This window comes from Nomascus leucogenys, chromosome 10 (genome assembly GCF_006542625.1).
Source record: "Nomascus leucogenys isolate Asia chromosome 10, Asia_NLE_v1, whole genome shotgun sequence".
NCBI classification, from domain to species: Eukaryota; Metazoa; Chordata; class Mammalia; order Primates; family Hylobatidae; genus Nomascus; species Nomascus leucogenys.
In genome coordinates, this window is record NC_044390.1 from 29897840 (window position 1) to 30136575 (window position 238736).

Sequence of the window (238736 nt, forward strand, 5' to 3'; positions counted from 1 at the left end):
TTCCTAATCTGTAAAATAGGAATGATAATATTATCTCCTTCGTTGGGTTGATAAATTTAAATAAGTTATTTCTAAAAACAGATTAGGTAGTACCTGACACAGGGTAAGTACTATATATACCAGCTATTATTATTATTTCTTTTCCTTTCTTACTCTAGGTATGCATAAGTGCATTCCATACTGACAGGGTTTGGCTGTGTCACCACCCAAATCTCATCTTGGATTGTAGCTCCCATAATTTCTGCATGCTGTGGGAGGGACCCTGTGGGAGAGAACTGAATCGTGGGGGGCGATTTCCCCCATACTTTTGTCATGGTAGTGAATAAGTCTCATGAGATCTGATGGTGTTATAAGGGGTTTCCCTGTTTGCTTGGCTCTCATTCTCTTGCCTGCTGCTATGTAAGACGTGCCTTTCACTTTCTGCCATGATTGTGAGGCCTCCCCAACCACGTGGAACTGTGAGTCCATTAAACCTCCTTTTCTTTTCTTTTTTCTTTTTTTTTTTGAGACGGAGTCTCCCTCTGTCACCAGGCTGGAGTGCAGTGGCACGATCTCAGCTCACTGCAACCTCCGTCTCCTGGGTTCAAGTGATTCCCCTGCCTCAGCCTCCCAAGTAGCTGGGACTACAGGCACACGCCACCACACCCAGCTAAATTTTTTGTATTTTTAGTGGAGATGGGGTTTCACTATGTTGGCCAGGATGGTCTCCATCTCTTGACCACGTGATCCGCCTGCCTCCCAAAGTGCTGGGATTACAGGCATGAGCCACCGCGCCCAGCCCTTTTCTTTATAAATTACCTAGTCTTGGGTATGTCTTTATCAGCAGGATGAAAATGGACTAATACACATACATACAGTTGAGGCTATGTTTAACCTAGAACACTTTCATATTTATAGCATTACATTTTGATAAGAGAATAAAATCAAGTTAGGAAAAAATACATCTTGACACTAAGTATTATTGCTATAGATCAATAATGGATTTTTGATACAAACTATTCACAATGGTGTTAAATTTGTTTCTTGACAGGTTCTTTACCTTGTGACTTTTTATACACTGCATTTGGTATTCATTTGAATAGTCTAAATAACTTATTTTCCTAATATTAGAAATAGATGTATTTAATGACCCATAAATGTTTTATAATTAGTTTTTAAACAGTTTTAGATATTCAGATGAAAAATGTTGGGCAAATGCCACTTCTTATTCAAAGTTAATTCTTACACAATGACACTGGAGCAGAGCAATGCTCCTACTAAATATACTCATTTCTTCTAAAATAATGTACAAAACAGTAATATTGGCTTTTTTAGTTATTAGACTGCAACAATTTTATGTTGTATGTTTGGACATTTTTAGCTTTATTATGTATTCCCTTTCTCTACCCAACAAAGGATCATTTTAAAAAATAATTGCCTTTTAAAAATATATAGCTTTGTAAAATTAATTTTTTACTTTAACATGTTTTGTCTAGCTTGGATGATTTTGGGTTATATGCAGTTCTCAGGACTAGGTTAATTATATTTGTATATTCAAGCATAACTATAGCTACATTGAATTCTTCTGGTTGCCAAGGATTCTGCTATGTGATATTTCCTTTCAATTTCTCAGACGTAAGAAATAATCTATTCTTTTGTACTCTTACTACTTTTCTTTTCTCAATCCCTTTCATTAGTGATAATATATACTACAACCAGATCTTTCTTCCCCAAATGGAACCAACCGTGTCAGATTAGGATAGTAATACATACCTCATTGATTTTGCCTACAACTGCCTAATATAGGACCTCAACGCCTTGTAAAATCATCCACAAAAGGTTGTCTGAGGGTTTCTTTTGCATTAACTGGTGAAGAAGTCCATTACCACCAAGAGCTCATGCTACTTTTCCAGACACTTGTCTTTTCTCTTGTGTGGCCACGGTTCCATGCATTTCTATTAGGGGTGCCTCAAGAAGTCAGTCCACAGGGTCAGCCCCAAAGCAGTGCTCCATGCTCAGATGCCCTTTAGTTTTTACTTACATCTTACCTGATTGCCTATCTACAGAATTTGGATTAGGAGATAAATTCGAGTGATGGCATCCATGCTGTTCAGAATCTTCCTTCTCTGTCAAGGGCTAAAGAATTTTCTATTGGGTCAATTTCAGCACAACTTTCTTCCTAGGAGGCTCCTTCATTTACATGAAAATAGGACTTTGATTAGGCAAGCCCAGATATGCCCAAAATTGTACCCAACAGGAAATCCCTGCCCACTATCCCACTAGTTGCCAGCTATTATGCAAGGCATTTTCCATATTTCTATCTCCAGCCTTGAGCTCACCTCATGCACTCAACTGCTACCTGTCATGTCTGCCCCATGATCTTCCTTATCTCAGTACATCGTCACCAAAATATCTTCCAAATTCTCAAGTCTAAATCTTAAGATTATTCCTGCATTTTCTTTCTCTCACTCCTCAAAAGTAGGCAATTAGTAAATCCTACTATGTCTATCTTTGAAATGTATCTAGAATTCGACTATTTCTCATCACTCCACCTTCTACCAACCTGGCTTTTACTTCTTGCCTGGATTATTACAATGGCTTCTAAGTACTGTCCTTGTTGCCTTCCTTGCCCTTTACATATATTCTCGTCTGGCAGTCAGAATTATCCTCTTACAATATAAGTCAGCTATGTCACTCCTCTGCTCGGAGCTCTCCAAGAATTTGATCTGGAGATGAGCAACATGAAGAAACAGCCTCTGCATGAAGCTTCTATTCTTGACAGATAGCAACAGACATGTACAGCTTTTGGGGGTTGTAGTTTAAGAGGTGGTAGTTTTCTACAAGAGCAGGGTAGCCAGAAGTTTTAGAAAAGTTCTGTTGCTGGCATTTATTACTCCACAGCATCAACGGTGATGATTTTCTTTACAGCAGACTTGGTGGGCATTGCCCTAGGAAGCTTAGCCTAGAGACTGTTCTCAGCCCCCTTAATCATTCTGTCAGCTACCTAATTTCTTTTAATAAATATCATTTCCACTTTAGTGGCTTCTTTTCTTTGCAACGAAGAATCCTGACTTTTTGAGGACAAAGGAAACAAAAATTATCAATACATCTCAGAAGACTCCCTCTCAACATTTTCATGTGCCTCTATCAATCTTTTATACATATTCTCATATATATATTTAAAATATGTAATACACATATAGAGATTTTGTTTGTTAATCAAGGGCATAATTTCATGCAATTCTGTATCTTGCTTTCTGTATTTATTATTTCATAAGCATGTTTTTGGTTATTACAATTTTTCATAAACATTTTAAGGACTATACGATGTTTTTGCAAATGAATGCATAATTTACATAACACATTGTTGAATATTCAGATCTGTTTCAATTATTCCTTATTATAATAATGCTGTGCATATCTTTATATATTCTTTATTTAGTAAGATTGATTCTTAGAATTAGAATTAGTGAATAGGATACGCGTGTTTTAAAGATTTCAAATGTAAAGTATCCAGTTACTCTCTTGGAACTTGCACTAATTTATACTTTCATCATCAGCATATGGGCATGGAGACCATGTATTAAACATAGGAACTATATGTATACATGTATCTGGCTGTACATATTATTAAAGAGAACCACAGCCAGACACTAAAGTGGTAAAGATACATTTTATTTTAAAAAATTGCAAAAAGGAAAAAAAGGCCTTAGTATAGAATTGGGCTCAATTCAGAGTACAATAAAGACACCTGGAGATTTATAGCCAAGGAGCAGAGTCTGGATGGAAAAATCACTAAGAAGAGACATCAAGGATGAGAGGATTCTTGTTAAACTGATCTAACAGGGTTCTTGCTGCGGTCAGGCCAGGATGATCAGAAAAGAATGGGAAATATTTCCTCTAAATTGACTTAACAGGATTCTTGCTTAAACCAGGCTATGCAGGTCTGGGAATGATGAGGGCCAAGATCAAGCCTCAGTCGAGAAGAGGGCTTAGAGGAGCATGACTGAAGTCTGGTCAAAGAAGGCATGTTGTTAATTCATATATTTAAGTGCTCCTATTTTCTCTCCCTTTGCATGCTAGATTTTACTTTATCACTTCCTTACTTTAGCTGCCCTTGAGGCAGTCTCTCCAAAGAGGAAGCTGCGGTGGAACTTCTGCTTTTTTCTTTGACTGATGTGCTATAAAAAGAGAGTGAGCCACCAGACCTAATTTATAAGCACTGCTGGGATCTATGCTGCTCATACTTAAACAGAGAAGTCGCTTCTAAAAATATGGATTTAAAGATAATATGAAGATGAGAATTGAGTAATATGAACTTCTAAATTCTTAAACATTGTTATACTTGTATTTAAATATTTTTTAAAACTTTCTTTAGCATAGATATATAGCAATGAGCCTTCATCTTCTGCCCTATAGCTTCGACCCTGCCCAAGATTGGGGAAGCCTAATAGTTACATACTGGACTATTCTACTTAGAGAGAGTAGCTATCTTCTGCTAGTTCACTGTGTCCTGTGACCATCGGCCTGATACTTTTCATGGCACACTAGAGTCTGGCATGTTCTCAGTTCAAGTTTACTTCGTTATGATCCTGAAATGTATGTATTATATAGCTACATGTTTGATGAGGAAGCTGAGAGTCAGAGTTAAGTAATTTGCTCAAGTTTACACTGTTAGTAAGTGAAAGAAGTGAATTAAACCCAAGAGATATATCTAATGTTAAATGACAATTTAATGGGTGCAGCGCACCAACATGGCGCATGTATACATATGTAACTAACCTGCACGTTGTGCACATGTACCCTAAAACTTAAAGTATAATAAAAAAAATGCATATCCTAGCAAGAAAACAAAAACAAAAACCCAGGCAGTCTCTCTTCTTTATAACAATGGCTCTCTTGGCATGCATTTGAATGTCCACACCATAACAACCAATCAGTGCTTTTAATCAGCTCTCCCCAGTGTTTCTGGGACATAGTCAAAATTTGAGAACCACTATTTTGTGCCATGCTGCTTCTCTTTGCCCTTCTGACATCCTATCCCTGGTAAAGTACTTGGCTAAAGGCATTCATTCACTCTCATTCACTGTATCTTGGGATGTTGGGACCAAATAGCTCCGTTTTCCAATGCTGACATTGCTACACAGTGTTCCCTCAGTAACATTGGAGATATCTGACATTCATTTACATCAGTTCTACTCATACCATCTTCATCCTCAGACCTCTTCTATAACCCCTGAGGTCTTGAGCCTTGGCCTGTAGTCTTTATCTGCATTTGAATGTCTAACACTCTGCCCACAAACTTCTTTAACCAATTCTATTCCAGCAATGTTAACAAATCTTCCATACAGACATACCCTGGGCCTTACCAAGTAGAATTGCTCTATCCCCCAATTCCTGTCCTTTGGCCACAAGAGTCTCCCTTCTACTTCTTAAGCTCTTCACTGTCCCTGCTGCTAAATCTTTTCTCCATATGTATGGTGACTTTCAGGCTTCTCATTATCTTGTTCACTCAGCCCAGCGTCCCCAGTCCCAAGCTGTCTTTATATCTTTAGCCTGGAAGCCAATAATCAAAAATCACAAACATGTTCACACAAGAATCTTCAGTAATCTTAGGATCTTCCTATGAGCTAACTTAGCCAATCCTTGATAAAAAAATTTTGTTTTAGTTTAAATAAAACTACAGAAAATAGAAAAACTATGCTGTGGGCATCATCAGCTTGTTGTTGCTCAGCAACATTTTAAATCAGATCTTCTTATTTTGAGCAGTGGTTGATACAAACACTTTGCAATCCTCAGGCCACCTACCCACCCTGGAGACCCTGTCTCTTGTAGTTCAGGTTTATTAAACTTCTCAGCAGACACAAAATGCCAGGTTCTTCGATTACTCAGTGTCTCTGTTCCTTTTGACTGGAATGCCATTTGATTTCTTATTTCTCTATCAAACTCCTGCTTATCCTTCAAGGCCCAACTCAAACGTTACCTTTTCTATGTTGTATTTTCTGACTCCCATAAGAATTACCTTTCCTCTTTGTTCCCTTATTTCTTTTTCACACGTCTTTCTTTTCCACCAAATTGTGAAGCAGTGGTTGTTGTCATTATATTACGTTTTGGTCTTTCCCTCTGTCTTAGTAGACTGGGTGGTTTAAACAACATAATTTATTTCTGACTATTTTGGAGGCTGGGAAGTCCCATACAACCATCTGGGTGATGGCTAATTCAGTTCCAAATGGGGGCCCTCTTCCTGGCTTGTAGATGGTCAACTTCTCGCTGTGTACTCACATGGCAGAGCAACTGAGCTCTAGTCTCTTCCTCTTCTTATAAGGACACTAATGCCATATAGGGGCTCCACCCTCATGACCTCATCTGAACCTAATTACCTCTCAAAGGTACAACCTTAGGGATTAAGGTTTCAACGTAGGAATTTTTAGAAAGACACAAACATTGAGTTCATAACACCCCCTAATATAGAATCCCTACCTCAAATCATGTTAAGAAAAGTACTTGAATATTGAATAAGACGTGCTCTAGAGATGAACCACTTGTAAGAGCTCAATCCTTCAATCTGTGCTATCAGGGCTGGGCACGGTGGCTCATTCCTATAATCCCAGCACTTTGGGAGGCCAAGGTGAGAGAATCTCTTGAGCCCAGGAGTTCAAGACCAGCCTAGGCAATATAGTGAGAACCCATCTCTACAAAAAAAAAAAAAAAAATTTTTTTTTAATTAGCTGGGTGTGGTGGCATGTGCCTGTAGTCCCGGCGACTTGGAAGGCTGAGGTGGGAGGATCACTTGAGCCCCAGGGGCAGAGGTTGCAGTGAGCTGAGATCACACCACTGCACTCCAGCCTGGGTGACACAGCAAGACCTTATCCCTAAATAAATAAATAAATACATCTGTGCTATCTCATACTAGAGCTACTAGTCACATGGGGTTACTGAGCAGTTGAAATGTGGCTAGTCTAAATTGAGATGTGCTCTACATGCAAAATATACTCCAGATTTTAAAGACTTAGTATGAAACAAATAATGTAAAATATCTCCTTAATAGTTTTTATCTTGATTTTAAGTTGAAATATTTTGGATACATTAGATTAAATAATAAAATTAGAATTAACTTTACTTGCTTCTTTTTACCTTTTTAACGTAGCTAAAAGAAAATGTGAAATAAAATGTGTGGCTTATGTTTCTATTATACAGTGCTGTTTTAAATAAAAAATCCATAATGCTCAGTATAGATATAGTGATTAACACAAAAGTATAGGCTGAAAGAGCTTAGGAATATTTCTAAATGGGAACATGGTGTATAAATTTATATTAAGAATATTCTGTTTTTATAATTCTCCAAACTATCTGGTAAATTCAAGTTTCTTGTCAATATGAGATTATAATTAAAAAGTAGGTGATACAGGAACAGAAAACCAAATACCGCATGTTCTTACTCATAAATGCGAGTTGAACAATGAGAACACGTGGACACAGGGAGGGGAATATCACACATCAGGGCCTGTCAGAGGGTGGGAGGTAAGGGGAGGGAGAGCATTAGGACAAATACCTAATGTATGCAGGGCTTAAAACATAGAATTTGATGGGTTGATAGGTGCAGCGAACCACCATGGCACATGTATACCTATGTAACAAACCTGCACTTTCTGTACATGTATCCCACAACTTAAATAAAAAGAAAAAAAGTAGGTGATAATGCCACCATGCCCCATTATCAGGAGACTCTATAAAATTCTGTACTGACATATACATTTATAACAATTAAAATATGGCATCCTCATTTTCCAAGTATTCACATTCAAGTCACCACCCGTACAAGGTGGCATAGGGCAACAAAAGTAGTCATAACATACACACAAATTTACTAACAAACTTATACAATTACTTTCTATATAATTACAATTAATGCTAGTGGGAAGAGTCAACATCTTTGTAGGTTTCTTATTAATTGTACAGTGCTATTAATGTCCAAAAATACAAGGCAAATGTGATATAATAAATAAATTGCAAAAAGACATCACAATTCTCGCAAGAGATTCAGGATCTTGGAAATTCTAAACCTGTTGACAAATAGCTGACTAGAATTAAACCAATTAACATTTGAAGGAGAGCAAACAAAATAGTAACTCCATTAGCCTTGAAAAGAGAATAATTTAGGCCAGGTGCAGTGGCTCACGCTTGTAATCCTAGCACTTTGGGAGGCCGAGCCAGGGGGATCATGAGGTCAGGAGATCGAGACCATCCTGGCTAACATGGTCAAACCCTGTCTCTACTAAAAATACAAAAAACTAGGCAGGTATGGTGATGCGCACCTATAGTCCCAGCTACTAGGGAGGCTGAGGCAGGAGAATCACTTGAACCCAGGAAGTGGAGGTCACAGTGAGCCGAGATAGCGCCATTGCACTCCAGCCTGGCAACAGAGCAAGACTCCATCTCAAAAAAAAAAATAATAATAATTTAAATGTCAAATGATGGTAAGAGTTCTTTGGAAAATTGATGAAGATCTCTGATACATACTTTTTAATGACTTTCTTTATTTGAAAATCAACTGTGAAGTGAAAAACGCTGTTCTGTGTTACCACATAATTTTGCTAAAAATAATGCTGACCTCCCCAATCAACACTCATTTTATTTTTTCCCTAAAAATTAATCCATAGTTGCAAATGTTAGTTAAGCATTTGTTAAATATGAGAGAAAAATGAACTCAGTTTCTAAATTTTTATTTTATTTCTTGCAGTGATGTCTCACTGTTGCTCACGCTAGTCTTGAACTCCTAGGCTCCAGCAATCCTCCCACCTCAGCCTCCCAAAGTGTTGGGATTATGGGCATGAGCCACTGTGTCCAACCATTTTTATTTTTAAAAAAATTAGGCCGGGTGCGGTGGCTCACGCTTGTAATCCCAGCACTTTGGGAGGCCGAGGCGGGCGGATCACGAGGTCAGGAGATCGAGACCACGGTGAAACCCCGTCTCTACTAAAAATACAAAAAAAAAAAAAAAAATTAGCCGGGCGTGGTGGCGGGCGCCTGTAGTCCCAGCTACTCGGAGAGGCTGAGGCAGGAGAATGGCGTGAACCCGGGAGGCGGAGCTTGCAGTGAGCTGAGATCACACCACTGCACTCCAGCCTGGGTGACAGAGCGAGACTCTGTCTCAAAAAAAAAAAAAAAAAAAAAAAAAAAAAATTAAATAATTTCTCCCACATTTTATTTTCAATTTCTTGTCCCCGTTTAAAGTATATTTGCTTTGTTAATCTTGCTAGCAGCCTATCAATCTTTTTATTCTTTCAAAGAGTCAACTTTTGGTTTCATTGATCCTTTGTATGGATTTTGGGGTCTCAATTTCATTACTTCTTCTGCTAGTTTTGGGGTTTTAGCGCTTATTTTTCTAGTTTCTCTAAGTACAATGTTAAATTGTTCATTTGAGATCTTTCTAGCTGTTTGACATAGGCATTTAGTGCTATAAACTTTCCTCCTAACGTGTTTTTGCTACATCCCAGAGATTGTGGTATATTGTGTCTCTGTTTATTTATTTCAAAGAATTTTATTTCTGCCTTAATTTTGTGGTTTACTCAAAAGTCATTTAGGAGCAAGTTGTTTCATTTTCATGTAATTGTGTAGTTTTGAGTGATCTTCTTGGTACTGAGTGATCTTCTTGGTATTGATTTCTAATTTTATTCTACTGTGATTTGAGAGTATGATTAGTATAATTTTGATTTTTTGGAATTTATTGAGACCTTTTTTTATGGCCAAGCATATGGTCAATCTCAGAGTATGTTCTGTGTGCAGATAAAAAGATCGTATGTTTTGTGGCAGATGGGTGGAGGATTTGGTCGGTGTCTATTCAGTCCAGTTGGTTAAATGTTGAATTTAAGTCCAGAATTTGTTAGTTCTCCACCTTCATGATTTGTCTAATGCTGTCAGTGGGATGTTGAAATCCCCCAGTATTATTGTGTAGCTGTTAAAATCTTTTTGTAAGTCCAGAAGCACTTGTTTTATGATTCTGGGTGCTCCAATTAATTTTGGGTTTGAATATATTTAGGATAGTTAAATCTTTTTGTTGAACTGAACCCTTTATCATTATGTAATGCTCTTCTCCTTTTTTACTGTTGTTGATTTAAAGTCTGTTTTAGCTGATATAAGAATAGCAACCCCTCCTCTGTTTTGTTTTCTGTTTGTGTAATAAATCTTTCTCTATCCCTTTACTTTGAGCCTGTGAGTGCTGTTACGTGTGAGATGGATCTCTTGAAGACACCAGTGGATGGGTGGATGAGTCTTGTTTTTTTCATCCAACTTGCCACTCTTTGCCCTTTAAGCGGAGCATTTAGAAGGTTTACATTCAAAGTTAATATTGATATGTAAGGCTTCGAAACTATTGTGACGTTGTTAGCTGATTGCTTTGTGGTCTCTTGTGTAGTTGCTTTATAGGGTCTTAGGGCTATGTACTTAAGTGTGTTTTTGTGGTAGCAGATAATCATTCTTTTGTTTTCATGTTTAGAACTCCCTTAAGGATCCCTTGTCAGGGAGGGGCCAACATGGCTGAATAGAAACAGCTCCAGTCTGCAGCTCCCAGCTAGACCAATGCAGAAGGCAGGTGGATTTCTGTATTTCCAACTGAGGTAACCAGTTTATCTCATTGAGACTAGTTAGGCAGTGGGTGCAACCCACGTAGAGCAAGCAGAAGCAGGGTGGGGCATTGCTTCACCTGGGAAGTGCAAGAAGCCAGGGCCCTCCCTCCCCTAGCCAAGGGAAGCCATGAGGGACTGTGCTACCCAGCCCAGTACTATGTTTTCCCCAAGTTTTTTGAAATCTACAGATCAGGTGATTCCCTCCTATGCCTACACCACCAGGGCCCTGGGTTTCAAGCACAAAACTGGGCAGCTGTTTGGGCAGGCACCAAGCTAGCTGCAGAAGTTATTTTTGTACCCTAGTGGTGCCTGGGAACCCCAGCGAGACAGAACCATATGCTCTCCTGGAAATGGGGATGAAGCCAGGAAGCCAAGAGGTCTCGCTCAGCGGGTCCCACTCCCACAGAGTCCAGCAAGCTAAGAATCACTGGCTAGAAATTCTCACGGCCAGCACAGCAGTATGGAGTAGACCTGGGAGGATCGAGCTTGGTGGTAGGAGGGGCATCTACTATTACCAAAGCTTTAGTAGGCAGTTTTCCCCTGACAGTGCTAAGTAGACTGGGAGGTGTGGACTGGGTGGAATTCACCACAGTGCAGCAAAGTGGCTGTGGCCAGACTGCTTCTCTAAGATTATTCCTCATTGGGCAGGGCATCTCTGAAGGAAAGGCAGCAGTCCCAGTCATGGGCTTACCGATGAAACTCTCATCTCCCTGAGACAGAGCACCAGTGCAGAGGGGCGGCTGTGGGCACAGCTTCAGTGGACTCAATCTCTGCTGCCTGCTGGCTCTGAAGACAGCAGCTGATTCCAACAAGGAGGATTCTTCCAGCACAGTGCACCAGCTCTGCTAAGGAACAGACTGCCCCCTCAAGTGGGTCCCTGACCCCCGTGCCTCCTGACTGGGAGAGACCTCCCAACAGGGGTTGACAGACATTTCATACAGGAGAGCCCCTGGCTGGCATCAGGCTGGTACCCCACTGGGAAAAGCTTCTAGATGAAAGAGCAGGCAGCAATCTTTGCTGTTTTGCAGCCTCCACTGGTGATACCCACATGAACAGGGTCTGGAGTGGACCTCCAGCAAACTGCAGCAGACATATGCAGAAGAGAGGCCTGACTGTTAGAAGAAAAGCTAACAAACAGAAAGCAATATCAATATCAATAAAAACCCACACAGAAACCCCATCCAAAGATCATCATCCTCAAAGATCAAAGGTAGATAAATCCACAAAGATGAGGAAAAAACAGTGAAAAATGCTGAAAATTCCAAAAATCAGAATGCCTCTTCTTATCCAAATGATTGCAACTCCTCTCCAGCAAGGGCACAAAACTAGATGCAGAATGAGACTGATGAATTGAAAGAAGTAGGCTTCAGAAGGTGGGTAATAACAAACTCTTCTGAGCTAAAGAAGCATGTTTTAACCCAATGCAAGGAAGCTAAGAACCTTGATAAAAGGTTACAGGAACTGCTAACTAGAATAACCAGTTTAGAAAGGAACATAAATGACCTGACGGAGCTGAAAAACACAGCATGAGAACTTCGTGAAGCATACACAAGTATCAACAGTTGAATTGATCAAGCAGAAGAAAGGCTATTAGAGATTGAAGATCACCTTACTGAAATAAGGCATGAAGACAAGATTAGACAAAAAAAAATGAAAAGAAATGAACAAAGCCTCCAAGAAATATGGGACTATGTGAAAAGACCAAACCTACAATTGATTGGTGTACCGGAAAGTGACAGGGAGCATGGAAGCAAGTTGGAAAACACACTTCAAGATATTATCCAGGAGAACTTCCCGAGCCTAGCAAGACAGACCAACACTCAAATTCAGGAAATACAGAGCACACCACTAAGATACTCCTCGAGAAGAGCAACCCCAACACACATAATCATCAGATTCTCCAAGGTGGAAACGAAGAGAAAAATGTTAAGAGCAGCCAGAGAGAAAGGTGAGGTCACCTACAAAGAGAAGCCCATCAGACTAACAGTGATTTTCTCTGCAGAAGCCCTACAAGCCAGAAAAGAGTGGGGCCAATATTCAACATTCTTAAAGAAAAGAATTTTCAACCCAGAATTTCATATCCAGCCAAACTAAGCTTCATAAGTGAAGGAGAACTAAACCCTTCCAGACAGGCAAATGCTGTGAGATTTTGTCACCACCAGGCCTGCCATACAAGAGCTCCTGAAGGAAGCACTAAATATGGGAAAAACCAAGGAAAAACCAGTACCATCCACTGCAAAAATATACCAAAATATAAAGGATCAATGACACTATGAAGAAACTGCATCAACTAATGAGCAAAATAACCAGCTAGCATCATAATGACAGGATCAAATTCACACATAATATTAACCTTAAATGTAAATGGGCTAAATGCCCAACTAAAAGACAAAGATCTGAGAAATTGGATAAAGAGTCAAGACCCATCAGTGTGCTGTATTTAGGAGACCCATCTCACATGCAAAGACACACACAGGCTCAAAATAAAGGGATGGAGGAATATTTACCAAGCAAATGGAAAACAGAACAAAACAGGGTTGCAATCCTAGTCTCTGATAATACAGACTTTAAACCAACAAAGATAAAAAAAGGCAAGGGCATTACACAATGGTAAAGAGATCAATGCAACAAGAAGAGCTAACTATGCTAAATATATATGCACCCAACAAGGAGCACCCAGATTCAAAAAACAAGTTCTTAGAGACATACAAAAAGATATACTCCCACACAATAATAGTGGGAGACTTTAACACCCAGCTGTCAATATTAGACAGATCAACAAGACAGAAAACTAACAAAGATACCCAGAAAGTGAACTCAGCTCTGGATCAAGTGGACCTGATAGATATCTGCAGAACTCTCCACCCTAAAACAACAGAATATATTCTTCTCAGTGCCACATGGCACTTACTCTGAAATTGACCACATAACTGGAAGTAAAACACCCCTCAGCAAATGCAAAAGAACAGAAATCATAGCAGTCTCTCAGACCATAGTGCAATCAAACTAGAACTCAGGATTAATAACCTCACTAAAAACCACACAACTACATGGAAATTGGAGAACCTGCTCCTGAATGATTACTTGGTAAATAACGAAATTAAGGCAGAAATAATGAAGTTATTTGAAACCAATGAAAACAAAGAGACAACATACCAGAATCTATGAGACATAGAAAAGCAGTGTTAAGAGGGAAATTTATAGCACTATATGTCCCCATCAGAAAGCTGAAAAGCTCTGAAATCAACACCCTCACATCACAATCAAAAGGACTAAAGAAGCAAGAGCAAACAAATTCAAAAGCTAGGAAAAGACAAGAAGTAACTAAGATCAGAGCAGAACTGAAGGAGACAGAGACACAAAAACCCATGAAAAACAAAATCAGTACATCCAGGAGCTGTTTTTATGAAAAGATTAACAAAATAGACTGCTAGCTAGACTAACGAAGGTAAGAGAGAATCAAATAGACACAATAAAAAATGATAAAGGGAATATCACCACTGATCCCACAGAAATACAAACTACCATTGGAGTGTACTACAAAGACCTCTACACAAATAAACTAGAAAATCTAGAAGAAGCTGATAAATTCCTGGACACATACACCCTCCCAAGACTAAACCAGGAAGAAGTCAAATCCCTGAATAGACTAATAACAAGTTCTGAAATTGAGGCAGTAATTAATAGCCTACTAACAAAAAAAAAAAAAAAAAAAAAGAAAGAAAAAAAGCCCAGGACTAGACAGATTCACAGCTGAATTCTATGAGAGGTACAAAGAGTAGCTGGTACCATTGCTTCTGAAACTATTCCAAACAATAGAAAAAGAGGGAATCCTCCCTAACTCATTTTATGAGGCCAGCATCATCCTGATTCCAAAACCTGGCAGGGACACAACAAAAAAAAGAAACTTTCAGACAAATATCCTTGATGAACATTGATGTGAAAATTCTCAATAAGATACTGGAAAATTGAATCCAGCAGCACATCAATAAGCTTATCCACCATGATCAAGTGGGCTTCATCCTTGGGATGCAAGGCTGGTTTAACATATGCAAATCAATAAATGTAATCCATCACATAAACAGAACCAATGACAAAAACCACATGATTACCTCAATACATGCAGAACAGGCCTTTGATATAATTCAACACCCCTTCATGCTAAAAACTCTCAGTAAGCTAGGTATTGATGGAACATATCTCAAAATAATAAGAGCTATTTATGACAAACCCAAAGCCAATATCATACTGAATGGATAAAAACTGGAAGCATTCCCTTTGAAGACTGACACAAGACAAGGATGCCCTTTCTCACCACTCCTATTCAACATAGTATTGGAATTTCTGGCCAGGGCAGTCAGGCAAGAGAAAGAAATAAAGCATATTCAAATAGGAAGAGAAGAAGTCAAATTGTCTCTGTTTGCAGATGACATGATTGTATATTAAGAAAACCCCATTGTCTCAGCCCCAAAACTCCTTAAGCTTATAAGCAACTTCAGCAAAGTCTCAGGATACAAAATCAATGTGCAAAAATCACAAGCATTCCTATACATCAATAATAGACAAGCAGAGAGCCAAATCATGAGTGATCTCCCATTCACAATTGCTACAAAGAGAATAAAACACCTAGGAATACAACTTACAAGAGATGAGAAGGACCTCTTCAAGGAGAACCACAAACAGCTGCTCAAGGAAATAAGAGAAGACACAAATGGAAAACAATTCCATGATCACGGATAGCAAGAATCATTATGAAAATGGCCATATTGCCCAGAGCAATTTGTAGATTCAATGCTATTCTCATCAAGCTACAATTGACTTTCCTTGCAGAATTAGAAAAACACTACTTTAAATTTCATACGGAACCAAAAAGTGCCCATATAGACAAGGCAACCCTAAGCAAAAAGAACAAAGCTGGAGGCATCATTCTACCTGACTTCAAACTATACTGCAGGGCTACAGTAACCAAAACAGCATGGTACTGGTACAAAAACAGATATATAGACAAATGGAACAGAAAAGAAACCTTGGAAATAACACCACACATCTACACCATCTAATCTTCAACAAACCTGACAGAAACAAGCAATGGGGAAAGGATTCCCTATTTAATAAATGGTGCTGGGAAAACTGGCTATCCATATGGAGAAAACAGGAACTGGAGCCCTTCCTTACACTTCATGCAAAAATTAACCTAACATAGATTAAAAACTTAAATGTAAAACCTAAAATCATAAACACCCTAGAAAAAAATCTAGGCAATACCATTCAGGATATAGGCATGGGCAAAGACTTTATGACTAAAACACCAAAAGCAATGGCAGCAAAAGCCAAAATTGACAAATGGGATCTAATTAAATTTAAGAGCTTCTGCACAGTAAAATAAACTATCAGAGTGAACAGGCAACCTACAGAATGGGAGAAAATGTTTGCAATCTATCCATCTGACAAAGGTCTAACAAGGAACTTAAACAAATTTACAAGAAAAAGACAACCCTGGGGGTGGAGCCAAGATGGCCGAATAGGAACAGCTCCAGTCTGCAGCTCCCAGTATGAGCAACACAGAAGACGGGTAATTTCTGCATTTCCAACTGAGGTACCAAATTCATCTCACTGGGGAGTGCCGGACAGTGGGTGCAGGACAGTGGGTGCAGTGCATCGTATGTGAGCTGAACCAGGGCGAGGCATCACCTCACCCAGGAAGTGCAAGGGGTCAGGGAATTCCCTTTCCTAGTTAAAGAAAGGGGTGACAGACGGCACCTGGAAAATTGGGTCACTCCCACCCTAATATTGCACTTTTCCAGCTGGCTTAACAAACGGCACACCAAGAGATTATATCCTGCACCTGGCTAAGAGGGTCGTATGCCCATGGAGTCTCGCTCATTGCTAGCACAGCAGTCTGAGATCAAACTGCAAGGCGGCAGCGAGGCTTGGGGAGGGGCACCTGCCATTGCTCAGGCTTGAGTAGGTAAACAAAGCAGCCTGGAAGCTCGAACTGGGTGGAGCCCACCACAGCTCAAGGAGGCCTGCCTGCCTCTGTAGGCTCCACCTCTGGAGGCAGGGCACAGACAAACAAAAGACAGCAATAACCTCTGCAGACTTAAATGTCCGTGTCTAACAGCTTTGAAGAGAGTAGTGGTTCTCCCAGCACACAGCTTGAGATCTGAGAACAGGCAGACTGCCTCCTCAAGTGGGTCCCTGACCCCCGAGTAGCCTAACTGGGAGGCACCCCCCAGTAGGGGCGGACTGACACCTCACACAGCTGGGTACCCCTCTGAGACAAAACTTCCAGAGGAACGATCAGGCAGCAGCATTTGCAGTTCACCAATATCTGCTGTTCTGCAGCCACCACTGCTGATACCCAGCTAAACAGGGTCTGGAGTGGACCTCCAGTAAACTCCAACAGACCTGCAGCGGAGGGTCCCAACTGTTAGAAGGAAAACTGACAAATAGAAGGGACGTCCACACCAAAAACCCATCTGTACATCCCCATCATCAAAGAACAAAAGTAGATAAAACCACAAAGATGGGGAAAAAAACAGAGCAGAAAAATTAGAAACTCTAAAAACCAGAGCATCTCTCCTCCTCCAAAGGAACGCAGCTCCTTACCAGCAATGGAACAAAGCTGGACAGAGAATGACTTTGACGAGTTGAGAGAGGAAGGCTTCAGAAGATTAAACTACTCTGAGCTAAAGGAAGAAGTTTGAACCCATGGCAAAGAAGTTAAAAACTTTGAAAAAAAAATTCAACAAATGGATAACTAGAATAACCAATGCAGAGAAGTCCTTAAAAGCCCTGATGGAGCTGCAAACCATGGCATGAGAACTACGTGACGAATGCACAAGCCTCAATAACCGATGCGATCAACTGAAAGAAAGGGTATCAGCGATGGAAGATGAAATGAATGAAATGAAGCATGAAGAGAAGTTTAGAGAAAAAAGAATAAAAAGAAATGAACAAAGCCTCCAAGAAATATAGGAATATGTGAAAAGACCAAATCTACATTTGACTGGTGTACCTGAAAGTGACGCGGAGAATGGAACCAAGTTGGAAAACACTCTGCAGGATATTATCCAGGAGAACTTCCCCAATCTACCAAGGCAGGCCAACATTCAAATTCAGGAAATACAGAGAACGCCACAAAGATACTCCTCGAGAAGAGCAACTCCAAGACACATAATTGTCAGATTCACCAAAGTTGAAATGAAGGAAAAAATGTTAAGGGCAGCCAGAGAGAAAGGTCGGGTTACACACAAAGGGAAGCCTATGAAACTAACAGCTGATCTCTCCACAGAAACTCTGCAAGCCAGAAAAGAGTGGGATCAATATTCAATATTCTTAAAAGAATTTTCAATCCAGAATTTCATATCCAGCCAAACTAAGCTTCATAAGTGAAGGAGAAATAAAATCCTTTACAGACAAGCAAATGCTGAGAGATTTTGTCACCACAGGCCTGCCCTAAAAGAGCTCCTGAAGGAAGCACTAAACATGGAAAGGAACAACCAGAACCAGTCACTGCAAAAACATGCCAAATTGTAAAGACCATCAAGGCTAGGAAGAAACTGCATCAACTAATGAGCAAAATAACCAGCTAACATCATAATGACAGGATCAAGTTCACACATAACAATACTAACCTTAAATGTAAATGGGCTAAATGCTCCAATTAAAAGGCACAGACTGGCAAATTGGATAAAGAGTCAAGACCCATCAGTGTGCTGTATTCAGGAAACCCATCTCATGGGCAGAGACACACATAGGCTCAAAATAAAGGGATGGAGGAAGATCTACCAAACAAATGGAAAACAAAAAGGCAGGGGTTGCAATCCTAGTCTCAGATAAAACAGACTTTAAGCCAACAAAGATCAAAAGAGACAAAGAAGGCCATTACATAATGGTAAAGGGATCAATTCGACAAGAAGAACTAACTGTCCTAAATATATGTGCACCCAATACAGGAGCACCCAGATTCATAAAGCAAATCCTTAGTGACCTAGAAAGAGACTTAGATTCCCACACAATAATAATGGGAGATTTAAACATCTCACTGTCAACATTAGACAGATCAATGGGACAGAAAGGTAACAAGGATAGCCAGGAATTGAACTCAGCTCTGCACAAAATGGACCTAATAGACATCTACAGAACTCTCCACCCCAAATCAATAGAATATACATTCTTTTCAGCACCACACCACACCTATTCCAAAATTGACCACATAGTTGGAAGTAAAGCACTCCTCAGCAAATGTAAAAGAACAGAAATTATAACAAACTGTCTCTCAGACCACAGTGCAAACAAACTAGAACTCAGGATTAAGAAACTCACTCAAAACCGCTCAACTACATGGAAACTGAACAACCTGCTCCTGAATGACTACTGGGTACATAACGAAACGAAGGCAGAAATAAAGATGTTCTTTGAAACCAACGAGAACAAAGACACAACATACCAGAATCTCTGGGACACATTCAAAGCAGTGTGTACAGGGAAATTTACAGCACTAAATGCCCACAAGAGAAAGCAGGAAAGATCTAAAATTGACACCCTAACATCACAAATAAAAGAACTAGAGAAGCAAGAGCAAACACATTCAAAAGCTAGCAGAAGGCAAGAAATAACTATGATCAGAGCAGAACTGAAGGAAATAGAGACACAAAAAAACCCTTCAAAAAAATCAATGAATCAAGGAGCTGGTTTTTTGAAAAGATCAACAAAATTGATAGACCACTAGCAAGACTAATAAAGAAGAAAAGAGAGAAGAATCAAATAGATGCAATAAAAAATGATAAAGGGGATATCACCACTGATCCCACAGAAATACAAACTACCATCAGAGAATACTATAAACACCTCTACACAAACAAACTAGAAAACCTAGAAGAAATGGATGAATTCCTTGACACATACACCCTCCCAAGACTAAACCAGGAAGAAATTGAATATCTGAATAGACCAATAACAGGCTCTGAAATTGAGGCAATAATTAATAGCTTACCAACCAAAAAAAGTCCAGGACCTGATGGATTCACAGCCGAATTCTACCAGAGGTACAAGGAGGAACTGGTACCATTCTTTCTGAAACTATTCCAATAATAGAAAAAGAGGGAATCCTCCCTAACTCATTTTATGAGGCCAGCATCATCCTGATACCAAAGCCCGGCAAAGACACAACAAAAAAAGAGAAGTTTACACCAATATCCTCGATGAACATTGATGCAAAAATCCTCAATAAAATACTGGCAAACTGAATCCAGCAACATATGAAAAAGCTAATCCACCATGATCAAGTGGGCTTCATCCCTGGGATGCATGGTTGGTTCAACATACACAAATCAATAAACATAATCCAGCATATAAACAGAACCAAAGACAAAAACCACATGATTATCTCAATAGATGCAGAAAAGGCCTTTGACAAAATTCAACAACCCTTCATGATAAAAACTCTCAATAAATTAGGTACTGATGGGACGTATCTCAAAATAATAAGAGCTATCTATGACAAACCCACAGCCAATATCATACTGAATGGGCAAAAACTGGAAGCATTCCCTTTGAAAACTGGCACAAGACAGGGATGCCCTCTCTCACCACTCCTATTCAACATAGTGCTGGAAGTTCTGGCCAGGGCAGTCAGGCAGGAGAAGGAAATAAAGGGCATTCAATTAGGAAAAGAGGAAGTCAAATTGTCCCTGTTTGTAGATGACATGATTGTATATCTAGAAAACCCCATCATCTCAGCCCAAAATCTCCTTAAGCTGATAAGCAACTTCAGCAAAGTCTTAGGATACAAAATCAATGTGCAAAAATCACAAGCATTCTTATACACCAATAACAGACAAACAGAGAGCCAAATCATGAGTGAACTCCCATTCACAATTGCTTCAAAGAGAATAAAACACCTAGGAATCCAACTTACAAGGGATGTGAAGGACCTCTTCAAGGAGAACTACAAACCACTGCTCAATGAAATAAAAGAGGATACAAACTAATGGAAGAATATTCCATGCTCATGGGTAGGAAGAATCAATATCGTGAAAATGGCCATACTGCCCAAGGTAATTTATAGATTCAATGCCATCCCCATCAAGCTACCAATGACTTTCTTCACAGAATTGGAAAAAACTACTTTAAAGTTCATATGGAACCAAAAAAGAGCCTGCATTGCCAAGTCAATCCTAAGACAAAAGAACAAAGCTGGAGGCATCACGCTACCTGACTTCAAACTATACTGCAAGTCTACAGTAACCAAAACAGCATGGTACTGGTACCAAAACAGAGATATAGACCAATGGAACAGAACAGAGCCCTCAGAAATAATGCCGCATATCTACAAGTATCTGATCTTTGACAAACCTGACAAAAACAAGCAATGGGGAAAGGATTCCCTATTTAATACATGGTGCTGGGAAAATTGGCTAGCCATATGTAGAAAGCTGAAACTGGATCCCTTCGTTACACCTTATACAAAAATTAATTCAAGATGGATTAAAGACTTACATGTTAGACTTAAAACCATAAAAACCCTAGAAGAAAATCTAGGCAATACCATTCAGGACATAGGCATGGGCAAAGACTTCATGTCTAAAACACCAAAAGCAATGGCAACAAAAGCCAAAATTGACAAATGGGATATAATTAAACTAAAGAGCTTCTGAACAGCAAAAGAAACCACCATCAGAGTGAACAGGCAATCTACAGAATGGGAGAAAATTTTTACAATCTACCCTTCTGACAAAGGGCTAATATCCAGAATCTACAATGAACTCAAACAAATTTACAAGAAAAAAACAAACAACCCCATCAAAAAGTGGGCAAACGATATGAACAGACACTTCTCAAAAGAAGACATTTATGCATCCAAAAGACACATGAAAAAATGTTCATCATCTCTGGCCATCAGAGAAATGCAAATCAAAACCACAATGAGATGCCATCTCACACCAGTTAGAATGGGGATCATTAAAAATTCAGGAAACAACAGGTGCTGGAGAGGATGTGGAGAAATAGGAACACTTTTACACGTTGGTGGGACTGTAAACTAGTTCAACCGTTGTGGAAGTCAGTGTGGTGACTCCTCAGGGATCTAGAACTAGAAATACCATTTGACCCAGCCATCCCATTACTGGGTATATACCCAAAGGATTATAAATCATGCTGCTAAAAAGACACATGCATACATATGTTTACTGCGGCACTATTCACAATAGCAAAGACTTGGAACCAAGCCAAATGTCCACCAATGATAGACTGGATTAAGAAAATGTGGCACATATACACAATGGAATACTATGCAGCCATAAAGAATGATGAGTTCATGCCCTTTGTAGGTTCATGGATGAAGCTGGAAACCATTCTAAGCAAACTATCACAAGGACAGAAAACCAAACACCGCGTGTTCTCACTCATAGGTGGGAATTGAACAATGAGAACACATGGACACAGGAAGGGGAACATCACACACCGGGGACTGTTGTGGGGTGGGGGGAGGGGGGAGAGATAGCATTGGGATATATACCCAATGCTAAATGATGAGTTAATGGGTGCAGCACACCAACATGGCACATGGATACGTATGTAACAAACCTGCACATTGTGCACATGTACCCTAAAACTTAAAGTATAATAAAAATATACCCCATCAAAAAGTGGGCAAAGGATATGAACAGACACTTCTCAAAAGAAGATATTTATGTGGCAAACAAACATATGGAAAAAAAGCTCATCATCACTGGTCATTAGAGAAATGCAAATCAAAACCACAATGAGATACCATCTCATGCCAGTTAGAATGGAGATCATTAAAGAGTCAGGAAACAATAGATACTGGACAGGGTGTGGAGAAAGAAACACTTTTCCACTGTTGGTGGGAGTGTAAATTAGTTCAACCATTGTGGAAGACAGTGCGGTATTCCTCAAGGATCTAGAACCAGAAATACCATTTAACCCAGCAATCCCATTACTGGGTATATACCCAAAGGATTATAAATCATTCTACCATAAAGACACATGCACACATATGTTTACTGCAGCACTATTTACAATAGCAAAGACTTGGAACCAACCCAAATGCCCATCAATGATAGACTGGATAAAGAAAATATGGCACATATACACCATGGAATGCCATGCAGCCATAAAAAAGAATGAGTTCATTTCCTTTTCAGGTACATGGATGAAGCTGGAAGCCATATTCTTCAGCAAACTAACACAGGAACAGAAAACTGAACACCGCATGCTCTCATTTATAAGTGGAGTTGAACAATGAGAACACATGGACACGGGGAGGGGAAAACCACACACCGGGGCCTGTCCTGGGGTCAGGGGAAGGGGAGGGAGAGCATTAGGACAAATACCTAATGCATGCGGGGCTTAAAACCTAGATGATAGGTTGATAGGTACAGCAAATGACCATGTCACATGTATTGCTCTGTAACAAACCTGCATGTTCTACACATGTATCCCAGAACTTAAAGTAAAAAAAAATAAAACGATCTCTTGTGATGTTGGTTTAGTAACAAATTCCCTTTATGGTTGTTTGTTCAGAAAAGACTTCATTTCTCTTTTATGTATGAAGCTTAGTTTGGTGGAATATGAAATTCTTGATTGGAATTTCTTTTAAGAATGCTGAAAATAGGCTCCCAAATCTCCTCTGGCTTGTAAGTCTGAGAAGTATATTAGCTTGATGGGGTTTGCTTTGTAAATAATCTGACCTTTTCCTCTAGCTGCCTTTGAGATTTTTTTCTTCAATATTGACCTTGGACAATATGGTGACATATGCCTTGGTGATGTTCATTTTGTATAGTATCTCACAGGTGTTCTCTGGATATCGTGTATCTGGATGTCTGCCTCTCTAGCAAGACTAAGAAAGCTTTGTTGGGTTATTCTCTGAGACATGTTTTCCAGTTTGTTTACTTTTTCTCCTTTCTCAGGAATGCTAATAATTCATAGGTTTGGCAGCTTTACATAATCCCATATTTCTTGAAGGCTTTGTTCATTTTTAAAAATTCTTTTTTCTGTATTTCTGTCTGACTAGATTAGTTTGAAAGACTGGTCTTCAAGCTCTAAAATTCTTTCATCTGCTTGGTCTAGTCTATTGATAAAGCCTTTCATTTTACTTTGAAATTCCTTAAGTTAGTTTTTCAATTCTGGAAGCTCTGATTGATTTCTGTATAAAGATGCTTATCTCTTCCTTCATTTCCTGTAATGCTTTCAAAGCTCCTCTGTGGTGATTTTTAACCTTGCCTTGAATCTTGTTGAACTTCCTTGCAATCTATGATTTGAATTCTTTATCTGTAATGTCTGAGTTTCCATTTTAATTAGAGACCACTGCAGAAGAGCTAGTGTGATACTTTGGTGGTACCACTCCATTCAGATTTTTCTTGATGCCAGAATTCTTGCACTGAGTCCTTCACATCTGAAGATGCTGGCACTTCTAATTTTCATAATTCTTTTCATGTGGGTAGGATTTATTTTTGTTTCTTTCCCTATAATTTTTTTCCTTTTCCTTCCCCTCACCCTTGGGGGTGTGACTGTAGAGAATGTTGGATAGGGTGTTTTGGCTTTGCTTCTACAGCTTTATGAACTTTTGTCAGCAGGTTTTATATTAGGCTTTGTGGTTTAAGATTCAAGCCAGTAGATAGCATTCATGGGTAAGAGCTGGCTGCAGCCAATGTAGCTGGGTATATACATGATCATTGTTTACCGGGAGAAACTCTTTGTTGCCTCAGGCAATAGGCTGATCGGCAGAGTATAGAGTGGTCTGAGCTCCCTGCTTAATGTCTGGAAGTGGGGAAAGATGGGTGGTGCCAGAATGGGAAGGCCTGCCTACAGCTTCCCCAATGGCAGGCACAAGAACCAGTGCTGAGGGAGAATCCAGGGAGCAGCCACAAAGCACTTAGAGGTATCTCTAGGCATGGAGCTGGGAAACCTCCTTGGCCCCAAGTTCTCTGTACCAGGAGGGGGTTGCAGCCTAAACTCCTAATCTCAGAGAGTGGGTCCTCCAGAGGCCTGGAGATATGCTTGGATGTGGTGTGTAGAGGGCCCCACTGCACCATAACCTCTTCACAGGAAGAACAGGGTGGCTCACCAGGCAGAATGGCTATTATTAAAAAGTGAAAACAGATGCTAGTGAGGCTGTGGAGAAAAGCGAACACTTAATACATTGTTCAGCCACTGTGGAAAGCAGTTTGGTGATTTCTCAAAGAACTTAGAACTATGATTTCACCCAGCAATCCCATTACTGGATATATATCCAAAGGAAAGTAAATCATTCTGCAAGAAAAGATACATGCACTAGTATGTTAATCACAGCACTGTTCACAATAGCAGAAACACAGAATCAACCTAGGTGTCCATCAATGGTAGATTGGGTAAAGAAAATATAGTATGTATACATCACAGAATACTATGCAGCTATAAAAAAGAATGAAATCACATCCTTCGAAGCAACATGGATGCAGCTGGAAGCTATTATCCTAAGTGAATTAACATAGGAACAGAAAACCAAATACCACATGTTCTCACCTGTCAGTAGGAGCTAAGCATTGGGTACACATGGATATAAAGATGGGAACAATAGACACTGGGGAATACAAGAGTGGGGGAGAAAGAGAGAAGGGTGATGATTGAAAAAACTACCTATTGAGTGCTATTCTCACTACTTGGATGACAGGATCATTCATACCCTAAATCTCAGCATCACACAATACACTCATGAAACAAACCTGCACATATACCCCTTGAATCTAAAAGTTGAAGTTATTTTTAAAAAATATATTTGCTTTAAACAGTCCTCTTCTGATACTAATTATCCTAAGATAATTATGATGGCTAAATTTTTAAAATTATTATAAATTCCAATAGGATATTCTTTCTTATTGTGGGAAGTCAGGGAACCTGAATGGAGGGACCAGCTGAAGCCACAGCAGAATAGCATAAATTGTGAAGATTTCATGGACATTTGTTAGTTCCCCAAATTAATACTTTTATAATTTCTTACATCTGTCTTTACTGCAGTCTCTGAACATAAATTGTGAAGATTTCATGGACATTTATCACTTCCCCTATCAATACTCTTATAATTTCCTATGCCTGTCTTTAATCTCTTAATCCCATCATCTTTGCAAGCTGAGGATGTATGTCACCTCAGGACCCTGTGATGATTGTGTTATCTGCACAAATTGTAAAGCATGTGTGTTTGAACAATATGAAATCTGGGCACCTTGAAAAGAACAAGATAACAGCAATTTTCAGGGAACAAGGGAGATAACCATAAAGTCTGACTGCCTGCAGGCCAGGCAGAACAGAGTCATATTTCTCTTCTTCCAGAAAGCGAATAGGAGAAATATTGCTGAATTCTTTTCTCAGCAAGGAATAACCCTGGGAAAATGAATGCATTCCCAGGGAGAAGTCTCTAAAATGGCTGCTCTGGGAGTGTCTGTCTTACGCAATTGTAGATAAAGGATGAAATACGCCGTGGTCTCCTGCAGCACCCCCAGGCTTGTTAGGATTGGGAAATTCCAGCCTGGCGAAATTCTAGTCAGACCGGTTGTCTGCCCTGGAACCCTGTTTCCTGTTAAGACGTTTATCAATGATAATGTGTGCCCAGCGGGACATGGACCTTCATCAGTAATTCTAGTTTCACCCTGGCCTTGTGATCTCGCTCTGCCTCTCTGCCCCTGTGATATTTTATTGCCTTTGAAGCCTGTGATCTCTGTGACCCACTCCCTATTCTCACACCACTCCCATTTTGAAATCCATAATAAAAACTTGCTGGTTTTGCAGCTCAGGGGCATCACAGAACCTGCCGACATGTGTTGTCACCCCCGGAGACCCAGCCGTAAAATTTCTTTCTTTTGTACTCTCTTTATTTCTCAGACCAGCTGACACTTAGGGAAAATAGAAAAGAACCTACCTCGAAATATTGGGGGCTGGTTCCCATGATACTTTCTAAATAAACATGCAGAAATAAATAAAATTAATAGGTTAATGCTGGTATGTATGAAGTACTTACATGATTTTGAATAGTACTGCTAGATTTAGTCATTCATGAGTTAAACTTGTTAGGCATCTAAATTTGTCAGGCATCTGAATGTTTATATTACAGGCGGGGAATACATGATGTAAATAGTTGAAGAGATAATATAGGCCATATAGTGTGATAACATTGTATTAATGTTTATATTATTCAGCTAGCTATACATTTTTAGCTTAATTTCACACTTCTGAGAAACAATATTTTGAAGTTGCTCAACTCAAAGGAAATGGTGGTTTCAATAGCAGTTTTGCTGTTTCCTTTGAACATTTTGATTGCCATTTTTTTTTCCTGTTTTCTTTTTGCAGTTTCTTTGCTAAAATAGCTTTTAAAAATGTCCTGTCATCAGTGGCTCCAATGACAGCTTTTTTTACATACTGAGAAAATTATTCAGTTTTTAAAATTATACATACATATATCCAAATAAAAATAAATTGTAAGAAAATAATGTTTTAAAAAGTGTAATCCATTACCATTGCTATGAGTAAAATACTATTGTTTATCTCTGACCTAGAGGTCTTGTATTTTCTTTCCTTGAAAGTGTTACTAACTTGTTAGCTTGCAATTATGATAAAATCTTAGATCCTTTACAATTCTTAACATGAGGCTATTCAGAATTGTTCTTTATTGTCATGTTTGTTTTCAAAATTCATTCAAGAATTTGTCCATTTCATCTAAATTGTTGAATTTATTAACAAAGTTATTCACCTTATTATTCTTTAAATTTCTCTTGCACTTCTAGTGGTATCCCTTGTTTTATTCCTGATATTGGTAATTTTTGCTTTTTTCTGTTTTTCTCTTGATCACTCTTACTAGGTGTTACTGCTTTTATTAACCCAATGTAGGTAGACTCAGACAGGATTCCTTGGCACTGCCAGTTGCAAGGAGACTTAAAAATTTAGGTAAAAGTCAATGCTAGGAAAGCTGAACCAGAGAGAGAGAAAGGATTAAGAAACATTCAACCAGATCAGAAACCAAACATGAAATTTACCAACAGGAAGTGTCTGAGGTCATTTGATATCAAAAATTAAAGTCAGCAAAGACAAAGTCAAACACAATCACACATGGGAAAGGTAAGTTGCTACTGATAGTCCTTTTTGTGAGGAAAATATCTGTCACTGATGAAATCATAATTTACAACTTCATTAATAGGTGTGGAGATGTAGTCATATTTGATTTAAAACAAAACAAAAAAGAAAAATAGGACTAAAATATATACTACTTATTATATTAAAAAGATGTTATCTGCTTCTGTTGCACTTCTAAGATATGCCAATATTTAATCGTTTATAAACATGATTCACTTTCAAAAGCTTGCATAAGGAGTAGGATTTTTGTTTCTTTCCCTATAATTTTTTTCCTTTTTCCTTTCCCTCACCCTAGGGGGTGTGACTGTAGAGAATGTTGGATAGGATGTTTTGGCTCTGCTTCTACAGCTCTATGCACTTTTGTCAGCAGGTTTTATATTAGGCTTTGTGGTTTAAGCTACAATCCAGTAGATAGCATTTATGGGTAAGAGCTGGCTGCAGCCAATGTAGCTGGGTATATACATGATCATTGTTTACCGGGAGAAACTGTTGCCTCAGGCAATAGGCTGACTGGCAGAGTGCACAGTGGTCTGAGCTCCCTGCTTAGGGTCTGGAAGTGGGGAAAGATGGGCGGGGCCAGAATGGGAAGGCCTGCCTACAGCTTCCCCACTATCAGGTACAAGAACCAGTGTGAAAAGCAACAAGCTGTTTCGAGTTCCACTGTTTTGAGGTTGTTTTCCAAGGGAGAAACCAAACATGAGAGAACATATATTAGTTGCACAAAAACTCATCTACAATAACTTAATTGCTATAGAGTATAACGTCTCTAAAATAAAAAGAAGTCCAAATGGGGACAGGAGCAACCCAGGGAGGGCTCAGTATCAATGTAATGTCAACAGTATTTCAAGCTTTTTCTATACTCCTGCTTCATCATCCTCAGCCTCAGGCCATTCCACTCATACTTTTTATCTCGTAGTCACTAGATAGCTGTTCTGCCTACGGCCTCACCTCTACACAGTAGCATGAAGAAGACAGAGGGAAGGGCTTGTGCCTATATCAGAGTGGTGATACAATGGGGATAGCTAGTTTCTGCTTTGTGTGGGAGGCAAAAAAAATTAAGTTACTTTAAGGGAAGTTATTCAGAGAGATATCAGCATCCCACCCAAGGCACCTATTATAGATTGAGTTGTATCCTTCCAAAAGATATGTTGAAGTCCTAACCCCTTGTACTTCAGAATGATATTTGTAAATAGGGTCCTTGCACGTGTAGTCAAGTTAAGATGAGGTTATTAGGATGGACCCAAATCCAATATGACTAGTGTTCTGATAAGAGAAATACAGACACACAGGAAAAAATGCCATGTGAAGACACACAAACACACAGAAGGAAGACAATCATGAGAAGATAGAGGCAGAGATTGGAGTTATGCTGTCACAATCCAAGTAATTCCTGGGGCTAAAAGAAGCTGGAAGAGTCAAGAAAGTGTCTTCTTTTAGAGGCTTTGGAGGGAGCATGGGCCAGTCAACACCTTGATTTCAGACTTCCAGCCTCCAGAAGTGAGGGAGAATAAATTTCTGATGTTAGCCACCCAGTTTGTAACCCTAGGAAACTAATACAGCATCTAATCCAGATTTTGCTGGTAATTCCTGAGTACCTTAACTTGAGAGGACAGCAGTATAATGGAATCTGCTTAGAGAAACATTTTCTTTGGGATCATCTTGGGAGGGTAACAAAACAAGCATTACTATACCTCTGTAAAGGAATCACATTAGAAATAGTGAATCCAGGTAGTTTGCATCCAGGTATTGAGGTTTTAGTACAAGACGAAGTTTTTAAATCATTATATTTACAAAAATACTACTCTTCTTTCTCTTAAGTTATGTAAACAATTCAATAGATGTCATACTAGAGCTGTAATTATAACCTACTTTTTAAAGGAAGAATGATTATTTAATAAATGTTATCTGCTTGAGAAAATAGATTTTCATAGCTTTAAAAATTAGAATAAATTTAGCATTAAAGGTAGAGAGTAACATGTACGCAGATGCCCCTGACATTGAATGATCTATTAACTTATAGCATTAAGCATTTACATCCTATTATATATAAATTATAAAGTTGTTAAGGACTCAAATGTATACATATTAGTACATTATTTATTTGTAATTCAGGAATGTATCATGAACAAGAGAGAAAAGAGTAAGGAGGACATAGAAGGCGGCCTCAAGGAAGAAAGAAAAAAATAGTGAAAGAAAAGAAGCAGCTGAGAGCAGAGGAAAAATAGTGTCTTACAGAGGAAAGCAATTAAGAGACAAGCGACAATACATAAATTGAATGAATATGGAGCCAATTTCATGAATTAGAACATTGCATTGAAAAGTGTCAATTTTCACTAACTTATATTAACCTAAAAGGAAGAAGCTGAGGCAAAATTAATATAAGCAGAGCATTTGAGCCAAGGCTGAGGACTGCAACCTGGGAGCATAGATTCAATGGCCCTGAATACACACTCCAATTAGCAGCAGCTGCAAGTGGATTTTTAAAAGCAAAAAAAGGGGCCAGGGAGTGGGCTAATACAAAGTTATTTGTCAGGAATTCTCATAGGTTTACAGAAATAACATTGATTAGTGATTGGCTATACATTGTTAAGCCATGGGGTGTGGGTTATGGTATCCAGTGTGGCATTATTAGTTTAATTTATAGGCAATAGCAAGTAGTTTCAATAGATGAATATGTAGCTCAAAATGGGGAAGTAGGACCTGATTGCTGTCTCATTTTAATGTCTCTCTGGGCCCAGTAATTTGAAAGGGCTCACATTCCTCAGATAAAAGTACTTTTCTTTCCTCAAATATAAATTGAATATGATCCCAATTATAAAAACCCTAAGTAAAAGTACTGAATGAAAGACTTCTGGTTTGTGATTCTGCATGTAGGGAGTTTGGATATCACAACTCCATCCTACCAAGTAAAAAGGTCAACACACTGAAAAATTAGCAACTCTGGCTGGGAGCGGTGGCTCATGCCTGTAAACCCAGCACTGTGGGAGGCTGAGGCGGATGGATCGCCTGACATCAGGAGCTCGAGACCAGCCCGGCCAGTATGGTGAAACCCTGTCTGTACTAAAAATTCAAAAATTAGCTGGGCATGATAGCAGGCGCATGTAATCCTAGCTACTCAGGAAGCCGAGGCAGGAGAATCGCCTGAACCTGGGAGGCGGAGGTTACAGTGAGCCGAGATCGTGCCATTGCACTCCAACCTGGGAAACAGGGAGAGACTCCGTCTCAAAAAAAAAAGAAAGAAAGAAAGAAAAATTAACAACTCCTTTTGGATACTTAAGTGAGGTGAGGACACAGGGCAAACTGTTGCCTTCAATATTAGAGAGACAGACAGGCAAATAAAGAGAGTCATGACTTACCAGAGCTGACTCATGAGCAGAGGCTGCTGCAGAAACCAGTGCCAGCATAGGAAAACCTGAACTGTATTTGATGAGTTGCTGGAGGTTCAATGTAGACAAGTCTGAGGGTTAAAAACTCCAAAGGAACCCCAAACTTCTGTGAATTTTACCTCTAGGAACTCGACAAGGTCCTCACAGAAAAAAAAATTTCCTTGTGCTTCTGGCAGGGGGAAGGAGAAAGCAACCATTTTGAAATACTCCAGAGTACTCTGTTCTTAACAAGGTCTGCTCTCAGCAGAAGCTATTTAACCAGAGCCTAACCTGCAGGAGTTTTATACAAGCCTAATTGACTTGGAGGAAAGGAAATACTGAACTCCATATTAGAGAAGGGAAATACTCAACTTCAGCCCACTCTAGCCATCTTGTCTCACCTAAGGAGAGAGGGGAAACTGAGGAGCACTTGTACACTTTACAGTCTAGGGACACTGCGTCACTGAAAGACTGAGGCCTAATGTTTGGCTTATAGGACACTTTGCCTCCCTTCACACCTTAGCACCACATTACTAAATAATAACTATTTACAGCATTTCCTTTTTACCTATTACATCATGTATGTCTGTCAATAAAAAATTACAAGACATACTAAAAAGCCAACAAATAATAATAATAATTTGAAGAAATAGAGCACTCATCAGAACCAGGCATAGCAGGGATGTAGGAATTATAAGCTCAGGAATTTAAAACAGCAATAATTAATATGGTAAGTGCTCTAATGGGAAAAGTAGACAGCATGCAAGACTGATGGCAATGGATCCAGAGAGATGAAAATCCTAAGAAAGAATTTAAAAGATACCAGAGATAAAAAACGCCATAACAGAAATGAAGAATGCCTTTGATAGGCTCTTTAGGAGACTGGACACAGCTGAGGAAAGGATCACTTGCTTTGATTTTTACAGATTTATCAACAGAAATTTCCAAAACTGAAAAGCAAAGAGAACAAAGATTGTAAAAAATAGGAAACAATATCCAAAAACTGTGGAACAATCACAAATGGTGCAAATATGTATAAGGGGGATACCAAAAAGAAAATAAAAAGAAGTAGAAAAAACATTTGAAACACTAATGACTGAGAATTTCCCCAAATTATTATCAGATACCAGATCACAGATCCAGGAAACTCAGAGAACACCAAGGAGGATAAATGCCAAACAAAACAAAAAGCAAAACCCTACACTGGCATATTATTTCAAACTATAGAAAATCATAGGTAAAGAAAAAACCCTGAAATAAGCCAGAGTTCAAAAACACTTTGCCTATAGAAGAACAAAGAATTACATCTGATTTCTCCTCAGAAATCATGCAAGCAAGAAGAGAGTAGAGTGGAATATTGAAGGTGCTGGGAGGAAAAATGACAAACTAGAATTCTGTACCCCATGAAATATTCCTTCAAAAGGGAAGGAGAAATAAAACCTTTCTCAAACAAAGGTTGAGAAAATTTGTTGCCAGTATACTTGCCTTGCAAGAAATGTTAAAAGGAGATCTTCAGAGAGAAGGACAATAATATAATTTAGGCCAGAAACTCAGATCTTCACAAAGAAAGGAAGATCATCAAAGAAGGAAAAAGTGAAGATAAAACAAAACTTGTATGTTTCTTATTATTAATTCATCTAACAGATAACAGTTCGTTCAAATAATAGCAGCAATGTACTTGATTATGTATGTTTATGTACGTGTCTTATGTGCGTATACTATATATGCTTATATATAAGTGAAATGGATGACAATAATGATACAGGGGATAAGAAACAGAAATTAGGATTATTTTGTTATTAGAAAGCACTCACATTACCTGTGAAGTGGCAAACTATTTTAAAGTGGACTTGGATTAGTTGCAAATGTATACTGCAAACTCCAGGGTAACCACGTAAAAAAGTAAAAAGAAAATTATATATTTTCTTTTTAAATATATAATTTTAATATATTCATTTTAAATATATAATTTAAAATGAAATTAGAATTTAAAAATGAAATTAGAACTTAAAATATGATTTTTCTAAGCAGAATGGGAAAATACACTAATCATAATAATTTTACTGGTAGAAGAATGAATAAATTGGCTTCTTTTAGGAGCTCAGGCACTCATATTCATTCTAGCTCTCTTACTCTACCTCTAGCAAGAATACTGATCTTGATTTATCATTTTTCGTTGCATTGAGTGGGCCATGTTGTTTGGGTACAGCACTCAAAGAGACTAAAAAGTCTTAACAAACATAGATGTGCTCTTTTCTCTATTTTCTTCCATGCCTGGAGGCAGCTCCTTCTGGATTTTATAACACTTCCCCTGTTACGCACATAGGATAGGCCTGTGATATATATCTGCTGGATTCCTTTGCTTCTGTTTTCTCTGGTGCTGGCAGGTATGGGTTTCATTTCTACTCAGTGGTAGGCTCTGAGAGCCAGGTTGAGGTAGTAGGGTGAGAGAATGCACAGGCCATAGATGGACATGGCTTAAGCAAGCTCATTGTGGTTCTTTAGTGGGATTTGGGGATAAAACCCTTGCTAACAGTAAACAATTACTTTGTCTTCCATAATTCTCATGCAGCCAGGGAGTGGGTGTTGAGGGGAGGGAGGAGATATGATATTTCTTGGTTAACGGCATCTCAGTATAATCCATTTCTTATGACAAACTTAACTAAATAGATCAATGGAATAAAATTAAAGGTCCAGAAAAAATGCAAGTGTTTATAATAATTTAATATATGGAACATTTTACCAAACTGTATTCTTTTGAAAAAAATAGATACGTGAGAAAGTCCTCAATGATAAAAAAGCACAAAAACTTCTGCATATTCCACACAGTTTAACTGTACCCAATTCATATTTGGCATCCAAATGCTCTGAGAATTCCTGTAGTACATAGGAAAGATCACTTTAACTTTGTTTAATTCAGCATTTTCCAGTGCTGAAATTTCAAATTCAAAATTATATTTGACCACAATTGTGAGTTTTTTTTGGCTCTGGTATGTGTCCAAACATATTTGAGTGATTAATTGGTTATTCACAAACTGAGGTCGGGACTGTTGTCTATTAACCTTGGAAAAATTACAGTGGCACACTGCTGCAGTTAACTGTGGTGAAGTATAGTGTTCCTGTGTCTGGAATGTTTTGCTATCCATCTGCTCTCTGTAGCCATGGTTTGGCTTCAATTATGGTGCCCTAGTCCTCCATCTCCAGGTGTTAAAATGGGCACAGATTCCAGATTGGGCCAATCAAAGTATTTCTTGATCTTTCTCTGCATTCTTTGAGGATAGTGATTGATTCAGGAATTAGAACATGGTCTAAGATAAGTCAATTTGAGACATTCCTAGGAATTTTGGGCTGAAGCTAATAAGACACACCACGGTCTCTCCTTTGTGAGATGTAAGGGATAGGCCTAGGATACTGACAGCCATCTTTCCTGCTATATAGAGAGATTCTAAACAGCATCATAGGCAAATATTAAGGCAAATGGCAAACTAGGGAGAGATATTGCAACCCATGTAACATAGCATGATTAGCATCCCTAAATATATGTAGTCTTACATGTTAATAATAAATTGACAAAAACACCAACTGAAGAATGGCCAAAGAATTTGTATAGGCAAACAATAAAAGAAATTCAAAGCATTAAAAAATGTCCTACCTCACTAGCATTAAAAATGTAAATTAAAATATGCAGATGGCATTTGTAGTCTGTCAGATTGACAGAATAAAATTAATTATTGCACTTTCATTCATAGATGATAGGAGCTATTAACATTTCCAAAAGATTACTGTGGCAAAACAAATAAAATGCCTTCAATATTTTTATACCCCACCATCCCAATTTTAACAATTTATCCTAAAGAAATAACTGGACAAGAGCTCAGATATGTGTTTATATGGCAGGGCTTAATCTCAAAGTTTTAATTTAATTATTTCTCCCCCTTCTCTTTCATGTATACTCCAAGAGATATTTTTGTGCCTCTAACTCATACCAAAGACTGAAAGAAATCACTAACCTAGCTGTCAGATGTGAGCAGGACTGGTCCCCAGGTACTTTTACTTTTGTAGGCCATTTCTGCCATAGAAAGTATTAAAAATTATATTTTATAGTTGTGTTAGTATAAAGACAAATACAGTCCAGGCTGGATTCATCCTTATGTTCATTATTATTCCATTCATTTTCTTTTCTTATTTTAAAGAAATGAAAATTAGAACATTGTTGTGTGTCCCTCAAAGTATCATTGGTCCTAGGCCCTTGCCTACTGTACCTACCAGACAAATGAGCCCTGGATATAAGCCCTGGGCTTTGGGAGAGAGCAGCCAGAGTGGCAACCAAAAACAAAAGGAGATGGAGTCAGGGTTCTCCAGAAAGACAGAACCAATAGAATATATACACAGAGAGATGTGTGAGAGGGGATTTATTAGGGGAATTGGCTCATGCAATTATGGAGGCCGAGAAGTCCCCAGATAGACCATCTGCAAAGATGGAGACCCAGGGAAGCTGATGGTGTAACTCTCAGTCTGAGGTCAAAGGCTGGAGAAATCTGGAGAGCTGCTCCAGGAGCTGGAAAACATGAAATTCTGATTTCCAAGGGCAGGAGAAGAAGGATGTCTCAGCTCCAGGAGACATACACACACACACATACACACACATACACAGAGAGAGACAGATAATTTACCTTTCTTCTGCCTTGAGAGGGGATGTCCCCCACTCAGTACCCCAATTCACACCCCAGTTTCCCCTGGAAACACCCTCACAGACACACCCAGAAACAATGCTTTACCAGCTCCCTTAATACAGTCAAGTTGATAAATAAAATTAACCACGACTTGGAGGAAGTTCTCAAGAAGACCAGTGAGCATAGTGGAAGGGCCTCAGAGAACCCGCTTTCTCTGTGTTTTTCTCATCCTATCAACTGGTAACTTATAGAAAACTTACAAATCAACAGTGCTGGACTTTGTTATCTTGTCTTTATGAAACTTATGTGGAGACAGTGGCATAAAAAGAGAACAACCTCACACGTGTCCATTGAGTTAGAACTGAATGGAAGTAGTGGAGAATCTCCTTTTGAGCAGAAAGGTCAACAAGCACACTATTTATGCAGTGTGGCAGAAAGAACATGAACTCCCAATAAAATGAAGCAAATTATTTATAGAGCACTCATATAGTAGAAAGTTTCTGCAATCATTAAAAAAGGATTTAGATACATCTTATTAATATGAAACAAGGATACATAATATAACGAGACAGGTCACAACTAAAGTGTTGTGTTGGCAAGCCTATTCACACCAGTGGGAAGACAAGATAGGCCTGAGAACAATTCCTCTGGCATATATCCCACTCTAGAGGTCATTAGTGGCTTGTCATGTCACCGTTTTTGCCAAACTGGGTTCAGATTTGTGCTCCCTTAAATTGTGATCCCAGTATCTTTAGCCATTGTCTAACAATGGACATCCGATTATATAATGCCTAGTATTAGTAATGATTCTTCTGTTTAGCTAAAGGGATTAGTTGTCTATAATGGACTCAAACATTTCTAAGTTTAGCTTGTCCATATTCACAAAGCCTCTGTGTCTTCTCATTCTTGGTCAGGATCCAGAAACAGAAACTCTTCATGGGCCCTCATTTCACTGCTTTTTCTTTATAATATCTCTGATCCATAAAAATCAGTTATCTTTTTAATTCTGGTTCATGGTTTCCAAATCAATTATCTTTGCACTATGTTATGATAAGACTATACTTTTCATATAGGATTTAGAGGCCACCTGCAAAAGCAATGTCATTTTGCTTATGCACAAAATACAGTCATTAACGTAAAATGAGCCACTTTTTAGATACTTTCCATTGTATTTAGGAACTTGGTGTATCTTTCCATACCTCAAAATAATAGATTCTGAAACATGGCAACTGTTTTGCATTATGGCTGGCTGTTCTATCAAGTAAATTTTCCCTTGGGTTCTTAGGGAGAAATACTCAATAATGATTAAATAGCCTACTCTTCCCACTTCTATTTCCAAATTGCAACCATCTCATTAGGAATTGGCCACATCCACGATGCTCATTCTATTATTGCTCATACGCTGTAAGAGCATACAGGATAGCCTTTGTCCAAGTCCATGGTAACAGACTCAAAATGGCTGGATCACTGCTAGCACCTTCTCTCCAGATCCTTTCTTAAGAGTACGGACATATGAAGTAAGAATGCTAAGAGCACATTCACTTGTTCTCTACTATTCTTTAAAGTGCTGAAATAAGGTTGCCTGATTCTCCTACCACTTATCTTTTTCTCTATCTGCATCTTTCCTTATGTATGTTTGCCCTATCAGAGGAGCCAGCCTGGAATAATACTCCAAATACTGAGAAGCAAATATGGCATGACCAAGCTCTCTCCTCAATTTATTCCAAACCTACATTTAAAGCATTTAATAAGTATGTCATCTGTGAAGATTTCCTTCTGCTGGCATCTCCCTTAGCCTTTTTTTTTCTTTTCTTTAATTTTATTATTATTATACTTTAAGTTTTAGGGTACATGTGCACAATGTGCAGGTTTGTTACGTATGTATCCATCTGCCATGTTGGTGTGCTGCACCCATTAACTCGTCATTTAGCATTAGGTATATCTCCTAATGCTGTCCCTCCCCCCTCCCCCCACCCCACAACAGTCCCCGGAGTGTGATGTTCCCCTTCCTGTGTCCATGAGTTCTCATGGTTCAATTCCCACCTATGAGTGAGAACATGTGGTGTTTGGTTTTTTGTCCTTGTGACAGTTTACTGAGAATGATGATTTCCAGTTTCATCCATGTCCCTACAAAGGACATGAACTCATCATTTTTTATGGCTGCATAGTATTCCATGGCATATATGTGCCACATTTTCTTAATCCAGTCTATCATTGTTAGACATTTGGGTAGGTTCCAAGTCTTTGCTACTGTGAATAGTGCTGCAATAAACATACGTGTGCATGTGTCTTTATAGCAGCATGATTTATAATCCTTTGGGTATATACCCAGTAATGGGATGGCTGGGTCAAATGGTATTTCTAGTTCTAGATCCCTGAGGAATTGCCACACTGACTTCCACAATGGTTCAACTAGTTTACAGTCCCACCAACGTGTAAAAGTGTTCCTATTTCTCCACATCCTCTCCAGCACCTGTTGTTTCCTGACTTTTTAATGATCGCCATTCTAACTGGTGTGAGATGGCATCTCATTGTGGTTTTGATTTGCATTTCTCTGATGGCCAGAGATGATGAGCATTTTTTCATGTGTTTTTTGGCTGCATAAATATCTTCTTTTGAGAAGTGTCTGTTCATGTCCTTCACCCAGTTTTTGATGGGGTTGTTTGCTTTTTCTTGTAAATTTGTTTGAGTTCATTGTAGATCCTGGATATTAGCCCTTTGTCACTAGGTTGCGAAAATTTTCTCCCATTCTGTAGGTTGCCTGTTCACTCTGATGGTAGTTTCTTTTGCTGTGCAGAAGCTCTTTAGTTTAGATCCCATTTGTCAATTTTGGCTTTTGTTGCCATTGCTTTTGGTGTTTTAGACATGAAGTCCTTGCCCATGCCTATGTCCTGAATGGTATTGCCTAGGTTTTCTTCTAGGGTTTTTATGGTTTTAGGTCTAACATGTAAGTCTTTAATCCATCTTGAATTAATTTTTGTATAAAGTGTAAGGAAGGGATCCAGTTTCAGCTTTCTACATATGGCTAGCCAATTTTCCCAGCACCATGTATTAAATAGGGAATCCTTCCCCCATTGCTTGTTTTTGTCAGGTTTGTCAAATATCAGATAGTTGTAGATATGTGGCGTTATTTCTGAGGGCTCTGTTCTGTTCCATTGATCTATATCTCTGTTTTGGTACCAGTACCATGCTGTTTTGGTTAGTGTAGCCTTGTAGTATAGTTTGAAGTCAGGTAGCGTGATGTCTCCAGCTTTGTTGTTTTGGCTTCGGATTGACTTGGCAATGCAGGCTCTTTTTTGGTTCCATATGAACTTTAAAGTAGTTATTTCCAATTCTGTGAAGAAAGTCATTGGTAGCTTGATGGGGATGGCATTGAATCTATAAATTACCTTGGGCAGTATGGCCATTTTCACGATATTGATTCTTCCTACCCATGAGCATGGAATGTTCTTCCATTTGTTTGTATCCTCTTTTATTTCATTGAGCAGTGGTTTGTAGTTCTCCTTGAAGAGGTCCTTCATGTTCCTTGTAAGTTGGATTCCTAGGTATTTTATTCTCTTTGAAGCAATTGTGAATGGGAGTTCATTCATGATTTGGCTCTCTGTTTGTCTGTTATTGCTGTATAAGAATGCTTTTGATTTTTGTACATTGATTTTGTATCCTGAGACTTTGCTGAAGTTGCTTATCAGCTTAAGGAGATTTTGGGCTGAGACAATGGGGTTTTCTAGATATACAATCATGTCATCTGCAAACAGGGACAATTTGACTTCCTCTTTTCCTATTTGAATACCCTTTATTTCCTTCTTCCTAATTGCCCTGGCCAGAACTTCCAACACTGTGTTGAATAGGAGTGGTGAGAGAGGGCATCCCTTTCTTGTGCCCGTTTTCAAAGGGAATGCTTCCAGGTGTTGCCCATTCAGTATGATATTGGCTGTGGGTTTGTCATAGATAGCTCTGATTATTTTGAGATATGTCCCATCAATACCTAATTTATTGAGAGTTTTTAGCATGAAGCCTTGTTGAATTTTGCCAAAGGCCTTTTCTGCATCTATTGAGATAATCATGTGGTTTTTGTCTTTGGTTCTGTTTATATGCTGGATTACATTTTTTGATTTTTTATGTTGAACCAGCCATGCATCCCAGGGATGAAGCCCACTTGATCATGGTGGATAAGCTTTTTGATGTGCTGCTAGATTCAGTTGGCCAGTATTTTATTGAGGATATTTGCATCAATGTTCATCAAGGATATTGGTCTAAAATTCTCTTTTTTGGTTGTGTCTCTGCCCGGCTTTGGTATCAGGATGATGCTGGCCTCATAAAATGAGTTAGGGAGGATTCCCTCTTTTTCTATTGATTGGCACAGTTTCAGAAGGAATAGTACCAGCTCCTCCTTGTACCTCTGGTAGAATTCGGCTGTGAATCCATCTGGTCCTGGACTCTTTTTGGTTGGTAAGCTATTGATTATTGCCACAATTTCAGAGCCTGTTATTGGTCTATTCAGGGATTCAACTTCTTCATGGTTTAGTCTTGGGAGGGTGTATGTGTCGAGGAATTCATCCATTTCTTCTAGATTTTCTAGTTTATTTGCGTAGAGGTGTTTGTAGTATTCTCTGATGGTAGTTTGTATTTCTGTGGGATCGGTGGTGGTATCCTGTTTATCATTTTTTATTGCGTCTGTTTGATTCTTCTCTCTTTTCTTCTGTATTAGTCTTGCTAGCGGTCTGTCGATTTTGTTGATCTTTTCAAAAAACCAGCTCCTTGATTCATTGATTTTTTGAAGGGTTTTTTGTGTCTCTATTTCCTTCAGTTCTGCTTTGGTTTTAGTTATTTCTTGCCTTCTGCTCACTTTTGAATGTGTTTGCTCTTGCTTTTCTAGTTCTTTTAATTGTGATGCTAGGGTGTCATTTTTGGATCTTTCCTGCTTTCTTTTGTGGTCATTTAGTGCTATAAATTTCCCTGTACACACTGCTTTGAATGTGTCCCAGAGATTCTGGTATGTTGTGTCTTTGTTCTCATTGGTTTCAAAGAACATCTTTATTTCTGCCTTCATTTCGTTGTGTACTCAGTAGTCATTCAGGAGCAGGTTGTTCAGTTTCCATGTAGTTGAGTGGTTTTGAGTGAGTTTCTTAATCCTCAGTTCTAGTTTGATCGCACTGTGGTCTGAGAGACAGTTTGTTATAATTTCTGTTCTTTTACATTTGCTGAGGAGAGCTTTACTTCCAACTATGTGGTCAATTTTGGAATAGGTGTGGTGTGGTGCTGAAAAGAATGTATATTCTATTGATTTGGGGTGGAGAGTTCTGTAGATGTCTATTAGGTCCACTTTGTGCAGAGTTGAGTTCAATTCCTGGATATCCTTGTTAACTTTCTGTCTCGTCGATCTGTCTAATGTTGACAGTGGGGTGTTTAAGTCTCCTGTTATTATTGTGTGGGAGTCTAAGTTTCTTTGTAGGTCACTAAGGACTTGCTTTATGAATCTGGGTGCTCTTGTATTGGGTGCATATATATTTAGGATAGTTAGCTCTTCTTGTTGAATTGATCCCTTTACCGTTATGTAATGGCCTTCTTTGTCTCTTTTGATCTTTGTTGGTTTAAAGTCTGTTTTATCAGAGAGTAGGATTGCAACCCCTGCCTTTTTTCGTTTTCCATTTGCTTGATAGATCTTCCTCCATCCCTTTATTTTGAGCCTATATATGTCTCTGCACGTGAGATGGGTTTCCTGAATACAGCACACTGATGGGTCTTGACTCTTTATCCAATTTGCCAGTCTGATCACTGATACCCTTTCTTCCAGTTGATTGCATTGGCTCCTGAGGCTTCTGCATTCTTCACGTAGTTCTCACGCCTTGGCTTTCAGCTCCATCAGCTCCTTTACAGACTTCTCTTCGTTGGTTATTCTAGTTATCCATTCATCTAATTTTTTTCACAATTTTTAACTTCTTTGCCATTGGTTTGAATTTCTTCCTATAGCTCGGAGTAGTTTGATCATCTGAAGCCTTCTTCTCTCAACTCGTCAAAGTCATTCTCCTTCCAGCTTTGTTCCATTGCTGGTGAGGAGCTGCATTCCTTTGGAGGAGGAGAGGTCCTCTGCTTTTCAGAGTTTCCAGTTTTTCTTCTCTGTTTTCTCCCTATCTTTGTGGTTTTATCTACTTTTGGTCTTTGATGATGGTGTCATACAGAAGGGTTTTTGGTGTGGATGTCCTTTCTGTTTGTTAGTTTTCCTTCTAACAGACAGGACCCTCAGCTGCAGGTCTGTTGGAGTTTGCTAGAGGTCCACTCCAGGCCCTGTTTGCCTGGGTATCAGCAGCAGTGGCTGCAGAACAGCAGTGGCTGTAGAACATCGGATCTTGGTGAACCACAAATGCTGCTGTCTGATCGTTCCTCTGGAAGTTTTGTCTCAGAGGAGTACCCGGCCATGTGAGGTGTCAGTCTGCCCCTACTGGGGGGTGCCTCCCAGTTAGGCTGCTTGGGGGTCAGGGACCCACTTGAGGAGGCAGTCTGTCTGTTCTCAGATCTCCAGCTGCATGCTGGGAGAACCACTACTCTCTTTAAAGCTGTTAGACAGGGACATTTAAGTCTGCAGAGGTTACTGTTGTCTTTTTGTTTGTCTGTACCCTGCCCCCAGAGGTGGAGCCTACAGAGGCAGGCAGGCCTCCTTGAGCTGAGGTGGGCTCCACCCAGTTCGAGCTTCCTGGCTGCTTTGTTTACCTAAGCAAGCCTCAGCAGTGGTGGCACCCCTCCCCCAGCCTCGCTGCCACCTTGCAGTTTGATCTCAGACTGCTGTGCTAGCAATCAGTGAGACTCTGTTGGCATAGGACCCTCTGAGCCAGGTGCGGGATATAATCTCCTGGTGTGCCATTTTTTTAAGCCCATTGGAAAAGTGCAGTATTAGGGTGGGAGTGACCCAATTTTGCAGGTGCTGTCTGTCACCCCTTTCTTTGACTAGGAAAGGGAACTCCCTGACCCCTTGCGCTTCCCAAGTGAGGCAATGCCTTGCCCTGCTTCAGTTTGTGCATGGTGTGCTGCACCCACTGTTCTGCGCCTACTGTCTGGCACTCCCTAATGTGATGAACCCGGTACCTCAGATGGAAATGCAGAAATCACCTGCCTTCTGCGTCGCTCACGCTGGGAACTGTAGACCAGAGCTCTTCCTATTTGGCCATCTTGGCTCCACCCCCCATCTCCCTTAGTCTTAAGAGGCAATTTATTGATGAAATTGTAGCAATAACATTTGTATAGCAAGTCACATATTATAAGAATTTTAATGTTTCTAACTAGGAGACATATAACAAACTCTGCTTTTAAAATAATAAGGACCAGAGCAGAAATTATTTTAAATATTACTTGGCTAATCATGATATAAGTTACACTTTTCATCTCTACCACCTCATTGCCAAGTCTATCTATTAGACAGTTCAACTGGTGAGCCAACTATATTGCCCTTCACTGTGAATTTTGTAGCACATAGTTTTAATATGGAATATTACTCCTTAATGCTCTGCCACCCCAAATATTATCTAGTAATAGCTTAAATTACTCATTTTAATATTCATTTATTCCACTACTTTGTGGTGAGTATGAATTATTGAGAAAATCACTTCAGATTAATTTCCTGGTCCTTTCTCTCCTATTCTGTTTGTAATATAAAATTTTATTCCCTGATCTGTTGATATCTAAGTCTGGGTCTGTATCTGTGGACGCTCTGGTTTTCTAGCATTTTGTGTCCTTGTTAAGGCCTCAGCGTTAAAGTCAAAACTAGAAACAAATGTCAATATTAGAGGAAACCTAGTTAAAACTTGTTGGTCTTATGGGTGATGGGCCATTTAACCTTTTGATCTGTTTATTGACTAATACATAAATATCTTTGGCTATTTACAAGCTGGACAATTCCAAGAAACAAGAGCATTCCTGGAAATGCATCCATTGATACTTAGCTTACTGCCCTATGCACAATCATTTCAGACACTTAACATTGCCAAAGCTTTCATAAATAAATGTATCTTGTAGTCTCCATCACTCCTTTTTTTTTTTTTTTTTAAGACGGAGTCTCACTCTGTCACCCAGGCTGGAGTGCAGTGGTGCAATCTCGGCTCACTCCAAGTTCCACCTCCCAGGTTCATACCATTCTCCTGCCTCAGCCTCCCGAGTAGCTGGGACTACAGGTGCCCACCACCATGCCCAGCTAATTTTTGTATTTTTAGTAGAGATGGTGTTTCACCATGTTAGCCAGGATGGTCTCAATCTCCTGACCTCATGATCCGCCTGCTTCGGCCTCCCAAAGTGCTGGGATTACAGGCATGAGCCACCGCGCCTGGCGTCTCTGTCACTCTTACTTTCTACCTCTGAATGTGACTGAAGGGCATTGATATGATCACTATTTACTTTTAAATTAAAGACTCATGGCTTTTTTTTTAATCCAGCATCCTAATGATTGGTATTTTTATGTCTGATTCACTGTGCCTCACTTGCCAAAACAAATAGTTAGAACATTAGTCATTGACTGAGTTATTATATAAATCGATATCCATAATATTAGATATCAATGTATGTATGTATCTATCTCATCCATTTATCTCAATGGGAGTTTATGCCAGCCACACTGGATATAATTCTGTCAATTTTGCTGATATACTCAATTTTTTACTAGAAATTTTCTGTTAGTTGGCATTCTTTCAAATACAAATCTCTATTAATCAAGCATTGTCATCCATAAGCCAAGCTCCATGTTTTTTTTTTTTTCCTTTTATGAATTAAGTGTCTCATACAGTGCTGTACAAGCTTTCAATGTTAGAGGTAAGTCATTTCATGGGGACAGTCTTGTCCGTAGGGAGGTGACTTCCATTGTTCATAGATCCCATGGTTTCCTTCCATGCTACTCAGCTTTGCAGGTTTATGAATATATTCTTTGCATTTAGTCAGTTCAGTTTGCTGAGCTGCCTGTTTCTTATTTAAATGGCTTTCACACAATGCTCAAGTTCTTATTAGAATCTTTGATCTTAAAATTATTGAAGTCACTCATTAGTAGGTATAGTCTCAACCAGTACCCTCTAGAATGCTTATAGTTATATTTAAAAGACAAAGAGGTGAGTAACTGAATCAAGGATCATTAGGTCTAACCCCAATGTTCTTCCCTACAGCACTCTGCCAGCCTTCTGCCAGAAGTAGTTTCCTGTTGTACCCCATGGGGCCATTCTATTAAAATAGTTCCATGTCTTTCAGCTTTGACTACTTCACGGTTCCCACTTAAAGAATCCTTCCTGGCCGGGTGCGGTGGCTCACGCCTGTAATCCCAGCACTTTGGGAGGCCGAGGCGGGTGGATCACGAGGTCAGGAGATCAAGACCATCTTGGCTAACACAGTGAAACCCCGTCAATACCAAAAATACAAAAAATTAGCCGGGCGCCATGGCGGGCGCCTGTAGTCCCAGCTACTTGGGAGGCTGAGGCAGGAGAACGGCGTGAACCTGGGAGGTGGGGCTTGCAGTGAGCCGAGATGGCGCCACCGCAGTCCGGCCTGGGCTAAAGAGCGAGACTCCGTAGCAAAAAAAAAAAAAAAAAAAAAAAAGAATCCTTCCTTACTTAACTCTCAGTGGCACCAGCTGAGTTTCCTGCTCACGCATAACATTTGTACCAACAACGGGGTCAGGTGTTCCTCATAACAATTTGTCAGATTTGCCAGTCCAACACTTTCACTCTTTCACCACTGCATTTCTGTGTCCTTTTAATATTTGGATATGGTTCTTGCCCTGTGATTTGGGTTATATTGTGCATTGAGCTCAGTACCCAAGAGTTCAGGAAAGCACAGTTACTTATCCTCAGGCCATTACACCATGACCTAACCATATAGCTTCAGATCTTCCCGACCTGCTTATCAATTGGAATTTTCATCTCATCCTCCAGGAATTATTTTTCTTATGGAGGAGAGTTTAATCTCAGACTCTTTAGTCAGAATCCTTCTTAAAACCCCCCACAGTTATTTCCCCCTCAACTTCTCCTTGAAACCTTAAAAGCTATAAGATAGGCCATACAAATGCTTTGTGAAGGGGGCCTGCCCCTCTACACCTGTGGGTATTTCTCGTCAGGTGGGAGGAGAGACTGAAAAAAGAAATAAGACACAAAGTATAGAGAAAGAACAGTGGGCCCAGGGAACCGGTGCTCAGCATACAGAGGACCCCCACCGGCACCGGTCTCTGAGTTCCCTCAGTATTTATTGATTACTATTTTTACTATTTTAGCAAGAGGAATATGGCAGGAGAGCAGGGTGACAGTGGGGAGAAGTTCAGTAAGAAAACATTTGAGCAAAGGAATCTGTGTCACAAACAAGTTCAAGGGAAGGTACTATGCCCGGATGTGCACGTAGGCCAGATTTATGCTTCTCTCCAACCAAATATCTCAGTAGAGTAAAGAATAACAGAGCAGCATTGCTGCAAACATGTCTTGCCTCCTGACACAGGGCAGTTTTTCTCCTATCTCAGAGTAGAACAAATGTACAATCGGGTTTTTCACTGAGACATTCCGTTCCCAGGGGCAGGCAAGAGACAGAGGCCTTCCTCTTATTTCAGCTGTAAGAGGCCTTCCTCTTTTACTAATCCTCCTCAGTACAGACCCTTCATGGATGTCAGGCTGGGGGACAGTCAGGTCTTTCCCATCCCACGAAGCCATATCTCAGGCCATCACATAGGGAGAAACCTTGGACAATACCCGGCTTTTCAGGGCAGAGGTCCCTGCGGCTTTCCGCAGTGTTTGTGCCCCTGGTTTATTGAGAATGGAGAATGGCGATGACTTTTACCAAGCATACTGCCTGTAAATATTTTGTTAACAAGCCACATCACGTACAGCCCTAGATCCACTAAACCTTGATTCCATACAACATATGTTTTTGTGAGTTCAAGGTTGGGGCAAAGTTACAGATTAACAGCATCTCAGGGCAAAGCAATTGTTCAGGGAACAGCTCAAAATGGAGTTTCTTATGTCTTCCTTTTCTACATAGACACAGTAACAGTCTGATCTCTCTTTTCCCTACAGCTTTGATCTATGTGAAATGTCACTCTCAGTTACTCAGGTGAATCTGCTTTACCCATGTGGCAATATGGAGGCACATCCCTGAGATTTCCCTTCAAGAGAACGTGTCAAAAGGAGTGCAGTGAGCTGACAGTCTCCAGCTGCAGCACCTTCGAAATCTGCCACAGCATTTCAGCCAAGGCCACACTTTTCCTGGCCAACCCCACTCAATGACTAAGCATGACACTGTACTAAGACATTTTTGCCCAAGACATACTTCTCCCGACACAAAAGATCTCCACTGAGGATTTTTGTGCCACAACTTTTCCTTGTGTGGGCTCAGATTTTCTCAGAGGTGCAGTCGGAGCCTCTTCCTACTGAATCTCTGTCCTTCCCCTGCCCCACTCCCCTTCATAACTATCAGATATACATTGTGGTATAAAGCATTTTCTGTCTACTCCTGTTTCCTCTGCCATTTATTGTGTGTTTGTGTGTGTTTGTGTGTGTTCGTGTGTGTGTGTGTTACAATAAAACTTTTTTCATGGCCACTGTAATTTAAATTTTATGTAATTTTCATGTGCCATAAAATACACTTTTTACAAAATGTTCTTAAGAAACTTCTATATTTTAGGACACATTTAGATTTGCAGAAAATTTTATAGTACAGAGTTCCCATATACCTCATACCCACTTTCTCCTATTGTTAACATCTTACATTGAATATTTTTCATGATTAATGAACCAATGTTGATAAACTATCATTAACCGAAAGTCCATACTTTATTTTTTTTTTTTAGTTTTTACTTAATAGTCTTTTATTTTCCCTTCCAAAATCCCATTCAGGATATCATATTACGTTGATAGACATACTTCTAATCTTAGTCTCTTTGTGTTTGTGATGGTTTCTCAGACTTTCTTTGTTTTTGATGACTTTGACAGTTTTAAAGAGTACTTGTCAGTATTTTAGAGAATCTTCCTCATTTGAGATTCATCTGATGCTTTTCTCACAGTTAGGCTGGGATTATGTATTCTTGGGAAGAAGACCACGGAGGAAAAGTGGTATTCTCATCATATCAAAAATACATACTATTAACGTGACTATTAACATGACTTGATATTGACTTAATGGTGACCTGGATCACCTGGCTGAGGTAGTGTTTGTCAGTTTTCTCTACTGTAAAGTTACTCTTTTTCTTTTTCCTTCCCATATTATACTAGTTAATGCCTTAGCTTTTACACGCATCAACGAATAAATCTCTTGCACTTCTCTTGGCTGGTTTTAGTAGTGGAGCATCTGATCTAGTGGCCCAAGGAAGTAAGTCTTAGTAAGTTTAGTAGTGGCCCAAGGAAGTAAGTCTTATTAAGTTTAGTAGTGGTCCAAGGAGGTAAGTCTCTTGGACCACTATCTCTTGCGCTTCTAACATTATCTTGACATTGCCTTCTGAACTAGCACAGCTATTTTTAGTAGTGGAGAATCTGAACTAGCACAGCTGGTTTTAGTAGTGGTCCAAGGAAATGTCATGAAAAATCATGATCCCTTGCTTAATTACTGGATTTCAGACAGTTTTCAGACCTGGAACCTACTAACTAAAGAAGTGGCTGAATTCCTCGGAAAAACGCCACTGGTACGTACTTTAAAGATTTCCTTGGTACCCCCCTTCTGTATGTACTTTAAAGATTTGTCTAGTCCTTCCCAAAGGGATCCATGGACATTTATGTGGTGAATATGTACTTGAAAAAGAGAATATACACACAGTTAGGAGATTATTGGACATAGGATCTGGGTTGACATTGATATGCAGAGAGCCAAAGTATCACCATGGGCCCTGTTACATGGAGATGAATGGGGCAAGGTAAAATATTACTAGCTAAAGTTTATCTTGCAGTGGGTCCATTTGGTTTGCAGATCTACTGCATGGTCATTTCTCTGGCTCTCAAATGTACTATTGGACAGACTTTGACATTGGGTCCTTGGCTGTGGAGGAAGACACAGCCTCTGATATTACAAAGCTTAAAGATAGGAAATAAAAAACAATATTGGTTCCTGAAGATATGACAGAGATTTGTTCCCCTTTAAAGATCTAAAATTGGAGGAGTGGTAGCCCCTATCATATATATTTTGGAGACAGAGAGTATTAGTCTGTTTTCACACTGCTGATAAAGATGTATTCTCCAAATCTCATGTCCTCACATTTCAAAACCATTCATGCCTTCCCAACTGTCCCCCAAAGTCTTAACTCATTTAACCATTAACTCAAAAGTCCACAGTCAAAAATCTCATCTGAGACAAGGCAAGCCTCTTCCTCCTGTGAGCCTGTAAAATCAAAAGCAAGCTAGTTACTTCCTAGATACAATGGGGGTACAGGTATTGGGTAAATAGAGCCATTCCAAATGGGAGGAATTGGGTGTAACAAAGGGGTTACAGGGCCCATGCAAGTCTGAAATCCAGCAGGGCAGCCAAATTTTAAAGCTCCAAAATGATCTCCTTTGACTCTATGTTTCACATTCAGGTTAAGCTGATGCAAGAGGTAGATTCCCATGGTCTTGGGCAGCTCTGCCCCTGTGGCTTTGCAGAGTACAGCCTCTCTCTCAGCTGCTTTCATGGGCTGGCATTAAGTATTTGTGGCTTTTCCAGGTGCATGGTGCAAGCTGTTGGTGGATCTACCATTCTGGGGTATGGAGGACAGTGGTCCTTTTCTCACAGCTCCACTAGGGTTCCTCAGTAGGGACTCTGTGTGGGGTCTCTGATGCCACATTTTCTTCCTCACTGCCCTAGCAGAGGCCCTCCATGAGGGCCCCACCCCTGCAGCAATCTTTTGCCTGGGCATCAAGTTATTTCCATACATCTTCTGAAATCTAGGCTGAAGTTCCCAAACCTCAATTCTTGACTTCTGTGTACCCAAAGTCTAAACACTACATGGAAGCTGCCAAGGCTTGAGGCTTCTACCCTCTGAAGCAACAGCCCCAGATGTACCTTGGCCCATTTCAGCCACACCTGGAGCAGCTGGGACACAGGGCACCAAGTTCCTAGGCTGCACACAACACAGGGACCCTGGGCCCAGCCCAAAAAACCACTTTTTCCTCCTGGCATGTGATGGGAGGGGCTTCCGCAAAGGTCTCTGAAATGGCCTGGAGACATTTTCCCCATTGTTTTGGAGATTAACATGAGACTTCTTGCTACTTATGCAAATTTCTGCAGCCAGCTTCAATTTCTCCCCAGAAAATGGGCTTTTCTTTTCTATTGCATAGTCAGGCTGCAAATTTTCCAAACTTTTATGCTCTACCTCCCTTATAAAACTGAATGCCTTTAACAGCACCCAAGTCACCTCTTGAATGCTTTCCTCCTTAGAAATTTCTCCCACCAAATACCCTAAATCATATTTCTCAAGTTCAAACTTCCACAAATCTCTAGAGCAGGGGCAAAATGCCACCAGTCTCTTTGCTAAAACATAACAAGAGTCAACTTTACTCCAGTTCCCAACAAATTCCTCATCTCCAACTCAGACCACTTCCGCCTGGACCTTATTGTTCATATTGCTATCAGCATTTTGCCAGCCCCAGTTGCCCCTTTCTCCAAAAAGACTATTGACATCATCAGAGCCAGTCATGGTGGCAGGCGCCTGTAGTCCCAGCTACTTGGAGAGGCTGAGGCAGGAGAATGGCGTGAACCCAGGAGGCGGAGCTTGCAGTGAGCCCAGATCACGCCACTGCACTCCAGCCTGGGTGACAGAGCGAGACTCCATCTCAAAAAAAAAATAAAAAAATAAAAGGAATCTCTTCCTTCTTGAATCCGGCATCTAAGGGATTTTGTCCACGGCTCATCCTGCTCCACTATCTTAGTTCACATGATTGGGAATACGAACTTGGGCCGCGGTGGTGAGAGCACCGACTCCTAACCACTAGACCACCGGGGAACTTTGAACTTCATGGGAAATAGATTGCCCAACATTAGAAGTGGGTTGGCCATCAGAAGGAAGCCTGGACAGGTCCCTTGTTTCTCAAATGTGGCACAAGGTAACTGGGAAAGGATACCTAGACTGCTTCCCATACATAGACACTTGGTGACAGCTGGTGCTAGACCTCCCACAGTGGCTAAGAGGGCAGGCAGCAGCAATACTAGTAGCAAAGGGACAGATAGCTAAGGAAGGATCCCGCTCCACCCGCCCAGGGAAATCAACGCCTCAAGTTCTGTTCGACCCAACACCAGAAGATCCATTGCAGGAGATGGCACCAGTGATCCCAGTGGTGCCCTCCCCTTACCAGGGAAAGAGGCTCCCCACTCTTGAGCCCACAGTGCTTGTGCCTCCGCAAGACAAGCATATCCCTAGGCCACCCAGGGTAGACAAGAGAGGAGGTGAAGCCTGGGGAGAAACCCCTCCCTTGGCAGCTCGTTGACAACCCAAAATGGGGATACAGATGCCCCTGACAGAGCAGCGGTATACTGGGGTAGATGAGGATGGTCACGTGGTGGAGAGGCATGTTTTTCTGTACCAGCCCTTCACCTGTGCTGACCTTCTCAACTGGAAAAACAATACCCCGTCCTATACCAAAAAGCCACAAGCTCGAATTGATTTGCTCCAAACTATTATCCAGACCCACAACCCCACCTGGGCTGATTGCCACCTGTTGCTCATGTTCCCCTTTCACAGAGATTAAGGGCGGAGAGTGCTCCAAGCAGCAACTAAGTGGCTAGAGGAACATGCACCAGCTGATTATCAAAACCCCCAAGAGTATGGAAGGACCCAGTTACCAGGAACCGGCCCCCAGTGGGACCCAAATGGAAGAGAGGATATGCAAAGGCTAAACCGAGACAGGGAAGCTCTCTTGGAAGCATTCAAGAGGGGAGCTCAGAAGGCCACAAATGTTCACAAGGTCTCTGAGGTCATTCGGGGAAAAGAAGAAAGTCCAGCACAATTCTATGAGAGACTGTGTGTGGCCCGGCGAAACGCCGACCTGTCTGTTAGCTGCAGCAATCAGAGGGGTCCCCTCAAAGAGGCAAGGGAAGGGGGGCCCTGGGAAAGAAATTCAGCTTGGCTGTCAGAGTTGGCAGTGTAACCAGTGTGCTTATTGTAAAGAAATAGGACATTAGAAGAACAAATGCCCTCAGCTTAAAAGAAAACAAGGTGACTCAGAGCAGGAGGCCCTGGACAAGGAGGAAGGGGCCCTGCTCAACCTGGCAGAAGGGTTCTTGGACTGAGGGAGAGCAGGCTCAAGTGTCCCCAAAGAGCCTATGGTCAGAATGCCAGTCGGGGGTAGAGACATTGATTTTCTCGTAGATACTGGTGCTGAACATTTGCTAGTAACCGCCCCGGTCGCCCCCTTCTCCAAAAAGACTATTGACATCATCGGAGCCACGGGGATTTCAGCAAAGCAAGCTTTCTGCTTGCCTGGGACTTGCACTGTAGGAGGACATCCAGTGATTCATCAGTTTTTGTCCATGCCTGACTGTCCCTTGCCCTTGTTGGGGAGGGACTTGCTTAACAAGCTGAGAACCACTATCTCTTTGACAGAGCACGGCTCTTTGCTGCTAAAATTACCCGGAACGGGAGTCATTATGACCTTTACGATCCCCTGAGAGGAGGAATGGAGACTTTCCTTCACTGAGCCGGGCCAAGAGAGAAGACCAGCTCCGGCTAAGCGGTGGCCAAGAGTAGGGGCGGAAGACAACCCTCCAGGGTTGATATGGGGAGTAATATCATCCTCTCCCCATTGGGATATTCGGAACAATATCCCAGGGGGGTGTCCACCCTCTGTGATATTGGGAGTAACGTCATCCTCTGTTTCCTTGGATATTAGACACAATATCACAGAAAGGTGTACGCCCCCTGCGATATTGGGAGTAATATCATACTCTCCTTCCCTGGATATTAGAAAACAATATCATCAGGGCTGAACACCCCCTGTGATAATGGGAGTAATATTTTCTTTTTTTTCTTCTTTTCCTTTTCTTTTCCTTTTTCTTTCTTTTTTGAGACAGAGTTTCACTCTCGTTGCCCAGGCTGGAGTGCGATGGCACGGCCTCGGCTCACTGCAACCTCTGCCTCCCATATTCAAGTGATTCTCCTGTCTCAGCCTTCCGAGTAGCTGGGATTACAGGCATGCGCTACCACGCCCCGTTCTTTTTTTTTTTTTTTTTTTTGTATTTTAAGTAGAGACATTGTTGCTCCCTACTGGTCAGGCTGGTCTTGAACTCCCGACCTCAGGTGATCCGCCCCCTTCGGCCTCCTAAAGTGCTGGGATTACAGGCATGAGTTACGGCGCCCAGCCACCACTTGGCATTTTCATTTTACATTTGTTGAAGTTATAGATTTCTACACACATTGATTGCTGCTTTATTATACACTTACATATACATAAAATGGGAAATAGAAAAGAATAAAATGGGCACAGTGTCCCTAAAGTTTCACATTCTGAGACATTTTAAAAATATTTGCTTTTTAGAAATTTGTTTCAATGAAGAAACTGTGGTATACACACACTATGCGGTATTATTCAGCCTAAAAAGGAATAAAATCCTCCCCACTGCGGAAAAAATGGATGAGACTGCAGGGTCTGTATGTTAAGTGAAGTAAGGCAGGCACAGAATGACAAATATTACATGTCCTCACTTAGATGTGGGAACAAAAAAGAAAATCTTGGCCAGATGTGGTGGCTCAGGCCTGTAATCCCAGCACTTTGGGAGGCCAAGTCGCGCGGATCACTTGAGGCCAGGAGTTGGAGACCTGCCTGGCCAACATGGCAAAACCCCGTCTCTACTAATAACACAAATATTTAGGCGGGCGTGGTGATGCGTGCCTGTAGTCTCAGCTACTTGGAAGGCTGAGGCCCAAGAAGCGCTTGAACTCGGGAGGCGGAGGATGCAGTGAGCCCGGATTGTGCCTGTTTACTCCAACCTGGGCAACAGAAAGAGACTCCATCACATGCCTACACACAAAGGGAATCTCAGGAAGGTGGAGAGTATAAAGGGGGTTAGCAGACACTAGGAAGAAAAGGGGTGGGATGGGAAATGAAGAGAAGTGGATAATTGGGTCCCAAAATACAGAAAGATGGAATCAGTGAGTTCTAGTGTTTGACAGTACAGTATGAAAATTTGAGCTCACAAGAATTTCTTGTCTATTTCCAGAGGCTTTGGTAAGAAGCTTCCTAATTTTCTCATTATGCTGGTTTTGAAGCTCTTCTCCTTCTGCTCTTGAAATCACGCTGGTTTTTTGGTTTTTGTTTTTCGTTTTGAGATGGAGTTTCGCTCTTGTTGCCCAGGCTGGAGTGTAATGTTGCAATCTTGGCTCACCGCAACCTCTGCCTCCTGGGTTCAAGTGATTCTCCTGCCTCCACCTCCCGAGTAGTTGGGATTACAGGCATGCACCAGCACGCCCAGCTAATGTTGTATTTGTAGTAGAGATGGGGGTTTCTCCCTGTCGATCAGGCTGGTCTTGAACTCCTGACCTCAGGTGATCTGCCCGCCTCGGCCTCCCAGAGTGCTGGGATTACAGGCGTGAGTGACTGCGCCCAGCCCATGCTGTATCCTTATCTGTTGTTGCTTGTTGTTTGTTTGTTTTTGAGCCCAGAAATAACTTCTCACCTCTATGTTCAAATGATTTTTCACATGAGTGCTAAGAAAGCTCATTGGTGGAAAAGCAGCCTTTTCAAGAAATGGTGTTGGAGGAACTTGATTTCCACATGCAGAAGAATGAAGGTGGACCCTATGTCACACCAGGTGCAAAAATTAACACAAACTGGATCAAAGACCTAACCCCAAGTGCTAAAAGTATCATATGCCTAAAAGAAAACATTGGCCACACTTTCATGACATCAGATTGGGCAATGCTTTCTGGGATATGACACCAAAAGCATAGGCAACAAAAGAAAATTAGATTCCTTGGATTACATCTAAATGACAGACACTTTTGAGCAGCAAAAAACACTGTGAAATGAGTAAAAAGATAACCCATGGATTAGGAAAAATATTTGCAAATCATACCTCTGAAAAGAGGCTGATATCCATCGTACATCAAGAACAGCTAGAAGTAAACAACGAGAAACCCAAAGCATCCTTTTAACAATGGTCAGAAGACTCGAGTAGACGTGTTCCTAAAGAAGATATAGCAATGGCCAATAAGCATCTAAAATGATGTTCAAAATCACTAATCGTAGGGAAGCGCAAATCAAACCAAGAATGTGACACCACACATTGGGACGGATATGATAAACAAACAAGCATCAGTGAGACTAGAGGGAAGTAGGAAAGCTCGAATATGATTGGAGGGAATGTAAAACTGTGAAGGAACAGGGAAAATAGGATGGCGTGTACTGGAAACATTAGAAACAGAATGATCAGATGTTCCCACAGTTGCATTTGTGGGTACCTACCAAAAAGAATTGGAAGCCAGGAATGGAAGAGAGATTTGTGCACCCATATTCATAGCAGCATTATTCACAACAGCCAAAATGTGGAAGCAACCCAAGGGTTCGTGGACAGATGAATGAAAAAGCACACTGCACTTCATTCACACAACGGAAGACTATTCAGCCTTCAAAAGGCAGGCACTTCTGGCCGGTGCGGTGGCTCACGCCTGTAATCCCAGCATCTTGGAAGACCGAGGTGGGCGGATCACCTGAGGTCAGGAGTTCAAGACCAGCCTGGCCATCTTGGTGAAACCTTGTCTCTACGGAAAATGCAAAAAATTAGCTGGGCGCGGTGGCGCAACAAGCCTGTAATCCCAGGACTTTGGGAGGCCGAGGCTGGCGGATCACGAGGTCAGGAGATGGAGACCATCCTGGCTAACACAGTGAAACCCCGTCTCTGCGAAAAATACAAAAAATTAGCCGGGCATGGTGGTGGGTGCCTGTAGTCCCAGCTACTTGGGAGGCTGAGGCAGGAGAATGGAGTGAACCCGGAAGGCAGAGCTCGCAGTGAGCCAAGATAGTGCCACTGCACTCCAGCCTGGGCGACAGAGCAAGACTCCGTCTCGAAAAAAAAAAAAAAAAGACAATGCAAAAAATTAGCCGAGCATGGTGGCGTGTGCCTATAGTCCCAGCCAGCTACTCAGGAGGCGGAGGCACAAGAATCCCTAGAACCCGGGAGGTGGAGGTTGCAGTGAGCCCAGATTGTGCCACTGCACTCCAGCCTGTGCGACAGTGAGACTCCATGTAAACACAAAACCAAACGAAACAAAACCAAAAAACAAAAACAAAAAACAAAACCAGACAGGCACTTCTGACACAGGCTGCAATATGGATGAACCTTGAAGACATTGTCGTCAGTGAAATAAAGAAATCCCAAAAGGATAAACGCGACCAGGCTCAGTGGCTCACACCTGTAACTCCAGCACTTTGGGAGGCTGAGACAGGCACATCCCTTAAGGTCAGGAGTTCGAGAGCAGCCTGGCCGATATGCTGAAAGCTCGTCTCTATTCAAAATACAAAAATTAGCTGGGCATGGGTGCGCACGCTTGTAATCCCAGCTACTCGGGAGACTGAGACACAAGAATCGCTCGAACCCACGATGTGGAGGTTGCAGTGAGCCGAGATCACGCCACTGCACTCCAGCCTGGGCGACAGAGAAAGACTCTGTCTCCAAAAAAAAAAAACAAGAAAGAAAAAAACTCAACACGGTATGATTCCACTTCTATCAAGTGTCTAGAGTAGTTAAACTTATAGAGTTGCAAATTAGAATGGTGGCCCCCGGGGTGGGCGAGAGAGAGGAATGGAGAGTTTGGTGAATGGGTGTCATTTCCATTTTGAAAGATAAAACTGTTCTGGAGATGACAGCGGTGATGGTTGATAAACAATGTGAATGTACTTAATGTCATTCAACTGTCAACTGAAAGATAGTGGAAATTGTCAATGTTTATGCTGGCCATTCTAGATGAAATCATATATATTTACAATTTTCAGTACTGATACGTGGTATAATTTCCCATAATAAAAGATGAAAATGAAAGCACTTGGATCTTTCGAAAGAAAAGAAAGAAGCGAAGAATACACACAAGCTTTCTCCTGATTACAGGAAGAGCCCCAAAGCTTCTATGGACACTCCCTTTTCTCTTCTTCTGCCTGCATTCTTATGAGGAAATCTTTAGAGACTGGGGAGCTTGGGCGACTTTGGCTAATGAAGAACTCTGTGCCTTGAGCCCCCCAGGCCATAGAATAGTCAATACTCAGTCTGTGCCCCCAGCCCTGCAGTGTGAGGTTCCAGTCCTGTGGGCTCCACACCCGTCACCTGTATCAGGAGGCTCATGTCTCACCCTTTCTTCTTGCCAGCCTTGAGGACGGAGTCTGAGCCTCCATCGTGCACCACGCAGGGAGGACAGTGGACCTGTTCTCCGCGGTCATGGCCCGGCAGAGGGGAAGGGCAGTTCAGTGAGTGCTGAGGGACGGTCGGGAGCCTTGCTTTGTTTCCTCATCCTCAGGACAAACAGGACAGTGCGGTGGGCAGATGGGAGGAGACAAAGGTGCAACCTGTCAGCTCAGCAGACTGTGGAGTTTCTGTTCTTGCTTGTGGTGGGGGGGGTCTCAGAAATCTTATTCAAAATTTCGCCTTCCTCCCCCACTGGTTGTCCTTTTCATAGACACCTCACCCATGATAGCAGGGAACGAGTCCCTCTAAACTATTCCCTAAGAACAAGAAAGATGATGAAGGTGATGATGAGGATAAAGAGGATGAAGACAGACACCAGGGCATCATGAACCCCTACCGAGGGCTTCCTAAAGGCCAGGCTCTGAGCTCTGTGCTCTATGCAGCTTGTTTCATTGCATCCTGCATAGTCTCCCGATTATGAGTGCACATTTCATGATGATTTTACAGACTAGAGAAGGAGCAACGCATTTTCACAGGATGTGTATCAGATCATGAAGTCAAAAAGGGTGAAGTCCAATTTGAACCAGGCAGTCTAAGTCCGGACACATGGCATTTGGCCAGTCTTCTCCCTGCATCCAACCTGCCCTCTCAAACCCTTGTTACTCAGGCCGATGCCCCTGCTCACTGTGCCCTTCCCTTTGGGGGCTCCTTGTAGACCACAGCTAGACCAGTGGGTGCCACAATCACTGTGTCAAGTAGAGAAAGGGCAGCTGAGATCACATCAAAGGTTCCAGAAAGAATGGGCACAGGACCATGCGGGATGCCCCTCTCCCTTTCCCCTGTTCCTGGCTTTCCTTACAGCTCTCAACTTCCTCAAAGGAGTCATCAATTCGGAGTTTGGCTTCCATTCCTATTGAGGAAGCTGGAAACCATTTCAAAAAATGCTCCTCAGATGTGCCTGTGGTTAAGACCGCTGAGCTCTGCTTACAACTTTTGGAAGCTGGGCGCGGTGGCTCATGCCTGTAATCCCAGCACTTTGGGAGGCTGAGGCAGGCGAATCACAAGGTCAGTTGTTCGAGACCAGCCCAGACAACATGGGGAAACCCCGTCTCTACTAAAAATAGAAAAAAATGAGCCGGGCGTAGTGGCGGGCGCCTGTTATCTCAGCTACTCGGCAGGCTGAGGCAGGAGAATAGCTTGAACCTGGGATGCGGAGGTTGCAGTGAGCCGAGATCACTCCACTGCACTCCAGCCTGGGCAACAGAACAAGACTCCGTCTCAAAAAAGCAAAAACAAAACCAAAACCACAACTTTTTGAGAGTTGGAAGACCATGAAGTAGAGTACCCGGGACTTAGAGTCTGGCCATGAATTTGGAATACCACCCTTTCTACTTCTCTGTATGGCAGGGGGTGAGATGTCCATCCTCTGAGACTCAGCACTCTCATGTGAGCTGATTTCTAGTTGATCCAATGGAAGCAAGCGATGATGAAACCGATCGTGGGTGCCCGCTGCGTGATCTCTCTATGATGGATGCAGAAAGTCAAGGCAAAGTGAATCCTCGATACATTCATCAATATTTTAAGCTTCAACTCCATACAATTCAATGGAAATATCCCCTGACCTGAAGTTCTGGTTTCCCTGCATTCCAGACAGGACATTTTCTTTTGTCCTTATCTCAGTAAGTACTGAGTATTGTGAGAGGAACCAGTGAATCTCTTTTGTTTCTGATTCCCCAGAGCCCATATCTTGCTTGGCACAGAAGAGATAGCAAAAGTCGAAATCTATGTTAATTCTTGAATTGACACTTCCTTGGTTCACAAAAATTGGCTGTCATCAGTGTGACTTGGACTTACTTGATTCTTTTTGCTTTTTGAGACAGAGTTTTGCTCCTTTTGCCCAGCAGCAAATCTCTAGGAAGTTCCAAACTTCCCCACATTTTCCCATCTTCTTCTGAGCCCTCCAAAATGTTCCACCCTCTGCCTCTTACCCAGTTCCAAAGTAGCTTCCACATTTTTGGGTATCTTTTCAGCAATGTCCCACTCTACTGGTACCAATTTACTGAATTAGTCTTTTTCATGCTGCTGATAAAAACACTCCTGAGACTGGGAAGAAAAAGAGTTTTAATTGGACTTATACTTCCACATGGCTGGGGAGACCTCAGAATCATGGCAGGAGGCAAATGCACTTCTTACATGGTGGTGGCAAGAGAAAATGAAAAAGAAGCAAAAGCAGAAACTCCTGAAAAACCCATCAGATCTCGTGAGGCTTATTCTCTATCACTAGAATAGCATGGGAAAGAACAGCCTCCATTATTCAATTACCTCTCCCTGGGTCCCTCCCAGAACACATGGGGATTCTGGGAGATACAATTCAAATTGAGATTTGAATGGGGACACAGCCAAACCATATCACAGAGTCTCACTCTGTTGCTCAGGCTGGAGTGAAGTGGCGCAATCTCAGCTCACTGCACCCTCCGCCTCCCAGATTCAAGTGATTCTCATGCCTCAGTCTCCTGAGTACCTGGTATTACAGGCATGCACCGCCATACCTGGCTAATTTTTTGTATTTTTAGTAGAGGTGGGGTCTCACCATGTTCCCAAGGTCGATCCCAAACTCCTGTGCTCAGGCAATCCACTTACCTCAGCCTCCCAAAGTGCTAGGATTACAAGCATGAACCACAATACCTGGCCTATCCTATGTATTTTTAATGGACTAGTCTGGTCCCTGCTGAAAATAGATGGATCTTGGAGGAAGCCTGTGGACTACCACAAGGCCAACCAAGTAATAGAACCAGTCATAGCTGCCATGCTGAATGTTGTATTATTGCTTGAGCAGATTAATAAGGCCTCAGATATATATTATGCAGCATTAGTTTGGCAAATGTGTTTGTTTAATCCTAATCAATCAAGAGAATCCGAAAGAGTTTGCATTCACATGGAAAGAATAAAATTTTGCCCTAGAGCTATGTTAACAGTTCTACCCATTGACAGAAAATATTTAGAAGAGATCTGGACGGTCTGGAATCCTGTACAATTTCAAATTGATGTATTATATTAATGGCATCATGCTGATCTGGCAGGATGAGCAAGAAGTGACTAGCATACTAGAGGTCTTGGTAAGGCATATGCACTCCAGAGGAATCTGTCACTTCAATAAGAACTTTAGAGATTCAGGGGTCAGGAAGATGCTGCATTTGTATTCTCTGTTACAAAGACAGAAACATAGAAACTGATAGGATACCAAGTGACCATGTGTCCAGAACCATCCATCATGATTTGTGTTTTGTCAGATTAAATCATGAAGTTAGGCAGTTCCAGTTACAACATATCTATAAGATGTAAATGGTACATTTAAGATTGTATCTAAGTAGAAACAGAGGGCAGAAGTAAACAACGTAAGCAGACAACCTAGAGCTCCATATCACCAACCACAGTTGTACCAGTAGTCTTCTCTCAGCTCACACTTAGCACCATAGGAGAGAGGGGTTCCTGTCCCACTAGATAAAGGAAATGGAAAAAAGCTCATTCTTGGTTTATCAGTTGGTTAGCTTGACAGGTGGGTACAAGCTGAAAATGGACAATGGCTACATTACAGCCATACTCAGGGGTGGCCTTGAAAGACAGTGGTGAGAGAAAATTTTCAAGGTGGAACTTTGGGTATACCTGGCCATTCACTTTGTATGAACGCAGAAGTGGCCTGAGGTGAAAATAAGTGTGAACTGTGGTAAATGCCTGGCCAGAGGTCAGGGGTTTAGAAATAAAAGAATTGGAAGATCAGAAATAAGAGGGTCTGGGCCAATGGCATATGAGTGGGGATATGGGAGTGGGAATGGTGTGTGAAAAGTTTTTATAGATTAATGCCTACCAGAGCCACTGAATAATCAATAGACAAAATGACTCAACCAGTTGACATTAGTCAGCCTTGGTCCTTTTTCTACCCAGAATAAGTATTACAGGCAAATGGAATGTATGAATGCAACACATATGTCTGTTTGTATGAACTCCCACTTACTGAGGCTGATCCAAACATCTCTGTATGTACGACCTATCAACAATGTAGATGAGTCCCCACCATGCTACTATTCTTTGAAAAGACCAACTGGCATTTTGTAATCAATTGACTATATTAGTCCCCTTCCATCATGGAAAAGTCAATAGTTCTTTCTCGTTGGAACAGACACCTGTTCTAACACCCATTCTGGATATGAATTTGACTTTCCAGCCCTCAGAGCCTTAGCTAACACCACAATTGTGGATTTATTGAGTTCCTGATTCACAGGCATAGAATCCCACAGAAGTGAGCATCCAATCAGAGGGGTCACTATACAGTAAAGGAGTTTCAGGAGGGGGTGTCCTGACTATGGAACACGCTGGTTGTATTATACATCACACTATGTAGAAATTGGTGGCTGATAAACCATTAGGATAGTCTTTTGAAGGTGCAGCTAAAGTTCCAGAATAGAGGCAGTACAGTTGGCCCTCCATATCTGCAGTTGCTGTGTCTGTGTATACAGCCAACTGCAGATCAAAAATCCCACCCTCACCCACACCAAAGGGAGAGAGTACCAAAGCACCCTTTGGGACAAAGGAAACCAGACCGTGCACTCTCTTCTGCCTGAGAGCTCCCTGCTTGTGAGAAGACAATGACTGTGCCCCTCCCAGCAGAGAAATGGGTGTGGTGTTGGACTCTGTAGGGGAGGAGGGTGGTTCCACCACAGCAGCCAGGCAGTACCAGTGCCTGGAATGGATGTGGAAACAAGGTCTCCTCCCACCCCTCATCTACTGCTGTGGATGTCCCTACTGGGAATTGGCACAGTAGCAGCTGTCCCTGCTGGGAATTGGCACAATAGCACCTGGGGAGAACATTTCTAGGGCTATTGAGGGAGAATTCACCCCCACAGATGGTGTGCCTACTGGCCTAAGCTTGCACAAAGGGTGGGGCCCATCCCAAAATGGAGCATTCCTATGGCAGAATGCAAGAGAGTTGCAGAGCTATCTGTTAAGGTTTTAGGGAAGAGGTTCTGCCCAAGCCCATTTGAGGAGTAGCCATGGAATGGGAATGTTTCTTGACCTCAGCTGAATTGTGGGCTGAAGATAAGGATAATATCTATTTGAACCAAATAATAAAAGCCCCGGGACAGGTGTGTGATAGGGAAGCCGACTGTCTTCTTGTTTAGTGCAGCCTCCTTTATCCCCCCATAGTGGAGACCTCAGCACCCTATGCTCCTCTCTGCCCCCCTGCCCCATCAGGGTGGGTGCTTCCACTAGTAACTGGGGTATTCAAGGGTGAGTTTGGAAGTCCAGCTCTGCCCAGATTTGTCCCTTGCTCTGGGCTGAGTGAGGAACTCAGGGCATTGAGTCATCCACAGACCAGCCAACTGCCTGTGACAACAGAAATCCCCTCCCAGTGAACAAAGAAAAAGAACATAGGCATCAGCCTCTGTGGTAGCCAGCTTTTACCCATAAGTACCACCTACTGGACTGGAAATTGAAGTGCCCAACCAAAGATAAAACGTCCTGACTGAAAAGCACAGTGCTAGGGAATGAGATAAGCTTCCTGAGGCCTCTGCACTCTCAGCCCTGCAGAAGGTAATGAGCCTGCTTATATACACAATACGTTGCTACTACAATCAGCATTTAAGAAAGCCACCACACAAAAGCTATCTATAACTAAGGAACTCATAGAGAACCTTGGCTCACTGAAGCACCCAGAATCAAAGCCAAATGATTATACAAAATATACATTACAGTAACACCCTCGAGGGAAAAAAAGTCTTATTCAAAAGAAAGTAAATTCAAAAATAAAAAATGATAGCTTCCTCAGATGAGAAGGAATCAGCATGAGAATTCCAACAGTATAAAAAACCAGTGTTTCAACACTCCCAAAGGATCACACTAGTTCTCTAGCAATGGAATTTAAAATGAAAAATGACAGATAAAGAATTTAAAATATGTATTGTAAGGAAGCTCAATGAGGTCTAAGATAAAGTTGAAAAACAACAAAAAGAAATCAGAAAAAAATTCAGAATATGAATAAACAATTGCTAAAGAAATGCATGTTAAAAAGCAAACTGAACTTCTGGAAATAAAAAAAATTATTGAAGGAGTTACAAAATACGACTGAAAGCTTTAACAAGAGACTGGAACAAGCATAAGAAAGACTTTCAGAGCTTGAAGACCAACCGTTTGATTTAACCTAGGCAGACAAAAATTTTAAAAATAAAATAAGTCAACAAAGCCTTCAAGAAATATGGGATGATGTAAAGTGACCAAACATATGAGTTATAGGCATTCTTAAGCAAGAAGAAGTAAAAAGCTTGGAAAACCTATCTGAGGGAACAGTTTGGGAAACCATCCCTATTCTTGCTAGAGAATTAGGCATCCAGATACAAGAAGCAAAGCGAACCCCTAGAAGATACTCTACAAGATATACCTCATCAAGGTATATAGTCTTCAGACTATTCAAGTCAATGTGAAGGAAAAAATCCTAAAAACAGCAAGAGAGAAACATATAATAACTTATAAAGGAAATCCCATCAGACTAACAGCAGACTTCGCAGCATAAATCTAACAAGTCAGAGGACATTGGGGTTCCATTTTTAATCTTCTTAAAGAAAGGAAATGACAGCCAAGAATTCTGCATCCTCCTAAGCGAAGTTTCATAAATGAAGGATAAATGAAGTAGTTCTCAGACATACAAATGCTAAGGGAATTTGTTAACACTAGCCTGGCCCTAAAAGAAATTCTCACAGAAATTCTAAACATAGAAACAAAAGGATAATATTTGCCATTATAAAAGAACACAAAAGAACACTCATGGGTCTTATAAAGCAATTATAAGACTAGAAAGCAACTAGGTAACAATTAACATTATGACAAGAACAAAACCTCACATATCAATATTAATCTTGAATGTCAATGAACTAAATGCTCCACTTTAAAAATTTAGACTGGTGAATTGAATAAAAAGACAAATTCAACCATATGCTGCTTACAAGAATGCCACCTAACGGGTAAAGACTCAAAGTACAGGGGTGAGAAAAATATCCCATGCAAATGGAAACCAAAAGTGAGCAGGAGTAGCTATCCTTATATCAGGTAAAATAGACTTTAAATCAACAACAGTTAAAAAAAAAAAAAGATCATTATATAATGATAAAGGGATCAATTCAATAAGGAGATATAACAACCTTAAGTATATATGTACCCCAAACTGGAGCACCCAGATTCATAAAACAAATATTCCTAGATGTAAGAAAAGAGATCAACAGCAATAAAATAATAGTGGTGGGCTTCAATACTGACTGACAATACTAGACAGATTATGGAGGCAGAAAATCAACAAAGAAAGTCTAGACTGAAACGACTGTAAACCAACTAGACCTAATAGACATTTACAGAACAGTTTGCACAATAACTGCAGAATATATATTTCTCTCATCAGTACATAGAACATTCTCTAAAATAGACCATATACTGGGCCATAAAGCAAGTTTTAATACATTTAAAGAAATCAAAATTATGTCAAGTATCTTCTTGGACCAGGGTGGAACAAAATTAGAAATCAATACTAAGAGGAAATCTCAAAACTATACAAATACCTGGAAATTAAACAACTTGCTCCTGAATGAAATTAAGGCAGAAATCAATAAAAAAAATTGAAATTAGAGACACAACATACCAAAACCTCTGGATACAGCAAAAGCAGTTCTAAGAGGAAAGTTTATTGTGTTAAATGCCTACATTAAAGAGATAGGAAGATCTGAAATTAACGACCTAACATTATATCTAAAAAAAAAAAAACCTAGAAAAACAAAAACAAACAAAACCTAAAGCTAGCAGAGAAAAGAAATAACAAAGATCAAAGCAGAACTAAATGAGATGGAGACCAAAAAATGATACAAAGGAGCAAAAATTGAAAAATTGGCTCTTTGAAAAGATAAAAAATATTGATATACTGCTGGTTAGAATAACCATGAATAAAAGAGACAATTCAAATAAACACAATCAGAAATAACAGGGACATTACATACCTGCCACTTGTGTTGATTTCATGACTTCATGTTTGGAATAGTGCTGTGATTAACATATGGAGGCAGGTGTCTTTTCAATATAATGATTTCTTTTCCTTTGGGTAGTGATATGATTTGGGTCTGTATCCATACCCAGATCTCCTCAGTAGCTCCCATAATTCCCATGTGTTGTGGGAGGGACCCAGTAGGAGATGATTGAATCATGGGGGTGGGTCTTTCCCATGCTGTTCTTGTGATAGTGAATGAGTCTCACGAGACCTGATGGTTTTAAAATGGGAGTTTCTCTACATAAGCTCTCTCTCTGCCTGCTGTCATCCACACAAGATGTGACTCACTCCTCCTTGCCTTCTGCCATGATTTTGAGGCCCCTCCAGCCAGGTGGAACTGTAAGTCCAATAAATCTCTTTATCTTGTAAAATGCCCAGTCTTGGGTAGGTCTTTATCAGCGGCGTCAAAAGGGATTAATACAGTAAATTAGTACCAGTTAGAATGAGTCATTGCCAAAAAGATACCTGAAAATGTGGAAGTGACTTTGGAACTGGGTAACAGGCAGAGGTTGGAACCATTTGGAAGGCTCAGAAGAAGACAGGAAGATGTGGGAAAGTTTGGAACTTCCTAGAGATCTGTTGAATGGCTTTGACTAAAATGCTGATAGTGATACGAACAATAAGGTCCAGGCTGAGGTGGTCTCAGATGGGGATGAAGAACTTGTTGGGAACTGGAGTAGAGGTGACTCTTGCTATGTTTTATCTAAGAGACTGGTGGCATTTCGCCCCTGCCTTAGAGATTTGTGGAACTTTGAACTTGAGAGAGATCATTTAGGACATCTGGATGTTGGGAATGAAGTTTTTGGTGTCAAAAAAAAAAAAAAAAAGAACACAGGAACAAATGAACTCTCAGCCAGGTGAGCTTTACTTTCTGCAGAAAGGGTGCTACTCAGTAGCTTTCCAGCCACGAGAGCACACTAAACAAAGGAGACAGAGTAATTTACAACCTGACATGTCTACCCTACTGCTGTGTCCAGTTTTCATTGGCTGGAATAGGACCTCACATTTTACACTTTACCTGACTGGTTATTAGTTTAAAACTTTCTTAATTAGGTAAGGGGAATAGAACAAAGAAAGAAATGGAAGTTGCCCAGGGATAGGTAAGGAAGCATCTCCAAATAAGGAGTGGTGTGCACTATGGGCTGGGGCTTGTCTACTTCTGTCCAGGCATGCCAGAGCAAGCTAGGACAGCTGATTTGGAATATATATATATACATAATCCACTATATATATATATATAAAATCCACTATTTATATATATATATATATATATATATATATATATATATATATATAGCAATCTTATAGTAAGAAATTGTGACTTTTTATAATCTTTGAAGAAGAACTTTCCCATTTCTCACATGGAGGAAGAAATTTCTAAGCAGTAAAGCATTCAAGAGGTGACTTGGGTTGTTTTATAAAAGAAGCAGAGCATAAAAGTTTGGAAAATTTGCAGCCTGACAATGTGATAGAAAGAAAAACCTATTTTCTGAGGAGATATTGAAGCTGGCTGCAGAAACTTGCATAAGTAATGAGGAGATGAATGTTAATCTCCAAGACAATGAGGAAAATGTCTCTAGGCGGTGTCAAGAGTTTTTCACTGGAGCCCCTCCCATCACAGGCCTGGAGGCCTAGGAGAAAATGGTTTCCTGGGCCAGGCCCACCTTCTGTTAGGCATACAGATACATAAAAAGTTAGTCATGTGTGGGAATTAATAAATGAAGGAATTGTACTTGTAAATGCATCAAATTTTCACAAATCCAAGGTCAGTTTTCTTATTTAAAAAATAGAAGCAATGCCAGCTCCACAAGAATGGTTTTGAATATTAAATACTTACATGAAAGGACTTTGGAAGCTATGAAGTACAACGCAAATGTACAATAATAATAATAAATAATGCCACTGTAGAGAACTAGCCCTTTTCTCTACCTAAGGCTTTTTCTCAGGGGACTGGCAGAACAGAGGCTGACTTCATAGATAGAAAAATATCTAATTTCTACAAAGAGGAGCTCTTTGAAAAAAAACAAAGCAAAGGAAACAAACCAAACAGAAACACTCAAATCCAAGGGGATAGCTCAGGGCTTTTTAATATAATTCTCATCTTGCCCTACTTAGGAACGGTTTTTAACAGAATATTGATACAACTAAAGAACAACAGAGTTAATACACATAGCACTTATAACATTTGAGGTATTTGGCTATGCTAGGTTTTTTTTTTTTTTTCTTTCCCTCAGTGGAACCACACATTGAGAAATACAGCTCTAGAACACAACATTCTTTTTTTTTTTTTGAGATGGAGTCTCTCTCTGTCACCCAGGCTGGAGTGCAGTGGCGCAATCTCGGTTCACTGCAAGCTCCCTCTCCCGGGTTCACGCCATTCTCCTGCCTCAGCCTCTCTGAGTAGCTGGGACTACAGGCGCCCACCACCACGCCCAGCTAATTTTTTGTATTTTTAGTAGAGACGGGGTTTCACCGTGGTCTCGATCTCCTGACCTCGTGATCCACCCACCTCGGCCTCCCAAAGTGCTGGGATTACAAGCGTGAGCCACCACACCCGGCCTAGAACACAATATTCTATCACAATTGGAAAACAGAGATTGTTTTATTTGAAAACATCAGATATGCAGTTATTCTTTCTTTCAATGTCATTTCTTTCACTTAAACCTTCAGGTTTATTAAGCCTCTGATTCTTAATTAGAGTAAGTTCCCTAAGTCCCTGTCATAAATAGAATTATATTAACCTTTCACATCTCAGTCACACTGAGTTCTAATAAGTGTGCGACAATAAGACAGCTGAGCATGGAATGGCAATTGGAAAAATATTATACATTGCTTTTTGCCTATTTTAAAATTGAGTAATAAAAGGTATTTATAATTTTGCCATATAAGGTGCTGAGCTCAGGGATATTTTCATGGGAATCAGGTTTTTCCCTCAGATGTTTTCTTAGTATACTTCACAACTACTATTGATTCCTTTACAAAGTTGATCCATGAATATTCATTGATGGAAGAGGTCTTAGTGGTCATCTAGTACTATCCATTTATTTTATAGCTAAAGAAATCTCCTATGCTAGGTATTATTATTTAGTTCATTTATTAGTATTACTAGTGCTAAGTAGTTATCTTATTAATCTGTGAACTTTTACTACACATATTGAATAACAAGTTAATAATTTTTAAAAAATTTATTTATTTTATCATATAAATTTGGAAGCACCCAGATTCCTCTACTACAACTAATTAAAATTCTGGCATTTCTTAGCCCTTGGTGGCAGAAAATTAAAGCAAATCTTTAATGAAATATTGAACATGAATTATAAATAATGTTTGCATCCTAGCAGGATGTACAGGTACCACTTAAACTATTCCAAAAAGCACAAAGACAGATAATAATATTAGATACCTTAATATCACATGAAAATACCACTACCACCAATAAAAACTATGACAGTAACAGTAAAAATGAAAAAATAGAAATTCTATTCAATGGTTGTTCTGAACTTGGAATGATCTTAAGCACCTTACTATTTAAAGCACAGAGATGGAAACATGTTTAGAAAATGAAAATTCCCTACTTTATTGGAATAACACAGTGAAATCTTAAGATTAATTAGACTGGTCAAATGTTTTTCAGTGTTTTTCTTGTCACATCTTTATCTGTTCTTAGTGTCAAAGAGCCCAACTTATATGTCTTTTGTTTCTTTGTTTTACAAATTTAAATTTATTGAATAAGTATAGGAGAGAAGGGAATAAAAAACATTCCAATGGTGGTTTGCATATTTTCTTTCTTGTTAAAACTCAGTGTTTTACTTTTTTTTTTTTTGTCTGTCTTTTTTTGTATGACACTTTTGGTTTATATTGGTGATACATCTTTTTCCTCCTCTTTCTACTCTTATTTTTCCTCTTCCTCCATCTTTTCTTTTTGTGTTTCCTCCTCCTCCTCTCTCTCTTCATTTTCCTCCTCCTCCTCCTCTCTCTCTTCTTTTTCCTCCTCTATTTCCATTATTTCCATTTCCATTTCCTCTTTCTCTTTCTCCTCTTCCTCTTTTTCCTCCTCTTCATTCTCTGCTTCAGATTCCTCAGGGGTAAATATCATTTGTTGTTCCAACAAGATATTTGGAAACCGAGACTGTACAATGAAAACAGTTATGACACACAGCATAAAACATAACATTCTCAATAATAAAATGAATGTGCACAGTGGATCACACACAATTGGCCGAGGCATTTCCCATTTTGGATACCAAAATCGGTAATCTGTAAACAAAGAAGCAATTGAAAGCTGGATTTCACATAAAGTAGTTAAATTGTTCAAGAAATAAAGGACAACAATACATACATGTGGCTTGGTCACGATCTGCATTACCTAGAAAGAAAAAGAAAGTCCACAAAAATTAGATAAAATTTCTTCCTTCTCTAAAAAATAAGAATCTCTGAATCATAGTGTCACTTTCTCCTGGTTCTCAGGCATTATCTTTGATGTCCTCCCTCCAACCAGTAGCCAATTTTAAAGTACAATATATTCTCTTTTAGTGAAATCAGGCTGGTCTGCTACAGAAAGTATGGAAATGTATGAGTAAAGAGATATGCATTCTAGTGCTAATTCTGTCTTTACGTCATTGACCTTGCATACATTTCTCCACTTCTGCCCTTAAAATATTGTTCCAGCTCCAACATTCTAGGATTCCACACTATCTCTTATTTTCATCTCTCTTTTCCCCCACAGATAACTCCTAATTAATCTTAGAAATCTATTCACTTTCCTCATTTAATTCTTATTTTCAGAAGCTTTCAGTTGCTCTTAATTTCCCAGATGGCAAAGTTAGCGCTATACCCTGGCATTCAATATTTTTAGTTAACTAGTCCAATGAGATAATAATAGTTTTTAGGAAATAAATTCCCTTTCTTCTGCTCATTTGGGTTGAGAGATGTATTAGTCAATTTTCACAGTGCTATAAAGAACTACCTGAGACTGGGTAATTTACAAAGAAAAGAGATTTTGCCTGTAGTCCCAGCTACTTGGGAGGCTGAGGCAGGATAATCACTTGAACCGGGGAGGTGGAGGTTGCAGTGAGCCGAGATTGCACCACTACACTCCAGCCTGGTGACAGAGCAAGACTCTGTCTCAAAAAAAAAGAAAAGAAAAGGAAAGGTTTAATTGACTCATAGTTCTGCATGGCTGAGCAGGCCTCAGGAAATTTAAAGTCATGGTGGAAGGTGAAGGGGAAACAAGGCACATCTTACATGGTGGCAGGAGGGAGAGTGAGCACTGCCAAACACTTTTTTTTTTTTTTTTGAGACGGAGTCTCGCTCTGTCACCCAGGCTGGAGTGCAGTGGCGCGATCTGGGCTCACTGCAAACTCTGCCTCCCGGGTTCACGCCACTCTCCTGCCTCAGCCTCTCTGAGTAGCTGGGACTACAGGCGCCTGCCACCACACCTGGCTAATTTTTTGTATTTTTTTTTTTTAGTAGAGACGGGGTTTCACTGTGGTCTCGATCTTCTGACCTCGTGATTTGCCCGCCTCGGCCTCCCAAAATGCTGGGATTATAAGCATGAGCCACTGCGCCCGGCTGCCAAACACTTTTAAACCACCAGATCTTATGAGAATTCACTAACTATCACGAGTACAGCATGGGGGAAACTGTCCCCATGATCCAATCACCTCCCACCAGGTCTCTCCCTCAGCACTTGGAGATCACCATTTGAGATGAGTTTGAGTGGGAACACAGAGCCAAACCATATTATTCTGCCACAGCACCTTCCAAATCTCATGTCCTTCTCACATTTCAAAACACAATCAAGCCTTCCCAAGGGTCCCCTAAAGTCTAAAGTCATTCTAGCATTCACCCAAAAGTCCAAATTCAAAGTCTCATCTGAGATAAGATAAGTCCCTTCCATCTATAAGCTTGTAAAATCAAAAGCAAGTTAGTTACTTCTAAGATACAATGAAGGTACAGGCATTGGGTAAATGCTCCCATTCCAAGTGGGAGAAATTGGCCAAAACACAGGGGCTACAGGCCCCATGCAAGTTCAAAACCCAACAGGACAGTCATTACATCTTAAAGCTCCAAAATAATCTCCTTTGGCTCCATGTCTTACATCCAGGGCTGATGCAAGGGGTAGGCTCCCAAGGACTTGGGAAGCTCTGCCCTTGTGGCTCTGAAGGGTTCAGGCCCTGTGGCTGCTTTCACAGGCTGGCATTGAGTACCTGTGGCTTTTCCAGGCACATGGTGCAAGTTGTCATTCTGGGATCTGGAGGATGGTGGCCCACTTCTCACAGCTCTATTATGCAGTGCCCCAGTAAGGACTCTGTGTGGGGGCCCCAACTCCACCTTTCCCCTCTGCATTGCCCTAGTAGAGATTCTCCATGAGGGCTCCACTCCTGCAGCAAACTTCTGCCTGGACATCCAGGTGTTTCCATACATCCTCTGAAATCTACGTGAAGGCTCCCAAAGCTCAACTCTTGTCATCTATGCACCTGCAAGCCTAACACCACATGGATGCTGCCAAGGTGCTACCAAGGCTTGGGGCTTGCACCCTTTAAAGCAATGGCCTGAGCTGTACCTTGGCCCCTTTGAGCCACAGCTTAAGCTGGAATGGTTGGGAGGCAGGGCACCGTGTCCCAAGGCTACACAGAGCAGCGGAGACCCGGGCCTGGCCCATGAAACAATTTTTCCCTCCTAGGCCTCTGGGCCTGTGATGGGAGGGGCTGCCATGAAGATCTCTGAAATATCCTGGAGACGTTTTCCCCATTCTATTAAGGGTTCTTAATAGAACCCTGTTCTATTAAGGGTATATAGGCATCATTCCACCATCTCTTAGCATTTACTGTTATGGTAGAGAAGTTTGAAGCCAGTCTGAATTTTCCCACTTTACGTGGGAACATCAATTGCCAAAGCAGCATTACTACCACATGAGTGTGAAGTCAATTTTGTATTGTAGAGCTGAAACCAGGAAGTACAGTTCTGTGAATTATTTTCTCTGTATAGCTTCAGGTAAGAGTTTGCCAATGACGGGAATGCAAATGAAATAGGAAAGATATAAGAAAAGCAACCACCGGGGGTGATGGTAGGCCAGGTAAGATGGATCAATGTGAGTTTCACAGTGGCTTCTTGGTATAATACAATGGAGAACTATCTGCTTTGTTGCCACTTCTCTGCCTTACTGTGGCCACTTCCCTGACCTTCACTCCCTTAGTGTTTGCAGTATTCAGATAAACTGTATTTCCTATGTTAAATACTTTATTGCTAAAATACTTAGAGTGACTATTTTTCTGATTCAACCCAGACTGTTAAACTTCTTAATAACTGATCTTACATTTTTGCTTGGATGTTTTAAGATTCTTTCTTTTCCACTGAAGTCCAGTAACTTACTAGGCTATGTCTACTGTGTTGACTATTTTGTGTCACTTTTTCCCCGCACATAGTGTGCACTTTCAATGTTTAGATTCAAGTATTTTTATTTCTGTAAAATTTGTTTTATTACTTAAGTATCTGTATATCTCTCTCTAGTTGCATTTTCTGTTCTATTGTTTTGGTTCTGTTCTTGAGGCCCTACAATTATTCACATGTTGAAACTGAGTCCATAGTTATAGTTTTATCTGTGTATATATACACATTTATATATATGTTTATTAAAATTCTTAATTTCCAACACTTATAATTCCAATTCACCACCATAAGATTCATGCTTACTTTTTCCTTTACATATTTGTATTCCATTTCTGACAGTGAGAAAACTAGCCCCCACTATACTTAATTAATTTATTTTTTTGATCAATCCCCCAGTATGCTTCTGATCTCCCATCATTGTCTCTAGCCCTTAGCACACATAGGTGCCTTCCTCACTCTGCTTAGACACTCAGATTTAGCAAATAAAAATAAATGATGTCAGGTTACATTTGAATCTTAGAAAGCAATAAATATTGTTTTAGTATAAGTCTGTCCAATGTAATATTTGGAATATGTTTATGCTGAAAAATTGTCCTGTATTAATTGGCCAACTTAGGGGCTGGCCCTACGCTGGGACACCCTCCCACCCTGCTCAGACTTTGATACCCAGCTCTGGGCTTCTGCATGTGTGGATTCCTTCCTTACCCCACTTGGGCCCTGACTTCACCCATGTCAAGTCATCTTCCCCACATTAAAACTTTCCTCACCTAATTTGCACTCAGACACCTCATGTGTGATTGCCCCTAAGTATGGATGCCCCCTTTACTGGCTTAGGTTCTGAAATCTCTTCTCAGCCCACTCCAACATGGACTCTTCTTATTCTTCTTGGCCTCCAACAACCACTGCCAGACCATCCCCCCAGGGATGCCTTCCTCACTGGCTCAGACTCTCCCTTCCATCCCATGTTGATGCTCTCCTCACCTTGCCTGGGCACAGATGCCACATACTCAGTCATCCCTTCACGGACATCTTTTTATTCTGCTCTGGCTCTGATACCCCAAACCTCATGTATGGACAGTTACTTCATTCCATGAGGGCTCTGACTTCCCACACATGGCCACATCTCTATGTGGACAGCATCCTCACCTTGCTTAGGTTTCCTTTCCGTGCCTACTGCATCTCATGTGGATCCTTTGTTATGCTGCTTAGGCTCTAACATATCACTTCTGGATGCCGCTCTGTGCAGATGACTACATTCCCCTGACCTGCCCAGTGACTTTAGGGTTGAATTTCTCAGAAAAAGAAAGACAAGGAAAAGAGGAAGAGCAAGAGTTTGCATCTTGATTCAAGTGAAGCAAGAGCAGAAATATTAGGGTGGATTCATCCCTGCAGTGGTGTTATAGTAAAACTGTCCACTAGTTTTTGTTTCTGTTTTTTCTTCAGCACAAAAACATAATATATTGGGAGGCTGAGGTAGGAGGATCACTTGAGGCCAGGAGTTCGAGACCAGCCTGGGCAACATAAGATACTGTCTCTGCAAAAAATAAAAAAATAAATTAGCTGGGCATGGTGGCACATGCCTGTAGTCTTAGCTACTTGGGAGGCTGAGGCAGGAGGATTACCTGAGCCCAGGAATTCGAGGTTACAGTGAGCTATGATCATGCCACTGCATTCCAGCCTGTGTGACAGAGCAAGACCCTGTCTCTTTTCCACAATCTACAAAGAACTTAAACAAATTTACAAGAAAAAAACAAACAACTCCATCAAAAAGTGGGCGAAGGATATGAACAGACACTTCTCAAAAGAAGACATTTATACATCCAACAAACATATGAAAAAAGCTCATCATCACTGGTCATTAGAGAAATGCAAATCAAAACCACAATGAGATACCATCTCATGCCAGTTAGAACAGTGATCATTAAAAAGTCAAGAAACAACAGATGCTGGAGAGGATGTGGAGAAATAGGAACACTTTTACACTGTTGGTGGGAGTGTAAACTAGTTCAACCATTGTGGAAGACAGTGTGGTGATTCCTCAAGGATCTTGAACCAAAAATACCATTTGACCCAGTAATCCCATTACTGGGTACATACCCAAAGAATTATAAATCATTCTACCATAAAGACACCTGCACACGTATGTTTACTGCAGCACTGTTCACAATAGCAAATACTTCGAACCAACCCAAATGCCCATCAATGAGACTGGATAAAGAAATTGTGGCACATATACACCATGTAGTACTATGCAGCCATAAAAAAGGATAAGTTCATTTCCTTTTCAGGGACATGGTTGAAGCTGGAAACCATCATTCTCAGCAAACTACCACAAGAACATAAAACCAAACACCGCATGTTCTCACTCATAAGTGGGAGTTCAACAATGAGAACACATGGACACAGGGAGAAGAACATCACACACCGGGGCCTGTCAGGGGGTGGGGGCTAGGGGAGGAATAGCATTAGGAGAAATATCTAATGTAGATGATGGGTTGATGGGTGGAGGAAACCACCATGGCATGTATATACCTATGTAACAAACCTGCACGTTCTGTACATGTACCCCAGAACTTAAAGCATAATAATTAAAAAACAACATAATATGCTATTTACTTATTATCCAAATTTATCTCCTACCATATTCCCCTAAGCATTATATATTTTAGCTATAGTTATACTTTTGGGGTATATTCTCTCATGTTTGGAAAAACTAAAAGAAAAATGTAATCAAACATATTTTCTACTTTTTACTTTAGAAATATTTGGAGATTTCAGCTTTTTGGAGGAAAAACTAAAAGAAAAGGGTATTAAATATGTGCTACTTCATAAATATTTTGGAATATACTATCCTTTAAAGCAGTTGTTATCAAACAGGCTGCTGTTTGGGCATAAACTGTGAAGCTTTTTAAGGGTATAACTGTTAGTTCTCATTCCTTCTTTCTGACACTCTGGTATGTCCTCAGGGGAAGGAATAAGGGTTAAGATAGAATAGAAAAGGCTCTGCAGTTTAGAAAAATCTAAAGATGATACTGTGTCAGCCATCCTTTGATAACATAATAGTAGCATTCTGATCAAAGGAATAATATTAACATGACAATAAAAAACTAGTGTTCAATCACTTATTTTTCTTGTTGTCCAATCCATTATGCATTTTTTTCATGTTTGTTATTTTCTTTATCTTACTGCATAGAAAATCTGTGCATTTGTCACGTCTGCCACATCGAGTACAAAATATTCCTGGTTCATAAGGTCTTCTCGTCAGCATTCCTCTACAAACAAAAAAGCAGAAAACATTTAGTTAGAATAAGCTTCCATTTTTACATGTAATTTAAATAATATAGTTACTAATTTTTAATCAGGTTAAAAAGGCGAGTTAAGGAACTGGACTTAAGGAAATACTTTAATTAGAGATTCAATGTTTCCCTTTTGTTCTCCCCCAGGAAGCAGTCTTTTCTGAAACGAATTCCCCTGCCCTAGAAACAAAGTATTATAATTAAATATAAGAATGGGTTTTAAAGCTTCTTTCATTTTAGTTTACAGCAAAATGTATCCTTTAAAAATGAATGATGTACACCAGGTGCGGTGGCTCATGCTTATAATCCCAGCAATCCCAGCACTTTGGGAGGCTGAGGCAGGCAGATCACGAGGTTAGGAGATCGAGACCATACTGGCTAACACGGTGAAACCCTGTCTCTACCAAAAATACAAAAAATTAGCCAGGCGCGGTGGCGGGCACCTGTAGTCCCAGCTACTTGGGAGGCTGAGGCAGGAGAATGGTGTGAGCCCAGGAGGCGGAGCTTGCAGTGAGCTGAGATGGGCCACTGCACTCCAGCCTGGGTGACACAGCAAGACTCTGTCTCAAAAAAAAAAAAAAAAAAAGAATGTAGGCTGGGTGGGGTAGCTTCCCCACCTGTAATGCTGGTGCTTTGGGAGGCCAAGGTGGGATAATCTCTTGAGACCAGGAGTTCGAGACCAGCCTGGGTAACAAGCAAGACCTCGTCTCTTCAAAAATATGTATTTTTTTAATTAGTTGGGCATGGTGCATGCCTGTAGTCCCAGCTACTAGGGATACTGAGAAGGGAGGATCACTTGAGTCCAGGAGTTTGTGGCCGCAGCGAGCTATGACTGTGCCACTGCACTCTAGCCTGGGCAACAGAACAAGGCTCTGTCTCTAAAATAAATAAATAAATAAATAAATAAATAAATAAATAAATAAAACTTAAAAATAAATGATATAGAATGTTTTATAATTAATTGCTTCCTGGTTGGCCCAAATACATAAAAAGTTTCATAGAAATGATATATTAAGTATCTGTAGAGTTTACAAAATTCTGAAATGCTTGTGTCCCAAAGACTCATCTGCATGAATTATTTTGGGGGTGTATATAAAAACACATAAATTTATAAAGAAGCAAATAAATATAAATGGGAGTTTACAAAGTTGATTTAACCCATTGTACAGAGCTAAAGAGAGAAGTAAGAAATAATTACATCAATTGCCTACAGCTAAATGAGAAAAAAGGCCCTAAAGTACTTTTAAATTGGGACATTTAAATAAATGATCTAGGATAAGAAAGGTAGAGAAAACAAGTAGGGAAAAGATACATTTGAGTGGGGGCAGCATCATTAATCCTGGTAATTTAATCAGTATTGCCTATTTACCTGGTATATAATTGGGAGCTATAAAAACAAACACTCGTTATTCAAGTCCTTGGTTAGGCCTTATTACGCCTTCTAGAAGAATGGCCAAGCCTAATAAATATATATTCAAAAACCTGAGTATCACATTTCTCAGATATATCTTATTTAATCAGAGAGTTTGGGTGATACCCAATAAGGCATCTGATACCCTTGAATTGTAAGCATTCAAGTCCATCAGGAAGATCCAGAGGTTTGTGATTATTTGTAGATCATATATCACTTCTTCAATTACACTGTTCTATTATCCAACTATTTCAAGAAAGAAATGCATTTTGTTTAGAACCCAGCCAGAGCAGAAACTCAAGAGTTGATCTAGTCACCTTTAGCTACACCCTGATCTATTTTTCCTGTCCCAACCCTTTTTCGCCAAAACAGATGCCTCCAACACAAAAGCAGATGCATTGTCTCCTAAGGTCCCAAGGATGGGGGACCTCTGTCCTTATACCTAAGTAAAAAGCTACTCAGTATAAAAACTGCCTTTGAGAACTAGAGCATAGGTCCATCACCCCAAGATCATAATGTCTGATATCTGTAGCCTGGAAAAACTGTGGAAAGGCAAATAAACAAATATAATAATGCATACATACATCCATAAAACTGAAAATAAATAAATCCACACTGTGGTAGACTACAATGAGTCCCCTCTTTCAAAGGTTTGAGTTCTATAATCATTATTTCTATTACACAGCCAGAAACATCAGGCTAATACTCTCCCCTATGTTAATCTTCCTCTAGTTCTGAGTTTCTAAGAAAGTGAACCTAAATCTACTTGAGTCTAAATCCACAGCACAACTCCCAACTTCAATTGGAATTATTGGGCCAGATTAGAAGGAAATAATAGGTAACTATCTATAAGCAGCAAAGTTCACTGAAATTTCACAGCTGTCCTGGCAGTGCCTTAGAAAATTTGCATTTTCTAAGAAGCAGACCAGTGGTTCATCAAGACCAAGTCAACACTCTTGAACACAGTCTTCTAGAACTTTTCTTAGCCTCTATCTGGCCATAGCCTCAGTACAATGCTACCTATAGAGCATGTGTCCAGATCCTAGATAAGGACATGTTACCTGGGCGGCCTAACAGACAAGCGTACCCATTTCCAACCCCAAGTTCATTAGAAGACCATTATTCAAACTTTATAATAGAAACACAGTCTTTCAAAATGAGAGCACAATTCTGGCGGTGGTAGAAATTTTCTTTGCCTACACTAGACTCATATCTGCCAACACATTGTTCATCAAGGAGGTAATCCAGCCCATAGCTTGACAATCTAGCAATTACAATTTGTAGGCAGATTCTTCAAAGTTCTCCATCCAGACTCACATAGTCTGTACATTATTCACAGAACAAGAGCCAAAGCACATGAAACAGATGTCGATTTTTCCATCTCATACAGCCAGAAAAACTAGACTACTTACAACAGCTTGTTTCATTTTTCACTACTTCTTATATATCACCACAACACTGGCTTCTAGTTTGTTTCTGGAAGATCTATAGGTTTTCCAAGAAGACTAATTTTTTTCCAAGAAGAATCGATTCCAATAAGTTTGAGAGAAATACAGTGTAGGCAGCAGCAAGGAAGATAAACTATAACAGAGATCCCATCTGGCTGTCTTTCTGCAACATCTAATATATTTGTCTTTGCCAAAAATTCCATGACTACTTCCTGGGCCTATTCAAGGTCAACGAAAGTATGAACTCTGTTGTTTTTTTTTCTCTCAAATTATCCCTGTATGTGCAAAGCTATTTTATTTATATCACTTTCTGTAAAATTTTGTTGGCTAGGTCTCCTCCCTTCACTTAACATATCCTGCACCTAAAGGACTGTGGATCACAGTTAAACAGTTAAAACAGTTAAACAGTTAAAGCTCCTTTAAGGTTGATATTATTTAGCTGTGCCATCCTCTAATCCTCCTTGAGAGAGATATTTACCTTCAGATCACGCCTCCTTATTCACTGAAGACTTTGACACCTGACACATCATTCTTAGTCATCATTTTTCATTTTCTCAGAAGTTGGTACCTATTTGACCACAACATTCATATGGATAATTCATCCAATAACTTGGTTTTTCCATTACTAGATTTCTTTACCACCAAATTGCTTCCCAATTCTCCATAGTTGTCACTTTTATAGCTACATTCTGGATCCTGTTACCTCTTTAAACAGCTCCACCTCTGAACTCACAAAATCAGACATTTCACTCACTGGCTATAATCTCCTATCTTCCTTCCAGCGTGTTCACTTATTTACTCCTGCCACACTGCTTCATTAATTTCACTGAGATATCATGTCTATTTTCTCTCCTATTTTCTCTCTATCCATTCTATTGTCTCTTCTTTTTTTCATTTAATTTTTAAAATTATACTTTAGGCCAGGCACAGTGGCTCACGCTTGTAATCCCAGCACTTTGGGAGGCCGAGGTGGGCGGATCACGAGGTCAGGAGATCGAGACCACGGTGAAACCCCGTCTCTACTAAAAATACAAAAAAATTAGCCGGGCGTGGTGGCGGGTGCCTGTAGTCCCAGCTACTCGGAGAGGCTGAGGCAGGAGAATGGCGTGAACCTGGGAGGCGGAGCTTGCAGTGAGCCGAGATCGCACCACTGCACTCCAGCCTGGGTGACAGAGTGAGACTCCGTCTCAAAAAAAAAATAAAATAAAAATAAAATAAAATTATACTTTAAATTCTCAGGTACATGTGCAGAATGTGCAGGTTTGTTACATAGGTATACACGTGCCATGGTGATTTGCTGCACCCATCAACCCATCATCTACATTAGGTATTTCTCCTAATGCTATCCCTCCCCTCACACCCCACCCCTTGACAGTCCCTGGTGTGTGATGTTCCCCTCCCTGTGTCCATGTGTTCTCATTGTTCAACTCCCACTTATGAGTGAGAACATGTGGTGTTTGGTTTTCTGTTCTTGTGATAGTTTGCTGAGAATGATGGTTTCTAGCATCATCCATGTCCCTGCAAAGGACATGAATAAGAGAGGACACAAACAAATGGAAAAACATTCCATATTCATGGATAGGGAGAAACAATATCGTGAAAATGGCCATACTGCCCAAAGGAATTTATAGATTCAATGCTATCCCCATCAAGCTACTATTGACTTTCTTCACAGAATTGGAAAAAACTACTTTAAATTTCATATGGAACTAAAAAGAGCCCGAATAGCCAAGACAATCCTAAGCAAAAAGAACAAAGCTGGAGGCATCACGTTACGTGACTTCAAACTATACTACAATGGAACAGAACAGAGGCGTCAGGAATAACGCCACACATCTACAACCATCTGATCTTTGAAAAACCTGACAAAAACAAGCAATGGGGAAAGGATACCCTATTTAATAAATAATTTTTTCTATACTCAGATTCATACATGTGTTCCTTTATAGTCTCTGGACTTTAATGTTCCGATAGGTAAGTCCTTATACCTTCCAAATTGTAAGTAAAGTCACTAATATAGCCTTCATGACTTCACTTTGTAATGTTTAAGTCTTTTATGTGTTAGAAATTTATTTCTCTAAGATGAGTGAAAAACTCAGTTTTACTTTTATCCAGCCAGTAGGCTCTCCTAATTCCATTATTTAAATACTTTAACCAGTGATTTTAAATGCCAACTTTATCACAGTCATTACATATGGATTTGGATCTACTTATTGACCCTCACCTGTATAACACAATAACTCTATCTATTCATATGCCCATATTTTAGCCTTTTAACTATTGCAGCTTCATAACATATTTTGAAATCTGGTAGCTATAACTTCCCTTGTTATTCATTACCTTCTTTGCCTAATTATATACCAGTGTTTATTTTTTTCATATAAATTGTAATGTTATTCAGTTATATCAACTTATAAAAATATTGATTAAAAATTTTAATCTGAATTGAATGAAGTGTATGGAATGATAAAGACTGAAGTGACTTTAAAACACTGAATATTTCATCTATAAACATGGTATGTCTTTCCACTTTTAAAAGTTCTATTAAATATTTTAGTAAACTTTAAACATTTTCTTCATATTAAGTCTGTAAAGTTTTAAGATATATCTTATGTTTTTATACATATTGTCTTACAGTATTTTCCAACTCATAATTTCATAGATAGGAAAGCTTTTAAGCTTTGAAGATTAATTTTATAAATTGCTGATTTGCTGAATTATATTATTTTTATTAATTTTAAAAATGAGGAATCTTGGGTTTCTTCAGTATTGAATAATAATGTATCTGCTTTCATCTTTCATTTAGGCCCTTTATTTCTTTCTTGGGTCTAATTGCATTGATTTGCTTTTCTTCACTAACACTGGTATCTTGATTGATTCTTATAGAATGAATATTTTTTTTTTTTTTTTTTTTTTTTTGAGACGGAGTCTTGCTCTGTCCCCCAGGCTGGAGTGCAGTAGCGCGATCTCGGCTCACTGCAAGCTCCGCCTCCCAGGTTCACGCCATTCTCCTGCCTCAGCCTCCCGAGTAGGTGGGACTACAGGCGCCCGCCTACATGCCCGGATAATTTTTTGTATTTTTAGTAGAGACGGGGTTTCACCGTGTTAGCCAGGATGGTCTCAATCTCCTGACCTTGTGATCCGCCTGCCTCGGCCTCCCAAAGTGCTAGGATTACAGGCTTGAGCCACCGCGCCCGGCCAGAATGAATATTTCTTATCTTTTTAAAACCGTAATGGCAATTCTTGTAGATATCGCCACTAAATATGATACCTTTTAGTTTGAGGTTCTTTAAAAACACCATTTTAATGAAAACAAGAATTTTTCCCTAATTTTACTAAGTTTCACTTGTTAGCTTCTTTTTAAATTGGGAAGGGAAGCTGAATTTGGTTGAATTTTATGGGAGATATTTGTTGGTTTTTATCATTGTGTATTAGTTTTCTCGGGCTGCTGTAACAAAGTACCACAAACTAGATGGCTTAAAAACAACAGAAATTTATTATCTTACAGTTCTGAAGGCAAAAAGTCCAAAATTATGGTGTCAGCACAGTTGGTTCCTTCTGAGGGTTCCAATGGAGACTCACTCCATGCCTCTCTCTTAGCATTTGGTGATGGTCAGCAATCTTTGGTGTTCCTTGGCTTGTAGACACATCACTCCTTCTTTGCATGACATTAGCCCCATGTCTCTGTATCTCCACATTTCCATCTTCTTATAAAGTCACTAATCACGTTGGATTAGGGACCCAAACTACTCCACTATGACCTCATCTTAACTAATTACACCCCAAATCACCCTATTTCCAAATAAGGTCAAATTTTGAAGTCTTAGGTGTTAGGACTTGGGTGACTGTACGACTGTGATGCTGTTTACCTTGTTACTATATTCCCTGTATTTCTGGTAGTTAGGTCTTGAGGCTTGATCAAATTCAGGTTCAATATCTGACACAAATCCAGGGGTCTTTTACCTCAGTGAAGTTTCTAGGGTACAGTGGTATGCTGCATGTTGAGATGTCCCTTCTAAGGTGGAAGATATGTTGTTGCACTTATCTCCTTCTGTAATCAAACAAGGGGCAAAAAAAACTTAGCAGGACTTTTTGGATTTGGAGGCAACATATTCCTCATTTGGGTGTGCTGTTGCAGCGCATTTACTGAGTGACTTGAAAGCTTCTACTTTTGAGTGAGGCCTAGAACAAGAGAAGGCACCAACAGGTGCAGGATGTCACACAAGTTGATCAGCCATTTGGGCCATAGATCCAGCAGATCTAATTGAATATGTCCTTTGTGGCCTCAAACTCTACTGCTGGTACCAAAATCTGTATTAAAGTTCTCCAGAGAAATATAACCAATATGATGTATATGCATGTGTATAAACATACACACACATACATCAGAGAGACAGAAAGGGAAAGAGAGAGAGAGAGAGAGAGAGACTCTATTTTAAGGAATTGGCTCATGGGAGCTGGTTTAAGTCCAAAACCTGCAGGGCAGGCTGGCAGGCTGGAGATCCAGGGAACTGCTGATGTTATAGTCTTGAGTTTGAAGGAGGGAGTCTGGAGGCAAATTCCTTTCTCTTCTGGAGACCTCAGACTTTTCTCTTAAAAGTTGAAAGGACCTCAGACCTTCAACTGATTGGGTGAAGCTCAGTGAAATTATGGAGGATAATCTGCTTTATTCAAAGCCTACTGGTTTAAACGTTAATCACATCTGAAATATACCTTCACAGTAACATCTAGACTGGTTTGACCAAACAACTGGGCACCACAGCCTAGCCAAGCTGACACATAAAATTAACCATTACATCAGCTTCCTTTAAAAAAATGGTGAGTTTTGCTTTGTCTGACAGTGAAATTACTGGCAGATAACTGCCATCCTGTTGAGGGTTGGTTTTAGGATTAGATGGGTCTATATTACTGTTTCCCTTATTCCTATGGTGGGCTTGGTCTTTGGGTATGGTTCTTACTCTTAGGGCATGGCCTTTCTGAGTCCACAAGCTAGTGCCCAGGGTGTTAACTAACAACTCTCCATTTTGGCTGGGCCCAAACTGTAACTCTATCTATCTTCTCAGCACTGTGCAGCTTCTGAAATATCTGTGCAGATCTTCAGCTTCTGAATAACTGGTCCCCGCTAATCCATTGAGCATCTTGCTTTGTGAGGTGCAGCTAAAGAGTTGGCCAAGGACCTGCAGAAAGTTTTTACATAGACTCGGGGGGCTTCTTCTTTGAAGCCTCCTCCTCTTTGAGATTCTGGTCCCAAATACCAAACACCTTAGCACTGACAGACACTGATATCTCCTTTACCCAGCAAAATACACATTCTTTGCTTGGATTCTGTTTCTCTGGCTACAGTTTGGGAAACACTTTCAGGGAGAAAACTGGGACAAATATGTGACTCCCACTGAGTTCTTTCTTATTTGAAGAGATCAAAGACCCACACTGGTTGTTTCCTAATGCCTAAAAACAGTTGTTGTATATGTTTTGTCCAGTCTTTATAGTTATTTTACGCAAGATATTCTTATACCAGCTTACAGAATGTACAGAAGCAAAATGGATAACATAAGAATTGCTAGAAGAAAATATAAGATAATTAAAAATAGCAGTAATATTTTGAGAAAGCTTATCTATGCATGACACAAACCTCAAAACCCATGAAAAAAAACTGATACTTTTGTTTCTACAGTAAAAGAAAACAATACGATTTGACAAAAATGAATTGCATCTTAAGTCAACAGTTAAACATCAAACTGGGGAAATATTTATAAATTACATTACATAAAATGTAATGTGCAATGTCTTTGGCACACTTATAACAAAATTATATTTAACTAAATGAAAGGTCCTGTAGTCAACTGCAGATCCAACATGCCTAAAAATAAAACAGTTATTTTCCCTCCACTCTATATCTTTTCCTAGCTCAGTTAATAACATTACCTATCAATGAAGTGTAAATTCTTATGGTCATCCTTGTGTCTTTTCTAATATTTAAGTTTTAGAGTAATCGAATTAATATTGTTTTATTTTACTTTTTAAAATTGTACTTAAAATGTGTGAGTTTTTATCTTTGAAAATGAAAAATAAGGACTAGTAAATAATTATATGTAAATATTGTTTCAGTTTTTTTCTGTTACATTATAAAGTATTCTAATCTTTATACAGATATCTTTGTAGATTAGGAACATTTTCTTTCTTTATTATTTCTCTTTCCTTGGCTCTTCTCTATTCTTTAGAAACACCAGTTTGTAGATGTATATGCCATACATATTTCCTTTATTTTTTCATATATATTTTGACCTCTATTCTTCACCTTTGTGTTTCTGAGAAAAATTTTCAAGGTTGCTTTGACTTGTTGTTTTCTGTATGCATGGCCAGGTCTGTTTTATTTTTCCATTCTGCATTAATTTTCTGTAACTATATTAACAAATTACCACAAATTGGGTGGCTAAAACAACATTAATTTATTCTCTCACTGTTCTGGAGGCCCAAAGTCCAATATCAAGGTGTTGGCAGGGCTGTGCTGCCTCCAAAGGCTCTTAAGAATCTGTTCCTTGATTTTTCCAGCTTCTGGTGGCCTTAGCTCCTTGGCTTATGGATGCATCACTGTAGCTGCTTCCGCTGTAGTCACACTGCCTCCTCCTTTTTTGTGTGTCTAATGCTGAATCCTCCTCTCCATCTCTTACAAGTATACATGTGATTGCATTTAGCCCTCACCCAAATAATCCAGAATAAACACCTTCTCTCAAGATCCTTATCTTAACCACATCTTTGCCATATTAGGTAATATTCACACTTTTGCCGTTTAAGTAATATTGACAGGTTCTGGAAATTAGGACCTAAACATAACGTTGGTGGGGTGGGGGGGCACCGTTCATCCTACTATACCTTCTAATTTTCAATTTGGTTTTTTACATTCATTTCTACCCAGTATTTTATAATATTGTAATGGATTGATTTTTCTACCAACTATCCTTAAGAGAGATAATGAGATAATGTGATTGTCTATTTTAGGTACATAATCAAATAAGAATTGGACTGAGTTGACTGATAACTGTTCCAATCTAGATCCTTCATGGTAGACTTGCCAATATTTGTATCAAAGGAAAAATGGTTAACAGAAATTTCAAGACAAAGAAGCCTATGCAATAGGAGAGTAGCAAGAAAAAAAGGGTAATTTCAACAACTAGTAGCTTCATCTTATCACTGTAGTCATCTGAGACCCCTGTACTCACTATTCTTATTAAGGTCACCAAATACCTTCATCTCATCTAATGGAACTGTCAGTTCTCCTTCCTCAATTTCTCATTCTCTCAGCAGCATCTTATAGAGTTAACCAGTTTGGCCTTCTTAGCTCATGTTCTTCACTTGACTTCCAAGTACCTTACCAGCAGGTTTTTGGTTTCCCTCATACCTCATTAGCCTCTCTTCATTCTCCTTTACTAGCTCTTTTGCCTTAGTTTGAAATAGCGTAGCGCCCCAGGACTTAGTTCTTAAATTGTCTCCATATTCACTCTCCCACATGCTGATCTAATTCACTGTGACTTCCACTTCAGGGCCTTTATACCAGAAGTTTCCTCTACTTAGAAAACAACCACATACTTTCATATGGCTGTCTGCTTCTTATGATTCATTCACACTTCTACATTGATTTTTCTATCTGATATACTCAAATAGAAAACATATCTTTTGATCTTCTCTAAGTTAATGAAATCATCATCCACCCAGTTTTTTAGACTAAAGACATAGGCACAGTGTTGCTTGATTATTTTATTCAATTTATCCCTAAAGTCAAACCAATTGGCTTGTATTATTAGCTCCACCTTCATAATATACCCAGAAACAGACCTTTCCTCACCATTTCCATTCTATGGTAGGCAGAATTCTAAGATGAATCACAAGATCCTCCACTCCTCATGTACACGCCATGCATAATTCTCAGGAGAGTGAATATGATGAATTTTACTTCCATAATTATATTATAAGGCACCACTGACCTTAAAATATTGCCATTATCTAGGTTGGCCTTGACTCATCCTATGGGTGTTTTAAAAGCAGAGAGTTTTCTGTAGCTGGTCACAGAAGAGGAGTCAGAGATTTGAAACATGAGAAGGCTCTGACATACCTTTGCTTACTTGAAGATGGTGAGGCCACGTGTCAAAGAAACATGGGCAGCTCCAGAAGAAGAGACAACACATGGCTAAGAGCCAGCAAGGAAACAAAGACAAGAGTCCCATCACCATACAGAGCTAAATTCTGCTCACAGCCTGAATAAGCTTGGAAGCAGGTACTTCTCCAATCCTCCAGGTGAATACTTAGTCAACATCTGGATTTTGGCCTTTGAGACCCTGGGAAGACAATCCTGCCACAATATGCCTGGGTTCATGACCTATAGAACTGTTTGATAATAAATGGGTGCTGCTTTAAATCACTACATTTGTGGTAATTCATTATCCAACTCGATAAACAATCCACATGCTAAAACCCTAATCCAAAATATCAGTCTGTAGCCTGTACTGCAGGAAACAGCCTCCTAATTGTACTTCCTCTTTACACTCTTGTTTCCTTATATTTCATTCTCTACCAACAGCCACAGTAATCTTTTTGTTAAGGTGTTCTTTTCAAAACAAAAATGAGATCATGTCACTCTGTGCTTAAGACCTTCCAATGGCTTTGTCATTACTTAGGATAAATTCCAAAATCTTTAACATAACATATGTTATTATATTTGGTCTAGCTGTCATCTAACTCTCCACCTCAACTCCTACCTCTAACCACAGTTATTCCTTTCTCAAACATGTTAAACTCATTCCAATCTCTGAGATTTTTATACATGTTCCTATCTGGAACATACTTCTACCGGGAACATCTGGTTTTCAGCTCAAATGACACCCTTCTTCTGTGACTACCCTATCTATCTTCTAGACCAGTCATTCTCTATTTGCTAATCTTGCTTTTTACAGTATATTTTATTGTCTAATTAAAATGTTATTTATCTATGTGTTCACTTATTAAAAAGTGTTTGTCTCCCTGCCAAGACTATAAACTAAATGTGGTGTCTTTTTGCGTCTTGTTAGTAGAAAGAACAGAGCCTGTACATACTTGCTGAGTGAATAAATGAGGATTTGTGCCCCAGAAAAACCTCTACCAACCCTCTCCTCCCCGGTGTACAATTCTGTTTGAATTTGCAAGACCAATCAGTAGTAATTTTTAAAGTTTCTGCATGTAATAGGTATCCCAATGCTTCCAGTCTGTAGGAGTGAAAGGACACCTAAAATGTTTTGCAACTCTATATTCCAAACTTATTTTGCATGTCTATATTCAAAGTTAGCAAGAGCTAATGAGAACATCAGGAAAGAGCTGAGTTTAATTTGACTCACAGCATAGTTCTATTGTTTTTCTTAGCCAGGGGACTACAATCAGTAATCACTGCTTTTTAAATTTTTCTTTCTGGTTTAGTCCCAAAGCATTTTATTTGGCAGAAATTCGTTCTCAATCTTGGTAGGCAGTCAATTCTTACTGTTTATTTAAGATGTTAATTCAAACATTTTCTAACTTATTTGGAAGTTATAATAATATTATTTATAGTATTATATTGACCTGTAAGAAAGCTTGGAACCTTCCAAAAGAGCTCTCAAGAAATGGAAGCTATTTTGAGATGCAGTTATTTTCCATCATTTGAAGGTACTCAGGTATACGGTATAGTCATATATGAATAGCTTGACTAAAAGATGTTTGAAGTGCTTTTCAATCTCTGAGACGTTACAATTCCTTATACATATAAGACAGGTCCCAGTTAATAATGTAATCTCCAAGGGGTGGTCAATTAAAAGTGTTCTTCGTGTTACAAAACTGACATATTCCTTATTTACTAAATAAATTTCAACACATCTAATTTTATTTCTACTTTTACTATAAATTTTAGAATAAACTATTTTGGAAAATAATTTGCCTTATGCTAATTAAGTGAAATATTGTGAAATAATACTAAAGTTAAGGTTACTCTAGGAAGTAATATTTGACTAGTGTATAAGTAAAATCAATATGTCCAATTTATGACTTATTTCATTATAAAATTGATTGAAAATATTTCAATGTAAAGTATTATATTTAATTATTTTATAGTTCAAAAAACACTTATAAAAATATATTAAAAGTTAGAAAAACTTACCTTGAAATATTCTGAATTTATTTTATATTCTTTTATTAATTTTAAGTAACTTACCCTGGAGCATAGTTGCATATGAAAATTGCTGCATGTATAATATGTCCAATTTTTGAACATGGAGTAACAGCACAACCAACTTTGTAAGAGTGGTCCCAAACAAGCTAAAATAAAATTTTCAAGAAAGATGCAAAATTTAATTTTAAACATTTACTTTCATATTATAAACAATAATATATTCCATTCACATGGAACTTTTCACCAAGCAATTCAAGAAATATAAACTATTTTCATTTAGAGACATGTAGAGAGTTACCACGGAGTCTGGGCAGCCTTTTCAACACTGTATTTAGAGAAATACTTCAATAGGTTCTACCAATACCATATTTTTAGGAAGAACTGTTTGAGAACACTGTTGATCCAGAATAATGCTTCAGAGCCAAAGGAAGTCACGCCTGATGAATGAATTTTCAACCTCTGGTTGAATTGGAAAGTTCTAGGTTATTGGAAGAGAGGAAGATGAGAAAGAGGAGAAAAAGTTTTTAAAAGATTGAAGTTGTGGAAAAAAGGGAGAAGAAGAGAGACAATCCGATTATAGGAAAGTAAAAGAGATACAAGAGTAGAGAAGTATTGAATGCTATTGGCATTTCTCCTTCTCTTTGTTAAGAAAATTCTATTGTAGGATAAAACAGAATCTGGCCTTTTCATTAAAAAATGAAATAAAAGAGCTGGTTCCTACAAAAGAGAAACAGATCTTGAATTGGAATGAAAAAGATGGGAATAATCAAAGGCATTCCAGAAATTATCTGTATAACTTTAATATTTCTAATACTTCCAAGTGAACCAAAAAGTACTGTTTTGTTTTGTTAACCTCTGTGCAAGAAAGAGGAACCATTCTTGTTTCATTCTTTTATCTCAAGCCTTAGTGGTTTTAAAAGTGTGATTCTTAAAGAAATAAAGAGACACATTAAAAAGGTGATACATTAAAAGAATAAAGAATAGAATATCTGCAAGAGTTAAAGAAGTTAAGCATGTCATACGTAGGAAACGAGAAGGTCTAGGAGAATAGAATTAAGGAGTAAAAACACAGAGTACTATGTTAGGGAGTAGATTTGGTTAGTTTATTGAGTATTAAAGTCATATTAAAGAGGCTAGGTTTGATAGGAGCAAGTCAATGGAGAATCACTATAACTTTCTAGAAGAAAGAAATGATCAGAAAAAAAAAACTGATGCTAAAAATTTTTGAAGCATGATTGGGTGAAAGAGAAAGACATGAGTTCAACACGAACAAATTCCAAAGTGTAAAGTTCTACATAAAACGTGACATCAGAGTCTATTGATTGAAAAACTACCTTTTAAATAAATGTGGGAGTTCATGCAATAATTTCTTGATCCCTGAGACAAATATTTATTGCAGACCTAAATAATGTCATGTTGTTAGGTTGAGAATATATGGATGAAAAGGCAAGGTCCCTGCCCTCCATGTAGAATCAGACATATAAATAAATTATTGTTAAACAATGTGATGTATAAAATAACAAAGGTTATGTACCTGAAATGAAAAGTGCTTCAATATTCCTGGAGTATAAAGTGTGAGGGTGGATTATTGAACCAGAGGCAGGGAAATAATACTATTAATTTGCATTTCAAATGTTTTAATCAATCAGCTATATAGTAGTATGTGTACTGATATGCACAAAAGCATCTTCTACGTATGTTTATAGTCAATAATTCATAAAGTATTTGTATTTACTGGTTTCTTTCCTCCTTTTCCAGTGTACATTATTTTTAGGAAAGTGACTTTCATCTTTGAACGTGGAGATTAGGTTTACTATATTTAAAATAATGTTTTAATTGTATGGTTCACATAAAAGATGGGATGGTAGGAATTTTGAAGACTAGGAAGATTGATTAAAATTGTGATCTTATTAAATGTAATAGTTTTATTATTTGAGTTTATGTACAAATTTGAAACATAATAAAACTAGGCATAAAGCAATTAAGAAGTGTTTGAATTAATAACAAAATAAAAATTACATACCTGAATATAATTAGAACAGTCTCCAGAGCAACTGCCATTTTCAAAATTGTACATTTTCTTCTCTGCATGCCAACTTCTAATAGCAATACTTGCAGTAAATTCATTTTCAGGGCCGACCCACATATTTTCACCAATACCATAAAATTTAGGATGGACCATATGTACATCTTGTAAATAAATATTATGCTCAAACAAACATTTTTTTCCCCATGCTCTAGCAGTCCGTGATAAAGCTACATCCCAAGTCTGAAAAATATTCAAAAAGCAAAGAGAACAAAAGAAGAAGTTTTTTCTGTAGTCTAAAATATTTTTTCTTGAGTTATCATTATATTTAAAGGAAACAATTCTAACTTTGTACTTGTGCATCTTGGTTGAGAAATTTCTACTGGGAAAAACTTCTATAGGATAATCAGAAATGAGATGACCATTTCCTGAGACAAAGGACTATGTATATATTTGTAATTAAAATATTAGAATGCTAGATGATGGAAATGATAATACTCTTACATGTAGTCTATTCAGAAGTATGTAATGCAATTACCTATAGTCTGCTCAGAGTATATATTTTTAAACTCATGCCTTTTTGTACACAGAAATATAACAATCTAAAATATTATTTAAGAGGTATTAAGTAATGATTATATGCAAAATATCATATTGTCAAGAATAAAATGCTAAGTCAGCATAAATTTTGTCCTCAAATTGCTTTATTAGAATTACGTATATTTTTTATATATCTGATTAGATATACATCTTATATATTGGATTAGATATACATCTTATATATATTGGATTAGATATACATCTTATATATATCGGATTAGATATACATCTTATATATATCTCGGATTAAATATGCATCATATATATATTGGATTAGATATACATCTTATATATATATCGGATTAGATATATATCTCATATATATATATCAGATTAGATATATATTATATATATAAAATCAGATATATATAAGATTAAAGAATGAGAGAAAGAGAAGACGGAGAATATATATATGTGTCTGTGTAAAAAAAAAAAAAACTTTCAACACATGGTATTAGTTGGTGAATGTTACAAGTAAGGCACATATAAAGTTTGTTGCAGAAATATGAGAAAATAGCATAAGATGCTGTTCCCTGGCTAGCTATCTGGAAATAACCAGAAATGTGTGCTTTTATCATCATTTAGAGACTCATTAAATTAATTGTTAGTGAAGGACAAGAACAAAAACCACACACTAGAAAAATCAACAAAATAGTGGTGAAACCAAAAATACTAAGTACATATGTTACAGTGTATCAGAAAGTAAACATCTGAATATCAATACTCATACTTCCTTAGAGCAGGAGTGTCCAACATTTTGGCTTCCCTGGTCCACATTGGAAGAAGAATTGTCTTAGGCCATACATAAAATACACTAACACTAAGAATAGCTGATGACCTAGTAAAAAAAATCGCAAAAGAATTCATAATGTTTTAAGAAAGTTTACAAATATGTGTTGGGCTGCATTCAAAGTTGTCCTGGGCCTCATGCAGCCTGCAGGCCACAGATTGAACAAGGTTGCCTTAGAGTTTTCTTAGTGAATCCCATAGATTATACATAAATACAATATAGAAAATAAACATATCAGACCTTTAGAATATCTCCCTACTACTTCCCTTCCCCTGAGGTAACCACTATTAAAAAAATTGCCTGTGTATACATCTCTCTATCTCTGTATATACAAACATACACACACATTTAACTATAAGTTTGGCTGTTTTAAACGGGTATTTTGTGATTTTTTTCCCATGCATTATTGTGATCATATCATATATAATATTATTGGCCTTCAACTTTCAGTTTTCATGTAGAGAAAGAGATCCATATTAACATAACTAGATGTGCTTAATTTTTACAAGGTCTACATAGTATTCCACAGCATGGATAGCCTATAATAAATGTAACCATTTCACCATTAATAGACCTTTAGATTGTTTCCCATTTGCAAACAATGTCCCATGGACTATACTTCAACCTGATTTATTATGCATATAGTTCACATACCTCATCCTTACTACATGGCAGGCACTATTTTAAGTGTATTTTATGTATTATCTCACTGAATGTTCCAATAACCCTATTATTATTATTTCTGTTTGCCCAGAGGAAGTAACTAAAACACAAAGAGGTTAAGTAGTTTAAGTGTATTAAATGTCTCATAGACAGTAAATTGTGGAGCCTGGATTTAAACCCATGAAATCTAATTCCCAGCTCCAAGTTTATAAGCATTTTACTTCTCATGACTATGTGCAAATAAATTGTAATAGCTCCAAATTCTTTTATTCAACTATGAATAAAAATCATAATTGAAAAGAGAGGTCAAAGTTTCAAGAAGCAGTTAATGAGATATTTAATGAAATATGTCAAGATAAGGTTGATAAATGTGCTTTGAGAAGGCAAAAAATTTTTGTTAGCCATTAGTCTTTGTTTAGCTAGAAAAGCTGAATCCATACTCTAATCTGTACTCTCTTATAGGTAACAGGAAGATTTTAAGATTTTATTTCAATATATTTCCCTAGAATATGTCTAGGTATGGGCCTTTTCTCATTAATTGGGCTTAGCATTTGGTGGACTCCATTAAAAAATAATTTTAAAAGGAAGGTATAATCATAACTCTCATACATGTGTCAATGATTTTAAGTGATTAATTAATGAGGGAACCACTAAGATATTATAGCCTGTTTAAGAAAAATCCAAAGAATTCTCAAGATTACATGTTGTAAAGAAGTGCTGAAATCCATTCACGAATAAATGTAAAAACTGGGTCTTATCTACAGGGAAATAGTCAATTACATTTCATCAGACACGATGAATTTGCATTTCTATGAGCAAAATTAGTTACATTACAATCACTTTTCTACAATTTAAAAATTGTAAATTGCCTAGCTCAAAGACAATTACAGAAAAGATAATTGCTATGTGTAAGATAAACAGTGCACAAAATATTGTATTTCACAATTTTCCCTGACATTTATCTTAATCTAAAAACTTATGTCTCTCCTCAGCTCTAGAAAATTTGCTTCTATTATTTCTTAATTTTCTCCCCTTTATTTTGTTTTTTAGTTCCACACCATTTGTAAGATTTAGGAACTTTGCATTCTATTCTCTCTGTCTCTTAATTTTCCCTTTGTGCTTTTACACATTCATTTATTTATTCATCCATTCAAAACATGGGAATATCTCAATGAATAAGCTGAAGGATACAAAGTTGCAGATGAAAAATTTCATTATTGAAGAAAAAAATATTCATGACACTTGTTAACACAGCAATGAAAGCTTTGGAAGACTTGCAACAGGGGAGACACCTGAGGCTCAACTCCAAACACAGCAAGGATAAGTGGGGATTTATAGCCATGGAGTAGGATGAGGGGGTCAATGAATAAAAAATTATTATGAGGAGACATCAAGTTTGAGGGGGTTCTTGCTACATTGATCTAACAGGATTCTTGCTGAAGACAGGCCACTGTAGTCAGGTCAGGCCAGGTAGAGCTCAAGGGTAGGGGATGAAGATTTTGATCAGACGATATTCAGAGTAATCAGATATCGAGGGTGGGAGACTCTCCTTAAACTGGGCTAGGTGGTACTTTTGTGAAAACTGGGTGATGCAGGCCATAGGACAGGGCCTAAATCCCAGGCCTAGCCAGAGAGGGCTCAGGAAAGTCTGACTAAAGTTTGGTTAAGTAGAGAGTCTTTGTCAGGCCCCTCTTGTATTTCTCTCTCTCTCTTTCTCTTTGTTTTTTTTTTGTTTTGGTTTTTGAGATACAGACTTGCTCTGTTGCCCAGGCTAGAATGCAGTGGTGTGATTGTGGCTTAATGTAGCCTCAAACTCCTAGGCTCAACTGATCCTCCTTTGTTAGCCTTCCTAGTAGCTGGGATTACAGGTGTGCACCACCACACCCAGCTAATTCTTTTATTTTTTTGTAGAGACAGGGTCTCACCATATTGCCAAAGCTGGTCACAAACTCCTGGGCTCAAGTGATCCTCCCACCTCAGCCTCCCAAAGTGTTGGGATTACAGGTGTGAGCCACCATTCCCAACACCTCTCTTCTTATTTGACAATGCATTTCATGCAATTTAACCTATTAAATAAATCTAATTAGTTTTAACTTTTTTAAAAAAACAAAGTAAAGGAACAAATTCTTTGAGATAGTCTAGGGTTCTGGGAAATTTCAAGTTCAGTTCAAAATTAAGGTTTCATTTAGAATTTGATCTTGGAAAAGCAATGTCATAAAAAATTTCAAAAGGTTTGAACACTTGACTAAGATCTTAGCTGTGAAACAATACTTAAGCAATCTATTTAACCAATATGACAAAAGATTTCAAAAGTAACTATGGGGGTAACATAAATTTTTTTTTTAAAAGAACTTAGCTCTTTTAAAAGTGAGAATACTTGGTTTTCTTAAATAATCAGGAAAATAATAAAGTTGATATAAAGCACAGGAAATTATTTTAATATACACAATCTTTTTACTCTAAGTCAATTACTTTAAAAGCAAAAAAAAAAAAAAACTTTTGACAATTTCTCATTAAGAGCAGACCAGTAACCCAAGTAAATGTTGTCATTTTTACAGAGAAAAAATCAAATTCTAGTTTTGCATCAGTGTACTTTTAATTTTAAATGTCATTTAAGGTTTTCTAAAAAACCATTATAAATAAAACCATCTGGTCTTAGCCAGCTTTGACCATGCAACATAAATTTTTCTTTTCACAAGACTTTTCAAACTTTCTATATCCATGTTTCTATATTTGTTGAAGGCCGAAAGAGTGAGGGTCATGATCAACTCAGTATACCACTGGAGGCTATATGAGTAAACTGCAAACTGTTCTCATAAAAGTGGGTTGTTGGCAAACTGACAAACTGCATCTGCTGCCCAGAAAGAATGCTGAGGGCAGTCACGACCCAGGTACAAGTGTTTTTTTGTGATTAGGTACATCTGAAGCCTATTAGTAATAATATGAATCTGTGATCAATTATGCAGCTGACCAATTGTTACCTCCTCCTCCCTGCTCATTCTAGCCAATAAATATGAAGGGCTGTGGAAGCTCAGGGTGGCTGCCCTTGCTCACTAGAGGCAGGGAGCCTTCTTCTTCCCCATGTTACCCTTCCTTTAAAACAGTTTCTTTTAAGTTTTCATTTCTGCATTTGTCCTCTGTTCAGTCTTGTAATGACGGTCTCAAGCAGTAACAGTAGTAACTGTTGTAGTGATGGTCTCAATTAGTAATCGTGGCAGTCTGCCACATATATTGTCCTAAATTTTCTTCTTTCTCATCCTGACCAGTCATTTTATTTTAAGATAAAATTACTTTCTCCTTCTCTTGACAAAAACACATCCTACATTCCTTGTAAACTTTTCATACAAAGTGTTTGTATACTATCCTTGATTTCACAGAGGAAAACTAGGAAGTAAGTAACTGTGAATTATTTGTCATATACCAGCATTCTATAGTAGACTAGCAAATTTTATGAATATACCATCTCACTAGCTTTTATAGGTATTTTCTGCTTCATAGTATTAAAAACTAAAAGTGTGTAAACTTAATGTTTAAAAATGAATGTTTCAGCATTCAGTGAATATTTATTTAATCTAACATAACTTTAAGACTATAAGTTATTAAAAAGATTTTGGAAACTATTTTTAGTAAGACATAACACTAAACAAAGCTACCTAGCATCTCAAGTTACTTCCTTGTTAACTATTCTTATGGCACATGCATGTTAGGTAAATATAAAAGAATAACAACAGCAAAAAATCTAAAAAGGGTTAAATACACATTTTTGTTTTATTGTTTCACTTGATACATATGAAGTAATAGATATCAAGAAATTCACTTTTACTGTATCTTTATTTGTACATGTGTTCTTAGGCTGAATTTATAATTTTTATAATCTTAAATATCTAGTAGCTATCACAAGTTTATTTGACTTAGTAAACCCAAGTAGAATAAAAATATATGCTTGTATGATAATTAATTCTGATAACTCAGAGGACACAGCTGTGTTTTATTAAACCAACATTACTAAACTAGTCTTATTTGGCAAAGATTCACCCAAGTCAAGTGAATCTGAAAAGAATGTGGATTAGTTTGTATTTTTCTGAGAGTTTGAGGAATGTTTAATTTATATAAGCCTTGTTTAGCTCTAAGGCAATTTTAGTAGACCTCCTTTAAGAGATTTTATAAATTCAATTTGTAATATGATCTCAAGGTAAGAAAATATCACGTGTACATAACATACGTATACACACACAGAGAGAGACATATATAGAGATCTTACAGGTCCATTCTAAAATTTTAGCCATGAGTCAAGTGAAACACAATAATAGAAAACTCACTGATTTATATAAAATACTTGGATTATGTTTTTGACAGAAGTAACAAGTTAAGGTGATCTGCTCAATATGAGGGCTAATGCTTTTTACCATTATTTGTGGAAAAGCCTTTAAGGCTTTCTTTGTCTTGATATGTAATCTCATGGACAATGGGAACTACTTTTTAGGTGAAAGACTGTGGGAACATCAAATAGTTGTTTAGATATTTCCAAAGCCTATCTGGGTAGATCAAATATCTAGTCGTTTCCAATTTGTTATTTTTCCTTTTTAGTCTCAGGTAGTTGCTTCTGAGGGTTCCTGAGTTTCTTGAAAGCCTCTAATGGGGGCAGGGGATCTAAAGTTCTAGTAACTGTAGAGGCTGGTGTGAACAGAAGGATGAAGGAGGTAGGGGGTTGAAGGTGGACATATCAAGGGAACTGAAGGGAAGATCAAAAGTAGTACAAGGAGGAAGGAGGAGCAGAAATGTTGGGAAGGGAGGGGTCTTAGAGGAGCCAGTTTGCAGAGATTTGAAGTTTCCCAAAGAGGCCATTGAAGTTCCAAATTATCCTTAGTTAAATTCACACCAACAAAAAAGGAAGCCGACAGAGTTGGTGGAGTATAGAGTTACCAGGGGCTCAAAAACGAGACAGGGGTTAGTAAACTGAAAAGCTCCCAGGAGAGAAGCAGAATCAAATGGAGACCACAAGGAGACCTCATAAGAAGCCAAGACAAATGTCCAGCCTAGAACTCAGGAAGTGAATCTCCTCACAAAACAAAGAGCCAGGAAGAAAGACTTTCAGTCCAGGATTGAGAAGTGAATCCCCACTTGAAAGAAAGAATAGGAAATAAATTTCAAGCCTAGAAGGGACCTTTCAGACAAAGAAGCCTAAAACTCTAATCCAGCTTCAGAGAGTTTACAGAAGCTTAAAAATCAAAAATCTATCCTCAGTGTCCTTCAACAGACTCATCTGGAGCACTGGCTCAGGAGTCAGACTCACCAATGGATCCCCAATCAATCATTCAGGAGTGAAGACAAAGTCTTCAAAGGGGTGCACTTGGGGTCCTGGGTGAGAGGTTTGGAGATCCAATGTTGAATCTGCTACCATTGGAGTCACAGCAGTACTATAACTGTTAAAGGAAAAATTGTTCATGACACTTGTTAACACAGTGGAGGACTTTAGGACTATTGTGGTAGGTGGCAAGACTATCATGTTAGAGGAGAGAGAATGGGCTCAATTCCAAATACAGCAAGGATAAGTGGGGATTTATACCCATGGAACAGAGTGAGGAAGTCAGTGCATGGAAAATTACTAAAAGGAGACATCAAGGGTAGGGGGATTCTTGCTAAACTGACTACAAAGATTCTTGCTGCAGGCAGGCCAGAGTGATTAGATGTCAAGGGCAACAGATGCTGTCTAAACTGGGGTAGGTGTGACTTGCGATAAAACTGGGCAATGTAGGCTTTAGGACAGGGCCCAAGGTCAAGGTCTATTCAAGAAGGCTCAGAGTCTTTGTCAAAATATACATAACACTGATTTTGGAAACTGAACAAATTTAAGTAATGAGTTGTACACAATGTGACTGAGGAAGAGTAAAGGAAAACATTATTAAGAGACTAGAGAATATTATTATTCTATTTACTGACCAATGTATATTGATAAATGAAATAGGCCTACATTTTTTCCCTTTTTCTCCTTGTTATGTTTATCACATTTGGAGATTTAAGTTATTCTAGATTTCTAAAATGAATTGAATCTTCCATTTTTTAAACACACAGAAACACTTTAATATCATTGGAAATTATCTGTTCTTTGAAGATTATTCAGAATTTATTGTTACCTAAGATTGAGGCCTGTTTAAAGAACAGATATTCAACATCTTGCTACTGTCTTCTAAAGCATTGCTGTTAGGGTTTTCTCTTTCTGGATTTACTTTGTAACTTACATTTTGCCAGAAAAACACTTGATTTCATCTAGATACCTAATATTATTAACATGGGTGGACATAATATTGTCTTACACTTCTTGTAATCTCATCTCCATCTGTGGTTATAATTCTTTTTCTCACTTCTAAAATAATTTGTTTTCTCTTTTTATCCCCTGAGGCTTATCAGGAATGTGTCTATTTTTTTTTCCAGTTCTTGCAAATAAGAATGCTGTTTTATTAGAAAAAATTATTTTTCATTAATTTTACCTATACAGCTATTCTCATTCTTTGTTTCTTCTCTTTGAATTTTTTAGTTCACTTATTGTCAGTCAGTTTATGTAAAATGACATTTACAGTTAATTGCCTTTTCCTTTATTTATGTCATGTGATTTGATATTGTGCCAATATTTTGGGGAAATTTTGTTTTTTGTTCTTGATCCGAAGATAATTTGAAGAATGTTGCTTAATTCCTAAGTAGTTAAGATTCTATCAACCAACATTTTTTGTTCTTACTTTCTAGTTTTATTACATTCTAGTCAGAAATTTAGCCTGTAAAATTTCTACTTAAGCTTTTCTTTATGAGCATAAAACAGATGTTTTTAATGGATATTAGAATCCCTTATTGACAGGATATACAATCATTGATTTTGTCCAATTTTATTCATTGTTATATATAATTTACTTTTCAAATCTATTTTATAAGATTTTAAAAGAAGTATAGAAAACATCCCACAATTATGTTGTTTTAAAAAATATTTCTTTGTATTTTTAGGAAATTTTACTTGATATATTTTCTATTTTGGCCAGTGCGAAGCCCTTTATTTTATCTTCACGGATTATACCTTTTTTTCCCCAATACATAGTATTTCTTTTTATCCTTAGTCTTCATTTCTATATTATTTTATAATATTGTTTCTCTTTTTTAAATTGGAAGTTTCATAATATATTTTTATTCATATTTTTATTTTCAATCATTTCAGGTATATATTTTTGTAAATTATTGACAAGGAAATTAAATTCACTCATATTTATGATAACTTATATATTTAGTTTATTTTAAAATATTATTTTATGTTTACAGCTTTTTAAAAATCATTTCCTATTTTTCCCTCCTTATATTGCAGGCTTGATGAAGTTTCTTTTTATTGCTCACTTCTCTTTTGTAAATCTGGAAGTTCAACTAACTTTTCCCATCTGCTAGCCACCAACATCAAATCATTATGATAATCTTTATGATTATCTTAACTATCTTTAACTTCAATGATCATGTTTAAAATTACGTATGATTAAGTAACAAAAATACAAATACACATATATAAAAAATTATGCTCACTTCCATTTTGATGTTTTGTTTGCCTATTTCATGCCATCATACACAAAGATCAGACTTCAGGAATGCTAGCCCTAATACACTAAATACTGTATTTTACTGAGGATATTGTTTTAAATTGTTGCCATTACATTTTTTTGCTGTATATATTTTTTTGTTTCATGAATACTTTATCACTTACTTATAATCTCCAGTGAAATTATCAACATGCATTAAAGAACATTTTGTTTTAAAAATAATTTTTTTGAACAGATATCTAATACTTTATAAAAACAAAATCACAGAAAATCATTGAGAAGTCATGTTGTCTTGCTCTTCACCATCCTATTTCCCCTAGGACTTCTATATATAACTAATTAATTCCTGTGGATCTGTCCACTATTTTCTATTCAAATGTACATTATTTTAAATTTTCTTATACAAAACGTATCATAATGTACCTTGCTTTTCCAAGATCCATGAGATATTGTGTTGTTAGTATAAAGAACGTTCAGGCCAGGCGCGGTGGCTCACGCCTGTAATCCCAGCACTTTGGGAGGCCGAGGCGGGAGGATCACGAGGTCAGGAGATTGAGACCATCCTATAACATGGTGAAAACCTATCTCTACTAAAAAAAAATACAAAAAAAAATTAGCCGGGCGTGGTGGCGGGCACCTGTAGTCCCAGCTACTTGGGAGGCTGAGGCAGGAGAATGGCATGAACCCGGGAGGCGGAGGTTGCAGCAAGCCAACATCGTGCCACTGCACTCCAGGGGCAACAGAGCGAGACTCTGTCTCAAAAAAAAAAAAAAAAAAAAAAAACCAAAAAACTTTCTCATTCTTCTTTGTCCCCACAGGTGTATGGTATTCTTTTATGTGGATGAACCACACTTACTTTAGTTAACCCTCAGTGCTGGAGATTAGAGTATTTATCCAATAATTTGTTAATATTAAATGATGGTACAATGAATAACCGTTTGGGGATACCATTTCCTTCTTGTGCGGTATGTCCTTCGGATAGATACCAGAAATGGGACCAGAGAGCCAAAGAGTAAACACATCTGTAATGTAGTAGGTATTGACAGATTCTTCTCTACAAGGACTATATCATTTTGCTTTCACACCAGTAGTACATGGAGTAGGCATGGTCTTTGACTTTGACACAAAATCCAGAAGCAATTTTAAAAAACTGATTAGTCAGCTACACAAAAATGTTAAGAAGTCTGAATAGCAAAAAATACATACGTAGATTTAAAAAACTGACAAACTGGGAAAATAATTACAACTCATACCGAAGATGAAAGGCTTATTTCCCAAATAAATAATGGGAGAAAAAAAGGCAAAAAAACTAATAGAAAAATAATCATTAAAGGATATTAACAGATCTTTATTCACACGAAAGGATGCACAGCTTTGCTTATAATAAGAGAAATAAAAATCAGAGATCATATTTTACCTATCAGGCTAGTAAAACTCCAAAGTTCAACAATACTTTTGTTGTCTGTGCCGAATTGTTGACTTAGCTGGAATTTATATTGATGTATGGATGAAGCAATATTACCGTTTTCAAATGACTACCCAGATCGATCAACACCAATTTATTAAACAGTCTATCTATAGCTCACAGATTTGAGATGCTACTTTTATCATATACTAAACTCTCTTATATATTTGGGTTATTTCTGAACTCTGTATCTTTCCAATGGTATATCTTTTAACATACTAGTACTGTATTATTTTACTTATTGAGGCTTTATTATATGCTATAAAATCTAATATGTTCAATAACCCTCATTTTTCAAAATATCCTGGCTATGCTTATTTATTTTTAAAACAACCTAAATGTCCATCAATAAAGGAATAGGTAAAAAAGGTAGTATATTTAAGGGATAAATATCATAGCAAATAAAACTGAATTAACTAGATTTATATCAACAGATACATAGTTGTGAATGAAAAACCAAGTAACATGATAAATTCCACATAATGTCACTTATAGAAATATAAGACAGAAACCTCCAAACATTATGTTTTTGGTCTAGATAATCACATATATATTCAAAACCTTTAAAAAATGTATTAGAATGATTCATATCAAACTCATAAAGGTTATTATCTGTGGGGATGGAGAAAGGGAACAAGACTGAAGTGGCTGTTAGAAAATGTTAACATTGACTGCACTGTTTTTTCTTTCTTTAAAAAAGGAGGAAGATTTATTTGTAATATTAAATTAAAAATTGATATTAGATATAAAACTACAGCCCATTATCTGGTACATGAGAGGAGTCTAAGTCTTGAGCCTTCTCCTAGTACTACCGTGTCAGGTTAGAATTAGGAATCAGCCCCAGAACAGCTCAGAAAAAGAAGGGAAGGATTCTGTGCTCCTAGCATCCAAGAATGTAAGAAAGTTCAAGCAACAAAGAGGACGAAGCTAAGACACAATCTTCTAATATTACAAACCCATAAAAATGGTGAATAAATGTTCAGTTTGAATCCTATGAAACTGCTTGCGTTTTCTAGGTAAAAAATGGTTGAAGAGCAATTCATATAGTTCAATCTTTATACGATAAAAGTTTTTTTTTTTTTTGAGACGGAGTCTCACTCTATCGCCCAGGCTGGAGTACAGTGGTGCAATCTCAGCTCACTGCAACCTCCGCCTCCCGGGTTCAAGCCATTCTCCTGCCTCAGCCTTCGGAGTAGCTAGGATTACAGAAGCCTGCCACAACGCTCGACAATTTTTGTATTTTTAGTAGGGACAGGGTTTCACCATGTTGGCCAGGCTGGTCAGAACTCCTGACCTCAAGTGATCTGCCCGCCTCGGCCCCCCGAAGTGTTTGGATTACAGGCGTGAGCCACCGCTCCCGGCCTTTTTTTTTTTTTTTTTTCAAATCCACAGCTGAGCTCAAAGGAAAGAAAGGTAATACTCAGGTGCCAGAAATGAAGAGAAAAGTTAAAAGTCAGAGTGGTAAACTCATATGCCTAATCTGAGGAGAGGAAATATCAGATTAGATATAAATGCCGCCAATATAGGAAGAGAAGATGTAGCCATACAACCACCTAAGACAAGTTCTGGGACTGAAATATTTGTGGAAAAATCAGGATGCTGACTTCTTCCTAAATGAAGCAGACCAGCAAATCCTTCCCAGAAGTCTGAGGAAGTGACAGAAAGTCAGATGGAAAAAAGTCATGTCATGTGAGAAATCAGTTCTAGATCTATACTACGCATACAAGTGGACACTATACTTACATTGCCTATATATGCTGAGAATACCCCAACACATTTTAAATATCAAAACTTAACACATTATAAATATAAAAAAATTATCAATGTAAAACTGACTGTAACAGGGGAGTAAGGCAAAAGCTAATAAAAATAGTCTGTAGCAATATTCATTTTTCCACTATTTGGACAACATGGGACTCTTTCACACACACACACACAATCTCTGCTGAAAATGAGCATAGGATAGAAAATTATAAACATGACAGAGGCTCAGTAGCTAAAACAAGAGAACTGGCACCCAAAGAAACTAAAATAATAAAACACTAAAAATATTTTATGAAAATATAAAATAATTATGTTTAAAATGATTAAATGAGTGTAAAAATAGAAATCATAAGAGAAAACAGGACACTGGGGGAATATGAACAAATTAAAAAAAAAGTCTAGAAATTTTAAAAAGTCAATTGGCCAGTTAAATATATCATAAAAATCTGAAGAGAAAACTAGTGACTGAATAGCAGTTCTAAAGCAATGGCTCAGAAGGAAAACAGAAAAAGAGATGGACTATAGGGAGAAAACGGAGACCTGTGGAGAAAAGGAATGAAAAAGTCAAACATACATCTAATAGGAGTTCAAGAGAGGGAGACTAGAGAGCATGGGGAAGGGGCAACATTCTATGAAATAATGCTGAAGAATTTTAGTCTTAACAATGGACATGGATACAGAGATTAAAAAGAAAAGTCCTGAACAAAATAAATAAAAATAAATGCATGCTTAGTACTAGTATGGGGTAAAACTACAGAACAGCAAATATAAAATATTTAAAGTAGCTGGAGAGAAAAGATAAATCATCTTTAAAAGAACAACCAAAAGACTAGTGTATCTCAAACTTTAGTACACTTCAGAATCATCTGGAAGACTTTAATTAAAATACAGATTACTGGGTTTCAAAACCAGGATTTCTGATTCAGTAAGTCTGGGATAGGTCCTGAGAACTTTAATTTCTAACAAGTTCACAGGTGATTCTGTTGTTGCTGGTATAGGAACCATACTGTGGGAACCTCTAAGTTCAGCTAACAAAAGAAACCTCAAAAGCAACAGTGGGAGACAGAAGATAGTGCTGAGAGAGAACAATGTCATTCAAGAGTGTGAAGTAAAGATTATTTTACATATAGAAATATTAAGTTTACTATTCACACTCCCTTACTGAATGAGCTATTAAAAGACGTATTTTAGGCACAAGGAAACTGATTCCAGAAAGTGGTAGTGCAATACAAGAAGTAATAGCTAGCATAAATAATTATAATGGGCCAGGTAGGAGCCTGGGCAACGTGGCAAAACCCTGCCTCTACAAAAAATACAAAAATCAGCTGGGTGTGGTGGTGAGTACCTGTAGTCCCAGCTACTTAGGAGGTTGAGATGGGAGGATCACTTGAGCCCCAGGGGTAAAGGTTGCAGTGAGCTGAGATCACACTACTGCACTCCAGCCTGGGCAACAGAGTGAGATCCTGTCTCAAAAAATAATTAAAAAAATGAAATAATAATGCTAAGCAACACACTCTTAAGCAATGAATCAAAAACGAAATCACAAAAGAAAATATCTTGGGAGAAAATGAAAATGAAAACACAACTATTTAATATTATGGAATTTAGCAAAAAACAGTGCTAAGAGGAAAATGTATGAGTGTAAGAGCTTACATTTTTTAAAAAAAGATGACAGACTCCAAATCAACAACCTAACTGTACACCATAGGTAAATAGAAAAGGAAAATCAAACAAAACCCAAAGTTACCAGAGGAAGGAAATAATAAAGATTGAAGTAGAGATAAATAAAATAGAGAACAGAAAAACAATAGAGAAAATCAACAGAACTATGAGCTGGTTCTTCAAAAAGATCAGCAAAAATGATAAACATTTAGCAAGACTGAGTAAGAAATAAAGACAGAAGACCTATTCCTGGAAACATACAACCTACCAAAAGGTAGTAACGAAGAAACAGAAAATCTAAACAGACCTATAACTAATAAGAAGATTGAATAAAAATAATAAAATAATAATTTTATAAAATAATAATAAAAATCAGTAATACAAATCTCCCAACAAAGAAAAGCCCAGAACCAGATGGAGTCATTGGTGAATTCTAAAAGGAGGTCAAGGCATATATTTAAAGAAGAATTAACATCAATTCTGAAACTCTTCCCCAAAAATGAAGACAGGGGAACATTTATTAACTCATTCTATGAAGCCAGTATCACCCTGATACCAAAGCCAGAAAAAGATACTATAAGAAAACTATAGGCCAATATCTTTTATGAATATTAATATAAAAATCTTCAACAAAAACCTGAATTTAACAGCACATTAAAAAGAGCTGAATTTAACAGCACATTCAAAGAATTATACATGATAACCCAATGGAATTTACTCCTTGGTGCAGGAATGGTTTGACATACAAAAATTAATCAATGTGATAGAATACATTAACAAAATGAAGAAAAGTAGCCACATAGTCATCTTATATGTAGACAACCCTAAAGATTCCACACACAAAAAACTGTTAGAACCAATAAATAAATTCAGAAAAGTAGAGAAAAGTGGCAGGTTACAAAATCAACACACAAAAATTAGTTGCTTTTCAATATGTTAATAATAAACAATCTGAAAGGGAATTAGGTAAACTATTCCACCACAATAGCATAAAAAGAATAAAATATTTAGGAATAAACTTAGCCAAAGGGGGAAAAACATATATACTGAAAACAAAATATTACTGAAAGAAATTAAGGTGGATACTAGAAAGTGAAAAGACATACTGTGTTAATGTATTGGAATACTTTATATTGTTAAGATGCCCATTCTATCCAAAATGTTACAAATCAATGAAACCCATATCAAAATCCCAATAGTTTTTTTTTTTTTGCAGAAATACAAAAATACATCTCAAAATTCATAAAAAATCTGAAAGGACCCTGTATGGCCAAAATAATCTTGAAGAAGATGAAAAAAGTTGAAGAATGCATATTTCCTAATTTCAAAACTTACCAGTATTCTACAGTAATCGTTGTGGAACTATTAATAGCATACAGACATATTAGACTAATAGAATGGAATAGAGGGCCCCAAAATAAATGCTGGCATATATGGTCAAACGATTTTTAACAAGGGTGGCAAGACCATTTTATGGGGAAAATAATAATCTTTCCAGCAAATGAAGTTAGGAAAACTGGATATCCACATGCAAAAGAATAAGCTGGACCCTTACGTTACACAATATGCAAAACTTAAAGACTAAAACTATAAAACCTTTAAAAAGCACAGGGGAAAAGCTTCATGATACTGAACTTGGCAATGACTTCTTGGATACGACACAAAAAATATATACAATAACAACAAAAAATGGTAAATTATACTTCATTGACGTTAAAAACTTTTGTTTACCAAAGGATATATTATTGATAGAGTGCAAAGGCAACTTACAAAATGGGAGAAAATACTTTCAAATCATATATCTGAAAAAGATTAATATCCAGAATCTATAAAAATTCCTATAATTCAACAACAAAAAATCTAACAAGTTGGCCAAAAAGTGTGCAAAGGACTTGAATAGATAGTTCTTCAAAGAAGAGAAAATCTTGGTCAAGAAGCAAATAAAAAGATGCTCAATCTCAGTAATCATTAGGGAAATGCAGATAAAAAATACAGTGAGGTATCACTTCATAACTGCTAGATGGTTATCATTAAGAAAAAAGAGGAATAAGGAAAATAAAACAGAAAATAACAAGTGTTATCAAGGATGTGGAGAAATTGAACCCTTGAACATTCTTGGTGGGAATGTAAAATGGTGCAGCCACTATGGAAAACAGAATGGGGGTTCTTTGAAAAATTAAACATAGAATTATTATATGATACAGCAATTCCAGTTCTGGGTATATACCCAGAAACAGCAAAATCAGGAACTGGAGCAGATAAATGTACACCCACGTCTATAGCAGTATTATTCACAACAGCTAAATAATGGAAGCAATCTAAATATCGACTGACCAATGAATGGATAAACAAAATGTGGTATATACATACAGTAGAATATTATTCAGCTGTAGAAAGGTAATTCTGACACATGCTACAACATGGGTGAACTTTATAGACATTATACCAAATGAAATAAGCTAGTAACAAAGACAAATATTGTATGATTCCACTTATATTTGGTACCTTAAGAAGTCAAATTAATAGGGATAGAAAGTAGAATGGTGATAGAGGCCTGGGAGGGGGGGAGATGGAGAGTAAAGTAATTATTTGATGGGTATGGAGTCTCAGTTCAGGAAGATGAAAAAATTTTGGAGATGGGTGGTGGTAATGGGTGCACAACAATACGAATGTACTTAATGCCACTGAACTATACACTTAAAAATGGTTAAAATGGTAAATATTATGTCCTGTATATTGTAATACAATTTTTTAAAAACAACAATCTTTTTGGTATTTAAAAGCAAGGTAGAACAAAAGTACTACACAACAATAGCATGAATAAGGATGGAAAGTATTCAGAATTTGTATTCTAAGGTCTTATTAATATTTGGGTGGAGTTTACAGATATTAACTTTTGGAATTTATAAAGTACATATATTAAAATACTAAAAATAACCAATAAAAGAGTTAAAATAAAATGAGTGATGTCCAAATCTGCTAAAGAAACGTTTTAAATAGGCCATACTACTATGATAGACTATACTGTTTACAGTTAATATTTATGTCCTAATAAAATATATGGGAAAAATACACATTAACTTTAAGAAAGAAAAAGGGTAAAAATTTAGGGTGGGACTTTAACCTATATATCAAATACTATTCCTTTAAAAATGTCTATATTTTAAAACATCGATTGTGGGTATACAGGTATATTATTTTATATACCTTATGTTTGAAATATTATATAATTTTTAGAGATGAGATAGAAAACCTATGAAAAGTTGTATTAGAAAGTATTATGTGTTTATTAATTTTCAGGAGTAAGGATAATCTTCAAATGGGGAAGAAACAGAATTAGTCACAAAAAATGGGAAATTAGCTGAAACTCCCAAATATCCCCAAACTCTATAATTGAATTCAAAAGATAAAGAATTGGCTTAGAAAAAAGTATCTTCAGCAGATAGAACCAAATGCTAGCATATTTCTATAAGAAAGCATATAATCTGACATGGAAATGCTGACAATATAAAAGGTAAAGGAAATGAACAAGAAAGAACTAAAGCATCTCCTATCAAAATAGTATTTTAAAATCAACATTAAAACAAATTACCATTTTTATAATTTATTCATTTAGCAAGTAATTGAACATGTCCAAATCAGTGAGGATGTGGTGAAAACAGAACATTTATACACAGCTGATATTTGCTAAATTTGGCACTACCCTTTAGCATAGCAATTGCTTATCGTACCCTTAATTTATCCCATTTCTGAAATTTGTGCTAAGAACTAATGCTGAAGGAAGAAAAGACATGTCTAGGAAAGTAGTCCTTGCAATATAATTTATAAGTTTGAAGCTTCTAATTCCCTAAGAGGACAGTTATTTACTTGCCGGATTTTCAGTCATTTTAATGACAGTCATGAAAACTCCATAGCAACCAGGGAGTAGTTGATGAGTTGTTAAATGACTACAGGGTGTAAAAGAGGGGGAAAGCAAGTACAGCATTGTAAGGTAAGGCAAAATCAGGGTCAAGACTAGGGTGAGGAAACTGAGACACTTCCTTAGGGGCCAAATTTGGAATGGGCACCAAAAAAAAAAAAAACAATAATCAAGATAAAAAACATTTTTAAAAGGCAAAACTAATGTGACATCTGTGATGGAAAAAGCTAAAAATTTCAAATACAAACTGGATCTCATCTTGATTTGCACCACCCTGAGAGTGTCGCACTTATTTTCCCTAATCCAGACCCAAGGAACCTGTCTTTGTTAAAATTTTTAACATTTTCTTTATCATTGATATTGATATTTTTGCACTGATTTTTAAAAACCCGTTGCATTAAAATATCATTTTCTTGAATTGGCGCCCCCTTAAAATCTGCACTTCAGGCCAGTGCCTCCATCACCCTAGTCCCGACCCTGTGAAATATCATGGTAATAAGTATGTGTTAGAGTGTCCGCAGTTTTTCTCTGTATAAACTTCACGTGCACTTTAAAATCCAAGCTAAAAGTGCGGTTCTCCGCGATCCTTCAGCCTCAAGAGCAGTGGCCTCAACTTCCTGAGGCCGAGGGAGGCGTTGTGGCAACGGTCGTGGAAGGTTCGGCAAACCGCCTTCCGGCCTCACCATGAAGCGCAAGTTAGACCCTCGGGGAATGACGTCGCCCCGCAGCTCATTGTGGAGGTTCACGTACTCGTTGATAAAGTCTACGTCCTCTTCGTGTGGCAAAAATCTCGCGTTCAAACTAGAACCCAGTAGCAGTAGCCACAGCTTACAGAGCCGCAGCTTCAAAACGCCCCCTACTACCAGGGGTAGGGATTGGGCGCTCCACTCCCGGGCGAAAGGCCTTGGAGCCTCCATGGTCCACCGGCCGCGGACAGGCCAGTGCGCACGCGCTGGGCGTCCCAGTGACCTGCCAATCTACGGGGCACGCAGGCAAGCCTTGTCCCGCCTTCCGGAAGGAGAAAGGGAGGAGGGAGGAGGGAAAAACAAAGAAGGGAGGAGGAAAAAACAAAGGAGGGAGGAGGGGAAAAGGAGGAGGGAGGAGAGAGGAGGGAGGGGAGAGTGGGTAGGGGAGGGGGAGAGGAGGGGAAAGCTAGACCTGCAGAGTGAAGAAAGTTGGTAATAGATGTCTGACAAACTAAAGAAAGACTTGTGCTGTGTAAGTAAGTCCTTTTCACTAAACTAATGTAATGAAATGTTATCCCTAATTGATTTCTGACACTGAATGATATGTCGTTATTAATGAGTCATCAGTTTGTATGGTAAATGCCAATTGCTGAGTAATAGGTCTGAGGAACCTTCTAATTGTGCCAGGTGAAATGATTTTTCTGCGACACAGATACAAATTCAATTAAATTTTTTTCCCCATTACCTGTTGAGTTGGAAATTTGGTGCAGGGCCTGCCCTTTATTTTCCTCAGGGACAGAATGGAATAAAGAAATGTTGCTAGTTCTTAAGGCCACGGAAGTTCTTAAGGCCAACTTAATCGATGAGATTTTTTTCAGTTTTTAAATGAACACTTGTGGGAAACCACAAAATAAATGGGAGTGAAGGGAGAGTAGGGATCACCAAACTCTTCAAAGGTTAAAACATTTCTGCTTCTTCTCTCATCAGCACAATTCAGACAGCCTGGAATACCAAGATTCATCTTTTTCACTAATCGTGGCATTCACAGTAAGAACGAACTCTTTTGTTTTCTTTTTTTGTTCCAGACAAAATTGGCTAATATCTAGCTGATTTTGGCCTGATCTGTTTACCTCCAAACATTTTCCTCAAAAACAAAACAAAACAAAACCAACTTGCTTTGAAGACTTTAAATTCTAAGCGTGGAAAAAAAGCAAGTATTTGTTTTGGAATACACGTTTGCATATTACATATTGTGCTTAATAGCATTAAGCAGATATGGAAAATTGACATTGGAAGAGAATTTTACTACAAAACATTGTAACAGGTTGGCCAAACATTTATAAAAAGAAAAGTGCTTTTAAAAATTGTCTGTGATACACACAATTGAAAAACAATAGACCTGTGTAAGATGGTTTCATTCATGCCCTTGAATACCTGCTACCATGCAGTGTATTAAGTGATTGAGAAAGATCAGTAGACAAGACACAGATCCAGCTTTCAAGCAGCTTACAGTTTAGTGAATTAGCAATTAGGCAGTATTTATAACGTGATAAATACAAAGCCAAAATTCTATTGCATCACGTGAGTGACTATTAGTACTCTTGTGGAGGACCAGGGAAGACTTTCTGGAAATTGTATACAGAAAGTGAAATGGACAAGTATAGCATTCTAAACAAAGGGAAAATCATGTAATGTGCCTAAGGAGAGGAAGATCCTAAAGGCTAGAAGTATTTTAATATGGCTAGAACCTATTTAAGGGTGAAGGTGGCAAGTGCTGAAAGATGCAATTCCTTTATTATGGTGGTACTGTTGTTAGACTGCAAAAAATGCTAAATAAAAAGTATAAATAGAATAATGCAGTCTTAGATTTGGAAGAAATTTTAGCCACTATTGCTAGCCTCATGTGTTAGGCATACTCTTCAGAACATCACTGACAGGTGATCCTCACATCCTTTTCTTAAATAATTAGACCAACAGGGAAGTCACCATCTCCTGGGAAGCCCATTCCACTGCTAGACATCTCATTTAATAAAATTTCCTCGGTACCTCCTGTGTGTCACAGCCCAGCTGAAGGTTCAAATACTCAACAAGCTAGACATGGAGTCTGTCTACAGGAAGCTTTTAGTTAAAGGTGGTACAGATGAATCATCAAACAGTTACAATACAGAGTGGTGAATACTATTTTTAATCTATTTCAGAAATATTTAATGTGTCAGGCACTATTTAAAATGCTTGGACAATATCAACTCACTCAAGTCATACAAATCTTAAGAAATAGTTGTTATCCCTTTAACAGATGGAAAAACAACTGAGAGAAAGAGAAATCAAATTGCCTGAGGCCACCCAGCCAGGGAGTGGTAGAGCTACTTTTTTTTTTTTTTTTTTACCCATTCCTTTTCTAAAAATAGACTCTTTTTAAATAGCAGTTTTAGGTTAGGTACAGAGATTTCTCATGTACCTCCTGTCCCCACACATGCATAACCTCCCTCATTATCAACATCCCACAACAGAGTTGTACATTTACAATTGATGAACCTACATTTATACATTATTCCCACCCAGAGTTCATAGTGTATATTAGGGCTCATTCTTGGTGTTGCACATTTCATGGGTCTGTATAAATGTATAATGTCCTGTTTCCAGCATTTAGTATCATATAGAGTCGTTTTACTGCCTAAAAATCCCCGGTGCTCAGACTATTCATCTCTCCCTCCCTCCTTACCCCGGCAACTACTTATTTTTTTTTTTACTGTCTTCATAGTTTTGCTTTTTCCTGAATGTTATATAATTGGAATCATACAGTATGTAGTCTTTTCAGATTGGCTTCTTTCACTTAGTAATATGTGTGTAAATTTCTTCCATGTCTTTTCGTGGCTTGATACCTGATTTCTTTTTAGCACTGAATAATTTTTCATTTTCTGGATGTACCAACATTTCTTTATTTCAGTAGCTACTGAAGGACATGTTGGTTGATTCTAGGTATTGGTGTATTATTCTATTCTCATGCCACTCATAAAGACAGACCCAAGACTGGGTAATTTATAAAGGAAAGAGGTTTGATGGACTCACAGTTCCACATGGCTGGGAGCCCTCACAATCATGGTGGAAGACGAAGGAGGAGCAAAAGGACATCTTACATGGTGGCAGGCAAGAGACCATGTGCAGGGGGACTACCCTTTATAAAACTGTCAGATCTCATGAGATGTAATCATTACCATGAGAACGGCACGGGAAAAACCTGCCTCCATGATTCAGTTACCTCTCACCTAGTCCCTCCCATGACATGTGGGGATTATCACAATTCAGGGTAAGATTTGGGTGGGGACACACAGCCAAACCATATCAATTTGCAAATGTGAATACAGTTGCTATAAACATCTTTTGTGCAGGTTTCTGTGTAGACATAAGTTTTCAACTCCTTTGGATAAATACCATGAGCTTGATTGCTGGATCATAACTATAGGTTATAGTAAGTTCTGTTGTTTGGATATTTGTCCCTTTCAAAATTCATGTTGAAACGTAATCCCCAATGTAACAGTATTGAAAGGTGGAGCCTTTAAGAAGTGATTGGGTCTGTCCTCATGAATGTATTGATCCATTCATAGATTAATGGGTTAATGGATTAGTTTAGCCCCTTTACCATGTGATACTCTGTGCTGCCTTGGGATTCTGCAAGAGGGCCCAGCAGCAAGAAGGGCCTCACCAGATATGGCCCCTTGACTTTGAAATTCTCAGCCTCCATAATTCTAAGAAGTCAATTCCTTTTTTTTATAACTTACCCGGTTTCAGGTATTTTCTTATGAGCAACATTAAACAGACTATGACAGTAAGTGTAATGTTCAGTTTTTTTAAGAAACCACTAAACTGTATTCCAAAGTGGCTGTGCCATTTTGCATTCCCACCAGCAATGAATGAGAGCTCATGTTCCTCCAAATCCTTGTCAGCATTTGGTGTTGCCAGTGTTCTGGATTTTGGCCATTCTAATAGGTGTATAGTGGTATTTCATTGGTATTTTAATGTGCATTTTCCTGATGACATATGATGCACCTTTTCATATGCTTATTTGAGTACTGTATATCTTCTTTGGTGAGTTGTCCATTAAGGTTTTTGATCCATTTTTAAATTAAGCTGTTTGTTTTTCGATTGTTGAGTTTAAAGAGACTTTGCATATTTTGGGTAATAGTTTTTATTGCATATATCTTCTGTTAAGTATTTTTCTCCCAGGCTGTGGCTTGTCTTTTCATTCTCTTGAGAATGTCTTTTGCTGAGTAGAACTTTTTAGTTTTAATGGCACCCAGCTTATCAATTTGTTCTTTCATAAATCATACCTTTTGTGTCATATCTAAAAGGTTATTGCCAAATTAAAGATCATCTAGATTTTCTTTTATATAACCTTCTATGAGTTTATACTTTTTATTTACATTTAGGTCTGTGATCCATTTTGATTAATTTTTGTGAAGGGTATAAAGTTTGTGCCCAGACTGATTTTTTTTTCTTGTGTATGGATGGACATTCAGTTGTTCCAGAACCATTTGTTGAAAAGACTACATTTGCTCCATTATATTGCCTTTGCTCCTTTGTCAAAGATCAGTTGACTTTATTTATGTTGTTCTATTTCTGAGCTCTGTATTCTGTTCCATGGATTTATTTATTTCTACTTTCACCCATACTATACTGTTTTAATTACTGTATTTTTGCTATTGTTTGAATGTGTCCCCCTAAATTCATGTGTTAGAAAATTAATCCCCAATACAACAGCACTGAAAGGTGGGATCTTTAAGAGGTGATTGGGTCATGAGAGCTCTGTCCTCATGAATTGTATTAATGCCATTATCACAGGATTGGTAAAATAATTGAGGGAGTGAGTTCCTGACAAAAGAGTGAGTTCAGCTCCCTTCTTTTGCACATGTGCATGTACTCTCTTGCTCTGTGAACTCCTGCCATCAGATGACACAGCCAGCAGGTCCTCATCAGATGCAAGGTCCTCAACCTTGGACTTTCCAGCATCCAGAACTGTAAGAAATTGATCTTTTTTTTTTTTTTATAAATTACCAAATATCAGATACTCTATGATAGCAGCACAAAATATACTGATACATGTACCCTTATAGTAAGTCTTAATGTCACATATTGTTAGTCCTGCAACCTTGTTCTTCTCATCCAATGTATTGTCTGTTCAGGATTTTTTTGCCTCTTCATATAAACTTTAGAATAATTTTGTCAATATCCACAAATTAACTTGCTGAAATTTTGATTGGGGTTACATTAAATCTATAGATCACATTGGGAATTACTGATATCCTAACAATATTTAGTCTTTCTATTTATGAACAAGGAATATTTCTTCATTTATTTAGTTCTTTGATTTATTTTATCATACTTTTATAGTGTTCCTCATATAGATCTTGTAAATATTTTGTTAGATTTATGACTAAGTATTTGTGTGTACTAAATGCTATTATGTTTTCAATTTTAAATTCTACTTGTTCATGGTGAATATATAGGAAAGTAATTAAAAGTAACTTACTTTTCTATATTAACCTTGTATCCTGCAACCTTGCTAAAATCATTGATTAGTTTCAGGAGTTTGTTGATTCTTTGGATTTTGTTCATAAGTAATTATGTCATTGGCAAACAAAGAGATTTTTATTTCTTTCTTCTCAATCTATAAATCTTTTATTTTCTTGTCTTATTGTATTAGCAAGGACTTCCAGCATGAAGTTGAGGAGCAGTGATGAGAGGGGCATCTTTGCCTTGTTCCTGATCTTAGTGAGAAAGCTTCCTGTTTCTCATCATTAAGTATGTAGTTAGCTATAGCTTTTTTTTGTATATATTGATATCTTTATCAATATCTCAAGGAAATTTCCTACTATTCCTAGTTTATTGAGAATTTTTATCATGAGTTCATGTTGGATTTTGTCCAGTGTTCTTCCTGCATCTATGGATATAATCATATGATTTTTCTTCTTTAGCCTATTGATGGGATTTATTACATTAATTGATTTGCAAATTGAACCAGGCTTGTATACCTATGTCTTAGTTCATTTTCTGATGCTTATAACAGAATACTTGAAACTGGGTAATTTATAAATAAAAATAATTTATTTCTTACAGCTATGGAGGCTGAGACTATAAGGTTGAGGGGCTGCATTTGGTGAAATACCTTCTTGCTGTTGAGAACTCTCTGCAAAGTCCTGAGGCAGTGCAGGGCATCATATGACAAGAAGGTTGGGCATGCCAGCTCTGGTGTCTCTTCCCCTTTTTACTAAGCCCTTTAGTCTCACTCCTGTGATAACCCATTAATCCATTAACTTATTAACCTATTAATCCATTAATCTATGAATGTATTGGTTCATTCATGAGGGCAGAGCCCTTATAACCCAATAATCTTTTTAAAGCCCCACCTTTCAATACTGCATCAATGGAAATTAAATTTTAACATGAATTTGGAGGGGACAAATATTCAGACCAGAGCAATCTGGAATAAATTCCACTCCATCGTGGTGTATAATTATTTTTATACATTGTTGAATTCAATTTGCTTAGTATCTTGTTGGGGAATTTTGCATCTATGTTCATGAGAGACACTGGTCTGTAGTATTTTTTTTCTTGTAATGTTTTTGCAGGATTTTGTTATTAGGATAATGCTGGCCTTATAGAATGAGTTAAGAAGTATTCTGTTTGCTTTTATGTTCTGAAAGACATTATAGAGAATCGATCACTTTTTTCTTTAAATTTTTGGTAGAATTCACCAGTGAATTTATCTGGGCCTGGTGCTTTCTTTTTTGGAAGGTTATTAGTTATCAATTAAATTTCTTAAATAGGTATAGGCCTCTTCAGATTGTCTATTTCTTCTTGCATGAGTTGTGAGAGATGTGTCTTTCAAGGAATTGTCCCATTCATCTAGATTATTAAGTTTGTGGGTGTGGAGTTGTTCATAGTATTGCTCAGTTATCCATTTAATGTTCATCAGATCTGTAGTGATGTTCCTTCTTTCATCTCTGATATTGATAATTTATGTCTTTTTCCTTTTTCTGTTAGCTTGGCTAGAAGCTTATCAATCTTATTTATGCCTTAAAAAAACCTGCTTTTGGTTTTATTAATTTTCTCTATCAATTTTGTTTTCAATTTTATTGATTTTTGCTCAGATTTTTATTGTTTCTTCTGCTTACTTTGGGTTTAATTTGCTCTTTTTTTTCTAGTTTCTTACAGTGTAAGCATATGCGATTTTAAATCTTTCTTCTTTTCTAATATATTTATTCAATGCTACAAATTTACCTCTAAGCAATGCTTTGCTGCATCCCACAAGTTTTGCTAGGTTGTTTTCGTTTTCATTTATTTAAAAATATTTTCAAATTTCTTTTGAGATTTCTTCTTTGGACCATGTGTTATTTAGAAGTGTGCCACTTAATCTCTTATTTTGGAATTTTATGGTTATCATTCTGTTATTGATTTCTAGTTCAATTACTAGTGGTCTGAGAGCAGGCATTACATGATTTCTATTCTAAATCTATTAAGGTGTGTTTTGTGGTGCAGAATATAGTTTATTTTGGTAAATGTTTCACATGAGCTTGAGAATATATATTCAGCTATTGTCGAATAATGTATAGACGTCTTATTACATCCAGGGGATTGATGTTTTTGTTGACTTTAACTATGTCCTTACTGATTTTCTGCCTGCTGAATCTATACATTTCAGGTAGAGGTGTTTTGAAGTCTCCAACTATAATAGTAGATTCATCTATTTCTTCTTGTCATTCTATCAGTTTTGTCTCATATGTCTACACTATCTTGTTAGGTGCATATACATTAAGGATTGTAATGTCTTCTTGGAGAATTAACCCCTTTATTATTATGTAATGTCCCTGTTTATTCCTGATAACTTTCCTTGTTTTGAAGTTGGCTGCAGCCAAAATTAATATAGCTGTCTTGGTTTCTTTTGATTAGTGTTGTAAAGCTAGATTTTAAGCCCAGGTGACTAAGATAGGAGTATGGAAGAAGGACACACAAAAGCATCTCATTTGGTTTCTGTAGAAAGAAGTGGGGTTTGCTGACAGTGTTCTGCAAATATTCAATTTTTCATATCTGTCAGTGAATCAGCTCCCATTATATACTTTATATAAAAAAATTTTAATGCATTATATTCCATGATATATATTTTCAAAAAATTTAAAGAGGCATGTAATACATAAGAATTATTTAATCATAGTTTCATGAAATATGTATTAAATCACAGGTTGTGTACATTTTCTAATAAGGTTTGAATGGTTGTAGATTTTTGAACTTTGAAATTTGGGGCAAAACAGTTTTAAGTTATTTTATATTGAAAGTGATGGAAATAATTTATCACATTCGGTTTCTTGAGGGCATTGGAATTGTTAGAGGGTATTGACAGAATCATTTATTTCTTTACAAGGAATGTGGAAAATAAGGTTGCATTAAATTATTTTATTTAAATTCTGCTACTTATATACTTTTTGCATACCCATTTAATATTTCTGTTGTCATATATAACAGATATAGCTTTAATTTTAAAGATGAGCAATTTTGGGATAAACTTTAAGCCTCTTGCTTATCTCAGATGATTTGTGACTTTCCTTAAGTTCTCAGTTTCTGTAAACTTGTACACTGCACTTGAAATTATTTTTTAAAATTCTTCTATTTTCTTTGAGATGGAGTCTCACTTTATCACCCAGGCTGGAGTGCAGTGGCATGATCTTGGCTCACAGCAACCTCCGCTTCTTGGGTTCAAGTGATTCTGATGACTCAGCCTCCCGAGTAGCTGGGACTACAGGCACGCACCACCACACCCAGCTAATTTTTGTATTTTTAGTAGAGATGGGGTTTCACCATGTTGGCCAGGCTGGTCTTGAACTCCTGACCTTGCGTGATCTACCCTCCTTGGCCTCCAAAGTGCTGGAATTACAGGCATGAGCCACCATGCCTGGTCTACACTTGAAATTTTAAGGAAATAATACTCTAATTCCATATGCTTATTGATTTGGATAAAAGCTAGCAAATTTAAAAATGTATTTTTAATCTACATTTACTGAAAATGATCACGGAATAAGACTGAAGATACTGAAATGTATTATTTTGTTCTCTGCATAGATGTTATTAGAAACATTGTTTTTATTTTATTGACTCGTTGTTTCTTTTCTCTACATACTCGATTGATCTTTTCTATAATTCAAATTTCAGATTCAGATAATTGTGCATGAGAAGCATTAAAAGAGAAAACCAAAATGATCCACACATAAAAGCCAACTTTAAAAGGTAGAAAGATAGACTTTACTTTGTTAAAATGTAAAATAGGGCAACTGAGAAGTTTGCTAGATAAATGTCCAAGGATTAAAATCCCAGATGCACAGGGAGCCATTCAAATTTCCTAAGAGGCCAGGTGCGGTGGCTCACGCCTGTAATCCCAGCACTTTGGGCGGCCGAGGCGGGCAGATCATGAGGTCAGGAGATCGAGACCATCCTGGCCAACATGGTGAAACCCTGTCTCTACTAAAAATACAAAAATTAGCTGGGCATGGTGGCACATGCCTGTAGTCCCAGCTACTCGGGAGGCTGATGCAGGAGAATCGCTTGAACCCGGGAGGCAGAGGTTGCAGTGGGCCGAGATTGTGCCACTGCACTCCAGCCTGGCGTCAGAGTGAGACTCTGTCTAAAAAAAAAAAAAAAAAGCTTAAGAAAATGAATAAGAGCAGCACCATTAGAAAAATAGAGGAAGAAAATGAACAGGTAATTTACCAAAAAAAAAAAAAAAAAAAAAAAAAAGGCTAAATAACAGTGTAGTTGAAATATTCATCCTGCATCTACTCTTTTCACATATAGGTATGATGGAGTATATATAACTAGATTTCAGGAGGAATTTGGACCTCTGGAACTAAAGTATCATTTGTCTCTGTATTAGTTTGTTTTCATGCTGCTGATAAAGACATACCTGAGATTTGGCAATTTGCAAAAGAAAGAGGTTTAATTGGACTTAGTACAGTTCCACATGGCTAGGGAAGTTCTCACAATCATGTCAGAGGGCTAAAGGCACTTGTTACATGGCAGCGGCAAGACAGAATGAGGAAGAAGCAAAAGCAGAAACCCTTGATAAACCCATCAGATCTCATGAGACTGATTCACTATCATGAAAATAGCACAGGAAAGACTGGCCCCTGTGATTCAGTTACCTCCCCCCCTGGGTCCCTCCTACAACATGTGGGAATTCTGGGAGATACAATTCACATTGAGATTTGGGTGGTGACACAGCCAAACCATATCAGTCTCTAAAAGACCAAGCCATAAAACTGAGTATAAATCTGAGACTATTTATATTAAAATTTGACTCCTGAATGCACATTATTTCTGTATTCATTAGGTCAATATGAAGTATCGTCATACGTTTGAAACAACTTCCTGTAATCTTTTCATCAAAGGTGAAAATAACATTCCTAGCCTTTCTTAATAACTCTCAAACAATATATTGGTAAATTTGAATGTAGTTTATGAAAATATGTTTAGCTTTACTGGTAGTTTGAGGAATAAAAATTAATAGCATTGGCCGGGCACGGTGGCTCACGCTTGTAATCCCAGCACTTTGGGAGGCCGAGGCGGGCGGATCACGAGGTCAGGAGATCGAGACCACAGTGAAACCCCGTCTCTACTAAAAAAAATACAAAAAATTAGCCGGGAGTGGTGGTGGGCGCCTGTAGTCCCAGCTACTCGGAGAGGCTGAGGCAGGAGAATGGCGTGAACCCGGGAGGCGGAGCTTGCAGTGAGCCGAGATTGCGCCACTGCACTCCAGCCCGGGCGAAAGAGCGAGACTCCGTCTCAAAAAAAAAAAAAAAAAAAAAAATTAATAGCATCTACCTCATTATTGAGGGAATTCTATAAGTTATTAGATGTAAGGCACTTAGTGCTTGGCATAGTGCAAACATTACTGTTAGGTATTACTATTATTAAATTTAAATTCTCCTATTTTCACTCATTGAATTCACAAGAACTAAAAATAATTATTAACACTTAGCATGGTGCCAGATATTATGCATGCTTACTAAATTTTTTTAATATTAGTTTTCATGAGAGCATGCTTAATAAATATTTATTGAGTTATTCTTATAATAATCAATGTGGTTTCCCTAGCTGCAAGAAGCAAACCCAGTTAATATAACTACAGGTGAGTTGCTGGTAGTTTTGGTCTGGAGGACATTGGCAAGTGATATGTTGTTTTTCTGAGAGAAAATGGGAGTTCCACTCGAAGTGATGATAACGGAATTTATTTATTTCCCCTGGTACAGTTAGTGATCACAGGTAAATTTAATTACAGTTTAAATTACCTAGTTTTAACTAAGCCAACCATCTCAAAATGATCACATATCCTGGAAAAATTGCTAAGAGGAAATTGCCGATTCAATATAGTTGTCAAGAGACAAATGCAAGCAAATAATATAAAACTGTCAGAAGTGTTTCTTCTTATATTCCTGGTATAAACATCTCTTTAACATTTATTTTTAAATTTATTTCTACCTCATCCTTTTTAGGTTCAATCGTTATGTATTTTGTAATATATTACTTTATTATAAAAATATACATAATACATTTAGTTAAATGTCCATGTAGTACCTTTTGATTTAATCTAAGGGTTACCACTTCCACATTTGTTAGAGAATGTCCTAGTCTGGGCGTGTTTTCTTATGTTCTAGGAAACCTCTCAGTCTTAGGCAAACTAGGATTTTTGGTCACTCTACAATGTTTTTTTTTTTTTTTTTTACTGATAGGGATGCATAATAGTAATAATAATAAACTACAGAGAATACTGTTTAAACTATCTCTTCACCATTTCTCCCAAGAGGTAGAAAACTGGCCCAACTATTATTGACAAGTCTGATTTATTTGTTTCATATTTTGAAGTGATTCAGCAATTTCTGGGAACACACACTTATTTGAGTTTGACAACCCAAACTTGTCCTAGCAGGACAAGAGAATCTCCTGAAAAATGCACTACTTAAATCTTGAGTTAACTGTTCTCAGTAGTTTGAAAAAGCTAAGCCTAGAGCAGTTTGTCTAGCAATTCCAAACTAAGTGAAATAGGAGAGTTACTTAAAGTCACTTTTAACAGTCTACTCAGAGTAAAGGAACCTCAAGCAATGACAGGCTTCCCAAGATGTCCTGTCAAGAGGCTGTTGTTAAGATCACAAGAAATAAAAAACACATATCCTTGGCCCAGAATTTTCCTTTCTTGACAGTAAGAGGAAAGCCCACTAATAGGATGGAGATGCTCTGCCTTTCTAGCCTCTGCTCATAGCTTTAGCACGGACCCAAATTCCTGTGAATAAACTCCATTTTCTGAGAACTGTTACGACTTGAAAGTTCCTATAGCAGTGCTAATTTAACACTCTTTGACAAGTACCTCTTCATCAGGGAATATAATTCTGTAAAAAAATTTTAAATTTTAAATTTTAATCTGACTTAAAGAAAATCATGTGCTCTTGAATGAATAAGTATAAAGGGGTAAAGGAATAATTACATTAAAAATCAGAGGATGTTTTAATTATTAATGAAAATGTTTAATTAAAAATCCATGAAGATAACAAAATGATAAACAAAGCAATAGGTAGAAAAATATACTCTACATACATATGAATTTACCTTTAGGTTATTTCATACCACAAGTTAAAAAACAAGTAATTATGAATGAGAATTTTAACAATGCAATAGTTAAACAAATAGCGAAAGCTTACATTACTAAAAATATAAGACTCTATTACGTGATGTCAAATAGCAATGTGATGGTTAATTTTGTGTGTCAATGTGGATAGTCTACAGTGACCAGTTGTTTGGTTGTACTGGTCTAGATGTTGCTGTAAAGATATTTTTTTAGATGTGATTAAAATTTATAATCAGATTATCCTTTTTGATGAGTGGACCTCATTCAACCAGTTGAAGGCCTTAAGTACAAAGACTGAGTTTTTCTTAAAAAGAAATCCTGCCTGCAGACTGCAACATAAACATTTTGCCTGAGTTTTCAACATTTGGACTAGAGATTGCAACAGCAACTCTCACTTAAATCTCCATCCTGACAGCTTGCCCTAAAAATTTCCACTTGTTAGCCCACAGGATCCTGTGAGCCAATTACTAAAAATCTCTTTCTGCCTCTCCCCCTCCCACTCCACCTCTTCCTCTTTCTCTCCTTCTCCCTCTCCCCCTCTCTCTCTGCTATTGGTTGTGTTTCTCTGGAGAACGCTGACAGATGTAAGCAGACTTAAATATAAAACTACTTGGCTTATTTATAAAAATTAGCACCAATCGGCCAGGCGCAGTGGCTCATGCCTATAATCCCAGCACTTTGGGAGGCTGAGGCAGGTGGATTGCTTTGAGCTTAGGAGTTCAAGACCAGCCTGGGCAACATGGCAAAACCCCATCTCTACAAAAAAAATGCAAAAATTAGCCAGGCGTGGTGGCACGCGCCAGTGGTCCCAGCTACTTGGGAGGCTGAGGTGGGAGGATTGCTTGAGCCTGGTAGGTGGAGGTTGCAGTGAGCCAAAATTGCACCACTGCACTCCAGCCTGGGTGACGGAGTGAGACCCTGTCTCAAAAAGAAAAAAAAGTATCAGTCACCCAGCTATGTGGAAATTCCTAGATATCTGACAATATATACAAAACAATGTTCAGTTCTATTAAAAATACATTTAAAATGATTATATATATTACAGATATTTTATATATATATATATATATATACACACACACACACACATATATATATATATATATATACATGTATATATGTCTGTGATGGTTAATATTAAGTGTCAGCTTGATTGGATTGGAGGATGCAAAGTATTGTTCGTGGGTGTGTTTGTGAGAGTGTTGCCAAAGGAGGTTAACATTTGAGTCAGTGGACTGGGAGAGGCAGACCCACCCTCAATGTGGGTAGGCACCATCCAGTCAGCTGCCACTGTGGCTGGAATAAGGCAGGCAGGAGAAGGTGGAATGAGCCGACTTGTGAGTCTTTCAGCCTTCATCTTTCTCCTGTGCTGGACGCTTCCTGCCCTCAAACATCAGACTCCCGGCTCTTCTGCTTTTGGACTCTTGGATTTACACCAGTGGTTTACCAGGGGCTCTTGGGCCTCTGGCCACAGACTGATGGCTGCATTGTGGGTTTCCTGACTTCTGAGGTTTTGGGACTTGGGCTGAGCCACTGCTGGCTTCCTTGCTTCTCAACTTACAGATGGCCTATTGTGGGATTTCACCTTGTGATTGTGTGAGTAAATTCTCCTTAATAAACCCCTTTCATATATGCACATATCCTAGTAGTTCTGTCCCTTTAGGAAACCCTGCCAAATACAGATTTTGGTACCAGGAGTGGTTTTAGAGGAACAGAATTTTAAGGATGGATTTCTTTAGTTGGTTTTGGGGTTTCTGGAGTTGGCTGCTTAATCTGATTAGACTCAAAAATTCTAAGGACTCTACTTCTAATAGGATGGAGAACACTGATATTTCTTGGCATGAACTGTTTAAAGAATTATGCAAAATAAATGCATTGATACTCCTGATTCAACGCTCTTGAGAAACAAGGAGTTTAGTGACTGTATACATAATACCTTCAACTATATGTAGAGAATCAAGGAATATAATAAAGTTGGTTGGTTGCTTCTAAATTCCCTGGACAAAATGATGAAAGAAAATGATGAGCTCAGGGATTCTAATTCCCAGTTCCAGAAGCCCATACTGAGCCTCAAATCTTCTAAGATTGCCCTGAGTGAGAGTCTTACCTCCTGAAGACAAAGGGCTGAAATTGTGGAAAATCAGACAAAAGCTCTTATCATGCGAGTGGCTGACCTGCAATGAAAGGTGCACGCTCAGCCTCACCAGGTATCTACTGTTAAATTGAGGACATTGATTGGAAAAGAATGGGACCTTACAACTTGGAATGGGGATGTGTGGGAGGACCCTGATGAGGGATGAGGCTGGGGGCACTGAGCTCCTAAATTCTGATGAGCCTTTTTTGCCAGAGGTGGTGGCAATATCCCCACTCTCACCCATACTGCCATCAGCCTTTCCACCTTTCAGGAGATTAACCCTGTACTGCCTGAGGCAGTTGCCAGGCAAGACAATGCTGATTCTCCTCAGGACACATCCTCAACACCCCTGTTTGCTTCTAGACCTATAATTAGGCTCAAGTCCCAGCAGGCCCCTAGAGGTAAGGTTCAGGGTGTGAACCCATGAAGAAGTGCACTACACTCCAAAAGAATGGCTTGAGTTTTCTAATTTATATAGCAGAAATCTGGAGAACAGGTATGGGAATGGATATTAAGGGTGTGGGATAATGGTGGAAGAAACATAAAGTTGGATCAGGCTGAATTTATTGACATGGGCCCACTAAACAGAGATACTTCATTTAATGTTGCAGCTTGGGGAGTTAAAAAACGTTCTAATAGTTTATTTGCTTGGTTAGCTGAAACATGGATCAAAAGATGGCCCACTGTGAGTGAGCTGGAAATGCCTGATGTCCCTTGGTTTAATGTAGACAAAGGGATCCAAAGGCTTAGAGAGATTGAAATGCTAGAGTGAATTCATCACTTTAGACCTACTCATTCCAACTGGGTGGATCCAGAAGACATACCCTTAACCAATATCTTGCAAAACAGATTTGTGAGGGGAGTACCTGCATCCTTGAAGTCTGCAATTGCTCTTCTTTGTATGGCAGATCTTACAGTGGGAACCACACTCACTCAATTGGAAAACTTACATTCAATGGGAATAATCGGATACAGAGGTGGCAGGGGCCAAGTAGTGGCACTCAACCGTCAAAGACAAGGTGGGCATAATTACCATAATGGACAGCACAGGCAAAGCAGCAATCAGAATAGTATGACTCATGTAGACTTCTAGCACTGGCTAATTAATTACGGTGTTTCTAGAAGTAAAATTGATAGGAAGCCTACAGCATTGTTACTTAATTTGTATAGGCAGAAAACTTTCAGGTCAAGTGGACAAAAGACTAATTTGTATTATAAAAATAGCAAATCACAGACCTTCAATCAATTTCCAGACTTGAACCACTTTTGGACCCAGAACCCCTTGAATAAAGAGGAGGCTGGATCCCCTTGAGGAAGGACCCCACTATGCTACCAAAAATTTGTACTGTTCGTCATCTTCCCATCCTTCTCCAAGGAGAACTCTGGCTTTTTACCATGGTAACTATGTATTGGGGAAAGGGCAATGATGAGACCTTGAGGGAACTACTGGATATTGGCTCTGAACTGACATTGATTTCTGGGGACCCAAAACATCATTGTGGTCCTCCAGTTGAAGTAGGGACTTATGGAGGTCAGGTAATTAATGGAATTTTAGCTCAGGTCTGACTTACAGTGGGGCCAATGGGTCCCTGGATGAATCCTGTGGTCATTTTCCCAGTGCCAGAATGCGTAATAGGCATAGACATACTTAGCAGCTGGCAGAATCCCCACATTGGCTCCCTGACCGATAGGGTGAGGGTTATTGTGGTGGAAAAGGCCAAAAAGAAGCCATTAGAAATGCCTCTACCTAGAAAAATAGTAAATCAAAAACAATATTGCAGCCCTGGGGGGATTGCAGACATTAGTGCCACCATCAAGGACTTAAAAGAAACAGGGATGGTGATTCCCACCACATCCCCATTCAGCTCTCTCATTTGGCCTGTGCAGAAGATAGATGGATCTTGGACAATAACAGTGAATTATCCTAGGCTTAACCAAATGGTGACTCTAATTGTAGCTGCTGTACCATGTGTGGTTTCATAGCTCAAGCAAATTAACACATATCCTGGTACCTGGTATGCAGCCATTAATTTGGCAAATGCCATTTTCTTGATTCCTGTCCATAAGGCCCACCAGAAACAATTTGCCTTCAGTTGGCAAAGCAAGCAATATACCTTCACTGTCCTACCTTAGGGGTATATCAACTCTCCAGCTTTGTGTCATAATCTTGTTTGCAGAAATATTGATCACTTTTCCCTTTCACAAGATATCACACTTGTCCATTACATTGATAACATAATGCTGACTGGACCCAGTGCGTGAGAAAAAGCAAACACACTGGACTCATTGGTGAGACATTTGCATTTCCCTATGATCAGTTGACAGGGGAAAGAAAACTAGGGCCTGGTTTATGGATGGTTCTGCATGATATGCAGACACCACCTCAAAATGGACAGCTGCAGCACCATAGCCCCTTTCTTGGTATCCCTGAAGGATGCTTGTGAAGGGAAATCTCCCCAGTGTGCAGAACTTCAACGCTTCCTGCCCTCAAACATCAGACTCCAGGCTCTTCGTCTTTTGGACTCTTGGATTTACATCAGTGGTTTACCAGGGGCTCTCAGGCTTTCAGCCACACACTGAAGGCTGAATTGTCAGCTTCCTGACTTCTGAGATTTTGAAACTTGGACTGAGCTACTGCTGGCTTCCTTGCTCCTCAACTTACAGATGGGACTTAACCTTTTGATCGTGTGAGTCAATTCTCCTTAATAAATTCTCTTTTATACATGCATATAACCTAGTAGTTCTGTCCCTTTAGAGAGCCCTAATACAATAGCTGAAGGAAGCTGGAGCTTGCCTTAGTTGAGAAGAAAAACATCCAGATAATTTACTCCACAGGAGTCAACAATTCAGCATTGTTGATTTTGAAAACTGAATTTATTAAATATTATGTTTTTTTTCCTTCAGAAAAAAGAAATGCCAGAATTGAATAATTCTCTGGTTTGTAGAGATGTTGTTACCTATACTAATTTTGTATGGCTTTTAAAAGATACGCTGTTAGCATCCTGTTATTTTCTATGGGGCATCTTTAAAAATAAGTCTCCTAGAAGAGTGTGACTTTAATTTGCAGAACATATATTTACTTTGTAAAGGTTGAAAATTTAGTTAATTTTCCTTTTTGAGTTTAATTCATTGATTTACTCCCCAACCATTGATTATGGCCATAATGTATAACATTACATGCTATCCGAAAAAACTTTCCTCAGTAACATTTTGTTTCTGAATGATGTTGATGGTATTCACAAAGGAAACTACTGGTATATAAGGAAACTATCTAATATCTGAAATGTCTTTAGTTCTCTAAATGTACTATAACTAAAATGACAATCCATTCTCATTAGAAAATTAAAGAGTGGAACACTTTTGATATACATATGGATTTGTCATTAAAAAATAATCTTAAGACTTTGTTCTACTGCTATCCATTTTCCATACTACGATACATTTTTTGAGTTAAAAACAAAAACAATTAGGTATCAGGCAAGAGTATAGAAGATTCAATAAAGAATCAAACTGATGATCTTATATTAAGCAATAAACTATTCCTTTATTTTAACATTTGAGAATTTCTTTTGTATTTAAATGACATTAAAAGATTCTCAGAAGAAGAAAACCTAAGCTGAATGGATTAAAGGCTGTCTGCTGAAGTGCTCTCCCCATTGGCTTCAGAAATGGATTTTCTGTCAAAAACAAAAACAAAACCAGAATAGTTAAGAGTTCAATTCATTTTCAATGGGAGGAAATAATTTAATTAATACTAAAATATTTTGATACATACGGTTAGGTATAATAAGTTGTGGAGTCCCTAAAGTAAAAATAAAAGTTAATATTGTAAAATATTATAAAACAAGACAAGATATGTCTTTGCTTTTATGGCTTTTAGAATAAGACAATCAACTAACAAAAATTAGTTTGACTTTTTAATAAGAAAATGAAACTTCCCTAATCAATCCTACAGTACTTAAAACTCTTTACAATGCTTCCTTCCAACAGTGTTATGTCAACAAATATTTCTAAAATACCTCTTGTGTTGAAGGCACAAAAGTCAAAAGCAGACAAAGCTATAAAGTAGTTAACTTTATTTTTCCCACTCTTTCATTCCCAGTTCAAGTCCCTGAAGAAACATAATTTCTTCATGTTGAATTTTTTGTATGCAGAACTATTCATTAACAATCTCATTCATTTCTGTAGTGGTCTTTACTCCAAATATTTCTCGATGTCTTTCCCACATCAAACTTCCCTCCCCAGTTTGCCATTCTAATAGCATCCAGCACTTCATTAGGAAATAATCTACTTAAAAAAAATTAATTTTTTTGACTTTCTACTACATATTCAGCATGATTCTAGCTTTGGATATAATGGTTACCAGGAAAAAATAAAATCCCTTTTATTGTGGAAAAATGAGAGAAAAATCTGTACTCAATTTAAAAATTAAATAAATAGGATGAGTAAAAATGATAATGTCAGAGAGCGATGAATGCTACAAAATGTAAACTGGGTTAAATGATAGAAAATGTGGAACTTAATTATAATAATAGCTAAAATGTATTGAAAAATTACTTTTTGGGAGGCTCAAATAATTTCGTGTATTTAGTCATATTTAATACTCTTAATCACCTCTTGAGTTAAACCATCTGACTCCAAGGTCTATATATATAACTGTTATGCTATATTTCCTATCTCTCAAATAAGAAGCCAACCAAGCTAAGATATGTTTTCTGATAAAGACTGATCAACAAAAAAGAGAAAAAGTACAAGTCAAAAGTCATAGGACATAAATGAAACATAGCTACACATGAAGTACATATAAAAATATAAGAGAATTTCATTGAAATGTGGATAAAACAGAAAATTTGCTAAAGTCTTCCACAAACCCAAATATCCTATAATGATTAAAAAAATTAATCAGTAATTAAAATTTACACATAACACACACTAGAACAAAATAGCTTTACAGAGAATGTCTACTAAACATTAAAAAATTAAATTATCAGAATCTTATACAAACTGTAACCAAAGTACTAAAGGAAAAATTATTTCCAAATGCCAACTTTTTAAAATGAGTCTAATACAACCTTGAGTCAACAATCAAGGAAAAATGCAGGAGGAAAATTATATGGCCAAGCACAATTCTAAAAATAAATGCAAAAATTTGTAAATAAAAAGTTAAAAAGAATCTAAGCATCTCTTAAGGAAACCTCATGACCAAATTGGATTTATTACGAGAATGAAAGAATAATATAATATTGTATTACTGGGGCATCACTTAACTCCTGGTACCTTTTGAAATTTTACAGTGTAGCTGTGTATATTAGAAACCCTTTGATACAGTTTACAACATTAAGACCTTAAAAGGAAAGAAATAGCATTATTTCAAGGGATGCAGGAAAAAATTGTTAAAGTTACCATTTATTCAAATTAAAAACTCAGCAAAATAAGGAAAAGAGAAAACTTTTATAACCTGGCAATGAGGACCAATGAAAATAATCTAAAACAAACATACACAATGGTGAAACATTGTCTTTAAATTTGAGAATAATAGAAGTGTGTGTCTACTGTTACAGCTTATGCTCAACATTGCTCTGGAGAAATGAGTGAACTATTTGTGAAATAAATAATGAATATAAAGATTAGAAGAAAGAACAAAACTTGCATTATTTTTAACAGAAGACATGATTTGTCATCATATAAAATCCAAGAAAATAAATAAGCTGTCAGAAATAATAAGAGAGTTTGGTAAAACTGTTAATAGACTAATATACAAAAGCGTTTAAATTTTTTAAGCCAATAAAATCAATTATAAAATTCTAAAATATTTATAATAACAACAAATACATTACAAAAAGGAATATAATTTGATGTGCAAGACCTTCCTGTGGTACACGATGTGGAGATGGAAGATGGTTATATTGATGACTCTGACCCTGTATAGACCTAGGCTAATGTGTATATTTGTATTTCAGTTTTTAACAAAAAGTTTAAACAGTAAAATAAAAATCGTAAGTGGAAAAAAGCTTATAGAATAAGGACATAAAGAAATAAAATACTTTGGTATAGTTATACAATATGTTTGTGTTTTAAGCTAAGTGTTACTACAAAAGAGTCAAAAAGTTCTTTTTTTTTTTTCTAGGAGGTTGTTGTTTAGGATCCTAATTCTAGTTTAGAGGTGCATTCTAAAGGATCTTCTCCATTGCCTTTTTCTAAAGCCAAGGAGAACCCCCGCCTTTTGGGTACCCTATTTGGTTTCCACGTTGGAGATGTATTCTAAAGTGTCTTCTCCATTACTTTTTCTCCCAAAATTAATCTCAATTGGCTTGTCTGTGCATTTTTGTGAGAAACTTAAACTGTCATTTTTATAGATAAATGAGAAACCTCCTCAGCTCTGAAGAGAAAGGACATTTTGTTACTTCCAACTGCAAGCTGCCCCTTGGGTGACTGGGGACTGAGTGGGAATGTCTGGGTGGTTAACTCGTTTTGACATGCAGTGGCCCTACAGGGAACCCTCAACAAAATTAGTTTTAAAAGGCTCATTCAAGAAATGCATATAGAGCTGTTCAGTTGGCATTTTTAGCCTTCTCAGAGGTGATAGACCTCTGGAGAGAGAAACTGAGACACATAAGAGGGTGGAAATGACTCATTTGTAGGACACTGCAGTCTCACCGAAAATCAGCACACATTGATCTACAACACAAAAAATGCCTAGGCCACAGCTCCATTCCTCCTTTTAAGAAAAAAAGTGGGCAACAATCTGAAAATGAGGAAAGACAAGGAGAATGATCCACTTTGGGGCGCCCTGTTTTAGGGTGCCTCTCTTTGCAAGTGTTTGTGCAAAATGAAAAAGGTTGAGGGCATGCCAGGTTTACTAGCACCCAAACTAGTTACATATTGTGTTCTGTTTTGCACATTTTAAGCTGATGGACAAATTATGTCAAAGAAAAATTCATAGTCCCAAAGGTCAATCTGCAACTCAAGAGTTCCTAAGTTATCTACTTCTCTATTTTCTTTTCTGCCTGCTTTAAATCTGCTGTTACTTTTCTACTGAGACAAAAACCACTATTTAGATCCAATCTTCTTCCTTTTTGTAAACCAGTGAGTTTGTATTAATATCTTATGGCTAGAGTTCTGAAATAAAAATAGGATCTTTCTATGCGTGTGTGTGTATATGTTTATGTATTTTGTTATGGATCGTGGCCACAAAGAACCAAATTGGCTTAAAGTTAAGAGTAGTCATAAATTAAGTAAAATAATAAGCCCACATGCTTTTCAAGTTCACATGACTTAAGTAAAATCTTTAATAAATAAACTGGCTTTAAAATTCTTCGTAAAGTAACATTAGAATTAGAATTGTAGCATTTTTCTTTCTGTTTATTGATAAGTATATTCATACTTATCCCTGGCAAATATAAGGTGTCAAAATTTTGCATAAGGGTTATAAAACTATAAAGCCAGCCCAAAACAGAATAATCTTTGCTTGTGTAATTTTTGCTAAATAAGACATTTAGTATTGTTGGCTTAATGAAAATAGCTACATACTGAATTATTGGTAAAATACTCATATAGTTAGCCTTAAGTTTATTTCTTGAGTAAACACCCACAATTCATAGGGTATAAAAACGGTTAACAGGGAAATAATTTTAAATGATGACTATCACAGTTTTTATAAATACCGTGGGTGAACTATTAAATAAATTAATGAGGTAAATGTAATGGAATAAATGTTTGTAAACAAACTTGTCTAAAGTTTGTTTGAATCTAAAGTTATATTTAACAATGGATATTCATTAACTCTCTGGGCAACATCCAACTTGAAAAATGATAGGAAAACATTTTTTTAAAAATTTATTCTTATTGAAAGGTAAATGTTTAATTCAAAGGTTATTTAAAAGTTATATGCAAAAGAAGGTGAAAGGAATTATGCATTATCTCTTGGCTACAGTAATCCTCTAAAGAGTACCAGGCTATAATTTTTTATGTTTTTAGTTAGTGACCTAGTGGAATAGTTTCCTTTTTCTGTTCTAACACACACATTCTTTTTTAATTGTCAAATTATTAATGTGATTTATCGCTCATGGTTTTACTTCTTCCAGGAAAACCAGAATCATGGCATTCTGAAGACGGCAGATAATTTGACAAAACCTACAAATCTTCCTCATTTGGAATCCCATTGAGCCTGATCTGCTTTTCATTGCATATGCTCTGTTACTAAAAGTATACAAGCACCCTCCCTCTAGGCCCAGGGACTACTGTGCAAGAGGTGGTTGCATGAGATGACAAGGGCTGGTTTTGAGGGATATAATTAGTTCAGATCCTCTCAATGAAGGATGGGTACACAGATGCCTAAACAGCTGGTAAAACAGGGACTTTGCCTTCTGAGCTATTATGTGGCACCTTTTAATCCATTCTAACCATAAATAACTTGCTGATTCCTGTAGAATTAACAACAAATTATTACTGAAAGAATATAAAGATACCCATGACAAAGCCTCCTGGGTACTCCCAGTAATGAGATTTATGCAGATAATTATATATTAAAAATTTTTATCAGAAACCTTAGGACACATTACTAAAGACAAAAAAAGAAATGTGGCACAACAGAAAGCTCTAAATTCTTTAGCTTAAAAGGTCTTAATAATGCTTATGTTTTGTGTAGCTAATTGCCATAAGTCTGTAACTAAAACCAAGATTACAGCAGCTCAATGTATAGAAGTTAAAGATAAGTCAATTTTGTATCTTCACTTTTGTGTTTTTGTTAGTTGGCTTTTACATTACTTAAAAAAACTTAACAGTTAATGAATGCCTGTCCATGTCCATTCTCATCTGGGCTGGAACATTTAAATTGGCTGTAAGTTTTTGGATCTAGGTCCCTTGGCAATAGGGGTTCCACTGAGGGACAGGGTGAACCTGGGGCAGGCAGCCATGCCACCCTGACAACACTATGGGATAAAGTAAATGTTTACTGGCCATTGATCTTGCCAATGGCAAATGTTGGGCAGAAGGGGGAGAATGTAAACCAAAACTAAAATTCTAAACCCCCCAACCATCTGAATGGACCTCTACTTTTGGCAAAGTGCATTCCAAAGTTAACCTGAAAAACTGGTTCAGGCCATGATGGGAAAGGGGAGTTCAGAAGCTGACCAGCATTAACACCAATACAGATCTTAAGTCTAATAGAAGAGACTTTTCCAATCTGATCAGAAACATTTACAATCTAGTCTCTCAGAAGCCTGATATCTTGAGGTTTCATCTACTTAATAAACCCTTGGTCTCCACAACCCCTTGTCTTAACCGCGGTATTCCTTTCTATTGATTGTAAGCCTTTAGACAATTACTTAACCAATTGCCAATCAGAACATCTTTGAATCTGCCTTTGACTTTTGACTTGCAAGCCCCACTTCCAGTTATCTTGCCTTTCTGGACAGAACTAATGTACATCTTGCATGTATTGATTGATGTCTTATGTCTCCTTAAAATGTAAAAAACAAGTTGTAGCCTGACCACCTTGGACACATGTTCTCAGGGTCTCCTGAGGGCTGTCTCACAGCCCATTGGTCTCACAGGCCATTGGTCACCCATATTTACTCAGAATAAATCTCTTCAAATGTTTTACAGAGTTTGATATTTTGTTGACACATGGCTCCATTTTTTTTTCTCTGGCCTCACTGCCCAACATTTATACTTTTAGTCTTAAAAAGCATATTTGTTTTGAGAACCAAAAAGCTGATCATGAAAGAGAAACATGTTAGTTTTAAATCATAGTTACTTTGGACATTGACTAACAAATTACTTCTGAATGGGTCACTATTCTAACAACTAATAACAGGAGATCAATTAAAGCAAGTAAAAATAAGAAGCATTTCAACCCATAGTTATTTTCAGTGCAGCAGCAAATTGAATCATGGTTGTACCTTATTCCTTTCTGCTCTTTAGCTTCAGAGGGGGAGTAATCAGTGAAGAAATCAGAAATCATCTGAGTTTAAGTATTAAAATTTATGACAAATGATTTATATCATCAGATAGCAACAATCAAATCTTGTCCATAATTTGTAAACCTGAGAAGCCAAATTTTTAAAATATAATATATATATGGAAACTTTACTTTCTAAATATAATAATATTATTATTATTATTTTTGCTTACTGCAGAGGTTCTTTACACACTTCTCTTCTTTTGAGCAGAGAGAGCAAGATTCTCCTCTTATGTAAGGAGGCATATTTGCAAAATTTCCTCTGTAAAAAAGAGAAACATTGAATAGCCAAATGGCTGTTAATTTCTCTGATTTTGTTCATGCATGTATGCAAGTTGTTTTAGTCATTCATTAAGTCATAAATGTTGAAAATGAAAAATAATATGTCTCAATTTTATTTTCATTTCTTTTGTTAAACTATTAAAACAATTCTTTACAGGATGAATCACGTGGAAGTTCTATTCTTGAATATTCTATAGAAGAATAATGAGATGTGAACCCAGGGTAATTATGCATGTGATAGTTGCAAAGTTTTTGTCATAGATATTATGATTATTTCTTCATTTTGTATATGAAATAAGTAATATTTAAATTACGAACATAAACATGTGTTTTATGTTTTAATTTTAAAGTATAATATCATAGTCCTTATCTAGTTCTATTTGATGATGTAAGACTTGACAGCTATTATGCCTGATTTTCAATAGTATAAGTCTTAAATTTTTCAAAGGCTCTTTATCTTCTATTTGTGAAAGATTTAAAAATGGGTTACTTACTTAGAGTACACAAATAAAAACATAACGACATGAGTAGTTTTCCATTAAAGAATATGCCACAATTTAGTTATATATTCTTCTATTGATGGGCATTTGGGTTGGTCAAGTTTTTGGTCACTACCAATAAGGTTGCTATGAATGTTCAAAGCGTTCATACATATATCATTATAGGGACATAGATCTAACAGTGCATGAGAATACCATGGCCTTCACATTGTCCCTAGCATTTGGCATGGCCACTCTCTAGCCATTCTAATAGTGGTGTAGTGGTATTTATTGTGACCTTAATTTGCATTTTTTAAACGACTAATAATGTTGAGCATTTTTATATGTGTATTTGTTACCTACATATCTTCTTTGTATTTAAAAAAAATTAAAATTTAGTTTTAAGTTTTCTTTATATTGAGTTGTGAGAGTTCTTCCTATATTCCAGGGTACATCCTTTATTTGATATATGTTGCTGTTATTATTGTTGTTTACAGACTTTCTTCTAGGTGGCTTGACTTTTCATTCTCTTAACAGTGTCTTTGAATTGTAGTTATTTTTAATTTTAATGACATTAAATATATATATCATTGTTTTAGTGTGGTAGTTTAAAAATCTTTGGCTATCTAAAGGTCATAGAGGTTTTTGTTCATCTTTTCTTCTAAAATTTTTATAGTTTTAGATTTTATATTTAGGTCTATTGATATGGTTTGGCTCTGTGTCCCCACCCAAATCTCCTATGTGTTGAGGGAAGAACCTGTAATCCCCACGTTTAGGGAGGAAGGTGATTGGATTATCGGGGTGGTTTCCTTCATGCTCTTCTTTTGATAGTGAGTTCTACTGAGATCCGATGGTTTTAAAAGTGTTTAGAAGTTCCTCCTTTACTCTTATCTCTCCTGCTGCACTGTAAGGAAGGTTCTGGCTTCCCCTTCACCTTCTGTCATGATTGTAAGTTTCCTGAGGCCTCCCCAGTCACGTGGAACTGTGAGTCAATTATATCTATTTCCTCAGCTAAAACGGGCTGAGGTACAGCTTGGGCTGTTGCTTCAGAGGGTGCAAGCCCCAAGCCTTGGTGACTCCCATATGGTGTTGAGAGTGGCAGCAGGCAGCCAAATGCCTAGGCAGATAGGATTGGGCTCCTGGTGAAACCCCACCTTCAAGCCAAAGACAGTTTAAATCCTGAAAGCCAAGCTACAAGTTAAATCTTTGGACTGGATTGAGAACTTGTTTTCTTGTTTGGTGCACTTTCCTCTGATTGATACCCACCCTTCACCTATTTTACATATACCTACCCTTTCCTAATTAGTTTTCTACACTGTTGTGGCCAGCTTTGAGTGGTGTCTTCAGTTTAACTTTTTTTTTTTTTTGGCATTCTCACAGACCAATCAGCACACACTCTTCATTCTGAGTCCATAAAGGGCCCCAGTCCCAGCCACAAAGAGGTACTTTCCAGCCTCTGGGTAGGGGAACCATCCCCTTCCTGCTGCGTTTCTCTTTGTTGAGAGTTTCTCTTTTGTTTAATTAATGCTACTCCACTCACTTTCCAGTGTCCACACACCTAATTTGTCCTGGTTGTGAGACAAGAACTCAGAACTATCTGAACTAAGGGGAAGAAAGACTGCAACAGTGTTGGGCCTGTGGATGCACAGAAGTCAAGAATTGAAGATTGGAAACCTCCACCTAGATTTCAGAGGACGTATGGAAATGCCTGGATGTCTAGGCAGAAGTCTGCTGCAGGGGCAGAGCCCTCATGGAAAGCCTCTACTAGGGCAGTGTGGAAAGAAAAGGTGGGGTTGGAGACTCCACACAGAGTTACCACTGGTGCACTGCCTAGTGGAGCTGTGAGAAAGGGCCACCATTCTCCAGACCTCAGAATGGTAGATCCAATGACAACTTGCACCATGTACCAGGAAAAGCCACAGGCTCTCAATATCAGCCCATGAAGGAGCTGCCCAAGGCCATGGGAGCCCACCTCTCCCATCAGCATGCCTCTGTTATGAGACATGGTGCCAAAGGAGATTATTTCAGAGATTTAAGATTTAATGATTGTCCCACTGGATTTTGGACTTCTGCAGGGCCTATAGCCCCTTTGTTTTGGCCAATTTCTGTCATTTGGAATGGGAGCATTTACCCAATGCCTGTATTCCCATTGTCTCTAGGAAGGAACTAACTTGTTTTTGATTTTACAGGCTTATAGGCAGAAGGGACTTGCCTTTTCTCAGATGAAACTTTGGATTATGGACTTTGAGTTAATGCTGAAATCATTTAAGATTTTGGGGGACTGTTGGGTAGGCATGATTGGTTTGGAAATGTAAAGACATGAGATTAGGCCGGGCGCGGTGGCTCACGCTTGTAATCCCAGCACTTTAGGAGGCCGAGGTGGGCGGATCACGAGGTCAGGAGATTGAGACCACGGTGAAACCCTGTCTCTACTGAAAAAAAATACAAAAAATTAGCTGGGCGTGCTGGCGGGTGCCTGTAGTCCCAGCTACTCAGAGAGTCTGAGGCAGGAGAATGGCGTGAACCCAGGAGGTGGAGCTTGCAGTGAGCCCAGATCGTGCCACTGCACTCCAGCCTGGGTGACAGTGCGAGACTCCGTCTCAAAAAAAAAAAAAAAAAAAAAAAATGAGATTTGGGTAGGGCTGGGGCAGAATGATAGGGTTTGGCTCTGTGTCCCCACCCAAACCTTATCTCTAATTGTAATTCTCATGTGTTGAGGGAGGGTACTATAATCTCCACGTGTTGAGAGAGGGAGGTGATTGGATCATGGGGGCAGTTTCCCCCATGCTATTCTGATGATAGTGAGTGAGTTCTCATGAGATCTGATGGTTTTAAAAATGTTTTGAAATTCCTCCTTTTCTCTTCTCTCTCTTGCTGCACTGTGAAGAAGGTGCTTGTTTCCCCTTTGCCTTATGCCATCATTTTAAGTTCCCTGAGGCCTCCTTAGCTATGTGGAACTGTAGTCAATTAAACCTATTTCCTTTATAAATGACCCAGTCTTGGGTATTTCTTTATAGCAGTGTGAAAATGAACAAATACATCTATGACCCATTTTGAGTTAATTTTTGTAGTTGTATAGGTCCAAGTTACTTTATGGATAACTAATTTTTCCAGTACGATTTATTATTTTTTTCCACTGAAATACCTTTGTGCATTTCTGAAAAATTAGTTGAAAATAATGTGGTCAGCCATGTGTGGGTCTATTTCTGCTCTCTGTATTCTATTCCACTAATCTATTTGTCTAACTTTATGCAAATACCACAATGTTGGGAATATTTTACAGTTGTAGTAACTTTTGAAAACCGTATTATTAGCACTTGTAAACAATAGTATTAGTCCTTTAAATTTATTCTATTTAAAGTTGTTTTGGTTATTCAAAATTTTTGCACTTCCACATGAATTTTCTGATCAACTTCTCAATTTATACAATAAAAGCCTGGTAGAATTTTTACTGGGATTGTCTGGAATTCATTGATCAATGCAGCAAAAAAAAAAAAAAAAAAAAAAAAAAAGACATCTTAACAATACTGAGTTATATCTCACTATTTGTGTCTTTGTTAGTTTCTCTCATGATATTATGTAGTTTTCAGTACATGTCTCTTTCTTTTGCCAAATCTATTCCTAGATAATTTATATTTTTGATGCTATTATAAATGATGTTATTTTCATTCAATATCTGATTCTTCTTTTTTTTTTTTACATAGTAATTTATTTTATTTTCCACAATACTGGAATGCACAACAGATGATATTTCCAGAGTTTTTTTTAACATACTTAAAATAAAAATATAGTATTTTGATTATCTAGTAATTATGTGTCATTTAACTCATTCTCTAAATCCTTGGCATATTTAGGTACGTAGGTAAAAAGGAGCAGGACACGTGCCACTTCCCTGCGTACTCTTCTGACCTCTATTTTTACCTTGATTTTGCTTTCTCTGCTCATAGATGAAAAAAAGTTACGCTAATGAAAAAGTACTTTCACTTTATTATACATTATAACTCACAGTTTATATAACAGCTGAAAGTAGTAATCGAAACAGATTTTCTATTCTGACACATTGTTTTATCAAAATTGTTTATTCTTTTTTTTCTGATTTAAATATGTGGAAATTTATATATATATATATTTTTATTTTATTTATTTATTTTTTTTTATTATACTTTAAGTTTTAGGGTACATGTGCACAATGTGCAGGTTTGTTACATATGTATACATGTGCCATGTTGGTGTGCTGCACCCATTAACTCATCATTTAGCATTAGGTATATCTCCTAATGCTATCCCTCCCCCTTCCCCCCACCCCACAACAGTCCCCAGAATGCGATGTTCCCCTTCCTGTGTCCATGTGTTCTAATTGTTCAATTCCCACCTATGAGTGAGAACATGCAGTGTTTGTTTTTTTGTCCTTGCGATAGTTTACTGAGAATGATGATTTCCAGTTTCATCCATGTCCCTACAAAGGACATGAACTCATCATTTTTTATGGCTGCATAGTATTCCATGGTGTATATGTGCCACATTTTCTTAATCCAGTGTACCGTTGTTAGACATTTGGGTTGGTTCCAAGTCTTTGCTATTGTGAATAGTGCCGCAGTAAACATACGTGTGCATGTGTCTTTATAGCAGCATGATTTATAGTCCTTTGGGTATATACCCAGTAATGGGATGGCTGGGTCAAATGGTATTTCTAGTTCTAGATCCCTGAGGAATCGCCACACTGACTTCCACAATGGTTGAACTAGTTTACAGTCCCACCAACAGTGTAAAAGTGTTCCTATTTCTCCACATCCTCTCCAGCACCTGTTGTTTCCTGACTTTTTAATGATTGCCATTCTAACTGGTGTGAGATGGTATCTCATTGTGGTTTTGATTTGCATTTCTCTGATGGCCAGAGATGATGAGCATTTTTTCATATGTTTTTTGGCTGCATAAATGTCTTCTTTTGAGAAGTGTCTGTTCATGTCCTTCACCCACATTTTGATGGGGTTGTTTGTTTTTTTCTTGTAAATTTGTTTGAGTTCATTGTAGATTCTGGATATTAGCCCTTTGTCAGATGAGTAGGTTGCGAAAATTTTTTCCCATTCTGTAGGTTTCCTGTTCACTCTGATGGTAATTTCTTTTGCTGTGCAGAAGCTCTTTGGTTTAATTAGATCCCATTTGTCAATTTTGGCTTTTGTCGCCATTGCTTTTGGTGTTTTAGACATGAAGTCCTTGCCCATGCCTATGTCCTGAATGGTAATGCCTAGGTTTTCTTCTAGGGTTTTTATGGTTTGAGGTCTCACATGTAAGTCTTTAATCCATCTTGAATTAATTTTTGTATAAAGTGTAAGGAAGGGATCCAGTTTCAGCTTTCTCCATATGGCTAGCCGGTTTTCCCAGCACCATTTATTAAATAGGGAATCCTTTCCCCATTACTTGCTTTTGTCAGGTTTGTCAAAGATCAGATCGCTGTAGATATGCGGTGTTATTTCTGAGGGATCTCTTCTGTTCCATTGATCTATATCTCTATTTTGGTACCAGTACCATGCTATTTTGGTTACCGTAGCCTTGTAGTATAGTTTGAAGTCAGGTAGTGTGATGCCTCTAGCTTTGTTCTTTTGGCTTAGGATTGACTTGGCGATGTGGGCTCTTTTTTGGTTCCATATGAACTTTAAAGTAGTTTTTTCCAATTCTGTGAAGAAAGTCATTGGTAGCTTGATGGGGATGGCATTGAATCTATAAATTACCTTGGGCAGTATGGCCATTTTCATGATATTGATTCTTCCAACCCATGAGCATGGAATGTTCTTCCATTTGTTTGTATCCTCTTTTATTTCATTGAGCAGTGGTTTGTAGTTCTCCTTGAAGAGGTCCTTCATGTCCCTTGTAAGTTGGATTCCTAGGTATTTTATTCTCTTTGAAGTAATTGTGAATGGGAGTTCACTCATGATTTGGCTCTCTGTTTGTCTGTTATTGGTGTATAAGAATGCTTGTGATTTTTGTACATTGATTTTGTATCCTGAGACTTTGCTGAAGTTGCTAATCAGCTTAAGGAGATTTTGGGCTGAGACAGTGGGGTTTTCTAGATATACAATCATGTCATCTGCAAACAGGGACAATTTGACTTCCTCTTTTCCTAATTGAATACCCTTTATTTCCTTTTCCCGCCTGATTGCCCTGGCTGGAACTTCCAGCACTATGTTGAATGGGAGTGGTGAGAGAGGGCATCCCTGTCTTGTGCCAGTTTTCAAAGGGAATGCTTCCAGTTTTTGCCCATTCAGTATGATATTGGCTGTGGGTTTGTCATAGATAGCTCTTATTATTTTGAGATACGTCCCATCAATACCTAATTTATTGAGAGTTTTTAGCATGAAGGATTGTTGAATTTTGTCAAAGGTCTTTTCTGCATCTATTGAGAAAATCATGTGGTTTTTGCCTTTGGTTCTGTTATATATGCTAGATTACATTTATTAATTTGTGTATGTTGAACCAGCCTTGCATCCCAGGAATGAAGCCCACTTGATCATGGTGGATAAGCTTTTTGATGTGCTGCTGGATTCTGTTTGCCAGTATTTTATTGAGGATTTTTGCATCAATGTGCATCAAGGATATTGGTCTGAAATTCTCTTTTTTGGTTATGTCTCTGCCAGGCTTTGGTATCAGAATAATGTTGGCCTCATAAAATGTGTTAGGGAGGATTCCCTCTTTTTCTATCGATTGGAATAGTTTCAGAAGGAATGGTACCAGTTCCTCCTTGTACCTCTGTTAGAATTCGGCTGTGAATCCATCAGGTCCTGGACTCTTTTTGGTTGGTAAGCTATTGATTATTGCCACAATTTCAGAGCCTGTTATTGGTCTATTCAGAGATTCAACTTCTTCCTGGTTTAGTCTCGGGAGGGTGTAATGGTTGAGGAATTTATCCATTTCTTCTAGATTTTCTAGTTCTAGTTTATTTGCATAGAGGTGTTTGTAGTATTCTCTGGTGGTAGTTTGTATTTCTTTGGGATTGGTGGTGATATCCCCTTTATCATTTTTTATTGCGTCTATTTGATTCTTCTCTCTTTTCTTCTTTATTAGTCTTGCTAGCGGTCTATCAATTTTGTTGATCTTTTCAAAAAACCAGCTCCTGGATTCATTAATTTTTTGAAGGGTTTTTTGTGTCTCTATTTCCTTCAGTTCTGCTGTGATTTTGGTTATTTCTTGCCTTCTGCTGGCTTTTGCATGTGTTTGCTCTTGTTTCTCTAGTTCTTTTAATTGTGATGTTAGGGTGTCAATTTTGGATCTTTCCTGCTTTCTCTTGTGGACATTTAGTGCTGTAAATTTCCCTGTACACACTGCTTTGAATGTGTCCCAGAGATTCTGGTATGTTGTATCTTTGTTCTCATTGGTTTCAAAGAACATGTTTATTTCTGCCTTCATTTCCTTATGTACCCAGTAGTCATTCAGGAGCAGGTTGTTCAGTTTCCATGTAGTTGAGCGGTTTTGAGTGAGTTTCTTAATCCTCAGTTCTAGTTTGATTGCATTGTGGTCTGCGAGACAGTTTGTTATAATTTCTATTCTTTTACATTTGCTGAGGAGAGCTTTACTTCCAACTATGTGGTCAATTTTGGAGTAGGTGTGGTGTGGTGCTGAAAAAAATGTAGATTCTGTTGATTTGGGGTGGAGAGTTCTGTAGATGTCTATTAGGTCTGCTTGGTGCAGAGCTGAGTTCAATTCCTGGCTATCCTTGTTAACTTTCTGTCTCGTTGATCTGTCTAATATTGACAGTGTGGTGTTAAAGTCTCCCATTATTATTGTGTGGGAGTCTAAGTCTCTTTGTATGTCACTCAGGACTTGCTTTATGAATCTGGGTGCTCCTGTATTTGGTGCATATATATTTAGGATAGTTAGCTCTTCTTGTTGAATTGATCCCTTTACCATTATGTAATGGCCTTCTTTGTCTCTTTTGATCTTTGTTGGTTTAAAGTCTGCTTTATCAGAGACTAGGGTTGCAACCCCTCCTTTTTTTCATTTTCCATTTGCTTGGTAGATCTTCCTCTATCCTTTTATTCTGAGCCTATGTGTGTCTCTGCACGTGAGATGGGTTTCCTGAATACAGCACACTGATGGGTCTTGACTCCTTATCCAATTTGCCAGTCTGTGTCTTTTAATTGGAGCGTTTAGTCCATTTACATTTAAAGTTAATATTGTTATGTGTGAATTTGATCCTGTCATTATGATGTTATTTGGTTATTTTGCTCATTAGTTGATGCGGTTTCTTCCTAGCCTCAGTCTTTACAATTTGGCATGATTTTGCAGTGGCTGGTACCGGTTGTTCCTTTCCATGTTTAGTGCTTCCTTCAGGAGCTCTTTTAGGGCAGGCCTGGTGGTGACAAAATCTCTCAGCATTTGTTTGTCTGTAAAGTATTTTATTTCTTCTTCACTTATGAAGCTTAGCTTGGCTAGTTATGAAATTCTGGGTTGAAAATTCTTTTCTTTAAGAATGTTGAATATTGGTCCCCACTGTCTTCTGGCTTGTAGCGTTTCTGCCAAGAGATCAGCTGTTAGTCTGATAGGCTTCCCTTTGTTTGTAGCCCGACCTTTCTCTCTGGCTGCCCTTAACATTTTTTCCTTCATTTCAACTTTGGTGAATCTGACCATTATGTTTCTTGGAGTTGCTCTTCTCAAGGAGTATCTTTGTGGTGTTCTCTGTATTTCCTGAATCTGAATGTTGGCCTGCCTTGCTAGATTGGGGAAGTTCTCCTGGATAATATCCTGCAGAGTGTTTTCCAACTTGGTTCCATTCTCCCTGTCACTTTCAAGTACACCAATCAGACGTAGATTTGGTCTTTTCACATAGTCCCATATTTTTTGGAGGCTTTGTTCATTTCTTTTTATTCTTTTTTCTCTCAACTTCCCTTGTTGCTTCATTTCATTAATTTCATCTTCCATCACTGATACCCTTTCTTCAAGTTGATTGCATTGGCTCCTGAGGCTTCTGAGTTCTTCATGTAGTTCTCAAGCCTTGGCTTTCAGCTCCATCAGCTCCTTTAAGCACTTCTCTGTATTGGTTATTCTAGTTATACATTCGTCTAAATTTTTTTCAATGTTTTTAACTTCTTTGCCTTTGGTTTGAATTTCCTCCTGTAGCTGAGTAGTTTGATCATCTGAAGCCTTCTTCTCTCAACTTGTCAAAGTCATTCTCCATCCAGCTTTTTTCTGTTGCTGGTGAGTAACTGCATTCCTTTGGAGGAGGAGAGACACTCTGCTTTTTAGAATTTCCAGTTTTTCTGCTCTGTTTTTTCCCCATCTTTGTGGTTTTATCTACTTTGGGTCTTTGATGATGGTGATGTACAGATGGGTTTTTGGTGTGGATGTCCTTTCTGTTTGTTAGTTTTCCTTCTAACAGACGGGACCCTCAGCTGCAGGTCAGTTGGAGTTTTCTAGAGGTCCACTCCAGACCCTGTTTGCCTGGGTATCAGCACCAGAGGGTGCAGAACAGGGGATTTTCATGAACTGCAAATGCTGTTGCCTGATCGTTCCTCTCGAAGTTTTGTCTTAGAGGAGTACCTGGCCGTGTGAGGTGTCAGTCTGCCCCTACTTTGGGGTGCCTCCCAGTTAGGCTGCTTGGGGTTCAGGGGTCAGGGACCCACTTGAGGAGGCAGTCTGCCCGTTCTCAGATCTCCAACTGCATGTTGGGAGAACCACTACTCTCTTCAAAGCTGTCAGACAGGGACATTTAAGTCTGCAGAGGTTACTGCTGTCTTTTTGTTTGTCTGTACCCTGCCCCCAGAGGTGAAGCCTACAGAGGCAGGCAGGCCTCTTTGTTTTGTGGTGGGCTCCACCCAGTTCGAGCTTCCAGGCTGCTTTATTTACCTGAGCAAGCCTGGGCAGTGGTGGGTGCCCCTCCCCCAGACTCACTGCCGCCTTGCAGTTTGATCTCAGACTGCTGTGCTGGCAGTCAGTGAGACTCCATGGGCATAGGACCCTCCGAGGCAGGTGTGGGATATAATCTCCTGGTGTGCTGTTTTTTAAGCTCATTGGAGAAGTGCAGTATTAGGGTGGGAGTGACCTGATTTTCCAGGTGCCGTCTGTCACCCCTTTCTTTGACTAGGAAAGGGAACTCCCTGACCCCTTGCGCTTCCTGAGTGAGGCAATGCCTCGCCCTACTTTGGCTTGCGCACGGTGCGCCCACTGTCTGGCACTCCCTAGTGAGATGAACCCGGTACCTCAGATGGAAATGCAGAAATCACCCATCTTCTGCGTCCCTCACACTGGGAGCTGTAGTCTGGAGCTGTTCCTATTGGGCCATCTTGGCTCCCTCCTCCAATTTCTGATTTTTAAGTGTTAGTATACAGACATGTAATTAATTTTTGTATACTTATTTTGTATCCTAAAAGATTGCTAAACTTATTTGTTTTAGTTGAGTTTTGGTAGATTCCAGTGGATTTTCTATAGAGTAGCAGTCAGCACAGTATGGCCCAGAGGTCAAATCTGTCCTGTGGTCTGTTTTTCTATATTTTTATGTTTTATCTATTTTATGCAGTCTGTAAGCTAATATATATATACTTACACACACACACAACACAATATATATATATTATGAACCATATTTTTTAAACCATATATAATATATTACACACAATATATTATCTATATTATATATATTTAAACCATATATATGTTATATATGTAATATATATTTAAAGTATACAGACATGTAATTAATTTTTGTATATTTTTATCCTGAAAGATTGCTAAACTTATTTGTTTTAGTAACTGAACTATAGGCATGTGCCACCATGCCAAAGTAATTTTTTAAAAAATTTTTCTATAGATGCAGTCTCACTCTGCTGCTAGGGCTGGTCTTGAATTTCTTGCCTCAAATGATTCTCCCACATCAGCCTCTTGAGTAGTTGGGATTATGTGTCTGCTGCCATGCCCAGCCCTGTAGCCTTCTTTGACTGATGTTAGCATTGTAAACCTTTTTCCATTCTTTTGCTTCTAGTCTATTTGTGCCTTTATATTCAAAGTAAAAAAAAGAATCCTAAAGTTTGTCATAGGCAGCATAAAGCTGATTTTCAATTTCTTAGCCAATTGTGCAATCTCTCTTTTTTAATTTGGGGCATTTATACCATTTAAATTTACCATAATTATTGATAGGTTTGAGGCTATCATCTTATTCATTTTATCTGCTTCATCTGTTTTCTGTTTCCCTTTTCCTTTCTTTTTGCCTTTCTTTGGGTTAATTAAATATCTTTTAAAAATTCCATTTTACCTGCTTTGTTGGCTTATTTGCAATTACTCTTTGTTTTGCTTAATTTTAGTGGTTACTTTAGAATTTATAGTGTGCATCTTTTACTTATCACGGTCAAGTTAGATTATGGCACTTCACATAGATTAAAAGAACTTCAAGGTGGTTCAATTTTACATATACAATATCACAATACATTTATTTTGATTAAATAATTATCTTTGAAAGAGAATTAAATAAGAAAACATCTTATGTATTTATCCACAAACTTATCATCTCAATCATCTATAAACATATTTAACCTTTATTTTTAAAAGACTTTCTGTGTATAGAATTTTCAGTTGACAGTTTTATTTTGCTTTTGTTTTTAAAGATATTGCTGTCTTTTCTCTTGCATTATGTCTAGTGAAAAATCTGCTGTCATCTCTCTTCTTTTTCTTTTTTTAAATTATATTTTTGTTTTTATTTTAAGTTCCATGGTACAAATGCAGGATGGGCAGCTTTGTTACATAGGTAAATGTGTGCCATTGTGGTTGGCTGCACAGATCAACCCGTCATCCAGGTATTAAGCCCAGCATGCATTAGCTATTTTTGCTGATGCTCTCCCTCTCCCCACCCTACCCCCAACAGGCCCCGGTGTGTGTTGTTAGCCTTTGTGTGGCCATATATTCCCACTGTTCAGCTCCCATTTGTAAGTGAGAACATGTGGTGTTTGGTTTTTCTGTTCCTGCATTAGTTTGCTGAGAATAATAGCTTCTAGCTCCATCCATGTCCCTGCAAATGACATGATCTCATTCCTTTTTATGGCTGCATACTGTTCCATGGTGTATATGTACCACATTTTCTTTATCCAGTCTATAATTGATGGGCATTTAGGTTGATTCCATGTCTTTGCTATTGTAAATAGTGCTGCGCTGAACATACATGTGCATGCATCTTTGTAATAGAATAATTTATATTTTTGGGGTATATACCTAGCAATGGGATTGCTGGGTCAAATGGGATTTCTGGTTCTAGATCTTTCAGGAATTACCACACTGTCTTCCACAATGGTTTGACTACTGTGCAGTGTACATTCCCACCAACAGTGTAAAAACGTTCCTATTTCTCCACAACCTCACCAGCATTTGTTGTTTCTGGACTTTTTAATAATTGCCATTCTGACTGGCATGAGATGTTATCTAATTGTGATTTTGATTTGCATTTCTCTAATGACCAATGATGTTGAGCTGTGTTTTGTAGTTTATTGGCTGCATAAATGTTTTATTTTGAGAAGTGTCTGTTCATGTCTTTTCTCATTTTTGAATAATTTTTTGTTTTATAAATTTACTTAAGTTCCTTGTAGATTCTGGATATTAGACCTTTGTCAGATGGATAGATTGCTAAAATTTTCTCCCACTCTGTAGGTTGCTTGTTTACTCTGATGATAGTTTCTTTTGCTGTGTAGAAGTTCTTTAGTTTAATTGATCCCATTTATCCATTTTTGCTTTTGTTGCAATTGCTTTTGATGTTTTTGTCATGAAATGTTTGCCCATGCCTATGTCCTGAATAGTATCACCTAGATTTTCTTCTAGGGTTTTTATAGTTTTGGGTTTTACATTTAAGCCTTTAATCCATCTTGAGCTAATTCTTGTATAATGTGTAAGGAAGTTGTGCAGTTTCAATTCTCTGCATATGGCTAGCCTGTTCTCCCCGCACCATGTATTAAATAGGGAGTCCTTTCCTCATTGCTTCTTTGTGTCAGGTTTGTCAAAGACTAGATGATTATAGATGTGTGGTCTTATTTCTGAGTTCTCTATTCTGTTCCATTGGTCTGTGTGTCTGTTTTTGTACCAGTACCATGCTGTTTTAGTTACTGTAGCCTTGTAGTATAGTTTTAAGTCAGGTAGTCTGATTCCTCCAGCTTTGTTCTTTTCTGCTTTGGATGTCTTGGCTACACAAACTCTTTTTTGGTTCCATATGAATTTTAAAATAGTTTTTTCTAATTCTGTGAAGAATGTCAATGAGTTTAATGTGAATAGCATTGAATCTATAAATTACTTTGGGCAGTATGGCCATTTTCACGATATTGATTCTTACTATCCATGAACATGGAATGTTTTTTCATTTGTTTGTGTCTTCTCTAATTTCCTTGAGCAGTGGTTTGTAGTTCTCCTTGAAGAAGTCCTTCACTTTTTTTGTTAGCTGTATTTCTAGGTATCTTATTCTCTTTCTAGCAATTGTGAATGGGAATTTATTCATGATTTGACTTTCTGCTTGTCTGTTGTTGGTGTACAGGAATGCTTGTGACTTTTGTATATTGATTTTGTATCCTGAGACTGCCAAAGTTGCTTATCAGCTTAAAAAGCTTTTGGGATGAGAAAATGGGGTTTTCTAGATATAGGATCATATCATCTGCAAACAAAGACAAAGACAATTTGACTTCCTCTTTTCCTATTTGAATACTCCCCCCTTTTTTTCTCTTCCCTGATTGTTCTGGGAACTTCCAATACTATGTTGAATAGAAATGGTGAGAGAGGACATTTTTGTCTTATACTGGTTTTCAAGGGGAATGCATCCAGCTTTTGCCCATTCAGTATGATATTGGCCATGGGTTTCTCATAAATGGCTGTTATTTTTTTGAAGTATGCTCCTTCAATTCCTAGTTTATTGAGAGGAGTTTTTAACGTAAAGGAATGTTGAATTTTATTGAAGGCCTTTTGGCATCTATTGAGATAATCATGTGGTTTTTGTCTTTAGTTCTGATGATATAATGAATTACATTTATTGATTTGCATATGTTGAACCAGACTTGCATCCTGGGGATGAAGCCAACTTGATTGTGATGGATAAGCTTTTTGATGTGCTGCTGGATTTGGTTTGCCAGTATTTTATTGAGAATTTTTGCATTGGTGTTTATCAGGGATATGGACCTGAAGTTTTTTTGTTGTTGTTTCTTTGCCAGGTTTTGGTATCAGGATGATGCTGGTTTCATAAAATGAGTTAGGGAGGAGTCACTCCTTTTCGGTTGTTTGGAATATTTTCAGAAGAAAGGGTATCAGCTACTCTTTGTTTTTCTGGTAGAATTCAGCTGTAAATCTGTCTGGTCCTGTGCTGTTTTTGGTTGATAGGCTGTTCATTACTGCCTCCATTTCAGAACTTGTTATTGGTCTATTCAGGGATTCAACTTCTTCCTGGTTCAGTCTTGGGAGGGCATATGTTTACAGGAATTTATCCATTTCTTCTAGATTTTCCAAGTGATTTGCACAGAGGTGTTTATAGTATTCTCTGACGGTTGTTTGTATTTCTGTGGGGTCAGTGGTGATACCCCTTTTTCATTTTTTATTGTGTCTATTTGATTCTTCTCTCTTTTTTATTATTCTATTTAATTAGCAGTCTATCTGTTTTATTAATCTTTTCAAAAAGCCAGCTCCTGGATTCATTGATTTTTTTGAAGGGTTTTTCATGTTTGTGTCACCTTTAGTTTCACTCTGATCTTGGCTTTTTCTTGTCTTCTGCTAGCTTTGGGGTTTGTTTGCTGTTGGTTCTCTAGTTCCTTTAGTTATGATGTTAGGATGTCAATTTGGGATCTTTCTAGCTTTTTGATGTGAGCGTTTAGCACTATAAATTTACCTCTTAACACTGCTTTAGCTGCGTCCCACAGATTCTAGTGTGTTATTTCATTGTTCTCATTAGTTTCTAAGAACTTCTTGATTTCTGCCTTAATTTCATTATTTACCCAGGAGTCATTCAACAGCAGGTTGTTCAATTTCCATGTAGTTGTGTGGTTTTGAGCGTTTCTTAATCTTGAGTTCTAATTTGATTGTATTTTGTTCTGAGAGACTTATGATTTCAGTTATTTTGCATTTGCTGAGGAGTGATTTACTTCCAATTATGTGCAGTTTTAGAGTAAGTGCCTTGTGGCACTGAGAAGAATGTATATTCTGTTGTTTTGGGGTGCAGAGTTCTGCAGACATCTGTCAGGTCCACTTGATCCAGAGCTAAGTTCAACTTCAGGATATCTTTGTTAATATTCTGTCTCTATCATCTGGCTAATATTGACAGTGGGGTGTTAAAATCTCCCACAATTATTGTGTGGGAGTCTAAGTCTCTTTGTAGGTCTCTAAGAACTTGTTTTATGAATCTGGGTGCTCCTGTATTGGGTGCATATATATTTAGGATAGCTAGCTCTTCTTGTTGAATTGATTCCTTTGCCATTATGTAATGCCCTTCTTTGTCTTTTTTGATCTTTGTTGGTTTAAAGTTTGTTTTATCAGAAACTAGGATTTCAACCTCTGCTTTTTTCTGTTTTCCATTTGCTTGGTAAATTTTCCTCTGTTCCTTTGAGTCTATATATATTTTTGCACGTGAGATGAGTCTCTTGAATGCAGCTCACTGATGGATGTTGGCTCTTTATCCAGCTTACCATTCTGTGTCTTTTATATGGGGCCTTTAGGCCATTTACATTTAACTTTAGAATAGTTATATGTGAATTTGATCCTGTCATCATGATGCTAGCTGGTTATTTTGCAGACTTATTTATATAGTTGTTCATAGTGTTGTTGGTTTGTGTACTTCAGCGTGTTTTTTGTAGTGACTGGTAACCATTTTTCCTTTCCATATTTAGTGCTTCCTTCAGGAGCTCTTGCAAGGCAGGCCTGGTGGTGATGAATTCCCTCAGCATTTGCTTGTCTGAAAAAAAATCTAATTTCTCCTTCGCTTATGAAGGCTGGATATGAAATTCTAGATTGAAAATTTTTTTCTTTAAGAATGTTAAATATTGGGCCAGCACGATGGCTCATGCCTGTAATCCCAGCACTTTGGGAGGCCAAGGAGGGTGGATCACCTGAGGTCAAGAGTTCGAGACCAGGCTGGCCAACATGGCAAAACCCCATCTCTACTTAGCCAGGTGTGGTGGGGAGCACCTCTAATCCCGGCTACTCAGGAGGCTGAGGCAGGAGAATCACTTGAACCTAGGAGGCAGAGGTGGTAGTAAGTCAAGATCACACCAGTACACTCCACCTTGGGTGACAGAGTGGGACTCCATCTCAAAAAAAAAAAAAAAACCAGAATGTTAAATATTGTTCCCAATCTCTTCTGGTTTTTAGGGTTTCTGCTGAGAGGTCTGCTGTCAGTCTGATGGGCTTCCCTTTGTAGGTGGCCTGGCCTTTCTCTCTGGCTGTCCTTAACATTGTCTCTTTCAGTTTGACCTTGGAGAATCTGAGGATTATGTGTCTTGCGGTTGATCTTCTCATAGAGTATCTTACGGGGGTTCTCTGGATTTCCTGAATTTGAATGTTGACCTTTCTTGCTAGGTTGAGGAAGTTCTCCTGGATGATATCCTGAAGTGTGTTTTCCAACTCGGTTCATTCTCCCCATTTATTTCAGGTAACCCAATCAGTCATAGGTTCAATCTTACATAATCTCATAGTTCTCACAGGTTTTGTTTGTTCCTTTTTTCTCTAATCTTGTCTGCCTGCCTTGTTTCAGCAAGATAGTCTTCAAGCTCTGATATCCTTTCTGCCACTTGGTCTGTTTGGATATGGATACTTGTGATTGCTTTGTGAAGTTCTTGTGTTGTGTTTTACAGCTCCATCAGTTCATTTATGTTCCTCTCTAAACTGGTTATTCTGGTTAAGAGCTCCTGTAATATTTTATCATGGTTCTTAGCTTCTTTGCAGTGTGTTAGAACATACTCCTTTAGCTCAGTGAAGTTCATTATTATGCATCTTCTGAACCCTATTTCTGTCAATTTATCCATCTCAGCCTCATCCCAGTTCTGTGCCCTTGCTGGAGATGTGTTGTGATCATTTGCAGCTGAAGATGCACTCTGGCTTTTTGAGTTTTCAGCGTTTTTGCGTTGATTCTTTCTCATCTTCAAGGGTTTATCTGCCTTTGATCTTTGAATCTGCTGACCTTTGGGTGGGGTTTTTGTGGTCTTTTTTTATTGATGCTGTTGTTGCTTTCTGTTTGTTCTTTTAGCAGTAAGGCCCCTCTTCCCTAGGGCTGCTGTGGTTTGCTGGGGGCCTACTCCTGTTCACCTGGGTCCCTCTGATACCTGGAAGTATCACCAGTGGAGGTGACAGAACAGCGAAGATGGCAGCCTGATCCTTCCACTGGGCTCTCTGTCCCAGAGGGCCATTGACCTGATGCCCTCCAGAATGTTCCTGTTTGCAGTGCCTGGAGACCCCTGTTGGGAGATCTCACCCAGTCAGGGGAAATAGGATAAGGGACCCACTTAAATAAGCAGGAATTTCCCTTGTCCAGACTACCCAGACTCCTCAGAGCTTGCCGGCAGAAAAGGATAGGATTGCAGCCCATGATACTGTGGCTGCCCCTCCTCCTAGGGGCTCCTCTCAGGGAAATCAGAGATCTGTCCATAAACCCCTGGCTGGAGGTGCTGAAAATCCCTCAGGGAGGCCCTGCCTGGCAAGAAGGAATGTGTCAGGGTCTCTCTTAAAGAAGCAGTCTGGCCACAAGCTGTCACAGTGGCTGTGCTGTGCTGTGGGGAATTTCTCCTGGTCCAAACCACTCAGTCTTGCTGGCACCAGCAGCAGGGGAAAATGGCCAACTGGAGCCACAGTGGTGGTGGGCACCCCTCCCTGCCGGGACCTGGTCTTCTTAGGCAGTCTTCAGCCTGCCCCGCTGGCCAGCAGGGAGTCCAATGTAAGGAAATCAATTTCCACTAAAAGTTGTATTGCAGCTGATACACATTTTATCTTTTTGGATATTTTTTCCTCTATGGATTCTATCTTGGATAATTTTTTTCTTTTCTTTTTTTAAAGAGGTAGGGTCTTGCTCTGTTTCTCAAGGCAGTCATGGCTCACTGCAGCCTTGAACTCCTGAATCACTGTCTTGGATAATTTCTAATGTTATGATTTTGAATTCATTAATCTTTTTTTCTGGAATGTCTAATATTTCATTAATTTTAACTTCTAAAAAATCTCAGACATTGTAGTCCTCTGTTTTTAATATGTTTCGTATCTTTGCTTAACATTTACAAATATAGAATACAGTTATAATAACCATTTTAAGGTCTTTCTCTTTTAATTATAACATCTGTGTAAGTTCTGCATTCGTTTCAACTTATTGATTCAGCTTCTTCTTATGTCTTATTTTTTTCCTTCTTTATATGGCTGATTAGATGCCAGACATTGTAAGTGTTAGGTGCTGGGTATTGTGTATTTCTGTAAACCTCCTTGAGTTTTTTTGTTGTTGTTGTTAAAGTTATGTTGTTCTTTTCTTAAAATTATGTGCTTTTGTAATCATTCTCAATCATTTCTTATGTGGGATACAGTCAAATTACATGGGAACATTTTGATCCTTTCAGATTTTACATTACCAATTGTTAGGTGGGTCTGGAGCAGTTTAGTTCTGCTCCCTGTGTGAGTGCCAAGAACTGTGTCCTCTTATTCTTTCAGATGCTTCTTAACCTGGCCTGAAGTTGTTTCCTCATGTGCATGTGCTAATCAATACTCTGCTAATCAATACTCAAGGAATATCTTTTGCAGATTTCTAGCGTTCTCTCTGTGTGTAGTTCTCTTTTCTCTGGTACTCTTTTCTGTGAACTCTAGCTGTATTGGTATTCCTATACTTTTAGCTCCATTTCTTCAACCCAGGGAGCCAGCCAACCTCTGTCTTAGTAATTTCGTATGCCATGACCTGAACGCTCTCACTGAAACAGAAAGCTGGGGGAATTATAGGGCTAACTTTTTTTTGTTGTTATTTTTCAGAGATCACAGCCCTTTTTTGTATTATAGCCAGTGTTTTTAAGACCATTGCTTCATGTGCTTCATCTGTTTTGCTTTTTATGGCTTTTGTTTCAAGTGACAAGGTATATTGGTCCCTACCACTTGGCCAGGGTTGACATAATAATATTCTCGTATGCTTTCACAAGACCCATAAGAAAGCTGTTACGTACATAATTTGGACCCCAAAACCTGACTTATTCAAAGCAGTATGATGCTTAACTGCTTTTTCATCAAATCTTGAGCCTTCATCCCCTATTATTATTCTCTTTCAGTTTCAAATTTTGTGATTAGCCTCCTTAAGAGAAAAGATGTTAATAAATGTGTCAGTAGTTTTATAATTTCTCTGAATCTATAAAAACTCTACTTTTCCCAAGCTATAAAAATTTTTATTTATCATTCTTGTTTTTGCTTCCAAGTGAAAGGTCATGGAAGAAAATACAGAGAGATATATATGCATTTCTGCCTCTCTCTAGTAGTTTTGGCATATCTCAGCTCCTTTTCATCAGTTTTGCATATTTATTCTTTGTCTTTGTTTTTATCTTTTCTACTGCTTATTTTTAAATTGATGTTTGTTGAAGACCTGGGTTATTAACTTTTTATATTCTTCCTAGTATAGATTTACTGAGATTAGAGGACTAGAATTTCATTTTTGGAGTTTCCCTTTAAGCTTATGCTATATTTTCATTTAGATATGCAATTATCAGCAAGACAATTAAAGTTATGTTGTTCTTTTCTTAAAAGTATGTGCTTTTACAATCATTCTCAATCATTCTCTTATTCCACTTATATTGTATTAGAGAAGCATCTGCCAGCCTTTTTGTGTTTCAGTATTTATGTATTACTGTGACAATGTATTTTATATTATCTCTTTTTTTAAACCTATCAGTCTCCATCATTTTCTGTCTCAGGTTTAAGTATCTTATGACAGGTATAGTTTTTCTTTAAGTAAGTCAATATTGTCACCATCTTCTATTTTCACCTATCTCATTTGATTAGCATTGTAGAGGGAGTCATTACTTATCAAAAATGCACTTGTCTCTAGTATAAGATCCTCTTATTTGGCAACCATCATCAACATTAATTTCAATGAAAATATTTTTAAGAGAAAATAACTCACGCAGGTCCGTAGTTGCATACAAATATTGCAGTTGAAGCTTCCCCAAGGTTAGGACACATTGCAACTGCACAACCGACATAAAATGAATTGGCCCAAACTAACTATAAAGAAAAGGAATGTCAAAATAAAATATGGAAAACAATTCTATGCAAACAATGCATTTAGAGAATTGGTATAATCTTTGTCATGCTACAAAAAATAATGTACATAAATATTTATTAGTTACATATTTTTTCTAATGTTTATATTTATATTAAAATTCTTATGTTGTTATGTCTGATTTTATGAGAGCTACCAAGCTAGTTTTTCCTTACTGGTAATTCTCATAAATCAAAAGGATAATATAATATATAACCAAATTCATAATATAATATACAGCCAAAATAATTTCTTCTAGATTATTTATGAAATACATTTTAATTCTATCCCTGGGAATATCATACAAAAAATATGAAAATCAGACTATAAATGAAAACAATAACTTACATTTATTTGTTTTTCTCAGAAAAATTTTACAAATTACATTTTAAATTTTGCAATCTTAACCATATTCTTACCTTTGTCAAGTCACAAGACATAGCTAGGAATTAAAAATATATTGAGTTGATTTTCAAAGATGCCTGCCGTAAGGATGGTGAATCTTTATTTTTATCTAGTTGCAAAGAATAGCAAAGTTATTCAAAAGGAGGAAGACTTCTATGGAAAACTAGTTATGGGAGATAGGTAAAGAGGTGAGGAACATTATTAGTTTTTTGTGACAATGATAGAATAAAATTTTTTCATTTTCCAAATAAACAAAAAAGGGAAAAAAATACTGGTTTACGCCATTTGAAAAATAATCCAAGGAATTTAGACACAGAATAAATTTTAACAACACAGATTTCTGATCTCATTTATTTTACAACTTTATTAGCAAAACGTACTAACCTATTTCATAAATTGAATTATCAATTTTTTTCCATAGGCTTGTTCTAGCCAGAATCAATAGTTTTGCAAAATATATTTTACCAGCTTTTTGTTTGCCTGAGAGGCAGCAAAAGTGCAAGAAAAATCGAAGTGAACTGATAACTTAAAAATGAGTTTTGGGAGGCCGAGGCGGGCGGATTGCGAGGTCAGGAGTTCGAGGTCAGCCTGGCCAACATGGCGAAACCCTGTTTCTACTAAAAATACAAGAACTAGCTGAGTGTGGTGGCATGTGCCTGTAATCCTAGCTACTCAGGAGGCTGAGGCAGGAGAATTGCTTGAACTCAGGAAGTGGAGGTTGCAGTGAGCCGAGATCATGCCACTGTACTCCAGTCTGGGTTACAGGGTGAGATTCCGTCTCAAAAAAAAAAAAAAGAAAGAAAAAAAAAAAGAGTTTTGCTTTCAGCCATCTTTGTAGTTTTGGTGAGTAAGTGACAGATCAATTCTGAGGTAGTTTCCCACTTAATGAAATGAGATAAAGTGAGATGATTAAAAGAGCATTTTTCCTTTTGAATGTTTTAAACAATTAACAAAAAATACAACTAAAATATATATATTTCCAAAAAATCATGTTTAACAATTTGGCTTATGAATAACTAACTACATCATTAAATTTTATCTAAATTGTGAATTTTTGGGGCTTTTGGAGTCATGAGAATAAATATTCACTATGTAGGTTTACGATGTATTGCTTTCATTAAAGAAACTAGATGTAATAGTAATATGAACATTGGATGTAACTCTAATATGAATATCAGTAGGTGATAAATGCAAGAAAATTTTCTCTTATTTTGTTTAGAACATTAAGCAAGATATAGTTGTTGATTTTATAAGAATATAACCATTCCTAATTATTTAACCTTGTGTATAAACTAGCCAATAAAGAGTAAGCTCCCCTTTCTGATTTAGCAATACGAAGGGAGAAGGGGCATTTGAGAACTGGCTTTTTTTGTTTTGTTTTTTTGTTTGTTTGTTTTTTTACTTTACAGCAAAAGAGAAGACAAAGGATATATAAAAGCTATGACCCAGCCTTGATATCATCTTAGGGATATTGCATGTTTTTGTTAATCAGGACATCTGACACCTGATTCATTCTCTCAATTTTCCCGTAGTATCCAAACCATATTATTTACCAACATCTTCCCTGATGTCCTGGAGAGTGTCTAGACTTAGAACAACCTGTTGTTGAACGAAGAGTGAACATAAAGGGAACATGGAAGTTGCTATTATTTGTTCACTGCACCTCTGATAAGAACGAGTTGCTTTAAGACCCTATATATTAATTCAACTTATACAAATGGGTAAGTCCAGAGAAGAAGGTTAGCTCTTTATATTGCTTAAACAGGCTTTCCTAGGGGCTCAGTACCATGTCTAGGATTAAAGTATGGCCAAAAAGGTGAATTTTAGACACACTTACACTTCTATCTGAAATAATTTTAAAAATTAGGAAAATGATAGGAAGTCATGTTTTTCAAGACATTAGGCAACACAACATAATACCCCTGAGATTTGGAGAAAAAAGATAGAAACTGTATAATTGTCCTGGTTTATTGCCTGGAGACAGTTTCTAGATTATGGCTCAGGAGAAGTTTGATACACTCTCATAGTTATGAGGGTCTGATTGAGAGTCTTGGGGAGACCAAGGACACAGAAGTTTAGATGGCATAGTACTGAAGAGGTGAGAATTGTACAGTGACACACTAGGACAATGTGCAGAGGGTCCTCATCATCTATTCAGCAAAGTACTAATTAAAACATGCATGTGAAGAAACTAGTCTAACCCATTTACAAGAACTAGAGGAAATAATAGCAAGGTTTACACAAAGCCAGAAATTGGACCTATTCCCACTTTCCGAATTGGACAACTTCATAATTCTCAGGGTGTTAGGTAGAGCGTGCAGAAGAATCTTGCCTCTGTAGTGAGAGATCATTATCAGCTCTGGACTAAACGCTACTTTTATTCTACCTAACATATTTTAAAAGCAGGAACAAAGAGGATCAAATAAATTGCAGGTAACTTAGCTGTACCCAAAAAGACAGCTCAAGAATATTTATAGTATACAGATGAACCCAGCACTCAACAAGGCAAAATGTACAAATTGCGAATATAATAAAATTTACCCAACATGATATGAGGGAAGAAAATTTGATTCATAATGAAGAGAAAAATCAATTTATTGAAACTAACACAGAGCTAACATAGATACTAGAGCTAGCAGGGAAAATATTAATTATTACAACTCTATCTCATATGCTTAAAAAGCTAGATGAAAGAGCAAACATATTAGGTATATTCGTTGAAGAAGTAAAAATATTAAACTTGTAGAGATACAAACTTTAAGGTGCAAGATTGAAAACAAACTGAATGGGATTAACAGGAGACTAAATATTACAGAAGAATAGATTAGCAAACTTAAAGATGTAGCAATAAAATTACTTGAAATTAATCACAGAGAGAAGAAAACCAAGAAAAAAGACAAGAGCATCAATTTACGTGGGGAAAACTTCAAGTGGCTTTCTACATGAGTAACTTGAAGAGAACTTCCCACTTCCAGGGAAGGGAAGAGAGAGAGTAAGAGAAAGAAGTATTTCCGGAAACAATGGCCAACATTCTTCTAAATTTGATTTAAGTTATAGACTTACAACTTCAAAAAGGCCAGTGAACTGCAGCACAAGAAACATACAGAAAACTTTGGTATATTATTATTAAATTGCTCAAGACCTATGATAAAGGAAAAAATGTAAAGGCAGCCAGAAAAATAAAGGCACTTTACACACAGAGAAATAAATTCTGGCAGTTAAAATGTGCACAAATAAGAACTAATCAATAAAGATGTCAAATATTTACCTGTGTATAATGGCCACAGACTCTGGAACATGATAGACTATCAAAATCATAAAATTGGGTTTCATTATACCAAGCTGTAATGGCAAGTCTTGGTGTGAATGACTTTATTCCACCTAACCAGATATTTTCTCCAACATATTCAAAAGCTGCATAACATTGATATGATTTATCCAAACAATCGTTATGTTCAAATTTGCACTGGTTTGCCCATGCTTTAGCCATCTTTGCTAAACCTTTATCCCAAATCTGAAAGATAAAAATAATTTACATTGAATTGTGCATAAGTATTTGCATTAAATTATTCTAATGATTGTAATCAATTAAGTTTTGCTTACATTTATTATTTTAATAAGATGTAGTTTTTCTTTGGTATTTATCATGTTCATAGTTAGTCATTTCTTTTTAGGTCTACTTCAGAAATATTTATACTCACTCTATGACAGTTCATTGTTATATTACCAGTACTTAGCAGATGGCCTGGGACATTAGAGTCACTAAACAAATAAATCGGAATGTGATTAAAATAAGCCAGAATTCAAAGTCTAGTAATTCAGAAGGTCATGTTAATTTCTTACAATTAAAGGATGAATGCTCATTGATAATTAAAAAGGGCAAAAAACTAGGAATAGAAAGAAAGAATGCCCTTAATTTGATAAAGATAATCTACAAACACACAAAAATCTTATCAAATGGTGAAATATTAAAACTTTCCCTCAATATTAGGAATGAAACAAGATATCTGCCCTAGTTATTTCTATTCATTATTGTACAAGAAGTTAGGTAGTATAATAAAATACACGAGTTGTAAATACATAAGACAAAATATATAAAATATGTAAGGATTGGGATCTATCATTCACAGATTACATGACTGGATACATAAAAATTTAAATTAATACATAATACTATAAAAATAAATGAAGTTATCAAAGTTGAAAGATACAAGGAAAATATGCAAAAACCTATTATATATCTATATATATTCTACAAATGAATAGCTGCAAAACATCCAATATGTATAAATAAATTTAATAAGTGATATACAAGATCTCTATGCTGAAAACTGCAAAAACGTAACTGAAATAAATTGTAAAAGACTTAAATAAATGGAGAGATATAAAATGTTCATGGACCAGAATATTCTGTATTGCAAAAGAATATTGATTATGACATATAATTTTATTTCTAATCAAACTCCAAGTAGTTTTTTTGGGGTGGAAATTGATTACAAAATTTATGTGGAAATGCGATGTTCCAAGTAAAGCTCAGACAATCTTTTAAATGTAGAATAAAACTGGAGACTTTCTCTACCAGATATCAATATTTATCATAAAGCTACATTAAGATATTGTCATATTGACACAAGGGTAGACAAATAGCTCAATGGAACAGAACAGAGTCCAGAAACAACTCATGACAAAAGCAACAGTCTTAATGTAGGTATAATTGCCAAGGTTATTTTTAAACATCTTTTTATTTTTAACTAATTATAAATTCACAAGAAGTTACAAAAATAATACACAGGGGTCCTGTGTAGGCTTCACCTACTTTTCCCAATGGTAATGTTTTTGTAACAATACTATGATATCAAAATAAGAAATTGACATTGGTATTATCTACAGACCTTTTAAAGATTTCAAGAGTTTTACATGCATTTATTTTTGTATATGTGTAGGTTTATGTGATTTTATCATATGTATAAATTGAAGTAATCACTCCCACAATATCTAGATACAGCACTGTTTCAACACCACAAGGATCCTTCATGCTAACCCATTACGTCACAACCACTCACTACCCACACTATCTTTAACCCCTGGCAATCATCAATCTGTTCTTCAGTTCTGTAATTTTGTTATTTCAAGAATGTTGTATAAATAGATGGCCAGGTGTGGTGGCTCATGCCTGTAATCCCAGCACTTTGGGAGGCCAAGGTGGGTGGATCACCTGAGGTCAGGAGATCCAGCCTGGCCAACAGGGTGAAACCCCATCGCTACTAAAAATACAAAAATCAGCCAGGTGTGGTGGCGGGTGCTTGTAATCCCAACTATTCAGAAGGATGAGGAGGAGAATTGCTTGAACCCAGGAGGCGGAGGTTGCAGTATGCCAAGACCGTGCCATTGCACTCCAGCCTGGGTGACAGAGACTCCATCTGAAAAAAAAAAAAAAAAAAAAGAGGCCGGGCGCGGTGGCTCACGCCTGTATCCCAGCACTTTGGGAGGCCGAGGAGGGTGGATCACGAGATCAGGAGATCGAGACCATCCTGGCTAACACGGTGAAACTGCGTCTCCACTAAAAATACAAATAATTCCCCGGGCGTAGTGGCGGGCGCCTGTAGCCCCAGCTACTTGGGGGGCTGAGGCAGGAGAATGGCGTGAACAGGGGAGGCGGAGCTTGCAGTGAGCCGAGACTGCGCCACTGCACTCCAGCCTAGGCGACACAGCGAGACTCCGTTTCAAAGAAAAAGGAAGAAAGAAAAAAAAGAATATTATATAAATAGAATCCTATGGTATGTATCCATTTTGAGACTGGCTTCTCTTCACTCAGCATAATGTCTTTGAGAGCCATGGGGATGTTCCATGTGTTGATAGTTTGTTCCATTTTATGACCAAGTCATATTCCATGGTATAGATGTACCACAGTTTAACTTTCATCTATTGATGGAAATTTGGATGTTTACAAATTTGAGCTATTACAAACATGTATAGAGTCACTAAACTCCTGTTTCTCAAGAGCATTGAATCGGGAGTATCCATAAATATTTGTGAGCAGGTTTTTACGTAGCAATGTTTTCCTTTTTCTAGGAAAAAAGAAAAAGGAAAAAGTGTCCAGAAGTGCAATTGCAAGTCTAAGTCATATGTAAGTGTATGTTTAGTGTTTAGGTGTTTTTTTTTTTTTTTTTTTTTTTTGTAAGAAACTGCCGAACTATTTCCTAGAGTGGCTATACCATTTTGCATTCCCACCAGAAAACTATGACTGATCAATTTTCTCCATGTCTTCACCAGTATTTGGTATTGTCATTATTTTTTATTTTTGCTTTCCTAATTGATGTGTAGTGATATGTCCTTGTGGTTTTAATTTGCATTTCACTAATAGCTAATGATGTTTAACATGTTTTCATGTGCTTATTTTCCATCTGTATATCTCTGTGGCTAAATGTCAGTTAGTCTTCTGTTCATTTTCTAATTGATTTTTTTTCATTTTTTTTTACTGTTGAGTTTTGAGACTTCTTTCTCTAGATAGGAGTTCTTTCTTAAATATATGGTTTGAATATATTTTCTCCTAGCTTATAGTTTGTCCTCTCATCTTCCTAACAGGGTACTTTAGAAAGTAGAAGTTTCTTATTTTGATGAGGTCAAATTTGTTGACTTTTTAAAAATAGTTTTCGGTTTTGATAAAAATCAAAATAATTCATTATATTAGGAAGTTTCATCTAGCCCTGTCCTGAGGATTTTCTCCTGTTTTTCTTCTAATAGTTTTATTTAAATTTATGATTCATTTTGGGTTGATTTTTGCTCTTTAGGTCAAAGTTTTTTCTTTTCTTATAGGCATTAAATGGTGTTTCAACACCATTTCTTGAATAGACTATCCTTGCTCCACTGAATTACTTTTGCATCTTTGTCAAAAATCTACACAGAGGAAAATAAATCATTTTTTGAAAAAGACACTAACACACACATCTTTATAGCAGCACAATTTGCAATTCTAAAAATATGGAAACAGTCTAAATGCCCATCAATCAATAAGTTAATAAAGGAAATGTGGTATTATATATATATTTATACATATATATTTTATATATATGTGTGTATAAAATATATACATATAATGGAATACGACTCAGCCATAAAAAGGAACAAAATAATGGCATTTGCAGCAACCTGGATGGAGTTGGAGACCATTATTCTAATTGAAGTAACTCAGGAATGGAAAATGAAACATTGTATGTTCTCACTTCTAAGTGGGAGCTAAGCTATGAGGACATAAAAATGATGGACTTTGGGGACTCATGGGGAAGAGTGGAAGTGGAGTGAGGGATAAAAGACTACACATTGGGCACTGCTCGGGCGATGGGTGCACCAAAATCTCAGAAATCACCAGTAAATAACTTTTCCGCTGGGAGTACTGGCTAGCCATACGCAGAAAATTGAAACTGGACCCCTTCCTTACACCTTATCCAAAAATTAGCTCAAGATGGATTAAAGACTTAAATGTAAAACCCCAAATCATAAAAACCCTAGAAGAAAAATCTAGGCAATACCATTCAGGACATAGGCACGGGCAAATATTTCATGATGAAAACATCAAAAGCAATTGCAACAAAAACAAAAATGGACAAATGGTATCTAATTAAAGAGCTTCTGTATGGCAAAAGAAAGTATCATCAGAGTGAACAGACAACCTACAGAATGGTAGAAAATTTTAGCAATCTATCCATCTGACCAAGGTCTAATATCCAGAGTCTATAAGGAGATTAAATAAATTTAAAGAACAACCCCATTAAAAAGTGGCCAAAGGACATGAACAGACACTTCTCAAAAGAAGACATACATGTGGCCAAAAAACAAATGAAAAAAAAGCTCAACATCACTTAGCATTAGAAAAATGCAATCAAAACCACAATTGGATACCATCTTAGGCCAATCAGAATGGCGATTATTAAAAAGTCCAGAAACAGGTGCTGGCAGTGTTGCAGGAAAAAAAGGAATATTTTTACATTGTTGGTTGGAGTGTAAATTAGTTTACCCATTGTGGAGGACAGTGTGGCAATTCCTCAAAGATCTAGAGTCAGAAATACCATTTGACCCAGCAATCCCATTACTGAGTATGTACCCAAAGGAATATAGATCATTCTATTATAAACATACATGCACATATATATTCACTGCACACTATTCACAATAGCAAAGACATGGAATCAACCCAAATGCCCATCAATGATAGAATGGATAAAGAAAATACGTGCTACATATACACCATGGAATACTATGCAGCCATAAAAAGGAATGAGATCAAGTCCTTTGCAGGGACATGGATGGAGCTGGAAGCTATTATCCTCAGCAAACTAATGCAGGAACAGAAAACCAAACACCACATGTTCTCACTTATAAGTGGGAGCTGAACGATGAGAACGCATGGACACATGGGGGGATCAACACACATTGGGGCCTGTAGGCAGAAGGGGGTGGGAGGAGAGAGAGCTTCAGGAAGAATAGCTAATAGATGCTGGGCTTAATACGTGGGTGATTGGTTAATCTGTGCAGCAAACCACCATGGCATATGTTCACCTGTGTAACAAACCTGCACATCCTGCACATGTACCCCAGAACTTAAAAATTGAAAAAAAATAACTTTTCCATGCAACCAAACACCACCTGTTTCCCCAAAACTATTATAAAAAAAACCTACAGGAAAAAATGGAAAAAAAATGAAATAAAATGAATTGATGCAGAGTTTTACCAAATGGTTTTCACGACTCTATTGAGATGATCATATAATTTTTCTCATTAAATCTATTAAGAGCAGCAGATTGTAAACAGCAATTAAATTCCCCCAATCCAAGTCAGATTTCTCACAGATTTTTCATTTTCTGGGGAGTTTTCTGTTAATGGTGTTTCCGGTTTTGATCCTGATTATGTTGATTAATTTTCAAGTCCTAATCCAACTTTTTATTGCTGAGATAAATCCCATGATATAATATTCTTTATATGTGTTGCTGGATTCAATTGATTATAATTTTGTTGAAGATTTTTTGCATCTACATTGAGCTATAATTTTCTAACCTGTAATGTTTTGTCTGGTTTGGTGTCAGGGTAAAAGTTGACTCATAAAGTTCCAAAAGGTTTTCTCTTTCAGTTTCACAAAGAGATTTGTATAAGATTGGTGTTGCTTTTTTCTTAGAATTCACCTGAATTTTCTGTTAAGAGTATTTTAAATTACATATTTAATTTATGTAATGGCATAAGACTATGTAGATTGATGAAGATGCAGATGAATGATCTCATTCATAAATTGGTTAAATATCCCTGTTAAAAGATTTATATTGGGTTCAAAATCAATCTCTAACCCAGGATTCTTTCATTTGTACAAGACAAAGAATACAACAGTCGAAAAATAATAATAGAAATTAAAGAAATAAAAATAATAAGCAATACTTCTATTAGGCAAAGTTCAAGGATTTAATGTTACTTTATAAAACACATAGTACAGAATGTAATGTTTATGAGACTTTATGTGATAAATAACATGGCACCCATATATGAAATAAAAATTCCAATCTTGAGGTAGGTAGTTTCACTGACGTATACATATGTAAAAAAAACTGTACATTAAAACTAGTGCATTTTATGCACTTATTCACTAGTAATCCTTCAATAAACAACATATCAAAATATTGTGTCAATTTTATAAAATGCTGATTTTCAAGACATTTGTCCATTTATTTTCTTTATGTTGTCAAATTTATTAGTATAAAGTTGTTCAAAATATTCTCTATCCATTTAATGTGTGGAGTTTTTTAAAAGTGATTTTCCATTCTTAAAATTGATTTTTGAGTTGTGTCTTTCTTCATTAATCTTTTTTTTGCTACTGGTTTATCAATTTTATTGATATATAGTTTTAAACCAACTTTTGATATTATTGATTTTAGTCCATCATACTTTTACTTTCAATTTCATCAAATTATGATCATCTTTAGTTTTTTAAAATTTTCTTGTGCTTAATTTACACTTGTTTCCTACCTTCTTGAGTTGAAAGGATAGGTCTTGATTTTTAACTATTCTTCTTTCCTAAAATATTCATTTAAATCTATGCGTATGCTTCCAAACACTTCTTTTGCTATATCCCACAACTTTTGATATGCTGTGTTTCCATTAACATTCAAATCTAAATTATAGTAATCTCTATTATTATTTCTTCTTTAACTTATGGACCATTTAGGTATGTGCTGCTTGATTTCACATTTTGGGAGATTGTGCACACTTTATTTCTAGTTTAAGTCTATTTTTTTCAGAAAATATAGAACAAAATTTCAAATACTTTTAATTTATTGAGACTTGTTTTATGGTTCAGCATATTGTTTATATTGATGAATGTAATGAATACTTGATAAGAATTTGTATTTTGCAGTGTGGTATAAATTGTTTAATATCAATTAGGCAAAATCGTTTGATGTTCAAATCTGTTTTATTTTTACTGATTTTTACCTACTTGTTCTCTTATTCACTAAGATTAAAATCTCTATGACTGTTTTGTCTCTTTCTCCCTTTACTTTTGCCAATTTTTGTGTACTGAAATATATTATTACATTTATTTGTATTGAAGATTGCTGTGTCTTTTGTTGAATTGGCCCTTTTATTTTCCTAAATGTCCCCTTTTATTTCTGGTAGTTCTCCTTGTCTTAAAATCTACTTTGGTAGCTGTAAATATAGCTACTCTATCTTAATTTTAGAGTTTGCATAATATATTTTTTCCATTTTTTACTTTAATCTATTTGTGATGTGTTTCTGTTACAAAAGCATTAATCCAATCTGATAATCTTTATTTTTAATTAAAGTATGTAGTAGTCATTTGCATTTAATATAATAATTTTAACATGGTTAAGTTTTAGTCTACCATTTACTATTTTTAATGGATTCCCTCTTTATTCTTTTGTTCCTTGTTCCTGTTTTCCAAAAATTAATCAAGGACTTTAGTATTCTATTTACTGGATTTTTAGCTCTACCTCTTTGTGTATTTTTAATGGTTATTCTAGATATCAAAATATGCATTCTTAACTTCTCACGGTCCATCCGGAAATATTATTGTGATTCTTAACAATATAAGGAACCTTCAGCAGAATAATTCTATTGACACTTCACTTCATTTTTTATGCATTGGTTATAATGTGTTTTGTTTCTACATTACTGTAAACTCCACAATTCATTGTTATCACATTTTGCTTTAAATAGTCAAAGAGTACAAAAGAAATATAAAGAACATTTATTATATTTAACCCCACATTTACTCTTTTTTATCATACAATTTACAATAAAACTCTAAAGGCATCACCCTTATTAATACTAATATTAGTATTTCTGAATTCAGTTGAAGATTTATTTCTAGTTAATTTATGCCTTGGACAACCCCAAGCTGGTAAACATTATATATTGAAATATCTTAACAATTCTGCATTAAAGAGATTAGTTTATTCTTGTTTCATTTCCGATATCTATTTGAATCTTTCTCCCCCATCAAAGTATAATTTTCTTTTACAGTAGACTAGTACATTTTTGAGCTTATTTTAATGCCTGAGTTGTGATTTTATAATTACTTTTGTTTTCCACTGGATAGAAAAGAAGAAAGCTGGAATAGATATGAGTTATACTGTATCTACATCTGCATAGTACATAAAATAGACTAATACTATCAACGTTTATGCTCATAATGATGCATTTGTAAACAAGAAAAAGTTATAATGCAAGGGAAATTTCCAATCATACAATTCATAGTCAAGTATTTAACATTTTGTAAATTCTATGGATTATTTTAATAATCCAATGCTTTTTATGCTTATTCTTCAATAGAGTACTGTATTTTTTTCAAATATAATACTACACATGAAGTGTTGTTTTGATCTTGGATTCATATGATATAAAAATAAGTAAGAGAGCAAGAGAATCTCCATTCCTGGGCTATTTCTTTGGTATCTTGTATCTTGGTTGTGGGGGGTGGAAAGTGCTAGCTAAAAGATGGAAGAAAGGAAACAAAATAATCCTGTGTTCAGTACTTATAACTTTAGTGGTGCAACAAAGCAACTTCCAAACACTGCTCCAGCATCCCCACCTTCCCCGCAAGAGACAAGGAACAACTTCAAGTCTTCCTTTCTTGTTCACTCCTATGACTCTGGAGAAGACAGCCCAGCCAAGGTGTGATTTTTTTTCTTTTTAACTGCATATATATAAAGTCCGGACTGAATTAGTACAAGTTAAGTCCGTGAAATTTACCACCCAGATACCTCAGGATGAGTCAGAGATTTAAGAACCCAGCCCTAGTTCTTTCTCACCATGTATTTCATGTCGGCCGCGGAAGGGTTGACTTTGCCACGCCATTCGTTGTGGGCTTCGATGCAGTTGTCTATAAAGTGTGGGTCAGTGATGGATGGGATTTTGGAAGATGTACTGGCTACCAAACACAGACCCAAGATCCATAAACAACTGAATTTATTCTTCAGAGCCATGGAAGGATGTGGAGGATGCCCTGACTGCGCGGACCAGTAACGGCTGAGACAACCCGATTTCCCCACGCTCCTGCACCACCCTCTCCCTTGACTCCATCCTCCTGCACAGGCTCGAGCCCAGCGCGGGGATGCCCAGCAGGCTGGATCAGCTTGTCAGTGTCGCTGTGGGGAAGAACAGGCAAAGCAGGGTTCCGCTTCCACAAAGCTCTGAGCTACAAGGGAAAGCTCCGAGTCGCCCTCTGGTGGAGGGAGTTTCAACCATCCAAACGGCTTTCTGTGGATCCAATCTGTAATCTGCAGAGTGCGCCTGGATTGTAATACGGATTGCAATATGCAAGCCACACAAGTTAGGTAAAGAACAAGTGCGGGATGCTGACAATGGGGCAGTCGAGTGCAAAGCACTATATATTCGTTTCTTAGACGCAGCTTCCGTGTATAGATTTTTATTCTTCTAAATAATCTAGAATCATATTGCCACTTCCCTCAGAGATTGGGAATAGAGTAAGAATAGGCAATTCTTATACAGTGACATACTGTGATCCTAAATTATTAACTTGTCAAACATTTAATAATTTCCTTCTATTTTTTCGTCTGAAGAGACCGACTGCTTAGATAGATAAAAATAGATGCCTGGAAAATGTAGCCAAGTAGTTCCTCTTGACAAAATCTTCCCTTTTTGAGAGTTTGGAACAGAGCCACTGTATGGTGACTGGTAGACTCCAAGAGTTGCTTTAATTGATACACTGAGACTGGGATGGACAGAGTACATTTGATTGTCTATTTTACCTGCAATGCAATATAAATCAACTTCATTTGGCTTAATGTTTTAAATTCATTACATCAGTTATATTGATATTCAGTAATAAATCAGCATTTTTCCCCATGACATTAATTTTTTTTAGTATTTCTATGTTTCAAATAAATACCTTTACTTAGTAATTTGAGGTTGTTTACAATGCCATTTAATTCAAGTGAACACATACTTGTATCTGCTGAATGTTCCGCCATAGTCAACCTTGACACAAAAAACAAAAAACAAAACAAACTACCTTGATGCAGCTACTATCTTTTTAAAAATAAAATGCAGAAAATTAGATTATAAAAAAACAAAAAATGCAAGGATCCTAATGGGAATTCTACTGGGCAATAGATAATATATTTCTAGACTACTACCAGCTAATGGAGAATTGCTGTATATACTACTTTCATATCACATACGTAGTCCAAACTGAGCTTCTGATATCCCACACCCAAAGACATGAACATATATACAGGTGTGTGTATATGTGTGCGTGTAGGTATGCAGATAGATAAATTGATACAGATATGTACATCTACATGTGTCTATATATATATGTCTCTTCCTGGATATACAGATATCTATAGGCATATACACATATACATATACACACATGTATGTGTATATACACACATACATGTGTATATACACACATACCTTTATATACGTAAAGTTCTCTCCATGTATAAATCTCTGTGTGTATACACATATATGTATATGTGTGTATGCCTATAGACATATATACATCTACACAGAGAGAGATACAGATGTCTATAGACATATATACATACACATATGTGTATGTACAGAGAGAGAGAGAGAGAGAACTTTTAGGGAATTGGCTCACATTACTGTTGGGGGCCACAATAAAAAATCTAAAGTCCTAGGTATGGCCCAAAAGACACTACATAATCTGACCATGGCTAGTTCTCCGGCCTCTTTCCTGCATTCTCTCCTGGCTTATTCTGCATCAGCCACATCCATCAGCTTGATGAGGATGCCCTCTCCTCAGCTCCTTTGCACTTGCTGTTACTTTTGCCTGTAGTGCTCTTTATAGAGTTCCCTTCAGTGAAGTCTTTCCTGATCATTCTACATCTCCTGTCTGTCAGTGCCTATCCACTTAACCTGTTTTATTTTTCTTCATTGCATTAAATTACCTCCTGAATTTATGTTATTTATTTTTTTTAACATCTGCCTTCTCTATCAGGTTGTAACCGTCACTGCAACAGTAGCTTTATTTTCTTCATTGCTATATCTCTAGCACCTTGAACAGGAACTGAATCTTTAGGCTCCCAATAAAAATTGGTTGAATAAATAAATGAGTTCTCTTTAACTTTCTAATAATGTTGTATACAACTGTAAGCTTCTTAAGAGCAGAAACTATATTTTAATTGTTATATATATGTATATATACATATGAGGGGCTCAATAAATTTTTTGACTTAATCATATAAAAGGAAATGCTGGGTCAGCTTATATATTTCACTTTTTCTAACATTGGGTATATTTGAAGATAGAAAGTGTTCAATGGATGTTTGTCAAATATATAAGTGGCTGAATGAACAAATAAAAACAAAGATAAAGTAAAATATTTTCAAGTAGTAGGTACTCAGTGAATGTTGAATGCATTAATGAATGATCAAGTAAATGAAAATTTAAAGTTGAGCTTCAAATGCAAACTATTTTGGAACTACAAAACAGTAAAGGTTGATAGGGATAAGGTTAATAGGGATAAAGGTTAACAGATAGCTAATTTAGTTTCATTTAGTGTATAGAGAAATTAACTGCCTATAATAACAACAGAAATTTCACGGAGTAATAGATTTAAAGATTGGCAAAAGTAGAGTATATATAGTCAAACATAATCCAAGATTATTGCTCTTCTAATAGATGTTTTTAACAAAATGTCTGAATTGTATCATTATGTTTTTTAGACCATGGTCCCAATGGCTTAGACAGCTATATTCAGAAATACTAAAACAATTTAGGTGTAAAAAGTCTAATTGCCAGGAATCAACAGGTGCATGTCCTAATGTTATTTTCTTGAACATCTATTTCTGGAACGGCCAAGGTTAGTACGGGCACCAGAATTTTTAAGGTCTTTTATAACTTTTTAAAAGTTAAATTTAGTTTTCTGTTCTATTTCTATGTGTTTTCTGCTATTTATTTTTGCTTTTCTTTCTATGTGGGGGTAATGGGTGGATGAATTTTATGGAGTGCAGCAGAAAAATACAGTGATTACATTATACCTCATTTCCTTCACTATTTTTATAGTTTAAAAATTTATTTGTATTTTTACTCCCAAACTTGCTCCAGGAAATACTGGAAATATTCACGTTTTGATACATACATTTTGAAGGGAGCTAATTTTGAAAAGTTACTGCTGATTAGAAAAACATGATTATGAAAGAACTGGATTAACCTTCATAGACTCTTCTAATTTGAATATCTGACTCTTGGCTGTGTAATTTAGGAAAGTTAGTGCATATTAGAGTGGAGTGGAACCTTGGAATTATCTCAAACCAGCTTTTTCCCTTTATAGATGAGGAGTTGATGCCAAGACATTGTGTACAGAGCATACATAAAAATATTTAGGCCGGGCGTGGTGGCTCACGCCTGTAATCACAGCACTTTGGGAGGCTGAGGCAGGGTATCACCTGAGGTCAGGAGTTTGAGACCAGTCTGGCCAACATGGTGAAACCCCCTCTATACTAAAGATACAAAAAATTAACCGGGCGTGGTGGTGGGCGCATGTAATCCCAACTACTCTGGAGGCTGAGGCAGGAGAATCGCTTGAACCCGGGAGGCAGAGGTTGCAGTGAGTTGAGATTGTGCCATTGCACTCCAGCCTCGGCAACAAGAGGGAAAGTCCGTCCCCTCCCCCACACAAAAAAAATAAAGGCAAAGAATAAAATGCAGGTTTCTTGATTTCTAGGCCTTTACCCTTTCCATACATCATTTTAAATTTTAATTATATATACACATACAAATACACATATATATGCAATTATTCATGTAATCATCTATATGTACATGTTCACACAAATTTAAAGTGATATCCATGTCTAATATCTATATCTCTAGATAATATATTGCAGTCTTTAAAAAAAATAAGTGCAAGCTCCTTGAGAGCAGATATTGCAGCATATGCTTAAATTTCTTCTCCTCAAAACGTCATTCTGGGCTCTGCGCACAGACAGGTGCCTTATGAAATATGTTAAACAGAATTCAATTAGACAAAGAATTACACAACAACCGCCGTGGATCCGGGCCGGACTTTGGCTGTTTCCCTGCTCAGGAGAAGCGCAGGTGAGTGAGTCCGCTCCGGCTCCTCGCCGGGGTTTAGGGACGCCGCGGAGCCAGTTCCCTGGGAGGCTCTGGCGGCTGTAGCTGAGATTTCACCCCTTTGGGTTTTCCAGCCAGCAAGTACTTCTCAGAGCGTGGCGGGGTCTACGGCCACAAGCTCAGTTCGGGTCAGCCAGGCAGCGGAACTGAGGAGGCAGATTGGTGGGGGCGGGAGGTGGTGTAGAACAAACCAGGGACTTAGGCCGACGACCTTTTCGTCCCTGGAGGTGAGAGTGTAATCAGAAGCCCTGCGCTGCGGCGCCTGTTGCCGGGCAACCTGCAGACGCGGGCCTGGACTGTCTAGACTGTCCTGTCTGAAGCTTTCTGAATGCGGTTTTTGGAGGAATCGCGCTAGTTTATACCTTTTCCAGCTCTTCTAACTCTGGACCTCTTCTTACCGAGCTTGTTAAGTGAAATCAGGCTGGCTGTCTCTTGTGCCCCTCGCCTGTCCTGTCCAGGAATCCCAGTTAGGTAGGGGATGGGGAATTCCTTCTGCTACACTGCAGGTGCTCTGAAGTATAATATAATTTGGGAGCAGGGAGAGTGATGTGGGTGAAAGGAGATATTACTCTGTTTTGCTTGAAATTAGGAATGACCTAAGTTTCAATTCACATATCTGGGTCTGTAGTCGTCTGGGATCCAACATAGACTTGGTCCCTACCTTCATGTAGCTTAAATACTAAATTGTATTTACATCTCTTTCTTTTTTTCTTATTTATGCGCTGAATTAAATCAGTTTAGTTTTTGCTTTTCATTTTTTTCTGATTTGATATAAGTAACATAATAGCCAGTAATATTACTACCAAGAGAGAATTGATAATAATTGGTAGTGGAAATAGTCATCCTTAAAAAAAAAAAATGAGGGAAATGGGAAGTGTGTTCAGTTATTTTTGGTAGCACTAAAGACATTAGCCAACAGTATTTATTATATGCTAGCAATATCATCTCATGACGTGCAGCTATTTGAGTGGGGACAGAAGCCATTTAGAAGTGCTATCCCTTCCTTTTGCTACTCCCTATCTCCAACATTGCCCAGCGGGATATTCAGTGCTTGACAAAACAACCCTTGGCATAGGTTTCAAAGATTCTTTCACAGCCAGTTGTTTGCTGATTCTTGTGCCACCAAGTTTAGATTTCTAATTCTTTAGTCCCTACGGCTAATTCCCCTCAGATTCTTCTATTACCTTTACCAGTGAGGATGTAGTACTGAAAAGAGATCTGAAACTCATGTGTGAATTCAGGTCTGCAATAACTGGCAAACATTTAGCGAAGTACAGTTCACTTTTCTGGGTCTCAGCTGGCTCGGTTTGAAGATCAGAAGGTTGAGCTGTTTTTGTCTTTGAAGCCCTGTCAAAATCTTAAAATTATCTACATAGGGTGTCAGTTGCCTGACTGCTGTAATTCGATAGATCCGAAAGTGTTCCATATATGACGGCATTGCCCTTTGAATACTCTTACTGTATCTAAGTTCATCACTTTTGTGTTATGTCATTCTGAATTAACTAACTTCACTTATTTAACAAACATTTGTTAAGTTCCTACTACATTGTGGGCTTTCTAAATCCTGAGACATAGGGTGAGCAAATATGAAGCTTATAGTCTAGCATTAAAGACTAATAGCTATAATGTAATGCTTTAAACATCTTATCTAATTGAAGACAGAATTTATATGTTGGCATTGTGATTATGTTACAATTAGATGCAGAGAAATGAAAGGAATCTAAGAATATGTATAAAATGTATACATGTATTTTGCGATACATTAGTTTACTTATTAACTAAATATTTTCTACCCATGCTTTATTAAGGGCGGGAAGCGCCAACCTTCATGGTCTTGACAGTTTATTAGGGAAATGAAAATCTAATGACAGTGAAGAGTGAAGATTGTCATGACTGGGGAAGTACAGGAACTGGGAGGACCTGGACATTTGAGGATTTACATGTTTCTGCTTTTTAAATTTGCAAATAAATTATACTGATTTTAAATGACCGATAGTGATTTGAAATAGCTATAACTGTTACTAGGATATAAATAATTGAGAGACTGATGTGTGGAGAAAATCACTTTGCTGATTGTTCAGGGTCCTTATCTCAACTTGGGTTGGTTAGCCAGAAATCATCATCGCAAATACAATAATTTGTGTGATTAAACAACCAACCCAACCCTGGCCTCCAAAACGAAACAATAGCAACTTTTAAAAGTTGCTTCTTTGTGAAAAATAGCTCTGGAAAGAAAGCCATCTGTAGTGCTATAGGAGAATTTTTCAATCTAATGATTTGTATTTTTTTTCAGAATATGTTTACTATTGGTTGATAAGTCTCCTTGACTTTACTTAGAGTGGAATTCCAGGCTTATGGCAAGGGATTTTTAGAGGAAGAAGCTCTAGGGATGGGGTGAAGAGAACCATGTAGATAAGTTAGTAAGGAGTTGGGATATCTTTCACTGGGCATGAAATGAAAGTATATTTTAATAATATATTTTATTAATTTCATAAATAAAGTATATTTTAATAATTTTAATAAATATACTTAATTTTAATAAAGTATATTGTAATAATAATGATGGCTACCATTTATTGAATGTTACATTATTTCAACAGGAAAAGTACTAACATTAAATTCATTTTACATATTACATAGAAACATTGGTTCATAGAGATTAAGTTTTCAAATTTAAATTATGGGAAAATGGCAAAAATCAGGATTACAATGTATGTCTGTCTAATTCCTAGCTGGCAGGATGCCATGCTATCTTTCCTTTAAAAAACAAAACAGAAATAGTTTACTATTATTATTAAATCTAAGACTATAGAAAAAGAAAGTATGGATAAATATTTAAATGTAAAATTATCCTTGGTAATAAATATAAATGTGAAGTATAAAATTTTCAAAATTTCAATGAAATATATTCATTTGATTTTTATTTTGTACATATTTGCAAGTTGATTACTTTCAATATCCTTTTGTTAGCATTTTTACCAATCACCACATTATTACTAATTGGACCATTTACTCCATTTTATTCTTGTTCTAGATGAAGAATACTGCTTGTTAAAAATATTTTCATCAGCCTACTCTGGCAAAACCAAAACTCATAAAGGTTTGAGAAATGAGTAAAGGAAATAAATGTATATTTCGTGGTAGTAGAGAAGAGGGAGATGCATTAGTTTTCTATTGTTGCTCTAAAAAATTTTTTAAACTTAGTGGTTTAAAACAACATAAATTTATTATTTTATAGTTCTGGAGGTCAGAAGTACAACATTAGTCTTAAGGGGCTAAAATCGAGCTGTCAACAGGGCAGGTTCTTTCTGGAAGCGCCAGAGGAAAATCCATTCCTTGCCTCTTCTGCCTTCGGGAGGCTGCTCATGACCTCTTCTTTCATCTTCAGAACCAGAATGCCTAGCATCTTCACCCCTCTCTGACCTATGCTTCCATCCTTACATCTTCTCTGTCTCACTCTGTTCTTCCTGCTTCCCTCTTACAAGGATTCTGGTGGTTACACTGAGCCCACCAGAGAATCCAGGATAATCTCCCCATCTTAAAATTCTTAATTCATCTGAAGTCCTTTTTGCCATGTAAGGTGGCATATTTACAGGGTCTGAGGATTAAGACATGGCCTTCTTTGGGGGCCCATTATTCATACTAACACAGGGCATAATGTAATTGCTCTATAAAAAGTTGATATTGGTAAAAGCACTAAAAGTGATTAACCTTGTGATTTCTTTCCAGGTAAACTTGTTAGGTAATGTGTATGACTTATTTAAAATTAGAGTAATAATTATCATTTAACATTTACTCTACCTTTTTCAAAGTATACTGCATGATAAATACAGGAACTTGAATGGATTTAGAGGTTAAAGGAGTTGCTGCCACTTCTAGGAGCCAAATTCAGCCATTCTTTGGAAGAAAGAAGCCTCTACAAGTATGTGAGCTCTATATAATCTTCTTTCAGGATGACTTATAAATAATTTTTTTACCTTTTCTTCATGTTTTATGACTACTTATATTCACAGATATTTAGGATCAACATTTCCTAGATTTGAAGAATGGAACCACCAAAATTGAAGATAATAATTACTTAAAAAATTGCCACTGCTTGAATTAGTTTTATTTTTTTAAATTAAACTTATTGTATTATTATTGTTATTTAAGAATATTTGTTTAAGGAAAATATAAAAAAAGGAAAATGGTAGAATGTAATTTTTGTGGTTGCTACTAATATCACAAAAAAAGCACAAGTCAGATAACATTTCAGAAATAGGGTATAAGTGCTGATGGGTGAATTATTTTCTATTTTCATTAACTTGAAGTTTTCCTAAGACTCATATATATCTTCTATTTCATGGTGGCTAAGCTTGCTGTAATTTTCATGCCTTGCAGTTTTTTTTGGCAATAAGATTGAATGTTTACAAACACATGCATATATTTGTTACTTTCTTTCTCAAACCCTTCACTGTCTTCCCATTACCTTAAAAACAAGGTCCAAGTTCCCTAACTTGTACTATAATGTAAGAGCTTGACCCTACCCCCCTCGCACTCTGGATTTTACCCCTTTCCAAATGCTAGCTCTTATCTGGAGGCCTGTGCAGTACAAGTTGTTTCCTAGCTGAACCAATTTTCTTTCTTCTCTTTTCATCTAGCTAACTCCTCCTTATCTGTCAGAACTCCTGTTAAAGGTTGCCTTAAGAAAAAAACAAAACAAACAAAAAAAAAACAAGCTTCCTAAATTCCCTAGAGTAGGTTGGGCATACTGCTATGTAATCGCTCTGTTACAGACCTATTTTTTCCATTATTGTTTATTTGAGAGAAAGTCTTCTCCAGCAGAGTGGTATGTGGGTAGGGATTATCTGTCTTGCTTGCCATTTTATCTGTGTCTCAAGCACAGTAGGAAGGGGCTTAATAAGTATTTATTATATAGAGTCTACTGAGAAAAATTATAATTAGCTTTATTGCACTGACTTATTGTGTATCTGTTAAAGTATAAAGGGTATATTTATATTCATACTAATTCAAAAAAATTTTTTTAAATTAAAGCAAAGGTGGACTTCTGAATCATGGACAAACCAGAATTCTTGCCCACCAGTGTAAGTTATGTTTCTTCACGTTTGGACTGTTTAATGGGCACATATATATCATACATTGACTAGTTAAAAAAGAAAGCAAAATTATATATGTAGCTATGATTGTGAACCACAGAAAAATCTATATGCATATGGATAGCCTGAAAATTACTATACCAAAATTAAAATAGCTTTTGTGATAAGATGGTAGAATAATAGGTAATACTTCTTTGGTTTTTTATTTTCCTTAATATATTTTACATTTTCCTGAAAAAGTGAAAATATTCGTTTATTTGGAAAATTCAGCTATGTGCATTTATTAAAGAGATGTGTAAATTTTTATCCTTGTATAATTCATCTAGTTGGCATGAATTTAAGGATAATTATGTCTGTGCTTTAATTTTGAGGAGTATGACAATTTTATGAATCTTAAAATTATTTTATTTTTGGTTTAGAGTATATTAATTTATGTTTTATGTTACATGTTATTTTGACTTTTAAAATTTGGAATAATACGATTTTTATATTCTTTCAAGTATTTTAGATTACAGAGCTTCTTTAAAAATAGAAATTAAAAACTTAGTAATTTACTAGGCTGAACCACACAATATTGACATTTCTGAAGATCAAAATGAATAAACATCAACATTTATGTGGTTCTGTGTGATAGATTACCTGTGTGCTCATCTTGACATAAAGAATAGAGTTAGGTGCAAGCACTAGATCCAATATATTGAGTGAGTAACAATGGCTGTGTCAGTTGTGTGCAGAGAAAAGTTTAAGGACTGGTTTTCTGAAAGTGTATTATAAGTTTATTGTAAAATTTACTTGTTTATTATAAAGAAATTTAAGCATATATTAAGTTGATTATAGCTTTTACTACTATAAAGGATGTGTAGCAATCAATTTACAAATATTAATCAAATATATAGTCTGTCTTGTAGATTCCATGTAGCCAATCGATTTTCACAGAATTGTCTCTTTGTTTTGTTGCTGAACTCTATATCTCTAGCTAACCTGTGGTTGTAACTGATGAACTAGTGTAGTTCCAACATGAATTTTGGTTAATATTTTTATTTACTTTAAAAAGTGACATGAGTGATTTCTTGGCTGAGTCAAATAATAGTTTTCAATATAAAACCATGTTTCTTCAGTGTATTTTGGGGCTATTCACTGTGTGACAGGTATAGACATGATATAATTTTAGGTTGAATCTGCATTATTAACATTTTCTCCACCACTTGTTAAAGTTTCCGAAATCAACCAAATATTAAACCAAGTCCTATTCATAGCATTTGCCAATTTCAGTGTAAATAATCCCACCAAGTCTGTTTCAGTGTACCTATACGACATCACTGAGCACAGCCTTGGAAAGAGATGCACACTATTACACTACCATAGAGACAGGATAAACATGGATACATAGATAATCTCTAGAGCACAGATAATAGTGAAGTACAGTGAAATCATCAGGAAGTGATGAATTTTGAGTATTTATTTATTTATTTTGAGACGGAGTTTCACTCTTGTTGCCCAGACTGGAGTGCAATGGCGCAATCTCGGCTCACCACAACCTCCGCCTCCCAGGTTCAAGTGATTCTCCTGCCTCAGCCTCCCCAGTAGCTGGGATTATAGGCATGTGTCACCACGCCTGGCTTATTTTGTATTTTTAGTAGAGACGGGGTTTCTCCATGTTGGTCAGGCTGGTCTCAATCTCCCGACCTCAGGTGATCTGCCTGCCTCGGCCTCCCAAAGTGCTGGGATTACAGGCATGAGCCACAGTGCCTGGCCAAATGTTTATTTAATATAATTTAGTTTAATTATAAATTTATATGTATTTTTAATGATGGATGTGTTTAATGACCAGTTTGAAAAATTACTGAACGTTTAACAAAAGCCTATCACAAGCCAGTAGAAGCCATGGCACTATTGGTTTCAGTGTACCTATTTATAAAAGATGTAACATCTAAGATTTGCAGTTATTAAAGTTTCATGTTAAAAAGTTACGGGATACATAGATTATTTCTTTCAGGGTCCCACGACTTGATTTGGGAAGCCTTGTTGACTCTGATGATGAGGTAATTTTTATTTAGTATTTAATATAATAAACATTAAAATGCAATATTACACATAGCATATAAGAAATATCATTAATTTTATTTTTTTAGGATAATTTTTCATATATTCCACTTAGTACAGCAAACCTGCCAAATTCATCTTCTACTCTGGGCTGGATCACACCATGTCAAACTCCATATACTCAGTACCATCTAAATAAATTGGTTAGTATTTATTTGCTTATCAATTTTCAGAATTTTAGTATGCATTATTAGCACTGGATTTAATCTCTTAATAAAATTTAAAAATTTTATTATGTTCAGTCTATGTTTTGCCAAGTTTGAATATTTTATGTATTTAAATACCAAACCATAAGGTTGGTGAAATAATTTTTACTTGTTTTACATTTTGTCACACAGGGAAATTGGTATTTTAAAATTTTTAAATGAAATCGGTAAAGTACACATATATCCTAATATGGAATTGAAGAATTTTTAAAATATGGCAAACTCTTAGATCAGATCTTGCTGGTTAAGCAATGTAAGGCTGGTCTCTTGGAAACTGATTCATACTTTAGGCTGCTGGGATACTATGGAGTAGGTAGCTATGCTCATTCCAGGTTGTCTCCTTGAGACATGTTTATGCTTAAAACGTATCTAGTGTTTTGTTCACAATTTGAATATAGATTCTGACTAGTATAGGAGTAGGGCTTTTCTGTTTTTGTTTGTCTTTTCATATAGCTGACTCTATTCATGTTCTTAGTTTCATTTTGGAAAATTGCATGAATAATACCCTGAAGCTTTGCTTCATCCTTCTCCTCTGGGTTAGACATGAATATCCTCAACACTTTTCAAGGGTTGGACTGGCTTTATAAAAAGCTCATTTTGGAATGCCTGTCCCTCCCTAGGTCAATACAATATGCCCTTGTATTTGTATAGCACTTCTTTTAGGTTTCTCTTATCCACTGACTCTATTATCTCTCACTCGCATGAAAATGTGGTAGGGAACCGAATAATATTTCGGTCACTGTAAAGCTAGTGGGAAAACAGAATGAAGGTTTCTGTAAGCACATACTTTACTGAGTGGCAGCAAAATGGTTCAAAATATTTTTTAAGTAAAACTTTTATTTCCTTGAATGCAAATGCAAATGAGGACATTTGTTTATTTTTGGTTTAAGAGAAAAACAAACTTTATTTGCAAATATTTCCATGCTTGCAAATAGATAAAATATCTTGATATTCTAGAGATGACAACCAATGCTTCTCAGTATTAGTGATCTTCAATTGCTCTATCTATTATGAAAAAATGATTAACAGTGAAGTTCTTCTGGGGCAGAAGAAAAGCTTATCTAAAACTCCCAAGAAGAAAGATAAGTCAATTTTTCTCCTCTTAAATTCTATTGGAACCAGAATGGATCTTCAGCTAGGAAACAAGGTATAAAATTACTGGTATTTAAGGTAAGTGCCCATTCCGAGCAGTTCTGTCTGCTCTGATTGGTCAGTGATACTGTCGGTACCAGTTGAATGTCTTAAATACCATCTCTGCTTAGAACATTGAATATAATGGTCATTTTTAAGGAATGGATGCTAAGGTAAAAGGTAAACCTGTTAATGCCAATAAGGAAAATTAATACTTTTTTTTTCTGATAGCATGCATTTTTCTTTTTACCTATAGGATCAGAACATAATACCTGAAAATTTGCCAGCACCAACAGACAAATATAAACTAAAATATAAGCAATGTATAACTGAAATGAAAGAGGGCTATAAGCAGTATAGTCAGAGAAATGCAGAAAATACAAAATCAAATGTTACACATAAACAGTCTCCAAGAAACAAGATAGATGAAAAGGTAATGTATGAGGCTTTAAAAAATTCTAATGACATTTAAAGAAAACTGCACATATTACAGAAATCTCTTTTTGTTTGACATGTCTTGCTATTAGTCATAATAAGTATAATAGCTAACATTTATTTCTGCATAGCAAGGACTGTTGTAAATATTTTACTTACATTGACTAGTTTGTTTTTCACAAAAATTTAAAGGGTTATTGTCATCATTTTCTGACAAAAAAGTTATAGCCATATAGTTTTGTCACCTTTTCTCTGTTAGAAGTTTTTCACGTACCTTGGGATTAGAAATAAGACAGTGTAATGTATTTTGTTGACATAGCTGTCTTGAACTCAGTTGGTCTGACAGTCTAAATTTTAAAATTGATAAGTGATTTGAGACTTTATAGTGATCCTGTTTTGTGCAAAAACTACCATTACTCCATTACTGTCTTTTGTCTCATTATGGGAAATGATTTTTTAACATCATGTGTTGCTGAAATTGTTATGTTTTTATGTAATATTAGGTATAAATTCACTATTAATGAATATAATAATAAATTAAACATAATAATTGTAATGGCTTTCATAATCATACAGAAAAAGTCAATCTTGATTTTTAGAAGGAATAATTTGAAAAACATGATACTAGTGCCCATGAAGAAGAGAATTTTTAATTTTAAGATATAATTTTTAATTCAGTTAACTTTCTGTAAGAGTAATGTGTTTCCAGGAAAGTTTTAATGTTGTATTTGCTTAGCATTTTCCTGTAGGTAAATAATAATAAATTTATAAGTTGGTATGACGTTTCAGCTATTTTTTAATCCATGTAGGAACTATCTAGAGTGAAATAAATCACACAGTATTTAGCTGAAAGAGTAACAAAATTAATGGGATTATTTGATCTTTCTCATTTTGAAAACATTTTTCCAGACCCAAACATAAACACAGAAATATGATAATCTGGTGTCTATAATACTAGGCAAGATAATTTCATAACCTTTTAGCATCTTGCTGTGTATTGTTTGCAGGATATACCAAATGATATTTAGATCACTGTACAGATGTTGGGAAAACAGAATGAAGGTTTCTGTAAGCACATGCCTTACTGAGTGGCAGCAAAATGGTTCAAAATATTTTTTAAGTAAAACTTTTATTTCCTTGAATGCAAATTCAAGTGAGGACTTTTTTTACTTTTGGTTTAAGAGAAAAACAAATTTTATTTGCAGATATTTCCATAAAATTGGTAAGTATTTATATAGTAAGAATAAAGAGTTTTATAGAAGCCAATATGCACATAAATTCTTCTGGAAAATATGCTATTTTGCCACTTTGATTTTTAGAATCTATATTAAAGGTGTGAAATTACTAAGTTTAATATGTTTTTAGTGGTCTTACAGAAGAACTTCTAGTTAAAAAGCATTTCTGTAGATTCTCTATATAATATTTTTGTACTTAAGGGGTTTGAGGAATTTATTTGATGTCTTTTTAAATGTATACCATTATGAGAATCAAAACTGCCATATAAATGGCCTAGTAGTAAATTCTATTACAATTACATGAATTAACACTAGTAATCTCTGGAAATAGAAGACATCCCTGATATCAGAAATATAAGCCCCTCTTTAAAGCAGAGATCAACATGTAAATTGATTCTCTTTACTGGTAAAGCAAAGCTAAAATTAGAAACATTTAGGATCCAGGGCAAGAACTAAAGGCTATCATTGCTAACTAGTCAGTATGATACATGAGTCAACTGATAATCAGTTGAACTGTAAAATAGAAGTTTGACTCTGCTTGATTCTTGTCTTCATTCGTTTTGTGTTGTTATAAAGAAATACCCGAGGCTGGGTAATGTATAAAGAAGGGTTTATTTGGCTTCATGAGTCTGTTGGTTAGAAAGTTGAAGATTAGGCATTTGCTAAGGGCTTCAGGTTGCTTTTACTTATGATGGAAGGTCAAGGGAAGCCAGCATGTGCAGAGATCACATAGCAACATGGGAGGCAAGAAAGCATGTGGAGGTGCCAGGCTCTTTTGAACAACCAGCACTCTTGGGAAATAATAGAATGAAAACTCACTCACCTCCAAGGGACAACACTGATCTATTCACGAGAGATCGACCTCCATGACCCAAACACCACTCTAACATTGGGGATTAAATTTCAACATGAGGCTTAGAGGGGACAAACATCCAAACCATGGCAATTCTAATGGTAAATTTCATTTGCTGAGTTTTCCTTCCACTTACTATAAAAGGTGATGAATCTCTTGTTGTCAGATTGTTTTGTTACCTAAAATGCAAACTTATGTGTACATGTATATTTTTAAAATAATGAAACATCTTGAAATTAAACATGAAAATCATTAAACTTCACTTTTGTAGAAAATAATCTTTATTTCCTAATTGTACGTATCATATTCATTTCAAATACCTCTTTTTTCACTCTAAAAAAACTTTTAGTTTTAGAAATGATCAATATAATTTATTCATTTATTATTTATTCTTTCAACACACAGTTACTGAATGCTTAACTTTATGCAATACCCCTGTCCAGGCACTGGGGGTAAGTCAGTGAATAAAACAGACAAAAATTTCTGCCTCTAAAGAGCTTATATCCTAATGGAAGGAAATGGCAAGGAGAAAAAAAAATCAATCAATGGAATGATTAATCAGTCAACCCAGCTTGTATGACACATGGTGAAAAGTGTGGTGTATAGAAGGGATCTAGGAAAGTCAGGGCTTTGGGTATGGGATAGCAACTTGTATAGGATCACAGGGGAGACCTTTAGATAAGATAGCATTTTAGCATACACCTGAGGAGCAGGCTAGTCAGGAGAAACTCTGTGTCATGAAGTAGGAGTGTTTAAGAAATATTGAGGAGGACAGTGTGGTCAAAGGAGGGAGAGCAAGGGAGAGATGGAAGGAGGTTGGTCGGAGAGTTAAAGGGAGTTTGGGAGGCAGATCAGGGAGGCCACACAAGCCAAGGAAGGACTTTGCCTTTTTCTGTGAGGCAGAAAGCTACTTTGTTCTATTGAGGATGGGCTTTATTGAGAATAGGACAAAGATAAAAGCAGGAAGACCTTTGAGGAGACTGTCACAATAATCCAGGCAAAATTTGACGATGATGGCTTGGACCTAGGTGATGGTAGCTTCAGACTTGGAACGTCATAGTGTCTCACAAAGTCATATTGTTGACAGATTCTGAAGGTAGGGCTAAGAAGATTTTTGAGTGGATTGGTTATGGACCTGAGAGAAAGGGAAGACCGAGAATGACTCTACAAGGATGAATGTGCAGGACATTAAACCAGGCACAGAAAGACAAATACTCTATGTTTTCACTTATATGTGGACTCTAAAAAAGTTGAACCCACAGAAGCAGAGAGTAGAATATTGGTTGCCAGGGACTCGGGGGGAGGGGTTGGGAAAATGGGGACTTGGTGAACAGATATGAACTTTCAGATATAAGATAAATAAGTTCTGAGGAACTACTGTATTTGTGGTGATTACAGTTAATCATACTGTATTTTTTTCTAGAAATTTGATAAGAAAGCAGATTTTAAATGTCTTAATGATACACACACACATATATGCAGACAAATACAAATGGTAACTATGTGTGGTGATGGATGTATTAATTAATTTGATTGTGATAATGATTACATAATCTATATGTATATCAAACCATTATACTGTACACATTGCATATTTACAATTTTTTATGTCAATTAAATATTTTAAAATAAAAAAAAATAGATCTAAGGCTTTTGGCCTAAAAGGGTTACCATTAACTGGAGGTAGGGGAAGACTGTAAGGAAGTCTGGTTTTGGGAGGTTGAATTTGCAATATTAAGTGGAAATATCAGTTTTCCTTTTGTAAAAGGTTGAAAACAAGCTGACACAAAATAAAATTATTTTGAAAGTGTTTTCAACCTGAACAAAATACAGTGCTTTGCTTATATTTGAATATATGCATTAAATTAATCTGCTTAATTTACCTATGAATACTAAGCATCTTTTTGGTGCCTGTTTAAATAAATCACTATTTAGAAAGAAGTATATTAGTGGGTAAATAAATAAAATGATAAAGTATCTTCATAAATTGATTTTTAAATACCTAAGCGAGATTCATTATTCATTTATTGAATAAATATTTATTGAGTGCTCACTTTGTGTTATCCTGTTCTGCCACCAGGGATACAGCAATAAAAATGACAGACAAGGTCCCTGCTTTCATGGAACTTACATTAGGAGAGTCAAGCAATAAATCCTAAACAAATATATAACAAAATTTTACATAGCAATCAAAGGTCATAAAGACAGAGAGGAGTATTAAGATAGAGTGTGACCTTTCAAAGAAGATCTAAAATAAGAATAAGCCCTGGGGGGAAGAAATCTTATAATCTATTAGATTTGACAAGTTGCTATTTAATGGAAACTTTTTTTTTGTTTTGCTAGGGTAGCGTAAACACATCTCATAGTCAAAGAACAATTTGGTATTTATCTCTTTAGCATCCCAAAGAATCTTTTACCTCGAAGGTTACACTCATCTTTTAGTATTTTATTTCTGAATTTAATTTTATAATGGAGTAGACATGCCCACATTTATTAATTTTTCAAAGATTCAAATTGGACAATAATAATTATAATAGCTGCTAACTTTTATTTAATGCTTACTATGTCAAGTAGTTTTTATAAAGTGTTGGACTTGTATTATCTCTTAATCCTTTTTGTTTCTGGTGAAATAGTTCCTATTATTAATTCGCATTTTATCTATGAGTAACCTGAGGCAGAGAGAGGTCATCTAGCGGGCAAGTGGAAGAGCTGGATTCACATATAAGCAATCTGATTTCCAGAGCCTGTACTTTTAACTGTTGTACAAATAGTCACTGAGATATTCCGTGGTTATCTATTCCCATATTTTGTTAAAAACAAACATTCTAAATATGTGTATGATGCTTCGTTTATTTCTTTCATGCATAGTGTGTGCAAGATGAAGAAGCCAACACAGATGACCTTACAACTCTGGATAGGAAAGCCCTCTTACAGCAAGGTTATGCAGACAACCCTTGCGATAAACAACAGAGGGCAAGAAAATTGGATGCAGTAAGTTGTCAGCATTTTTACTTATTTGGTGAGCCATTAATCTTATTTGCTTTCTAAGATTTTAAAGACTGAATGGAATAAATAATTGCAACAATTGAAATGAATATTCATTAGTGGAAAATTGAATCCTCATTTTTATAAATGATTGAATTGTATTTGGTATATATTCTGTAAAAAAATTGTCTTGAATCTTTAGGTGTTTGAGGAATTTAGTTTATACTGTTCAAAATGTGAGTTGGCTGCTATTTATGTTAGTGAGTTTATTTGGTGTCACCCCCTCCCCCAAAAAAGCAGCCTGGTTATTTTTTTGAAGTAATGAGCTCCTAACATTAGATAAATTCAGGCCAGTTAAAGAAATTCCAGAAATAAGTTATTTTTCTTTTTTAGGAAAAGTGAAGCAAAACTCCAGATGCTCAATATTAACTTTAAATTATGTCTTTTACAGAATCAATTAGGTTGGCAAGTATGGTTTAGACCAGTTCTGGCACAAACAGATAATTAAAACATTTCTGTAATGTTCTGGGGTAAGGAGACCAAGCTGCTTGGAGTTGGAGGTCACTGACCACCCCAGAAACCCAAGTAGTGATTAATGTCTTAGGCATACTTATAACAGATTGTTGGAATGCCAGTGTGGGTGGCTCACAAGTTGGGAAAACTCTGGTTTCGATAGCATAAATAGCATACATAGTAACAAAGCAATATGGATTTAGTTAGTTACATTACTATTATCATTGAGTGGCAATTCAATATATATTTTATTTGGGTCACAATCATCCAGAATCAATTATGTTCTGAATTAATAGCTATATATAATCAATCTCTGGACTACGTGAACTGATTTTCTGTGGATGTCCCAAGTTGCAAATTTGTGAGTTCTTTTACTTAAACCACGTGCACATTATTTTTTTGGTGCCTATTATTACTTGGATATTTATGTTTAATAGAATGAATATTATCAGGATTATCCTAAGAATTAAAAAAAGCTACTTTATAAGGAAAATAGTGTTTCAAATCAGGCTTATTTTGATATATCCCTGAAGTTATATTTGAAATGGGTATTGCAGTAATTAAGGCTCATTGGGAATTGATCTTGATGTAATTCAAAGCAATCTGGATGTTAATGGATTTATTTTCCTTACAACTACATTATTAGGAGGAATGTATCTAAATTCATTATCAAGTTTTATTTTATTTTGGTAGTACTCATTTAACTGTCTCCTTCTTCCCCTAAGGAAACGTTTACATGAGTAAGCTTTCAGGGCATCTGAAATTAGCACCAATTTGTTTTAAAAATGTAGGTGAAAACTTCTTTATTTAATTGTAAACTACTTAAGTGACAATAGAAGCAGTGAAACTACGGTTTTTGTGTCCATCTCATCTAGCTCCTTTGTCATTTTCTAGTGTTGATAGATCCTTCCATCAGTGTCGCTTCTGCTTCTAATCTGCTTTATGTTTACACATATCTCTAAATCAGTGTGCCTCCTACAAAGCATAAACCACCATAAGCTTCAACACTGAAGGTGGGCTTTCTGCATGGGCTCTATGGTGTTAATTAATCTCCCCTCTTTGGTTTCTGTCTGGATTTTACGTCTGTGTTCAGCCGATGTGGATCTTTTCTGTGTATAATTTTAATGTTTTAGTCAGTGTCCACTTTATGAATCACTCTTAGATATTAAAAAATATACCTTGCTTTACTTTTAGGTTGTGCTAATTTTTAAACATTTTAATTGCTGTTTTAAATTTATTACTAAATAAAAATCTTATAAAGCATCATGAGCTTAGAGAGTGACACAAGATGTATTAAATAACATAAGCTTTATAGAGGACATATTAAATGTGTAAACTACACATTTTGAATTTCTACCAAACCAAAAACTAAATTTAGTGTAGGCTAAATAATATTTAAATAATGTTAAATAATAATGTTTAATAATAATTTAGTGTAGGCTAAATAAAAGTGTTATTTAACCTACATTAAATTTAGTTTTAACATTCTTATTAAATTTTGTTTTAACATTCTTATTAAAACTAAATTTAGGCTGGCCATGGTGGCTCATTCCTATAATCCAAGCACTTTGGGAGGCAGAGGCTGGTGGATCACTTGAGACCAGGAGTTCGAGACCAGCCTGGCCAACATGGTGAAACCCCGTCTCTACTAAAAATACAAAAGTTAGCCAGCCATGGTGGCATACACCTGTAGTCCCAGTTACTCGGGAAGCTGAGGCATGAGAATCACTTGAATCTGGGAGGCGGAGGTTGCAGTGAGCTGTGGTAGTGCCACTGCACTCCAGCCTGGGCAACATAGCAAGAGCCTGTCTCAAAAAAAGCCAAAAAAACTAAATTTAGTGTAGGCTAAATAGCATTTAAATAATTGTGCCCAACTTTTCCAATTTTCTTACAAGGTTTTACTTTTTGTTTTTATGATATGTCTTTAGACATTCTTATTTGATATTTTGTCTATATTTTAAATAAAGCCTTTTTTCTAAGGTTACAAAGCCTCTATCTTAATTTCATTTATCGGAGTGATCAATGGGGATGACAGTAATTTACATTCTAAAAATAGAGCAAGCTTTATTTTGACCTCTTAATTTTTTAACCTCTTTTATTTGCCTTTCTAAAGATACATTTTAGTCATTATAGCTGCATGATAATATAATTGGAATTGAATGATTACCAGTATTTCAATTAGATATGACCTAAAAAAATAGTAAAAATAGTTTCAGATGAATTGGAAAAGTGAAAAATAGTATTAAGAAAGTTTAATCAAGCTAGTAATTGAGAAAAGTTTATTAAATATTATTGATGCATTATATGCAGAGAAAATATTATACTTTTGATGAGGAGAGTCTTTGTTTTGTTTTTCCTTGTTTTAGATATTTTATGAAAGGTCGAACAATTCAAACTCAGTTTTGCCTTCTTTTGCTGTGAATAGTGTTAGACTAAGCTTATTTTGTGTCAGTGTCGGTAGCCTTTTTGGAGTAGGTTAAGATGCCTTTTGCAGGACATCTCTTGACGGGAGGAATAGAGTGGAAGGATGCCATAGTCTCTTTCTCCTTTAGTCTGCTCCATAAAATGCAAAGACAGCTCATGAAAATTCTGATGATTTTTACTGAAATTTAAGTGTATTATTTCTTAGAAAATAAATGATATTTGTAGATTAAATGATTGAAATTTAAATTTAGTAATGATGGAAAGTAATCTATAATCTATAATAGTAATCTATTTCCATCTACATCTAAGATGGAAATCAGAGATATTTAATTTATGTTTTAGAACTTTTGTGTTAAGTATTGTATGTTTCTGCTTTATGGATGGTGAAATTGTCTTTATTTAATCCTCCTAGGAAATTGTGGCTGCAGAGAAGAAGAAACAGATTGTTGCAGAGCAAGTGATGATAGACCACTTGTCTAGGTGAGAATTAGCAACTGGTAACAGAAATCAATTCAGAAAGTTTTCATTAAATTTCATTTATGCATGACACTCATATCCTTGGTCAATTAAAGGGTGGCTAACTCAGAGGTTCCCAAACTTTCTCTGTTCACTGCACCGTTAGTGTTTTAGTCATTTTTTTTCACAGCACTCTTAGACCAATAGAAATACCTAACGGTTCTATTTGTTAAGTATTTTTCTCTAAACAACTTAATAAATATTTATTTCCTAACAACTAATGACCATTTAAAAAAATAATACACATAAATTGAAAGAAGATATCCTTACTTGATTCTTACTAAGGATCTGTATGCATCTTATGGGCACTGCACAGTGTCTCAAATCCTAGAATCATTTACAATGCTGCCACTTTCACTTTATGTTCCGTATTGATTTTCACCTGATATTTGCTTTTTATCATAGCAACTATAGAAAACTCAGCTCTGCAAAGATGTAACATCATTGAAGGAGTATAGTGTACTGTCTTCTTGAAACTGTGAACTACCCTGAGGCTGAACTAGTAGTTTACTTGGTGTGCAAGTGATGTCAAGTATCACTGAGTTTCCCTCAAAAATTAAAAATATCCCATAGTGCCCCTGTGAGTTCACTGTGGTACCTCAGGGTTCCTTGGTGCAGTTCGAGAACTGTGAGACTGTTAAGAATTTTAAAACCCCTTAGAAAACTAAAGTTTTAACATACGCACTGCTGAATTGCTTGATAATATGGAACTATGCTAGAATTTCTGAAGAGGTTGGAATAATCTACTTCAAGGAAAAAGTAAGACTTAGCTTTGAAAAAACTGTTTAGTTATGTGGCAGAAAGAATACATGACAGAAAGAATGATGGGTTTTTCTACACGCATGTTTTTCAGTAAATTCTTTGAAATAATTATACCTAGAGTCTCCCATGTCCCTCCTTCCATTGTCTCATGAACTTAGTGTTTTCACCTCCACCATCCATGCCTCCAACAACTTTTTTCCATAAGTAGTGACATCCATATTGCTAGACTAATGATTTCTCAGTTCTCATTTACTTGACCCATCTGCAGCAGCTGTCTCATTGGAAACTTTATTTTCTTTAAGGCAGGTTTTTTGTTTTTTTTTTTCTGTATGGCTTCCTGCACGTGACACTTGACTGTTCTCCTACCTTTCTCCCCTTCTCAGAATCTCTCCTGGTTCTTCTTCATCTTCCCTACGTGGGTGTGCCCAAGAGCTTAGTTCTTGGACCTCTTTTGTGTTTGCTTTTTAAGTGATCTCATCCAGTATCATGCCTTTAAAAACCACCTATATTCTGATGCTTCTCTAAGATTTCAATTTAACTTTCTCCAATCTGAGTGTCTGAAATTTTATTGCCCTCTCTTCCTCCATGACCACATCTTTAATTTTCCTCAATGGTAACTCAATTCTTCATGTTACTAAGACCTAAAATCCTGGTGATGCCTTTGATCCCTTTCTTTCTCTCAAATACTATATCCAGCTTGTCAACAAACACGCTCAGTCCTACCGTCAACATAGATTTACTCCCTCTGCTGCCACCATCCTGTTCAAACTTATTTTGTGTGTCTCCTGGATTATTTCAGGGACTACTTAACTGGCCTCATTGTTTCTGCATTTGCCTCTTACTGGTTTATTTTCAACCCGGCACCCCACAGTTAATCCATGAAAAAGCAAGCCAGATAAAACCTTCCAGGAATTTCTCATTTCAATCATAGTGAAACCTACAAGACTCATGTATTAATTATATGTCACCACAAAATTCAGTAGCTGAAAAGAAGAGTAATTTTTGCTCATGTGTCTTTAGGTTAGCTATCAAGGCTTGCCATGGCTGGAAGGGCCTTACTTTTTATTTTGGCCAGTTGTATATGAGCAAAAGCAATGGTCTTAGGTTTGATCTTAGGCTTTAAATGATCTCATGTGTTTCCATTTGCCCTTTAGTGCTTCTGCCACCTTTGAGAGAAGAACACTGCTTGGCTAGCCTGGTAGTCTCAAGAAAAAGGTTCTTCTACAAATGCCACTGAGCTACTTAGCTGAGACCATCCTAGATAAACAGATTTCCAACCAACCCGCATTTGCATGACTTAGTTCAGTTGAGGTTAGCAGAGTCATATATAGCTGTGTGTAACTGACCAAAGCAAGTCAAAAGCTTAAGGTCAAGGGGTGAGAAAGTACACACCACCTATAATGAGGCCATAGCAAGGATATGGATCAGGATTACTAAAAAACTTGGGCCAATAACACAGTGTATCCAAGCCCACCATTGGACCTTGGACCTTGGACTTCTCTGCCTCTTACCTATTCTCCTCTAGCCATTTGACTTATCCCTGTTCTGGAACATACCAGGTTCCATTCCTGTCTTAGGTACTTTGCATTTATTTTCCCCTCTTCTTGGAATGCCTTTTCCCCAGAAATTTATATGTCTGCTTATGCATTTTAGCTCATACCTTTACTTAGAAGTCACCTTGGTGAGGCCTACCTTGGCCTCACCATAAATAAACCATAAATAAATTTAAATAAATAAATTTATGATCTCTTGCTCAAAACTTCGTATCTTCTTACCATTTCTTTTTTTCCTCCATAGGGACATGTAATTCATGTTATATTTTCTCTGTTTATCATGTTAATTATCTTTCAGCCTCTTCAGAATGTGAGCTTCATGAGGGCAGAACACTTTGGAAGTTTTGCTCACTATTACACTCCCATTGCCTAGTCTAGTAGCTGTATAGTAAAACTTGTTGAATAGGCAAATGAATGAATGAACTGGAAAAGGGGACTTAAATACAGTCAGCAGAATTTGATTTTAGGTTTAGCTATGTGACTAATTCGCTGTTTGAGCTTTCATATTTTCCTTCTCTATGTCTTGATTTTTGCTTCTGCCAAATTAACATTAAGATTTCTTATAACTCTAACATTCTGTGTATGTATATTTAACACAGAACTGATAAATAAAGTGTGAGATTAGAATAGGTGCCACTTTTTTATAAATGCCAGCCTTTTTCATTTGGGAATTTAAAAAATATCTTAATGCTCAATTTAAAAAGAAGATTTAGTTCCTAACTTGGCACACAAATGAACAGAATCTACAGTATATGGTAGAGATGACTAAAGCTTTTCCTGAATGTTCCAGCAATTGAAATAACTCAGTAAATTCATAAGTTCTTCTATCTTTGAATTGCTATTTCATTTTCATAGTTTTGAAGGTTCATGATACCCTTTAAAAAATGTCTACTCATTTATTCTTTTATCCAGTTAATCATCAAATTTATTCAGACTTAGGGTTTTGCTAGGCAAGTAGAAAAAGCCAGAGAGGGCAAGATTGTTAAAAGGTGTATACAGGAGTATATGTTGATGAATCATGGAACCCAACCTGGTTAAGGAGGAAAGTAGGTGTTACTGGATGGTGCTGTGTAGTTCCAGGTTCTTGGTGTCCTGAACAAAGAACTGGATGAGACGAACGCAGATAGTGAAGCAAAGCAGCAGAAGTGTATTAAGCTCAGTATTACACTCTTGGAGTGGGGGAGCAGACTGAGCTCTGTGAGATGAAATCCACCTTAGTTTGGTACTTTGGGTCCTTTTATGTGTTTTTTTTGTTTGTTTTCTTCTGTTCCCAAGGATGCCTAATCTCTAGCCCGTGTCTGCCTTTTGATTGATAGATGTCGCTTAGTTAATTTGGCCCTTATGTGCTTGTGTGTCATCTCCATCCCATAATTCTAAGTACATGCATGATATGCAGTCCATATGCATGAACCTTAAGTAGCTAATTATCATATTGGGTCATTTTAAGCATACTTCTTTTTAATGAGCATGCCCATCTCTGAGGAGCTGCCCCTGACAGGTTTAGTCCAAACCTAGCTGGCCATGGGGACTCCTTACCCACTTTATTTTTTTATTTTTATTTTTTTTATGAGACTGAGTCTTGCTCTGTCGCCCAGGCTGGAGTGCAGTGGTGTGATCTTGGCTCACTGCAAGCACCTTACTCACTTTTTTATCTCACTTTTGTTTTGGCTGCTGAACCTCTGCTTCTTATCTCGCTTCTTGCTCAGTCACCCCTTCACCTTGTTTCTGCTCTCATGCTTTTACTTATTCTGTTCTTTATCCAACTTTTAATTCCTTTTGCTATTTTCCTGCATCATTTCCCCTATTTTCCTGCCTCATAAGGATATGAGGACAACCTATCATTCTTACCCTTAAAATAATATTAATAACAACAATAACAAATCAAAATTATTACCAGTGGAGGGTGTCCAGGTTCTTTGCACTTTGAACAAAGAATTGGACAAAACACAAAAGCAAAGCAAGAAAAGGATGACACAACAAAAGCACAGATTTATTGAAAATGAAAGTATATTCCACAGGATGGCAGCAGCCCAAGCAAGTGGCTCAAGGGCCTGCTTGCAGAATTTTCTGGGGCTTAAATACCCTCTAGATGTTTCCCATTGGTTACTTGGTATACATGTAAATGTATGTAATGACAAATACATACATACATTTCTTTCTACTTTGTCTATTTACATACTTTGTCTACTTTGTCTATGTAAATGAAGTGGCCTGCAATCAGTCTAATTGGTTGTGGAAAGTGACCAATCAGAAGCTGAAGTGAAGTTACAAAGTTACACCCTATGTGAACATCTGATTGGTCATGGAAAGTGACCAATCAGAGGCTGAAGTGAGTTACAAAGTTATCCTCCTATGCAAATTTAGACTTGGCCCACAACCATTGTGATTGGTTTTGGGAGGGGACCGATCAGAGGTATTTTCAATTTTTCATCTGCCATACAGGAAATGGGGGTGGTTGCAAAGGGAGTAGCCTCTGGTCCTTTTGTTACTTGGGTGTGGAAAGTTGGGATTTTCCTTTTGATTTAGTTCTAGGAAGTCAGCGTGAATGGACCTTAGGTTTCCTGCCTCCAGACCCTATTCTTCTGCCTTAAAAACACAATGACACCTATGTTCCTTATATTATTAATTGAATCTCATTTCACATTTTTCAGTTACTATAGATCTTTCTACTTGATGACCTCAAATCCAATTAGTTTTCTAGTTCTGTTGGTGTTTCTTGAATTTGTTCTTTCTACTTTATTTATTATTATTATTTTTTTGTTTGTGTTCTCTTGTATTTACGTATTTTATAGCTTTGGGGTACATGAGATAATTTAACAATATAATTTGTAAAGATCAAGTCAGTGTACTTGGGATATCCATAACCTTAAATATTTGTCTTTTCTGTATGTTAGAAACATTTGAATTATTATCTTCTAGCTACTTTAAAATGTACTATATATTATTGTAACTATAGTCACCCTACTGATCTATGGAACACTGGATGTTTTTTCCTTGATCAAACTGTGTGTTTACTGCCACCTTAGTGCAGACCCTTACTATCACTTTTCTAGCCCATTGCAATGCCACCTGATGGGCTATCATGCCTCTATATTTATTCATATTCAGTAAAATATGCAGTAAAAGGGGAATTAGGAGGCAAAGCCTCAACTTTTGAGTGCTTCTGTAATACTTAGTAGATTATAGGTACTCTCCTAAACAATATGTATATGTTAACTAATTTATTTAATCTTCACAGCATTTCTGTGTGGGAGATACCACTATTCTTTCTTTTATTAGAGAAAACTTTGGCCCAGAGCAAAATGACCAGATAAGGCTACATGGCTAATTATCGCAGCAGGCAAGGATTGAATCCAGGCAGTCTAGTTGCAGAGTCTGTACTCTCATCCATTACAATGTGTGCAGTCCTCAGGTGTGTCCTCACTGTGCTGTCTACTCCTGTGGCTGTACATATATTGTTCCTCTGCTTGTGGTACCCTTACACCTTCTCCTCTGAGTGCTAACTTGTACTCAATTTTTTTTTGGATTATATCACAAGAATCTTTAATGTTTACTTTAACATTGACTCATGGTGGGGTTGAAAATGTGTTTAGTAAAGTGTGCCAAGTGCCCACATTGAGACCAGTTCCATTCAAATCAGTTCACTCTGTGAGGATGTTTCCTGTGCCCAGCAAGGTCATGAAGAGAGGGGCCTTGACTTTTCTCTTGGTTAGGCCAGTTTTACTGGTGAGTTCTTCCAAACTTTCCAGGAGCAGCCTACCCCAATACACATCATCAGTCCCATACGAAAGAATAAGATGGAAACTTTCTCAGTATATTTCATCAGTTTAGCACGTCTCTGGCACAAAAACCCAAGAAAGGTAGCACGAAAGTGAAAGTGCCAACCAAACTTACTTATAAACAAACATGCGTATGTCCTAAACACTACACAGTAGTACCCAAATGACAACATTGCATTAAAAGTTATAAAAGCACTGTACTATAAAGTTACACGTAAATACTGCACTGTAAATCCTGAATACTCTAGTGACCCACCCCCACCCTTCCACAGGCCTGGTGAGGGTCAGAAACCATTCATCGGCCTCCAGACCTTGCTAGTCCTCAGGGACAGTTACAGGAGCAGTAGGCAGTGGAATTAGCCTCCCGCAGAGCTCTGGCCTCCTCTATAGCTTCCCAGTATCCGGAAGGCCTGCCTGGTCAGGAACTCCATGATTTGCATGTTCGTAATTTCGCGGCCGGCCCAGGAACCCCAGAAGAACTCATACACCAGCTGCTCCACGTACAGGCTGGGCCAGTACTTCAGGTAATTCTGCTGGACGAACTCCTCGGTGATGAGCTTCCGCACGTTCCCGAAGGTGGAAGGTGGAGTGCTTCTTCCAGGGCTGCAGCCCCAGGACGCGCAGCACGTTCCAGACGGCGCTCTCTCTGGCGCCGCGGCCCTTCAAGTAGAATGAGGCTCAGGATCATAAGCAGGAGGCCTGTCAGGACCCTGCTGTTGCTCAGAGCCACCCTGTCCAGCTCCTCGGGCTCCGGCGCTTTGACCAGCGCAGACTCCATGGTGTGGAGGTGGGACAGCCTCAGGTGCAGCCTGGTCAGCCTCTGCGGTGCATCCCGAACACCTGGGCGAGGATGAGGCTGGTGAGCCTGAAGATGCCCCTCCATCACTAATTGTAGCTACCGACGACATCCTTCACCATGTCTGGAAACCAGATGATCATCTTCTTCTGGTCCTTGACCCGCACGTACCACACGAGCTCGTCGTGCACCTTCTGCAGCAGCTGTGCCGGGCCAGACTGGGCCGTGCTAGGGGCCTGGTGGGCGCCGCCCTTCTCCGCGGCCTGCTGCTGAGCCTTCGGGTCGCTCGGGGCCTGGGGCAGTGGTCAGGTCTCGAGGAGGGCTCTGCGGCTCTGCCAGGGTTGCGCACGGAGGAACGCCTACCGGAACCCTAGGGTTGCTATGCACCTCGGAGCTGGAGGCCTCGGCTGCAAAGTTGGGGTAGCTCAGATCCTTACTTTGTTCCAACCGATCTGCGCCCTTTGACAAGAGCCTCTGCGTCCAGGAGCACTTTAAGTCTGCCCACCCTCCGCGGACTCCTGGAGAGGAAGTCTTGTACTCTCACCTTTTAAGAATCAGTGCAAATATCTCCTCTTCTAGGATGCCTTTCATAAACTCTTCTCTATGTCTTCTAGGAATTAAGTTATTCTCTTCTATGTTCATTGAATTTCTGTTGTGGCGTTTATGACTTCTTATTTTACTTTACCTGTGTTCTCTCCTACACACCTCCCACATGATCAGAAATCAGCACTGGGTCTGCTTGTTTAAAGAATAGTAAAATAAAAACATGGAGCTCTTAGCTCCCTCCGAAATTTCAATTCAGTTTTAGATAATACTTCTGGAAAAAGAGATAGGAATATTTACTTTCTTATGGAAAATATTTTTTAATAAATTTATTTAATAAAAATATTATTCTGACTGTTGTAAATTTGCATTTAGTATATGAGCTTTTAGAACTGCTTATAAATATGTGAATTTTAAAGTAATGCATGATAATATTTAATTGTTGGACTTTTTATTTTCCTGTATAGGGCTGTAATCAGTGATCCAGAACAAAATTTAGCCATTGAGCAAAAAGAAAGTGATCATATCCTTCCAGATTCAAAGATGACACCTCTTCGATTTAGAAAAAGAACACTACATGAAACAAAGTAAGAAGATTTTAATTACATAAAATGAGGATGCACTATGTTCTAAAGTATTTTTAAAATGTACTTCTGTGTCTAGCTGGAGCTTTTATGTTTGTTTCACTTTTTTCTATATAAAGAAAAGTGGAATTTTTTGAGTTCAGCTCCCAGTTCTGCCGCTTTATGATATTAGGGGCAATACCTTATTTTACTCTCTTTGCCCTCCAGATTTTTTTATTTGTAATTTAGGGGAAAAAAAGCCACAACCTTTGGAGATAATGGATGTGAAAATGTATCATATAGTTACCGAGACATTTTACGTGTGCTATATATACTGGCTAAATCTCATTGGCATATTAAAACTTGGTATTGATTATAAGATTTTTTTTGCATTTTACGTTGTAGCTTTTTCAACCTTGGAATTGGTATGAGCTTTTACAATCCTCTGATGCTGTCCACTTAAATTCTTCAATAGTTTCACTGACATCTAACCTCAGCTTTAGTAGACATAAAAAAAATCTACCAGTACCCACAGTAGCTTTTTTATATTTTCAGGCTACTGTAATTCTTAGCACTTTCTTATCTTTTTTTAATTGTTTTGTCTCATTCTTATTTTCTGAAAGTCATTGCTTTCATCCATTTAAATATTTGCAAGCATTATGTGTTAGTTTCCTATTGCTGCTGTAACAATTACCATGAGCTTAGTATTCTAAAACAGATTTATTTTTTAATTGTTCTGGAGTTCAGATGCCTAAAATCAAAGGATTGATAGGGCTACATTCCTTGTAGAGGTTTTAGGGGTGAAGCTATTTTCTTGCCTTTTGCAGCTTCTAGAAGCTGCCTTCATTCCTTTGCTCAGGGCCCCTTTTTCCATCTTCAAAGTCTTCAATAGCTGGTCTCATGCTGCATCACTCTGGCACTCTTTTTCTATAGATACATTTCTCTGTACGTTCCTCCAATAAGGACATGTGTGAGTGCATTGAATCTACCTGGATAATCCCAATAATCTCTCCATTTTAATGTTCTTAATTTATCACATATGCCACATCCCTTCTGTCATATAATGTATTCCCATGTTCCAAGGATTAGGATGTAGACATGTTGGGCCAGAGGAGGTCATCATTTATGTACCACACATCTAAACTTTCCTTTTTAAAAGTAAACTTTCATTGAAATAAAACGTACATTCACAGTCCATAAATTTTAGGTGCACAACATAGGAATTATCAAAAACAGAACAACACTCATGTACCAAATGCTCAGATCAAGAAACAGACAGTTGCCAATACCCCAGAACCTCCCATTATGCTTCCTCCCAGTTGCTATTCATTTCCCCTGCTATACCAGGTTAACCTCTCTATCTTAATATCATAGATTAGAACTGCCTGGTTATGAAATTTATGTAAATGAAATTACAAGAAATCTAGACTCTGTGTCCAGCTTGTTTTTTTCTGTCTAATGGCACTTATTTGTTAATTTAGTTGTATTTAAGATGTACAACATGATATTTTGATATACATAGTGAAATGTGTTTGTCTTCTTTTACCCAACATTAGGTTTGTGAGTTTTATCCATGGTGTTATTTGTAGCTGTCTTTTTTTAATCTCATCGTTGTATAGTATTTCATTATACCACATGCCACAACCTATCTATTCAGAGGTTGATAGATATTTGGCTGTTTGTGAATAGTGCCGCTATGAACTTCCTTGTTCATGCCTTTTGGTAAACATATGTACTCATTTCTGCTGAGTATATACTTAGAAGTAGAATTGTTGGACCACTTAGTATCCATATGTTCAGCTTTGAAAGATGCAGCCAAATAGCTTTCCCAACTGGTTGCTGAAATTTACACTCCCACCAGTAGCAGTATGAGTGTTCTTGTTGCACCATGTCTTTGCCAGAGCTTGGTATTGTCTGCCTTTTTTTATTTGAGTTCTTCTTATGGATGTGTATTAGTGATTTTAATTTGCATTTCACTGGAGACTGATGTAGTTGAGTACTTTTCCATATGTATATAGGCCATCTTGATACCTTCATACAAAATTTCCATTCAAGCCTGTTGAGTTGTCTGTCTTCTTAATATTTATTTGTGGATCTTATTTACATATTTTAGAAATGAATCCTTTTTCAACTATATTTGTCGCACATATCTTTTCCTATTCTGTAGTTAGTTTTTCATTCTCTTGATTATATCTGTCTCAAAAACTAAAATTAGAAGTAGGAGTTTTAACATAGGCCAGTTTTCCTCTTTCCCTATATTGTTAATGTCCTTTGTATATTCCTTAAAAATAATCTCTGCCTACCACTAAATCATTTTCTCTCTGACTTGTAATGCCACATATGTCATATGTCAAGTTGTTATATGCATGGTTATGACATGACATATTATATGCATGTCAAATGCATGGTGGGTTTCTAGGCTTTGTCTTCAGTATTATCTGTTCCCTGAGTCAATATTATCCTATCTTAATTAGTATTGCGTTGTATTAAATACCTGCAGCTTGTTTAAAGCTAATCTAGGTCCATGAAAAATCCTGTGGGGGTATCAATTAGAATTATTGAATTTTTAGCTTTCACTCCTCTTATCCCCCATTTATTCTTCCCAGAGGAGGAGAGAGTTCTGCTTCATAAATTTAGAAGCAGGAATTGGCGTCAATAGTGCAGCCCTTCCTCTCCCCTTTGTTTGGGAGGCAGAAGCACATTCTACCCTGTGCATTGTTTTAGAGGGTCCCTCCCCAGTGGAAATGAGTGGGTTAGTCTAATTATAGTGCTAAGGACTAGCTTGTGGTTGCTGCATACCTAAACCGTGGTTTCTAGTAGCTTTATCAATACTAAAATTCATACTTTAATCTTCAATCTTTCTGATTCTTCTTTATGTATTGGTAAAGAACTTGGGTTCCTAAAAGGAATTGGGCATCTAAAACTCAACATGGCACTTTGCATTTTATAATGTAAATACATATTTACTTTTATCTTTTCAAGAAGACGATAGGGCCCTTGAAGCTATTACTTCCATTTGTCACTGTTAAAGTGAGTTCTGTTTACTCTTGAAAAGCAATATAATGTAATGGTTAAGAGCAAAGTTTTTTCTAGCTCTGCCATTTACTAACCATATGGCCCTGGACAATTTACTCATCTGTCTCTGTTTCTGTAAAATTTATTTGAAAAATGGGAATAATAACACTTACCTCAGAGTTATTATAAGTATTAAATAAACCAATACACATTAAAGTGATTTTAGCAATGACTAGTGTCTGGGAAATTCTCAATAAATGGTAGCCGTACTGTTGCTGTTATTGTCTCAGCATTTAGAATTGTTTCAGGCACATAGTGGGCATTCAATAAACACATTAATCCCAGCAGATTAAATCGAATTGAGGTAGTTAAGCTCCCATGGCTCTACTCGGTGCTTACAAACTCTCATTTGGTTTGCAGGCTCATGTTTCCTGTCCCCTGCTTCCTTTTTGTAGACACCTAGATTTTATAGAGGTGTAGCTTTCAAGATCCCGGTGACCCACACACTTACTTACTAATTACATTACTGCCATTTCATTATACCTGCAGTTTTATGGAAGGAATATTATTAAATTATTTGTGAAGCAAAGAAGAAATATATCATTTAGTCTTCAGATCTCTTAATATAAAGGAGATTATTGGCAGTAGGGTGCTTTGGTTTTGCTTTATATTGTTAAATAGAATTTTAGGGCTGGCAGCCTTTATGAGATCATTCAGTACTGTCTGAAGGCCATAATGATTAAATAACCTATTGATCTATGACAAAGTTCGAACTTCATTCAGCACTCTTCCCCACTCTTTAGTTATTCTGGTAAGGAATGTTTTCAGCTACACATCACTGAAAACTGATTGATAGTGGCTTAAACAAGTCAGGATTTATTTTTCTTATATAGTTAGCTGCTTGGAGGTAGGCATTTACTGGTTTTGGTTCAGTAGCTTAGTGATGTTACCGCTCTAGGCTGGCTTTCCTATATCTTTTTCATCATTATGATGTGGTGGCTTGATCTCATGGTGGCTATAGTGGCTCCTAGCATCATATCCCTGCCACGTTCACAGGCAGGAACTCTTCTCATGCCACTCTCTTACCAGGACAAAATGAAGTCTTTCCTGGAAGCTTACTGGCAGAACTAGGTCCCTTACTCATCCTTAACTGCAAGATGCTAAGAGCAAATTCTTTTTTTTTTTTCTTTTAAACGGAGTCTGGTTCTGTCGCCCAGGCTGGAGTGCAGTGGCGCGATCTCGGCTCACTGCAAGCTCCGCCTCCGGAGTTCACGCCATTCTCCTGCCTCAGCCTCCTGAGTAGCTGGGACTACAGGCGCCAGCCACCACGCCCGGCTAATTTTTTGTAATTTTTAGTAGAGACGGGGTTTCACCGTGTTAGCCAGGATGGTCTCGATCTCCTGACCTCGTGATCCACCCGCCTCAGCCTCCCAAAGTGCTGGGATTACAGGCGTGAGCCACCACGCCCGGCCGCTAAGAGCAAATTCTATGGTGTGAGGGAAGCAAAGAAGAAGAGGGTTAGAAATGGCATTCACACAGCCCTGCAACAGTGCCAGTCGCAAATGTTGTATCTCTGTTCAATATTTACTTTTATAGCACTTTCATGCTATAGATTCTAATATAAAAGTCATTCACGTATTATATACTATATCTCAGAGTGATTTCTTTTGCTTCTGCTACAATTAGCAATCTGAAAAAAAGAGTTTTTTTTTACCTTTATCTTTATCCAATCTGTGTGGTTTCAAAATATTAACATAACTTTTTTTGTACATTTATAATTTCCATCAAGTTATAGGTATGTTGAAAAATTACTGACAAAATGTATTTCTTAACAGGATAAGAACTCATTCTACATTAACTGAAAATGTGCTTTCTCATAAATTACAATTTGATGGTAGGATCATATCACGGTAATTGTGATTTTATTAAAATTTTTAATCCTATGATTATAAAAACGTATTCTCTTTTTGAATACAAATAACAGTAATGAGATTAGATAGGTTTGTATCATTTAAATAAAAATACTTGAATTTAGAACAAACATTTTAATGTAATAGCTATTAATCTGTTATAAAAATATAGGAAATATGAATCTGTAGGAAAAACATTCTAATTAAGTTATCTTTAAAGCGAATTAAATATTTTTTAAAAAGTAACTTAGCAGTGAATTTTTAAAAGTTATATTACTACTAGAGTTTTGTAAACTGAAAACTAATGTTTTATAAGCTGCTTTATTTAATTTTATCTTAATGATTTAACAGATTATTGATAGGTGCAGTAAGTGACAAGGAAAATAATTCTTAAATCTATTATTTCAGTCTTATAGTCTTCCAGTAATAAATAATTCTACTTGATGTTCTTTGTATATTACTGATAAAATGTGTATTTTAAATTATCTTATTTGTTTAGTGAATTTAAAGCTTTCTATGACAATAAAAGATAATAAATTTGTATCTATGGGTGCCTTCTTGCAATCTCAACACTTTTAAAGATAATTCACTTTGTCTTAAAAGTCTATGTTGAATTAATAATTTACATTGTAAATATATCAACTTTTCATGTCAGTGTAAGATTTTTTTTTCTGCATTCAAATCTCACTTTTAGTGGACATTTCAGCAAGCTATGTTTTTGTGTTTTCCCTACAGTTTCCCATAACCTTCACTCATTGCCACATACATGAGAGAGTTAGCTATCCTTCTTGAGATGAACATGTTTTTTAGTTAATTAATTTAAAAATTATTGTATTTGAAGATGTTTGATTTCATTCTATTTTTCCAGTAATGGACGTGATGCTTGCAGAGAGCTGATTGGGTTCTTTTTCACTCATGACCAATCCCTTTCAATTTATGAATATCGACAATTTGGGAAAAATAGGTATGCCATAAAACATTGTTAGAACTCTGGAGATGATCACTTCTGAGAGAAGCTAAATAACTTTCCATTTTTTTCTAGAACAAATGTGCTTCCTTTTATTCAAAAAAGCATTTATAGTCATCAATATGGACGAAGAAAAGGAAAACAATACCAACTGGGTGATTTTTATGTTGTAAGTTGTGTGTGTGTGTGTGTGTGTGCACACATTTAATACCAGATGGTGGATTTTGTGGAGTCCCATGGAGGTGGAGGGGCAGGGCTTCTAGTCTTCAGTTTATTTGCTCACCTGCATCCTGAACAGGGTCATTTGTGTGGGCTAGTGGTTGTTTTCCCAGGAGCTTCTGCTTCCCAGCCCCAAATCTCAAGTCTGAATCCAAGCATAGCATTTATTTTCTGTAACACCCCCCTTCCCATTCCACAACGTGGGTTGTCTCCAGATGAAGTTGTATCTTTGTACTTTGAAAGGTTCTTCAAAGCTGTGTCATTGGGTAAGTGGCTATCTCAATATTACCTAAAGTAGGTTTATCCTCTGAGGATGGACAGTTTCCTCCATGTAAAGGGGTATGGGCCTCTGTAGCTGTCATTTTTCTGATGGATAGCCTATCTTCCTTGTGATTTTCCCACTTTGGGAAATTCCTGGCATGTGGTGTGTCACAAGGATTCCCTAGAATGGGTGGAGCATAGATAATGTTACAGTTTGTGTAGTGCTCTTAAATTTTAAATCATATTTTTACTTTATATCATGAGTAAAATACAGCACTATCCACAGTGATCATTCAGGTAATATATGTTTCTATCCTAAGATCTGTAGATGGAACAGTAAGTTAGACTCATTCCCTGCTTTTGTGGAGCTGACAGTCTAATAGGAGACACAGATAGATAAGAGGGCCAGATAGGAGGGGCAATGTGGGCCAGATAGGAGGGGTGATGGCCCAGTTTTTTGGAATCAAAGGAGGCTTCCTAGAGAAAATGCCATCTACCCTTGACTAGGAGTTAGCAAGGCTGGGATAAGAGAATAGGTTAGGGTGGGGAAAAGCTTCCAGGTGGAGAAGACAGTTTGTTCTAAGAACAAAAAGGAAGAGAGCACATGACTTATTTGGAGAACTGGAAGTAGTTCAGTCTGGTTGGAGGAGAGTTCAAGGTGGAGGTTGGCAAGAGATGAGTCAGAGCTTATATTAAAAGCAGCCTATGTTAAGGAGTTATCTAACATGTATTGGGGAGTCACTGGAAGAGAAGATGTGGCTGGAATGGGGGAAGGTGGCATGATCAGATTTGTGATTTTGAAAGATCTGTCTGGTTACAGTGTGGGGAAGGAATTGAAGACTAGATACACAAGGGCAGGATAGGATTGAATTATATTAATCTAGGAAAGAGATTATGGCAACCTGAATAAGCAAGTGACTCTGGCTATGAAGCTAATTAGAAAAATAAAAATTCTTTGATAGGTAGAGTCAGTACAATTTGGTGGCCAGTTAAGGGAGAAGTATGGGTTGAGGAAAAATTTTACATCTTATACTTAAATACACTATACACTATACATATGGCACTAAGCCTGCCTCTTGAGATCTAGAGAAAATCAGCTCGACTCCCATTTCACAACCTGCAGAAGAATGTTTAATGCATATTCCAAGTTTAAAGTTTGAGCTGATGTCTCCAAAAATTTAGTGTAGTTTATGATTTATTCTCACTATCCTCATTCCATATTTCTTTGAAGTAGATGTGGAACTCTGTTCTTTTTTATGATTTCCAAGAAAAGAAAGAAAGAAAGAAAGAAAGAAAGAGAAAGAAAAAGAAATAAAGAAGGAGAGAGAGAGAAAGGAAAGAAATTCAGCCAGCTACGTATAAACCACATATGTGATGCTTTGTGTGTGTAGCAGACGTTTTGAAGGGGATATCAAAAGAGGTTCACATTGTAGCATTGTAAGCATTTTACACTTTATTAGATATCCCTAGTCTTAAAAATACATCCCTTGACTATTTCCCATGGTAAAAGCACTCTTCTCCATTTTTCTAACTCTTCCACCTCTTGTTCCTCCCCCCAATCTTCTATTGTTTTATGCAGAAATATTCAACTCTATCCCTCTTTTTTTTTGGTTGGGGTGTTCTGTTTTGTTTTCCAGGTGTGGCTGTGGCACTTGCCTTTTCATATCTATATGCCCCATTAAGTCTTTCTAAACACTCCTTAAAAGAAATTTTGTTGCCAGTTTTTAAGATAATACATGAATGTGCACATGTGCCCATAGATGCACCTGCATAAAAGTGAAACCATGCCAGGCGTGGTGGCTCACGCCTGTAATCCCAGCACTTTGGGAGGCCGAGGCGGGCAGATCACGAGGTCAGGAGATCGAGACCATCCTGGCTAACACAGTGAAACCCCGTTTCTACTAAAAATACAAAAAAATTAGCCGGGCATGGTGGCAGGCGCCTGTAGTCCCAGCTACTCTGGAGACTGAGGCAGGAGAATGGCGTGAACCCGGGAGGCGGAGCTTGCAGTGAGCCGAGATTGCGCCACTGCACTCCAACCTGGGTGACAGAGCGAGACTCTGTCTAAAAAAAAAAAAAAGTGTACCCACATATGTATTCACTCATATGCACGCATATATGCACTGACACAGACTGTACCCTTAGGCACACATGTAAGTATACACACATATGCTTCTATGCATAACACTGTTACACAGATCACATATTCTTAATTGCTTAACATAATAATTATTTACAGGAGACTCTGAATCTTGTCATCCTCAATCTTACCCTCCCTCAACTAAAAAGTCAATCTAAACTGCTATGTTCTACTAAGTGTTCTGCCCAGATTATTATAATCTAAATCCAGGATAATATTTCAGTTCATCACTCATAGTTCTCCATTTTCCAGTCTGAATTGCAGATTCTTTGGCTCTTCCTTTATATATCTTCTTTTCTATCTCTGGTAGTTTTTTCTTTATTTCTTTTAGGTTTTTGTTTTGTTTTTCACGCTATCAGAAGATCACTCATTTCTCCAAAGCCTTCCTAATTTCTGGGTGTTATTCTATTATGAAGATCTAAAACATTAAAGACTGAAAGAGTCCAAATCTGAACATACCTTCTCTGTTCTTTTAGTGGGCTCAGTTTTTCTTCATAGTCCTGACCTTATAGTATATATGTATATTTGTATCCATTCATTATTTTCTCTGACATGACGCTATAACCCCTTGAAGGTAAGGACTTACCTATCATGACCACTACCATGATCCTAGCAACCTGAAGAGTGACAAGTACTTAGAAGACACTGAATACATATGTATTTAATGAATGGATTTAAATGTGCTAAGTTGCAACTTGTACAAGTGCCTAAACCACTCTTATTCCTGAGGGATATTTTTAATATCTCTATTTTTATATTAAAAACATGAAGACAAAGCAAACATCATATGTGTCCAGAATTTTAGTCAGCGAAGACTGGATGAAAGACTAAATAAGTGCAAAAGGGCCATGTTGGATATACACTAATTTCCATCATGCTGACAGTTATGGTGGTGCAGCATCTTGCTAGCTGGTTTCCCAAAAGGCTTTATTTGCCAAATGCTGGGGAGGTGAAATATTTGCCCACCAGGAAAAAACACAAAGCTTTAAATTTGAAGTATAGGTAAATTTTGCCAAGTTTTCTGGTCAAATATGTTTAAATCTTGAACTAAAAAAATTGAGAATTCTTTTTTCAGTTTTCATCTTACCTTTGTTTGTTGTTGTTGTTTTTCTTTTTAAATTGAGACATGGTCTCGCTATGTTACACAGGCTGGTCTTCACCTCTCATAACTTGTCCACAAGCTATTGTTTGTCCTTTGGTCCCATTCAGCAACCAAAGGGAATCATTTACAAAACACTGTCTGGTCTTCCAGGCCCATTCATTTACAACCTCCCCCATTTCTCTCTCCCCAATGAGGAGGATAGTTAAGTATCAGCCATTTGGCTCTTTGAGTTTTCTTTCTTTTTTCTCTTTTTTTGGTATGACTGCCATGCTTATGCACGTTAATAAATTTGTTATGCTTTTCTCTTGTAAACTTGCCTTTTGTTACAGAGATGTGGGCAATGAGCATTATGATGGGGAGGAAAGGGATCACCTCCTTCCTACCCCTACACATACATGTTTTTGGTGTAAACAATAACTAGTCCTCAAGTAAGAAGACTCCATGGTACCATTTGTCACACATAGTTTATCCTAGATTGACCTGGTAATTAGAGTGACTCTCTGTATTAGCTAATTGGCTTTATGTGGGGGGAACTTTTCATATCTTTGTGACAGGAGATGGTTTTGCACTTAGAGCAAGGTGCCTAAGAAAGTTAGGCTCCCACCCTCTCATGGAAACTGGGAGATAGCAGTGCTCTCTCCCTTGATGTTTACACTCAAAGAGTGGCTCTCAGGTCCTTGGAAAAGCCTTATCTAGGTCATAAAACTGACAACAGGCTTATCTAATTTTCAGAAGTATTTGTATTCATTTCAAAGAGAGGAGAAAGTACTTACATTGTAATTACAAATTCTGTAAAGTAAATGTGCTGAGAAAATGGAGGGGAGGGACATCTTTCCCTTATATTCAGCAGGCAGAATTAAGCATCTATTTAAAATTTGTATTTGTTGCCAGGCACAATGGCTCACACCTGTAATCCCAGCACTTTGGGAGGCCCAGGCAAGTGGATCACGAGGTCAGGAGTTTGAAACCAGCCTGACCAACATGGTGAAACCCTGTCTCTAGTAAAAATACAAAAATTAAAAATAAAAACCAGCCGGGCATGGTGGTGGGCACCTGTAATCTCAGTTACTTGGGAGGCTGAGGCAGGAGAATTGCTCGAACCCCTGAGTCGGAGGCTGCAGTGAGCAGAGATCGTGCCACTGCACTCCAGCCTGGGCAACAGTGCGAGACTCCATCTCAAAAAAAAAAAAAATTGTATTTGGTATTTGTCCTTACACTGGCTTTGTTTTTTTGAGCAGTTCAGAAATTAAAATAATCATTTTATAAGTTTAGATTGAGATTTTTTTGATAGGAATTTTGTGGCTGAAGTTTTGATGTTCTAATTAGATTGAAATTAGGTTTTATAATTAGGCAACATCTGTCATCAAAAGTCCAGCTGAAAGAGTATGAGAAATCTTCACAGTTCTTCAATTTGTGTTGTGTCATTCTGTGGGCTAATAGCTCTATTTAGGGAGGTCATAATTTAAATTAACTTATTTGTTCTTTTTTCCTCTCATTCTCATTAAACAAACTGAGTTTATTATATTGCTGGCTTTTTTGTTCACATGGATTGTTAAATAGAAGACTTCTGAGATTGACAGAGATATTAGTTTCTTTATCTGTATAGTTTCTCCAAATACATATAAGCATTCTCCAAATACACTTTTTACCCTTATTAAAGTATATCATGTCACATTAATCAAAATCTATTATTTTAAATTGATGTTAGTTATATTTTATTATATACGTTCTAGCTTCATTCATCTGTTCATTTGTTTAGGGTGCAACCCTGACATTTTTGAGTTCTGATCATCTCAGCCTTCCAGAAAGCATCAAAGAAAACACATTGCTTAAACTCCGAATCACAAATATTGATCAAATAGCTTTGGATTCTCTCAAGTAAGTTAAATATGCATTTGGCAATTTGAAAGTAGGTGAAAACACTATTTTTAAGTTATCTTAAAATGACATTCTACTACAAGGTATTTATAACTTCGTTAAGGTTTCTATTTTGAAAAAACAAGCATAGCTACGTGTGTCTATTTTATGTACTATCTTATACTCAAATACACTTCATATGTGGGAACAGTTATAATCAAATATTTTAAAATATTCAATTTTATGTTAAAGATACCTTATTAATTTGCCTTTGCTGTAACACTTTTATTTTACCAAATATTACCAAAGGGAATAAATTTAAAAAAATAGGATATCAATACAATATTATAACAATTTTTTCACATTGCTGTTATGATTTTTTTTAGTATCTAAAAAAGTCTTAGGGTCCCATATGCTTACAGTATTCATTGATTGATAAAGTGCATAATGGAAAATTAGTTCTATACATCAAACATTGCTTTTAAAATGAATTTTTTCAATAACAGGAATATATATTTTGATTTTAAAACCATATTCCTGTGATCTTATATATAATATATATTATATATACATATTATATATGTATTATTATACCTTATATTACATTATATATAGATCTATTATGTATGGATCTATACATACATGATATGTATAGATACATATATAATATGTATACATAATATATATTTTATATATATATACACATTAGAGGCTATATCCTACAAACTGGCTGTAAGGAAGTCTGTGTTTCTTCATCATTTACCGTATTGCTAAAAATGAATGCATTTGAGGGGGCTTTTAAAAATAACATTTGTTCATTTTATGCTTTGCAAGGTAAAATTGCTTTTAAATTTAATAGTTTTAATTAAATATTTAAAACATTAAAATTGTTACAAAATGAACGTTGGCCAGGCACGGTGGCTCACTCCTGTAATCCCAGCACTTTGGGAGGCCGAGGTGGGTGGATCACAAAGTCAAGAGTTTGAGACCAGCCTGGCCAACATAGTGAAACCCCGTTTCTACTAAAAAATACAAAAATCAGCTGGGCTTGGTGGCAGGCACATGTAGTCCCAGCTACTCACAAGGCTAAGGTGGGAGAATCCCTTGAACCTGGGAGGCAGAGGTTGCAGTGAGCCAGGATTGCGCCACTGCACTCCAGCCTGGGTGACAGAGTGAGACTCCGTCTCAAAAACAAACAAACAAACAAACAAACAAAAACAAGCAGTTCTACAAGTAGTCCTTGTAAGATTTTAAGGATTTTAACTCTCAGTTTAATCTTCTTAGGCATCAAAGCAGCAGACAGAGTTGGGACTTGATTAAATTCTAAGCATTCTTCCAAGTTTCAGAGTTTCTTTGAGTCTGGAGCAGGGAAGAGCTTAGAGTTTTTATACTCAAGATTGTAAAATAGAATATATATATATTTCATCCCTGTGACCATATCAATTGCAGAACTGCTTCTATGGAACAGGAGGATGATATAATCATTCAAGAAACAAATGATAGGCTGGTCTTCAAGGCAATTCAAGGTATGTGTTATTACTATACTCTCAAGTACTTTGAATTTTCAATCCTTTTTTATAATCAGTAAAACAGCATTTTTTCAGACGTTTCTCAGCGGCACTTGATTTATATTTACCCTTTGCTTATTTAAAAAAGTATATATATATATATATATATATATATATACTTTTATTGGTTGGGATTTCTAAACGTTTTAAGGTTTTTCTTACTTTAATGGTCCTAACTAACTAGTATTATATGAATTATAAAATTAAGTGTTTTAGAAATTACTAGATAATATGGGTTTTACTCATAAACTGAATGAAATGTAAAAGTAATTTTTGTAATATAATACTTGTCTTATGTACTAGATAATATCCTGAAGAGGTTTGTGGTGTCCTAGTGTAAAAGAAAAAAATGCTAGACGGGGAGCCAGATTCATGTTTGGACTCTGTTGTTCAAGACACAAATGGCTTTAGAGAAATCTCTTGCATCTCTTTCTTCATCTCTAAAACAGGGATGATAATACTTCTCATATTAAATTTCCAGGGTTGTTGTGGGTAATAAAATTAGATATATGTCAGTTTTGGATACTAAAACATTTTCCAAATTTGGGAAAATGCAGTATAGTAGGCTCGATTAGAGAGTTACTCTGTTGGATCTCATAGTATAAAATGGAGAAAGATATTGAACAAGCAATCACAGAAATTAACATGTAATATATGGTTTTTTTTTGAGAGAGAGCCTTGCTCCGTTGCCTGGGCTGGAGTGCAATGGCACAATCACAGCTCACTGCAGCCTCAGATTCCTGGTTTCAAGTGAGCCTCCTTGCCTCAGCCTCCTGAGTAGCCAGGACTACAGGTGCATGCCACCACACCTGGCTAAATTTTTTTTTTTTCTGTTTTTATAGAGACAGGGCCTTGCCATGTTCTCCAGGCTGGTCTGGAACTTCTGGGCTCAAGTGATCCTGCCACCTCGGCCTCACAAAGTGCTGGGATTATAGTCATGAGCCATCACACTTGGCCTAATTTGTGAATTTTCATGAATCCTGATTTATCTTTTAAAGATAAGGGGCTCACAGTAAGAAGGCAAGAAACAGATTTGAGAAGTTTTGTTTGGACTCTCAAATGTTCTTGATGCCAAAGTGTGTGAACAGTTTTCTCTATTATATCATTGTCAATGCAGTATTTGTCACAATTGAACTTGGTGACTTTTTTTTTCTCTCATGTATTATATCTAATAACTGCTTTAGTAAAGTTACCAATCTATTCTTAAGTAAATATGGTACAAAGTGCATTAAGTGAAATAACAGCTACCAAGAGAATGCTAGGGATCTAAGCAAATAACCTCTTATGAAATATATAAGTATAGGATAGAATTCAAAAGCCTTGATGCTATTTTGTATACAAGTTACAATTTGAAGATTTCAAACTATTTTTAAAATGTTGAACTGATAATTTTTGGGTGACTTGCCTGTCATTAGTTTTGTAATTCAGTTGATAAAAACTAAGAAAAGGAAAACAGATTAAAGATATGGAGTGGTTAAAGAGGTTGTCTATGCAACAAAATCCAAGATTTTATTTGTAATATTTAGGTTATTCTCTTGGTGATAAAGTGAAACTGTATTTTTCTGTTTTAAAAATATAACACTTCCACCACACAGTGGTGCTATAGTTCTGGCATATTTACATGTGATTTTATGTTTAATCCTCTTGATTAAAAACATCCTATTTTCCAAAGTCTTTTGTCTTACATTTGATTTGTTTGAATATTCACATTCCTTATTTCAGTTACATCAACTTTAATTTTCCTATGAAAGATAACTGTGGCTTTATACATTTATGCATAGGAACAATTTGTTTTCATCTCTCTTCTTGTTGAACAGATGTGCTAAAAGAAAAACTACATAAAAGAGGTGTTCGTATTTTGACTGGATTGGGAAAATACTTTCAACAGTTGGACAAGGAAGGAAATGGACTTTTAGATAAGGCAGATTTTAAGCAAGCTCTAAAAGTGTTTCACTTAGAAGTGTCTGAAAAGGTATGTGCCACAGAAAATTCTCTGAAGCAGATAATATGTTATTCTTCGGTGGCATTATTCACTGTTCTACTGAAATTTTAGTTTTTATTTATTTTCTCCTTCTCTATGCCCTTTATCAGTGTTAAGCTATCAGGTTACAAGCCCTGTTGGCTTTTAAAGTTTAAACATTGCTCCATCCTATATTTATAAAGAGCTTAATAACCAGGCATTGTGCTAAGCTCTGAGATAATACTCTGTACTCTCAAGATCACCATAATTGAAGGAAAATGAACATAAAACAAAATATGTATTCAATGGAGAATGTTGTTGGAACACCATGGGGTAGGTACCTGATTCCAAGATAGGTTCTGGGGAAGGAGAATAAAGATCATGGAAGGATGCCTGGAGGAGGATACATCTAAGCTGAGTTTTGAAGGTTGAGGAGGAATTAATCAGACAAGGGAGAAAGAGGAGTGTGAATCAGACAATGTGTATTTTATGAAAAGGAGACACATATGTGAAAGCTTGGAGGGGAAGGGAGTGTGGCCTGTTTCTGACACTGCAAATGATTAATAATCTTCACACATACTGTTCCCTCCACTGTGAATAATCTACTAGATCTTTGCATGCTGGGTTTTCTTAGCATTCAGGCCACAGCTTTCTCTGTTAAGAGCATTACCCTGACACTTCTGTCTAAAGGAGCACTCCTATCTGATCCTTGGTCCTTTCTATACCAATTTCTCATTTTATTTTTTTTTTCATGCCACTTTGTAAGTATTTTCTGGCTCTGCCTGCAAGTAGATCATTAAGTCTCATCAGGGTGGGGACCAGAGTGTTTTTGTGTTCCTGCTCTTTTTCTAACATCTGAAATAGAACCCAGCATATGGAAAGTTAAGTAGATAATGCATTAGTTTGAATTGATAAATTTATGGAAGGAAGGAAAAGAGAAGAATGGAGAGAAATGTCTGGCACATTAAAGTCTTGCATGTCATGCTAAGAAGGTTGGATTTTATTCTAACAGCATATGAATCACGTTTGTCTCAAGGATTTCAGATAAAGATCTCTTGCATTGTTCTCTTTTGCTTCAAATGGTCTTGTCACAAGATGTGTATTTTGTAGAAAGAACACTGTAAATTGAACTTAAGACATTTAGGTTCAAGTTCTAGCTTTACTATTTGAACTGTATGATCTTGGATCAGTCTTTTAACTTCTTTGATTGGGGGGCTCTGCCTGAGCAATCCAGAAGTAATTATTACAGTTAGAGTTGCTTGGAAGCTCAAATAAGAAAATTACATGGGAACCTGCCATATCAGCTGTACAATTTTGTGCCAATATCTTGTTGCCTAACATTGTTCTGACATACCCTTCTTTTTGGTTTTTATAATGTTTAATCTTTTGCCCACCTAGTGATACCTACTAGGGATCATCTAACTTCCCCTCTTCCTTTTGTAGATTAAAACAACAACAACAACAATAACAAAACAGCAATAGGAAATTAGAAAGCCTTGATGTCTTTGCTTACAATCACGAGTGTGAATAGAAAAATAGCACAAACTGTGTTTCCTCCGCTTTCACACATTAATAATCAGCACCGAATACTTCTGCAACCAAATGCATGTGGGGGTTCCACCTATACCAAGCAGTAGAAATCCAGTGGATAGCCTCTAATTCAATTCAATTCTGACATTATCTACCTGGAGATAGCCTCAGATCCCACAGGGTGAGATCTCAGTTCTACAAGACAACCCCTGCCCCCAACACACTCTGTATAGAACACCAGTCACAAGTTTGGGTCCCTGGAACTTGTGATCAACTAATTTCAAGTTGGGAGTTCCCACCACCCCCTACTTGGGTTCAATTAATTTGCTGGAGCAGCTCACAAAACTCAGGAAAACTTATGTTTACTGGTTTACTCTAATGGATATTACAAAGGATACAGATGAAGAGATGAATAGGGCAAGGTATCGGGGAAGGAGTGCAGAGCTTTCATGCTCTCCCTGGGTGCCACCCTCCAGGAATCTCCACAAGCTTAGCTACCCAGAAGCTCCCTGAACCCTGACCTCTTGGCTTTTCTATGGAGACTACATTGGATAGACATGACTGATACATGCACAACTGTAGAAATGTGATTGGACAAAAGTGTATGACTTAATACTGATAGACTGAAGGAGGAAACCCAGCAAGGAATGCCTGTTCTGACTCTTCTTGGCCTCTGTGCAGCATTCCTTCCTCCATGGTGGGGGCAGGACCCCTTCTGAAATGGGGGTCTTATAGCCTACAATTAGACAAGGTAAGTCAGAGAATTTTTTATGGCTAGCTCCAACACAGAAAGGCAGGAGACGATTCCTGCCTTGAAGAGGGAAAGGAGCAGGTGAAAGAAGGGCAGGAGAAGGTCAGAGAGAGAGAGAGATTCCATTTTCTGAGGGCTAAAGTGCCCTAACATTGTAATAAAAGTGTAACAAGAACAAGGAAAAGCAATGGGAATTATGAACTGGGCCTATGGATGAAAACATATATATAATATATATATATGTATATATATATATATGTGTGTTTGTGTGTGAGTGCTTGCGTGTGTGTGTATGTGTTTACAAAATCACACACAAGTAATAGCTGATATAGGACTAGAACCCAGATAATATGTTCCCATCTAGTACTTTTTCTGTATCATAACAATACTTCCCTTTTTGATTAATTTGCTAAATTGTTATGATTAGATCTAGGAACAAAAACTACAGTAATTATATAAGACTTCTAACATAGAGAGAACATATTATGAAAACATGAGCATGCTTCCTCCTTTTCTCATATATTTTAATATTTTATATTTTTTCTGTAATATCACTGTAAACTGCTCATGCAATGATAAGCATATACAAACAGCTCGAGAAGAAGAACTTAAGAATCACTAATCTAGGTCTAACTTTGAAACAAGAATGTTTGTGGGAAGGCATAGTCAGCCATTCTCCCTGATTTGAGATTAAAAAATTGATATGTACCCTAAAAAGCCTAATTTATATAGAGATGCTATCAGTGATTTCCTTCAGCTTTTTTTAATGTAATTATTTTCCATTGTGTACCATATCTTTGAAAGAGTATATATATGTATATCTCTTCAGTATATATAAATATAAATATGTATTTCTTGTTGTTGACAATTATGTTAAATTACTCAATTCTTGAAAATTATTTCTTTTAAGCTTTAAGAAGTATCTTTTAATTCTAGCAATCCATGAATTGGATGAGCAAATCGGTCTTCTCCTGTACATATTACTCATGATTTTAAAGGTCAAGCTCATCTTCAGTTTAACTGCACAGACACTTAAAGTCTGCATAATGTGCAGTAATTATGATAGACAAAGATGTATGGGGTTGTTGAGAATTGAGGGAAGGCAGGCATCTTTAGCTTTTGTTTTTCTAGTTAAAGTTTTATTTGAAAAAAATAGGAGGTAGTGGAAGATGATATTTTTTGAGTACCTATTATTTGCCAAGAACCTTGTTAGGTATTTTATCTACATTCACATTTAAAGCTAACAACTTGATTAAAACATTGAAAAAATATATTTACTTGAGTTTGAGAAAATGATGCTGTAATTTCTTTGTTGTCAAGGAAAACTGTGTTAGAACTTTCTATTAAATAGTGCATTTGCTGAAGAAGTAAATGGTAATGGTAAAGTGAATAAACTGGCATAAGGGATTTATTCAAAATTATACCTTTCAGTGTAAATTACAGAATAACATTAGAGTCATTCAAATCTATATTTGCAAGCATGAAGACTAGCAGAAATATAATTAGTGCTTATAATGCCATCGGAAGCACTCCAGGGCCGGATGTGACTTTTGAATTAACACAGATAAAATACATTAAAAGTATTTAAATGTTCAAAACTGAGTAAATGGTAACCACACATACACAGACACACACACATATCTATATATCTATAGGTAGGTAGATGTATAGATATAGAAATAAATTAAAGTTGAAAAGATAAATTTGTTACCAGAGCATGGGGAGAGGGGTGGTATACAAGGAAAATGGAAAATTGGTCAAAAGGTACAAGTTTTCATTACACGGTGGATTAAGTTCTGGGTGATCTATTGCATAGCATGATAACTATAGTTTATAATAATGTATATTTCAAAATACCTAAAAGGGAGGATTTTAAGTGTTCTCATCACAAAGAAATGATAAATATTTAAGATGATAGATATGATTGTATTATTCTATAATGTACACATGTATTGAAATATCATATTGTGCCCTATAACTATATACAATTATTATTTGTCCATCAAAAATAAAACTTAAAAAAGATAAATTTGTGAGCTATTGTCTCTCCTAAATGGCTCCTAACTTTACAGAACTGCTCACCACAGGTTCCTCTAAATCACTTTTTTAGTGGCTTCGATTGGATTTTTATGTAGCTTCTTCAATTTTCTATTAAATGAGTTATCATATCTAGGACTACAGAAGATGTAACAAAATACAACTAAGATGATTTTGTTGTGACGATTTATAACTTAAAAATGCAACAGTTATCTCTGATTATTTCCAGGATTTTGAGTCTGCTTGGCTAATTCTGAATGACAACGGCAATGGCAAGGTTGATTATGGAGAATTCAAACGTGGTATTATTGGTGAAATGAATGAATATAGGAAATCATATGTTCGAAAGGTAACTTTGTTAAGTAATCTTTCAAATTGTTATTTTTAATAGATTGTTAGGTTCAGTATTTTAAAACTTTAATTAATTGCCATTTAAAATGTTTTAAATCTATTTACTTATAACATATGTTGGGTTGAGTAAAACAGAAAACAGGTCCATATGCATACAAATCGACTCAGAATGAAGCAAAATAACTTGTATTTATATTTTAGAAAAATACTATGAGAGGAAAATAAAATTTGAAATCAAAATTTGGTTAACAAATTACTAGCTCCATAAGTTGTTGCCTCCATAAATGACTAGCTACGTGAATATATGTATTATAAAATATTCCTAAGCCTCAGTTTCCTATCTCATAGAGTTGGTGTAAAGATTGAATAAGATAATGCATATACAATTCTTAGCATTGTGGCTGTTCCAGTGTCAATACTCCAGACATTTTGTTTTAGGATGATGACTAAAAAATGTTTCTCTGGTCTTTAGAATATGCATGATAAATATTAACTTGTAAATTAAAATAATCATGTTAAATTGGAATTAAAAACAGGAGTACTGAGTTTAATAGGAAGCTATGTATTACTTGGGTTTTGGTAGCCATTTTTTAGAGCATACTTTTGAGCAATGTAGTTATCTTTTTTCTTTTGCATATGTACTTAATATTGAAATAAAGCTATTCTATATAATGTAAATAACTATATAAATCCCAAATAGAGAAATTTACTGGGCAAGAGACATAGTAAAAACCTTAAATTAGACAAATTCACCACATAATATTTATAAATGTGTACTTATTCGTACTTTCCATGTCCTTCCTGGTGATAGATTTGAGAATCTGGTATAGAAATTGGAGGCTTGTCTCTTTCATAAATCTTGGTAAAGGGAATAGAGGGCAAGAGAAATGTTATGCAGTTCTGTATGAGTTTGCTTGGGCTGCCATAACAAAATACCACAGACTAGGTGACTGAAATAATAGAAATTTATTGTCTCATAGCTCTGGAGGTTAGAAGTTCACAAACAAGGTATCAGCAGGTTTGGTTTCTTCTGAGGCCTCTCTCCTTGGCTTGCAGATGGCTGCGTGTTCTCTGTGTCCTCACATGGTCTTCCCTTTGTCTGTGTTGTGTCCTGCTGTCTTTTATTTATTTATTTTTTTGAGGTGGAGTCTTGCTCTGTTGCCCAGACTGGAGGGCAGTGGTGTGATCTTGGTTCACTGCAACCTCCACCTTCTGGGTTCAAGTGATTCTCCTGTCTCAGCCTCCCAAGTAGCTGGGATTACAGGCACGTACCACCATGCCTGGCTAATTTCTGTATTTTTAGTAGAGACAGAGTTTCACCATGTTGGCCAAGCTGGTCTTGAACTCCTGACCTCAGGTGATCCACCCACCTCAGCTTCCCAAAGTGCTGGGATTACAGGCGTGAGCCACCATGCCTGGCCCTACTGCCTTCTTATAAGGAGACACCAGTCATATTGGATAAGGGGCCACTCTAATGATTTCATTTTAACTTAACTATTCCTTTAAAGGCGCTACCTTCAAATACAGTCATATTCTGAGCTACTGGAGATTAGGTTCAACATATGAATTTTGGAGGAACACAAGTCAGTCTACAACAGCTTCCATATTTCTGTGAATGCAATATTGTGAATAACCAGACTTGATTCTAGTTTTGACCCCACTACAAATGCAGAATGTTGCTTTGGGTAGCTTGTGTCTTTCTAAGTAGTGAATACTCTTCCCAATGAAATATTTCATGATATCTTATGATAGAGCCACACTGAATTAGAGGAACAATAACACAACTACATTTTAAAAAGTGTATTAAATTTCAAGAAATAGAGTAACATAACTCATTTAAAAGGTATTTCACTTTTTCATTGATTTTAGGGAGGAAATATTTGCTAATTCACTTCTTGAGTTAAAATATTCGTCTTGGCAATCTCTTTGGCCATTTGTACGTTTCATATGAATCCTAGAGCTGGAAGTTACCTGAGAGGTCTTTTACCCATCTTTTTAGTTTTCAGGGGAGAGAGGCCATGAAAGTAGAGGTCAGGTTACTTTCTCAAGGTCAAGATGCTAGAAAGTGGTAGAACTTTCTAATTGAGTACAGATTTCCTAATATCTTGCTTCACTGTCTTTCCTCCTGTATTTATAATTGTTCTTTCGTATATCAGTATAGTACTTTTAAAATGTCTTGTTTATAGCTCAGAAATAACCTACTGTAAAATAGAAAATTAGATTCCTATGTCTAATAATTTTACTTAAAAAATAACATTTGTCAGGTCAGGCATGGTGGCTCATGCCTGTAATCCCAGTACTTTGGGAGGCCGAGGCGGGTGGATCACCAGAGGTTAGGAATTTGAGATCAGCCTGACCAACATGGCAAAACCCCATCTCTACTAAAAATACAAAATATAACTGGGCGTGGTGGCAGGCGCCTGTAGTCCCAGCTACTCAGTAGGCTGAGGCAGGAGAATCGCTTGAACCTGGGAGGCGGAGATTGCAGTGAGCTGAGATCGCGCCATTGCACTCCAGCCTGGGTGACAGAGCAAGACTCTGTCTCAAAACAAAACAAAACAACCAACCAACAAACTAATAATAATAATATTTGTCTGTTTAGGCCTTTATGAAACTGGATTTCAACAAAACTGGCAGTGTGCCTATTATAAACATAAGAAAATGTTATTGTGCAAAGAAGCATTCTCAAGTAATTTCAGGTAATTATTCGGAGTTAAAATGCATTGGACTTTGAAAATGTTACTTAATAAACATAATATCTTTATATTAATTCAAACCTTAGACTGAGGCCATTAGGGAGGAAATAACCTATGTTTTTGAACCAGAAACTTAGGAACTATTTGCCTTTCTTCATTTAAAAATTCTTAGGTCTATTGCCCATACTCATTTGATTATTTGATATTTATTATCAATATAGAACTCATTTCCTACTTAGGAGATAGTAAGGGATTTAAGTTAAAAATAATGAAATAGGTTTAGAAAATAGATAAATACATCTGCAGGTTCTTAGAGTTATTTTTACTATATCTGCTTATATAGTTATCCACACTTAAGGATTTAAGCAGAAATGAGGGAGTGTCTTTCTCTAGGGATGGAGCTATATATAGAATGAACATACATATCTATCAAAATTTGAGTATATTGTGAATTCCCTAAAGTAACTCTAGAGATTTGTATGTTACTATATTTTTTCTAACTTTTTTAAATAATTGTTTTATAAGTGCATGCTTTTTATAAAGAAAGCACTTGACCACCACAACTCTCCTCTTTACATTTCCTTCCATGGAAGTCAAAATTATCATTTAGCATATATATTTCAGTTAATATATTATGAATTTTACTTACTCTATGAATTTTCATGGCTATGTGCATACTATAAATATTTAATGCTTTTTGAAGTTTTTTTGACATGAAAGGTGCACTGAAGATAATATTATATAATTTGCTTTTTACACTCGTGAGTATGTTTTGGAGTTCTTTATATGTTAATCCACATTGAGCCACCTTATTTTTTATCTTGCATATATTATTCTTTTTATGAATCAATATACTATCATTTACCTAGCCATTCTTTTATTGTTAGATTTTAAGTTCTAATTATTGATCAACAACTAATGAAGCAATAAATGCGCTTATTTGTGACTCTTCAGGACTGTTTTCTACTGCTTCCTTGGAGTGATATTAATACCTAGAATTACTGGGATGTCTGCATTTAAAATTTTAAGTGATACTTCCAAATTACATTGTAAAATGACTACATTAGATTGTATGGCCATTTGTTGAAGAGTTATTTTCCTCCACAACTTTGCCAAAAAATTTCACTTTGCCAATCTGATAGGTTAAAAGAAACCCATTTTACTTGGAGTTCCTTCATTACTAGGGAGGTTACACATATATTTGTATATTTAATGATCGTCCATCTTTAAGGAATATTTATTGACAATATTTTATGAATAATTTCTTTTCAACTTATAGCTTTAATTCTGTACTGCTAAATACTATAGAATACTGTTATTTTTAGAATTTTATTCCTTACTATTAAAGGAGATACACTGCAATTACTTTGGTTTCTTGTCATCATTAACCCTCATATATGGTTAATTTATTACTTTTAATTATGAAATGAAAAACATGAGATTTGGTTATGAAGATTAAAGTTAATCATCACTGGATTCCAAATTTCTAATTATCTATTTCTTGTTGAAATAGTTTAATTTGCTTATTCATAACATTAAATAAACTACAGCCACTCTAAGAGAATTTTTAGTGTATGTTTAATTGTTGCTAGTGTATTTTTTCCTTTAAATACGTCATTATCTGTTTCTTTCTCTTAATTAGTCATACTAAATATAAGAACGAAATAGTTTAACACCATGTGTTTTTTCTCTTTCTCTTTTCTCATCTAATAATACTAATTAGGTTGCTAAAATAGCTTCAGCTTTATTATGTGTCATGGAATTTTTGATGAGGGTTTTATTTTTGTTGTTGTTGGGAAAGCCTCTTTTGGTTTCAAAAATTCCATAATTTTTCTTTGTGTTCATATTAAGAATGACAACAGGTAAACTAAATATTCCTAAACAGAAGAAAAGTTGTCACTGTATTTCAAAGAAGAAAAAAAGTACCCCTATTATTATTTGTTATTGCAAATTATAATCTATTCACATGCCCACCTCTCGGATATAGTTTGTTCACAATTTACAATTAATTTTAAGGTAAGGCTCTTATAACACATACAATTTAATTTTAACTATAGAAAATATTCCTTCTTAAATTTGCTTAAGTAATATATTAGAAAAAAGTGTTTTAAGGTTTAATAGAAATGGGATATCCCAAATGTGTTTCTGTATAATTGTTTTAGAAATATAACATTTTTGCTGTAAATATTTTCTGGTCTCCAAGAGGACTGAAAAAAATTTAGTTACAGGTGATAGGAGGTAGATATTTCCTGGGTGAGGGATACAAAGGAGGTATGAAATTGTTTGCTATTTGAAATATAAATTTGAGTGACAAATGTTTCCTCAGAAAAAAACTGTGTTAAAACTCCTCTGTTTAAAAGTATGGCTGGTAAACAAAGAGGGAAATTTCTACCAAAATTTATGTTTTTATATAGTTTGGATCTTGATTAATTTTTAGCCTTGACTAACATTCAATTAAAACTTCATTTTATTATTTTATATTACCATCTCTACGTAGCATCATTATTCAGTCTTTTTACATTCAACTTGTATTTTATAAAATAATCACTTTTTCTCTATTTCTTGTGTATGTTTTTAAAAGAAAGCAAACTTCTTAATATTCAAAGTAGATTTCATTCCTTTAGTTTGAAAGACCCTTTGCAATGCATTATTGTCTAAGTGCATTAGAGAACCTCTGGTTTGAGGGAAAAAAAATTAACTCTCACCTTAATTTTGTCCACCCCGTTAGACAAACGGTTTGAGTGGTATTTCCATCTAAGCCTGTTATTTAAAACATAACCTGACTTTAAAACGTTTTAGAGGGTCACATAGAAATTTTTGACCCTTTTTCTACTATTGTATATGGGCCTCTGTTTATTCTCTTTTCAGTGTTATCTGATCAGTCACTATAGCTTCCTTTCAACTGTCAATTTCTCTGTTCTTTTTAAAAATTTATGATAAAAAAAATTGTGTTCTATGCTGGGATCCTAGAGATAGATCAGTGCAGGAGCGCAGGGGGCAGGGAAGGAATGGCAAATCGAATGAGATGAAATAATTCCAGTTCATGTGTAAATAAATTGGCTGGTAGTTTGACAAAAGATTTCAAATTGCTGAAAGTATTTCATAAGATGATTAAGTATTCCTTTAACATCATCAGTCATTTCACTGAACTTTTCAGGAAACTGTTTCATACTCAGTACTATTTTACAGGCCATTCAACAGAGGAAGAAATCAAATCATCCTTTCTAGAAACATTAAAAGTTGCCTGCAGCAAGTCTGATGAAGTGTCGTATGGTGAATTTGAAGATTACTATGAAGGTTTAAGTATAGGAATAGTAGATGATGAAGATTTTGTTAACATCTTACGTACTCCATGGGGGATTTAGTCTTTAATAATACATATGTCATCAGCACTAAGCATTTTATTGGAGAGATGATTTCAATTTAAAGGATGATCAAACACTGGAATATATTTTCCTAGGACTTCCTTTATTCTGGTTTTTTGTTTGTTTGTTTTTTTCTCAAAAATGTTGAATCTGGAAAGAGAGCTATCCAGAAAGATAGATGTAGGAGTGTGTGAGTGTTTGTGCATGTGTATGCCTGCTAACATGTCCATACATTTGTGAAGATGTCTTTTTGGTTTATTACTTATCTTGCGTATATTTTAGAGGTCATTTTTTATTAACTTCAATAGGAAAGTTACATCTGCATCAAACAATATGGCAGCATCTATTTATTAACCAAGCTTCTTGTCTTTTCACATTGTTTTTTGCTATCTCTTCCTCAGAATATATTTGCCACCATTGTCAATTTGATAAATTAGAATTGGGCCCAAAGCCAGTGAAATAATTCAACGTGTGTTTAACACATGAAAATGTTAAAGGATATGCAAAGAGAAATTTTTCAAGCAGTGTGATTATAGATGTTTTCTGTATATAGAATATTTCAAGTGATGGAGGTTTACCCCTGTGATGCTCATTTAAATACTGACTTGTCTTATAAATCTGTCTTCTAAATTATGTACTGTTGTTGGTTAAATAGAGCACAATGTAATTATTCTAATGACCAGTTGTATTTGTTCTTTTATTCTGTTTTTTAAGTGCAATCCCTTTTACCAGCATACAATTGCTATTGAGCAATATGAAAGGGAAATGTTCTCTATTAAGATGAATACATTATCTTATTAAAGAAAGATCCTAAAAGTATATTGTTGCATATATGAATCTAAGGAATAGTTCAGTAATTATTGCCTAAAATGTGAAAGCATATTTTGTATCCTAAAATGAATGTATGATATTCTAAACATCTCTTTTAGTATAACAAACAATTGTAACATTTCCTTCTAAATATATGTTATTTAATAGTTACATGTATTATAATCATTCTTTCCAAATTCTTTGCTAGTCATTTCTTCCTGGGAATACAGAGAAAAGAGACAACTTTATGAGTTGTTCTCAACTTCATAATTTTAAATTTTCTATGTTAATATAACATAAATTAGAAAAAATAAGTGATTCAAAATGAAAATATTTACTTTGTAGAATATGACTTTAGACATACCACTGTATCCATCTATACTTGGCAGCAACATGAGAAGTGTGATACATGTGAACCCAACAAATTCAAAGTTGCACTTTTCAAGATTTGAGAAGGTACTAAAACTTAGTACTAAAATATGAGAGGGAAAATATGTGTAAACCTCTTAGTGCTATTTTCACTGGCTAAATTCTTTATTTCTTGATTTTTTAAAAAATTAGGTTATTAAAACAATACGCTAGAAGACATTTGGGCAGAAATAAGTCTATAAGACTATTTTTGTCACATATCTTTTTCTTGGAAAAATTTATCCAACTATAGACATCTTAAGCCCTACAAACTGTTCTTGTTAAAAATGACTAATACTGGGGGTGCTCAATATGCATAGAGTGTTTTTCATTGATAATTTTTATTTAGTTCTTAAGAAACCTATTCTTAATGTTGGCATGTCATATTTTTCTGTTACTATAATCAGAAAATGTATAGTCTTTTATACTTTAAAAAAAAAGGGAAACTACTTTTGGAATGCAACGTGTTAACATGACAGCATGCTCTTAGTATTAATCTTCCTAATATAAGCATTCGCATGTGGTTATTTGTAGGAAATAGCTCTATCTATGAGATGTTTTTTGGCGTATTTTGTTAGAATTGGTGACACAGTAAATCATTCTGCTTTTGGATTTGCCTCACTGCCTGCATTCTTCTTAGATTTTGGTATAGTAAAATCTGTTATTTAGTATTAAACTTAATAAAAGAGCATTTAAGAGAAGTGACATTTCAAACATCCCCAACACAACTGGCTTTTGAAATCCTATGCTTAATAGTCTTTGTAATTCTAAAAGACCTCTTGAAAATGTTAAAATATTAAATTATATGTTGTAATGCTGTTACATGAATTTTATAGTTATGTATATTTTATAGATCTCTATATCTTTGTAAGTTACTTGCTTGTATGCTATATGATTGCTTTCTCAGTTAACCATTCTGTTTATGGAATTGTATATACTGATTTTTCTGTTTTTATATTTTAAAAATAAAAGTTTAGAGAATTTTAAGGAAAAACTCACATTTTATTAAAAAGACAAGGTATATAGGAATTTTAAGCTAACTTTTATTGGAAAAGACATACATATTTGCATGATGGAGCAATTACATTACAGTTAAAAATGTATGTCCCTGTTTTAAATTTTATAGTATATAAATATATGTGCTAATGAACCAGTGACTCTGCCTAGAGGCAGTCACTTAGAGTAATTCATAATCTTGATACAGCTGTAGATCATATTTTATTTTACATATTACTTTTGACTTCCAGTTTAAGTTGTTTGTTATCAAGTATTTCAGGAGACAATTGTGTACAGTAGGCTATGTTTACTGCAGATTATGTAACATGCTTTTATGAAAGTATAGTTTGTAGTGCTTGCAGTTATAAAACATGTACCCTGGTAAACTATAATCATTACTAGGTTGACCAGCAAGGACAAACATGAAAGTGCTTAAAAAAAAGAAATAGAAGGTAATGAGCATATATAAAACAAGCCAAGCAAGAGAAGAGCAAAGAGAATCTGCAGGGTGGACATGGATGTATTAGTTTCTGACCATGAGAAGAAGCTCTTGTCATATCCTTCCATTTTTATTTTAAAGTTCTATAAACTTCTGAGGTAAACTGATTTCTTGGATGTACTTAATAAAGAATAAATGCTTCATATTGGAGCCACTGTGCACTTAATCATTATTTATTCTGCCAGTCAGTCGTTTGTACAGGGTGAGTGGCACTACCCTTGCAGTAGGCCAAGGCTCTGAGATATTCTAGATTTTTCTCACACTCTCTATTATCCACTCAGTCTCAGGTGCTATTGGTTCTTGAATTTATCCATTGGTTCTTTAAATCTCTCTCGTTCACTGTTTTCAATGCTTATGCCTTAGTTCAAATTCTTACCGCTTCTCATGTGTACTCCCCCTCATCAACTCTGCCTCCTTCCCAGTCCTGTTTCAACCCATTGATGTTGGAATGCCCTTTTACAATATACATTACTTCCTGAATAAAATTCTTCCCTGGTACCTCATATCTCTCAGAAAAGTTCAAGCTCTGACCTTAACACATAAAACCTAAAAGATCTGGTTTTCTTAAGCTCATCTCCCTATACTCAGCTCACTCCCCACATTCTTCCAGTCATTCTGAACTATGTAACAGCTTTTAAAATGGATTGTGAGATTTCCAACCTCTGCGCTTTCATATCTGTTCTGCTACTTTTATCCAAAATTATTTTCTGCACTTAGTGCATTAAATTATTCGTACTGATCTTCACATACTACCTTAAGAATAATGTCTTCTGAAAAGTTAAATCAGACAAACTCTTGAATCTGATATATTGGGATCCCATTGACACCCTGGGTGTGCCTTTACTCTAGCATTCACCACGTTCTGCTGTTCTCATAACTCTGCTTGTGTTTCTCTCACTAGACTGTAAACTTCTTGAAGATAAGAACAGTATCTTATTCAGCTTTGTGATCCTCGTGGGTGTCTAGCAGTGTCTGACATGGGGTAAGCATTAAATCAACTATTAGTCGGCTGGGTAAATGTGTGATTTATTGAACAGAAATTGTCAGGGTTCTTGTTTTGGAGCACTTTTGCATCAAAACACTTTAGTAGACTCCACATAAATAGTATGAACGTGCAATTTTGTGCAAAATTCACCTATGGAAGCTGTAAGTTACCCTAATAATGCACAGAATGCATGTTCTAGCTGGCCATTTTTCCACAAAGCCTTACTGCTTAGGGGCTACTATATTCACTTCCATTTTTTGGAACTCAATCGACATCTGATACTTAGCTAATTAGGCTTCTAAGCATAATTAATTCCATCCATGAAAATAGTGTGCTGTTAGAGCCTTAAAGGAATCTTGGTCCACCCATGGATTAGAAAGACTTCTGGTTGTTCGACTGATAATAAAGTAAGCAGATCCTGTCCTGTAATGTTGCTGCTACTTCCTTGGTGAACCTTTCATGCAGAGTGATGGTTGAAGTCTCTAAAGGACAAACTGCTGGGATTGCACTGATTTTACAGAACAGGTTGTGTAAACTTTTTTGGCCTCTTCGCTAAGAAATATTTGTTTAACAAATGTTTATGTGGCAGAACTTATTCTCAAATGTATGTTATTACAACCTAGAAGTAAGGGATGGGGTAGCTAATTTCCACCTACCTCAAAGACTTTTTTGCAGAGAGGGCCATTGGTTACCTACCAAAAGGAACCTATTACTTGTGCATGGCTTAATTGGTTTAAGTCAGTTCATAGCTGCAGTTCTCTGTTAGACACTGTAGTATGCATCACAGACCCAAAAATGGCATGGCATTTAGGCATATACAGTGCCTAAAGTAGTAAAGTTAAAGATTCAAATACCAGAAGTCCATAATTGATACAACATGGGCATAAACTAGGTGCAGCAGAGCATTTAAGACCTGCATATGTCATCCTAGGGGAGTAATAATAATTCAGTATTCTGAAAACATATGATTTATTAGGGTATTATTGAACTGAAATGAAAGTATTTTAATATAAAATACTGAAATGGTAAAGGATTTTGGAGATTTGATTGTATAAATTGTGAAAACGTACTAATGGATATACATTTTCAGATTTCTCTCTTTAATCTTATATAAGCTGATTTGTATAATTTTTGGATATCCAAGCAAAATAAAGTCATTTGGAAGGCTTTGAAGAAGCAATTACCTATCCAGTGGACAAATTTTATTCAAGGAGAGAAAAAAATCAAGTCCCTTGTTGCTTTTAACTTTCGCTTTTATCAAGTTAGTATGGGACTTCCAAGCCATGTCTAAATGAATTTAATTATAAAGTGTAAAGATTCTCACCTTCACAAATACATGTTGAATTTCCTGGGAATTTTGAATGATGATAAAGCTGATATGAAACAAATGACAGTGTTTCAAGGAAATCGTGTTTCACTTATGAAAGTTGCATATTTATCTAGTAGCTGAAGAGTTTTATCGAGGAACTTTTTAGAAAGCATGTTATAAATGAAAAGTTATTTTGAGGAAGCATTCAGACGACCATCTTATTAAGAAAAAGTATGTACTTATATTAGTATTTTAATATAAATGATGTGGAATGGGCACAGGCTTTGAAATCACTGAATACTGACTTCAGACTTGAGCTCTTCTACAAATTAGTTGCATGACTTTGGGAAGCTATTGAGTCTCTACTTCAACTGCAGGTTGATGTGAGTATGGAATAGATATGGATATAACAGAGACGTAGATATAGATATAGTACTTACCACAGTCTAGCACGTGCGCATGCACACACACATGTATATATTCTGAATACTCTATTTCCTCTGTTTTCGTCAATTAATTAAAAGCTTTTCTTTTTTTTCCCTGATTATCCTGAACGGCAGTTATAAGAGCTGTTCTTTTAAAAACATATTTTTCTAGGTAGGAATAATTTGTATGCCACCACTTCCTCCTGAATTTAATAAGCCTCTCATTATTATTAATTCTCTTTCTTCAGCAGCGTCCACGAAAGAAAATCAAAACCTTGCATTAGGTCTATTAACTCTTTTCCTTCAAAGCATGTAACAAGGTGGCAGCTTAAAAAAGGAGTTAGTAACAAAATTTGTGTTATTCAGATTAACTGGAAAATGATACATACATGAGGCTAATTTTGTCTTTAAAGACCTTAGGCAGCATTGCTATTTTCTCTGGTGTACACACTAAGACCACTGATGATCCTGAATTCTGTAACATGTTTTCCAAACACAGCTGCAATAGTATCTCTCATCCCATATACTCTTACATAGTGAACTTGACTTTGCATCAAGAGATGGGCTGTGTGTCCCCTCTGCTTGAATCTGGGTGACTTGTTAGTAGTCTCTTGCAGCCACTAGGTTGTGTCTAAAGTGATTCTGTGTTACTTTCCAGACTAGGCAAAAAAAAATGCAATGTAGTTTCTGCCTTGCTTGCTGGGACACTTGAGCCACCAGGTAAGAAGTCGGACTACCTGAGACCGTCAAACTAGAGGGGCCACATATAGGTGCTCTGGTTAACAGCTAGAGCTGACCTCTCAGCTGAGAGCTAACCTCAGTTGTCTACATGTAAATGAAATGTCTTAGGTTGCTTGCACCTCTAATCAACACCTTACTACATTCATCTAAAAGATCCCAAGTGAGAACTATGCAGCCAAGCTCTTCTATATTCTTGTGAACAAAGTAAAATGGTTTCAGTTGCTAAATTTTGCGTGTGTGTGTGTGTTTTCAATAGTAAGTAGAGCAAATCCTTACATAGAATTTGTGTGTGTGTGTGTTTTCAATAGTAAGTAGAGCAAATCCTTACATAGAATTTGTGTGTGTGTGTGTTTATAATAGTAAGTAGAGCAAATCCTTACATAGAGTTTGAATGAGAGCAAGAATATTAAAAACATTTTGTCAAATATACTGAGGAGTTAATTAATATGACCCACAGTTGACAAATTCTTCCGTGATATTAAAAGAAAAATAATACAGTAAGTCTATATGATCTAAGTTGTGTGGAATAAAGTGATCTGATAGAATAAAAGAGAACCCTCCGGCTCAATTCCAATAAGTCAGGCAAGCTTTTCTCTTTGTTGTCTCACAGTCTGAGGCAGAAATTGTGAAGAACTACATTCAGAATCTGAACCTTACTGTGATGGTTAATATTGAGTGTCAACTTGATTGGATTAAAGGATGCAAAGTATTGTCCCTGGTTGCGTCTGTGAGGGTGTTGCCAAAGGAGATTAACATTTGAGCCAGTGGACTCGGAGAGGCAGACCCACCCTCAGTGTGGGTGGGCATCATCTAATCAGCTGCCAGCACAGCTAGGATCAAAGCAGACAGACGAATGTGGAAGAACTAGACTGGTGTCTTCTGGCCTCCATCTTTCTCCCATGCTGGGTTCTTCCTGCTTTCAAAGATCAGACTCCAAGTTCTTCAGCTTTTGGACTCTTGGGCTTATATCGGTGATTTGCCAGGGCCTCTCAGGCCTTTGTCCACAGACCGAAGGCTGCACTATTGGCTTCCCTACGTTTGAGGTTTTGGGACTTGGACTGGCTTCCTGGCTCCTTAGTTTGCAGACAGCCTTCACCTTGTGATCACATGAGTCAACTCTCCTAATAAAGTCCCCTTCATATATACATCTATTCTATTAGTTCTGTCCCTCTAGCGAACCCTCACTAATTCACTTACCTATCCGTGTGTGTGTGTGTGCATGTGTATGTGAGTTTGCTTGAGTAGGTTCTAATAGATATAGGCCCACCTAGAGTGGAAAAAGAAACTTTTGAGAGTTTCTTCTGAGACAGAGAAGGGAAGAGTGTTTCTGGTTCTGAGGGCATAGAGCCATGTTCCCTGTTTTCTGGCAGCAATTGCCTGGGGAGATCCTGGGCCCTCAGAGGAGAGTGTCTGTGTGGCAAACACCAGGCACCCAGGCTGTTAATCCCAGATATAACTCCCAGGTTTCAGAGATATCACCTTCAAGGGACCATAAGGGCTTGAATAATTAATTTGTTAATTCATACAGTTATCAACTTAACCATTTGTTCATTCAACACATATTTATTGTATAGTTTTATGAGACACTGTTCCAGGTTCAAGAGATACGTCCAAGAACAATATGCACAAATTGCCTGCCCCACACAGTTCAATTTATAGTAGTAGGAGATAGTAAGCAAGTAAACAAATAAGATAATTTAGTTAAATCATTTTAAAAAGAAGAAAAAATAAACGGTACGAGCAGAGAGTGAACAGGAAAGTTCTTAAAGGTGGTGACATTCTATTTGAGACCTAAATGAGGCAAAGTGGAAGAGAAAGAGCATTCCAGATAGAAGAAAGAGTTAGTAAATAAGGCCCTGAAGTGTCGATGAGTTTGGTGTGTTCAAGGAAAAAAAAAAGGTTCCCTAGGATGAAGAGAATGTTAGGAGATGAGATTGGGGAGGTAATCAAGTGTTGGATCATATAAAGCCTAATAGTCCATAAGGAGGAGTTTGGATTTATAGTCAAAGCCCAAGGAAAAGCAGAGAAGTGCTGTGATCTGATTTTGTACTTTAGAAACATCACTCTGAAAGCTAGCAGAGATATGGATTTGGGCTGGAGGCAAGGAGATCTGCTAAGGGGCTACTTTCATAGTCCTAGTCTGAGATTATGGTAATTTGGACTAGCTAGGGTTTTAGCTTTGGAGACGGTGAGATGTAGTTAGAATTGTGATTTTAGAGGTAGTGTCAACAGTACATGTGGGTGGACTGTGTACTGTAAGAGAAAAAGAGGAAGCAAGCATGACAGCTAGAATGAGCAACTGGGTGGGGGTGGTGATGCCATTTACTAAGAATGGGGAAAATTAGTGGTAAAACAGGTTTGAGAGGAAAAAGCAAACACTTGCTTTGTCCATAGGTTATGAGTCTTTATCCATAGGTTAAGACATTTCTAAATAGAAATGTCAAATGAGTAATTGGATTTATAAGTAAAGAGCTCAGGAAAGAGGCCAGGGTTGGTGGCATCAGTATGTAAGTGGCATCTGAATTCTTGAGACTTTGTGACACTCTTTGGGGCATGATATAGACAGAAAAGATGGCAAAGGATTGAGCCCTAGAATACATTTAGAAGTATAATTAGAGTAAAGTGGCCAAGAAAAAAGGCTGAAACAGGTTGGCCAGGAATGTGAATGGGAAGTCAGAAGAACATAGTGACATGGAAGCCAAGAAATCAAACTGTAATCAAGTATGGGAAATGATAAACTACGTTGAATAAAATGAGGGCAAACATGCAGCCACTGGATTTGACAACATGAAATGGTGGAGAAAAACCAAATTGGAGTGGTTTGAAGAGAAAATGAAAAATGAGGGCCAGTCATGGTGGCTCATGCCTGTAATCCCAGTGCTTTGGGAGGCTAAGTCGGGCAGATTGCTTGAGTCCAGGAGTCTGAGAGCAGCCTGGGCAACACGATGAGACCCTGACTTCATAAAAAAATAAAAGATAAAAAAAATTAGTCAGGCATGGTGGCACAGGCCTATAGTCCCAGCTTCTCAGGAGGCTGAGGTGGGATGATCACTTGAACCCAGGAGATCCAGGGTACAGTTAGCCGTGACCATGCCACTGCACTCCAGCCTGAACAACAGAAAGACCTTGTCTCAAAAAAAAAAAAAAAAAAAAAAAAAGAAAACGAAATTGAGAATGTGGTTTTAGTAAGTGTGAGGCGGCCCTTTTGAGGATTTTTACCTCAAAGTGAAACAGAGTTATGGGGCAGTAACTAGTGGTGAGTGTAGGGTTGAGAAAGATTTTTGTCCCTTTTTTTTTTAACATAGCAAATAATAGAGAATGTTTTCATAATAATGGCACTTCATTACAGTAACCTTTGTGAATTGAAGACCAGAGGCCATACTCCAAATATTCTGACTTGTGTGAGATCTCCAGGCCCCTGTGGGATCAATCATTGGCAGAGGAAAGCCCAGTCCCCGAACAATTAATATTGAATGTCCTGCCAGCTGGGTTACGGTCACAATGAGGCAAGTAAGGTACCCACCCATGCATAACATTTAAAGCAGCACCAAAAAAACCCCACCCTTAGTAATCAAATGAATAATATATAAATATTAATATTAATTTTAAAAGATCCAAAATGAACAAAATATTCTAGATGAAGACAGAATCAGGAGGAGTGATGGACAGAGCTATATTGGAGAGTGAAGCAAAAGAAAAATCTTTCATACTGATCTTGTCTATATTTAAATGTTTTATATTTTGTTCAACAAAGTTTTTGGATCAATTTTTATTTTTGTAAATATAACATTAAAATAAAATTTATCTTGACTATTGAGTTTTTTGGTGTCTCTTGAATTTTTCATCAACGGGTAGGTGCCTCTATTAACTCACACCAGCCCCAGCCCTGCCTGTCAGCCTACAGGATGGGGACTCAAAACAGATAGCACTTTATTCAGAGAAACAACAAAATGTGAATATTTTACAAATATAAGAAGAATGTACCATGGGCTTCAGGATTTGATTTCTTAAAAAAATCCTTGAATTTAGTGCCTCAAGTTACAATATCAATTTTTATTTTCCATTGAAAGTTTTGTGGTGAGAAAGTTTTAAATGTATGGTTCCAATACTTCATTAAGAATGTGTTCTATTTCTACTTTAGTGACTTGTCTACTACAGACACTCAAGGGAGGTCAAGTGTATTATTGTGCAGAATAAAACGCTTGGCCAGGCACAATAATAAGCCTTAGATCTCTGTTATCAAAAAGTGATTCTCCTTAAAAACTAAGGGGAAGAAATGAGACAAAATATAAAGTTCTTGGAACACAGGTGTGCAAAAAGGCTTTAGTTACTGTTATTAGTTGAATTGTGACACCTCCTGCCCCAATTTTGTATTTTGACATCCTAAGTCTCAGTGCCTCAGAATGCAACTTTATTTGGAGACAGAGTCTTCACTGAGGTAAGCAAATTAAACTGAAGTTGTGGGGGTGGATCCTAATTCAATATGATTGGGGTCTTAAGAGGGGAAATTTGGACACAGATATATACAGGGAGGAGACTATGTAAAGGTACAGGGAAAACACCGCAGGACTGTGAGGATGGCCATCTGTAAGCCAGGGTGAAAGTCCTGGGCCAGATCTTTCGCTCACAGCGTTCAGAAAGAACCAACTCTGCCCACGTGTTGATTTTAGGCTTCTAGCCTCCAGAACTGCAAGACAATAAACTTATGTTTAAGGTGACTAGTTTGTGGTAGTTTGTTAAGGCAGCCCTAGCAAACTAATACAGTCACCTCTGCCTTTCTGCTGTTTCTATCCTGCCTCCTCATTTCACACAATGCCGTAGCACCTATTACTAATTGCGGAGAACTTACTGCTTGGGAAAAGTAGTCTTTTTTTTTTAGTGTAAACCTGACTATCCAAAGGTTGACGAATCCTTATCTCCAAGCTTACTTACTTACTTATTCCCCAAATCCATTTCCAACTCCCTGTCATTCACCTTCTGCTTGACTGACTTAGGAATAAATTCTAATCATAAAAGTAAGAGACATAATTTGTTAGTAAACATGTCTTCCTTTGTATCTATTTTCTTGAGAAATTTTAGCAGAGTGCTTTACCGTATACTCTACTCTACTCTATTCTACTGTACTTGTAGTCAGTATTTTAAGAAGAGGAGAAATGGGGTTCCCAGGTCATTGTAAAATTGATGTAGGTGGGAAGGGAAACTTAAACTTGAAAAGTCTTGGAAGAATTGAAATCCAGGCTCAAGTTTTTTTGAAAAATTTGTACCTTTACAATTTTAAGTTTCTAAATTCTGCATGGAGTTTATATTTTTAGATAAAAAATGTTGAAACATTGGCATTCTGTTATAATTTTAAATTGTTTTAAGTTGACAGATAAAATTGTGTGTATTTACCATGTATTAATACAACATGATGTTTTGAAGTATATACACACTGTGAAACGACTATCTCTAGCTAATTAACATATGCATTACATCACATAGCTATTATTTTTGTGGTAAGAGCATTTTACATCTACTCTCAGGATTTTTCAAAAATACAGTATATTATTAACCATAGTCAACATATTGTACAATAGATCTCTTGAATTTCTTTCACGCTTTTAACTGAAATTTTGTATCCTTTGATCAACATCCCCCCAACATCCCACTCACTCTCTAACCACCCCAGGCCCTGGTAGCCACCATTCTATGCTATATTAGTAGGAGATCAACTTTTTAAGATTCTTTGTATGAATGAGACCACGCAGTATTTGTATTTCTGTGCCTGGCTTATTTCACTTAACATAAGGTCCTCCAGGTTCATCCAAGCCGTTGCAAAGTACAGAATTTTCTTCTTTTTAATGGCTGAATAGTATTCCACTGTGTATATGTACATTTGTTTATTCATTTATCTGTTGATGGACACTTAGGCTGATTTTGTATCTTGGCTATTGTTACTAGTGTTGCAACAAACATGAAAGTACAAGTGTCTCTTCAACTTAGTGATTTTATTTCCTTTGCAAATATGCCCAGTAGTGGGATTGCTGGATCATATGGTAATTCCATTTTTAATTTTTAAAGAAATTTTCACTCTGTTTTTCATGATGGCTGTACTAATTTTCATTCCCAACGACAGTGTGCAAGGGTTTCCTTTTCTGCACAATCTTGCCAACACTTATCTTTTGTCTTTTTGCTAATAGTCATTGCAACAGGTGAGAGGTTTTAATATGCATTTTATCTGATGATTAATCATGTTAAGCATTTTTTTCATATACATGTTGGCTATTTGGATGTTTATTTTTTAGAAAGTCTATAGAGGTCTTTTGCCCATTTTTTAATCAGGTAATTTGTTTTCTTGCTATTGAGTTTTTTTAATTCATTACATACCTTGGCTGTTAACCTCAATATAAGATAATTAGTTTGCAAATATTTTCTCCCATTCGGTGGGTTCTCTCTTCACTCTGTTGATATTTTCCTTTACTAGGCAGAAGCTTTAACATGATATAATTTGATTTGTGTATTTTATGCTTTTGTTGCCTGTGCTTTAGGGGTTATATTAAAAAAATCATCACCCAGACCCATGTCATGGAGCTTTTCCCGTATGTTTTCTTCTAGTAGTTTCATAGTTTTGGGTGTTACATTTAAGTGTGCAATTCATTTTGAGTTAATTTTTTATATGGTGTGAGATAAGGGCATAATGTCATTCTCTACACATGTATATCCATTTGTCACAACACCAGTTATTGAGGAGACTGTCCTTTCCCCACTTTGTGTTCTGGAAAACTTTGTCAAAAATTAATTGGCTGTAAGTGGATGGATTTATTTCTTGGTTCTCTATTTTGTTCCATTGGTTTATGTGTCTGTTTTTCATGCCAGTACCATGCTGTTTTCATTACTTTAGCTTTGTAGTATATTTTGAAGTCAGATAGTGTGATGTTTACAGCTTTGTTCTTTTTGCTCAAGATTACTTTGACTATTCAGGGTCTTCTATGGCTCCATGTGAATTTTAGGAATGTTTTTTCTATTTCTGTGAAGAATGTCATTGGTATGTTGATAGAGATTGTATTCAATTTATAGAGCACTTTGAGCTGTAAGGACATTTTGACAATATTAATTCTTCCAATCCATGAACACAGGATGTCTTTCCATTCATTTGTGTCTTCTTCAATTTATCTCATCAGTGTTCATAGTTTTCAGTGTAGAGATCTTTCACCCGCTTGGTTAAATTTATTTAACTTTATTAAATAAAATAAGTATTTTATTTTCAATGTTATAATTTTAATGCTACATCTATGGCTTGTAAACACATCTTGTTTTAATTGTGTTGTGCCTTCTTATTGAATTCACTCATGAAAAAAATATTTATTGAGAATCTATACTGTGCCAGTCATTGTTATAAGCACACCTGTGAAAAAATATAAGTCTCTTGGAGCTTACATTCTAATGGGGGTGTGTGAAGATATGTGTAAATAATAAACATAACACATAAATAAATAACATAGTATGCTAGAAGGTGACTGAATATAAAATTTTAAAAAATTGAGCAGGATATGAGAAATCTGTAGGAGGATGGGCATATCTGAAGTAGAATGTTCAAGCTGGGCGTTGAGAAAGTGAATTGAAAATGAGAAAATGCACTCTACAAAAACCTGGAAGATAATGGAAAGCTAGTGCAGATGACGTAAGGGAGGAGTGTGCCATGTGTGTTTGACAAGCAGTGAGGTGGCCAGTGTGGCTAGAACTAAGAAAGTTGGCAGAGTAAGAAAATGTAGTCAGTGGGTTCGGATGAGGTATATCAGGTTGAGCTATACTGGCCATTACTCTTTGGATACTACTCTAAATCTCTTCTTTAAGAGCTACTCATTCATTCAAACATCCATTTATTTAACAAGCATTTATGATTGTCTGGAATACGCTAGAGGCTGTGCAGACACTGGTGGTGAGAAGTAGAGTAACACATACTTTTTTTCTTCAAGAAGCCTCATGGATCCTGGAGACTACAGATAAAGATTAGTGACTATTGCCGGGCGCGGTGGCTCACGCTTGCAATCCCAGCACTTTGGGAGGCCGAGGCGGGCGGATCGCGAAGTCAGGAGATCGAGACCACGGTGAAACCCCGTCTCTACGAAAAATACAAAAAAAAAAATTAGCCGGGCGTGGTGGCGGGCGCCTGTAGTCCCAGCTACTCTGAGAGGCTGAGGCAGGAGTATGGCGTGAACCCGGGAGGCGGAGCTTGCAGTGAGCCGAGATCGCGCCACTGCACTCCAGCCTGGGAGACAGAGCGAGACTCCGTCCCAAAAAAAAAAAAAAGATTAGAGACTACAAATGTGATAGGTGATTGGCAGCATGGCTATGTAGAAATTACTCTAGGGCGTGTGTATTTGTAGATGTGTTGTGAAATTGAGAGAAAAGACAGGTAAGATGATGCCTGAGGTAAGTTTTAAAGGAGTTTCCTAAGACAATGAAGGTTAGAAGACAGAGGGTAAGATTTTGATGCTTTTCCTAATTATGTTTTCCTTTCTTTCACATTTTAGTATCACTCAGGAGGTAACTATTCTATTTCTGAAATTTCATATAAAAATAAAAATGTCTTCAGGTCTAACC

General features: G+C 37.0%; 3 protein-coding genes and 1 pseudogene across 4 annotated transcripts; 1 reads left to right on the forward strand and 3 right to left on the reverse strand.

The window, feature by feature from the left end:
• Nucleotides 1-69038: 69038 nt before the first annotated feature.
• GLIPR1L2 (GLIPR1 like 2) lies at nt 69039-110276 on the reverse strand. The gene is made up of 6 exons (XM_003259561.2): nt 110002-110276; nt 90885-91130; nt 88904-89007; nt 75725-75810; nt 69486-69512; nt 69039-69403 (listed from the first exon to the last, which is right to left on the reverse strand). Exons 1-6 carry the CDS (start codon nt 110233-110235, stop codon nt 69039-69041), a joined length of 1062 nt encoding a protein of 353 aa, XP_003259609.2. The 5' UTR covers nt 110236-110276.
• A 186-nt stretch (nt 110277-110462) lies between these two features.
• Nucleotides 110463-225627, forward strand: CAPS2 (calcyphosine 2). Its single transcript, XM_030819952.1, is given in 19 exon segments — nt 110463-110536; nt 110992-111051; nt 176571-176680; nt 177793-177842; nt 179851-179896; nt 179987-180100; nt 181551-181727; nt 186686-186808; nt 190152-190219; nt 198156-198275; nt 203102-203176; nt 204045-204140; nt 204219-204312; nt 209625-209743; nt 211172-211248; nt 213108-213262; nt 217798-217917; nt 220522-220618; nt 223805-225627. Coding segments are annotated over 17 exon segments (1809 nt in total). The 5' UTR covers nt 110463-110536; nt 110992-111051; nt 176571-176578; the 3' UTR covers nt 223981-225627.
• Nucleotides 128009-168687, reverse strand: GLIPR1L1 (GLIPR1 like 1). 2 transcript variants are annotated; one of them, XM_003259559.4, is made up of 6 exons: nt 168441-168687; nt 159398-159643; nt 155587-155687; nt 134937-135025; nt 128578-128604; nt 128009-128479 (listed from the first exon to the last, which is right to left on the reverse strand). In XM_003259559.4, the coding sequence occupies exons 1-6, from the start codon at nt 168612-168614 to the stop codon at nt 128388-128390; spliced, it is 729 nt and encodes a 242-aa protein (XP_003259607.1). In that variant the 5' UTR covers nt 168615-168687; the 3' UTR covers nt 128009-128387. The 2 variants fall into 2 exon arrangements, with proteins under 2 accessions (XP_003259607.1, XP_003259608.1); XM_003259560.4 differs by lacking the exon at nt 128578-128604 and having other exon boundaries at nt 128179-128479; nt 168441-168654.
• Nucleotides 196672-198059, reverse strand: LOC115836922 (annotated as a pseudogene).
• Nucleotides 225628-238736: the final 13109 nt, after the last annotated feature.

Coding starts and splice junctions, on each gene's coding strand:
- GLIPR1L2 (XM_003259561.2), bottom strand. CDS start 110,235: ATGGAGGCTCCAAGGCCTTTCGCCCGGGAGTGGAGCGCCCAATCCCTA. Junction 91,131..110,001: donor GGTCTAACTTGCGCTTCATG/GTGAGGCCGGAA, acceptor AATATTTTTCAG/ACTTGGGATGTAGCTTTATC. Junction 89,008..90,884: donor ACTGTTCTAATTATATTCAG/GTATGTAATTTT, acceptor ATTTTATTTTAG/CTTGTTTGGGACCACTCTTA.
- GLIPR1L1 (XM_003259559.4), bottom strand. CDS start 168,614: ATGGCTCTGAAGAATAAATTCAGTTGTTTATGGATCTTGGGTCTGTGT. Junction 128,605..134,936: donor GTGTGTAAAGAACCTCTGCA/GTAAGCAAAAAT, acceptor TTTTTACTTTAG/GGACTCCACAACTTATTATA. Junction 128,480..128,577: donor ACAACTTATTATACCTAACC/GTATGTATCAAA, acceptor TGTTTTTGACAG/AAAATCCATTTCTGAAGCCA.